Source organism: Xiphophorus hellerii, chromosome 20 (assembly GCF_003331165.1).
Source record: "Xiphophorus hellerii strain 12219 chromosome 20, Xiphophorus_hellerii-4.1, whole genome shotgun sequence".
Taxonomy (NCBI): Eukaryota; Metazoa; Chordata; class Actinopteri; order Cyprinodontiformes; family Poeciliidae; genus Xiphophorus; species Xiphophorus hellerii.
The window spans coordinates 23,210,239-23,498,596 of NC_045691.1; the positions used below are offsets into that span (position 1 = coordinate 23,210,239).

Sequence of the window (288,358 nt, forward strand, 5' to 3'; positions counted from 1 at the left end):
GAAATAATATATTAATGTGAAATGCAAGCCTGGACTGTTTAGAATTTGTCTTTTTGATCAAGAAATTTACAAGATAAAACCTGTCTTGAATCAAAGTGAAAATAAATTTCAACAAAATACAATTAAATAAAAATATGTAATATAAGGATGAATGCACAAATATTCTGTCCCTTGTAAGGGACTGGCCTAATTCATCAGAGGTCTACTGAATGGGTGATTGTACTGTCATTTCCAAACTGTAAGCCTCTACTTCTTTTTTTACATGCTTTGAGCTGTTGCTTTAACAATGGGTTTCGAAAGGCTGGGATGCTGCGTGATGAGGAGGACAGCACAGGCTAAAGGGCAAATTTGCCTGAAGACAAATGTGACATTGACAGCAACAATGAAGGGAAGACTGAGTGTGTGTGAGGCTGTTCAATTTGAATACTGAAGAAGACGACTTTAGTGGCTTTAGTGTGCAGGAGGAAGACGAAGATAGCAATTAATGACTTTTCCCAGTAGGCTACTTCATTTTTTGTCAGCAGCCATGTTAGAGACACTGTTAGGAAAAATGACTTTACTGTACGTTTTTATGTGTGTCACCAGTACATATTTTATTAAAAGTTAAAAAAAATTCTGAGTAAATGGCCCAGTGTTACAATTTGGATACTTATGGCTTATAGACAACTGTGGCCAATATAGTACTTTTAATCTTGTTAAGGTTGGTAGGTGTTACTTATATTTGGGTATTTTCAATAGATTGGGAATTACGGTTGTTTCACATTGAGGTGAATGGAGATCACCTAAGTGTACTGGGTATGGCTGAACTGACTGTAGTATACTATGGTATACCTGAAAACAGACTACTACTGAATAGTAGCCAGTTTTACTTTTAATCAGTAAAACTGGCTACTATTACAGCATGAAGACAAAATAAGGCTCCAAGCAAATCAGAGAAAATGTTATTGAAAAGTAGAAGTCAGGGGACGGATCTAACATCTCATGGGATTCAGTTAAATCCATCATCAAGAAATAGAACATGGCAAATGTGTAAATCTGCTTAAATCGGGCTGACCTGTGCGATAAGAAGGAAACTAGTGAGAAAGGTCACTAGTTTCCCATGAGTACATTAAATGAGTCACAAGCATCAGATGCTGAGATGGGAAAGACTCTGTGTGCAATTGTTGCCTGCTTCTTCACCAGTCATTGGAAAACCATAAGTATTTTTCCTTCACTGCACCATTGTTCTGCTCTGACTTTATCTCACACATTAACCTCCAGTGAAATACATTGACATTTAGTGGGTGCAATGTGAAATAATGAGCTAAAAGTCCAAGTGGTGTGGATACTTTTGCACTGTGTTCATACGTACTAATGCTGCAGCAGGGCTATTTAAACCCAAGCAGAGACTCTTACTGGCTTAAATGGATAATATTTCTGTGTGATCATATCGCAAGATTACACAGATTAATGCAGGAGTGTGTAATTTCTTTTTCATCTGGTTCTAATCACCATGTGTCAGCTTAAAATAAAGCACCGAGGATATCCTAATGAGAAGAAAATACAGATAGAGTGTCATGAATAATGGAACCGCTGGGCAGCAGGGGGCTAAATACAGACACAGAGCCATCAATATTTGGCCTCCTTAATTAGACAAAACTAGGCATGATCAAAAGCTAATTCTCCACAAGGATTTTCAAATAGTAACACAAAGCTAATTGAGGGGAGAAGTACCACTCTTCCTGTTATGTACTGAAGGCAACATAAAAGCATTTTATCTCAGGTATAATATGAATCTCTGTTCTTTGCTCAATTCTTGTTGATGGGACAAAATCTTGATAAGGAGGGTCATCACCCTGCTTATAAAATTTACAAAAGAGTAATTTAGTGTTTATCAGTCACTGTATGTGGGCCCCAAATATAACACATGTAAATGTTGCTATTCGAAGCTTTCAGTGCTCTGAACAAGACGCTGTTTGATAGTAATACATCAGCCATGAGCTTGATTAAAGTTCACAACTGAAAACAAATATTTACTCTGTGTGAATCTAAAATAACACAGCAGCAGTGTAGGTGAAAAATAGAAAATAAACTACTTGTTTTTTACGTTTCTTTCCACTTGGTGCCTAAACAGGAAAACTATGGGACAAAGAAATACGTTCTCTCTTAAGGTACAAATATTGTTATTTATATGTTGCTTTTTTGCAGCAATTGTATTTTATAACATTTCTTAGAGAACTGAAATTATTTTTGTATTGTTAATTCTGCTAAAAACTGTTATTTCTCAATATTTCTTTAAGCTTTAAATAATAAATTGGATGTTCAACATTTATCAGCATAAAGTGATGGTAGATTCACTACAATATTTTCAAGGGATGCTCTGTTTGTGTCATGTCGGACTTTGAATTTAGTTTGATTATTTCGGTCATACTGTTCCATCTAAAGTTTCATTTTCTTTGTGTTCTTCATCACTAGTGTTAATTTTGCCAGAGTACCTCAGTTTTCTACTCTTTTATACTCGTTTCCCATCTGCTCGTTTACTCACCTGTGTTGCATTCAGAAATCCATCCTCCTGTTCTTCAGTTTGGTCACTTGGAGGTTCTCCCTTTTCGCCATCTTCCCAGTTTCCTTGTCTCTGCAGTTCGGTCCTCAACAGCATCCCAACATGACAATTTATCCAAACACCAAGGGATTGCAGAGTATCTTCCAAAGTTTTAATTTCGACTGTGCTTTCTCTTTAAGTGGATACGGCTCAGCTGTGCGAGAAGCACAGTAGGGAAGCCCTTGGGGAGACAGCAGTTTTCAACACTCGTTAAAAACATGGCTAAAGAACTCTGAAGAAAAATGACAAGACAAAGCCGGAGGGTGCTGCACTAGCCTACTGTAAGTATATTCACATAACATCATTATAATGAGTTCAGATTTATGAAAGGACACAACACTGACACAAATATGGCCATCACAAACCTCTGACAGACACATGGCATGTCAGCATGTGGAGCTGAGGGCATGGTGGCTGAACCCTGAAGTTATAACCTGCAGCTTTAACTGAGTAGGTCAGTCTAATGTCCTTGGAAGGAAATCAGTGTAAAACTCTGTGTGTGTGACTGAGCACTATAGTAAGGACTTGTGAACATTATATATGTCTGAAATACTAGGTCATATAAGATGTTACCGCCATGGCAGCAAGCATCCACCCTCTCACTCTGCACTTTACTGTTGTGTTGCCGTGTAGATTTAAAACGCTTAATACAATGTTTTAAAATATTTCATAAATTTAAACTCTATAAATAGCAACTCAACGTTGCATTAGCAAATAACTGACATTAAACCTCAGTTTGATGCATAATTGTGAAAGGCAGCAGAGAATTGGATAATTAATTCATATCATCCTCACCTCCAACTTTTCTCTACATTTAACAATCACCGGTGCTTAATGAGGCATTCCAAAGCGACAAAAAGAAACCTTACGCTTGAATACACCCAGTGTTTTTGGAGGCTTTCAGGCTTAAATAATCAACTAATGCTCTGGTACATAACAGATAGATGCTCACCTATGGATTTGTAAGAAGCTGAGGTCGGACTGAGTTTTACACTGGCAGCAGATTTCTGACATATTTCTCTTGCTTCATGACTGACAAATTTCAGAACTTTTTACCCAAAGATATAGTTCCAAAGTTATGTCGTAATCTGCAAAGGCTAACCTGAAATGCATTTTCTAAGATTTAATGGGATTTCACACATTGTTGGTTAGAGATCATGAAAGACATGCCTCTTATTGATTTAGAAATTATCTGAAATTAGTGTAAGAAAAACCTTTTTAAAGAACGCTTGATTTTCAGTCAGCTCCTATCAAAACAGATAAGCTAGATGGTGTGGTGCATCTAGATATTTGTTTTCCTCTCTAATGGCTACTTTGCATATAATTGTTACAAAAGATCTTCCTGTATTTAATAGTTGTCATAATTTAAGCAAATATGTGTCAAGGTTCTTGGTTTATTCTTGTGTTCTGCTACATGTTGCTATATTTTTCTTAGACACACATGAACTACAGACCCACAGGAAAAGACTTGACAATAATCTAGTGCAAGGGTCTTTGAGTTCTGTCCTCGAGGGCTGGTGTCCTGCAACCTTTACATGTGTCCCTGGTTCAATACACCTCAATCAAATGATTGAATTACCTTCTCAGTATGCAGACAAGTTCTCCAGGATCCTGCTGATGACCTGATTATTTGACTCAGGTGTGTTGAAGCAGAGATGCATCTAAACCCTGCAGGACACCGAGCTTGGAGGACTGAAATTGAGAATTGCTGATCTAGTGTGTAAAGTGTTTCCTATTAGTCGGCCTGCTTGTTCCCAATCCTCTGATTATTACACCTGCTTTCAGTGTGATTCTCCATTCTTAATGTATTTTTGTTTAATTGTCCAAAGTTCATGTTATGGAGGAGATTTTGGGGTCCTGGACTTTGTTTTTGTAAGTTGGACTTTATTTTTAAACATTATTTTTGCAAATGAATAAATAAATAAATAGTTTAAAAATTGAAATCTACATTTTGCTAGTTATGGCAGACAATTACAGTCACTGGGGAGAAAAAAAGAAGAATTCTGATTTTAATTCAAGTCAAATCTAATTTGTTGTATTTTTTTAGTGATCCTAATAATTTTCTGCATGAAGCAGGAAAAACATCAGGAGCTATTCAAAGAACATCGTTGCATAAAACCCACTGAGCTTTGTTACTTTAGGGTTTTGCTAAAGTTTGTGAGTCATTTTGTGTATGATTTTGTTCTTTGAATCCTTATTTTTATCTTCTGTTCAGTTTTTACGTCCATTGCCTTACCTTCATGCCTTAGTCCCACACTCATGCTTTAGCACTGAATCCAGGTTGCATACTATTCCACTAAAAAATGGATGAGAAAAGCTGATTTCCTGGACATGTGACTCAGTATGTCTGAATGTAGTGTGTAAGCAATCCAACAGATGTCTTAATAAGATTCCCTATTTTTGTTAAGAAAAACTGAAATAATGTGTCCTGTAGAGAAATATATCTATCATAATCTTTATAAAATGCCTGTTGGGTTTTCAGTACTGTGTTTGCAAGATACAAATAAAGATTGCACTCTGCGGTATGTTCACTTGTGAAAAAAATATTATGTCACCATGCAAAACTTTGTTTTTACAAATTTGCATCAATAAAAATACTAAGGAAAGTAAAGTAAAATAAAGAATTAAAGTTGAATACAATGTATTTTATTAAAAGATAATAAAACTCAACAAAATTCCAGTGACCTGAAATCTCAAATGGTGAACAATAAAATCTAAACTAATACAAATAAAAATGTGACAGTACTCATTACTAATGGAAATAGAACTAACATAATAAAACACAGATAACATAATACTTGCTAAATAAAAAAAAACATCAGTTGAGTTGACCTGGAGCTGATTTGGATGGCTCCAGGCCTGCCAGACTTATCCCATTGGGGGGAAACCTTGAGGCAGACCCACACCTCTGTGGAGAGCCTTTAAATCCCCTGTGATCTCAAAACGCCTTTGGATCAGAATGAGCTGAAGTATTAATACAAAGAAGGATGGATCCTCGGTGTTGGGATGACAGGTCAATCTATTTTAATTAGATTTTGTCTTACTAGTTTTATTTTGTGACTGATGTTGTATTGCACAGCTCTTTGTGCATTTTGTACATTGAAAGGTGCTATACAAACACACCTTTGCTTATTATTTATAGTCTATGAAAAAAGTGTAGGAAGGAGTGCCAGAGAGAGAGATAGAGAGAGATAGACAGATGGGACACCTTGACTTGTGGACAGATGAGCAAAAAACACAAAACAGGAACTGTTACAATTTTCATTTGACTATCAAGAAGTAATTTGTTCCTCTTGACTAGAAAAGAAATCTGCCTCAATCTTTTTCTGTAAAAAGCCAGTTTTTGCAGACGATTAAAGGTGTAGATTTCTTTCATGTTGACTAAACGCAAAGACATCTGGGCTCAGCTAAGGCTTCAACAGGAATAGATCAATGCTGGACCAATGCTCAATTAAAATTACTGCCTTAATTAGTAAATAGCCACTGCAGCCTAAATCTTTATGTAATCTGTCCTACCAAAGCTAATCGCACAAAGGACAGGACAGTGATTAAAAGGATCTTGGAAAAAATATCCAACCATGTTAACTTAGGATGTAATCCTTCAGTCTCTACCTTTAGTGGAAAGCTGCTTCTGCTCCCATTTGGCTGATTTCATTCTTTTCCATCTATCTCTAAATGTCCATGTTAGCATTAAGGAGCCATCTGTGGTTGTGTTTCATTGGCCACTGGCTTAAGGCTTTGGTTTTTAAATAGAAGCAGTAGAAGAATCGGTCCCTAATGGAGCATGACCCTGCTTTGGAAATGGATGTGCACATGTAAGTTATATGTTTTTATAAATTAAACTTGTTTTTACATGAATTTTAAAACAGTAAAGACTATAGAGGGTGACACAAATTTGATCCGCTAGTGTAGAGGCAGAGGTCATGAATATTACTTTTACTGCAATAAGCGTCCCATTAATTCATTAACACCCTTTAGACAGCGCAGGTATGAACCATTTTGTGGTTTTTCACAATGATTTTATTGTCTTTATTGTTGATTGACATTGGAACATTTTAAGGAACAAATTCAAATATTTGTGAGAAAAACATTGTGAAGCACACCACAATCCTGGATCATTCCCAATAACTTGATGTTGTGTTTTGTACATTAGAGGATTTTAGGACAATAAGGCAGTGGAGGCACTCACTGATGCTTAAAAGAGCAAATGTAAAAGCTTAGGTTATAAAACAAATGATGACATCTGTGTGTGGATTATCTGCAGGAGCAACAAGTCTCAAAAAGGTGGAAAAAACAAGGCTGTTCCTCATATTATTTCATTATAATCATAATCATTATCATCTAAAACTTATGTCAAGAATCACTTGAGGAAAGTACAATCTTACCCATGACGATTAATCTCCTATTGGCTCTTTATGTTTCACAAATGCATGGTAAATTGCAAAATGTGTACACACTCCTGATCAAATTTCAGGTTTGTGTGATACAAAAATTAGAAATTATTTTTTTACTTTTTCTATTTATGTGGCAAAAATCTCATTTGGAGATGGGAGCTTTAAACAAGGCATTGAGATCTCACTAAAATCTCCCCAAAATCTGTGGGAGATTGTGCGATGGCCAAATGTGGACTTTTAGATTCAGATCGATTCCAAACAGTATGTTGGGTCCAACAACACCATGAATGCCATCATTCTTTATTAATCCCATAGGATTAGTAAAGTGTATTCAGTCATTCATTCATACTTCACAGTATGGGCTTAAAACCAAATATCAGTGTATCCAATATCAGAAAGGCTGTTGGGCTTTATTTTGTGTAGTTATTCCTTGATAAACTTGCAATTATGTGAATTTGAATGGGATGAGGACCTCATGATAGCACAGTTGTTAACGTTGTTGCTTGATGGTCCAAGATTTATGTCTTGAAAATGAGCCTTTTTGGCAGGGAGCTTACATATGCATATCTTTATACTAGATAGAAGTATAATTAATAATAATAATAAAACATCTATTTCATTGGCCTCTCTTAATTTCTTATTCCTCAGAGTATCTAACTGATGGACTGGCAACATGTACCCTGCCACTTCCTCCATGACGTGAGTGAATAGATTCTGGTTACAAATATTGAAACATTTCCAAGGAGTCCTGCGTTTATGGGCGAATGGCTTTTGTGATGTGGTTTACGGGAAAATGAGTGTTCAAATTGTGGCTGATCAGAGAACACGCATGCCGAATCCTATGAATGTCAATGTCTGCATCTCCTTGAGTCACACGTCATGTGACTCAACAGATGCTCACGTCGCTGGTGTGCTGAACAGAACAGAGAGGAAGACGCAAGCTGGAAGTGAAGATGTGTAAAAGGAAATAAACCAGTCGGGTTTGATGAGTGAGAGGCAGCAGCACATTTCTGTGACACGTCTTCCTGTGACATTTTCAGGCTGACAAAGAATACAGAGGGGGGGAAATGGAGGGAAGGAAGAAAAAAAACAATGGAGTAATTTGGCCTCACATCTCATGATGGACTTCAGTAACTGGTCTTTTTTTGGTTTGGAGGTAATTGGTGTGACCTCTGGAAGCCGAACACAGATCAATTGTGTGTGTTTTTCTGTCAGAGTCGTCTTGTTACGGTTTGACAGAAGAAAAGGTCAGGAAGGCAGGTGATTGTGCAGGTGGAACATTCAGTGAAACGTGTTGTATGCAAATTAATGCATCCAAGCAGTGGATTAAATTAAGCAGAATTTATACAAACCCAAAATTAGTTACCTTTTAAACCTATTCACACCTTTAACCTTTCTACAATTTCTTACTTTACAACTATAGACATCAATATATTTTGTTTTCATGTAGTTTACTTGAGACCAACAAAAAGTAATGAATGACTGTGTACACAAATAAATAAAATCAAATAAATGAAAAGCGTGGCATTTAATTGTAAATGTATTTGAAGGCGTGAGCTGTTTGTTAAACGTTAGTGATCAAACTGCATAGTGGAGGAACAAAGGAGACATTTCAAGGAAAGTTTTATGGAGAGATTTATAGTAGGATTTGGGATATTGATGCAATGTCACAAAATATTATGCATTTTTGTGCAATTGTAGAGGTCCCAAGACAAGGCTTTCCTGCTGAACTACAATGCTTAACAAAGAGAGCATTAATCAGAGAAACAAATATCTAGTGGTAATTCTGGAGGAGCTGCAGTTAGCCAAAGCTCAGGTGGGACAATCAGATAACCTGACAACTATTGGTTGTCTATTCAATGGGGTTTTCGAGAAGAACTGGCAAAAAGAAATTACTGTTGGGGGGGGTAGGAAAGAATGAAAATAGAAAGGTCCCATATGCAACGGTTTAGCCATCCTAGTTTAATGAATAAAGTTCTACGAATCAGAGAAATCCTACAAAGAACTTAAACCTTAATAAAACCCATCACCACAAAGTTTTGTTATCCAAGATGTCAAATGCATCGTTAAATCTTATTTAGCCAAGATTCAAGTCCTTTAGCAGTGTGAACACCAAATGCTTTTAACTTATCATTGTTTTCATGAGTCCTACAAAAAACAGCCTAGAATCAGATAAATAGTACAATTAAATTTTTACTCGTTTTAAAAACACGTAAAAATCAAACTCGATTCTTTACAGTCGGCAATCAGATGCTTGCAGAGGGAAAGGTTTTAAGACGATTTCTGTACGACCTTCACCTGATTGCAGATAAAAGTTCCCCTTTCTTTGTCATAAAAAGAAATCCCTCACTACAATGCTGTTTTGATTGCTAAAAGCCGGGGCCCTGCTTTTTCTGAGGGAGCCTGTTCTGCTGGTCAAAAATCAATCGTCAGTTTCTCACTTGAGCCCATAAACTCCTCTGTGTCTCTTCGGCGAGCTTTAAATCACAATTTATAACCTTCACTCTGTAGACCAGGGAGGTGGCAGGAAACCTGGCAATAACCTGAGCCATTCGCCGTCCCGCTTTGCGCAGCAGTCATATTCTGAGCTCTGAAAGGCTTAACCATTGTTTCAACCTGGAGCTCAGAAAAACACTGAAGCTGGAATTAAATAATTAGGCTAATGCACAGATTATTACGGATTTTGTCTGTTTGCTGTTCAAATAATTCTTCCTGTGAGTGTCTGTGTTTGGACTGCACAGTTTGAGCAAATCATTTAATTGGGACAGAATGTCCAACAACAGTGGCATAGCTACAAAGGGACACGCTCTCCATGTGAAACCCAGGGACATTTCAGATGTGTCGAAAACAGATGTTGTGTTGTGAAGGACGTACACTTCTTTGTCATTAGTGAGTCCTGTCTGGTGATTGGTCTATTAGTGGATCAGTCAAGCCACAGCTGTTGTCCACGCTAAAATATTGCCATGGCTGTTAAATAGATTACCTTGATATTTGGTGTTGAAAATCATAACCCCAACAGATTATAGTGCTTTTTAAAAGTATTCTTTCCATTTCGCCATCCTGTAACTTGTACAGGTGCGTTGATCTGAATGCAGACACTGTAGTTCTGGTTGTGTGTTTAGGATCACTGTCCTGTTGAAAGGTGAATCTTTATCCTGGTGCGAAGTCTTTTGCAGCCCCTGGTTACCCTCTTTCAGGGGTGGAGTTAGACTAAAAACCGGTGCTGAACTTTCTCCCAAACAGGCTCACTACCCAGAAGTGTACAAAGAGTTGCCAGCAGAATTGTTTATAGTATACACTTATATAATTATGCATAAAAGGCTTCATCACACAACCTCTGCATGTTGCCTCCTTTATGAACCTGCATCTGTTTACTTCCATCCGTTTAGCCCTTCATCCTACTTATGAAGAAACTTGTTTAAATTGACATGCCAAACAAATTGAACATAGTTATTTAATGACTATGTGAGCCATCAGTACAGTTTCTACCATTTAAGCCTTTTCTGACACTTCCTTGAACTCTCTCTGTTATCCTTTCCTTGGCTTCCTTTTTAAAAACTGTCATTGATATGGTTTTCATGGGCTACACTGGGGAAAAAACATCTGTTAGTTTTGTATCTTCGGCATTGTGGTATTTGGATAAAAGATAGCTAATTAATGGCACAGTTATCCTGTGATTATTTCTTATCTTCTTTGTTTTATTATAAGTTCCACTATAATCCATCACAGAAATACAAAAGAAAACGTAAAAGTTATTTATCACTGAAAGAACTCTCAGTTTTTAATTGGTTCAGCTCAGTAAGTTGTTGAGAGCTGATTCACATTTCCACCAGCTTAGGGGAACCAGGTATGTCATCACCAGTGGTTGTATACAACCCAGTAGGAGAGTGTAGTAGCAAGATGGAGGAGCCAGTTGAGCTTTATGAGTTACTACTTTGTTTACACATCTTCTTTTCAGTTAATGATCCAGACTTTTTAGCTAATTGTATATAGCATTAATTCTTGCTGCACATAACAGAGACTAATGTCGTAAAACAGAGATGTTGATAACTTCCTACTGTGACATCTTTACCACGCAATAATGGAGATGGCATGTCTCTGCTTTCCAGTGCTCCAGTCAGCCCAAAATAAAATCAGCTGCTGGGTTTCCTCGAGACTACTACACATTCTTTTCTGCCAAGCTTGTCTGTTTCAAATAACCAGTCTTTTTATCCAGCTGTTGACCAGCTAAAGGCTGATGTCACAGTTCTCATAGAAAAAGCAGCTACTGTGGTGCCCAAGTTGAACCACAATTTGGGTTTTGGAACCTGACTATTTCTGTGGGAACACAGAAAACCAGTTTGAAAACACGTTCAGGAACTGGAACAGGATCTAAACCACACTGGTGGAAAAGACCTAAGTGAGAAAAACCAATAGCTGTAAGATGTGAAAGTTATAAAAAGATTTTTTTTCCCCCCCAAAGTTTAAGACAAACTAGCTACATTTGGCCTCCTTTTGCCCTCAATACCATGACAGAAGATAGGTGACTCAGCAAAGGCAGATATCTGAAAAGACCAAATTCTGAGGTGAGCAAAAAACATTCCTAAGGTCTCATTTTCCTATTTATTTTTAATGCATTATTTGAAGGGCTATAGCTCCTCTCTTATAAAAAGTATTTCTCTTTTAAGTCCTTGAAATCCCAAATGTTAAAAACCTTTGAGACCTTATTATGTTCATACTTGTATATATTCATATCCACAAACATGTTGCAGAATAAGGGCTCCAAACCCACAATGTGCAACTGTAGCAATCCTTTCAAAAACACCACATCTGAGATAATTAATCAAACAAGCAAGGCTTTGTATCACATTTTAAGGGTGTTGACATGCTGATAAATATAGCACTTCCATCCCAGTTGGTTGAAATCACAAACAGTACAGTGTTAGTTGGACTTTACACTTGCTCTAATATTGAGCAACACACTCATTATCGACTGTGATTACTTGTTTTATGCCCAGCGAGATTCTCCAGTGAGTTCTTCCTTTCTATTTTTTTTTCGAAGTTAATTTTCCTGCTTGTACGCAGAGGGCCCTCTGAATGTGTTTTTATCTGTTTCCCCTTGTAGTCAGAATCCCAGGAGGAGTCGGATAAAAAGGAGATTTCTGTCTTGCGCTGGTTCAACAAACCGCACAGGGGAACAGGGCAAGATGTTGATTTGAGAGAAAACTATGCTGTGTTATGAGATTCACATTTGCCACTGCTGCATGAGTAAATACCGTTCCATTGTGCTGCTTTCACAGAATTAACGCTCCCATAATCCATGCTGACAAAAACAAATCAAATGTTGTTGCACTCCCTCCGACTCAGCCGGTCTGAACGTGCGTTGATTAACTTGGCTGCGTCCCCTCCACTAAATTTGAAATCCAATTACCCGCAGAGCAAAACGCTGCAGAACTGACACCAGCTGTCTATTCAGATGGAAACATTTAGCAGGGGTGGACAGGTGCATCAGCAAGCGCTGGAGTAAGTGTCAACGGTGCAAACTGGATTTTTAAGTTGCCATGATTCTCTAAAAATATAGATCTGAGCAGGGTGATTCATAAAAAGAGAGATTACAGTGGGAAACAGGTGATCAATTTAGAAAAAATACTCAAAACTAGTTGGTCATGATGCGAGTGTAAGGCTCTCTATTGAATTAAATGCATTTATTAGAAAGAGCAACTGCAGTTCTCTAGGCATGTCAATAAAACAAGATATGATTGTTCAAAACTTAATTTTTCTTTGGATAAGAATCAGTGCCATTTATCTGGCTTGTTTTTGGGTGCATGTTTGTGAAAGAGTGAAATTGAGAGAGGAAGGAAGGGAAGCCATCTGTTTATCAACTGGTCCGTCATGTGACCCTGCCACCTTAATTCTGAGTTCCTCATTTCCATGCATTAATGAAATGCGCACTAAATTTAGAAACATTTGGGTTGAATTAGCTCAAATGAAAGTTTGTATATCATTTTATTATGAATAAATTGGATTCAACACAGTCAAAAACACTTAATGCTTATTTTATTTTAAAGAAACTCTAGTGAGCAAACTCAAATAGGTACCTGTAGATATTTGATGGTAGTGCATTTTATTTTTACTAACAGATGGACATTTTTATGGAATATAAACGCATTTGGCTTGTAGACATGGAATGTCTGCGATGTATTTATACTGCTGGATTTCACAAAATACAAAGTTTGTAGAAGGCTCACTGGGGAAAAAGACTTCTAATTGTGTTAGTGTGTATGGGTGGGTTATATCACAAAAGGCACAAGAATCAAGCCAATCAGCTGATCATAGATTTTGACACATTCTGAAACATTTCAGCTACATTTAAACCCTCCTGTTTTGTTCGTTTCTAGGGTACAGCAATAATGTTCGTGGGTCCATTTGACCCGGGGAGTGTTTAATCATGCAATACTGTCAGAAATCGAAAAATTCCTCCAAAATATTTTTGTATCTGATTATTAACTCCTATACTAACCATTTCAATCAATATTTGTGCAATGATGTTTTTTAATTTCTCAGAAATGAAGGATCAACGACAATAACCTACTCATTTACTCATTTGGACATAAAAAATGGAATTTAGATTTTTCATGTCCACTGGAAGAAACCTAGACACAAAAAAAACTATAATTTCCTTGAAATTGATCTTTGGTAAAAGTTTTTTATATTACACTTCTTTTTTTTTCAATGGGTGATCTTTATAATTTAACTTGAGACACACAAAAGTCAAATTGACCCGCTGATTAAAATCGAGATAAATGAGTCATGCAGAGAGTATTTATGTTTCCCTCCACTTCTTTTGAGTGTCCACTCAGTGTGGGTGGAGTTTGCCCACGAGAACAGTAAAGGTTCCTGTCAACACCTGCTTTCTCGCAGTTTCCCAGTGAAGTAAAGAGAGTAGTGAGGGGGTGGGCTTGCATGTGTCTGTGTGTGCATGTATGGGGTGTGGTGGGGTGTGTTTGTGTGTGTGTGGTGAAATATGGTTCACAGCTGCAAGGAAACATATAGAAATGGAAATTTTTTTAATAACTGAGGTGGAGTGGCGGCAGGCAACAAGGCTTATTCATGATTCATCAATATGTATCAGACATGGTTTAATACAATTTAAGGTGGTTCATAGACTTCATTTGTCAAATAGTAAACTCGCAAAGTTGTTTCCAGGATTGAATGAAGCGTGCCCAAGATGTAAAAGCGAGAAAGGCACTCTTGGTCATATGTTTTGGGAATGCCAAAAACTGCAGACCTTCTGGAGAACTATCTTTAAGACCCTGTCGAAATCTTGGAATATTAATATTCCGCCGAATCCTCTTTCTGCAATATTTGGGGTTGTTCCTCGGACATGTTGTGTGTCCACCCGACAAGCTTCAGCTGTAGCCTTTTCCACATTGGTTGCTCGTCGACTCATACTTCTATCATGGAAAAAAGAGGCACCCCCCTCCTATAAACAATGGATTAAGGACTTGCTTTCAAATCTCAAAGTTGAACAGCAGAGATATGCTGGGCAGGGCTCTGTGGACAAATTTTACAAAGTATGGCGACCATTCTTGTGTCACATTGAGGGACGTCCAGCCAATCAGTCAACCCAGCATGAAACTAACTAAGTCAACCTTCCCTTTTTTTTTTTTTTTTTTTTAACGGATGTGTGGATGTGAATGTTTGGGTTGTTAATCTACTTTGTTGAAAACCAATAAAAAATATTCAATTAGAAATGGAAATTTTTTTATCTTTTTTTTTGCACTTTAACTTGACTGCGGGGTCAAATTGACCCGAACAGTATCTATGTAAAAAGTAGATGCAGGGGGGGCTGCAAATGTGTAAAATGAATAAATTTTCAATTTATATGTAGAGTGCACCTACTACAACAAATAGAAAAAGTTTCATAAAAAAAAAATTCTTCCAAGTACTTTTTAAAAAAAATGTAAACTTTAAAACGGGTCAATTTGACCTGGAACATAACAGGAGGGTTAAGTTTCAAGTGATTCAAAAGTTAAAGTTTGAGTCAAAGTTTAACTCCAATGATCTCCAGGCTGTTGTGGATTGAGAAACTACAGCAAATGAAGACAGTACAACTAAATGCCTTTGAGGAGAATTTTGAATAAAAATAGGGAAAAACATTAAAAATACTAATCAACATAATCAAAAGTAATCTTGATTATGACCCACATAATCTTGATTATGTACGTTTTTCAGAGAGAATACTGGATCATTGATGAGACACAGATTTAGCATTTAACATTATTGTTGACAGGAATATTGATATTTATGGAACATAAATATCAATTTATATTTTTTGAAATATAAATATCAACTGCAATGCAGTTTTTCCCCTTCCACCCCCCAAAATAGGAAGAAATCAATTTATATGCAGCTCTACTCATGGTGGTTAGGAATAAAATTCAGTCAGAAAAAATCTGTAATACTATAAAATTTGAAAGTATTAGCTGAAGTGAAAGTTATGTATTAATTTGTACCAAGGGCGTAGGTTTGGTCTACATTTTGGTGGGACCTTACAACTTACTAAACTAATTAATGTAGATTTTCGTTTATTTATTTTGTTTTTGTTAAAGAATACATGTTTGTTTTTTTTTAATTAATATGGCAAAAATTGGTCGGGACTATTTTATATCCCTTGAATATTGGTCGTGACATGTCACGACCGTCCATACCCAAACCTACGCCCATGATTTGTACACTTCATAGAACTGTAACAACACAAAACATCCATGAACAATAAAAAGCAAATGTGACTAGTGGTAGTTTTGAGTTGATTTGCAACATTATTGCTAATTAATGGTTGTAATTAATTCAAACTCATTTGAAGGTTAAGGCATTCATCATCAACACAGAGGTTTTACATTTTAATATCTTTAGTATATTGTTTATGGAAGTTGAGTGTTCTTTGAATCCCCCTGCTGGCAAGAAATACTAAACAGCAGCTTAGTTTTTATGTACTTTTGGCCAGCTCTCATCATGGTCTTTTCACCCACAGGGGATAAAAGTATTTAAATGTGGCAGGCAGAGGGCGGCCATAAGCAACAACCTTATAGTCCTGGTCTCACATTAGTTCAACTGTTGTCTTTTCACTCTACATTTACCTTCTTGTTGATATCTACCAGACATTGTATGTCATGTACAGTCTCAGTACGTCTTCAGAGCTTTTTCAACTGGATTTACTGAGTGAAAAAAAAAACAGACAGGCAGAATGAGAACAAGTGTTTGGCCTAGTTATGGACGCACTGAGAGCTGTCTCTGGTCCTGAATGAATTTCATGTTTGTAAGTCCCATTTCATTTCAGAAATGGCACTGAATCTTCACCTTGCACTAAATTAATTTTGTTCCCTGAACAGGAAAAAGAACAACAACAACAAAAAAAAACCACAAAAAGGTCCATTCTGACTATTCAGTTTGGTTTCCCATAGTCCCCGGTACGTTTTTTGGGAAGACTTCTTTTTTAAATTCCATAGCGTTTTATGTTATGGGAGATGGCGATGTTGAACATCGCCTGAACAGAATCACAGGTTGTCACTGATGTCTTAAACAGGATGTTATTGTTTAAAATAAGAACCTGTATGTGTGTACGTACGTGTAGATGACATGGAACAGCGGAGTCTGATTAATAAATGTGAAAATAGCTGTGCATGTTCCTTGTCCAGGTATTCCCAGGCCCTATGTCTAAGTACTGATGTGACATTTTTCTGTAGGTTAGGGAACTATTATCAATAATAGTTTAACAAAACCATACTTAAATAAAATAAATAATTTAACCATGAATGGGACCCCCAAATATAAATTCCACTTGGGGCCCTATTTAATTTTGGTCCGGCTCTGAACACTCGTATTAAAGCACAATAACTGACTCTAAATGGGTGACTTGTCGCCTAAACACAGTAAAGCGATTCATCCCAAACCCCCCACCGCTCGTCCTCTCTCCTGAGTTGGTGTGTTGGTTGGTTGCAGCAGAGCCTCAGTCTGTATCCCGGCTCGCCTGACAGACACAGCCAGTCCTCGTCTCCCTTTGCTCACCCATCAATCTGTCTCTCCGGTTCTCAATTTGACGTATTTGAACGAAAAAAATAAAAATAAAAAAAGGCGATATGTAGAGCCCGAACATGGAGACCGCAGCGGAGCAATTCTGGCTTTTTGCTTCTACCCTCGGAGGAGACCCCACAAACTCAGCGGAGAAAAAAGGCGTCAGAGGGGCAAACGGCGGTTCTCAGCTGCTTGGTCGTCGAGGTGACGCTCTTCTTTCCTCTGCATGAACACATCAGCCAACACGAATGTCCGACCTGAGAAGTTACAGAGAAACCGCGGATAAATCCTCCAAGTCGTCCTCATCCTCTCCAGTTTTCAACAAGCGCTCTCGTCGGCTGCAGGTAAAAAACGAAAACCAAAACTGTTGAATTATCTGCTGCTTGATGTCTGTGTGTCTGTGCCTGCAAATCTCAGTTTGAGTATACTCGTGTATATTATGTATGTATGTATATATATATATATATATATATATACATACATACATATATAAGAAGTAATTTCTATTAGACAGGAGTGAGCGCTTTGACCAAAGTGGGTGGGAAGGTGACTCATGCTGCTTCAAACGGTGTTTTGGAGCCAGCATCACTGCGCCTTTTTATGGCTTTAAAGAAGAGACACACAGGCTTTAGAGGCTGTTAGATGAAAAAATTAGACCACTTCACTTCAGAGATGGTTTCTGAGTGGATAAGGCAGCAAGGGAAGTGTGTTTATGTTTGTCTGAGCAGTTCAATTCTTTACCAATATTAATAGCCCCTTTCTTGCTTACCCCTCTAATAAATAGGAATATTTAATGGAGGGTAGGACTGATCATTTGTGGCTTATTTGAGGTTAATTCTGATCATAGATTATTTGTCCACTCTTGCAAGACTCGTGCTGCTGTAAATAGGCTCCATGCAGATGATTAGCTCTTGTTTTACAAAATATTTTTGAGTTTATATACTCCCCTGTATGCTGGCTGATACAGGTTCTATTGAAAACAAGGCCTTCTGTTTCAATGGGATTCACTTGTATCACAAAAGGGTTATGAATGAAAACACCTATTGAACGCTTCTTATTTTTGTTTCATAGTGCAGCCTCGAACTTTGTGCTTATTGAGAATCAACGAAAAATATCAGTACTTCTTGGTCCCAATTTAAGCTGCAGCTAAAGTAACAAGCCTTTTGTGTTCTCCTTTTGCACATAAAACGATGGAAATATTTGCACATTATTTTTGACAATAGACCAAATTTAATCAAATTATGAATATATTAATATGGTTTGATGTAAATCATTCTATTGCTGCTCTGATATTTTTATTTTTATTATCCTTTTCCTTCTGGCAGATGAACGTCTGCCTCAGTCTCAGGTGTATGGTAGCCTCTAGTAGGTTGTATTGTAACAATCTCTTATTTTTAGCTCCAACCATCTTTCTATTGACTTTGACAAGCTTCTCTGCTCCTGCTGAAATAATGGATCCCACAGCATTATGACACCACCAACAAAAATATTTACTGTTGGAGTTATAAGTATGTTTGGTGATATTTTTTTTTCTCCAGACACAAAGTTTTCTACTTGTACTTCAAAAAGCTTGTTTGCTGTGTAAAAAAAGTAATTTCCTATGGCTTCTAGTGGCTTTAATTTAACAAAAGCTTTGTATGGGCCTCTTTTCCATAAAGGCTAGTGTTTTGCATGACTGATTGTTGTCTTGTCAACTGATTTTGAGCGGCGTATTTCCTGCTGTACATTCAGACCATGAGTCTTTTGGCTCTCTGGTGTATTGGTGTGTTAAATTCTCAGAAATTACAACTTTCCAGTCAATAAAATAAACTGGAATACCCCCCAAATCCCAAAGTCAACTTCCCACTCAGAAAGTGGGAGAAACTCTCAAGTTAGGATTTTCAAGGCCAACTTCACGTTTCAATATGGCCGCTCCTCGCATCAACAGTAGTAAGCTGTGGTGGAAACACGTTTTTTTTTGTTTTTTTTACAAGACTCACTTGTAAACATGCGACTAAGATCAATGTTATATGTAGAACCTAAAATGTATAAATTAAAAGTGGTGTTTGTTTACAGTAAAATTTAAAACAATGTTCGTAAGAGGAATGGAGAACAATGGTTTCTTGGGCATCACCATGTTTAAATCCGGACTTCTTTGACTATGTTATCTGAAATCCTGTTACCCCTGGTGTGACCTGAAACACCAGTTTAGAGTTTTGACTTCTGAGATAAATGGATCCCAGCATGGTTATTGTTGTCCTGGCCTGTAAGTTCAGGTGTCTTGTTAGGTTTGCAGAGAGTCCATGCTCTTACAATTTTCAGGATTATGAATTTAAGAGCGCTCTGTGATATGTCCATAGGTTTGGATATTGTTTAACAACATATATCTTCTATAAAGTCCTTATCCCTGAGCTGCCTGCTCTTCACTGAATTTTGTTCACAAGAAATGGGGGCTTCATACTAATGTATCCCACAGTTTTCAGATTTTTATTTGAAAAGAAATGGAAAAGTACACATTGATATCATTCCATATAACCTTTATGCTCTATTTTGTGTTGGTCAATCATATAAGATCCCACCTAAATAATACAGAAATGTGGTCATAATGTGGCAGGTGTGAAAAACTTCATCGGAGATGAAAACGATGCACATTTTTTCAACCACAGTGTCAAATAATCTGTGATCATTTATGAAAAGAAAAACTTGGCATTCCGTAGTGCTGAACTAGAGTCTTTACTCCAAACTTGCTCATTTCTAGGGTTGAAAGTAACGTGTTCATTTCCATCGCGTTTAGAGGTGTATTTTGCACAGGAGGTGAGAATACCAATTAGTCATATTTAATGTCATTCTAAGTAGAGCAAAGTGCAATATCATTTTTGTCAGTCAGTAACTTTATCTGCAAAGTTAGACAAAAGAAAACAACACAATTTTAGCCCAGGCTCTGTCCTCTGCACTGTTTTTATGAAGTTAGTTAATCCTCAGACTGAAATAAATCAGTAATGTGGTGCCATCCACTGAACTGCTGTTTTCTCAAAGTAGGACTGCGATGGGGACAGCTAAGAGTACAGAGAATAGAAAGGATGCTTACTAAAACATGAAGAACATTCACCCAGTACTGTGGCATGAAAATAAAATTTTATTTAATTTTTTTACATTGTAAAGAACAGATGTAGTTCTTTACTCATTTTTAATGTTATGTGGAGCTCATGCAGCATTGGTAATCATGAAAATTAATCCCATATTTCCTTTCAGCTTTCTCAAATTAACCTCACTGCGGCCTGAACCGGTAACATGAGACAACATCCGATATGCTTTAGCAGGCTCTGTTCTTTTAGTAGGTTACAGTGCCTCTAATTCTGGCAAATCAACAATGGATTTAGGTCCATCTACTATTTTGGCACAGCTTTTTGGAGTGACCTGAAAAGCAGTCTAACTGCTGCATTAGTGGCCTCAATTTGTTTTAACCGGAAGAAAAAAAAAAATTGTAGGCCATGCTAACTCATAGCCATTTATGTCCATCTTGCCTCTCTGGTTCTCTCGCTCTTTTTCATCCACTTTCACACACTCCACCCCTCTCTCCCCCTCTGCTAGTATGCACTCACTCAAACTGTGTCTCATCGCATTTCATCACTCTCAGGCGCACTCTGCCCCCTCTGCTCATCTCCATCTCACGCGCACACGCAGAAAAAGAGGCGCACCAGCCCACAGCAACGTGTGATGTTATTTGACTGATTCTGTCGTCTTTGCTCTCACTGTACATCTTGTGCCGCAGTTTGATAGTTTGTGTTTATTTTTCCGAGTTCATTTGTTGATACCCATTTCTTCCTTTGAAGCCTGCTCCACTGTGACAGCTCCTCTGACCTCAGAACCGGGTTATGTTTTAGGTTGGAAGAGCAATCAGAAAGCTCCGAGCCCCAGCGGTATTTCAAGGACAGGTCATCTCTATTTTCTCCACTAATGCATAAAGATAGTACAGAATTGAACTATATGTTATAAATGTCTCTCTGCGTTGTATTAAATATCTGCTCAGTCAGGGGCCGTTCGATCATACCATATTCCATCAAGGACGGGATACAGGCATTATTGGGAAACGCAGGGAAAATTCCCTCATGAATTTCAGAAGATCAGTTAAACAGATGACTGACTTTTTGGAACGTGTGATTTCACTCATAACTAAAGTGCACTGAAAAGACCAAAACAAAGAAGATCCTCAAGACGTTTTGCAAGCAAAACATAGGAAATGTGTAACATATGTTTGAATTTTACCCCCCTGCATGCAGGTTAATCACAGAATAAGTATAGTTGTTCTGCAGAGGGCTCTGAGGTTTGTTAAATAACACTAGTAAACAGCATCAGAAAGACAAAGGAACAAAGCAGACATTTAAGTTATTAAAAGATGTCCCTCAATCCATCATCTAAAAGTGGATAGAGTATGGTACAAACTCAGATCTATAAAGACCTGGCCATCCACAAAAAGGTAGGAGAATCTGTTGAAAGGATAGCTACTAGTCATGTACTTCACAAATGTTGTGTTTATGGAAGAGAGGCAAGAAAAAAAATGAAAGAAAGCCACTGGAAGTTAAACTTGGTGCTTGCCTCAAGTCATGTGTGCAAGAAGGTGCTCTGGTCAGAGGAGACTAGATTGAACGTTTTGCCTTCATGCAGACTGCACAGACAAACCTGTGCTGAAACTCATTCTAAACTCATTGTTTTCACAGAGATCCATGGTATTATGCTTTGGGAATGCTTTATTCAGAGCAGACAGGGAAGTTGGTCAGAGTTGATGGGAAGGTAGACGGAGCTAAATGAAGAGCAAACACGAAGGAATAACTGTTAAAGGCTGCAAAAGTGTTGAGATTCTGGTGGAGGTTCTCCTATTGAAAACACCACAACTACAGTTGAATGGTTCGGTTGAAAGTATATCTTAGAATGGCCCAGTCAAAGTCTAGAGTCAGGGAATTGTGATGAGGCTTAAAAAGAGATGTTCACAGGTACTTTCAAACCACTCAGACAATTCTGTGCAAAGATGAAATGGCAGAAATTTGAGTCTGTTGGTACAGACATGCATTTTTCACTTCACCGTCCTGTGTCCCTGTGTGCTCGTCTTAATACACAAATCCCAGCACAATACATTGAAGTTTGTGGTGCTAATGTGACAAAATGTGAAAAGGTTCAAGGGGTTTGCATATTTTGCAAGTCTCTGTAAGTCAACACTTTAATGCTGCTGCAGTTGATGTAAGTTTATGTAATGATGTCCTGTATAGGATTTTGTAACCTTTTGTACCCTTTGTAACATTTTTGTAAACAGATAAAGGCCAAATGTCAAGAATCCCTTTAGCTAAGAAAGCAGATAAAGTTGCAAAAAGTCTATTCTTTAAAAGTTGTTTCTCCACAGAAATGTCGTCATCAGCCCAGCTGAAAAACGAGACCACATCTTTCATGTTTCCGTGTTTTCTCTACTTGTTTTTGATAAAGCCTTTTAGACGTGCACACATACAATAGGCTTATTGTTTCAGGCAGGTGTGGATGAAGACTGTGCACCTGTGTTAGTGCTTGAAAGAGGAAACAACTAGCCTGCTTGTTTACCATCTCAAGCAGGCTAGTTTGTTGGAGTAAGGATCAATGTCAAAACTGAATAAATTACACAGTGAAAATTTTAAACATTTGCCTTTTTTGGCTTTGTGTTTGTCAGGGTAATTGTCAGCTACAAAGGAATCCCTCTGTGACATTGAACATCAAACAGACTGCCTTATTTTAATCTGCTTGAGGAAGAATGCTGTCAGGGAACTGGATATGTCGAAGCAAAAGCTCAAAAAAAAAAAAGTTTTTTTTTTTTACTAATGAAATTATGTCACGGCAATCATGACATAATTTCATGATTGCAATTTTCAGTGAAAATTTTGTTTTCACTGAACAAAATTTTCAGCTATTAAAACAAGGACAGGGAATAATTTGACAATATAATGTTCCCTTTTTTGAAAGTGGAGCTCCGTATTTTGCCAATAATTGTCTCTTGTGTGTCAGATTCTCAGATTTTAGGTGTGAGACCAAGACGGTCTTAAAACAAAGCTGTGCAGCCATCCTGCTGAAGAAACGTCTTTTGCTGTTTAAAGTGCGGCAGTGCACTCCGGGTAAATCTGACATGATGCAGGGGACTTTTGACGTCAATTTTAGGCTCCACTACATGTCCGAAATACCACGCTATCCAGTCTAATTACCCCTTACATCTCACTTCCCCTGAGGCGACAGGGCAAGGGGACGATGCCAAACCCTTTTTTCACCTGCCCTGCAGCTACAGAAATGTGTTGCTCAACCTGCACCGTGCTGGGATAGTCGGGTCTGGCACCGACTCAGGCTAGCCGGTGGGGGGGCCTCACCACCCAGGCTGTTGTAATTCCGCACACAACATGACTTGCTACTATCGCTGGTGTGAAGCCAGGAGACAATCACTACTTTTAAAAATAGAAGCCGCTGTGCTGTCTGTTTGAGCACGAAGAAAGAACCCACTAAAACTGTGGATCATCTGTGCTTTTCTTTGACTTATCGACGTTTTTGAGAGATTACAGACAATGTTTTGTCATTTATGAAGAAATATGGCAAATATTATGTTCAGTTTACTTTTGTAGGGTCTGTTAACAACAGAGGTTCCCTTGATGCACTTTACAAGGCAAACTGGTCTAATTCATATCCAGATTTATATCGATCTGTTTTCATTTTTTGTCATCCTTCAGTGGCTCTCATAAGCCTCAACACCCTGTTAAAATTCCAGGATTTTGTGGAGTAAAACCAAAGACCACAATGAACACTTTCTTAATCATTTTCATCATTCCTCTTTCTTGAGTTCACACCCACCATCGACTATGACGAACCTCATTAACCTGAAATATAGTCCAGCTGTCATACTTTGATTTTCCCGACTTGCTTCCACAGAAGGAGATGGGAAATTATAGAGCTGATAGAAACTGGGCAGGGTAGCTGCCAGGAGCCTGTCAGCCACACTGAAGGAGCCTGCTTATGTATTGGATGTTGGTTATGTTCTACACGTGACAAGAATCTCTTGTAATCTTCATTTGCTATGACTTAGAAGTAAGTTTGAGGACTAAATCCTTTTCTTCCAAAAAAAACCCCCCAAAAAACATTCAGGCCTGACAGAATACCCTGGTGGTGGGCATAGTTTATTACTTTTCTTCACATATAGCTGGAACAGTTCGAAATGCTATTTAGTTTTTGACCCAAAACCTAGAGGTGCCAGACAAAAAGGATTTTATTGCTCAGCGTCACAGTGAGTCCACATAGGAATCAGAGAGGTAGATTTATGTTTTTGAATGGCCTTGCCAGAGTCCAAGAGAGGAAATATAGTTCATCACCTAAAGAAAGCAGTGGACACATGATGTCCTCACAGTCAGCCTCATAGAGTTGGAGGAAAATGCGGGAAATGTTGCCATGACAAGATATGGGATGCTGATAGGCTCCTAGTGAAGAATGATGTTTGCTGAAATGGAATCAAAATCTGATTCAGTAAATAATTATTTTAGCGCTGTGCACTTTTTTTCTATTCAGCATTTTTCCTTCTAACAGATGTGTCTATTAGTAAGGTGGATTATTAAGGATAAATGTCACATTTTAAATGGGCAAAATTTTAAACTGATATATTATGATCTAATTTTTCTAGATCTCAAAATGCAGGCTATGCCGACAGGGGTGTCTTTGATTTTGATAGTCACTATAACTCATTCCAAAATCCAATTATACGGTCACCTTCAGATCTAATTACATCCAGTGTAGTTTGGTCCAATTATGATACAACGCAGCAACATTCAGCTAATCATGTAATGCTAATTGGTCAAATGTTGTAGCCAGGAAGCCAAGCTTATTGCACTGAGAAGAGGTTCAGGGTTCGGGGGTGCCTTCTATTAAAAGGAGCAAACAGCAGCAGTAGTTCAGTCAGTCTTGTTCAGGAAAGAAGTTCAGCTAAACAGAGAAACCCTGTAGCTATTTTCTTTGAAAAAGAAAACAAGTAGAATCTACAAAACTAATGTAGTTAATGAGCAAATACTCATTAGCGTCATCCAAGAAAAGAGACAGATAGACTGAGCAGGACAGTTTCCTATGGAAAGGGGGAAAAAAACCAGAAAACCTGTTTAACACATCAATGTTGGCCTGTGATTCTGTACAATAATGCAACCTTACATTACAAAACTATGACTACACTCTATAATGGCAATTAACACATCAACAATCATAGATAATTGTATGTTACTGTTAACTCAAGTACAATGTAGAAATGTATAACATTTAAATTGGAAATGTCAATCAGTGCAGTGCTATATGATTACAACAGGCACCACAATAAAGCTGGCAGACAAATGAATATTGAATGTTTTCTTAGAAGGCAGTGATTTTCTGTTTCCGCCGTGTATTCAGACACACAGTTTACATGCCATGTATTTGCCTAACATGTATTCATACACAGTAGTGTCATTAGCTGACGACAAACAACTCTAGGGACTGTCTTTGTTTTAGAATCAAGAATAATCCTGGATTTTTAAAACTGCGGTACTTCTTGCTATTGGAATCTGCCTGGTGTCTATTTTTGGCAGAGTTTAGCTTTATTATGAGGAAACTGGTGGGAGAAAAATACATTCCTTTTTCAAATTATTGTAAAGCATCAGATTTTTTTTTCTTAAGCTTTTATGTTACATTCTGTCTCTGTGAATTGTGGTTAAAATCCTGTTTGTGCCTGCTGCGTCTTGGGAAACATAATAAGCAATGACCTCATCTCAGAAGAAAAAGATTTGCCTCTCAACAATACTACACAGAATCACATTTCTTTAGAGTAGAACTATGAGGAGTAGGAAATGACTTCTGATGAAATCTTCTCCAAAGCACCCAAACTGAAGTGTCTTACACAGTCCTGACCTCAACCCAATAGAACAGCTTTGGTGATCATTTAGAGAGGAGACGGTGAGTTAGGCCTTCTCTTCCAACATCAGTGTTTGACCTCATAAATGTGCTTTTGTAAGTATGAGTTAGGGTTAGAAGTTTCCATAAACATCCTCCTAAACCTTGTGGAAAGCCTTCATAGAAAAGTTGAAGCTGGACCTACTATCTATACTGTCCAGGCATTGGCATCCAATCTATGGGTTAGTTAATTTAAAAGTTTAAATCTATCCCCGCTTTAATGCAATTTTCATTTTGTCATTGCTGGGGAATTTGTTGGAATAACTGCAATAAAGGAGTCTCTAGCCAGTGTAAGTAACTTTGCTGCAGTGCTGGTGTATTGACTCAATTTCTTCTTCCACTGCTGAACTGAGATAACTGCAAGTGCCTGAAGCCTTTGTTGGGCACACTTGAGTTAGTTAGAGCAGGCAGAGAGGCTAGAAAAGAACAAACTGGCCAAATGTGGGGGGGGAGGAAAGCAAACAATCTGTAACAAGCAATGTTCACTTGCCGTGTCCGACTGCAGCTATGTCCTGTCTTTTCGCTGTGGTGATCATGAAGACAGCTTTTATTTTCCAGCTGCTTACACACTGAGAGCATATCTGTGTCCTTAGAGGTAATTATGAGATTTTTAACCACACCAGTTTCAGAACACATCAAACACCAGTGGGGTGTGAAATGCGGTTTCCCTAAATCTGTTTCTGAGTGTACTGTAAAATATGTATGCTTGCGTATGAGGCCAGAAGTCATCCAGTGTGTGTGTGGGCGTGTGTGTGTATGAGATGGTGATTGTGTCTGATTGAAATAAATGAAAAAGTCCTTTTGAAGTGTTTTTCTCTGTCTGGGCAAACTGATTTCTCACCAAAAATAATGAGAGGTGAAAAAGGAACCAGAAAGGAGGGTGGCATGAAATACAAACAGCAATTGTATTACTTCCTGTTACAAATAGCACAGTGGTGATAGGATGACAGGAACATACAGCACTTGAACTAATAAGGTGACTTTCATTTTCTCTTTAATCCTTTTTTGCATTAGTTTCTTTCTCCTTCTGCCCTCCCACCCAGCACCTTTTCTCCCCTTCCCCTAACAACAAGGCTGTTCCATAGTGAGCCCGACATTAAGATGCAGACCCCTACTTTCCTCCGCTCTTTTTCATTGGCTTTAATCCCTTCCTCCTTCCCCGCTATGAATGATGGCCTGAGCCTGAGTAGTCTCCTGTGTCCCAGCAGTCGCAGGCCGGCTACTAAACATAACGATGAGAAAATAGTTGCAGTCAAAAAGTTGGCGCCTTGGTGAGAAGAGGTCAAGCTGTCGGATGCTCAGGAGCAGCCTGGGAAGCTGGCAGTGAGAAAAGGTCCCTGTCAACTGCAGAGAAACTGGAAGGTCAGTGCAACCCTGCATGTCCAGATCTGGGAGGCAGATCGACACTCCAAGCCTCTTAAAGGCTATTTCTGTGGTTTATTTTTAATAGTCCAGCTCTGAATGTTAGACAGGTTTAGAACGCATGGCCCCAGTTTCACACTTGTAATCATCTAAAAAAATAAACACAGACAGTGTTTGGTCAACCAACTCTTAAGTGCAATTTAACTTGGAATGTCATTTTAATCCCGGTATGTGAAAACAGAAAATATTAGCAGTTTAACCAGCATACCAGCTTATCACTGAAACCAGTATATCAGTACACCCTCATTTCCATCGCAGCTTTTTAGGGAGGAACAACGCTCCTTTTTACTTCATTACTGAATGCCATTAAGTCTGCCCCTGCTGCCCATCTCCTGCTTCCTAATAACACCAGGGAATTGTTCTTCATTAGAAGTGAGAGCATTTTCTATCAGAGTAGTTTTCACTATCAGTTTTCACTGAGGTTCATGATCTCTGCTGGAGAAATGAGTGGAAAAATGAAATCAGAGAACCAAATAACAAGCAGAGGGGAGGCTCACACTTATGTTTAATTTACTTAAACCCGCAATGCTTTAATAATCAACTCCCCCATCTCCTGTGCTCCCGCCCGTCTCTCACTCACATAAACACACACTAATATTGTTCTGAATACATAATTTGTTTTGCTTTTATAAACAAGGGCTTGTTTGATTGTTTTCTGTGTGATGTATTGCATATTGGCAGCTCAGGGGATTTGACTTAACTTTTTTACAGATTATTAGTTGGGAACAATTTAAAGCATGGTTTTAAATATACACAAAAAAACAAAACATCAGAGTCTCAGGAGGATGCAACTGGCCAAATATCTGACTGGCATACAGTTTTACTCATGCAGTAGAAATATAAAACTTTTCAAAATATTCAGTCTTTACAATTGTGGTATTGTCTTCATGGGCGTGACAAAGCAGATAGTTTGTCTCCAGTGCATCATAGTGCATTTTGTTTGACCTCAGAGGTCAGATTCTCCATCTGTCTACTGCTGAAATTCTAACTATTGAAAGTCGCCAAGTCACCTACGTTCAGTATCCAATATGGCTGCCACTATTTATTAGCTCTTCTGAGTACTATGTGATTCACTGACTTAAAGAGATAGAGATATATGTTTGTGGACATGCCTTTTTAGTATTTAAACATATAAAATTGATGAAAATACTTAGTTGATTGGCTTGCACTGCTGGTAGTAGTTAGTGCCACAACAAATATCCAGTTTTACAGGTTTTCTGAAATTTTCTCAACTAAAACACACACAACTCCAATGTGGAGTCATTTCTGGGTTCGAGCTCCAGCTTTCAAGACAAACTAAACAGGTTTATTTTTATTTGCACATATTTGTACATACATAAAACAGTGTAACAAATATTTTTTGTCTATGTTAATATTTATCATAGCATGAGCTCAGACTGATCTGTTTTTTTCTAACTGGCTTACACATTTTCGTATCCATTTTGACTCAGCTTGTACTAAATAGTATACATTTGTCTATCAAAACAACCCAAAGTATTTTTATCATTAGAGAAATATATATTTCACTTGCGCACCATTAAAGTTGACCTGTCTCCCCCTCAGAGTAAAACCAAGCAGGTCTTGGTATCTCTGTGGTGCAGCCAGCAGTGGGTGAGTAACTGCTGCAAATTCTGAGCTGCTGCTGGATCTTATTCCGGCACAGCAGACTGAAAACGAGCAATACATGTAAGAGTATACCGCAGTGGACTCTTACCAGTCTGTTCCTTGCCAAAATCAATTTTTTTTTACATTTTCTACAACAGAACAGTCACATATCTGGTGCAACAAGCTCTGCTTTGGAGCAGTGCTTGAGACTATACTTAATGCACTTTGATGTGGTTGTTAATGCTGTTGCCCTCCAGCAGGAAGGTCTCCTGTATGAATGTCAGCTGTGTTGACCTTTCTGTGTGAAGTTTGCCTTTAATCCAAATGCATACATGGAAGTTAGTCCCATCTACTTCCTCCATAAGCTCCGAAACATTCATTGTTAATTGGTAATGGCGACAATGAGTACAGGGTGGTTCTTATTTCCTGGGATTTTTTTTTTTTTTTGACCAGGGCATAGATCCAGTGTTGACCCGGGTGTAACACATTGCTGGTTCACTGTATGTGTTATGAAATATCCTCAGTATCCTAAATTTAACATGGAGGGTTGCCTAGAAGTAAACAGTTTTATGTTTTAGTAATAATGCGACAGGGAATACTAATGTTTACAGCGTTCTGTTTTTTTAAAATTGAGCCACAGGGTTTTACACCACATGCAGCGCACTGATATGAACGTATGGCAGTTTAAAAGACAAGAAATGGCTTAAGGTACTGAAACTGCAGAAATTCAAGCTAAAGAAAAGAAGAAAATAAAAAAGAAATATATGTTCTCTTTGTTATTAAATAAAATCAGGTTATTTTTAATAACATGGCTTCTTATTGAAAAGGTATTATTCTAAAAATATATCTTAACAAATTAAAACATGAGCAAACCAGAGATTGGATCCGGAACATATTTTGACTCAGGTTTTACTTATCCAACGTTCCTGTTAAAGATTTGGTTTACTGTGAGAGAACATAAAAAGTTTCTATTACTTGAAGTATTATTTTGCAGGAGTAAAATCCAATATTAGAGGGTTTTTTTGTTGTTTTTTTACTGAGCTGGAGAACATTTCCAACTATCCCAAAAAGCTATGTAAGACATGCAGCTTAGAAACTTCAGAATGTCTTACCACAAGTTAAAAAATTTGCCGAAGACGAAACATGTCCCAAAACAAGAGCTTGAGGTGTTAATTATGACTTATGTAACTCTCTTTGATTTTTGCTACATTGTATATATTTCTTAGCATTTCAATCTCTTTGATTTGGTTTTAATATCTGGTTGCCAGATTTAACCATAAAGCACGATCCTGAATCTCAGTCATTTTAAATATGTTGTATAAATAAAATTGGCGTTGGCTCCACATGTATTCAAGTCATAAATAGGTTCTGATTAGATTGTGAGGCACTTAAGAGGGATTGCTTGGCTCATTTCTGATTCAAGCCAAAGTGCTTGTCTCCTCATTCTCTACAGGCGAGCACAGAAAGAAATGTGTGCAGTTTCCAGCATGTATGTAATCCTCTGTTAACAATTAAAGCATTTTTACTTTAATTCAGCATTAAAGTAAAAATGCTCACTGCCTTATAATTATTTTTTTTTTTTTGGAATTTCTGTCTTTTGCTTTTATTCAGTCATTTATTCATATGGTTTTCAAGCTTTTTAATAAGGTTTTCATCTGAAGTTTTAAGCCGCTTTTCCATTATTAAGTCTCATTCTAGCTGTCTGGTTCTACCACAGTTTGGAGCATCTTCATTATGATCTGCTCCCCACTATTGTGGGCGAGAATATGGGCCGTGAGTGTGCAGGTGCAGAGGTTGTATCACCGATGTTTGCAGCGACACTTGGCAATTTCAAAACCTCAAGGTTTGAAATTTGGGTTTATTTGAGTTTTGATGGACTGAAATAAACCCAGACATTTCCCTTGTCTAATAGAAATTAATTCCCAACCCACACATAATGAAAACAATTCAGATCAGCTGATTATTTAGCCATACATATCAATACATGTATATTGTGGCATTTTTTCCCCCCGTTTTTTTTAAAAACATGCAACTTTTGGATTTAGGTGAAGCACTCAAAAGATGTACATTTGTTAGGAAAATTGTATTAGTAATTATCAAATATTTGTTGTAGCATGTAGCTTTGTAGTTACATTTTAGATAATGTTTCTGTGTGTTAAATAACTTTGATTCTATCCTGAGACTTCCCTGGGAAATAGAGGTGACAGCTACTCTTAGCAGCTGTTGCCTTGCAGGACTTCCTACAAGACAGAGGTGTTAATTGCTCCCAGCAGAGTTTTACATGCCTGACAATAAACTCTGCTCTGTGCTTCTTTGTGATACAAAGCCGTTGCTTTGAAGCTATGCAACGTGTCACCGTGCCTGGAGAAAGAAAGATTTAGAGTATAGATAACATGTGTCTAGAAGTGAATGTTATTTAGCGCTGCAACCATGTGATGAATGCTTTGACTCCACCCTTTTAGAGTTGCAGCGCCCCTTGTGGCAGGGTTCCTAAAGATCAATAAAAGAGAGGAACAGACAGATGTGTGGCAGAGTGGTTGGAGATTTGTGATTAAAAGCACATCTCTGTCTGCTCTCCTCGCGAGTATAACAGAATCTAACTCTCTTGTCTTTCCTGTATTTGTTTAAATTGTCTCTAATAGGTATTTAGACCTGACAACATTTAATAACTGCACATGGACTATATATACTGTATAAAAAAATTCCAAACAAAGGATAAAATTCACATGACGCCAAACACCAGCTGGCGTAAACCTAAAGCTGTGACAGAACGTTGACCAGAGCTGCTTCTCACTTTGTCACTGAGTGCCTGTTCTTTCTGAGAGACGTGCAATTTGCAGGGCAGCTAAATCATGGTCGTTCTGGTCCAAAAGTTGAAGCGTGTGCTCCTGGCGCTGCTCAAGATCAAACTCATAATTATGCTCCTCCACACTGAGCAGCTCTCTGAAAGCAGACAGCATGTCCGCCGGTCCACTGCTACACTGAATGAGAAATGTTTGGAGTCTGCAGTGACGTAAATCGCGGGCTAGTCAACGAAGGAAGTCTGCTGCCAATCAAATCGCTTCCACACAAAACACGTCTTGGCCCGTGTAGTTTGTGCTACCTCTGAAGTGAATATGAAAACAGGGAACAGAGTGCAGAGCCTTGCAGGACCTGCTAACAGAGACGAATCTGATTGAGTTGGACCGGGGCAGAACCGGTTAAAGCCGATCTAGTGAAGAAGCGGCTATAGAGAGCTGTGATGTGATCCACATTTGAAGTATTAATAAATCTGCTATATCTTTTAACGTGAGCTACTTAAACTCAATGCTACAGTCCTTTACCATGGTGCCCATCAGCTGACTCAAAAGGCTAATGCTGTTAATTTATATAGGAAAGGAGGGGAGTAAAGGATTATGGGAACTTATAATTAGACAAGATTGTGAGACCCTGAAAGAGAGATTAAAAAAAGGAGCACTGTTGTTTAGAAGTCACAAGTGGTTGTATGCTTGTCATTTCCTCCCCCAAAAGTTTGTATTTCTGCAGTTGCTATGTGTATGCTCAGTTGGAGGAATTGCTTCAAAGTCAACAACTCTGTACAATTGGCTGTGTGTTAGAAAGAAGAGTGCTTCACCAATTTGAATAATGAACAGGACAGCATTGCTTCATACATAGAATCATATTATGACTTTTGTAAATTAATGGAATAAATCATTTTTTGTCAAAAGTGATTTTGACTAAATAAATCGCCACCTCTTTCTTTCCAAAAAATGTTTTAGGAAAAAAATAGCACTTTTTGTTAAAAATGACATAAGACTGTGATGATTTAGGAATGTATATAGATGATTGAATCTGTCTGTGTGGTTGGATTCGATGTACTATTTTTGCAAAGAACCTTGAGATAATATTTATGAATTGGTGCTTTGCAAATGAACTGAATTGAATTATGTTTTTTTGTATATAAGAATGCATGTAATTATCAATCAGTTTCTTAATGTGAGCTCTAGTGGGAGATGGTCAGTAAGTCATATGTTGTGTCATATCGTGTATCTAGCAGCTTAGAAAAATAACTTCCTTCCCTTTTATAACAAAGAGCAATAAGTGAGGATTTAGACCTCCACAATAACCCCAACAACAATCAGTCTTCCATTACAGGATCACCTCGCCGTAACCTTAGCCATGCATCGAAGAGTGCTTATCCAATCATAGCAGATTAATGAGGTTGGCTAAGCCTATCAAACCATGAGTGCTTTTGATTGAATGACCTGCTGAAACCTTTAGTTTATCTGAGGAGAGTGAAGCCAATTATATTATTGTTTTTTTTGTTCACTGTAGCTAAACATTGTAAGTGAATACACAGTAAATCTTTACCTTACACTTATAAGGTTGTGTCAGTCCTCAATGAATTTGTGAGACTGTTACTCTCAAATGCCACCAGGCCCCTAATCAAATTACAACTCGGTTATTACTCAAATGGCAGGAAGGAATTAAAGTGTCAGTATCCTGCTTTTCTTTATCGTATTGCAGTACAGTATAACTTCTGCATTTGGTGTTTTCATGTGTAACTTTATTTAAAAATGTTAAACAAAAATGCGTTGCAGACCACCAAGGCAGATAATAACTATAAAATAGCATTTTTTTCACACCAGTGAAAACATTTCACCACTGGGGATATCATACAAAATTTCAAGTGCTGCTTCGTCCACATGCTTCATGTCTTCTATTGATGATAAAAATGTGGACTGGTTGTCAGAGTCATTTAATAAACTGGCTCCATTGATCTAAAATGGAGGCCCATTAATGGATCCCTCTGATTAAAAAAAGGCATTTATTCTCTCTCCATGTAACTGGAAGACATTCTAGTAATACGACACGTGTGTGTGTGTGTGTGTATGCTTTTACATGAATGTTGCAATCTCCCCATTCAAGACCTGCGCTCTTTAGTGCTTTTTTTGTGTCTGTTTACTTTTCAGATATACTTTGCATAGAGCCAGGAAGAATTTGGTCCAGATACAGTGCTGACCAAATCAAAATGAAATATTATTTAAACACAACATCTTTGTTATGAAAAAGAATAAGAAAAAGACTAATGGATTTCACGGCATATTTCAGGGTTATTGTGACTAATGTTGCATTTCATTGGTTATTAGCGCCTTTCTGACTAAAAAACAGTATTAAATTACAGGACAATGTGCAGCACCTGTGATCTTATTGCTGCCTGAGTGCCTACATTTGTTCAAACTCATGTGATGTGAATATGTTTGTCATGAGCTACTGTGTGTTTTATTTTATTTTGTATGTTTTTCATTTTTGACTTAAGCTTTTCTTCTAATTTATTGTGGTCAGTGAATCAAACAAGATTATCATGTCTTGAACTAGGTCTGACATTTATAAAGTCTTGTAGTCCATAAATATAGACATCTAATAATAGCTTAATTAGATTCATTAATGTTTTGCCATAGGCTTTAAAATGTATTCACTGGGATCTAAACATGTTTTCATCAGATTTTATTATAGTCCATTTGATAGTCTCTGGAGGATTTAAAAATTGCCCAACAATTGGGCTATTTTTAAAGACTACAGACTTACCAATATACCCAAGAGACAAAAGTGAGTTTTAGTTTATCACACCAGATAGTCAACAAACACAGTGCTGATCAGGTCTTAGTGTGTGTGTCACCCAGTAAAGCTTTGGGGCCTGTGTGATTTGCTGTCAGCGGGACCCTGGGAGAACTACACAGATAGACGAAGGCTGCCTATGGTGCTTTTGTGATTATTAACAAGCTCTCCTGTGAGTAGTTACTGTGAAAAACAGCATGAGTGAATGGAATAGTTGAAACTTTTAACAGTATGTTGTGAGAAAAACTAGAAAAGTAAAATATTCTCCATATTAAATGGCTCTAGATAACTAAACCCTTCTTTGCGCTGTCATTGAGTAGCAATGTACAAGACGTACTGTGTGTGACTGAAACAATATGGAGAGTGCTGTTGTAAAGCGATATAATCCGAGCGGATATGTTCTCCATCTTCCTGTGGGAACAAATGTATACCCATTAACTTCCCTGAAATTATTTCTCTGTATTATTGATCTATACTTTTACATTCAGTTGCCATACTGTAAATTAAACATCAGCTTATCAGCTGAAATACAATTGACAGTTATCATCAGCAATGATCAGTGATTCTATATTATTGATCTAAACAGTGTTGAAATCCAGACAACGGGCTAAACTTCAGCATGGACTTTTGATTGGAAGTCATTCAGCTGCTATCTCTGCATATTTAATTGTGGAACTCTCTCACTGTGAACTGGATGGACTTTCTTTAAAAAAAAGACATCCTGTGGATGGCAGTTTATGTTGCTCCAAAGGGTACATATTGTTCAGCATTGATGGTGGCTTCACACATGCACGTATTACCCATGCAATGTGAACTAATGCACTGCCACTCCGTGACAGATGCTTGCTTTTGAGCTCTGTGCTGATAACCAGCTGGATAGTCCCAGCTTGCTTTAGTCCAGAGGACACTGTTCAGGATTTCTAAAAGGAATTTTAACTTTAGCTTTGCCAGACAACAGGACTTCTTCCAACTTTTTGTCTAACATAAACTTAAGTTGTGTGAGAGGGATGTGCAGGGGGTGAGGGGGTGGGGGGGGAGGCTGTTTTTGTCTGTCATTATTTTGCCAGAAACTCACATTTCTCCCCACAGTCCAAGAACATACATTTCAAGCTAGTTGGTGTATTTAAATTACTCTTATGAATTAGTGTTTGTGCATGTTTGTTCTTGTTGTCCCTTCATAGGAGAGCTGATTGGCAAACTCTTCTTGGTGTCCTTAGAGATGCACTAACATTAGCTGAAGACTGAACTCTGCTGACTTTACTTTCAACTTTCCTGGCTGGTAACGGATCAGTGGGAAATTAAAAATCCAGCCTTTTTCTTATGAGAGAAGATGCATATGTGCTACCAGGTTACTCAAACAACATGATCGTGCTTCAACTTTGGACCTGTGTGGATTGGTGTCACCCCAAGTCCTAGTACAAGTAATTATTAATAAATAATTACTAAAAGACTCTTATGTAGTCATAATTGAATGGATTAACAATCTAAAATAGCAGTAAATTTGAGCATTTTCCTTTTAGATAATGTTTAATATCTTGTGATGAAGTCAGTTTACATTTTCAGGCTTGTAAAAAAAGACATAATGGGCTATAAATGGAGGAAAGCTGCAACTCTGCTTTTAATAAGTACATCTGTCCTTTAGGTTGAAGGATTTACTATATTTGCTTATTTCTCATTTTACATTGACAGATATCCACTTTTTTTATTTTGTGGGTTTTTAACCACTTTGCGGTTAAGTCAGTTGAATATTCTTTGGGGGAGTTAAAGATAAATATTTTGCTATAGTATTGAAGATAAATTAGAATGTGATAAAAACAAAAATTGGTTTTGGCATGTCCGACCAAAATTGGCAGTAAAATCTCTGATCCTTGCATCTCTTCTAGAAACATGACTAGAACAGAAAATGGATGGAGAGAAAAACTGTTGATGTAGAGACAAGGTTTGTTTACTGACAATATGTCTTTGAAGTGTTTCTGTTTATGCAATGATGTCCAGGTCAAAATCAGACGCTAATATTCTACTAATTTACAACCAATTGTCTGGGTTACATGGCATACTGGAAGCCATTTCAGTTAGTGTCTCATCAGTGAATCTTGTTTGGACGTTTAGGAATCTAAATAAATTATAAATCAAATCTCTCTCCAGCAGTAAGTACTTGTTTATAGGAAGATTAGCAAACTGCGGCTATTTGAGGCTGGACACATTTTGCAAAGCCTTAAGAGTTTAAGTTAAAAATGGTTTAAAAAGGACATTAGGTCATCCTTATCTAACACTGGTGACCCCTGCCATCCCACCCGCCGTAATGATCAACTGTTCTCCAATGCACCACTGATTGCTTCAGACTCATTTAACATCATTAAGGTCACGTTATGTGACTATAAGGTCAGTGTTATAATTCAGCCTGTGTGTCACTGCAAGACGGTACGTGCGGTTTTGTGAGTTCAGCCATCTGGACGTCTGCTGTGGGTGTCCAAGATGTTGTAAGAAGAGGCTGACCTTCACAAATGTACACTTGGTGCTTGTGCAGCATTGTTAGCTGGCCACGTGAGCTCAGGCATATTTTGAAAGAAAACCTCACATGACCTCGAAAGAAGTGCATTAAAGCGCATGACTTAAAAATGATTTTTTTTTGGTCATGTATGAATTCCTATGTTTTCCACACATGGTGCATTTAAGTACCTTCCTGACCATACCTATTGGAAACTGTGCCTGGCTCTTTAAATAGACAAGGTGCTGACCTGATTGTCAGTTGGTAGAAATGGGACACTTGATTCACTTCGAAGACAAGAGAACGTGTTTGAAATACAAATGCAAGCAAAACATAAGAACAATTAACATTTAAGTTGCACATCTGTGCGGTTAGAGTGTAAAGATGGATGCTTTACTGTTGTAAACTCACAGTGGTTTGCAAATATTTAAACACCATTAACAGACTTTCTCACATGATGATCACAAACCCTGATGTATTTTATTGGGAAGGGAGGAAAATTATACATGTGTTTGTAAATCTTGGATGAATAAAAATCTGAAAAGTATGATGGGCATTTTTTTCCAGTCCCATTTACTCTTGAGACATGTAAATTAAACCCAGCAGCACATCACATTGTCTCCAGAAGTCATCTACTTATTAAATAGTCCATCTGAGTGCACACTTAATCTCAGTCAATGTAGCAGTTTTCTGAAAGCCTCTGAGGTTGACTAGAGAACATTAGGAGACAATCAGCATCATAAAAATCAAAGGATCACAAGACAAGGCAGGGGTAAAGTTTTGAAGAAATTTAGAGCAGCATGAGTTTATAAAGGAATATCCCAAGCATCACAGTTTAATCCATTATCCAAAAATGAAAAGAGTGATTTAATTGCAAACCGTCCAATATGTTGCCATAAATGAAAAATTCGCACTCCAGAAATCTGGCTTTTATTAGCGAATGGCAATAGGCCTTTGTTGAAGCAGTCTCGTTTGCAGCAGATAGGGGATATAGCAGACATGTAGAATAAAGTAGTTTTTGTTTCCCTTGGCATTCATTTTGCATGCAAGTAGAAATGCCTAACAATACACTACACCCTAAAAACACAATCCCTTTGGTGAAAGAAAGTGATTGTAGCATCATTCTGTATGATTTTCCTCAGCATGGACAAAGATGATGGTCAGAGCTGCTTGGAAGATGAGCTAAATAGATATTCAGAATGGCACAGTAAAAGTCCAGGCCTAAAGTCAACTGGGAATTTGTAAATTTATGTCCAGAGATGCCCCCCATCCAATGTGACTGAATTTCTGTTGTTTTTTTTTTTGGGGGGGGGTGGGGGGGGGGGTTACAATTAGGGGAAAAAATGACAAACAGATCTTGTAAAAACCCCAAGATACATGCAGCTGTGGTTGCAGCAGATTTAACATGACACTATGTGAAAAGGTTCAATAGGTATGGATACATTTTCAAATCCCTTTGTGCTTGTTGAGTTCTCCTGTCAGCTCAACAAAAGGTAGCAATGGTTGATTATTTTGGCTCATACTATGTTCAGAGAAAACTTTATTTTCTTTGCAGTCTTAATGGTTCACAATTTTTCTCATTTTCTTCCTTCTCATTCCTCTTCCTCCCCTGCCCTCCTAAATATGTCCTTGTTTTTGCCCTATATAAAAAACTGGACCACGCACTGAAAACAAACTCCTACATTGTGTCAAAGTCCTCTCAGTCAATGGAAAAAAGCATAAAAATAAAGTTTTTGACTTCTTCAAAGCTGCTCATTCCCATAGAGTTAGTTTTTTTGTTAATGTTTCATGATTCATTTGAAAATGCTGCCAGAAATATTAGTCTGAAAGTGAGACTTTCTCTGTTAACCTTCTGCGCTAACGTTTTTCTATTTTGCATTATCTTCTGAACTAGCTTGCTTTCTGGCACACAAGTCCCTTGCATAGCAGCATGTTTCAATAATGTATGGAAAGAGAAACACTGTGAGAATCCTGACTTGAGCTTGCTTACTTTTTACTTCCTTTCTTGCTTCTTTTAGTTGATCTAGTGCAGTAGCTTCATTTGGTCTAGTATAAAACTGAGTGAAGATATAATTATCTCTTGAGGAGAAAAGTACCACACTGAAGGCAAACTCCCGATAACAACAGAAGCTCTCGCCGCCACGGCGAGAGTAAATCGCTGTGACAGTCTGACATTTGAACCCTGGGGTAGAGCTCGCTGGGGAAGTTAGGCTGCTGATGCTTGATAATGATTGGGCTCTGACAGTGCCTGTTTGTATTACTGTGAATGCTGGTAGTGCAGCAGCAGTGTCCCTGCAAGAGCTTGTGTCATGGTTTTTTTATGATGAGCGTAGATTTAAGGATTGCTGGTTTATCCTTCAGGGGTCCTCGGTGCTGGGAGGTAATAGCTCACTTGGCTGCAGAGTGTTGTCGGTCTCTGTCCAGTGGTGTGTGTGTTCAGACAATGATGTTCTATATGAGCAACTTTCATGTAGTCTTTTTGTGGTAATGTCTAAAAAAAAAAAGTCAGGCTATTTCAATCAGAATAAGACCAGCTTCTATTAACCCATTGCGCTTTTCTACATTGATGCTAGAAGGTGGGGATGTCGCAATGTTTTTTATGGAGGACGATATCAAATCTGTAGCTGAAGACTCTCACCACCACTCTAAAACCTACACTCTGAAATCCATCATAGTTTATGTAAAACATGCCTTCTGAACTAAAATCCAAGTTGTCTTTTAGTTCAAGACGGTACATAAGATAATAAAGAACATATAATTTGCTGACTTATAAATGCAGTGTTAGGATTAGAAGAAGGGTTCAGGCATTGGCATGGATTTTTTCTGCTTCCACTGAGTTTGGAAGGGAGGTCTGAGGTTTACACACTCAACTCAAGGTCAGGTCGAATCTTAAGCAACAAGTTGACAATTCAAGCAGAGTTCTGGGCAAGTGGATGCTACATGAGACCATTTGAGCCATCTTTCTTTTATTTTTAGATGTGCTGATTATGCTGCTCAGAATACTACAGAGCGTTTCGGTACATTTGTTTTAGGGCGTTATATCTATACCCGTACACCCCTTTATTTTGTTGAGTAGCTACTGTAAAACATATTGTCAAATGGGGTCTTTCATCTGTCACTCAAGCATTATGTCTGTTTTGATTCATTTCAATATGTTGCAAATTGTTATTTTTAAGGTGCACCACAGTCCTATAAAGATACGGTTTCAAATGTTCAAAATTTTTCATCATACCACTCTTGCAGCTTACATATGTTTTTGTTGAGATACCAGAGAAAGTACTTGGTTGAGGTAGACCTGGAGACGATAGTAGCTGTTTTTAATTTCCTCCACTTGGAGACTGTTTCACATGCAGTGGAATAACCTCGTAAAATCTCTAACCACTTACGAACGTCCACAATTTTCTTTCTGACGGCTTCAGACAGCTCCTTTGATTTTACCTTGCTTACCCATTTTCCCCTTACTTCATATTTGACGTTTAAACGAGGCAAAACTTCTTCAAAATGTTGAGTAGCAATCTTTTAGACTTGAACACCTGGTGTGATATGGTTGTGCGTAATTTTTCACATTACTAATGACATTTTATTAAATATAGTGGGTGTCCTAGATTTTCTGTTTATTACGTTGCACAAAAAAATGTAATTGACATAAACCAGCATGTTGGAAAGAAACAGGTTGTAGTAGGGGACCTATTTTTATTTGCAAGGCTTTTTGTGCTATTTAAATGTTATCTAGCTGACAATAATTTGAAATGCCACATTTATTATTATTAAGCATGAGTAAAAGTAATGCCAAACATGAAATGAAGACCTTAGCGCTCGCAGCACGTCTTCCAGGAAACAGTAGGTGAAGCAAGTAATTAAAAAAATACCAACATAAAACTTTAAAATATAAAACTGATCAACTTTTTTGGATAAAAATAAAAAAGCTGGAATCTGATTTGTGTGCTTCTGTTGTCACTAAATAAAACACAGAATTTATAAGCAAAGCACTATACTGGTGCCATAATATACAAATATTTGAGAAAATACTTACTGGAGGTATTTGCTGGCGTAACTCACACCTCTTTGTTTTAAATGTGACTCTGAAAAGTACACTGCTCTTAGTGAAACACCCTTTACCTTTTCTAAACGTAGAGGCTGCAAAGATATAATATATGATTTAGGCAGAACTTATCTCCTTTATTAAAATGTATCAAAGGCAAAGGGTAGGTTTTTGAAAAACACCATAATATTCAAACTAATTATTAAATGCTATATCAGTAAATCTAGCTGTGTTTTTAATAACACCTGAGTTTTGCAGCGAGAGGGTTTTTGTTCAGAAAAAACAGAAATGTCTTTTGATTTGTCAGTTTAGCAGATTAAAATGATGTTGCTGTATTTTGTGGGCCTTTTAGTGGATTTATTATGCAAGAGAGCTGAAATTTGATTTGTTTGAAATGCCAACCAAATAAAAATAATGAAATCACCAAAAAGGTAACAGCAGTTTTAGTCGGATGCTTTTAGTGAGCTCTACAAATTAAAAAAATAAAAATAAAAAATCCCAGTGCTTGAGCATGACCTCATTTTGGCCCTTCTGTCTACTCATAAATGTTGCATTGTAGTGTCCTCACTGTAGCCATTTGCTGGGCAAAAAGGTGTTTCATCTGATGAAAACCTCATTCAAGCTCCAGAGTCCAAGCTCCTGTTCTCACAGGTCACACTCATTCAGCTCATTAAATTTCAGTGCGGCTCCTGCGATGCGGCTGTGCTGGAGGGTTGTGAATCACCTCGTCAGGCACTGACCTCACTTGAAGATTTGGGATGTTTATTTTTGCAAATATTTTAACATTTAAATGCGGATTAGAAATTTCCCAAAATGGGTGTAGTTTAAAAGGGTGTGATGTGTTTAACAATATAAGAAATCCGTGTTGAGAGGCTTTTGCCAAAAACAAACGTCCATGCGTTTTATCGAGGTCCTGTGCGATGAACCAACACAAAGCGGTTCATTATTGTGAAGTGAAGGGCTGTACATGGTTTTTAAAACAGCTACATCTCATGGCAACTACAGTTGCAAGTTTCCAGAAGTACTGTATATGTCAACCACATTTCCACAGTTACAGTCTCTTAATTTCTGCCCATCCGTCTTTGCAGAACAGTTCAAGATCAGTCATATTTAATAAAGAGCGACTGTCAATTTTCAAGTTTTGCTTCAGACTCCAAATTAGATTTTGGTCTAAGCCATTTTAGCATATGATATTATCAAAACCATTCAACCGCTGTTATTGTCGTGCTGGAAGGTGTATCTGAATTTGCCTGCCGTGTTCCTCTGTGTTCTTAATGTTATTTGTTTGCTAACGTTGTAAAACAAACCTCCAAACATCTGTATTTTTTCTGAGGTTAAATCACACATAGGTGGACTATTTGTTAAGCTGATTGGTTGTGAGGAGATTTATTTAGATCCATCAAAGTACATGGGGCTGGATAGAAATTCATACTATATTTGTTTTTTGTTTAAAATATCATAAATTCCCTTATGATTGTACACTACTTCGTGCTGACCTGTTACAAAATAAGGTATACCAATAACATATGTTGATAACTGTGGCTGTTATGTGACAGAATGTGGAAAATAAGGTGCATGAATACTTCTGCAAGGCCCTGTGTATTTACAGCCCTTAACTAAACATGACGATAACTTTATAGCACAATGGAGCACTAGTTTGTGTTGATGAAGCCTGACAGTGTTATAACAAATCTAAAGAGGCATGAAATGAGCTGGGTTTCTGACATGAGACCAATTCACTGTCCCTAAAATAGGCTTCCTAATAAATCATTTACAGATGCATTTATTCAAGTATGTCATAAGTGTTCTGACCCGCGAGGGTTAATATCCTCCTTTCAAACAAGAACCATCCGCCGAGCATATTCCATGAAATTATTATTCGGTCTTCCTCGGGCCCAGATTTGTTCTTTTCATGCTAATTTGTTTTGCTCTGTGTTGACATTGTTTGCACCTCCTCTACAAACCTGACAAAAAATATTCATCCGCTTTGAGTCAAAACAGTAATAAAGTAAGGAGGCCACTGGCAAAATTTTGCATGCCTGAATTTGGGGTTACGGTGGCAGTTTAGTGGATGTCCTTTATTAGCTTTGCTTTTACACGTTTTCATCTGAAGGGTTCATATGTTATGTATAATCAAAGACAATATTATAACCAGAGAAAGCATACGTTAAGTCTCTTGCTTAGTGGAACAATAGCATGCTTTAACATCATTTCCCAAGTGTCCCACTTTGCGTGATAAAGTGTCCAATGACAACATTAACGACCGATGATGTGCGCATCAGTTGCAAGGAATCTGCAAAATACATCAGCCTCCACATCAGTTTGCAGCTCTGGTGAAGATGTGTGGAAAGCACCAAAAGTTTTAGCATAATCTCTGAATTAGCAAAACCACCACTGCTATTATCTAGCAGTGAACTTTGGATTTTTTTGGTCATCTCCCAATTTCTCAACTATAATTGTAGTGTTTTGCCATTGTATGTTTCTCCCTTGTTATTAGTCATGCTGTGTACATATATTGTTTAATAAATCTGTTTTCTGGCTTAAACAAAATCAGTGTCCTGGATTCATGTGCCATCCCTGCTGTCATGCATCACTGTAACCACTCAACTGTTTCCTTTTACAAGTCAGTCACCCTCCTCAGTAAATAAACTTGATAGCCGATTCATTAAATTCAGGATTTCTTCTGTCTTGCTGGTTGTCCTTTGGCCTTCAGTTTTTTAAGGCTTTGGATTTTTCACAAAACCATGATCGCAACCTAAACAAGCTATGACACTTGGGTCGCAGTTGAGCCGCATTTTCAATTGTTTTAAACTTATTAATCATTGGTTTGGCAGTAGATATGAGCAAGTTTTGAGTGAGTAACTATTTTCTTTTGTTATTCATTTTAATAGGTTTTTACACATAATATAAACAATAAGTATTGAGTAAATATGATCTCTATTCATGTCAAAGAGGGTATTTTTTTAAAAACACATTTCGGGCCACTCTGACCTCCTTCCTACTGGGCACAAACATCTGCAGCCAACACTGTGATTATGAGTCAGAACAATGTAATTAAATGCACATCTGAGGTTTAAATTTTCAAGAATTCCTCACAAAACTTTAATATTATAAGCTTCAGTCTTAGACAGTAGATTATTTGTTGGCATACAAACAATACTTGTTTTCCAAGCATCTTTTGGCAGTATTTATTTGGCCTCTATCATACTTTTATTAACAAGTATCCCACTAATGAGTCTATTTTCTATTACACAGTTTAGAATTGAATGCCATTCAACATTTTCAACAACATTTCTCCTGATATTTGCACAGTTTTATTTTCATATTTTGTAAATATTCACTTTATCGGCGTACGCTATCTGTGATAACTGCACAGTGTTTTATTTTTTAATTTTGCCCTTACTGTACAGTGTATTATTCTTAATTGTGTTTCTATATATTTTTTGTTTTTGTTTTGAGGTAATACACCTCTATTGCCTGTTTCTTTGCTGTTGTTACACCTGGATTTTCCCCCTGTTGGACAATAAAGGACATTTCTATTCATTTGACAAAAACATTGTAATATTCTGATCGGATTCAAAGCCGTTTAAGTGCTTTCTAAATATTTTCAAGTTCAAAAAAGATTCTGTAAACTGGTATTGTATCACGATTTTATACAGTACAAAGAGCAACACCAGTGACGAATTGTGTAAGTGCATATTTTAGTTATATAAACATTAAACATTCGACTAAATTAGACTAAATCAGCTTAGTGATTCAGCAACACACAAAGCACTCCTTCTTTGTTATTGTGATTTAGATAGAAATGTTTATAAATGATAATTTATGTATCTATGCTGAAAAGTTTCATATCTGCATTTGCATTTGGAATTGATGCTTAGAGAAAGTAGGTTAGCCTAAATGTTGACAGGCAGCTGGGAATGTCGGCTTTGTGATGGATGCAATGCTGGGAAGCTCAGACAGACATCTTTTCTTGTCTTTTCTTTTGTTCTTTATTGTGTCAAAAGCCTTTTTGCTGCTCTATACCTCTGTCTCCAAATCTGTTCGTGTACATTAATCACAAGACGCTGTCATCTGTCAGCTCTTTTTTTCTTTTGCCTTATGAAAAGTCAAATTACTAAATTATGATACGAGTCTGTGACTCACATTCACAATGTCCTCTTAATACGTACTTGTGAACATTATAGTTTACATGCAGTGCTAACATGACGGGAAGGACGTCTCTGTAACTTTAAGCAGGGACTTTCAGCTGAGCTATCTTTACAAAAAACAAACAAAACCACAGGAATCATAACATCTGAACTGTAGCTGCATTTGCACTTTTAGTTTCCCTCACTTCATCAATTTTTCATCAAGTCTGCAAATCTTCTCCATATCCCTAAAAAGGCCAAAATCTCCATTCTGAACATGAAGCAAAGACTTAAAGGGCCTAAAATAAGTGCATATATCCAAAGCAAACACATTAACTCATTGCTATGGCCATAAAGTTTGGTAAAACCTTTCGTTAGTGTGACATACTTTTCTACAGATTTTGTTTTAATTCAAGTTTTTGATGCATCATCTTTGAATGTTTACTATATTGTCCCTAAAGATTGAACTATGAATGAAATTCTCTCCTTTTCCTACTGCTGCTAAAATAACGTGCTATTATTATTACATGTACAACGTCGTCAACAGCATTTGTCGCTAATTTGATTTTGATTTAGAAAAACAGCTGTAGTTTTAAAGAAGGAAGCAGTATTCTAAAATACATCCACATGTGTTCCTCCAATTAAATCAGATTTAGTGAGTTAATCTGTCAAAAGTTTACAAAACCATGACATCATTATCTGGGCTTTCTCAAAATGTTTTAAGGTCATTTGATCCTTTTTAATGTTAAAAATCTTTAAAATGTTAATTATTTTGACATTTAGCAAATTGAAATCATTTTGGTAATCCTAACTGACCTAAACAGGAAAAAGTTTCCCTGATCTAATTTCAAACTGTGAGGGCAAAAAAGGGTTATGCATCTTTCCAGTCAGAGTAAATACATATATAAGTTCAGTGCATTTTCACTGAGGACTAACATCTCTATTACTGATGTTGATTTCAGATCAGACTGCCATATGGGTGCTTTCTTAGATACTGTTCCAGAAACCTGAAAGCAAACCTCCAGATGCTGATGAGGAAGCCAGCTGGCAGTCTGGATCTCACGGGCTTATTTAAAAACTTAACACAGCCTTAAATTTACTGTCTTATTTCTCCCTAATTGCTTCAGTCTGAATACCTACTTGTAATGCTATTCCTTTTGCTAAAGTTCAACCTGCACTGCACGAGCCCACCCCAACACGGCCCCCGCCTGTATTTCCCCCTGCTGAGTGTGCTGGAGGTGGCCTTCACCTGGGGACATCAATATTTCAGGCTTTCTCGGCACAGGCACTCACAGGGCCCGCTGATCATTCAGAGTCCCTGGAGATGCTGATGTGGAGACAGATAAGCAGAAAGAGTGGACAGTAAATTACAGAGCCAGCATGAGAAGGTCGAGACATTAAGGAGGAGGAAAGGGTGGGATGTGAAAGTGGTAGTGGGTATTTTAAACAAATGGAAAAGGATGTGAAAGGAACTGAAAACCGGTAATAATTAGACGCGTGTGTTTATTTGGCTGTTGTGTTTCTCAGGAGCGTAAATGTGAAGAAATCCCTCGGCTTGAGCGAAATAATTATGATTGGTGATGTATATTTATGATTACAAAAGAATCCATCTGATTAAGGAGAACATTAGGAAGCTAATCATCTATTGGAAACAAAGCAATAACATACGGGACGGATGAGGAAAACGTGTGCAGGAGACAGAAGAACTAACAAATGGGTGAAATAATGGGATGGATGGGTGAATTTAGTGGAGCTTCAGCAGACGCTGATGAATGCCCCATCTGACTGCTGATGACAGTACGTCTCCTGCCCTCTCTTCCTCCTCATGCTATCCTCCTTTTGTCTCTGAATGAAAGAGCCCAACTTACCAACTGTTGCTGCGATTACAGCTGCTGCCACAATGGTGGTCATTAGGGGTTGTTACCATAGCAAGAAAGGTCTAGGGGGCAATCAGGGAAGAGCCTTCATTCACAGTGATCACTGACATAAACTCCAGTTGTTTGCTTCACATTCACACAGTGAAATGTGCACATTGATTGAAAATTAATCTGGATCTCTTGTTGACCCGTGTGTAGATGTAGAATTCATAAATGTGCATTAAAGTATTTTCTGTTGTTTTCAGCAGACCATTACTGAAACTCAAGTATTGCGAGACAGCAGCTTTTGGCAGCAGCTTTGCACATCCGATCATCATTTATTTCTGCATGGGATCCACAACGCAAATTGCACTAAATACATGGATTCCCAACAGGACCATAAATTCACACCGTTTTGGGATCAGCAGACAGTCGAACTGCTGTTTCCCCTTCTAGTCACATCTTTAGCGCTCTTGTCGGGAGTAGGTCGAGACACTGAAGTGTCAAGTGTCAATGCTGGAGGTCAGATGGTGACTCATACGTCTGGGTGAAAATATCAAAATAAAAGCACTTCCTGTTCTGTTAGTGCAAAATTTAAAAAAGTTTTAATTGAAATTAAAATTCTCCAATTTAGGAAGGGGAGAAAAGCCTAAAAACAATATATAGTGGAATAAAAACTCATTGGCAAATTGAACACAGAGATAACAAGTGTTAGCTGAGTCACTGAAAAGACTTAATAAAAACAATGTCAATTGATTAGAAAGTCAAAATTGTACATTTTTATTACTATTCTTTAAGCATAAATGGCTATTTATTTCTAATGTAATAAATGTAACTTTTTAATAATATTCCAAGCAATATAAAGTGCCTCTAGCATGTTTTTTTGTTTGTTAGTTTGTTTTCTTAATTATGCATAGACCTCCTTGTAGTACACAGTGGTTGGTGCACTTTTGCAGTCCAGAGCTATTCGGACCGAGAAGCGAAACTCTACTCATCATGAGCCACAAAGAAAGATTTTTTTTGCCCTTTTTGTATAATAAAAACTAAGGTGGGTTTATTTTGTACAAAATGGCAATTTCACATCTGCCTCATTTTGACTGGGTGGTACAGCATGAGTTGGTGTGGTTCTGTACACAATATAGTCAGTTTCTATTGTAGAAGCAGCCTATACAAACAACCCATAATGCATCATTCCTCTATCCCCTTCTGTTGTAGGACTACAGGAGTACGGTTAGGATGGAGCTGCTGCCGTCAGCCTGGACAGCTCATTTATTAGAGGACAGAAAATTTCTGCTTGCTATAAACTCAAGAAATGCTAGTAATACTAGTGCCTTTGAATCTTTTTCATGCTGGGATTTTTACAGGACAAACAAACCTAAATTATTTTTAAAAACCATAATTGAGATGAAAAGTGTTAATTTAATGCAGATATTTCTCTAGTCAGCACAGGCTCAAAATTGTAGATTCAGGCTCAATAGACCTTCTCTAATATTTGGTTAAAATTCTCTTGCCACACAAAACGCTTGCAGTCACCAATCAGCTCTCGGCCATAATTCTGTCTGGATATTTCAACACTCTTCTTAGCATTTGGTGAAGTTGGCATGGAAGCAACTTTTAAGTATAGTCCACAAATTTAAAACAGGATCAGACTCAGGGATTTGGGAAGGCCATTCAGAAAGCTTAACGTAAGCCCTTTTTTATCCATTTTAAAACTACTTTTGATTTGAATTTGAGATGATTTTCCTGCTGGATCACTCTAGATGTTTGCCTATAAACCATGTAATCCAAATCACCATTCTCAGAAGAAAGTGAACTAGTTAGGATGTTAGGCAGCAACACAAACATTACCAAGACTCAAGTGTGCTATGAAAACCGTCGTCACTGCCCATAGAGAAGCCAGTGTTTCATCAAAATTGAGCCAAAATTAATTTCTACCTCAGCGGAAATTTCCTGATTCATGGACAAACCAAAGACCTTTTGCAAAAAGGATAGTTTGACACCCAAATAAAGACTGAGCATTTGGTTACAGTGACAAGATTTGTGCTTGGCAGAGTCGAGGTAAAATAAAAGTGTCACAACTGGTCGGCATGCTGGTGCCAAAATCATACAGCGGAGCTGTTTTACTGTCTGTGGTGGGAAAACTGGGGGACGATCTTCTGATTGTTCAGTTTCCCTTCGAAAAAACTGGCTGTTTCAACACAACAGTGATCTGAACACACAAATGAAATGGATAAATCAATGCTTAAAGGCTAACACTTTGCTAGGAAGCCAAACATGAACAGTGGTCAAATGTTTAATCATAATTAGAAGCTTGTAAGTGGCAAAAAAAAAGTGTTGCTTAGGTACACATACAAACATTAATGTATACATCTGTCATTCAACGACATAATTAATGGCATTCATGTCCATGACTGGATAGGTTTATGTAAACCTATGACACTGCTCTTCTGCTCTTCCAATCATAAAATACTCACTATAAATTAACAAGCTTCTGCTGATGGTCTGTTTATAGTGATACTACCGACAGTCACAGTTGTTCATAGTAACAGGAATTTCAAATTAGAAATGAATCATGTTTGTGGTTGCATTTAAAAGCATTATATATTTTTTTTAATCAAAGCACATTAATGATTCAAAATAGTCGACTCGGTGTACAGATAACTTGATTGCACTGAGGTTTTGCCATCTCCTGAGATTAAATCAAAAGTTTTTTCTGTCAGAGACGGGGGCAAGACAGAACGAAAATGCGGTCGATTCGCAGACAAAAGGCAAGACCTTCAGAAAATTGCCTTGACACCCATCACAAGTACCATGGGAACCATCAATGTCTGCTCCGAATTTCACAGCAATCCACAAAGGACTTGAGTTGCTTTAGCGAATATAAAAGCTCTGTCTGACTGCTGTTGTACTTGCCATCTGTATTAATCAGAAATCCCATTATTGACTGTTTTATATGGTTTCACAAAAAAAAATTTTTTCACAGCAAGCACATCTGTCAGCTGTGATGGACTATTTAAAGAAGCAAAGTATGCCAGAGCAAAGCTTCACTTATAGGGGACAAGAAGTAGAGCAGGAAGTAGAGCAAGAAAGTAGCACTTGCAGGGCAAAGCTAAACAAAATGAAGCCTCTCGCTGCTGCAAGCTTCAGTTTTTCAGCAGCAATGACTGATCGGATACAGAGCTTTGCAGAAGTATTCATCCCCCTTGAACCTTTTCACACAAAACAGTCTTTAATGGTGGAGTGTAAAAAAAGATAAACGTTCTGACAAACTGGTTCATTTAGTTTCACCAACTTTACTCTGATGCCCATAAAACAATTGAGTCAAGATAACTGCCTATAGAAATCTAGTAAGTATACAAACTCCAGGCATGTGAGGACAGCATGCATAACAATATGTGTGGTGGGAAGTAATCTGTAAACTGTGGAGCATGGCTGTCCATGGTTGATTTTTGTCAGCAGGGTCAAGAAAATTAATCAGTTTATGAAAACACCACTGGAGCTAATATAACAGGGAAATTTTGGAAGAAAACCTCCAGAAAACTGAAAAGGAGCATCACCTTCTAACAGGACAATGAGCAAAGTGAATGCAAATCGTTTGGACCGTGGTTTATGTGATCTACTTATGATCTACTTATCTCTTCGTGATCATATAACCATCTATGATCCAAAATATGTTCCATACTGATCTCACCAATAAGTCTTTGTGTGTGTTTGATTTCGTGGGCTCGTGTAACGTGAGAAGCTTCTAAAATATGCACCTTTTAAGGACATTGTACTTGTCATCGATGCAAGGGTTTTATCAAAGGCCTTACCAGACAGAGCTCTGACTGATTGACTTGGAGGCCTCTTGCTAAGAGTATTCTTCTGTTTCTGATTGTGAGGACAAAGGTGGAGTAGAAAGACTCCACTCCTCTGTCATTGACTGCGCAGTGAGAATTCGACTTGGTCAAAAGAGGCACCTGCTGTGATACTGAAAGGGTGAAAGGGTCGGCCTTCACGCTGTATTGATCTCGCTTTGGGATAGTCTGAGTAGACTATTCTTTTTGTAAAAGTTAGAAACGAGACGGAAAAAGCTATGCACACGGGGCTTAGGGTCTGAGAGTGTAGTTAGACATTATGACAAAACAAAACAGCAGCACATTAACAGAAAGAGTCAGGTGACAGTGATTGGGATGAGCAGCGGGGAGCCCGTGCGGCTCAGAGCGAAGCTCTCAGATCTGGCTCACGCTGGCTGCCTCAGCTGAAAGTGTGTCATAAGAAAGCTAGGCTAATGCACCATGTTAATGTTGCTTCAGTGCGCTGCTGCAGCATTCAGCACTTACTGTTACTGTCAGCACAAGTCATGCCCTGAAAACCAAAGTTATGCGTGTAACAATGAAGAGCTCAGCTTATATAGATGAGCAAACAAGGGTTGCTGGAAAATCAGAACTGCCTTCGCCTATAATCACTGACACTATAGAAATAGTTTTTTTTTTCCTGTGCAGATAAATTCCTGAGGTCAGCAAAAGAAAAGCTCTGGGCAGACTGACAATAATAGCACCAGTATCACTCTGATGAAAGGAACTGATTACAATAAATCTTGTTATGAGCAACGCTACTAACGGGGACGTATTATGCAAAATTGACTATTTCCTCGTTTCTGTACTTCCATTTGGATCTCACTGTTTCTAGAAACAGTCCAAGCACTTTAAAAGAACAACCATCCATTTTCTGGCACTAAGTTAATTTTGTTTGTGGCTGGAAAATGAGCCATTTCAAAAATCTCAGTCACAGTCGGCGGCACCTCCCCATTAGGGACTTCAAGCCCAAGAACACTGTACCAGTTGTCAACCATGAAGATACTTGCACCACGATAACGCTCTGTTGCAAAAGGACAATCACAAAAATCAAACTGGTTTTATGCTATGCAAAGATGAATATTAAGTTGTATGAATTTTCTTCCCAAATCCCCAACTTCAACATCATTAAAAATATTTAAACTTCCCCTCTGCAAAGAAACCAAACAAGTGAAATGAGCTCAAGTTTCTTAAAGATCCAACCAGAATTATGCTAGAAGGTTGCTAAATATGCTGTTTAAATTAAAAGATCTAAATGAGATTTACACAAATGACGAGTCAGAACTATAGTTTCTCCTTCATTTTTTATCACATATTTGGTTTACAGTCTTTTTAATTGTTGCCGCAGGTATGTCAAAAGTTGCTATAATGCTTTTCAATGGCTTGTTCAGAAATCCTATTAGATCGTAGAAGTTGTCTTTTCAACAGCATCACAACCTTCCTCAGCAGGGAATCTGTTTGAAATGTACAGACATTTGCCACAGAACATTTATTTTGTTTCCCACCACACCAGTCTGCAATATTAATGGGACAACAGGAAACAACTATTAGGTGTTTTCCCCCTAGGCATTTAAAAAAAAGCAGATATGAAACCACCCCTGAAAAAGAACGATCTGGACAAGTCACTACTGCAGAATTACAGACCAATCTCCAACCTTCAACTCATCAGCAAGGTTATTGGAGAAAGCTGTTTCAAATACATTTTTACCATTCAAGAACTGCTTTGATATCTAAGTGTTTTCACTGCATGGGTAATAAACAAATGAATAAAATACAAAGAGAAAGATCTTAAAAACATTTTTATTAAATCATAAAAATACTACTGTATTAAGTCAAACTATGCCTCTGTTATGTGATAATGACATGTAAAAGTCACATTATGTAACAGGAAAAAAAGGCTTCTGCTTGACTGCTGTATAAAGTTGTTGTCTGGAGAGTTACTGCCTCTGGAAGCATTTTTCTAATCTCATCTCTGGTTTTTAATTAGAATTCTTTATCTATAAAGATATGACAATTTGTTGTCTCCGAAATTTAATTGATGTTGCAAACAAAGAAAGCTCTCGTCGAGACAATAGGGAGCAATGAAGACGGCGAGACATATCTCCAAACAACTATCTTGTTGACCATCTTTTGGAAGTCAAATAACTTCGCTTGTCTGTACAATCAGATGAAACAACTTTCTATTTTCAAACACAAATTACCTCAGTCTATGCTTTCACTTTGGCAGTGAAAGCAATTAGTTCTTCCATTTTGCTCACTTTGAAACACATTGCCTTTCAAACGTAGTCCTCACCCTTGAACTTTTTTACATTTTGTTACAAACACAAGCTTTGTCGACAGATTCTCCGACCTGAGCTTTGGATCTCAGCAACTCCTCCAGGGTTACCATGGCTCTCTTTGGTGCTTATGTGATTAAAGCTCGCCTTATCCTTGACTTTCCATTCTATGCATGGACACGCCTTGGCTGGTTTAAAGCAACGCCATAGTATGTTCATTTTCGGATGATAGATTAAAGAGTGCTTCACAAGATGTTCAAAGTTATTGTTTTGTAACCTAAACCCACTTTATACATCTCCACAACTTTTTCCCTGATCTTTCTACTTTGTTTCTTGACTTAATGAGGCTTTTTGTTCACTAATTTCCTCTAGCAAACCTCAAAGGCCTTCATGGAACAGCTGGATTTATACTGAGAATAAATTATATTATATTTGGAATATAATACTGGAACTATATTTATAGTTGTGGTTGTATAGTATATTTATAGTTGTGGTTGTTTGTGTTAAAGCAGAAGGAAAACACTTTCATAATGTTTGGAGCTGAAAAGATCTCTTTCTTTTGCAGAACTTCCCACCGGTAAACCTGCTACTCCGTCACCTCAGTAAGAAACTCCTGGTCTGCTCTAAGAAGGTACGTTTGTCTTTCTTCCACCATTAGGAGACTGATGACCTGTGTACATTTGGCACTGTGTTTAGCTGTACCAGATATAGTGCTTCATTTTGTTGTTAAATGCATGGAAGCGTCCGAGCTACCAAAAGGGTCGGTTCACAAGCCACAGAAGCTAACTCCTTGCCTTGACCTTGTCTACTCTGAACAGCGATAAATCCTGAAGGCAAATGGGTTGAATGCGGCTGTCAAACAAAAAGACAAAAGCTGTGGGAGGCACAGCTATCTGTCCTTTGTACAGGCTATGAGATCCCAGGGGGCTTGTGTTTTCTAAGGCCAAAAACTGACCAGAATAGAAATGTCAGCCTATCTTCAAGACGAACACTAAGTGTGAGATGAGCGTAGTAGGTTTATTAGCGTTGTGTTGTCGCGGCATGGATGAAGGAGCATGTTTTGTCATGCAGATGCATGCACAACGTTGGCCGCAGGCAGAGAGAGATGATGGAACATGGTCGCAGCGCTCCGAGGGGGCTTCCCTGAGGTGTGACACGCAGCTCGTGATTTTCACACTGGATTAGTTTCATAATAAGCACAAATCTCAGCTGAGATGCTATCTATAGGGACAGGCTGTCACTCACGATGTAGAGAAAATACTTCATATGCAGCACGCCCACAGAAGATGTAGAGATGTGGGGGAAAAAATCCAAGAGATGGAAAAGATTGTGACGACTGAAAATAAAGTAAGAGTCAAATAGGTAAAGTTGCTTCTTTTGTTCTTTGAAAGTGAAGACAGAAAACGAGATGTGCAACTACATATATATATAGATATAAATATATCTATATATATATAACACCCCAATGATGAAGGAAAACTTTGGACTTGGTGTTCCCTCGCCCGGACGCGGGTCACCGGGGCCCCACTCTGGAGCCAGGCCTGGAGGGGGGGCACGATGGCGAGCGTCTGGTGGCCGGGCTTTTACCCATGGAGCCCGGCCGGGCTCAGCCCGAAGAGGAAACATGGGCCCCCCCTCCCATGGGCCCACCACCCGTGGGAGGGGCCAAAGGGGTCGGGTGCAGTGTGGGATGGGTGGCAGCAGAGGGAGGGGACCCTGGCGGTCCGATCCTCGGTTGCAGAAACTGGCTCTTGGGACGTGGAATGTCACCTCTCTGGTGGGGAAGGAGCCGGAGCTAGTGCGTGAGGTCGAGAGGTTCCGGCTAGAAATAGTCGGTCTCACCTCGACGCACGGCTCTGGTTCTGGAACCAGTCTCCTTGAGAGGGGCTGGACATACTTCCACTCTGGAGTTGCCCAAGGTGAGAGGCGTCGGGCAGGAGTGGGCATACTTGTTGCTCCCCATCTCGGCGCCTGTACGTTGGGGTTTACCCCGGTGAACGAGAGGGTAGCATCCCTCCGCCTACGGGTGGGGGGACGGGTTCTGACTGTCGTTTGTGCTTACGGGCCGAACGACAGTTCAGATTACCCACCCTTTTTGGAGTCCTTAGAGGGGGTACTGGAGAGTGCTCCTCCTGGGGACTCCCTTGTTCTGCTGGGGGACTTCAACGCTCACGTGGGCAATGACAGTGAGACCTGGAGGGGCGTGGTTGGGAGGAACGGCCCGCCCGACCTGAACTCGAGCGGTGTTCTGTTGCTGGACTTCTGTGCTCGCCATGGATTGTCCATAACGAACACCATGTTCAAGCATAAGGGTGTCCATATGTGCACTTGGCACCAGGACACCCTAGGCCGCAGTTCGATGATCGACTTTGTCATCGTTTCATCGGATCTGCGGCCGTATGTCTTGGACACTCGGGTGAAGAGAGGTGCGGAGCTGTCCACTGACCACTACCTGGTGGTGAGTTGGCTCCGGTGGTGGGGGCGAAAGCCGGTCAGACCTGGCAGGCCCAAACGTGTTGTGAGGGTCTGCTGGGAACGTCTGGCGGAATCCCCTGTGAGACGGAGCTTTAACTCCCATCTCCGGCAAAACTTCGAACACGTCCCGGGGGAGGTGGGGGACATGGAGTCTGAGTGGACCGTGTTCCGTGCCTCCATTGTCGAGGCGGCCGATCGGAGCTGTGGCCGCAAGGTTGTCGGTGCCTGTCGCGGCGGCAACCCTCGAACCCGCTGGTGGACACCTTCGGTGAGGGATGCCGTCAGGCTGAAGAAGGAGTCCTATCGGGCCTTTTTGGCCTGTGGGACTCCGGAAGCAGCTGATGGGTACCGGCGGGCGAAGCGGCATGCGGCTCGGGCGGTTGCTGAGGCAAAAACCCGGGCGTGGGAGGAGTTTGGAGAGGCCATGGAGAAAGACTTCCGTACGGCTTCGAGGCGATTCTGGTCCGCCATCCGGCATCTCAGGGGGGGGAAGCGGTGCAGCACCAACACTGTTTATAGTGGGGATGGTGTGCTGCTGACCTCTACTCGGGACGTTGTGGGCCGGTGGGCAGAGTACTTCGAAGACCTCCTCAATCCCACCAACATGCCTTCCACTGAGGAAGCGGAGCCTGGGGACTCTGGGTTGGGCTCTCCAATCTCTGGGGACGAGGTCGCCGAGGTGGTTAAAAAGCTCCTCGGTGGCAGGGCCCCGGGGGTGGATGAGATCCGCCCGGAGTTTCTTAAGGCTCTGGATGTTGTAGGGTTGTGTTGGTTGACGCGACTCTGCAATGTCGCATGGACATCGGGGGCAGTTCCCCTGGATTGGCAGACTGGGGTGGTGGTCCCCCTGTTCAAAAAGGGGGACCGGAGGGTGTGCTCCAATTATAGAGGGGTCACACTCTTAAGCCTCCCTGGCAAGGTCTATTCAGGGGTCCTGGAGAGGAGGGTCCGTCGGATAGTCGAACCTCGGATTCAGGAAGAGCAGTGTGGTTTTCGTCCTGGTCGTGGAACGCTGGACCAGCTCTACACCCTCGACAGGGTCCTGGAGGGTGCATGGGAGTTCGCCCAACCAGTCTACATGTGTTTTGTGGACCTGGAGAAGGCGTTCGACCGTGTCCCTCGGGGAGCCCTGTGGGGGGTTCTCCGGGAGTATGGGGTACCGGGCCCTTTGATACGGGCTGTCAGGTCCCTGTATGACCGGTGTCAGAGTCTGGTCCGCATTGCCGGCAGTAAGTCGGGCTCGTTTCCGGTGAGAGTTGGACTCCGCCAGGGCTGCCCTTTGTCACCGATTCTGTTCATCACTTTCATGGACAGAATTTCTAGGCGCAGCCAAGGTGTTGAGGGGATCCGATTTGGTGGCCTTAGGATCTCATCTCTGCTTTTTGCAGACGATGTGGTCCTTTTGGCTTCATCAGATCGTGATCTGCAGCTCTCGCTGGAGCGGTTCGCAGCCGAGTGTGACGCGGCCGGGATGAGGATCAGTGCCTCCAAATCCGAGGCCATGGTCTTGAGCCGGAAAAGGGTAGAGTGCCTTCTCCGGGTCAGGGGGGGTGTCCTGCCCCAAGTGGAGGAGTTTAAGTATCTCGGGATCTTGTTCACGAATGGGGGAAGAAGGGAGCGGGAGATCGACAGGCGGATTGGCGCAGCGTCTGCTGTCAAGCGGGCGCTGTACCGGTCCGTCGTGGTGAAGAGAGAGCTGAGCCAAAAAGCGAAGCTCTCGATTTACCGGTCGATCTACGTTCCCACCCTCATCTATGGTCATGAGCTTTGGGTCATGACCGAAAGAACGAGATCGCGGATACAAGCGGCCGAAATGGGTTTTCTCCGTAGGGTGGCTGGGCTCTCCCTTAGAGATAGGGTGAGAAGCTCAGTCATCCGGGAGGGACTCAGAGTAGAGCCGCTGCTCCTTCACATCGAGAGGAGCCAGTTGAGGTGGCTCGGGCATCTGGTCAGGATGCCTCCTAGACGCCTCCCTGGTGAGGTGTTCCGGGCACGTCCCACCGGGAGGAGGCCCCGGGGAAGACCCAGGACACGCTGGAGGGACTATGTCTCTCGGCTGGCCTGGGAACGCCTCGGGATTCCCCCGGAAGAGCTAGAAGAAGTGGCTGGGGAGAGGGAAGTCTGGGCCTCCCTTCTGAAGCTGCTACCCCCGCGACCCGACCTCGGATAAGCGGAAGAAGATGGATGGATGGATGGATGGATATATAACACATTTAAATTTGCAGTGACAGTGATGAATCCTGCTTGGATTTTCTTTTCAAAGAAACAATTTGATATTCTTTTCACAGTGGTTGCATTAATGATTTTTTTTTTTCTTCCTCTTTTTGCTTTTTTGAGATGCTTCTTGCACACAGAAAACAGCGATTCATTCGTAAAGCAAGACTGAAAGCAAAGGTGAAATGTTGAAACACTACTGTCTGTTATAACCTGGGTATATTTAAAAGTAACATTTAGAAATACAGCTTCGCTAAACAGCTGAGCACATGCTGTCGATCATCTAAGCCAGGGGTGGGCACTCCTGGTCCTCGAGGGCCGGTGTCCTGCAACTTTTAGATGCATCTCTACTTCAACACACCTGAGTCAAATAATGAGGTCATTAGCAGGACTCTGGAGAACTTGACTGTTCTTAGGAGGTGATTCAGCTGTTGGATTCAGGTGTGTTGGACCAGGGAGACATCTAAGAGTTGCAGGACACCGGCCCTCGAGGACCAGGATTGCCCACCCCTGATCTAAGCTAACAATATCATGTACAGTGCATCTGAAAAGTATTCACAGCGCTTCACTTAATGAAATTAATATATTTCCTTAAAATTATACAGACATAGACTTATTTCGGTATGCAAATTTCACGAATGTTTAGCAGCCTCCTCAAATGTAATTTTTCACCTCTTGTCAATAAAACCGGAGAGGACTTGTTGTGACAGCAGGTCTTACATGCTGTAACTCTCTTGCAGGCTGGATCAGCACCATTAAAATGGTTATTTTACCAAACTTTCTACACCTTTTTCAAATAATATCAGTTTTTATCCATAAATAATTTTTTTAACAGCTATAAGTAATGGACATCATGGTCAAACAACTCTATTAGTTTCATCAGAATACAGGAAATGTGTCCAAAGTGAGGGCCTTTTTTTCCTGTGAGTTTAAAAACTGCATCTGGCTTTCTGTTGCTTTCCTATGTTTCATTAGCAGTAGACTTAATCATGCACTCTAATATTAATCAGTAGTTATGCATAATCTGTGTACAGGCCTGTAGTTTTGCACAAAAACTGTGTTTATATGTGTGTGGAAAAAAAAGTCAAATGACTGAGGTATTATTCAGCAAAGGTGAGGCATGACTTTTATTTGCACTGTTAAACTCAGACTGGTTTACTGTGAACACATACTTTAAAGTCTTCAGCTTTCTTCCTTAGAGAAATACCTCTCCACTGTTATGGCCACTGGGAGTTTCCATATTGGTGCTGTTTATTAGATTTTAGTCTGTGTTTTTTCCACAGCTTGAAAGTTATTCAATACTTAATGTCAGGCAGACGTGATGTGCCGGTAGCTATGATCTAATCGACTTTGTTCAACCCAAAATCTCTTTTCTTAGTGAGAGTCATGGCTAGAAAGACTACTTTGAACTAACTGTGTGGTCATTTCTTTTCTCTTTTTTTAAATGCAGAGGACATTGCATTTTGGGGATATTTGTGCCTTGCGGCCTAAAGAAGTTTCTAGAAGCATGGATTTAAATGGGCTTGAAACCAAATCTTTATAAAAAGAAATATAGTCTGGTTAGAGTTGTTGCTATCAAGTCAATCAATCAATCAAATTGTATTTGTATAGCACATTTCAGCAGCAAGGCATTTCAAAGTGCTTTCCTGCCACGAAAAGTTAAAAGATTTAAATAGCATTCATGCATTATTTTATTTATGGATTTTTGTTTTTTCCATTTATAAAAAGAAGAGCAATTTCTCATTTATACATAAACAAATTTGTTACAAACAAGTGGCTAAAACCCATCTCTGCAAGATACCTCAGAACCACAGGATTTTGTTGACGTATCATTGCACTGTCATTCTGTATACGAGCTTACTGCTGTCATTTGGAGCACATGCCGCCATCTGTGTGTTCTCTGTGTGTTGGTATGTGCACTCTTTCTGCTGCATGTAGGCATTGCACTAACATGGTTTAATCCTATGTGGGGCTTACTGGATACAAATCCCTTCTAAAGCTTTTAAAGCTTCTGCCTTTTCATTTGCCACTCTTTCTCGGTGACTCTCATCTGTCCATCAGGCAGCTAAGGTGACTGCAGCATTTCTCTCCATTTCACCCACTTATGTGACACACAGTATTTTTTTCTACCACATGTCAAGAAAAGAGTTTGTTGCTTTAACAACAAAGACCTATTTGTCTGTGTTGGGGATGCAGATGCTATGTATTCCTTTTATATATGCCTTGTGTTGTGATACCTGATCCTGTCATGGCCTTTGTTGTGCCATGTGTAACAATTCAACATCTTGACTGTCCTCTACTAAGGACAGCACAACATTTTCTCATTTTTCTTTGGTATTGGACTCGCTAGTAAAGTATCTGATAAATACGAATGATTAATTTTGTAAGATAAACAATATTTTCCTTTCATAACTACCAACATACTGGCTCATTTGATTAATTCAAACTAGATAATAAAAACGTATCAATTTGCTGCTATGTAAACCAATTAGCAGCAGCAAAACCAAGCAGTTCACTAAAACAGATAAAACTCAAATTAATAACAACACAACACAAAAAAAGAAAGACATAAACATAGTGGAGTAATATAAAATACCAAAACTTAAATTCTCAGCAACTAACTATCTAAAAAGCTTCAGACAGGAAGCCGTGCAGCAGCCTGGTGGTTCTGGTTTTGTTGTTGCACCGCTATTTACCCAATGGAAGCAAATCGCAATCGTTATCAAGAGGGTGTGAGGAGTCTCTGATGATTTCCAGCTTTGAAATGGATCCTGATGGTCGGGGCATGCCAACGACACTTACGGCTTCCTCTCATTATCCTCTGCGGGGTCCTGTTTGTTGTTTTCCCTCCGGTCTGCAGAGTTTTGTGAAGAGGCGGGTAGGGAATGATGCTTGTGTCGGTTCGCTCAGAAAGTGTAGTCTCTGCTGAGTCAAGTGCTGCACTTTGACCAGCTGAGATCTTCACAGTATTAAGTGTCGCCCACTGTCTTTACTACAAGATCAGTGATGCCGGGAGTTTATATTTTTATGTCATGAACTTAAGAGGTCACTGACCAGCTCCTTTCTTTTTCCTCCACACTAAACAACGTGACGTTGTTTCTGCAGCAGGTATCTACTTTCCTCCATGTACAGTGATTCATCATTTCCAGGGTCGTAGCCCCACTCCTGTGGATTCATCTGCAAACTTAATAATCCGGTCTCTTCTCATGTGTGTGGATGCACAGTTGAGCATTTTTGATTTATTGCAAGTGGTTTCATTGTCAAAATAGATAACATTGCATGCCCATTACTGGTGCAAGAAAAATAACTACTTTAACAGGATTATTGTCGTCCAGAAAAACATGCTGGGCATATTCAAGTAAAAGAAGTCGCAAAGAAGTACAGCTGTATTAGCTTCTTGAATGGGAGGAGTTATCCAAACAATCCCCTACAATATTAATATTAGGGAATTAGGAAAATGAATTGTTATTGAATGTTGTGACAACAATCTTTAATTTGATAAACCCAAACTTGCCTAGATACAAATTTTTTCCAAGAATAGAATATTTCTTCTTGTCTTTCTTAGCTCAGTAAGTGAGATCTACATGACGTGAGGACAATGAAAGTCAATCCTAGTGGACAAATATTTTATTGGCAAGCAGAATTAAAATGCTTGACACGTGAAACATAATAGCCTACTAGATATTCCATCCAAGCAGACCTTTACAACATTGCACCCATGAATATTATGAGGATGAATGCTATTTAATTTATTGTAGCCCTCTAATTTATAAATGTCTTGACTGATTCTCCAAAGCGTCCCTGAAAAAGGACAAAAAAATAAATAAAAATAGGTTTTAAATATTGCAAAATATTACTAAAAGCAAGGCTGGATTACACTGTCCAATAATGATACTTAAAAATCATTATTATAAATCATTATTATCGTAGATTGATGGTTTCAATCTACGATGACAGCAGAAAAAGAAAACATTCAGCAGTTCAGATATGCCCTTTTCGTTTCATCTACTCAACATGACTTAGGTTAAGAGAAGATATTTAAATTATTTTATGTTCTCTTTTTCATTATTAAAATGTCTCAGAAGGTGAAGTCAGTGTTTCACTGACGCTCTTTGATGTGGATGTTACTGAAGGAAGAGAAATCAGGCTTTGCTATTTTCAGCATCACTGAGATGTGAGAAGCAACTATTAAAAGAAACTATTTTCTACCACGTGTCGAGACAACTGGGTCTATATTGTCAAGGAAGTACGCAATTAGATTGATAATTACAATTAGTTGTGAAAACCAAGGTAATTAGTTGTGCTAATTACGGTGTGTTTTTTTTGTTATTTTGAAACAAAATGTAGACAAATTCCTGATACAATCATAATGAAACATCTACAGGTGATATATGTAATCAATCGCTGCATCCAGGGTCCTAATCTGCAGATCCTTTTGTCCTGACTGATGTTCAAATCAAAACAGAAAGCTAAAACACCGAGGAACGAAGTAAATACTAACATGTCCACACAACAAAGTAAGAATACACCGAGAACAAAATACCACAAACTGGGGCTAAAAGAAAAAAAAACTCAAATTCTAACAGACTTTGAAAATTCAGAAATTTAATATTTTCTAGATTTCAACTCCAAAGCCAAAACAGACTACACTTCCATTAGAAGTTTGCTTCTCTCACTAATTTAAATAATCAAAATGACTAAAAAAAAAGCACATGTAAGGCTTTTGTTGCCCAGAACACAAAGTTCTGATTTTAACCTGAACTTTGCGGCCTGGATTTGGATGAGGCTCTTTGGTATTTTTTGTAAACATGTTTTCCTGAGCTGTTTTTCCATCATAATCAAGTATTTGTGAAAGACATAGATGGAGTGTCATATTCCATAGACCACTTCCCTTCCCGCTGATACACATTTGCTTACGTCATCTTCCAGGAAACTGCTGCATTCTGCTCTCTTTGTAATAGATACACCTGTTCTGTTCCTCTAATTTTCTCAATGTCTCTTATTTTTTTCCCCCCCTTCAACTCAACAGCTCCCTCCTCCCGCACTAGTATGCATAATTCAACAGGGAGCAGAGCTTTTGCTGCATGTAATGGCAGGAAGCTGAGCTGTATAGGGGAACTCTACAACATAACATCTAAGAGCTGATGCTCAGCAGAAGACACGATCTGTCATTTTACTCCTTCCCTTTGAGTATCTCTTGCCGACATCTCACTTTTGCAAGCACCTCTTTGTTTCTATGCTGAACTTTTCCTTTATCGTTCTTACGTCCTCCTCTCCAATGTGACGAATGCCCTTCTTTCTCCCCTCTTTATATCGGGTGACTGCTCTCTGTTTCCCTGTCCAGTCTGTTTGGCCATCTGGTCTTCTGTCCTGAGCCTCGTGTCGATCTGCAGTATCTGTGCTTTCTGAATCCATTTGACAAGATTAATACAGTAGACCTCAAACCGATATAAGCTGCTCACTCCGATATTCCCTGCTCACAGGGAGGAGCATAGTTTAGTTTTGGCCTTGAGCTGAGAAGTTTGCTCAGATTTTCTTTAACTTTTATATTTCAAATGAGTCGGAACAATGATACATTTTTAAAAAGAAACTTTCTAACGTAAAAGACAGTGACATCCCAAGACATACATGTTGAATCACTCAAATGTAATGGTCCTTAAAAACAGAACCATTTTATTTTGAGTCAGATACAGAACAAGCCCCTGGGGGAGTTTCCCATGGGTTGCATCATATCCTTTTAATTTGTTGCTGTTGTCTTGAAAGCAAAAGTTTCCCATCTTGCCTCTCAAACTAGGGAGCTGTTGGATGGTTTAACAACTCCCAGTTTTGAGAGCTGTAAAACCAGTTGGTGAAATGACATAGTTTTAATCTTTGAGTATAGTATTTAAGTATAAAAATTTTCATCCCCAAAGAGGTTCAGTTTTCCTGCCACTATAACTGGCTGAATTTAATTTTTTAGTCTCAATGAACCATTACTTAAACCAAAATGCAGTATTTTTCTAACCAAAACTTACACTAGTTTCTCAAAATGGTGTTTTTGTGATGTTCAAAATTGTTGTAGCCCCTCTTACTAAGTCTTCTCAGAGGCTTAATAAGAAAAGTCTAAGACTTCCCTTATTTGAAGTCTTTAATAAGAGATAAATTACAACTCTGTACAAGTTAATCCATTTTCTTCTTTTATCTTGAATCATATAATTCTTCATAATAAGGTCAAAAGGTCAAACTGAGTATGCAATTGATGTTATATTTTAAATAACTACATGTGTGAAAATATCTACATTGTGCAAAGCATATCATAGCACACTGTGTTGATGTCATGACCTGATATTAACCAAAAATCTGCTGTCGATTGGCTGATCAACTCTTGATGAGTTGGCGCGGGCGGAGGAGCAGCACCGCTGCAAGATCTGTCTTTATGACCAGATTTAGAAAGGAATAAAACGTTTGTCGAACCATAGAGCTGCACCAGATGAACTCAATCAGGGCTCTTCTCACTCATAAATAATCAAGTTAGAGATATGAAGCTACTGGCCTTCTAGGCTCTAGCTGGCCAGCTCAAAAGAGCTGCCCTTTGTCCAGATATGTCTCAGACCAAAACAGATTATCCAAAACATATCCATGGGCTGAGCATCCGATGCTACAGCCCGGGTCAAACCTAACTAGAACTTTCCTAAACTGTTCTAAGGTGATGATTAAATAAATACATCCAAAGTCTGAGTGAACCATTTACACACCTCTTGCCCCGTCTTGAGATTCAAAAAGATATGTCAAAATTATTGTGAGGTCTTGCAACTTTTAGTTAAGCCCTTCAAAATAACCTTCTTGTAGCACCAAAGAATTAGGTATTTCATTACTTTTAGAGTTTCCAGTTTAATTCTTGTAGCGCAAGTCCTGTTTTCATTCTAACTCTCAGACATTTAGTCTATGTTATTTACAGTTGACCTCAAAATCACTCACTGCCCTTGCAGGAGTAAAAGTCATTTTTCAAAGTCCCCAACATGCTTCTTCCAACTATAATTACCAATGAAATTGTTGAGTGGTTCGATCACAGCCCTCTAATGATTGCAGTACTGGCAAGGAGCGCTTTCAACCTCAAAGATTTTGGAGCCCATCATCAAAGGTAAATGATGAAAAATACAAGTGGAAGCATGAAAAGCTCATCAGCAATAATTTTCACTATGTCATTTTCGTCCACATATAATTAAACCAGGTCATTTTTGTTTCTTCTAAAAGGTACTTAGGTTGTTTTATGTTTTGAGAGATGCTTATCTCATTTTCTATTAAAACAAATGTATTGGTTGAATAAAAATTTGTAAATCTAATAGCTGAAGTTTCATAAATAATTTGGGTTTTCACTATATTGACTGTTGTTATGTATTTCGGCCTGATTTTTTTTTCTTTTTCTTTAGCAACAGGTAAGCAACTCTAATTATTAGTCATGGCATTTTGCCCTCTACATTGTTTAATAATACATTAAACAGGAAGTATTTCTGTTAAGTGTGATTAAAAAAAATTTTGACCACGATTTAGATAAAACTGATCTTAAAGAGGAAGCCATTAGATTCTGAAAAGTGCAACAAGTTGAAATGTTGACATTAAAAGTTCTTTAAAAAACAAAAAGCAGAATACCACTAAGTGTGTTTGAATAATTTAATAATGATGCACCTCTGGCAGCATTCTGTAAACCTTTCTATTCAGTATGGACAGTGTAATAAACCCACTTTTAACTCAGCCTGCCACATGGACTACCATCAAGGAAATGTTGTGTTCATAAAGCCAATTATATTTCTTTCACATAACCAAAAACATCAAATTGTATTTGCCTCCTATGGTTGTTTACAATTTTACAGATGTCCAGTGTTTGTGCTGGCTAATTAAACAGCTTTCTTAATAATAATAATTTAAATAAGAATATACAAAAACTGCGGATGCATAAATTAATTTGTTTCTCACCCACTACAGCCCTTGTTCTGACAAGAGCTAATTGCAGCTTGAGTCTGAGCAGAATTTATTTTATGATTTATTTGGTGTCCTTGCTGAGGCAGAGATGATCTGTTTCCTGTGAGTGAAAGAGTTCACATCAAGTTAACGGCAGTCATCCAGTGATTATGTAATTATCAGGCAGGAGCTTGCTTGAGCTATGAAAAATAGTCCAATTTCCCTCTTCTAAAGCACCTAATAAGGAAGACAAAGGATTTGGGGTTATTAAAGGAGCAGCATTATGTATTTTCGAGGCACATAGAGCCAATTTATAGCACAGTCAAGTAACTGTTACCGTCCACCAATGTTATTTGTGTCAAAAATACAAGAAATATGACTTCCATTTGAGGCCTTGAAATTGGCCTCTTTCTCTTTAAGAAATTCATACTTCCTGCATCATCACTACAACACTTCTACTACTGTGGACTTGATAAAGTGCTATTCAAGTACAGACCATTTACTACATGTGAGATGGTATCAAGGTAACTCAGAAAACCAGAGCTGAATTCCTGTGTTCATCCTGAGTTTGGTTAGTGATCTATTTCCTGGGATGTCCCCAGCATTGATAAAGTCAATGGTTCTTATTGGACAGAGAAGTTACTTTCCTTCTATATCTAATATTACCTTCCAAGAAAATAATCTCTACATTTTTTGTTAGTAGTTAGCAACACTTTTTGCCTTGTTGACCCATTCATGTTTAAATTAACTCCACTGCCACATTATATTAGGCTAGACATGGCTTTATAGTTTTTGTCAGAACACAGTTGTCTCCCTGGTGTCAGTTTTTAGAAAGCTTTTAAAAATACCACTTGTCCCTCAAATAAAGTAGGACATGAAAAGTGACCCAGTAATGTCACTATGCAGTCCTGATTTCCAACAGAGCAACATTTCATTATCCTCATGGTGCCTCATGTGTTCGCTCTTGTCTCAAAACTGTGTGTCAAGCAGTTTTTGTCTTTTTTTTTTATGGTTCTTCCTAGAAGAGAATAATAATAATAAACATTTGGAAGACGTCATGCACTGGTAATCCTTCAGAACGAATAATGGGTTCAGATTAAGCCCCCGCAGCTGCCATGCAAGGCTAACTTTAGCTTTATCAGCATGTCACTTCTGAAGAGCTTTTTAAATAAAGAAGCTTATCAAAAAGTGCATAGCTAATACATTTCATCACTTTGCATCAGATTGCTTTGCATTAACGCTGGATATGAAGAAGCTCTTCCACAACTGTAATCAACAAGCACATTTGCTAAGAGTCTTGCATATATCAGTCTTCTTTCTGAGGCTGTTTTTATTGCAATAAGGCTAATGGACTAAAATGGTAAATAGATCCTGGAAGGGCTGGGAGGAGATGGGATTAAGGCCGCATCAACTGGGGGCAGTTAAAGCTTTTGCATCATCAACACGTCACTTGAGGATGTCGGCATGTCAAGCAATGTGAAAAGCTTTTGAAAAACGCTCCTGACCACGCTATCCTGCTTAGAGTTTCTCTGTTTCTCCTCATGTCAAAATCACATGCTCATCAAGAAAATGATGCTGACCGATTTATCAAACTAAAAGCGACGCATCACAGTCCTCTGTCTTCCCTTTTTACACTTTCCAAAATCATCTAAATTTCCATCCCTGTGGGACTTCATCATGTTTTCTCCCTCTCGGCCTCCAAACTGAACCCGTCGCATCCCTCCCAGTAACACACAGCACTCGCTGTGGGCCCATCAGAATGGCAAGTTTGAGCTTTTCCGGAACTGCAACACGTGACTGCGTCTGGTTTAGGGGTTTAAAACCACATGCTGTCTGCTCCAAATCTGGCTTTAGATAGTTGGACGGATGGAAAGTTTAATACGATGGAAGGATGATGCATGTAAAAAAAAAAAAGGGAGCTAAAGTGAATGAGTATGGCAAATTTTTGTTTGTTTTCTTTGTATCTTTCTAAGCCACAGTTGACCATGACCTTCTGTGGTCTGTTGCATGGGACTAAAGAAGCACATCTGGTATTTTTATGTGTGTGTGTTTTTTTGTTTTGTGTCTTTTTTTAATTTTTGGGTTTGTGTGTGAGTTAAGCATCCCATCTGGCCAAACACACACAAAAAAAGGCTGAGGCCTAAAGCAGACTGCGAGAAGATGGTGTTGCTCATGTTTTTGAAGATGCTCACATCTGTTTAAGACCAAAGAAAATAAACAACAGCCCAAATGCAAATACGTCACATTTGATGAGTCCAGCTTGTCTTAAAGGGACTCGTCTGCATTTTGGCTTTGCATGTCCTCGTGTATCAGTTCTAAAATGTTACATCTTACACAGCTGGATGCATCACTTTGGCCTGAAGCAGGCGGCCTACCCTGAGGAAAAGAACAGCAAAAAATAGCATTCAAACAAAAACACAGACATGTGTGCTCTGTTTGTGCTATAGGCTGGAAAACTCAGCTCCTGATTAATAAATGCATCCTCTCCTTTCCCCTGTGTATCTTCCTCATATTAAATGTTAGAATGTTAAACATTTCATTTCTTGTCAAAGTCAAAGTTTACTTATATAGCACATTTACAACAGCCTCAGCTGATGGTTGTGTGTTGTCTTGTAAAGCCGATGTCTAGTTGTTGCCATAAGCGTTAAGTACCTTTAGCCCATGTTAATGAACATCCGTCTCTGTCACAGAAGCAGGAAAAAGTCGGTGCACAGTCATTCGTCTTCCTGGTGAATGACGTCATTGAGAAGGTTTAAAGTAATCGAGGGGATAAAGAGGGGCGGTTTAGATGCTTTTAAATGTTACGACTGTTTTATTTAATTAATCTGATTATGTGTGATTAAGAGCATACATGATTTTTGTCTCTATATGTACACTCGTTTTCTTGGTATGGCTTTGTGTTTGCTAATAGACATGGCATTAAACATCTTCATAAATATTTCAATTGCCTAAAGCTATGGAGAAAATCCATACACACAGAGATTTTACTCTCAAGTTCCATCAGTTTTACTACACATTAGAGCACGCCTACACTGTACACGATACACACGTACTATACATGTCGTGATGCTCTGCATTATGAATTCATTTTCTTCTCATTTTGAAGGAAAGTTTTACATTTTATAAATCAGCTAATGTTGGTTTGTTTTGATTTGCTTCTGAAACATGACAATTCTGGATTTGTCTGCAGACTGACTTGGTTTATTGTTAGAAGAGTAAATGTGTCATGGTGAGATGTCTTTGAACCTCACCATGAGGTGAGGGGCCTCATGCTGAGGGGCTGAGAAGTTGATGGTAGATTTATCTATAGATTTTTTTTTAACAGGTTGCCTACTCCATTTTCTCCATTTTCTACTCTATATTGGACTAAAAAAAGGATGTTAAGTGTTTCCATATTTGAGACTTAAAGAGTGACCATGTCAGTTTGCAAGGAGCTCTCCTTCTTTGCTCCATATCAGCCTATGTGCAGTTTATTTATCCTTGTAATGCTTAAGGATTGTATGAGCTACTTGTTCCCTTCTCCCGATTGTCACAACCTTCTCAAAAAAAGGAGGCATGCCATTTTTTTTTATGCCAGCTCAGAGGAATCGGGCTAAGTGCTCACACCAAGAAGGAGAGTGTGGTTCTTTTGCAACAGTCGTACTCTGTCTGATCTCTTTGCTTACAGTTTTTCCTTTTTCGCTGCTATTTCACTGAATGACCGCCATCAGTGCTGACTTTGGACCTTCCCAGTAGGTGCCAAGACAAGACAGTTCCCCTCATCTCCAGTCTCCCTGCCCCCAGCAGAGGCACACTGTGTACTTGGCACAGGAAGCGGTGCTATCACATTTTGTGTCACAGCCGCACAGTTATATTAAATGTGCGACGAGACCGAGCAGTCTGGGAAATATGAGTCAGGCTTTGGTTTTGAAAACTCTGCAAAAAAAAAAAAAAATCATCTCATCCTTGTTGAGCAGGAGCTTCAGAGAATATTTCTCTCATTTTATCTGCTGCGGTAAAAATAGAAAGGAAGAATAAGATGTCAAAATATGCTGCTGAGCTTACCTACGCCTCCTTGTTGGTTAAGTCTTGCCCTCAGCTGAGGCAGAAAGACGTCCCAGCCATACAAAATGTGTTTCTTGATGTTTCATTAAGGGTTTATTTTTATCCTCCTCCGTTTCTTCTCTTTTTCCTTCCATGCTAATCCATTATTCTTCACATCCTCAGAGCAGTTTATCTGAGGGCACATAGTTGCTGCAGAAATAGCAAAAATATTTCTGCAAAACAAATAAGTGAAAAGGGAAAATAAGTGGCAAAAAGTTGTTCTATTTAAGCGATGACTGACTTAAATCTATTAATAAAAAAATAAATTATTAAAAGTGGTCTACAATAGCAGTCTATGCTTGACTTTTGTACACTAGTTCTGAATTTCTTCTAAGTGTTAGAGACAATAAGATCCACTCTTCTTGTCAGTAGTGTGCAGAAAGTTTGTACATTTGTTATGTAGAAGTTGTTAGAATAAAGTCGGTAGATCAAGTTGTCAAATGAATATATTATACGCCTGTCACTCCACTGCACATCTCCCATGTGTTTCTATCATGCAAAACTAAGTTAATTAGTCAAGCATCACATGTATTACTCAAGTGTAATTTGATCCCCACCAAAGTCAGGCTGCCAGATTTCTTCTTCTTTTTTTTTTCTTTTACTTGGATACGCAGAACACTACTTGGCTAATAAGCATCACTTTTCTGTAAGCTGATCTGAGTTCTCATTAAATCAACCAAAACACAGAGCTCAAATAGAATGTTCAACTCTCGGTTTATATAAGAATCCCCTAAAGTCATTTCTGCTTTATAGAATAAACTCAGACTCGTACTGTGAGGTACATTTCCATTTAAGAAATACAGCAGAAGCAAATCAGGTTTGCTTAATCCAAAGTCAGTCAGCACGGTGGACTGGGAGCTTTCCCTCTTCCTCTGAAAGCAGCTGTGGTAAAGACGTAAGCTTCTCAATTAGCTTGAGATTGGTTTGAGTGAGTCAGGCTCATGTAATAATGTCAAAGTGGTTAAGCCCCCGGGCATCTTTAAAGAGCTTTCAGCTGCCACACAGCGAAGAGGGAGGAGGGGGAGGAGGAGGAGGAGCAGGAGAGGATTGAAGGAAGCAGAGAGTGACACAGATCTTTTTTCGGAACAACTAGTAGATGCAGAGGGCGGGGGGAAGCTATCTTATTAGGTTAAAGTGACACACAGTGGCAATTAAGTATGTGCAAATAGTGAGGACAGGAAAAAAAAGGAGGAAGTGAGTGATCTCACACCAGCAAACGCACAGCTCAGAGTCAGAGATGAGTAAGCTTTATTTTCATGGATTTACCGATGCCTGAATGCCTCTGAAGCCCTCGGTGAAAATACGGTGATATTTCCAGCTCTTCAAAGGAATTTCCCTTCTGCTTCTGGGTTACATTAGAGAGAGTTGGGTTGTTATGGGCGACGTATTGAACTCTGCTTTGGCATTTTTAATGTGTTGAATGAAAAGTGTGGGGACAGTAAGAAAGGAAGCTGACATGTTCAGCGGAGAGGTTTACTTCTAAAGCTTCCGGTGCATTTTGGTGAGATAAAGAAGATAAAGATTATGTATCTAGCTTCAAATCTATACAACATGCATTACGCTTTTGTTCTGTCTGTGTTGTTGTGGTAATTTTCATGTGAAATTAATACATTTTGCCCCTGCAACTTCAGATAATTATTGCGATACGATGCCTTTGGCTGCACAGATTTGTTTTTGTCAAGGCTAAAAGTGAAACTGTTCTAAAATGGAGACTTTTTGCCCTGCAGATTTGGTGTGCATTATGTAAATTAGTGCTCATAGTGTTTAGTCTTATCATGCTGATTGCTTTTTTTCAGCCAGGGTAATTGCACATCTCTCACCTGTGAATTCTCAGGATTAGCCAGACTCACATGAGATGTGCACAGCTGTGTAATAATCAGCCATCAAGGTCAGAGAGCACGAGGGAGAAAGACAGCACCCTATCCTCATCTTGTTTTCTCCTTGAATCAGTTAAATCATCCCTCACCTCAGCTGCAGAACGCTTCTTCTGACAAATTTGATAATCAGTGAATCTCTTACTGTCGTCCCACGGCTGATTTACGGACTCTGAAATTGGCTTCTGGAAGGCGGGGGTTGAGGCCGGCTCCCGCCTCAGTGAGGTTACACACTTGAGGACGACTGCGTTCAGATTGATCTCTGTCCTCTCCACTGGGTACTCTGCTATTAATCAATAGCGTAGCTTTCTTCGTCATGGCTGGACAATTAAGACCACAGGATCTGCATCCAGAATCTTGTGATGAGCAGCAAGATTCTTTAACGATTTTTCCGAGTTAAAGCTTTAAAATCCTACATCTACTTAGACCAAAAATCATTAATATATTTCATGACTGTTTACCTCTGTTGTCAAGCATCAACCACAGCATTTTAAGTAGTTTTGTGGGAAAAGCATTACAAAAACATGAAGGGCAGGAACTATGATACGTCTGACACAAAGCCAAAGTGTGCATTAGCCAACGGAAATATCTGTTTTGTATTTAAAGTGACAAGAGGCTGTAAAACAGCTCATTCTGACAGGAGCTCAAAATAGGCAGAACTGGCCCACTTGAAATCTTATCTGAGAATGAGTTTGTGCAAAAAATCTAATGAACGTTCTTTATGGCCCAAAGATCTTTCCTAACCTGTTCAAGAAAGCATAACAGGTCAGCTTTAGGCAATGATAAGGAACACAAACAATTTGTTCATTTGTGATTAAAGCACAAAAACAAATAAAACCCAAAACTCAAACACCCCTGGATCACGACAGTTTGACTTCTGTAATTCACAAAGATAAAATTTGTTGTATAATGAATGTTTATCAATAAATTCCATGTAAATTTAATCAAATATGATTAACATAGGCTTCACTTTGGATTTGTTGTAGCTGTTTTTAGATCAGAACTGAAGAGGCCTTTTGGATGAGAGACTGAATATCTTTAAACAAAAGAAGAAGTCCAGTTACTTTCAGCTTAGGACACATGATTGTCATATCCTGGATGAAAAAATTGTAATCAGCCTGTGTCCTTGAATTGGTGTAAAAAAATATTTCTGGTGTGATTACATTTTATCATTTTAGCTCATTATCTTATGAATTGCATTGTGATTTTCGCTGCAATTGAAAATAGCATATTCTTCCCTCTTATTTTTGAGTAGGTAACAACAGGAATCTCTGTCGAGATCAGCCTTCTTTGATTTCAAATGATAGTTAATCATATAACTTGTGATTAAAGGCATGCCGAATGCACTTTGTTCACTTACATTAAAAACCGTCACTTCGTTATAAATCACTTCTGAACCTGTTTTCGGCCTCAAAAAGGTTATTTTTATTCAAACTGGTTGGTTTTGATTAGCCGGTGCATTTAGTTTGTTGATGGAGTCAAACTAGCCATTAGGCATGCTTCATGCAAATGTCCTGGCTGGTGATGTTGACAAGGGTGAGAAGAAACTGCCAGCAAGGACATTTGAAGCAGCTTTTGTGTGTTACTTTGTACCCACTTTAATAACACAAAAGCTGCAGGAGTGAAATGTAAAAACCCCGAGCATTGTTAGGTTTATCAAACGATCAGTTTTTGTTGTTGTTGTTGAGATACGCCATGACATGAAATCGACCTGGAGAAAATTAGATGCTCATGGCAAGACAACAGTTGTGCATCATTGATGAAGATCGGAGACACTTTTTGATTCAGCTAAGAGTCTGAAGACAGAGGAATGATAATTTCTAGAGGCCAAGTTATGGCTTGTCTTTTCTGTCACCTCAACTTTTTGCTACCTGATTTTTGGTGTTATGTGTTTTAAAGTGAGCTTCTAAATTTTTATGATCGTTTTTAGTTCCTACAAAGAGTTACCGGGTCTTAAATTTCTTATATCAACAGAGAATGGTGGGTACATTACCTGGGCAAAAGTCTTCACACCTGTAAAAAATTTTCACAGCAGCAGGAGTGCTGGGTGGCTAATTTGGTAGGGTGCAAATCAAGCTTTGATTGTAAGATTTGACCCTTTAATATTCTGATTTTGAGAAATGAAGGTACATTCAAAAATCATTAAAGGGCCTATTGAGTCTTTAGGCAGCTGTAAATAAGGCTAATCTGTACCTGTGGTTCTTAAACTGTGTCAAAAATGAAAAAGAGAGGACTAAAGCTATTGCTTTTAAGTTTTTGATGAATAGGAAATATATAAATAAATTGAATTTAACAAAAGTCTTACAGACAAAATTAATGAACGCTCCATATTTTATAGTTTTGGAATGAAGATGATCCAAGTAAGTTTGCATTCTACAAAAGGAGTGAAATGGCGCTACGACAGCATCAAAAACCAGAAGGCAGTTTTAGCCTCATTTTGTTTCACTCTTGTGGGACCAACAGAAAACAAGACTCTGCTGTTTAAGCAGGTTCAGTGTTAAGATTTTGTACTTAAATAACCAGAGTGTGACAAAAATAGAAGAAAACAGCTTTTCTTCCAACAAGGTTGTTTCCTAACCCTATAAAATGGAATAAAATATAGATAACACAATAAATATAAATTTTGTCCAGGGGCATGAATACTTTTTAAGGCAGTGAAGAGTTTCAGAAATAAAATCCATTGTTTGACCTCTAAATTTTGACAACTTAAACTTTAAAATGAAAGTTTTGTGATCATTTAAAACCCTTTCATTGTTTGTCTTGAACAAAGACCAAAACTCGAACAGCACTGAAGTAGAAATCTCCAGCTGACGTTTGACGACTTGTAGAAAGTATTACAGCTAATGTAGTTAACCTCAGCAGACTCATTTTGTATAAAACTACTGAGTCCCATTTTAATGACAGTAAACCCTAAAATACAATATCTGCTCAAATAATTGCATTTCTCATATTCCTACAAATTTAGACTGCCACCCAGCCAAGTGTTAATTGTCCGCTTTACTGGCTCTTCAATTAGTCTACTCGTGAGCCCAAATCGGCAGCATGGCATCAAAGTCACTCACTGCATTGCTCACTGCAGAATTGTAGATCAAAGTCTTGTTGAGCTTCACAAGCTGCCTCAGCTTCAAATGAAATCTCAGGTATTGCAAGCACAACTGACACAAGCAAGCTGTGCATCATGGGAAGGCAGCAAATTTTAACCCATCAACCCATAAAACATATCTTTTTGTGGTTGTATTTATCATCAAATTGCATGTTACACAAACTGTTGGTTCCAACAACACCAGGGAGAGCCTGCACAGCCAGGTGTGATATGACATGCCAGCCATGTCACAGGCACAGTGAATCGATTGAAAGGAAATTTAAAGGTTACATCAGAGCGCCACAGAGATTTCTGCACATTTGTATGCAGCCTGAGTTATTTTTGCTTTTCATCCGGGACGGAGGCTCTTGCACTGATCACTAATCAGTGCTGCAGCACTGCACAGTTACTGAAGTAAGAAAATCAACAGACAACACCAAATGCACTGACTTTGCACTGATCATTGTCCAGAAATGTTGGGATTCAAAACATATATTCAGTGCCTTGCATAATATTCATGCCACTTATTTATTTTATTTTATTTTTACATTTTGTCAAAGTTATCAACTTTAATGTATCTTATTTACGGTATATTAAATGTGACCAACTAACACAATACATAGTTGTGGATTGAAAAACAAACATAACTGATCTTTTATATTTTTAAAACTTAAAATGAGAAAATCTGGTATGCATTCTTACTTCAATGCTGGCCACTACTTTGACTGGGCCTTTCTAACATCAATTTGCTTTAAATTAAACTACTGCATTACAGTTTAGATGAGTTCTGTTTTTTCAGATTAAATTAGACACAGGTGGACTTTATTTAGTGGCATCAGAGTCAAAAAGGCTTAGTACAAACTTTTATGATTAGAGATGCACCGATCAGATATTAATATCAGTATTGGTCCTGACATTGTAAAAAATTCTAGATCGGGTATCCTGACACTGCATCTTATCCATCAGATCTATTCAGTGTAATTCTATGCTTTGTGTAATGAGGGACTTCATGCTTTATTGTTTATTTTACGTTATATTTAAAATTTCTAGTTGCACTCTCTGAACCATTTGAAAGGAGGTTCTTTGCAGTTTATCTTTACGTCTGACCAACATAGTCAAACTGAACATTTTCACATTAGCTATTATATTACTAGTTGCATTGACTTAACAAATTAAAGTTGGGTTGTTTTTACATGTTTGACCATCTTTGTAAAGCAATAGTGTATTGACGTGTGCTGTACTGGTGCAAAGTTATCACAGAAATGTGTAATTCAATACATTTATGTCTATGTTTAAAAAAGAAATGTTTTAAGTAAAATCAACAAATTTTTTCTGTATCGGATTGGTATTGAGCGATATCTGTATCAGAAGTGAAAAACGTGGATCTGTCTGTCCCTAAATAAGAATTTTTTTTATTTCTATTTGTATTGCATTCATATCTTTGTTAGCATTCAGTTTTATTAAGCAGTTTGGTCTGCTAACAAAATGGTCTTCTGTTCTGACATAAATAAAGTGGTGATGGGGTTTTTTTTTCCAGTATGAGCAAATCAAATATTCTTGAAGGAACTGCTGCACAGTGGTATGCAGAAAATCAGATTACTGCTGATCCACAGCAGGAACTTTCGCCATGGCTCAGAGATTGTCCAGATTTGTCAAAAGAAAAAACAAAACAGCGGAATTCACATCTTATGAAAATAGTCTTTGGCTGTACAGTATAAGCTTGCATGGCCAATTTTCCCTCTTTCTTCACCTCTAGAAGTGTGCAGAAGCTGCTTATGTTTTGGCACTCTCAGAAAATAGCGTGATAAATATAACGGGATTGTTTTTTTTTTATTTCTTAGATTGTGGATTGCAAAGAAGAGGGAACTTCCAAAAGAATAAAAAAAAGTTTATTACAGTTATTTGCTTTCATTTCCAGGTCAAACTAGGATATAATTAGGACTCTGATACATCCTGTCTTTGGGGATTTCAAGCTCACAGAAGCTTAAATTAACTGCATGTCAGTGAGTCACCCATCATGCTTCCAGTATGTCATGAAGATGTCTGGCATTTGATCATCTCTATTGCCTCAGCATCCTTTAAAATGTTTTATATTCAAGGCTTCTTGTGGGGGACAGAAAGATGAAAATAGTTTTCATACAGCAGGTGAATTAATTGCCGCTATCCAGCATAAAATTGTGTGAGACTTAAATGCAAGCATATAAACATGCACTCTGACCTTTCGCTGTCACGCTGGTTTAACAGGCTATTGTTCCAGCTCAGTAAACGCGGCACTCTGCCCTCATTCTGAGTGGTCGTTCTTTATCCTTGAATATCCCATGGGTTTTTACAGTAGCCCACTCTGTTCTCGTCCTACTTTCCAAAGTGCCACTCCTCCCTCCTTGTTTGTCTGTTAAACGTGACGTGCTCGCTGCCCTTTCACCGACCTCTCTGAGGTATCAGACGGCAGAGGAAGCAGAGTACCTCGGTCTGTATGCATCTGTCTTCTTTGGCTCTGGGAAATTCAATTCGCTCCTCTCGCACAAAGACTCCTGACTGACACCGACGCACCTTTCGTTTCCCATAAATCTGAGCTGTCTGGTCAGGTGCTTCAAGCATGTCATTTGTTTCACTTAGGGTGCTGTCGCCTAGCCCTCTCTCCCGTCTCTCTCCCCCATTCTCTGCTCTTAACCAGCTTGTAACTCATAAAGGAGCCCATGACGCAATGTCCAAGTCTAACAATACAGCAGGGGGCAGGGAGGGAAAGAGGTTCGACCTTTTTCCTCCGGCAGGCCTTCAAAACTGATAAACGAGGTGTTGAATTACATATCGTTGCCACAGGATGCCAGGATGTTGGTGTTATCTTCAGCCATATTTCAGGCAACATTATTGCTAATTCAATTTATCAAATCATTGGTGATGCTATGGGCATTCAATGGGTCATAATTGAATGCACCCGATTCGGTTACACATGTGAATCTATGTCTCCCAGTGGGGCTTTAAAATTGTCTACTGAGCTTCACCCTGCAATAAAGTCAGCGAAGAGAGCTTAATAAAAGTAATTGCAGTTTAATGGATGCTACCTGCCAGATTAAGAGGAAACCGGGGTTTCATATTGCGTCGTTATTTTCCCTGAGACCTCTCCCCACTCTCTCTGGCTATATTTATTTAGTGAGGCCCCATCCAGACATGGGAAATAATCTTGTTACCAGCAAGAACACACTTTCACACGCAGTGGTCGGCCTTACGTGATCACTTGTAAACCTGTGGCTTATTGCTTTTATCCATGAGAATACCGAGCAGGCTTGCTGAGCAAGAGAATGCTTTGGTGTTCCTGTAACGGCTTTGCTGATGAATTTGTCTTGCTTTTTTTACACGGCTTGGCTGGAGGTCTAACCAGCAACTGCACTGCTGAAGGCACTGAGAAAAGCTGAGATTGCTAGACTGCGCCTAACTCTTTCACAAGCCTATTTTTCTGCTTGTTGAGGTTTAAACTGAGGAGACGGGGTTAACGGCCAGTCTTACCTCGGACACAAATAGAGAGCTTTTAAAAATAATGCTGTACATTTAAATAGTTGTTCTAAGTTAGCTAACTTACAGTACCTTGCAAATGTAATCATACTCCTTTAACATTTTCACAAGTAATTGTGAATTGAAAAGGAAAAAGAATGACTTGTTTAAATGTCGTTTTTTTTTTACAAATAAAAATCTGACAAGTGTGGAGTGTGTTTATATTCAGCCTCTTTTAGCCCAATATCTCAGAAAGAACACCAATACTAAACCCAACACTGCACACATCACTTTACCATTCCACTTTACCAATCTTACAGTAAAACATGGTGCTGGCAGCAGCATCCTGTTGGAATGCTTTACTTCAGCAAGAACAGGGAAGCCTTTCCCACTTGATGGGATGATGGATGGAGCTAAATGCAGGGCAATACTGCAGACGACTTGAGGCTGGAGCAAAGACTCACATTTCAGCATTTCAGATAACACACTTGAACATGGAGCAAACATGCATTAAAAAGTATCTCTGCCAAGACGAGACCAAACTTAAATGTGTCTGCTTAACCTTAAATACTGCAGAACCATAAATGACAATCATAGATCTGATAAGACAATCCTGGGGCGGCAATGTCTTATTTACGTGTGAGGATGATCCAGTCAAAGTCCAAATGTAATTTCAACTGTGAATCTGTGGCAATACACAAAAAGTGATGTTCACAGATGCTATCTGACTTATCTATCTGAGTTATTATGCAAAGGATGAGCAGAAATTTCTGTTTTGATATGAGCAAAGCTGAGACAGACATACCAAAAGGACTCTACATATCTGCAGCAACATGCAAAATATTGACACCGGGGGAGATGGTTGAATACCGAATACATTCCACAATTTTCACATTTTTATCTGAAGAAAAATGTTCTAAGCCTTTTTCTTGCTCGTCTACTCACATAAAATTATAGCAAAATACCATGTTCTGATTATGCCTGTAACATTTTGTAACGGAACAAAATGTGTAAAGGTTTAGGCAACGTGAATGTTTTTGTAAGTGAACTTTCTGCCTGCTTCCTGACATTGGATTGTATGTATTAAGATCTCTATCAGATTTGTGATGATAAAATCATGCACCTGCTCTAGATTTTTGGCATGCCTGCCCTGCAGAGGAGTTCTGCTTGATGACATTCATTCCCTTCATATGTGAAAAACAGCCAGCTGTCTGATGTGCCAGAAGAGTCAGCCAGTTTGGGGGAGGGGGAGTAGGCTGTTTGTAGGCAAGTGTGAACCAGTAATAGAGCAGAGGATATCCTTATTAAATACTGGCTGCAGCTCAGACTAATCCCTCATTAAGCATTTCTAAAAAGAAAAAAAACAAGGAATGTATAACTAGATGCAAACACATCCATTCACCAAATATGTACAAGTCTTAGAACCTAAGCTGACAATAAACTCTGTATTACAAACTGTAGTTTCATTGCTTAGCAATAAATTTACTTTTAGGATTGACTTCATGACACATTCAGTCAGTTAATTAAGCAGATATCAAATAACTCACTTTTGCACTGAGGCAATTAGAAGACAGCCATGCAAGATTATATTTCCAGTTCCTCACCCCCGCTCTTTCTATGCTGTGTTCACCCATCTGTCAATGAAGCCCAAGATGGTGATCATTTTTATGTTGCTAAGCATGTATATGTGTGTTGCACAAAAAAAGAGATAAGCTTCAGCTTCCCTCTTTTCCACTTTTCTCCCCTGTGCAGTGGCAGAAGGATAACCAGACAGAGCGACAGGTGTTGTCTGCCTTAACTTCCTGGTCTTCTTTAGTGCTGTGTGTATGTGCAGGTCTATGCAGGTGAATCTCTTAGGGTCCATGTTGTTGTGCATTTATCTGATGGGGTGTGTGTGGGTGTGTGTGTCTGTGTGTGTTTATCAGTTTAAAGGCAGAGTATTTCCCTTTTGAGCCAGATCCTGCAGAGCTGGCATGTTGCTTTCACAGTCAGTCTGCATTCAGACCAGCAGTCTCCTTTTATACCGTCTGTCACTTAAAGCTGAAACACATGCAGAATCCCTAACTAAGACACAACTATTACAAGATCTACATTTGGTTTGGCCAAAGTCTCATGCTGGTTTTGAGCGGGTATTAATGAAAACACATAGATGGGATAAAGTTAATATTCACAAGATTTTCCATCCATCCATCCATTTTCTGTTCACCCTTGTCCCTAATGGGGTCGGGAGAGGTGCTGGTTCCTATCTCCAGCTACGTTCCGGGCAAGAGGCGGGGTACACCCTGGACAGGTCGCCAGTCTGTCGCAGGGCAACACAAAGACATACAGGACAAACAACCATGCACACACACACTCACACCAAGGGAGAATTTAGAGAGACCAATTAACCTAACAGTTAACTGGACTGTGGGAGGAAGCCGGAGCCGGAGTACCCAGAGAGAACCCACGCATGCACAGGGAGAACATGCAAGCTCCATGCAGAAAGACCCCGGGCCGGGAATCGAACCCAGGACCTTCTTGCTGCAAGGCAACAGTGCTACCAACTGCGCCACTGTGCAGCCCATTCACAAGATTTTCTGGAATCTTATTTTTTATGGTCTAATAAGACTATAACTGGAGCATTGCAATGTTATTGGGATATTCCAGATACGTGGATATATCACATCCTTTGGTTTAATTAATTCAGCAGCCCACTTTTAGATTTCTAATCTTCTAAGAGATTCAAGTGGATATTGCTGCTGTGCAATAATTGACATTGTATGCACAAATTCAGTGCATTATAAAAAGAGAAATTAATATTTTCCTTGCTCTGACAGTCCACTCCCAAAGGATCAAATGTTTGGTTTGGAGTTTCTGGAGCCAAACTTATTAACATTCAAGAAAAGAAACCTGCACTCCCCTGAGGGAGTTTTATGATCAACTTAATTTTGCTGTCTGACTTTTCATGCAAAAAGTACAGCCTGAGTCAGCAGTTTATATGTTATTAACCCGCCTCAACCTGCTTCCCTTACTCACTTATTGGTTAAATTCACATCTCCATTCACTATGTCTTAAGATATGCTTTACTGGTTGTAGATAGTACAACTCAAATGTGATAGAGGTATGAAGATACTGCATCACTCAGAAGTGTTATATAAACATGGATAGTTAGTGAGAAGAAAATGTCTGATTAACAGTTTGTTTTTGTAATTGCTTGCAAAACAGCAACAACAAACACACTGGAGTGGGGTTTTTCAGGATCAGAACGTGGGTTTTCTCTGGGTGGGTTAGTGAGCTGTTCAAATGGAGCTGGGTGGATTTCTTGACGGCACTTGGTGCGAGCAAGAGTTTAGGCACCCCAAATGGCTTCCAGGGGATATTCAAGGATTCATCAAACATGCATGAAAGAATCAAAGCAATCATTCAAGTATTCTTCGACAAGTTTTATAACATGATGTAAGGCTAAAAAAAATTTACTTTACATAATACCCAACGTTTAACTACAAATGACGTCTGCTGTCACCTCTGCAGATGTTTTCTGTCCAGTTGGCTTTCTGAACCACACATAATTCAATAAGGTCTGCTGTGAAACAAGAGCAAAATTTAATTTTTCCCACTTTGGTAGAGTACGTCTGCCACCAACACTGCAAGCCAGCTCAGCCCACCACACTGTTTGTCTAACTCTGCCAGGACACGACACACAAAGAGGAAAATACCATTTAATTCATTGCTAACAAAGTGGGATCTCATTCAAAGACACCAAATACTGGTGTTACAATGCAATGAGCTTATGAAATGATTGATTGATTTGGTGCATCAGAATGAGACAAAATTATGTTTTATAATTTTTTCAAGAAAACTAACAATCTCAATGGTTTTGTTTCCCTAAACAAAGGTTTCATTAATCACAAGCTACATTTTAAAGAATTTGTAATAATTTAGTGTAGGTGCGACTTCTCCTCTTAATACTGACTTTTAGAACATAACCCCATCCAAGGAGGTCCTAATGCCGGAAATATAATTTTTTTGTTTTTATGTATAGCAGAGTTGGAGGCTGTAAATACCACTCAGACTTTAGTGTTTTCTGATATAACTTTTCTAATGTTTGATGAAAATTTTAACAAATCATAAATTGTGTTTAAACAAAATTTAAATGGTGTAAAACAAAAACATTACAGTGTAGGTTTGGACAGTAAATTTAGAAATTGACACAGGGCTTCACAAATGAGTTGCCACCAGAAACTGTAAAGTGTGTTGCTGATCAGCTAAATTTGTCTTTTGAATGTTGTCCTCAAAATTATGGAGCCTTTTTTTAATATTAATTCATCCAAACACACATGGCTGTAACTGGGTACTTGCAAAAGTCTGTAATACCCCCACAACTGACTGATCCATGATGATGGGAAGGATAATGTTCTTGGCAAAGCTAGTTAATAAATATTCAAGAAAGTCTGAATATACACTTTGTTCATCAGACATAAATTAACTGTTTTCTGTAACAAATAGATTTACAATTGGAAGCCATGTTCTTTGCTTTTACTCACTCTAAGATAAACTGTCACTCAACTTTGTTTATACAGAGGTCAGTGTGATTCAAAGGGGTCATTTTCAAATGAAAACTAATAAATGAAGGTAACATAACCACATGTTTTGATGTCACGCACACCCAGGCTAGGTTGTTAAAGTGCCCCCATGGGAACCAGTTTCTGGGTCTGTTGCCTGCTCCTAAGTGATTAACATAATTACAGCAGTCAGGGATTCGGGGGAAATGAGTGTGTGGCTTTTTCCGAAGGAGCTGCCTCACTTCACTTCATCTTCAGTCACACTTATAAAGCCTCCCATCTGTTTCCTCAACACTACAACTTGCATAAGCAGGAGAAGTTCTTGTGCTCGTCTTCATGAAATGGCCCAACAGATTTCTGAAGGGCTCCCACGTCTGCTGGCCTTTTTACCAGCCTGTTCCCCATCAGCCTGGTACAGTTTCTACAACCCGTTGGACCATTTACATGCTGAGCTATTTAATAATCATTACATGCTTGATGATTCCTCATATTATTGGATTTCAAAACCTCATTCAGTCTTAATTTTCTCAAAATCAGTCTGAAAGATGTAACCTTGGACCTTTCCATTGTCAGAGATGAAAGGAACATCACACTGTATTGTATCGTTGCAGGGTCCAGATGTGCTTAAGCTTTACTCTTTTACAGATGTAAAATAGTAAAGACTAGATAGTCACAATTTAAAACTTGTTAGGCTAAGTTACTTAAGGTGTTTTCATTGATCATGCTTTAAACTATTCATAAAATAGGTGTCAGCAGTGAATGTCCAAGGAAATTTTTACCTGAGCCCAGTGAACAATAGCTCAGTACAGCTTTTTTTTTTAAATGTCAAAAAAGATCTTGGACTTTGAAGAAAAATCTATAGGAATAAAAAGTGGCCCAAAAGCCAACCACAGTGTGGGTCAACATCTGGCAACAAGAATACTTTCATTTCTCAGCAGAACTTGCAGTGCATGGGTGAATGCTGTCCACAGCATTCTAACACAGAGAGATATTTCCTCTAGGCTCTGAGCAGACATCTATAATGCATTCCCTACATAAAGAGCCCAATCAGCAGATCCCCAGCCTGATACCTCAATCAGTTTCCCAATCTCATTTCTAATTTATTTTTACTTTACCCCAACAAACCCAGCACCGTGAAGTGCAGTTCGACATTAATCTCTCAAATCTGCAGTAGGCACTGAAGCCATTCAGGAGTAGTTTGGCATGAATCCCATTCACAATTCATTCCCTAAAAACTCCTTGAAGTGCCTTTCATTTGTCTTTTATTCAGGTTCACCTAAGCTTTATGAAGGAGCTTAAAATGGTGAATCTGTTCTGTGAGTAGGTGATGGGAATCTTAATGCCTCCCTGCTGCTGAAGCTGTACATAGAAAAGAGAATGATGGATTAGCTTTATCCCTAAAGGTTTATTGTATTTGTCAGTGGCTGTCCTGCTTTCTTTACAACTACTTTTACCATGTCAAATAAATTCATTCTTTATTGATATGTCTACGCTGGGTTATTTTTTTGTTCTTGTTATTCAGACCCTTTTGAGCAACACTTTGACGCCAATAGCAGACAGCATTTCACACTGTTGGGGCGTGCGTGTATGTGTGGCAGCTTGTTTTTGCAATTTTCTTGACATTTTATTGTAAAAGGTCACAGCGCTTTTGAGTTTTGCATTTGTTGATTCTGTCCCCACCCCAAAAAAAAATCAAAGGTAACAACCATTGTGCAACTATTTTCAACTGTTTCACAGATGTGGTGTACGATCAGGGCAGACACATCGTCTCTTGACTTCTCAGAATCATGTAACTGAGAAACTTGACATTTTGTAGTTCTCTTCTATATGTGACTTTACTGAGGGCTACAGCATTATATTGTTAAAAGGCTGGAAATAAAGAATTTTGAATAGTCAAACTTTTTCTATAGTCATGGCATGAGTGTCAGAAATTAGAACCACCCTATGTTCCACAATTAAGCAGCAATATGATGAATTTGGTACTCAAATGTTGCAGCAATAATGGTGAAAACATTCTTTAGTCTTTTGTGATCTCTCCTGTATAAATACACCGGCAGCAACCTTCCCACCGTTCACCATGAAACGGTAACCGCACAGTTCCGGGAGGAGTAAAGCTGTCGTACTCCAACCAATGTGTCCATCATTTTCAAAATGCTTATTGGTCCCACAAAAAACTGACAGGAACTCGGAGACTTTGCAGTTATGCTGTTAGCACATAGCAACAAGTCATAGGTGGAAGAGAGCGCACTGTCCAACACAAATAATGATCCGGCCGGAACACGGTGCGCTAAATAATAAAACATAATTCTACGATGCTTCGAGGCAGGTACATTTTCCTTGAGGAATTTTAATAATCAAGGTACTCAAATCATTCAAGGACTCGTTACACCCCTAGTGTGCAGTCCTAGTGGGGTCACACTGATCCCACATGCATTTTTACAAGATTTATTATTTTTGGTAGTTTCGGGGACTGACAGACTGACAAAACACCCTGACCTCTTTCTTGTTGTCTGACCATGACATCTGCTGCACTCTTCCTGAGCGTGGTGCTAAGACTGCTGGAGGATTAAGTTGCCATTACCAAATGATTGGTAGATCATTAAATATGGGAAAAATACATTAATACTGGCTATTCATGAATACAGCCATGTAGCTAATTCAGTCTCCTTAAATAGGTGTTCTTTTAGACACTTAAATCTGTAACAGCTTGGTTTTATAACATAGAGAAGATGTTAAGGCTCTAAATATGATAGACAGCTGAGTTTCTCACAGAGTCTATGACCTTGATCTATTTTCTAACAGATGGGAATTATTTGGCGTTAGTGATTTTTCCTTTTACTGCACTCAATTTGTCTGTTTTGGTTGCACACGGATCTTGGAAACCTTCAGCTGTGGCATTATTTCAAATACTTTTCAGATTATGGATGAGTTTTAAATATCATATGACTACAGTTTGAATAAAGGAAGGAAATGATGAATTTTAGCATCAAGTTTGTGCCCCTCAACATGCTGAATATATTAATACTTGTGAGGCTGTGAGAACAAAGGGCTTTTACTGAATCATGAGGAAATGATGAATCCATAATACAAAAGAAGAGTTCTTGGATGCACTTTGATGCATGACTCCAGAGATTTGTTCCCTTGCAGACTTTATATGGCACTTGTCAAAGTGGTGCCAAGAAGCTCAGACTCTATCTCCCCTCCATTTGACATCAGCAGCAGGAGATAAAGAGAAGCTGTCGAAAGGCACTTTGGTGCACACTCTCAATCTTGTGTCCAAGTATTGTTCCATCCAACGTGTGCAACTTTATCACTCAGCTTGGTGAGTGAACACCTGCTTGCAGAGATGAAAGGCACCCCTAGTTGAAAGTTGTCTTAGCTTCCCTAACACCGCAGACATTTTCTATCCAACCACGTTGCAGATGAGTGGGAGACTGCAGTGACTGAAACTTGTTAAAGCGTGCTAATGCTTTTGTTTTTCCCTCTGAGGTGCATCAGGAGGCAGGAACCGGAGAGGAAGTAGGGCACAGTAAAGTAGACATCAAGGTGGAGCTGCTTGCTCCTTTGCGGGCCAGTGCTTGCGTACGAGTAGCCCTCGGGCAGTTTTTCAGGATCTGATTATTGTAAACGGATTTTCAACACTGCATGACACAGATTCATCGTCAGCTCTCTCTGAGTCTGCAAATTTACATGGGTATACGTGTGGGTGTTTGTGTGCATCTTAAAACAGCCTAGGTTGTCCTTAATTTAACAAATAAAGCATGACATGTCTGACACAGTTTTCCTTGCATTTCTTCCAGGAATCGTCTTCTTCTGAGGTCGAGACTTCTGAGAAATGAGCTGCCAATGTAAGTCCCTTGGCTGACCTCAGGACTTAGCTGGTAATGTTGCTTTTAATTTAATTAAACTGACTAAGAGGTATAATTGAGTACACAAATGCGTACGTGTGCAGTAGAGATGCAATTCTGAACCTCTAACCTTTATTTTACTTCACTTCACCACCCACCAGAGACAGCACTCATCTCCAACACAATTCATCAGAAGCTAATTTTTATTCTCAGCAAACGCCAATGCTCTGTCAAAGCAGGACTCAATCATGAAGACGTATAATTCATATTTCAAACACAAGTCTTCCACTCTATGTTATTCTATGGACGTCTTGCGACTGCTGGTTTAGGTTTGTCATTCCGAGTGCAACCAAGGCTTAGGGTGTTATCAATAATGAATGAGGATGTGGAAGTTTTCACTGGATTTTTCCAAACTCTGATATGCTTCCATTAAAAGCTTGGGTAGAGCGGTTCCCTGAATGCCTGGAAAGTGGTGCAGTCCTGCTCATTGTAATGATAAGATGATGCAATCCTCAGAGATAACCATACGGCTAGAAAGTTTTATGAGAATTTAGTTTTCCCTTCATACGTTTTCAACTGAGGTTTCTGTAGTAGAAACTCCAGTTTTGATAGTGCATAGGTAGTGTACTCAAATCCCCTTCAGCTGGGACTACTGGGCTGCACTCTAAACATTGCTGAACTAAAAAAAAAAAAAGCAACATCCTATTTTGAGATCTTTTGGTAACCCAGTCCTGAGTCATACACCCGCATAGTCAATCAATCAATCAATCAATCGTGTTTGATTATGGGTTTGACCTAGCATCCTGAGTAAGTCTGCAACCCAAAAGGTGGTTTTAAGTGTCTAATATCTAAAATGTATAGGATTTATAATTTGGATTTTATGAATTGAGGTTGTAGTAATGTTATTGCCAGTAATAGTTCTTGTTCCTTTAAATAAATACAGTTTTGTATGAATAATTCTTACTCATAATTTAAAATTATTTTTATTTACACAAGAAGTTTGTGTGTATTTATTGCACTTTTAAAATTATTGCCTGTCAGTACTGACTTTATGTTCAGTTCTTTGATCAAAGTGTGAATGTTGGCTATAGCTAGCATTAGTTCATGCTAACTATTTAGCAAATATGAGGACTTTCTGTTGTCATCCTCAAAGTAGGGATATGTGCTCCTTGGCTCATAGGTGTCCATTATGGTCAGATCCTGCTTTTCTGTTTCTGATGCTAAAGAATCATATATTGTGCTCTACAGACAGTTTGCAGCTTTGCAACAGTTTGGAGACGTGGACATCTCCAAACTCTTTGATGCTTGTATTTCCCCAGACAGCAAAAATTATCTGGGCCAAACATCGGTGAGCATTTGGCTCAGATCCATCAGCAGTCCTGGGCCTGAGTCTTTTTTCTTCCGATTCCCCAGATACCAGTGTGGGTTAGGTTGATGTGGTGGAGATAAATAGCAATATGTTTCTTTCAAACTTTCATCTTATTAGCTGAAATCAATAAGAAACGTGTGTTAATGCCCAGTGAAGCCTGGCATGTTAATTAGCTGTGAGTTTACTTCATCCCTTGAAACATCTCAGATTTTCTCTGTAAATAAGCTGAATTTAAACGCAAAGTTTGCCTTTTTAAAACCTTGGAAACTATTGAAAGCATGTGCTGATTTATTTATGATTTCTTATATATTTTGAAAAAAAAAATCTGTATTTTCTCAGCAACTTATGTGGTTTTTTAATCTTTTTTCTCCATTTTTGCTTTTGTGACTTGTTCGTAATCCTCTCGTGGCGCTTTGCTCTGGTTTGTTCTAACTTTTCAACTTCTTTTTGCATAAAAAACATTCATTTTTATTGGGTTGTGTACACTTCTTCTACTTACTGTGCACTTACTCCTCCTTTATCACATATACAAATGGAGGCATTAGTATATAAATGAAGCTGACATTTGTACACTCTTCGGTTTGAACAGAAACTACTGCCCTCTCATGTGTGCTCATGTTCCCTGTTTTTCTCGACAATCATGGGCACTACCAGCTGTGATGCTGCAGTTTGGAGATAACAGGAAGCTCCAGTAACTGGTCTCCAGTTCTTTCCCCCGGGTGGAAGATGAGAGCAGCCGTCACGCTCACAATAGGACATGCTAGAGGTGTTAGAATTGGATCTGGGGGTTTCATTTGATGCTTGTTTTTGTACAGTGGCTCTGCACAAAGGGAGCTTGATAACGCATTAATCATACAATATCCTGTGCTGCAGGTTAATTTCATACTTTACTTTTCAGGTCAAAGTGAGACAAGTAGCATTTGCCCAGGGTTGATCGGATCAATGAAAGCACAGGCGGAAAGGAAGCGCCCTCAATAATGATGCAACATTACAATCAAAGCTGAGGTCTTTCTGAATCAGAGTGCTGAAAAGAAAGTTGGGCAAAGCCAGATGGCTGTGAGTGATTATTCTTTTCTTGGTTTCTTCACACTAAGAATGAGACCTGGGCAATTCCCCTGAATCACAGTGGACAGCATCTTCTGTTTCCTCCTGTTTTGTCTGTTGCGGTATAAAGTGTTTTTCCTGTTACGTTACAAAAGCTGTCAAGAGTGAAGCGGTAAAAAGTAAAACTGGAAACATGCTTTGTGTTAGAGTGCACTCATAATCCAAACAATTACTCATGGTGAACATGGTGGTTTATCATTGTATTCTCTGTATTAAAATTAAAATGGAAGCTCCATTTTACTTTCTATTGTTTGATGTTTCATGATCCTAAACCATCACTAAGCTGCATAAATCATTTAAGGGGCACTACCAGATTTAATCATTCACACCAGCTCTTTTTACTTGACTTTAATTGAATTCTGACTTGTTTGCCTATAAATTTTGGTTTGTTTGCAGAGGGGTTAATGTGCAAGCAAACTGTTATGCAGAACTCTGGCTCAACTATGAAACTAGGTCTCAGTTTGGTTGAAGTGAACTCTAGCACAGTTTGAATGCATATGCGAATGCCAAGTGGACCGGAGGCCACTCCAAAAGCAGGAAGTGAACAATAGCGCAGGGCATTCTGGATAAATACAACCTAAACAAAGGCGTGAGTCTAACGCTAGAAGACTTGCTTGTGTGTTTTTTTTTTTTTGCCAAAGACAAAAGAGAAAACCTAGAACCTCTAATATCTGACGCCATTCCTTCTTTAGTTTGGATTTTGCGAAGAACCTCTTCAGAAGTTTTTGTGTCATTTCCTTTAGAGATTCTTGGTGCAGCATCACAACAGGCGACAGGGTGGACAAGTTTTTCAATTAGTGTGGATTGTTTGACAGTGCAGTGTGAAAGCGAACCACACCGGCTGAAAATAACAGTTGTTGAAATTTTGACCCCCACCGAGTCTAATGAACTGTCAGTGGGTTTCTGCTTCTCCTCCAGAATTACTTTGGGTCTATTGGCTGTGTTTGTCAAAATTTCTATCTTTGTCCAGATTATCAGTGGTTGGAGTCTTTGCATTTTTAGTGCATAGTGCTGATGTTTGGCCCTTTAGACATGGTTTTCATAACATAACCCTACTTTAAACCTCTCCACAGCTTTACTCCTGAGCTGCTTGCTGTGTTAGTGATGCTGTTAGATCTTCTGTTGCCTTCACATGGGTACATAGATTCTATTTACTACTCAGCTCTTTGCACAAAGTTATAAATTACTGTGCAGGAGATATTGATCACAACAGATAAAGTGCATCAAAACATGCACATAATAGCTAAATAGATATAAAAGGTTAAATAAGGACAACTACAAGACAACAGATATAGGTAAGTACTGATGCCACAATAAAAAAAAAAGTGAAACACCAGACCAAATACATAGGTTAGTCATCTTAATATATTAAATAGATTTAACTGTTTTAAAAAGTCCAACAAGTCAAACACGAGTGAAGACAAAGATCCCCAGGCTATAGCCTGAAAGGTTTGATCTGCTTTAAATATGAGTGTTTTATTCCCCTGCACAGGAACATAGAGCACTTTTCATGCAGCAGCCTTGGTGATATTAAATTAAAATCTCTGAGAAAGTTCATCAGCACTGAGTTAGAATCTCTGTAACGCTAGCTTTCCAGAATGTCACTGCTTTTTTTTTTCTGATTTTGCCAATCTAAATAAGCCAGGTCTGCGCTCCTGTTACAGAATCTATCTCCTCTGTGCCCTTTGCACGTTTGACAGTCAATGAAACAAGTTGCAGTGGCAAAACTTGCACAATTTCCTCAACTATTTTGCTTGCAAGGCAAAGGATTATGTGTCTGAAAAGCAGATAAAACACTGCAAAATGTACATTGAGTGATGCTGTCTTTAAACTGAACATGACTGTTGCTTTACTCAGATTAAAGACAGCAAGTTAGATATAGAATAATTGGCCTATTTTTGTGTTTTTATTCTGTATATTGAGTCAGTAACATTCAAGTCCTGGGGGAGTGAGTCAAATCCACAATTCCACAGGTACTGACACATAAATAGAACCTCTTCACCTACCCAGAAGGAAGTAGCAGCTATTATGATGCTCTACTTTCAGACTGTTTACTTCATCATGAAGAAGGATCAATGTATGCATTTTAAAGAATGAGAAAACAGATGGTTCGGAAAGCAAGTTAGAATTTAACCAAAGTATCACTTTGTGATGATGTCAGATCTAATGGCATTTTCAACATATTGACCGAGGCACACAATTCCAAAGTTGCGCTGTGATATCTGAACCTTATGACAATTTGATAACTGACTGAAAGACGTGGATGACAGACTTTTGTCCCCTCTGGTTAAACTGCAATTGTTGTGGTAACTCATTTCAGTTTCTATCTAAAGACAATATTGTCTAAAAATGTCACTAGGTTACTTTGGGTCATTATAAAATATCTGCAAAACAACAGCTTCCCTTTCAGTGTGGCTCTCATTAGCCTACATATATTCTAAAACTGCAAACATTGACATTTTTACTCTGAGGAAATTGGCATTTTGAAGTTCACCTCCACATCAGCAGCATCTCTCCTTTTTGGCATTACTTTCCAATTGTTATTGTTTTGTCGCTTGCAAGCAGACTAGATTAGGATCTTCAAAATAAATCACTGTTTATGCCCTAAAAGTTTGATCATATCTTTTCAGATCCAGGATTTTGACATGCATGCTTTAAAGCTTGACTGATATACTTTAATTCTTTATAATATGTTCTGTTATTTGTATAGTTAGATCTAAACAAGTCTGTAAAAACTCAAGATTTAATAGTGCCGGCATTTTATATGTGCTTTAACTCTAATTAAGTTAAGTTAACCGCTGGCATTTTTGGCGGTTACAGTTCTTCATGATAAAACTTTTTCAAATTAATGTCCTCCTATCAGTGGATTTTTTTTTTCCGACTCGAGTAAAATCATACGAGCTACCTTGTGACAAAACTTTTAAACTTAAGAACTTTATTACAATCTTTAATAAATGGAAAACTGAATTATGTTGAACATAACATTTCTTGTTCAACTTTCACATTTATAAAATGTGCCAACGTACACTTCAGTGTAGGCATTTACAGAGGAATGTGATCTGTGGTGTAAAGTTGTCTTTGTACATGTTACTCATAGTGAGTCACAATGCCCATTGATTAGTGACTGATGATTGATTTTGGACATAATTTATGGAGAAAAAATGTCTTCTGTTTTATATTCTCGGGTGTTTGCCTTTACAAAGAACCGTCTTCAAAAAAACTCATTATAGACAATCAGAATAGATTTTGGGGGAAGGAATATAATCCAGGTACGTTAATAGGTACTGAGTTCCAGCCTGAAGATACATGAAAATACAAGTTACTCTTCACATTAAAAATGTGAATGTGAAAACATCTTCAGGTGTCTTGTACCTGAAGATGTTCTCATATTGAGTTGTTTACTGCTAGGCTAAGCTAACACTCACATGTACTCTCTATCTTGACATTGTGACATATTTCAATGTGATTAGAGAAAATTATGTTCTCTTGCTTTATTAACTTAGTTCTTTGCCTCGACCAATGTTAAATATAAAGGCTGGTGGTAAAGATATCCCTGAGCCCATCATGCAGCTACATACATACACGATACATATCTCTTTGCTACATGTATGTTAAGTTAACAGATAGGCATCAGGGTATTACTGTGATGTCCCTGTTAGGATTTTGACACATGAATGCATCTCTGACCTACATGGCATCAACTGAGAACCCTTTTCCATATGCCTCACCCTCTAGTGACCCTTCCCATTCAAACAGGAAGGAAGTGACTTGTCTTAGACCGAGGGCTAGTGGCCGATTTGTGTGTCAAGCCAAGGACGTTTTTGAGTTGGAAGGGTTTAAAGCTTATCCTGGTGGGATTTATGTCTGTGCAGCGGTTGATCATAAAAGACCGCAGCTCTATGCTGACACATGTGCTGTGCAGCAGCTGTCAGGCAGAACAGACTTCCACAAAGATAATTAAATAATTTTGTCAAGGTTTTATTTTTATTGAATAAAAATGCGTCCAAAACATTACATTTCCATGCAGATTTGTTTTGCCGTTTTCTTTTACCTTGTATTAGCAGCATTTTCTAAATAAACTTTCAGCTCTGCTTAGATGTGGTGAACTGAAATCAAAGAGATGTTTCAAGTGAAGGCTGCAGTATAATGCTTGGATTGTTTGGTTTCTGAAATAGATCCTTGATTTGTGTGAAGGAGAGGTATCTCTGTGAGAACAATGTTCATATGCTGTCTTTGTGCTGGAAAAATAATCTTAACATACATGCATTAACATAAAGCAGGCTTTTGCCTGAGTGTGGGCATGTACGTCTCTCTGTCTGCTTGCATTAGTCATTTCGATTTGCCCGGAAACTACAGACAGTGGCCACAGCTGTAGCACACAACCCTCCCTGCCCCTCACTGTGCACAGCAGTCAGTGAGAGACACCCTTTTTCTTATCCCCACATGTGAAATCTTCATAAAATATCACGGATATATTACTGGGAATAAAGCTACCGTTCAGTCCATGTGGCATCAAGTTATCATTAATCTTTGGTATTTTAGTACAAAATGTCTTACCAGGAGGTAATTTTTCGATACTTTGCATAGGCCTGCATATGGAAGTGAACAAATGGATCAGTCAAACTGAGGGGATCCCCCTATAAAAATGAACACATTGTAAATCTACATCCTTTTTTTTTTTCTATCATGTCCCTTTCCAGCTATCTATAGTGTTAGCAGGATTGCTTAGAGCCTACACTTTTTGTCGTATAACCTGCATTAAATTGATCTGCATGTGTGAAAAATTTTACTTGGGACAATTGAATTAGATTAAAGCTGAATTTAGTCCACAAACTATTGCAATGTCAATGTCAAAGTCCAGATCGCAACCTATAATTGGACCATTTTTGTGGAATCTTTTCAGAAACAAATGTCTCTAATCCTCATGTAATTAAACCAACATTAAAAAATGTTGTACTTAGTTTTTGATGGTCTGTCTTTTCACTTTGACTTCATGTTTGTTCAGTAAATAGTGACAATGCCAGACCAGTTGTGCTCTTGTGCATAAGTAAACTGGATGGATTTTTTTAACTTCCCCCCATGAAAAGCTAGAATGAAAGTCTATTATTACTATTGTTGACAGTTGTACTAAATTAAAGTAGCAGGCCATTGACATTGCATCAACATACTTTGTTCTTCCCCCCTTTACTAATCCATGTATAAGAAACAGTTAAAAAGGCACAATTATCTACTGTTAATCCATGTGTAGCTCAAAAACAGTTTATTATTTTATCCACAGCTTTAATATCTCAGGCTACATCTATTTTATCAGTTTTTTCAAGTTAACCAATGTAAGGACTGCAGCTGGAAAACAATTACTTTATTGCCTGTAAAATGCCTGCATTGTTTAATTAATAACCAGCTGATACATTCATCTACAAAACAAAAGGTAATTTGTTTTATTTTTCACACAAGTCAGAATTTGCTCATCAAACGGAGCACAAAAATAGTCACGAATGTGCACCACGTTTCTTTAATGTGCACATTTGAAATCCAGGAATAGTTTGGAGGACATGGAAAGTTCCATCATCTCCTTTGTGAGCAGTGAAGTGGTGCCACTGTCTTCCACTGACTTCCTATCTGGCTCACAGTCTTCAGAGATGGGCTAAAATGAGTGGGTCATCTATCACAACAGAGGGGAGAGTGATAAATTTATAGCTGTGAAAATAGGCCAGAGCACGGCACTGATGGAATAGATAGTGTAATTAGGACAAGGTTAGGCTTCGTTACACACACACACACACGCACACCCACACACATGCAGTTCCGTATGGTGATGTGGCGCACATGCATTTAGGTTTCCACTTATATGCCACTGTCACCTGAAGACACTCTGCTCTTAGTGCCATTCAGTGGGTGGTTTTATTTCACCCAAACCTACTCAGGATGCCTAACTCCCTTCATTTAGACACTCAAACTACTTCTGGGTTGAAAATATAGGATCAAACTGAATAAAAGCTTAATTTAACCCACCCTTGTTAATAAAAATATGCAAAAAATATAAAAAATTCCACTCATCGCCGTTTAACTCTTCCCTGTGTTCCTCTTTTTCTCTTCTTTCTGTCTTTGCTCTCCATTAGGCTTCTCCAGCTTCACCTCGGTGCACAGTTTACAACACATTTACTCATTTTCACACCTCTTCTTTCCTCTCAGATTCGTTTCATTTCCTCTGCTGTCAAACACCACACCTTACAAGCTCCTCCCCTGACTCTTCCTTCCCTATCCGCCTTTCCCATAGTGTGCAAGCATTCATCTGCCATGCATCACACACGGCCTTTCAACACAGCACACAGGCGGAGCCACCCCCTGTCTTCTAGGGCAGAGCTGTAAGCCTATGCACCAGATGGACTCAGGACTGGCTGAGCCTTGCTGCCTCTCTCCGACAAATTGCCTGAATGTATACCGTTGCTCAGATGAGAGGACGATGTCCTTTGCACAGTCTCTTATCTAATTCTGGCCACCCACTGGCGCGCCAATATAGAAGCTGGCAGCTGGCTTGAAAATCTGTACGCTTAAATAGTGGCAACATGAAGCGTCTGGTACAAAATCTAAGAATGGGTTGTAATATACCCGGGATGGATCCGTTTGGAAATAATGACTCTCATTTTGTCTTGGAACAGAAAATCAAGTTGAATTCCAATTTAAGCTGTGCTTTGAAAAATGTAACATGACAAAATATCTTATATCATATCTGATTGGAAGTTTTTAAATAACTGCAAGGAAGACCCCCTGTAATGATGAAGAGTTAATAAATGTGAGATGCCAACATTATTATTGAGGATTTTGAACATTTAACTACACAATTGAATTGTGTGCTAATGTTTAACGTTGTTGTAGCTTTGCAGTTATCCGAATAAGTTAGCGCTTGAATTTGCTGATAAATTTAGATTTCTGATGTAGCATCATAAAAACTTTCTATCTTTACATCAGGTTTTGCGTTTGCTTTCCGTGACGACAGCTTCTGATTTTTTTTATAGTTAACCCCCCACCTAACCTTCCCACTCCCTTTTTCCCTTGGTAATTAATTTACTTACTGGCTGGCATATTTCATTAAAGGATGGGACATGATATGGCATCAATTGTAACAGTAGTTTTGAAATTAAACATATATTTTTCAGTATCTCTTTGAAAGATACGCCCTTCAAAATACACCTTTTTACATCTAAACAAATTACTGACCCAAAACAATATACTCTGTGCTATCTCGCTGTTCCAAAACAGCAGACTGTGAAAAGTGCACATACCACTGATCATTTAAAAACCTTTTCCACATACTATACCACATTGAGCTGAAAAATAAACATATTAAAGAGAAAAATATTTATTCATAAAAAGCTTTGCTACCATTATTGGATAAATGTGCACATCCTTAAAAATTCAGTCTTCTTGAGTTCACACCTGCCAGCAATTATTGTTACTTAAGTTTTTATTAAATTAAAATAAAGTGTATATACACGTTTGGGTGATTTTCCTTTTAGCTCAAGTTATAGACTGCAGAGAGGTTACTGTTCAATAATCTGTCTTTGGGCAAAAACAATGCAGCACATCAACAAAATAACATAACACCCACAGTGGACAGGTGTAATTGGGATTTGAACCTGATGTTTTAATATGCCTGTACTTAAGGTGTGCAGATGCTTGCCTGACTGTAAGTATACATAAGTAGATCAAAGTTTTGTTTTACATTGTAATTCTTCTTTACTCTACGCTGGTTCATGATGCAATATATCTTCATTTAATTAAATTTTTTTTTGCTCCCTATGATATTTAAATATATTATTCTAAAACAGAATTCATGCCTTCAATTGACTTTAATAGTGATACTAAAAATTAACAACTGTAATTGTGCTTTAAATTATCAGCTGTCCTACTAATCTTTTTTTTTTTATATGCCTTTTCTTAGGCTTTATTTTGGTTAATGTACTTCTCATTACGTATTTGAAACTTTGCACCTTTGCATGTCATTAATCACGTTAATGTCCCGGTGATTTCTATTTTCTGAATAAAGGATGAGAAGAGAAATTCATCGACACTCCAATTTGAAAATAAAACATAGCAGTGTTCTGATATAAACCCATATAATGGCCAGGGAATATTTGCCTTTAATTATCAGCAAAAACATTTCTGGCATCCCTACAGAACATTTCATTATCTGCATTGCTCTCACTTTGTCATAGATGTTTTGTGGAACTTGTACTTTGACAAGTTAATTGCCAGAAATAAATAAAAAAAATTTTGAGTAAAAGGACAGTTTAGCTTGTCTAGAGTGTGTCGCCCTCTTCTGGTTACTTGTGAGAACTTCTTGCATCTCTGACAGAGATTGAGGTACTGTAAGGGCATGAATCTGACTTCATGCCAAAATCTCCTTTTCTCACTGAGGAGCAGGTGGCTGCTCCTCAGTGCACAAGATAAGGAGATATAATCACCAAATGCTTCACAAAGTGTGATATAACAAACTCAAAGAGATTTATTTCAAAGTTTTGACATTGTTTTATTTGTGAAATATTGTATGGGCGATGTGTGCATACAGTTTAATATATCCTGGAAATAGGAAATAGTTCTATTTCCTGGCATTTTGAATTTCCCTGGTTTGAGTGAAGGAACCTTCCTCCCTTATTTTTATTGAAAGGCTGTAAAACATAAGAAAACATGACAAACTGATTAGCTGTCTTTTCCTGTGCTTTTGTTTGTTTGTTTTTTGCACTAACTAGGTCCAGTCTGATTAGACAGGGAGTTTCTGTGAACAGCTACTGCCTCCATCATGTTTTATAATAGGGGTTGTATGTTCAGGGTTAGTTATGTTACGTTTCCTTTTACATCAGATGTTTTCTAGTCCGGTCCTCGAGGACCAGTGTCTGCCACTTTAGGTGGACAGCTGGAGCTTGGTAAGTTTTTATTATTTTTATTGTGCCCTATTCTTTCTGTTTTTGCATGATGGATTGCACTGGATTTATCTTTGACGTATCAGTAGAGGGGGCTGAATGTAAAAGCAAGTTAGACATTGTGAAGACAAATGAAACTAATTTATCATTTCACTTCCACCCTACAAGTCTAAGCTGCTTCGTGTTGCTCTTATCAGTTACAGTAAAATACAAAGACGTTTGTGGTTGTGATGTGATATTGAATATTTTTGTAAGGCACTGTATAAGCTTGACACTATATGAGCTGCCCTGATTAAGATGTTATCAGAATGCATAGCGGAGATAAATCACAAACTGTATTAAAGACTGCAGGTTAAGTGTGTGTTTTGTTTTTTTCTTGTTTTTGCTTAATTGCTTTGGTTAATCTCTCAGTATCTTCTACTGGTCCTTTCAGAAAACACTAGCATTATCGCTCTTACTTAATTGAAGATATACTCCCAGTTTTTTTCCCCCTGGTTGTGTTTGATATAGAAAAGTGAGTGGATTTAGGACCACGGTCTGGTGCTTGAGAAAATCCAATTAATGTAACTCTAAGAACCTTTAAATTGGCACTCCCACCTAATTGGCTCTAAAATTTCCTTCCTACAATGCTGGTGTTTGAGTTAACACATAGAGGATATTTAGGAAATGTACAATAACTTGTATTTTATATTGAATGCTGTTAAAATTATCTTTCAGTACCTTTACACAACTATCTCACCCTGTTCTCTCTATTTTCGAATGTAATCTACCGCTAACAAGAAAAGATAGAAAGATAAAAACATCTTCTAAGTGGCAGTCAGCTCCTCTAGTTTGACGAGCCTCCCCTCACCAAAGCTATCACTGTCATTTAAAGTCGGGGTTGTTGACACATTGAGGAGGCCATGCCAAGCTTAGCATGTCATGATGGGATGTGAGGCAGTTAGTTAATGTTGTGTAAAAGGATTTAGAGGATTTGACCCTATCAGCAGAGAGGGCATTCAGAAAGGCTGCGTTAATGACGCTAAATGAGTCTGTGCCTGAGGCATGCTAATAATGGAGACATGAAAGACTGAATTTCATGAGGAGATTTTATTCCTCCAAACACACTACTTACACTTGGAAGAAGGGTGTAAAAGATGGCTGAGTGTACTTTTTTTGAAATGCCTGACGATTCACAAAATGTTTTATTAGTTTCTCTGAACAATAGGCACCTAAAATGTAAGTGTAATTTTAAATGTCCTGTATTTGTTTTTGTTTCGCTCCTTCTGCTTCCCTCCAACCAATCAAAATACTGAAAATAATCTGAGAATCTGGGTTGGGATAAGGTGCTGTGCAGTCACCAACAAAGTATGTATTCCATGTCTCCCTATTTTCAGCAACAAACTCGATACATAGAGGTACAACTCTCCACTGACTGCACATGCAATACAAAACCTAAGTAGTGCATCAGTCTCACAATGCTTTAAAAGTAATTTCAATTAAGAACATAATAACAGCTCAAATTCCAGTTTGAATTACAGACCATTTGCTTTCAGAAAACATTTATAGAAAATTCAGTCACACTAAGATATAGTTTGTATTGACTAAAACAAGATTGAAATCAATAGATTTAAATAAGTTTGCTACACAAGTGATAAAGAAGATAAATGAGAATTTATGCTGTCTATTAACTATTAACTTTCAGCATTTCTTTAAAATGTAAAGGATTTTCTAAAAAGAAAAAAAAAGAATTTTAAATAGTGGTGAGTTTAAGCTGTGAGTTTGTAGTAAAAGTCTCCTAGTCACAACATACAGCTAAATGCTTTGCAGTGATGGTTTTTGGCTCACACTTCCCTGATGAAGACCATTCTCCCAAAAACAGTAACTTTTTCTTTTGTAGTTTATCAGAATCTCTCATAAATAAAACATGTTGGCCTGGATAACATTAGGTATTTTCAACATAAATAAGACTGAATGAGACTGTGTACAGTATAATCAGATCTACATATGACTGTACATTTGTATTATACTGGGAAACAAACTGGACCGATTTGGATTTACACTGAATTTGTTTGTCTTACAAAGTACAATAATTTATTTGCATATATACTTATGGATACATGGATTAATAATTTCAGTGTCAAAGTTGCATTGAAAATGGTCTGTCTTGTGTATTTTCACAAATACACAAGACACAAGAATATACATGTATATACTGTATATACATATATATTCAAAACCCAGATTGTTGATTTTAAAATATCAGTTTTACTAGACACTATTGAAAAGTGATTACATTTCTCACTATTCATTGCATATTGTTAATTGCTTATAGAGTTGATCAAATACCCTCTGCTTTAAAATGATAACCTTTGACCACCATGTGTCATGGTGCATGATAGGAAGTCCTGTCCTTGCTGCCACACCAGGCAGGACTCTGGCACAGCTTGACCAGGAAGTATGGGAGATTTACCTGCCAATGCCTGCTATCTGCCACCCACTGGTCAAATCCTCTTTGCTGGTTTCACCATTCGGTCTGCTCATCATCCTTGGCTCACTATGCAAAGATATGACAGGAGATTGGTCACTATGCCAGGGATGCCTAGATATGTAGAGAAAACGAAATAACAGGGAAAACATACGCCACACAAACTGAGTAGGAATAATTTTAAGTTATCAAATAATTTAATATCTGCTTTTATGTTTGTGTGATATTTGAGCCCACATAGCTGCACTGTTGTCATATAACATGTTTGAAGGAATGGAAGTATTGTGAAACAATAAGCGTTCCACTCATATTTCTTGTATTTCTGAATGTGATTAGCTTGAGAAAAGAAGGCATTTGTTCTCTGGCTGCTGCTACGGTCTGCATAAATACGGAGGAGTGTCTGTCAGCAATTGTTCTCTTAGCAGTAATATATTCAGTGACCCATTGGTTACAGCCTGTCCTTGTTCCACATGTTTTTTTCACATATTTACAGCATATTAGTGCAAGGGCTTGCTGTGGGAGGATGTAAAAACTTGTTCATTTGCCTGTGTTTGTGTTGCATAGTCTGGTTTAGGTGGTAAGTAGACAAGGTTGTGTGTGTGTGTGATCTTACGTGCATGTATGGTGATGTTTTTGTGCATGTGTAACCGACTCTTCTTCCTTGTTTGTCTGTTGCAGGAATCACCTTGAACAAACCTTCTCCTCACTTGGCTTGGAGGTCTTCTAGAGGGTCGGAGCCTCCTTGCCATCATGAAAGGGTTGGGGACCAACCGTAACAGACATCTGTCTGATTCTTGTGATCCCTCTCTTAATCATCCAGAGGCACTCTACCATCAGAAAACCAGCACATTGCCACGCAGCCCTTATCTGCTCAGCCCCACAATGGACCACTATGGCACCATGGATCCCCACCTTTATCCTTCCGCCAATCCAGGCTCCCTTCCAGCAGACTGCATGCTGCCCCTCAACAATCAGCTTTCCAATAGCAGCACTTTTCCCAGTATTCACTACAACTCCTATGACCAGTCCGATTTTTCTCCTCCTGGGGACAGTATTGGAGGGATAGGCACGGGCACCATGGGGACATCTCTGTCGATGGGCATGGCATCAGGTATGGCCATGTCAGGGTTGAGTGGAAGAACACCTATGATTACAAGTGGCTCTGCAACAATATCACACCATATGACTAAGAATCAAACTCCGCCTAGTCTGTTGGATTTTGAGAAGCAGCTACCAGGAGGTCGTGACGGATTCAGCACTTTGCAGTTTCATCGAACATCCGCTGCTGTTGCTGCCAAGCAGCGAACAGACAGTCCTGGCCGCATTCGTTACATGCTACACTCGGTGCAGAAACTGTTTGCAAAGTCCCAGTCACTGGAGAGCCACAACATGAAGGGAAATGTGAACGGAAGATCTACTGGCAGTGGTGGAGGCACTTCTTCTGGCACCGAGGACGGAGGGAAGCATACTCGCAGATCCAAAAGTAAGGATCGTATTACAAAGTCCGAGGCAACTGCTAAGAGACGGCCAAGATCCAACATGTCAGGTTACTGGAGCTCAGATGATTTGGACAGTAGTGATTTGAGCAGCTACCATAATACTATGACCATGATGACCCTGGGGCGTCCGAGTGGCCATGAAAGCCATAGTGGTCAGAGTAAATACATTCACAGTGGCTACAACACAATCAGCTCCTCTAAAAGCAGCAATGACATGAAGTATCCAGCACTTCCTGGTCCAGGGGATATAGGAGGTGGTGGAATAAGTGGACCAGTAGGCATGCTGATGAATGATACCGAGTATGTGAAAGGAGGGTCTTGGTCCACATTGACTATGGGCCAACCAAGACAGGTACTCCAGAAGGGCTCTACTACTCTGGACAGGTCAATGCTCAAGTCCAAGTCCTGCCAACAGGAGTTAACTTGTAACTATCTGCAGGTTGGACGCAGGGTGAGTATGCAATTTCACATAAAGATATTTAAACTCTTGACTTTTTTCACATTTTGTGGCATTTAAACCACAAATTTTTATGTGTTTTATTGGGATTTTATGTGATAGACTAATGATCACTGATCCGCAGCCAAAGAGGTTTACAGTAAGTTGGTAGAAACTGCAGAGATCCACAATCCAACTCAAAGTATTTGTCAACAGAAAAACTAAGGCAGAAGTTCACTTTTCAACAGAACGTCTTTAAACATACGGCCTCAGACTAAGGGATACTGAATGGTCCATACCTCTCATACATTTCTCCTTGATTTTTTTAAGGAATTACTCTGTATTTCTTCCATATCCCTGCACAATTATGCATTACCTAACGTTGTTCTATGACAAAAAAATCCCATAAAAATACACCACGATTGTTGTAAAAAGAATTGTGAAAAGGTTGGATGGGTGTAAATACTTATGCACATTATGCTAATATTTATCACCTTTTTAAGGCTTTACTATTTACATGTTATGTCTCAAAAAATGAGACATAACATGTAAATTTTCTACCATCAGAAGACCAGAAGAATAACATTACTATGTTATCTAAAAGCTAACTCGGGACTTGTTTTATCCCCTTTAATGATCCCTGTAGGGGGATTGGAGCAGCTCATTAGGTCGCAGTCCAGGTTTCAATGAGATTCCATGTCGACGGATGCGCAGCGGTAGCTATGTAAAGGCTATGGGAGACATGGAAGACAGTGACGACTCCGAGGGAAGCCCTAAACCCTCGCCCAAAAGTGCTGCTCGCCGTCAGAGCTACCTCAGGGCCACCCAGCAGTCGCTAAGTGACCAGCTACCCCCACGCAAGTAAGAAAACAAACACATTGTCAATTATCAGATAGCATGAAACAAGCAAATCATTTTGTTTATTCTGGCCTAGGTTGTATCTTTTATTTAGAGTTTCTGAAATTAAAATTTTATGATTGACTGTTTAGACCCGACAGCACAGGGAAAGTATTTTCTCTCTCTCAACAAAAAAGCACACAGAGGGAGTCCTTAAAGTGCACTGCTTTAAAAATTGAGTGGCAAGCCTCTCAGGAATCAAAAGTTAAATAAATATTCCAGCCAGTTTTCACTTACACAGAAAGAAAATCTTTATGTCCTACCTGGTCTTGGATACGTGCACACAAAGTCCAAAAAGAGATTACTTGCACATGAAATGCTTAGTTAGCCTCCTGTTCACATGCTAGTTAGTACCACAACTCTGCTTCTTCATAAACTACACAAACCACCAGCCTTACAATTATCATCTAGTAGTCAATCAGCCACATCAATCTCTTTGACTTGGAGTTCACCTTATTTGTTCTCAGCTTGGACAAATATGGGAAATTTATGGAAGGTTGAGTTCTACTTTATGATTTTCTCATTTACAATAATTGGCTTTTAAAATTCTGCAGAAATAATGGAAATATGTGTTGTTATTTATTCAAAAGTAACCATGCAAGATAATATAACAGTAATTGTAATACATGTATATACTGTATATATCAGTTTTATTTTGATTAAGAACAAAAGTAGTGTTCTTTACTTAATGTACTTTTAGAACATCAATTAGGCTGAAGATCCATAAAACATGAACTAATAGTTTTGATTTTGATGCTAAGATACATGCCACAACAATGAGAAACTACAAGTGTATTAGCACTTTAAATTTTGAAACTGGTATTTCTTCTTTTAAAGTCTTGTTGAAAAATTCTTTTCAGCTTGGTTATCTTTGTTGACTGCTAACCTGTGGTGGGCTGATTGTCTTATTGACAGACATACACACACGACTGTGACTTGTTACAGATGTTTGTTTCTGAACAGTGCCTTGCTGAAAAGAGGGCCTGGAGCTGCTTCTGTCATATGCAAGAGAAACATTGAGCATTTTTCTCCCCCACTCTTTTGACAATCATACACCTTTTACTGAAAACATATAGTAAAGTGTGGGGGAGAGGGGTGCTACTATACTATAAAACTGGAAACTGGTTAAATTAAAACCAATATGGATATACAGTCATTGTACTGTGGGGGATTAACGTACATAATTAAAGGTTGATTTTTTTTTTTGTGGTAATTTGTTTTTTACAAACCTTTTCAATTTGACTCCAGCTATGATTCATATTGACATGGAATCTGCTCTCTGGGGTTTTGAACACTTCAGGAGAGGATTGTACCACTGTTGTACCATGATTGGATGTCACTGTAAAATTTTATTCAAAGTATAACAGTGTGGGCTGGCATATTTTGATGTCATCCATTGATGTTGGCCTTCTTGTCCAGCATCAATGTCTGACCTCCCCAGTACACTTTTGGAGGATTTGTATTCCTATTGTATTAATATTAACACAGATGGAAATCCTTCCCAGACATTAAGCTGTTAAAGATTAAACCTTGTGATTTAAGAATGTGATGTCACACAAGCCATATGAGCAAATACTTGTGGCAATACAGTGAATTTTGAAAATTGGTAAGCATTTTTTCAGTGTTCCATTATTTTATTAATAAGCAGTTAATATATGGCACTCTCTTAACATCCTAAGGTAACTTGTTTTTAAGATTTACTGCCATAAAAGTGTAAAAATGCATAAATATTACATAACATACAACCTAAGCTGCAATACTTGAAGAAACTAAGGAGTTGGCTCTTCAAAAGCAACAAAGACAACACTCTCTATCACAAACTTATAAAATACATCCCTTGAATGACTGATCCTGATGCAACAATCCATTTCTGATCATCCAATCCTGCTCTCTTTCGTTCTGCACCTACCTGATTGGTGCTAGCAGCAGAACCTTGGATTTCACATTGTTGCAGGGGGAGCTGGATGCCCTGTGGTCTCCACTCCACAGTGTGTCCTCTCTGCACCAGCTGGGCAGGTCAATGAGCAGGTCAGTGGGAGGCCTGTAAATTTTTCCTCAGGGTTGCAGTACAAAACACTTGCGATTGATTATTTGTGATCAGTGACTTTGCGCTGCCCCCCTCAGGAAAGCTTGTAGAGTTAAAACTCCAAATGCAAAAGTCATCTCCTGCATCAAACAACTGCTAGCTTATTGTTAGCTTGTAGCTACCATCTGCTTTTGGATTAAAAGTAGCATCATTTGTGTTTTAAAATAAAGCAGTAAGCATCGTTTGTCTTCTTGCGTCGTACCATGAAGCTTCACAGCTATTCCATTATCACAATTTAGACAAAAATAAGTCTAGAGACGTTATTGAACATTTTTGATTCCTTTCATCTTGCTGCATTGTGTGCATTCTTTCTCTGACTGCACTGCATGCTCAAATTCTGTACTGGGTGACTCAAGACAATTGAAATTGGAATAGAGACTATTTTAAGATTTGTGAGAACACATACATCAAGGAGGAAATGAAGGAAGTGCCTTCAGTAAAATATATCTCCACTTTTTATCTCTTTTTCAATTCCTGGTTTGGTGATCAATCATTTAGTTAATATTTCCCTGCTGCCTTTCAGGTCATGATATGAAAACATCAGCTTTTTGTCCACGTCTCTTTTACGTCCTCTTATTCAGATTCATAACACTTCATGTTTTTTTTTTATATGATTTCACTCTTCTTTTTCCAGCTGTCTTCCATCTCTCAGAGAACTCTCAAATAATCGCAGCCTGGATAATCTGGACTGTATTGGAGGACCAGGAGCTTTGGCACCGTGGGACGAAGACAGCTTCAGCCAGGCCTGCAGCACCTTGGGCAGACGTAGTGGCATAGAACAGGTTAGGATTGCTTATTTTATTATTTACAAAAACCATGAAAAAAAAAAAAGAAAGAAATTGCTTGGGGCTACAAAAATAACTTCTTTTTTTTTTTTACTTCATTATGTCATGTCTCTTATACACAGTGTCACTCTGGCAAAATAACTCATAGTTATTTAACATTTTCACATTTTGATACTAGACAACCACAAACCTCAAAGTGTTTTTTGAAATGTTTGGGTCCAGCTCCATTACCATCGTCTTCATGCTCTCCATGAGAGGCTTGTAATAAATAAATTATATCAGGTTTTCTGTAAATTGTCAGCCACCACCTGCTATGTATTTTCACAAAAACAAGAATACTAATAGTGCAATTTTATTGTAAAAAAAAAAGATAAACATTTTTGTCTGTTTAATGGGGCATTAAGAGTAGAGCTGTGTGTACTCTAAAATTAAATAACACACGGGTGAATACGGTTTACTAATTATTTACCTGATTTTATGTAGGGGTGTCACAATAAAAGGGGTTGATACAATTGCATACTACTCTTTTAAAAAATTTGAAAACATCAGTGTGCTTTGTCTTTACTCTTCATAATCATGCAGTTGTTTGTGTTTATCTATCGCACAAAACCCCACTCCGTGTTTGAATGACTAGTCATTCTTAAACCATGCTGTTTCTACTTTGATCTGCACTCTCATTTCCATTTTCACTATTTCCATTATAATGACTGATATAATGAGATTCCAGAGAACATTTCCAGCTGTCTTGTATTAATGTTATTACCCCAAAAGACAAATGAGGTGACGGCGATAGTTAGAGGTCTAATTTGTCCACTAACAGAGGGGGCATTAGCTTGCCGATGAGAAGGTCACTGAGATGAAGTTCAGCCGTGGAGTCTTTTTCTAATGACCGAATCTTTGCCTCCAAATTCTTACAAGACGCGTGTATTAGAGCAGTTTTCTGTGAAGAGATGTATCGTATTTAGAGAGCGTATTTAGTAAGCAGCAGCAGGCCAAACGCAAGCTCTTCCTATCAGGTTGTCTAACATTCACTCTTTTTAAACAAGGATTACATAACAATAATAAAAGAAATGACTGCTGAAAACCTTTTTTCTGGTTTACATTGATAGAGCTGGGCATAACCGCTACATTTTCAGCTTCGTTTTCATCTCTCTAGTGCTGACTCCCTCGTATTTACTCCACATATTCTTCCGTTTACAGTCAGTGAGTCATTAAAATGCCCATTACTTTGTCTCATTTATGTCAGTGAAGAGACGTCTGCAAAGCTGGCTTGCTGAAATTTCAAACCATATCTGTCAAATACTGACTAGTCCACAGTTGTTGCACATTGCAGACTAAAAGTAGGCAGCCATTTCTTTTACTTTAAAATGTTCTTTTTTTTTAAAAATCACATCTACAGTTTCTTGATGGGAAACAAAATCAGAAAAAAACATATTTGTGGAGTTAAATAGTCCCATGCCTTTGTAATGTCTTTGTCCAGCTGCGAGACCTGGAAAAAAGTCATCATTACGAAGACAGAAGCTCAGTGTCCGCCTTCAGAGATATCCATTCTCAGGACATCTCGGAGCCTCCGGACATGCCCATGCCGACATGCTTCCGATCCCGCAGCCACAGCTACCTGAGAGCTATCCAGGCTGGCTGTTCCCAAGACGACGACACCGCTTCCATAGACTCAGGCTGCTCTCCACCTCCAACTGACTCATCTGTTCGCACATACAGCACCAGCACTGGTAAGTCCTTTTGTAAAAAAAACAACTACAAAACAATGAAAAACAAGGTTTTGATCTCATCAAATCTTCTAAAATACCAGCTTTTTTTCTTGCATTGTTTTTTGTCACCCCTTTTCTGTGATAAACAATCACTTGGTCCAAGTTCCTGCTGTCCTTTGTATTTCACTTTGCATCCTTTTAATTCTTGGTCCTTAGCAAGATTTTGATCATCCAGCTTTTCCCAAAGTAGCATATTTAGCTTAAATGCAGCCTCTTTTGCCCACACTAGACGACCTTTCTACACAATGGAAGACATGGAAAGAACAGTTTGCCTCTTACCTGATAGCCACTGGCTTGGACAAAGCCCCAAAGGAGAAACAACTTGCAATTTTTCTTCAGCGTTTCGGGACAGACAGACCACGCATCCTACCCACACACACAGGTAACAACTCAAAATCTCTTCCCCTGAAAAGATCCAATCAGTTTAACTCTCATGAATTTTTATATTATAAAAAAAAGAAATAAAATTCAATTGAACGTTTTTTCAAAGTGTTTGTTCATCTCAGTGAATACATAAATACATGTTGTACTGTCAAACATTTTAAAACAGGACCTTTTGTAGTTTGTTGAAGGATGTTTGGTGATTCTGCCTTTGATTTCCTTCAGAAATCAAAAAATCATGCTAATAGGTTTTGTCTGTAGAAATGTCTAGTTGTACAAACAGGCAGAAAATCTCCTGAAATTGAAATTCCAAGCAGGGAAGTCGCAGGTTTCTCAGAAACCATGACATCAAAACCCATTATGGCTGCGGAGTGTTTTATAAGGTAACGATGGCTATAGTAATAAAGAGTTTATTTCAATTTCTAATGGTTTCTGTATTATTTCACCTTCCACATATACAGAACATGTTAGTAAAGATGCTCTTTTAGTGTTTGAAAAGCTAAGACACTCCCTGCTTGATAACTTGTCATCATTCTCAGATTCATGTTCTGAATTTAAAGATAAATGAAATGTCACCAGCACCTGCTTCACTTTATAGTGACAACTCTTGAAACAACTTAACTTCACCTGATTGACACGAGATTGATGAGCTTGAACAATTCAACTTTTTGCTTGTTGGTAAGCTTATTTACCTTTTTGATGGCTGACACAAAGAGTGCAATTAAAGGCAACCCACGTAACACCAGTGATACATGTAGCCTACCACAGTTTGAGAAGCCTTGGCTTAAAAGATTGTTTGGGAAGTGATACCCAACTGTTGGACAGCAGTGTAAAACATCAAATCTAATTTCTAGTTGTCTGTGACTTTAGTTCACTGAGTTAAGGACAACGCCAAAAACAAACAAAAAAACATACGTTTTCACTTTAATGTTAAAATCACAGTGGCGGAATAATAACGAATGAGACATGACATATTATTGAAAGCGGCTTTTCCTGTCTCTAGACTGTTGCCTGCATACATAATGGACCTTACCACAGGGGCCGCTTTTCATTGGGTGATGCCCATTCTACGTGGTCACGTGCGTGGCCGTCTCACAAACAGACGCTTCCCGTTAGCTAAGTACAGCATAATGGCAGAACTGATACAACTTCTACACCTTGAAGCCTGTCTGCTACACAGTCTTACGTTAGCTAAACAGATCAATATGCAATGTGTGCTGTATCTGACATACACTAAAGATTTTATTTTAACAGAAAAGGCTTTGGACTAAACTGTTACTCGTGTTAGCCACGCTAGCACCAAGTACAGCTAGTCAATCAACCATCGCTGTGTTCAGGGAAGCTCTGATTAATGATCGAGAAATAAATATCAAGCCTGGAAACTTGATATCGTAACGGACTGAATGTTATGTTTTTAACGTAATCTTTGCTCGTCTCGCGGGGCGTAGGCGGTTGCCACGGTAACAGGTGTGCTTAAACTACAGAGAGAGAGAGAGTAAAAAGGTACAAGTGGTTTTGAGTTGATCACCTGTTCGGGTTATTTTACCTTTGTTTACCTTTGCTGTGGCTCATTACAGCCGCTGTAGTTTCTAAACGTTGGACTAATTACCTCGTTCGTTTGTGAGTTTACGTCATTCACAACAAACATCAAATAGAACAAATATATTTCATAAAATTTTAACAAACAAATGGCTTCTACCGCGATAATTATGTGAAATTAAATTAATTATATCCCAACTTCAGAAGATTTGCCTTTACCTTTGCAGAGCTCTTTGGTTCCTGCTATCAGTCTGTAGCTTCTCATATTGACGTCATCAAACCAAATGTCAGATCTAACATAACTGACTGACACCTGCTGGCCTCTGGTTTGCAACCAGCTTGTGACTGAGAAACCATTAACCTCCTCCAGATGATGACCTGAACTTGTTAGTTCCTCTGTCCATTGTAGTAGCTGATATATTGTGAAAATCCGGTAGAAATTATGCACTAATCGAGTCATGTTTACATAGAAACAACTCCCCGCGAGGCTTTGTTTGTGAGATTTGCGGTCACGTGGGTCGGTTGTGGGCGGAGCTTGGTAAGGTCCATTCAGTGATTCTTGAGAAGTGAGACAAAATGGGTTTAAATCCAGCCCCCCACCCCCCCAAAAAAAAAAATTTTATTCCTCAAGCTTATATATTCAAATATGACAAATAATGTTTTGGAAATGTAAAGATGCCAAGGTGTGGGCTCGCCGTTGCAACTTTTTTTGAAAATTACATTTTTAATTAACCTAACCCAGAACTTTGTCAACACCATCTGACAAAAATAAATATTAAATTATTTTTTAATAACCCTATTAGTGATATTTTTACTCAGTTTTACAGACAAATGCTTATCAAGAAACAAAAGAAATATTATTTAAAACAAAAAGCAACATAGAGTCCATCTGACAGAGTTGACAGTGCATGACGGAACTGACACAGAACTTAAGGTGGTGACAAACTAGTGAGTAGAAAGAAATACTTGATACATGTGAAGTAAAGCCATTTATGTAAAATACATTAAAATGAATTAACTGCACATTTAAGTTAGATTTGTCAACACTATCCCTGAAAGTCACACAGTCAGTTAAAAACTCTGACGGAGTTGACGAAATGCCAAACTACCTCAATTTATATGGTGTTATTCTGAAGGAGGCCATATTGTAGCTCATCAGGTCCATGCAATCATTACAGTATACTAAAATTAAGCATTTATTTCACAAAATTTTATCAAAATTTTTTAAATTGTTAGTTATGGTGTTGACACATCATGGTTGTGACGAAGAACTTAGGAATAAAACAGAAGAAAAAACTAAAGAATAACATATGCTAACTAGAGCTGCTTAGGCCTCTTAGCAAAGGAGGAGAAAGGTAGAGGTCATGGGGTCCTCAGAAGTTCTGATGCCCCGCAATAATGCCTGATATTTTTTTACATTCTTTTTATATCTGACGGTGTTGACAAAAATTTGGGACAAATTTCAATTGAGTTGGAAAATATATAAAAATGATTTTTAATTACATTTATTGATACTTTTATAATTATTTACTTGAATACTTATACTTAATTGTCATAATATATTATCTTAGTACTCCTTTATTTGTTTTAAACCATTGTGATGTATTGAGTTCTACTCCAGGACATTTTAAAGGGATTTTAAAGACACCATCCACCTACTACAATGTTTAAAATAAAAAAATATTCAGCAAACACCCGGAAAACATACATTGTTGTGCTCACATGGCCCAGGTTAGTTTAGTCAGATATTTTTTTAAAAATTATATTTTGTGTATATTTTATTCAAATTTTGTGCTTTATCCATAGGAATGTTTTGTCCCTCTTCTCAAGAATCACTGAATGACAATGTCAGTAGTTTGGTATTGATTTAAGTTTTCATACCACCAGTCATCCACCATGTGGCGCTCTTTACTGTTATTTTCTAGGGAAGCCATATGCTGCCTTCATGGGAATTTTTCGTGTGGAAATGTTCAGTTTTGATGTGGCATAGCTTACGACATCCTAGTCAAGAGTTTTTGGTTTATTTATTTATTTTTGTTGTTTTGTTATTTTTGTTGTTGCTGTAATTAGACCACACTCCAGTTATTTCTAGGATTATTGTAGCTGTTCTTTTAACATATTTTGAGTTGCATCTTTATTGAGTAATCTTTAGCAAATGGTTTAGAGTAGTATTAGAAGAAATTAGCAACAAACGTATACACAACATGGTTGTGTTTTCATGTTGGTATTGTTATTGGAAATGATGTCCTTACACAATAAGTAGCTAAAGTTATTTCATAAATTTAAACTAAATACATTCAAATCAGTTCAAGAATACTGTATCGACTTACAACAATTTAGATCTAAAGGCATTTACATACAGGTCTCATTCATATGCAGTATAATAATCCAATTCTGTTAAAAATGAATTTGTTTCAATACAGCTGGACTTTATTCTCATATTCAAGTGGAGTTACAAATGGTGCAGTTAGAGTCTCGAATGAGTTGTTCACAAAATATTATTCAGAATTATGACTCGGAAAGGAAAATCAGAAACTAACTTCACATAAGTGCTTGGTTGGGTAAATTATAAATAGAAAGTTTTACGGTGTGGCAAATTCTCAGAATCCGCCGAGGTGAAGTTCTAATGTCAGAGGCGTCCCTGAAAGCACCGCACAAAGTCTCCTCCCGTGGAGCTGGGAGAAACTCCTCAAACAAGAGCAAATATCTGTCCTTGCGGCTGTTTAGCTGGAGTGACAAGCTAAATGAATGACTGAGCTGCAAACAGCTACTTTTTAGTGTTTTTCTGTTTTAATAATTACACACGACGTTTATCTCCATCATAGGGGAGGGTAAGTAGCTCATTTAGTCCTACGTTTTTAGCGCTTTCTACTAATTTCATTCGTTGCCAGTTGCCACTAACTTTAATGTCACAGATTATTTTTCTGATTTAGACCCGAGTAACCATTCGGCAATGAAACTTGAATGTTGGATTTTATTATAAAAAATATTTAGGGCTGCTTGCAGCAACCCGACACGCAGCAAGGTAGGGTTGCTGCATATTTTAAGTCATCCCATCACTGTCTGGCTGAGCTACTTAAGTGACATTATGAATCTAATGTCAACATCAAAGTTGATTTATTTTAAAAAAAATATTTTTTAGGTTGGAAAATTTCCAAAGACATTATTTCAAGCCTGTCGTACTTTTGACCCGCATTGTGGTTTGTGTGTTGCATCACTAATAGAAATGATTTTTCAGGTGAGACAGTTTATCAGTTTGTTGATAAACTGTCTAAATAGGTAATTTAGGCTTCTATGTTTATGGGGCAGTACAGAATTGACCAATTGACCTAACAGTCATGTTTTTTAGACTGCAGGAGGAAGCCGGAGTACCTGGAGTGATCCCAGGCATTCACAGAGATAACATGCAAACTCCATGCAGAAAGACATCTGGCTGGGATTCAAACCCCTGCTGCAAGGCAACAGTGCCAGCACCTCCATGCAGTCATATTTAGCATCATTACATTTAGCAGTAATACCATAGTTTCCATGGTTAATAGCAGTCTTTGTTTGCACGCCCTTTAGAACAAGACCCCTTTATCCGTGCTGAGATTTATAAAAACCTACCAGCATTTGAAAATTAAGGTTGAAAGCTCATAAAAATCAGAAAAGAGCACCTATCTGCCTACTTAGCTTAGGACACAGGCTGGATTAGAAGACCTTTGTTAACAATACAACTGCCTATCTAGAAGCTTCTTCTGATTGAAAATACCTAGCTTTTTTCTCTCTGTGCCAACTTCAACACTGAAGATTGTTATTTCAACCTGTTAGAGCTCAAGTATGGTGCATTCACTGATTGGATAGAAGTTCCAAGTTTTTAGTTTTAAATCGGCTGGTCATTGTCAAGCACAAAATTGTAGCTAGACTCTTCTCTACATCCCAGAAATATGGAGAAAGGTTTTCAGGAATGTGTTGGTATATGTAAAGTTGTAATTGTTTTGTCACGTCAACTAGTATTATTGACGACGCTGGTTACATAGCAGCAGTATAACATAGTAGCATGTAGGCTGTAACACTCCAACAAAGCTATGGAACAGCATTAGAAGGTGTTTTTCATGGTTCACAGAGTGGAGTTGTTTTAAATCATTTTCACCTTCTGGAACATCTTGAAGCAAATTGTTTTCCTGGCTGGAAAAAAAATGTTTGTGATCCAGCAATCACAGTGGACAACAGAACGTGTATTCTAATGACACTAAAGCAGCAGTTCTCAGTGCCCACTCTAGATCCCACACTGACAATTTTGGCACATAAGCAAGTGGCTATTTTTCTTGTTAAAATGCACCTCTAATGAGAAACCATAGTTATTTTTTGTTGAGCTTCTGTATTGATATGTCCAATTAAAGCTCCATAGCACTGGGCTTAATGTCCAATTTTATAGTTCTTCATCTCAGTGAAAGTCAATCTTTAGAAACACTGGGTCTGGCATGAGCACTATTGCTTGTAGTTGATGCTCATGCAGAGATGAGCTTTATGCTTATACAGCTGTGCTAGAGAGGCCGGGATCTGTAATCTAAGCAAATATATCACAGGAAACTGGCTGATGAAAAAACATGCCACTTACACTGTTTGTCTGAGGAGTGATTCTGCTGTGGTTGCATTTTTTTTTTTTTTGAGTGGGTTTAGCAGAAAATTATCATGAATCAGGTGTATTTAGGTTGCTTCCTCTGCAACCTAAATACACTCTTGACACTTTCATGTAGTTACTCTGCGTGAACAATGGTTGGTTAAACTAGAACCGTCTGTATAACCGGTCTGATCTCTAATGTGGTCGATCTTGTTAGTCTCTGGTTAGACGGATTGCCAGACTATCAAGCTCACAAGAGCAATGCACCAAACAACTGCAAAGAGCATTTCTTAACAAACTAAGGTCAATATTAGTTGTGGTCATCATTAAAATGCTGACATTTTTATGTTAACCTCCATTTGCATCATCTTTGATATTGAGCACTTAATATGGTTTTAGTACATCTATAAATTAGCATTTTATTTAGCTATACATAAAAGTTTTTTTTTTATCTAATTAAGTGCTTGGATAATCAAATGTCTTACAGGAATACTGTAAAAATCGGAACTCATAGATTGCCCTGTTAATTATAATATGTTTCCCATAATGCACCTTAGACACAAGACTTTTGTGTTACTTGTTCTAGCCTTTTGATATTTAATGACCATTATTGTTGTAAGTGAATATTGTTTTGATTGTTTTGAATATTCTATTTATTTAGATAAGGCTTTGCTTCTCCATTTAATATTTAATCTCATGGGCTTATGTCAGGGGTTATTCAGGACTTATTTCTGTGGATAAAGGAGGAACTGGTTGCAAAGGCAGACTGAGATATTATATTATAGTCAGTCAGAGAATCTCCTTTGCACAACAGGTGAGCACCAAGCCTCTGCCACTAATTTGCCTCCTGTAGACTGTTGATAAAGGAGGACATCATTGAAATGTTATTTCATGGTGGCTTTAATCCATTTGTGGTGTGCACATACCTGCTGGAAGTTGTCACTCTACAAAATGTCTTGCTAAATGAAATGACTGTATGCCTTTTTCTCACAGAGACAAAACAAATAAAAAAAGGACAGTGCCTTGGCACAGACTTTGTGCTAGTTACAATAAAATCTCCAATGTCAGTAAGTTGCAAGGTTTGCCATATTGTTCACATATGATGGGCAGGTGTCCTACAACAAACATGGATAGTCATGGCATGGAAACCAGTCTGTAGGCTTGCTTTTTTTTTTGCTATGGTAGAAATACAGTAGTTATCAGTTTTTAAAGAAGAAACAATTAGCTTTTATCTTTAATTAATGTGCTAAATGTAATTGGATCCAAAGTTTAATATCAGGTTTTACCACACCGGATGGTAACAACTGCGATTAATATTTGCAAGAACTGTTGTGAAGGCCCATTCTTGTTGGCAGAATTGTTTTTACTTCAGTGACATAAGAGGGTTTTGTCGTCTAAGACCATGGCATTGTGGGTATTTAAAAAAGAGGAATTTGCTGGACAGAATTTATTTGTGGCTAAGGGTGCACACCTTTTTTTCTTAAATTACTGCTATAAAAAAAATCTGTGAACATTTCAGAGAATAAAATTGGAACTGCATCCTAGACATATAAAAAAGAAAACCAGACATTCTCCAGAATTTTATTTGGAAAGTCAGTTGCAAGGTGCTGCATGTTCATAAAGCCCTGTTTGTCCTGTCAGCTCAGCGTCTTCTCTTCAATTCGTTTGGGTTTTGGAATGAAGACAGTCCTGCAGTCTGGAGATGGGCCAACTCGGGTGTGGTTTGGGTGTCGTCTTGGGTGTCGAGGAATGATGTCAATGGTTTTGCTTTGCTGGAATGTGACGTAGAGTATGCTGGAAACTGCCTAGTGTTTGCACTTGCAAATCATGCAGCGCTCTGACATGTGTTTCACAAATGCTGCAGTGGTGTGTCAGTGGGAAATGTTTTGTTTTGGATTCCCGGACCTTTTTTTCCGTTTTTGTTGCCTCCAACCACATGCAAGCTAAATCAGGATCATTTGCTGGAGAAGAAGTAATTTTGTCAGAGAAATAAATCTCAGTGAGGAAGGGTGACGATGAAACGCAACACAGCACGAGTGAGAAATCTCGCAACACAAAGAAGCATTTCATTTTAATATATTATTATGAACTTTTGCCTGTCAGTGCCTGTTATGCTGAGAGGGAAGAAAGAAACCTTTCCAAAATATTATTTCACGGTTACTGAAAACTTTCAGACATGCTTGAGGTCATATGAGTACAGTTGCATACTGAGCAAAGAATTATGTTGAACAGCCACCCTCTTGTCATAGTGCTTTCAGTGGAGCTCACATGTTCACTTCAAGGCTTTTTTATAATCTTTGACATGTTGAGATTTTTTATCGCAGCATTTATTACAGCATGTTAGAAGCAATCAGTGCTTTAGAGAAAGAAAATAACGAAGATTATGTTATTTTAATATTCTTTTATATACTTTAATGTATAACTACACGATTGTGTGACTAAAAATAACAATAACTTCTGTTAAAAGTAACATTGAATACCATATTACTTATACCATAAGACTTATGGAAATAATCATAGAATAAGCACCCGCTAAATTTAGCTATAGTTTTTAAAGGTTTGTTGCACAGAATAGAATAGAATAGAATAGAATAGAATAGAATAGAATAGTATAGAATAGAAGTACTTTATTCATCCCAGCAGGGAAATTACTTCGCAGTTACAGCATAGAGACAAGACACAATAACAACTACCATTGAGTAGTAGTTGTAGATAAAATAAAAATAAAATATAAAATGCTATAAATTGTAAAAATATGAAATGCTGTTAATATAAAAAGCAACTTAAGAGCAGTCCTTGCAAAGATTCAAAAAATGCAGATATGTATATGTAAATATATGTACAGCAAGTGTGCCACAGTGCAGTTGTGCAAAATCGGACTGATTAGTGCAGAACAATGATTTAGCTTTTATTGTACAGTGAGATGGCATGTGGCAGGAAGGATTTCCTGTATCTGTCCCTACGACAGCGGAGCTGGAGCAGTCTATGTGAGAAGGTGCTCCGCTGTCTGTCCACTATGTGGTGGAGAGGGTGCTATTTATTGTCCATAATAGACAGAACCTTCTTCAGTGTCCTCCTCTCCACCACAGTTTCCAGGGACTCCAGCCTTAGTCCCAGTACAGAGCCAGCTTTCCTGATGATTTTGTCCAGTCTATTAGAGTCGCTGGCTCTGATGCTGCTTCCCCAACACACAGCAGCAAAGAAGATGGCACCGGCAACAACACTGTGATAAAAGGTCTCCAACATCTTGCTGCACACTTTGAAGGATCTCAGCTTCCTTAAAAAATAGTCTGCTCATCCCCTTCCTGCACACAGCGTCAGTGTTAGATGCCCAGTCCAGTCTGTTGCCGATTACAACTCCCAGGTATTTGTAATCCTCCACCTCCTCCACCACTTCCCCTTTGATCTTCAGTGGCCGTGAAGATGTCTTCTTCCTTCTGAAGTCAATCACCATCTCTCTGGTCTTACTAATGTTGAGCCTCAGGTGATTCTGCTCAGACCACTCCACAAAGCTGTCCACCAGTGTCCTGTACTCCCCCTCCCCTCCATCCCCTATACACCCGACAACCGCTGAGTCATCAGAAAACTTCTGTAGGTGACATGACTCAGAGTTGTACTTGAAATCAGTGGTGTACAAGGTGAAGAGAAAGGGAGAAAGCACAGTTCCCTGTGGAGCTCCTACGTCACTGACCACCACACCAGACAGGACACTGCCCAGCCGGACAAACTGTGGCCTGCCTGTCAAGTAGTCAGTGAGTCGTTGACACCCATCCTCCGCAGCTTCTCACCCAGTAGCAGAGGCTGGATGGTGTTGAAGGCACTGGAGAAATCAAAGAATGTGATTCTCACAGTGTCTCCTCCACCATCCAGGTGCGAAAGTGCTCGTTGCAGCAGGAAGATGACGGCATCGTCCACTCCTAAGTGGGGCTGGTAGGCAAATTGCAGGGGGTCTAGAAACGTCCTATATAAATATTAGACCTTTATGCCCTTTCTCCTCTTAAACAAACATAAAAGCTAAAATTAGAAGCTTAATACATTTTGTAGTTATCTGCTTAGCAGACAAGCCACAATCACACACTATTGCACACACAGAAAGTGTGTGATTGAAAGTACTTCCAATCAACCCTTTTTTTAAAAACATGGTTAAGATATAGTAACCTTCTTTCAGCCAGCTGAGTGTCAATACATAGCTTCATATGACAAAGGACCATGATTTTTCTTCTGTGTGCTCAATACAGTCAGAACTTTCTCTAACATCTCATCACAACCTGGACTCCAGTAACTGGCTCATACGTAGTTAACAGGTTTGGGTTTACAATGTTCCTCTAAAAGGTTGAAGCACCAGTGACATCTCTCATAATTCCCAGTGTAATCTGTGCTCCATGGCTCAGATGAATTATAACTAATATGTTCAGGCACACAGATATTTCCACCAATGTATTTTTAAAAAAAATTTCATTATCAACTACTTATTTTTTGTTGATGGGTAAGGTACGATAATGAGTGGTACTGGTGGATGTGGTTGGTGTCCATTAGCAGTTTGACTGTGAACAGAGGCAGCATTGTAACAGCTGATAACAGTTCATGGCAGACCTGCACTCTGGTTACTGGGCATTTTTACCTGTTAATTTGAAAAAGTGGCTCTTATATTGATACTGCAGACTAACATTAAGCTTCTGGAATGTCCCCTCTGATGTTCAAAGTTTCATAAAATAAACAATGGACTTTGTTATGACCTTAATTAAAAGAGTGGGTCAAGCTCTTTATGCACAAACTACTTATTTGTAGTTCTGTGTCTACTCTTGTTTTGGGACCAAAAGCCCTAGATGTAGCTACTTCACAACTTTACCCTTGCTAATCTTTTTATCCTGATCCCGCTGTTTTTGTTTGCAGTCTCCACATGCATAACAAGCTGTAAGAAGTCCGCTCCTCCACCGGTGCCTCCACGCACAACCTCAAAGCCCTACATATCGGTGACAGTACAGAGCAGCACTGAGTCAGCGCAGGACAACTACCTGGACCAACAGGACAGGAGGTCAGAGGTCAACAGCCAGTCGAGCCACGCTCACAGCAACTCCTCTGACAGCCTTGACAGCACCCATGCCAACAGCCTGGCCCGTGGTATTCCTCGTCCTCCGCACATCATCCCTATTCCCATTGCTACGCCGAGGGAGCCAATCATCCCTAGCACCGCCAATGCTTCCACAGAGACTAGTGACTCGGCAGTCCACAGTGAATCCCTGAAATCAGGATCTAGTAAAGCGAATTTAGCAGCAGAGGAGCCATTTGTAGCCCCACTACCAAGGCGTAAATTGTCTTCTATTGGGATACAGGTAGGCAATCACAGTTTGTTTATATAAGTGAGCAACAATTGCGAACGTACATAAAGGATGCTAGTGTATCGAATATAGTGTGGAACTATGGCCTAAAGGGCATTAATGCATTCAGTTTCGGGGCTCCAAGCTAAAGGTTCTTTCCTGTAGTTGTAGTTTTGCCAGACGAGATACCAAGTCCCAACGAGATACCATGTTAAAGCTTATACAATTAGTGCTTTGTATGTGTTTACATTTTGTCCCAACCAGATCTTCTGCAGGACAGCCTTCACATGCTGCTCCAGAATGTAGTTAATTTCCTTAAGAAATTTGGGGGAGCGCTATATGCATCCTGGACAGGTCACCAGTCAATCACCAGGGCAACACAGAGAGATGCAAGGCAAACAACCATACATGCACACTCTTAGGCAGTTTAAAGACGTCCATAACCCAAACGGCCATGTTCTTGGGATGTGGGAGTTCCCCCAAGAGAATCCTTGTGTGTTTATGGGGAGCAAATGCAAACTGACTGAAGTTGCATTTGCTCCAAGTTGGTGTTTTCTCACTATAGTTGATATGATAATTACAAGGCAACCGTCATTCCAACTCCTCACCATGTGGCACTTCTTTTAAATATGACCTGAAGAGAAATGTAAATTATGGACCAGTACCTGGCAAATGTTGTATTAGTAAATAAAGTATTTAGTCTGTGTGGCGCTTACAAACTGAGCCAGCCTGTGCAAGACCTGGCTTAAATCTGGTGCAGTATCCAAAATTAAGTGTAGAAAGAAGGCCCAGATAAGGTAACATATTTACTACTTGAAGCTAATAACCCGGCTAAGTTGCTTCAGTAAACCGGATACTGCCAGTATTGACCCAATGTAGGTCAGACCCTGCATTGGGTCGATACATGCATGACCATGCATGATCACCTGGCAGCCATTGAAATGGATCCAGCTACATTTAGTCATCTGGTTTGTTAATAATTTATCTCGTTAGAAATTCAAGATGTTCCAGTTAGTAGCGTGCAAACAAAACTTGCCTGAATGTTTGTCTCTTGCTTCATAAATGTAATGCTTTGCTTTTCACATAATGAAATTTAATAACTAGTGTTCCAGCTGCTCTCTATTTAGCTATTCTTAATACAAACAATTGTGCATATACATTGCACACAGCAGGTTACTTGGCAGAGACAGGGCACTCCAGCAGCCACTGCAGTCTTTCAAAGTAAGCATCATTGGATGACAACACACCTCTTGCTTATTTGGAGAAACCCAGATTAGTTATATCAATAAAAGAACCGTCTATGATACCGTTTTGCAGAGTGACTAATGTTGCGGCTCACATTGCAGACATTAAAGCAACAACAGGTATCATGGGTTTGACTTTAGTCAGACACTTCAATACCAATCAATTAAAAACAACTAGATTTGAAGCCCAATTCAATACCTGGGCTCCCTACTGTCTGTGTATCTTCTGAGATGTTTTTTCTGTTTTGTTTTTTTTTTGTGTGTGTTTTTTTTTATTAACTCGAAATTTAAAGACTTCACAGGTCCAGTGATATAAAATATGCATGACCATAGTTCTAAGCCAGCATTGTTTCCCTCTTGGTTTGGGTTTCTGCTTTTTCCTTTTTAGGTTGACTGCATTCAGGAAGTTCCAAGAGAGGAGACCCCACCCCTGGCCAGATTTCAGTCAATAGGAGTACAGGTGGAGGACGGGTGGCAGTAAGTCCTCTTCCTGTCCTTTTAACAACGTGAGGAATTTATATTATAGCCACACGCACATTCTTCTGACTGTTCTGCTCCCTCCAATACGGGCCCTTTGTACATGTGAAATCATCCTGGGTGTTTTTGTACTTGTGGTGTTTGTGATGTTGAAGCATATTCCTCATATGAGCGTTTACTATTTAAAGATCTCCTCCAAGCCTTTTTTTTTTATGCAGTATTTAAATTTAATACATTTATTCACTTCATCAATTCTTTCTTTGAAATCTAGTCTTTGAAAACTCCTAAATGTATATATTTAGAAACAATTCTTTTGGATGCAGTCTGTCTTCTTACTTCTTTTTCTATTCAGTGTCATGTTAGAAATTGCTTCTAACACTTAGATAAATCAGAATGGCTTTCAAAATAAATGCCATGATTTTTGTTTTATCTGTGCGCAAAGCCTCAATATGCAGAAGCTACTTTTCAAATGAGTCTTGCTGTGCCCAGCTCTGTGCCTGAATTAAAAAGAACTGCACTGACCAAATTTACCAAGGAGGGAGGCTTTAAATACGTCTCTGCTTGATGTTGAGACCCATGTCCTGTTTGCTATTCTTTTATTCTTATGTGCTTTCGGCATATTGTCTGAACTGCATCTGATACATGCTTCCTGAATGGTAACAGGAAATGGAGACAATTAGATAGAATTCACACGAAGTCCATTTATTCATTTACTCGGTTTAGACGAGAAGCTCTTGCTCTCATGTTTCTTGTATCTGCATTGACCAAGAGAGCTGACTCTGCTTTTAAACTCAGCGGGTCCTATTTGTTCCGGAAAGGGAAATAATTGAATGAGTTGTTTCTTTGTCCATGTTTTCTATGAAAGATAAGGTGCTCCTCAAAAGTAATTTCCACATTTAGTCATGTTAAAAAAGTTCAATGTATTTTATTAACGTTTCATGTGAGTGTTGTGTATTCGCAAAGTGGCAGGAAAATGAAAAACATTTACAAATAGAAATATGAAAAGTATTTTGTGCATTTGTACTCAATCTTCCTGAGTCAAAACTTTGCAGAACCAAAAATTGTTTCAATGGAGTTCTTTTGGGATATGAATCTCTACCAACTGTGCATTTTTAGAGACCATTTCTGACCATTCCTTTTCTCAAAGTAACCTAAGCTCAATTAAATGTAGAGATTTTTTATGGCAGTATTTCCCAACCCAACAACCCTGGTTGTTGGGAAACAACCTTACCTTGGTTGTTTCCCAACCAAGGTAAGGTTGTTCCTTACCTTGCTTCAGGTAAGGAAATACCTTACCTGAAGCAAGGTATTTCCTTGCTTCAGTCCAGCTGATTTCAATTGATGACTGATTAACAGGCGTTTGTTGAACTGCAATCAGTTGAATCAGGATCATTATGTTGAATATGGCAAACCTCTAAAAACATGTAGGACAGTGTGCCTTGAGGACCAGGGTTGGGAAACACTGTTTTATGGATATCCATTTTTTGTCGGAGGATTCTGCCAGAGATTTCCTAATTGACTCAGTCAAAGTCCAAACTTTAATTTGGACTTTAATTTGGAATCAATCCATTGTAGTTAATTTTAAGTTCAGGATTATTGTTCAACTGCAGTGTAATACTTGACCAGTTTTTCCCACAGCATGATACAGCCATGCTATGTGTCAGAGTGAAGGAGGCTTTGTACATGTGCATGCTACCCTTTTCAGATTTTTATATTTAAAAAATACGTATTGATTTTCTTCTTCTTGACAGTTATGGACCTCTTTGTGTTGGCCTATCTTATGAACTCCTAATCACACACAGTGAAGTTTTTGGTGGTAATCTGACGAGTTTTGAAGCAGATTGTTTGGCGAGAAACAGTAAAATATATTTTGCTCTCTGTTCTGTTGGAAAGGAAAATTTCTGTACTGAATTGAATTGTAACATTGCCTCTTTGCTTTATTCCAGACTCAGTCACTCCAGCAGTATGGCCTCAAAACAAGAAACAGACTCAGACACACAGGACATCTCTGCCATTTCCCATATCAGCATTGCCAAAACCTTTGAGAAGAAAGTCATGGTCAACAGTGCCAGTCAGTCAATGAGCTCCCTCCCTGGGCAAGACTCTTTAGACAACGGAGACCAGACTGGCAATACCTCCTCCCCACCGCCACCCAGGCAGATCCTCAACCGCTCCACCACGCGGAGCAGTTCCTCATCTTTCTCCGAAAGCCTGGATCCAGCGCTGGATCCCTCGTCTCTGCCGCCCCCGGATCCCTGGCTGGACAGCGGAAACGGTAGCAGCGGCGGCGTCTCCCAGAGTGGAGGAGGCGGAACGCTGTGCAGAAGAGACGGCCATTGGTTCCTGAAGTTGCTGCAGGCTGAAACGGCACGCATGGAAGGCTGGTGCCAACAGATGGAGCAGGAAACCAAAGACAACCAACTCTCAGAGGAGGGTAAGGTCCGCACGGTACTCACTGGGCTGTATGTAGCCGTGAGGAAAAAGCCGCTGGAAGCATATTTTATCCTGTCCAGAGCTACAGTGTCAAAAGCTATCGCTCACCTGCTGTCATATACACATGCACATGTATGAGGTTGTTTTACATCCCATTCCTTATCTAAAGTGTTTAATATGATGTCAACCCACACTTTGCATCAATAAGAGCTTAAGTTCACTCCACAGACCTCTCTGCAAACCGTTCTTGAGCTAATTTGAAGGCCACGTGAATCGTTGAGGTGTGTAGCTATTGGTTCTTCAGAGAGTCTGTGAACTATTTGACTCAGCATCGAGTTACCCGCTCTGGGATTTTTTTAAGAGGCCTACCTCTGATTTGCTATTGTTTTCCATATAGAAGGTAGCTGGATGACTTCAAGAAGACCTTTCACTCTCTCATTTAAAAAGGCTGTTCCAGGTCTTTTGGATGAGACACACTGACCTTAGATTTTTGTGCATAACTCATTTCTCACTCCCTCTAATCAATTTGTTGCACAAACACAGCATGGAAGGGATGATGCTGTAATACCTGGGGTTAACGCACACAAGCAGGCCTGTAATCTCCAGAATTACACAAATCTAGTCTGGAACTGATTAAACCCTCAGATTAGATTAGTGCCTTAGCATCGGCCTGGGACACACAGCAGCAGTGGGCAGACGTGCAAAGCACACCATAAATGCAAACCATGCAAGGCAGTTATCATGAAGAGCTTGTTCAGATAAGTGCCTGCAAGGGAGTTTGCATTTTCAAAACTCAGTGTTTTGAATGGGTGTGCATGTGGCCTGACTTGATTAAGTAGTTTGCATCAAATCTGATGTAGATCTGCAGTGCAGAAGTGGGATCTCGCCCGCCACACAGCAGTCCCATGCCTACATCTTCAAAATCCACCAATCAGGGAGGATTCTGAGTTTTGTCTGAGCAGATGTTTGTCCTAATTTGACTCTGCAAACAGACTAATGTTGTAACAAGTCACAAGTTGCATCCAAGTCAACGAGAAAGATGTAGTGTCCAAAAAGAGGATTTCCACTGTTATCACGTTCATGCCATCCAGCTGGTGACCCATTTTCCAGGTGGGGGTGTTACAAAAAGTAACATAATTCCTAATTATGCATTCGAAAAAGCTTTAAATCCATGTTGTGTTTAGTTCTGCTTTCTTCTCACTATAGTGCTTGGGAAAGTCCGCAGTGCGGTGGGAAGTGCTCAGCTCCTAATGTCTCAGAAGTTCCAGCAGTTCCGGGGACTGTGTGAACAAAACCTGGTGTGTATATTGTCACACTTTGCTCACAAACTTAAACTCAAAATGCACAGTTGGTGTCACTTTGTCAGAGCTGCTTACCCTGCAATGCATAAAAAGCTTTCATCTACTTGAAACCTGACTAATATGAAAGCAGCCATGATACGCAGCACATTAAGCATGCACAGACTCCATCATGAGGACCCTGCAGCACAAAACACAAGGAGCTTATATTAAACCAATAAGCCCTTCCACCCAGATGACGTCTTTTTGTGAAAATGCCATTATACAAATTGTACCCAACAACCAGCACATGATATGTACCATAGTGAGTGATAAGCGGCACTCTAATGTGATTTGCCCTGAGATGAGAGCAGGAAAGGCAGAAGCATTAGAATGGTGAACAATGTGGAGCCAACAGAGACAGAGGTCAGTGTGTTTAAAGCACTGCAGACTTGGAAGGGGAGCATGCAGGATTTGAGCTTTGGACTTCGAGTGCCTTAAAAATTGATTCATACCGCCTGAATATTTAGATATTGTGCCATATGTGCATTTTTATGTAAAAGATCAATAGGATAATTCTAAGGAGGAAGTTTTTCTTTTTTGTGTGTGTGTGTGTGAGTATTTGAAAAGTTGCAGTACACATCTGTATGTCTCTACAAGTTAGTTCATCACATACAATAAAAGATACAATATTGCTTGTGGTTGAACTGTTACAAGTGGTACTTAGCAAGGCACTGTACCTTTCCTCACATTTCTTCATTTCTGGAAGCTTTTCAGAAATATGATTATTTCAGCTAAATCATTTTGCACAGAAGGTATGGGTGCTTTATAATTTGTAATTTGATAGTAAATCACTTGGCTCTCAATGTAATTGTTTAGTAATTCCATAAAACTAAAGTAGCAGCATAAGTGTTTCACACAAACGTCCAGCTAAATGAGATTGTTGCACTCCACCATCTAGTGGTGAACATAAAAACTGCATCAATATCACATTGTTCCAGCTTGAAAAGTGTCTTGTTCATTACAAAAAGTATCTAGGAGACAAGCAAGATACCATACATGGTTGTGAAATTTATAAGAGGACACAACTTTTAACTCACTGCTGCGTCCACTTCAGAGATTTTAACAATTTGTTTGTGCCGTAGATGCAGTTCTATTGCAGGCCTTGTATCTATTCCTATTTTTAAAAAAAATATTTCTATCGGTCATTCTTAATTTATAAGGCACTTTTAATTCACAGAGAAGTCAACATAAAGTGATTTACATTAGATTAAAACATGAGGAAATAAAAAGCAAAGAATAAAATAAATTAAGAGTGTAATAGGTCTAGCAAAAGTACACAAATGTTTACTGTTCATTCCATTTCACCATGTTTATTTTTCTCTGGTCAGAATGTGACTGCCAACCCACGGCCAACAGCCCAGGACCTGGCTGGCTTCTGGGACCTGCTGCAGCTATCTATCGAGGACATTAGCCTCAAGTTTGATGAGCTCTACCATCTCAAGTCCAATGACTGGCAGCCCGTGCCGTCTGGGGCCGCCCAGTCGTCCCCTGAGCGGAAGGTACTTCCCACCCATGCTGCCCAGTGCCCTGGCTGGGGTAGGAAAGCCGCCGAAACCGGCCTCTCTCCTCCCACCACCACCACCATTTCTCTCCCACTCTTTTTAAACCCTGTCCCTGCGTGGGATGAACTCTTAACAAGGCCTCCCTGTCCAACGCAGAGGGGCCCGAGAGATCCCTCTAGGCATGCATGGGAAAAGAGCCATCTCAAAGAGGGCTGGGGCTGCTGTGTTTTTAAAGTGTAAAGCCCTGCTTTGAGCATGCATGCATCATTTATCTATGTGTGTGTCCATGTGTTAGTGTCTGTGTTGCAGTGGAGCATGGCTAAGAAGCGCTGGTTAATGTGACAGAATGCTTTTGCTTTTGCTCATTAACCTGGCTACATTTGTCTCTGTGTAAAGCCTTTTCTTTTTGTCTTGACGTCCGACATCTGTGACGTCCGAGTCTTCAAGATTATGAATGTAACTGTATGTGAAGTTCTTTTTGTGGCTCCAGGTTAATTTGCCCCTTCTATAATTAGTTCCTCATTTTTATGCCCACACATTAACATTTTGTCCCAATCCATTTCGCACCTGTCAACAAATCATTTCCGACCTACGTTCTTAACCAATGTAAATCAGTTTTTCTCTTTGAGATGAAAAGTTTTGGATTAATTGAAGGAAATAAATAGTTTCATATGACAAATCTTATGTATAGTTTTAATTTAATAGTACAGTAATTTAATTTAATAGTAATCTTTGTTTCCCAAAGATTTTACACTACACCCCTTCCAGTGTTCATTATTACAATTTCTATTTGAATGAGTATGGAGTAAGAAATTCTGACCCTGATTAAACAAAAATCAACATCCTGCTTGTTGAATCTGTTGTTCTGTAGTAACATCGCCACAATAACTTTAAGTAGATGTGGAGATAATAGAAAACTAGGATGGTGCTTGCCACGTCACTCATCCCCATTGATACCATAATAAGTATTTTCAGCTGGTTTAGGCCCAACATACATTAGGTTTGATGCATAAAGCTGATGTGAAATTGATTACTTACCTCTTTAGTTAATAAACATAAACAGTAGACTTAATCTTTCAAAATAATAGTGCAAGCTTTACAAAGTATAATAGCGCAACCGTTTTTGAAAGGTTGAAATTTGTGGCTGTCAGGGTAAGTTAAATATTGTTTAAACTGAAATTTCAGAGCAACTTTTACTCATGGCTACTTACTTGACAGCGATGATTCCTCTAAGAGGGTTTCTGTTTCACAAGGCAAACAGTAAGTCTGAAAAAGCATAAAATTATTATAAAACCCTTCTTCTACTTTTAAAAACCCATCAGATTTTCCTACAATAAGTAACCTCAAATTTACAGGAGTTTTGATTTCTTGTTAACTCACTAATCTCTCAATATTAAATCCTGTTAGATTTTTTGGTGCATTTCTGGATAATCAGTTCACCGTAGTAACTCCAAATACTCAGTGGTAAAAGCAGTAGAACTTCACCTACCGTCAATTTGCAATTGTCATTCTAGTCAAAAAGGTCTCCATTCAGTAGCATATCAAGCCAGTTCAACAGACTGTCACTGCCTCTAGATTTTTGTGGTTAAAATGCTGAAATGAGAAATCTACAAAAAGCTCTAAAACGTTTGGGTTTTGTTAAAAAAAATTGTTCTGTAGCACAAAGTTCTTTTTTTGCAATCAAAAAGGTACTTTATGAAAAGACCAAACATCCCAAAGTACAAACGGTGGAGGGGCAAAGTGACGAGATCCGCTTTTTGTTGCATATCAGTGTAAATGTCTTGGCTGTCCTGTCATCCTTTTATGATTTCAGATAAACCCAGTACACATCCATTCATGTTGCCATTTTAAGTGGTTGAAAATTTGTCTTTCTCAATGTTGACCTTCTGTAACCAGCTGGCTCTACTGTCCTCGTTTTGTGTTTGATCGTCTAGTCCGCTACATGTTGTCTCGAGCAGTACAAGGGAACGACAGAACAGCTTTGGCAAATGATCTCTATGAATCATGTCTGCCAAATCTGTCTGAACAAAAACAGAAAACAGACTACTATTATATGTCGTTGTTTTAACACTTTTTTCCTTCTGTCATGTTATCTCCACCCTCAATCTTGCAGAACGAGGACAAGGAGGCCCTTCCGGCATCAAAGAAGCCTAGCAAGACGCGACCGACGCTTGCCCGCGAGAAGAGTGCTGACTCTTCTTCAACCTCTTCATCAGCCTCAGCAGAAAAACAGAGACAAGAGGCTCGCAAGCGCCTGCTAGCTGCCAAGAAGGCTGCCTCGTTTCGCCAGAACTCTGCCACGGAGAGCGCAGACAGCATTGAAATTTACGTCCCCGAGGCCCAAACTCGCCTCTGAGAGAAAAGGACTAGCAAGGACTAGTTCGTAGATCCGAGGACAGATAAGTTTGTTGGAGGGGAAGAAAAATGAAGAAAAAAAAATCAGGGAGGATTTTGTCTGAGTGCAGAGGAGTTATGGTGAGTAAGGAAGGGCGTGTAGAGGAGCAATGCCAATGAATGGGTGTTTTGATATTTTTAACGTAATCATAGGCTGGTCCTGCTTGAAACTGATAATGAAACATTTGTGGACCCAACAGACTACAGACTTATGAAGCAGAAGATTCCTCTTCTGAGGCTGCCAGGGAAGACCTCAGCTGATGAACTTTATCATTTCTTCTTACTTTTTATTGATATCATAAAAATGTTAATGAAGGTATTATTATAACAGTTATAGGTTAAAAACTCTCCATGAAGACTGTTTTAAAAGTTCCTATATCTTGGCTATAAGATTTATAAAGCAGACAGAACATAAGCATCAATGCTTCTGTCTCCCACTCTCTTGCTCTCTTCCCAGATCACTGGCCATCTTGTAGCTTTGCACAGCACCTCCTTGTGGCCATCATGCAAGTTGCACACAAATCCACCTATATATGTCTTCCTTGTATTTATTTTTTCTTTAATTATTGATTTGGGCTGGGCAAGAATCGATTTAGATCAAGCTTTTCTGACTATTATTGGTATGATGAAACAAAGTCCGATGTGAAAGATTATTTATGTAGTTCCTATAAACAAACAAAATCTTGTTTGAGTTTTTTTGTGTTAAAGACTTTTGCGTTTAGTCTCTTAATGGGTTTTTTTTTTTTTTTTTATGAAAGCACATATTAAACAAAGCCAGGCTGGAGGTTCCGTCACAATGGCTGTCCATAATGTGTGTTTTTTTTATTTGTAGATGAAAAAACCTAATATACTTTTAGTTATTTTGTATTTTCCTTTCCTCTATTTCTTTTTTCCATTTCTGAGCTACGACTCCAGAAATATATAGGATATTTTCTGAACCATACATACATTTAAGTGCTTTAAGGAAAATAATTGTGCATCAAAGTCATACATTTCAAAATAATCTAGGGCTCTGAAGTTGTGCAGCTGGGTAAGCATGCTGGTTAACAGCAGGCGTTTCTTTTCCACTTCCCATCTACTAATCAACCCAACTTCACTTTATCCAGCTTTTTTCCACTCTACACAAAGATTACATTTTTTCTGAACTTTCCTAGTTAAATCATTACATGTATAAGTGATCGTCCTTTTAATCATATCCTTTTTAATCATTAGTGTTTGCTGTTTTTGTCTTTGAGGAATACAAAAGCCAAAGATAAGTACACTGTTTGAAATTCAGCTCATGTAATAAAATGTGAGTAGCAGGGAAACTCGATGGTTGACTGTGAAAACAGATGGGAGTGGATTTTACCCACAGCAACACATGTACTGCAGATTTAACATTTGGATATCCACAAGGCAGGAAGCTTGAACAGAACCGCCCAACAATGAGAACCACAACACAACACTACCCTATCTGACACAGAGTTAATTTCATGGAAAAGGATTGTTTCCAACCTCAGGAGGGCAACAGTGCTTGCATGTCAAACCAGTAGTCAGTTATCACATTCAATGAAAGAACAAAGAATCCTAATCCCTTTCTTGTTTTGCATTAAGGGACACACTGTGCTTTGCAGAAGTATTCATTCTGTTGGAGACTTTTTACATTTTGTCATGTTATAACCACAAACCTATCGGAATTGTACGTGGTTCGACACAAAATGGAGCAGAACTGTAAAGTGGAAGAAAAATGATACACAGTGTTTAAAAAAGTAGAAATCTTGAAAAACTATGGGGTGCATTTTTGTTCGTAGTATTTCTATTCAATTTTCTGTAAAATCACCATTCTTGCTTATGTCCTTGCCAACTTTAAATGTGTAGATATCAAACTTGTGCCCATTCGTCTATGCATTTAGTTTCAGCCATGCTACCATTAACACAAACCAGCATCCCCACAACATAATGGTACCACCACCATGCTTCACAGTGGGGGTTGTATTAATTGTCTGCCACACCTATAATGCAGGGCAAAAGTTCAGTTTTAGTCTCTTTCACCAAAAAACATTCCTCCACATGTTTGTTGTGTCCCCTTCTTTCGGCAAACTTTAGGGACTTCTCATGGTTTTCCAACATCAATGGCTTTCCACTCCCCACTCCTCCATAAAAGCCAGATTTGTGGAATGCACGACTAATTTCTGTCCTGTCTACAGATGCTTTCTGAGCTATAGGTCTCTGATCTTCTCCAGATTTACCATAAATGTGTTTGGCTGCTTCTGCTTAATGTTCTCCTTATCTAACCAGTCATCTTTTGGAAGGTTCGTAGTTTAGCCGTACTCGTTCACTTTTAAAGAAAGAGTTAAAACAGTGGTTCACTAATTGTTTTATAGCCTAAGTCTGCTTTCAGCATCCAGACAGATATCTCTCAAACTTGGATTATTTACTAATTGCATAGCCACCTCAGTTTGTATATAACTTGACAAAACGGGAAAAAAAGTCACTGGTATGTGAATATTTTTGTGAAGCACTACATCTAAAAACACTCACATTTTGTCTAAATTCACTTTGTAGCTTGAAGATATTTGAAACAAAACGTCTCCATTTGTCAGTGTAACTCCCTAGTGGGCACTTTGAGATTTTTACACCCTATCCCATCCATACAGTCACTAATGATGCACTTTCGATCTGCCACTGCTAAATGCTCTTTTATTCATGTGTCTGTTGTCAAGGCCTCTCTGCCATCAGCTATAACCCAAAGTTAAGCGTCTAGCTTTGAATTAGAAAAGCCCAACAATCTCCATTCTTCTCATGTTGTTGGTAAGAGCTTTCACTTGATGGCCGGCTATTATTTGCCTGTTGTGTTTGCTTGCTGTGGGTGACTCTCAGCAAGGAATATGGCTCAGAGGTGTCAATAGCCAGTCCCATGATTGGTATCAGTCTACCCCCCGTCCATTTGATTGGATGAGAGTAGACTGATAGACTGATGGAAAGCTTTCAGGTGCTTTTGTTAGCACCTGAAAGCCTTTTGTGTGACTCAAATGTTGCCATTAGCATGATTTGATTTTGGACTGGTTTCTAAATGGTAGAAGTTGATGCTTTCTACCATTCATTTCTTTTTGTCAAAGCAAGCTTATCTAGCTGCGTTTTATCTGCGGAACCAAGCTATTTATATTCAAGAGATCTTATGCAGTCACTGCCATCTATCTATCAATCAATCAATCAATCAAATTTTATTTGTATAGCACATTTCAGCAGCAAGGCATTTCAAAGTGCTTTAATCATATCAAACACAGAAACACAATGCAACATAGAATCAACAATCAAAACACAACATTAAGTAAAGTTCCATCAATAAAGTCATAATTGATTACGTTTCAAATACAATCCTAAACATCTAAGCATATTCTGTTTTTATTCTGTTTTATAATTCTCACATATCCTTTTCTGTTTTTGCGCATCATATTTTACCACCATATCTTTTTGTTGCACCAACTTTATACGAAACTCTCTGCCTTGAATGCTGGTAAAAAAAACTCTGGCATTTTAAATACACCCAGCGACAGACTGCAGGCAGAGCAAGCCAACATGTCTGTTTTTTTTGTCATTTGGATACATGTGAAATGCCACGAGACATACTTGCAGAAACAAAGCAGAACCTTATCTCGAGCACATAAACAATGTTTTTCTCCAATAAACATAAACCTAGTACAGACAGACAGAGCTAGGCCTATTTCCTGGGTAGAGTATCCATTGACCGCATAGTTTCACTGTGCGGGGGCTGGGATGTTGCTGTAAAGAAAGTGATTTGGGGGTGATACTGATCCTCATGCATATGAGATTGATGCTTTCTACCATTCATTTATTTTCCCTCTTTTTTCTTCTCCTTTCTGACTCTCATAGTTGTTCCCTCACACCAAGTTTACACACTGGTTAGTTGTCCTATGATTTTTGGGTGGAGGAGGAAATGGATTTCACGCAAGAGTTTGGAGTAAAAGTTTTAAAAATATTATTCCTAGTTTATACTGAGTTTCTCACCTAAAATTTCTTGACCGCATATTTTATTTCACAGACTTTTTTTCCTGTTTCTTTTTTCTTTATTACATATGGATAAGCCAAGAGTAATCTCCTTGTTTCAAATTAATATCAATCATTTCTCTTTCTCTCTTCCCATCCAAACTTCTTCTGTTTTGCCTTGGTTTGAATTGTCTCCAGAAGCTTCTTCATAAACTGAAATTGTTGTTGCTCTAAATGATTAAGCTCTTTATTTACATTTTTTTTAATAATGGTGAGATCTGCAATCGTTAACCTAAAGTTGTTCGTGAACAATTGTCATTGACAATTATAAATATTTGCCTATATGCATAAGAAGCAGCCTGTTGGTGTTTACTTTTTTTTTCACAAATTTTTACATTCTTAATTCCATTCTTTAAAAGTGTTTGTAATAACAGGAAAATGGATTCACATTTATTGCATATTGATTAAGACCACTTTTTTTTGGTTGTCTTTAAAAGTTCTGGCAAACAAGAGGCAAAATGCATCAAACCCTAGAAAATGATTTGAAGTCTCTGAACGTCTGTAGGCCAAAAACACGACTGAAACCAAACAAGCTCTTTTTCCGTCTTTGCTTGGTTCGACTTGGCCATGAAATACGGGAGAGGGACGGAGGCCATGCTCATTCCAGCAGAGATATGATGTAGCAAAACGTGTCGACAAATAAATATTTTAATGAAGTAAGCACATATTTTAATGACTAGAATCTGTTTAGAGTACTATATAAGATGTGTGTAATCCAGCGGAGCTGAATGAAAAGGGTTGTGCTGCGAGTGAGTATGTGGGCCTATTGTTTGGAGAGTATTACCTTTATTACTGTTCAACATACTCTGGTTACAAGAAAGTGTGCAATACAGAGTAAAGGGGTTCTTTGCTATTAAAAGGACACTGTCTTGCATCTCTCCCCTTGTGCTTCTTACAGTTATTGTCTGTACATAAGAATTAAACCAGATTAAATATTTCATCTTTTACAATATTGTAAACCTGTTTATACAGTTTCAAGGTTGTCGACATGTAAACTGCAGATGCGCAATGTTCAATAAAGTGCACAAAATACTTTCTCAAGCACTTCATCATGACTTTGTTTTGTTTTCTGCTTCCAAGGCCGTGCGCAAGTAGTCAGATTTTCCCCTAATTCAAAATGTGTTTTTTTTTTTTGTGTGTACACACCAGTATTTGCCTACTGGGATGTCTTTACGTCATAATCATACTCTGCTTTCTCTGATATGCACCAGTTTCTTAAATTTGTGTGAAGATATGCATAAATATTGGAGCATTACTGAATGAATGTTACAAAATGCACAAAAAAAAAAAGTTTTGGGGTTTAGAATGGGTTTTAGAGCCACAGCTCCAGATCTAAGGTTTAAATGTCTAAGCAAGAAAAAAATTAATGATGGGAGAGGACAATAAACATGTAATTATGTAATAATCATGTTTATTTAGTTACAAAGTATACAAATGATACACTTACATCTTACTTCCAAGCTGGTAGACTAGTCAGATGATATCAAAATTTAACTTTGCAGATACTTTTCTGCAGTATGGATGGGGAAGCTGGAAAGATGCATTGGGCTAAATGCACCAGGTAATCCTGGAAGAAAAGCAGAGGTTCAAAATTGAGAAGCCATAGCCAGACTTGAAAATGTACAAATGCTCTCAATCCCATCTGACTGATCTTGAGCCATTTTTGTAAAGAATAGCCAAAAAAATGATTTGTTTATAGATGGTAAAGTGATACCCTAAAAGGATTTGCAGCTTAATACATATACACCCCACACGTTTCAGATATCCATTCTTTTTTCACTCTACAATCTCTGTGTGGAAAGGTTTAAGAGATATAAGTACCTATGAAATGGTAGAGTAGGGCAGTTATTCACAAGGCATTTAATATTTTACTCATTGCATATTTGGTTAATTTGAGCTCTTGGTCTAGGGCCATATTGTAACAGACCTATAACAGTTGAACCAGTAATCGATTGAAAGGAACTATTCCGAAGAGTTCAAATAATTATTTTTCATTTTGCTGCTACTTTTCTAACATCTGTTCTTATTGACATCACCTTATTCTAGAAACGACAGTTTATTCCACACATTTTTATGATTTGTGTAACGTGAGCATACACATTGTTACGTAAAATAACAGGAACCGTTTTCGACAAGCAGGGATAATTAGCAATCTGTTTCTAGATTTAAAAAAAAAAAAAAAAAAAACTTACAGCGTATAAGAACTGTAAACATCCGGGGGAAAAAAACCGTACCATTCTTTCTTTGACCCACAAACGTTATATTTTGAATGAAAAGGTTCTCCCGTCCATCACAACAACACGAAACCAAGACCTCTGTCCGAAGAAGAACTGCGATTGGCTGACCATTCTACAGGAGCAGTAATCCGGGAAAACGATTGGCTGACAGCCGTCAGGGGAGGCGGGCCCACTTCAGCTGCGACTGTCAAGATTGGCAAAGCGGTGGCTGCTGCTGCTGTATGCAGGTAAAAGGAGCAAGCGACAAGAGGAAAAACAAGACCTGGAAAACATTCATCCTGGCAGAAAGCGAGGGGTGCAATGGAAACGTGGGAGCCCTTTTGTGCGAAATAGTGTGAGGAGAAGAGGTTTTAAATTCGCGTATGAAACTGCAACACCTCTTGGTAGCCTTAGCGGAAAGTGTCGCTTTGTGAGTGGGAGCAACTTGGACAGCTGCGTGTTTTCAAGAGGAGCCATCAACAAAGAATGAAAGCGTTGAAACGAGGTGAGCGCCAACCTGACCGTGTTTTCTAATATATCCCATTGACTTCAACAAATAATAATAATCATTCCCAGAATTGTGCGTCTGCTGGTTCTGTCTGGCTTTTGCCGTGGACTCTTGCCTGGTATGCAGAGGGTTTTTTTTTTTTTTTGTTGCGAGCAAATGCAGCGTGTGTTTGTGTTTGAATTTGGAGGGACAGCTAGCCAGCTAGTTGTGTGTCTGTCTGTCGCTCTCTCTCTCTCCCTCTCTCTCCTGAGGCAGGCGTGCTGTCCATCTGGCGGAGCGGCATGCGGGAGGCTGTGCGTTTCTCCCTGCCTCCTTTGTGCGCTCCAGATGGCTCGGTTACCATTTTTTTTTTTTTTTTTTTTATCACAGCAGTTTCAGACATGTGTATATATTTCTCAAACTAATTTGTTGCATATTGATTCATTAACAGAAAAGTTTAAATGACTTTTTTATCTTAAACTTTATTTTTGTACGATTTTCCTGCTACCTGTGTGTGTGTGTGTGTGTGTGTGCGCGCGTGTGTGTATTTGTAAAAACAAGAAGTTGGTTTGTTTGCAGCAGCAGTGATTTACCACACAGCTGCTGCTGCTGCTGCTGTGACCTTTTCTTTTATCTTTGATGTATTTTCTTAGCTGATTAAATCCCATTCATCTGCTGCTTCAGTTTTTAAGATAAAGCCCTACTGTCAGTATAGGCCAGCAGTAGAGTTGTAGGATCACGTACAGCACGTTTCTTCAGGGGACTGTCCTGACCACATGAAAAGAGCTCTGTGGTCTGCGATTATATCCGTGATACAAAAGTAGCATTTTTCAGCATATATATATATATATATCTACTTCTTCTAACACCTGTGCTGTTTTCCTCTGTGGAGTCCAAGATGAACATTTTGCACATGTGTGCGGAGCAAAACGGCACTTCCGTCTTTGCATGGTCAATAGGTTCCTGGGCCCACTTGGCTGCTGTGATGTTGATATGCACACAATCTCCTTTGTGAGGACAGGCGCTGCCCCCGGGGGTCAGGTTTCAACCCAGCTCCCAGAGAAAGACATTTACTGCATTCTGTGGCCCACCCCTTTGGGATCGGGCATGCTCCATTTTGTGGGGAGTTTTCCTCCTCTGACCCACTGTGGATTAGAAGGAGAGGTGGGTTCAGTCTAAAATAAATTGTAGGGAAAAAAAAAAGCAGTTGGTCAAAATGGTTTTCAATGCAAACATCACTTTGTGATAACTTGCATGTAAAGTAGTAACCAATTAGGTTTAAATACTTTTTCTGTTCCTTTCATTTTTCCTCTCGTGACTAGAGTTTAGGTTGTGTGTGAGGTAATGTTTTGCTAATTGATCCAAATCATAACTAGAGGTGCACTGAGAAGTGTGCTGATGACTGGTCTGTTTTTCAGCCTGATTTTTGTTGGGTGGGGGTGGGAGGAGAGAGTTTCTCTGAACAGTGGGTGCTACCGGATCACCCTTTCAACTCCTGTTTTTGGGTGGAAGAAGAAACTCGAAGTTGACTGTTGGGTGTTTTTTTGTTTTTTTTTTAATAAAATAAATGAAACTAGGGACATATTTCATTAGGACTGCAAGTTATGCGAGAGTAAGACTTTAAGAAGACAACAGGAAGGCTGGAAAGTGTTGCACCAAATGCTAAATTTTTAAAAAAATATATTTTGTCTTGGAACATGTTGGATTTCTAATAAACCTCACAGTTAAGGTCTTTTTTTTGAGAGAGAGAGAGAATGTAGGTGAATGTAGTGTTTAGCAAGGCTAGCCACACTAATCCCAAATGTAAAACTCTTAAAGTGTTTTAAAAAGTCAATGTATAAATTTTTGTCTTTGCTTAAAGACAGTAAAGATCCATGGAGAATTGTTAACAGCAGGAAAGGTTGGGGGAAAGCAGAACTATCTCTTTTAAATTACAGTTCAAATCAGAAACAAATTATGTCTGAAAAAAAGAAACCATACAGGTCTAGTTTATATCAGTGTACCTTTAATCATGGCTACTTTTGTTCCCACCAAGTTCTTGTTGAAAGATTCGTGTTAAAAACAACTTGTCTTCTCCCCAGCTCTGCAGGATAACCACCATCCCGAGCAGGAGCACTCTTCGGCCGTGTCGGACAGCGATGACGGCTCCCCGCTCGACCTGTCAGGGAGAGGGGTCCTCGGGAAGCGCCGTCGCCGCGGCAACCTGCCCAAGGAGTCGGTTCAGATCCTCCGCAGCTGGCTGTACGAGCACCGCTTCAATGCATACCCATCGGAGCAGGAGAAGCTCAGTCTTTCGAACCAGACTAAACTGTCTGTGCTGCAGGTGAGATGATTTATTTATTCTCTAAATTTTTTGTATACATGTGACGTTTTCAGAACCTGCCAGAGGATTGCGATTTTTCTTGTTTCTACTATTTGTTGAGTTATGTCATCTAACGCTGGGGGGGGGAAAAAATAGCATTTCTTGATGACACTCATCTGAAACTTACTACTTGTGTAATTTCAGGACAATATCTTATGTAATTGAAATGCGTGAAGACAGACTGAGGGCACGGTGACTGATGGTGCTGCAGTCACTACTAGCATTCTCCCACCCTTCTTTTTCTCACTTTGTTGCATCAGTAGTAGACATTTCCTCTTTCCTTCTCAACACACAGGCAGATTACAGAGTAGCAGGAGGCGGCAGCAGTTCCTTGTTATGTAGTCAGTTCACTGGAATGCGTTTGGCTGCCTTCTCTGTGGCTCAGCATATTTCAACTCAGACCTTCATTATTGCCAGCTGTCTGAGCACTCTCAGCTCTCTTTTTTTTTTTCCTCCCGTACCAGTAGAGGGAGTATTTAAGACTTCAGCAACAGACTTGGATGGAAAAGGAGTGATTGCATAGATTTTAGATCTTGTGGAATAATTTATTTATTTATTTTTTTTAGGTCTTTTTAGCTTTTGACAGTGCTTTGCAAATGTATTGATCCACTTTTTTCACATTACAACCGGAAACTTGAATGCATTCTGTTGGGAGTTTTCAACATCTACAATTAAAGTTTGGGTTAAAATTGTGGAGAAATTACAAATTGGGTTAAATCATAAAATCCTATTTGAACATCTGACTGTGTGTCACAGCAAGTAAACCCTCACAAACACAAACACTGCTCTTGGAATACAACATTAACATTTATAAAATGCTTCTAATTTAGTAACGGCAACCTAAGATGGGCACCACTTGTTAATTGCAAACCTTAGGCACAGTTGTCGATGAAATAGTTTACATATATCATCTTATTCAAATAGCTTTCGAAAGTTTGTTTCAAAAAGAAAGTGTTGTTTCCTTTTTTGTGAGTAATTTTTGTCTGTTTTCTCAGATCTGCAACTGGTTCATCAATGCCCGCCGCCGCCTTCTGCCTGATCTGCTTCGCAAGGATGGCAAAGATCCCAGCAAGTTCACCATCTCCCGTAAGATCGTCGGTAAAACCGAGGCCCATCAGTCAAACGGAGGCGAAGCCGGCTCTCCCGAAATCGGCGCCTCCGCTCGCTGCCCTCAGCCGCGTCCATCGGTAATCCGCTCCACGCCCGCTTTGGACCTTAGCCTACTGGGGAACACGGCGACGGCCATCCTCACCGGAGCGGGCTATCCTGGAAAGGAAGGTTGTGTGCAGGCACTCATGAAGCTGGACACGCAAAGCCTGTTGAGGGAAGCAGATGAAAGAGGCGCCCACTCAGCGGGCCCAACAACCGGCATCACTGTAGCTGCGAGCCACTCCAGCGGCCTTCTCAACACGCCTCCCCCGACTCCACCCGAGCTCTACCCGGGTCACGACTTCAGTGACCTGAGGCTGCTGGTTGATGCCGCTCTACAGAGAGCTGCAGAGCAGGACCTGCTCAAGGAGAGCCAAAGCAAACCAGCAGAGCCTTTAAATGCCATACCGGTGGGTGCAAACGAAAAGGGCCCAACCCCGCCTCCAGAGGAACAGGTCATGCATCCTTCCAGAGTGCAGAGTCTGATGGAGAAGGCCATGTCTGTTCCAGAGCCGGTCAAATCTCCAACAGTTGCTGCTCCACTTTTGCTCCCAGCCTCCAGGTTATCCCCTCTACCAGTAAACAAAGTGATGTGGAGCCCCTTAGGTAAAGACACTGTCAGAGCATCCAGCCCAAACCAACCTCATCTCATCCCAGCACACCTACCAGCTGTAGTGCCAGTATCTGCCATCATCCTGGGGCAACCAGAGCTACAGAAACCTGCTGCCTTCCTAGCCGTTAACCCAAAGTCACCTCCAGCCTCATGTCCTATGAGTTCGTCTAATCCAGCAGTGAGACCTGTCTCCATACAAACCCCTTCAGCCCAGTCAGCCACCTCAGATTCCCCCCCAGCAGCAGCTGTTGCATCTCCATTGACGTCTAGAGGAGACCTGCCCCACCTCCCGTTCCACAAGCCCCCCTCGATCCCTGTGACTCCCCCCACCGTCCTGCCCACTTCACCCTCGGTCTCATCCGCATCTTCACCACCAGCGGTCCCGCCTCTCCTGAGCCTCGCCTCCCACCTCGCTCCTCATACCTCAGGGAGCAGCGGCTCAGCCATGGTGCCGAAGGTTTGGAGCATGGTTCACGCCAACGCCAGGCAGGCCAGTTCACTCCAAGTGGTACAGACCCCCATCAGCACGGTGTGGGGGCCGCAGCACAGCCTGCACACGCTGAGTGAAGCTGTCAACTAGAAGCTGTTGCTGGTTTTTTTTTCTTCTTCTTTTTTATGTAAAAATCTGAGGAAAAAAGCAAGGACAGGTGTGTTTTATACGGCTGGACTTTAACGTTTATAGGAGAATGTATCTTGGTCGGCCCCTTGACGTGAAGCCTGAGCTTGGCATGAGTTGGAACTTTTATCGTTTACCACAGAGAGGAAGGTAGAGACCGTATCATTCCTACACTCTTGATGCCATTCTGCAACGGATTTTGATGTCATCCTGGGATTTTGGGGTGTCACAAGAATGATCAAATAGGAAAGAATTCCTGAATTGTACAAACATTTACCAGCCTTTCCAGTAGCAGCGCTGGACTTTAGTGAATGTAAAAAAACAAAACAAAACAAAAAAAGTGACCTCCCTGGATATAAACTCTGCTGCCCTTTATTCAATCTTCTGGATAAAAAGCACAACATTTTCTTAGAACTCTTTTAGTAATGTGCATTTAAAATGTTGAAGTTGTTTTTCTTTTCTTATTTTTTTCTTTTTTATAAAATGAGCCTGTAATTTTTTTTCTGACATGGTTCTCTGCTTTTTTTCTCCCCCTGCATTTGGAAACCTGAGCCAAAGAAAAATCGTTTCTTTTTCTTTCCTGACTTTTTCTAAGTCAGTGACTCCCCTGATCCTCCTTATGGCCAAGCGGTTTCATGAATCGTCATCTCAGCTGCTCTGTGCATACTTTCTAGCACAAATGCATCATTAACTCTTTACCGTTGGGAAGTTTCTAGTATTTTCAGTTTCCATTTAAAGCAGGTGTGTAGGTTGCTTTCTGTTGGAATCCCTCTCGATCTTCATTTGGAGACCCGATGCGTCGCCCAGAGTTCCCTGACGTTTGTGAGGCCTTAAGAGTTTCTGTTTCTCTGATCCGAATGTCGTAACGGAAATCGATATTTCATACAGGTTCTCGACAGAGCAGATGTAGCACATCTTTTTTTTTTTTTTTTTGTACGTCTAAAACAAGAAGTTTTTCCACATCTGATAGTTTAAAAGTGGCTTCTACAGAGTTTCTGCTAATCCATGAAGATGTAGTTTCTGTGAAACTGTCTCTCACCCCCCCCCCACCCCCCGAACATTTTATATTGGTAGCTGTGAGTGTCTGTGTGGGAGTTTGGCAGAAGGCTGGACTCCTTTCTGGTCAATACTGTAGCACAATTATTGATTGTTTACCAGGTCACAAAGCTGTGTTTAGTTCAGTTCTGTTGTATTAGTGTGAGTGGTTGTGGACAGAAGAACATATGTTTGGGACTTACTTTTACTTTTGCCGAGCAATGAACACTGCCACCATTCCAAAAAAAAAAAAAACGCTCCAAACATTTTCTCCCATATTTTCTTCACCGTGTTCCACTCTGTGCCACAAAGTTAAGGTTAATGTTTGCTTTTGTTGCAGAAGCAGAGTAGACCGGTGTTCATTTTATACCTCAGTTGTACACAACCGATGTCGGGCATAAGTTATAGTTACATTTTTCAAACTGCATAAATACACTGTGATGATGCCTTCGAGGTCATAATACTGGGAAAGGCTGGCTAAGATTTTAAGTAGCGAGGTTTTAGATGTAAGCTGACACTTCTGAGAAAAAAAACAATGTGCTAATGTAAATATGTGGAAGGTTTTACTTTTTTTTTATTTTTTTTGTTCTTATTTACTAGCATGAGATTAATTCTCAAAATGTAGTTCCTGTCCAACCAAATGCATTTTGAACATTTTCTTTTTCAAGTTCATGTTACAAATTATGACTCCAGGCAGTGTGACTGGCTGCTGTGCCTTAAGCCTTTGAATGAGGGAGAAAGTCCCGGTTTTCTTTTTTTTTTCTTCCTTTTTTTTTTTTTAAATATGTATTAAAAACTCAATAGTCTGTGCAATATACGCCTTAAACTTTAAATGTCTGTTTTTTTGTATGAACATTTCAAAGAAATAAAGGTTCAGTTTTTTTCATATATACATTTCAGTTTTTTTTATTTTTTTTATTCTTACTGAAAAAATGTGCTTTATTCAGCTCACTGGCTTTATGGTAACAATTGTTAATTAATGATCAAATCTGGTAATATAAATGGATCTGGTTTACCTTTCATGACACAAACTGATTTTTTTATACCCTCAAGTTGCTGGTGATTAAGACATTTAAAAATGATGCAATCTCACCCTTTAAGTGCAACACCGCACCATTATTCTGAGGCCTTCAACTCTTAAAGCTTGTGAGTTCTTCTAAAATGTGCTGTATCTAATTCTGTACCCATTCTATTTGTTCTTTGGTAGTACAGCTATATGGACATCCAAGACCTTGATTGCACTTTGCTAGAAGTTTGAGTCTGAATTAAATCATCTTTTAAATGGCAGAATATCAGTTAAGATACTGAAAAGCATTTTTCAATTTAAATTGTCAATATTGAACTTGGTTAAAAAAAAAAAAATTAGATATTGTGGCGGAGAATCCAATAAACACTTTCATTTTTAAATTCTAGAAAGGATTCAACATTTCACAAGAGTTTAAAAAAGCTAGTTTTAAATGAGTAACATTTTTCATTTGCCACAGACATGGTCCATTTATTTATAGCAAACATACCTGATCCTTCAAACAATACAACCAGCTGATGGAGCAAAGCATCAGTCTCAACGCTTCAACCATCCGCTTTGCCAGGAGGCGATTCTCACTGCTTGACTGTCAAAATCAAATAAACAGTTTTTGCAACCCTACAAGAATACAAAGACAACAGAGAAAGGAGCCACGTGGCAGTGCTGAAGCATCTGTGGTAGTTATAAGGCAGGCAGGAAGGGGTCATCATTGCTGTGTAACACTAAAGCTGAAAGTCCATACAGTCCCCGCACATATAAACAAACAGCGGAGTGCAATGCATCACAAAAATCTTACTAAGTTGCCTATAAATACCAGTCAAAGTGCAGTTAATGTACACTGCTCAAAAAAATAAAGGGAACACTTAAACAGGTGTTTAACACTTAAAGTGTTCCCTTTATTTTTTTGAGCAGTATAGTTTGAGCTGCAGGATGTGTATTGTAGAATACACTAAGGATCGTATGTGGATCCTTAGATTAAATCCTCGATCAACATGTTTACCATAAAATGTACAATACAATTTAAGGACGTTTATATAGTGATTCTTATTTTATTTACTTCTAATATACACTGTAAGGGGAGGGATTGGTGAGTATCTGTAGTGCAGCATGTGAGCAGGAGCCAGAAGCAGCCGTTTTCCCCTCTATTCATCGTCCTTGTCCTTTGCGCCGTGTTTGAGGATGCGAGTGAACTCCGCGTAGTTGAAGTTGCCCTTCTTGTCGATTGGCGCCTCACGGAACAGCTCGTCCACCTCTTCATCTGTGAAGCGATCGCCCATGGTGGTCAGCAGCTCTCTCAAGTGGTCCTCGTGGATGAACCCTAATTGAGCGGATGGCATCCACTGAGTAATAAAATACTACGCTGCACACTGAAAATGGCATCTACGACTCTTCCGTACACGACGTGGATCTTTGTCTACATGCGGACTCACCAGATCCCTCCTCATCAAAGCAGGCGAAGGCGTTGCGAATGACATCCTCGGGGTCCGTCCCGTTCAGCCGCTCTCCAAACATTGTGAGGAACATGGTGAAGTTAATGGGCCCCGGAGCCTCGTTCATCATTCCCTCAAGGTATTCATCCGAAGGGTTCTTACCTGTGAAGCAGTGACGCGGTTAGATTACATTCAATGCTTCTTTAAGCTATTCACACCCCTTTTTTACTTCGTATCGCTACGACCTTAAATTCGTATGTGTATTGGGATTTCATGTGAAATACCAATGCAAAATTGTAAAGTAGAAATCTGCGGCTGCTTTTGTATTTGCAATGACAACTGAAAGTCTTTTAATGTATGTCACTTTCAGTTCTGGAGACTGAAATCTTTGCCCATTCCGCTTTGCAAAATTGCTCAGATTGAGTCAGACTCGATGATGAAGTGTTTTGGAGCCTGTATTCAGGAAAGCATGATGCTGCCCCCACCGTGTTTCACCCTGATAATGTTGAGTTCAGGGGGGCTGACCTGGCCCATCTGCTGTGCTCCTTATTTTATCATTTATAAAGAATTTTAAAAACCATGCCTATGCTTCAACATAATTATGCAGCACTTTTTGTAGGTTGAATTCACAAAATCCAAGTAATACACTCGAGTTCTTGGTTGTATTGTTAATAAAGAGCTATTAATATTAATACTTTTGCAAAGCGTTGTACAAACGCTTACATTTGCCTGATATGCAGCGATATTTGAGGGGTGAGAAATATTGAGAATAAGGATTCCGACTTAAGTTGGACCCCATAAATGCACCACATCTGTGAAACTATTTTTTTCACTTTATGTTTTTCTCCCATTTTGTTTTAGCTGCCAAATAGTGACAAGAAAAAAAACCTGAAGTTTTTTTTTCTTTTTTTTACCCAAAGAGGCCAGCATGTCATGCAGATCCTCCTTGTCGATGAAACCATCCCTGTTCTGGTCAATCATGTTGAATGCCTCTTTGAACTCCTGGATCTGGGACTGGTCAAACATGGCAAAGACATTGGAGGTGGCCCTCTGTGGCCGCTTCTTGGTGGTCTTTCCCTTGGCACGTTTGCTAGACATGGTGACGGCTCGATCTGGACCTGTGCAGAGATATTCATCACGTCAGACAAAGGTAGGTTAGACAAAGCTTCGCTAACAAACACAGCGTCATGTGAATGCACAAATTAAGCTGGTTTATAGTGTGCATTTAGCACCAAGAAAGAACCAGGCCTTCCATAGATCTTGTTTGCACTTGCAGGCAAATCTTTTCCAGCTCACTTCCTCTAGAGAGAGAATCACATTCTCGGTGAAATGGCAGACACTTGGATGGGTGTGAAAATGACATGTCACTGCAGCACACACCTCACCTAACCGCAGATAGTTCCAGAATTAGACCCGTCACTCATGTTCAGGTCTACAAGGATTTATAATTCGTTTGTGTGTGCACATGTGTGACCCACGGGGTAAATGGCTGTTAGAGGACACAGGTGTAGGCTGGTTCGTGCAGGAAGGTACCTGAGGCTAATTATTCACACAGAAGAATGACATCATGTCTAGATAAGCACAGAAATGATGTAATGCAAGTGTCTTTATTGTAACAAAAAGATTTTTAAAAAATCTTAACCTTAAGATGAACACGTTATCTCAAACTCTAAGTAGTTTTTATATTTACTTTATGTAGAATAAACAGAAACCTGCGAGATTTTTCAGTCTTATTAAAAATATATTATCCCTAGAGCTAAATCTGTGGTTTGCAGCATGTCTCTGAGGCCTGATGTCACTCTTCAGCCACTCTACACTCTTCGACAATTATCAAGATATGCATTTAGTGCTGATTAGAAAAGGATTTCACAAGCTTACTGTTTGACTATTATGCAAATATCTACATCCATTATTTTACACAAATGAAATGATGCTCAACTTAGTCTATCCCAAAGTGGATACTTATACTTTTAGTTTTTGTCTTATGCTCATTGTGTTGTTTCAATCTCTAATTAACATCAGGCAGAGGGATTACTAATGCATGCTACCAATAATAAATCTAACTCTGGCACATTTAAGTTGTTTTTTTGTTTATCAAAGTCATTGCCCCCTTTTTAAATTGAAAATCTGAAGTAAGTTTTCTCCTTCGTGTCTATTCCTTCTCTTTATTTAGGCATATGAAATGAGTCGACCCATTTAGTTCTGTCCAATGAAACAATCTAAGATGAATTTTAAAGTGGGTTACTGCTGCATGTCTACTTAATGTTTCTATTAAAGGTTGTGCCTGATTGAAGTGTATGGACACATTATGATGACTACCATATAAAGTGAATAATGCTGGTCCTTTTTATTTAAAACCATTACACCAGTTATTTGGAGGCATACATTAGACAACAAGTGAACATTGTCTCCTCAATTTTGACGTGGTAGAAGTAGAGAAAATGGGCAATACTAGCGGTTTCAGTGAGTATGAAAAGAGACAAATCGTGATGTCTAGACGTCTACGTCTGAACATCTCAAACCCTGCAGCTCTTTGGGGCTTTCAGGTCTACAGTAGTCAAAATTGTCCAAAAGCAAGGAAGGGTGGAGATGAATGCTCTCAAAAAGCCATTTCTAACCCTTTGATGGTTTAATACATTTGTGCTCCCACAGTTTTGTTAACCCATTTTCACCACATCTTTCATCTCCCTGGTCCCCATCTGTGACAGTGTCTTTGTATTTAATAGAGCAGAGCAAAGCTGAATTACTGTGCAGGTTAGCCAAGACAACAAAAAAAAGAGCAGCAGGTAAAATTGGTTTGCTCTGCCTCTTATCATTCTGGGCTGCAGATACATGTCCTGCCGTCATTTTTATTTATACAAATTAATGCAACTGTACCTCGTTCATACTTTTATAGCCAATGCAAATGTGGCGTGTCAGCTCAGTTTATGATCTTAATAGACAACTCAGTTGTGATCTGAAGTTTACATGAAGACATTATGGATCTCCATGTTTGCATTTCCTCTATAGAGATTAAAAACAAAGTGAGGAGCCTTTACTGTAGGACAGTTCACAAACACATGCACTATAGAAAACTGTTTCATAGTATTGATCTATTATAGTACTAACAATTTTTTTTGTTTCACACTTATTTGAAGATGCAATGCTCAATTAGAGGTAAATTCAAGCAACAATAGTCAATTTTTTTGGTAACAAACCCAATCTAAAAATTTTGATAAGAATATAACAAAACAATTGGTTCAGCTGACTGGTATCATTATACATGGCATGTTGTGTGCAGCAGAGAGTGACAGAGATGATATGTATTATAAATGTAGATGTCAACTTAATAAAAAGTCAAGCATTGCCATAAGACTTACGGATGAGAAGATGTTTATATCCAGGTTAAGTTAATTTAGCAACAGCAGTCTGAGGTAGTTATCATTTGTAAATTGCACACCTTCAACATGGTTATCAAGGAAAGGGCTTATAAACCACCTTATTAGCATATGTTTCAAAGGTTTGTTACAATTTTACAAATGTTTTGTGCTTTAATAAGAAATTGTTAATTTCACTTTCACATAATTTCACAAACCAGATGACTTAATGAAAGAAACAGTGAATGTACTTGTTAGTTGTGATTGAACCACTAAGAGTCTAGCACAGGTATAAACTGCATTCTAGACTGGGAATTTTTGGAATTGGATTAACTATTTAATATCATACTTTGGTTAATGAATTACAAATATCACCTCTGGTTGTCTTGTCTGTTTTAATAAGTCAACTTGAGTAAAATAATAATAATAATATGTTGGATTAAAAATTCTCCTAAAACTTAGAAGAATTAGGCAATTTGTCAAGTACATTTTTCAAATGTGTTGAATCATAACTAGTTCAAGTCTACTCATGTTGATTAAAGTTCACCAAAATAAAACATGAGCAGATTTCTTCATCAGTTTTACAGGTTAAATTCTAACAGTTTATTCTACACTGATTTTACCTACCATATGGCTGCACTACTCCCTGTGTGTCCCAGCTAATTAAAACAAACACCAAAGGTGTGCACTTTTGGCCGCTGGCCCTTCCATTCCTCACAGGAAGCTGGAAACAAAACTACCATGAAGAGGCAATACCACATTTCAGGAAGCAAGGAGTTCCTCTGTTCATTTAACGCTTTTCCCTTCATTCTTTTTGGAAGACGCACAACACCCAGTTTTTATCTGGTGCAAATACAAGTACATCAGACATTAGAACCTTTATTTCGAGGTCCTAGCCTCTACCCTTCCTTTCGGTGATGTTGCCTCACTACATTCAGGCCTGACATTTAAAACACTTGGGGGTCTTTTCTTTAGAAAGCACATATACAAAAATGGCTTCTTAAATACTTGGCCTACAAATAATGTTGATGTGTTCCTTTTAAGCTATTGCAATGCGTGGTTAAAAAAAAAAAAAAACTCAAGTAAAGCACCAAAACCGACTTTAGTTCAGGAGCCCAAATCCTCCTAAATCCAACTTTGCCTGAAAAGCTGGTAGCAATTTAATTAAGGTCCTTTATAATTCCCCATAGGATGCTTTAAATTTATTTTAAGAGATACATGAAACACAAAAAAAATTAATGACATTAACTTATAACTGATTTTGTAGATGTTTTTTTTTTCCAACTTTGGAATGCAGTGTTCATAAGATTAACTTAATGAAATCTTGCTTTGAAGACATATAAGATAAGATAAGATCATTTTTATTAGTCTCCCATAGGAGAAATTTCTCTTGGAAGCAGGGGCAAAAACTGCAATACAACAATTAAATAAATAAATACATAAAAACAAAAATACATAAAAGCACAAATATCAGATCAGCAGTACCATTTCCACTCACATACAATACATCCTCTGCATGCAACTGTTGATCATCGTCTGGACCTCCTGTTACTCTGTCCAGGCCCCGCTAGTCTGCCATTTATCAGGTCAATGGAGAGTGGTAACAAGATACAAGTGTATCTTGTTAGAGATACACTTATTAAAGACTAGAAGTACATGATGTAGAAAGATACCTTTATTTTAATTGCATAAAAATACAGCAAACCTATTTTGGAAGGAGTCAATTAATAAACATAATATGTATGTTTGGGTTCAAGACTTTAAGGCCTGTAGCTGACATCATAAATTTTAGACCTTTTAAGTCTGATACACAATAGAAATGGTCAAGTTTTCAGTGCACGCACTTTACTTTCAAAGGGTCAACATGAATAAGAATTAATATTAAAATCAGCAATGAATTGTGGCAAGAACAACAAAAATAACCACGGCTTGATTTGTACTGACAGAAATGTTTGTTCTCTGTCCATCACCGATTTCTTTCATCCTTTTATTCGGAGGTGGGCCAAGACAAAGCTCCCCTGTCCTTAGAACCAATAGGAACAATCGCTGTCTCACTCCATCTCACCAACTTTGAGACACGAAGGTCAGCCGGTGCTTAAGTGTGAAAACTCAAAGACCAGCGGTCACACATACCAAGAACAAACAGAGTAGAGCCCAACAAGAGACGGCATCTCAGGTGAATGTAAGAAATTGGTCAGATGCATTTATAAGTTCCTTTGTGGTGGAAATGCATATAACCATACAAGCTCATAGTTCAACTGACACATGATGAACACCCTATTGGTCTCCTTTCACTGAAGGAAATCTCCACAAATATTCACTTCGGAAGATCAGTGTAACTATTCTCTCCTCAGCTCCGACTCCTGAGATCTCACCTCACCAAACCACCTAAAATAAAGCAAAGAGATCCTTGACGCTCTTAAAGAGTTGCATCCAGCTTTCATTCTCACCTTGGCTTCAGGCTGAAAATGAAGAGAGTCTTTCCAACTCCTTTTGTCCGGATCCGTCACCGCAGAGGGAAAGGAGGCAAGCGGTCCTGCTGAAAAGTTTGCTCAAACAATCAAACTCCGCTGGTTAGGCCCCGCCTCCTTTTCCTGCTCAGACCAATGGAAATAGCAGCGTGTCCCTTAGGGAGACGTCCAAGGCCCAGACCATTTGTCCATACAAGGCAAAGGAATGCAAAAGCTACAGCCTCGCCGCTGCCGCGGTCGCTCTTCGGGATGTTTGGCGAAAAGGCAAAGATGAAATGACAGGAACTACGATAAGGCTGCCTTATTTAGAGAAAGGAGTCTAAACATTTGGAGGCAGGGGATGGTGGAAACATATTAAGGGAGAGAGGGAGCAGTGAGGAAATGCCGACTGAGTTTCTGTTGGAACAATAGTGCCCTTAAATAGGCAGTGAGGCTGCGCAACTCAGGGGCCAGAATTTAATATGAACACCTGAAATGATGCCATCAAGGACAATTTCTGTTTTCCCTTCCAGGAATTCTCTCCTAATAAAACTATGATAATTTCCTTCACAAGATTAATAAAGTATCTGATTTATTCTTATCTAATACATGTCACTCTGATTCTTTTCAGCTCTTTGCAAAATCTAAAATCTTCCCCTCATTGTTTGGGCAGAATAATTTAAGACTTTAACGCAACTTTCTTTCACAGGTCTTTAACACATTTTGCACGGTTTTTTTGTTTTTCTTTTAGAAAAATAAAATACAGTTGTCTAAAACATGAACATTTACTTGTATATGGCAATGTGTCTTAAGTGTATAACTAATAATAAATCGTTGTTACCTTTCCTTTTTAGATCTGTTGTTAACTCAGCAATAATAATCGGTTTTATATTTTAATAGAGCATCATCTAAATCACAATATTTGTATTTAGAAATACAGAATTAGACTGCAGCACAATAGACAAAAGGGAAATACGTTCAAGGTCCACCCGCGTGCTAAAATTATGTTCACCTGTGGTGCAGTGTCGCCATCTACTGGGCAACATTAGTCTTCAAATTAAAATTCATTAAACCATGGTATGGCGATCGTATTACACTGAAAGAAAAATTAAATAAAAGATAACGTAAAGATTTGACTCTTTTTAGGTGTATTGACCTTTTGATTCCCCCCGTACTTCAATGTTCCAGACGGTCAAACAGATTAATATTAAATTAAAATGACAAGAGGTAATAATTTCACAGCCTGGTCCTATTTTAAGTAATCGCCCCCATAGAACTAATAACTGGTTGGTGAGAACAATTGCAACAATGGGAATGATCACAATGTTTAAGTTTTCTGTATTTGTTGATTATGACTTTCATTTGGTTCACTGCACACCAAAGCCTTATAAATGGGTTAGTAATCCTTTCTAGGGTGATAGAAACAATTACTTTCTTACTCGTCTGTTATTGAACATCCTCAGATTAGGTGTGGTGTTTAGACTTCTCAGATCTTTTAACCCTCCTATTGTTTGTTAGACAGGTTTTGTTATATTTAGTGATATGAAACAAAAGAAAAATGTGCTTAATCACAGCTAATTCATGATTACGAAAGGTGGCAATTCTATTTTCACATCACCTACCTACCTAATTAAAGAGGGTAGGTTGTGATATTGGAATTTGTCTGTTGATCTTAGACATTGACTAACAGGCAAAGGCAGATGGAATATTTGGAAAGATTAAGAAAATGCAACAAATTAAGATTATTTGTATTATTTGTCTCTTGAAATAGCTGAAGAGGTTTCTTGATGTGTGTTAGACCTTGTTTCATGTATTGTTTACTATTTACATTTAAAGCCGGAACAGTTTTAACACTCGAGTTTCTGATTGGCTTACTGATGGGGTTGACTTGAGAACGCGCATGCGCTGTACAGTTGGAAGATGGTCGTTTTGTCAGAGTGAGGAGAAGCCCGAAAGGTGAGTTGTCTTTTCTCTCGTCTTTTAACGCCGATAAAATAAAATAAAAAGTGTTGTTTGAAAAGTGTGGCAGATGTAAAACACGTGGAGTGCTACAGTCGAGTGAACTGTAAGAGTTTTGTCGGTTTGTAAAGTTTCGCTGTTGTCCTGTCTACCGCGCTCTCCCAAGTTTTTCATAAAAGCAGTAAATGGAGGTGATTCATCTCTTTCGGAATTCTGTTTTTATCGAAGTGAACTGAAGGAAGTTCAGGGAGAAAGCGGAGCGCTTCCTTGAAGGGAACGTATTGTTTTTATTCTTCTGTAGGTTTTGAGTAAAGTGGAGTGCAGTAGTTAAGTTACTCAGTGCCTGAGTGAGACATGTAACATTCAGGGAAGCTAAGTTTTCTGTTGCATCCTTATCTTAAGGCTCCCATGAACTTCATCCAAAGTCCCTTTCGTTAGACGTTCGGCTTCAGATTAAGTATGTTGTGACCTTTAAAGTGACCCATTTTGTCGTCTAATGGGAAAGCGTCTCTGTTTTATTTTATTATTTTTATTAATTTTTTTTAGCTACGTTATATTTTTTGAAAATTATATTTGTTATTAATTGAAATAGTAGTAGTCTCTAAATTAAATTATTGATTAAATTATTTACAATTTGAGCGGATTCACTAAAGTATTTTTGAATTCGAAATGAATTGTATAAGATTGAGTCATTGATTTAATAGATAATAGTTTCTCCGGGGAGGGAGCAGACAAAAAGGAAGTCAGATAATCCAATCAGTGGGAAACTCGAGTTTTTAACTTCAGGTTGTGTGAGGATAGTAAATCTTATCTTAAAACATTAGGCTATTGTGGATATTAGATATTCATGGAGTATTAAGAAAAGAAACATATTTTTTGTTGTATTACTACCTCTAACATGGCACCCACAATCCTTAAGTCTAAAGTAATAACTGGATTGTAAAGCATCTGACCTTAAGTGCACTAGTTCACAGTTCAATAATCAATGAAAGGAAATGTTCATTGTGTCTTTTTAGGTGATCGAGTATTACAGTTTAATATGGGAATAAAAGTTTTTGTACATGTTTTTCCAACATTTAGAAATCTTCCCTGATATTTGTTGTTTGCTGTTGGAACCATGGGCATTTTTTCCAACCTCGCTACTATTAGGCAAAAAATGTAGCAGTAGTAGCTGTGGTAATTGATATTTTCACTACAGAAGTTTTGTATGTCATTAAAACGTTCACACACTCACAGTACCGTCCAACCAGGAATTGGACAGTAAATGTAAATAGGAAAATTGTCGGTGGTAGTGAGTGGTTAGCTTGTCTCTGAGGACAGCAATTTATATATCCCGGTGGTTTTCTAACATCCACAGATTTGAGGATATTTCCAGGTCTGCGCTCTAATTTCAGAAGTAAGTACAGTGAGTAGCCACCAGTGCTTGTCCTTAGTTCACAACTGTCTGTTTAGTTTGTTTTGGGAGTTCTCAAAATATTCACCAATTTGTATTTGTCTGGAGAATTTTGTGTTTAAACTAGAGAGATTAATGCTTTAGAAGGGCTCGTATTTTAACTGTTTATTGTTATAATTGTTTCTTGGGGATTGCAAAAGGCACCCCAAGCAACATCTGTGTTGCTTTTGCCACGCTTTAGGGAGAACTTTTTTTTTTCAGAAAATTGTCACAAAATCTGTGTTGTTTTAATGCTCTATAATGTATTGCATCATACAATAATCCCCAAAAATATTTATACTTTATGTTGAAACAATGACTGTCTTATTCTAATCGACAGCGATTATGTTTTTGTTTTTGTTTTTAAAACTAAACCAAGTAGTTCATTTGTAAAAACACAAGACAATGTTGAGACTCTGTTCCTAAAGTGAACATGTATGAACAATAAATGACTCGTACCCTAGAAACATTTCAACAATGTTTCAACCAAGGCGCTCCTTGGTCATGATGCCGTTTGTTCAAAAACAAACATCTGAGGTCTTCACTGACAAGCTGTATTTATATTGAGATTAAATTACGCATTCAATTTCTTTACTTATTAAGTGACTTTTGAAAGCAATCGGTTGCATTGAACTTTTGTGACTTTTTAGAGTTGTTTCGATTGGACAAACCTTTGAAAACCATGCATCATTCTCCTTTCAGTTTATTGTTATGCTGTACTTTATGTTGGTTTGTTACACAAAATCCCAGTAAAATAGAATGAAGATTTTGGTTGTAATTTGACTAAATGCTAAAAAAAAGAAAGAAAAAAAAGGAAAATGTTTGCAAGGCTCTGTAAATCAGAAAAAAAGAAGTGTAAAACAGTGATTGATAGCTGCAGCTTTACAATACAGTATCCATCTAATTTCCTCTGAGAAGTGAATAAAAAGCTCAAGTGAACGAGCCTTCTGGAAAATTCCCGACAGAATCATACGAAAGCAATATTGGATTCATAACTGTGACTGTTGTTCACGCTGCAGGGGGGTTTCTTTTATTGTTTTCACAGTACACCACAGCCGACCTAGTTATAACAATCAGCTATCACTTTAAGTTATTTATGATGAATGAGGTGGTGAGCCAAACATGTAGTTGTGTTTCTATTGCACAGCCACGTGATCGGCCAGAGTTGCGGTTGTGTGTTACAGCCTCATCTCCTCATCTGCTGTTGTTTTCCTCAGAGGCCTACCTTTCTGTCGACGTCTCTAGGCAGCTTGGGCAGAGATATCCATCCTAATGTGAAGCCCTTTCTGTGAGACAGCAGATCTGCTGGAGAGTCCCCCTGGCCTTTGACGGCCCAGAGAGCTGTGGCTGCGACCAGAATGTGTGTGGTCTACGTGTGAGCGTGTTTGAAAAGCTCATCAGAGGCTTTCAGAAACTGCTGGTCTAGCTGTCATGTGAGGCGACTGTGTGTGTGTGCGTGCGTGTGTATGGGCGTGGGGGTGTGCGTGTGTGTGTGTGTGCTATGTGAGATAGAGGAAGCATCAGAGTGTGTGTATAAATATACTAGGACTCTCTCATAGATCACTGTATATGTGTATGTTTACCACAGAACAGAGAAGCGTAGAGCATTGTCATCTCTTATGATCCGGTGTAGCTCAGCTCTGCGGACTTTTAGAACTTCGTCTTTAAGTTGTCCGACCTACCAATATGTAGGCCGACATTCACAGAGACACGCTCATCAGCTTTGCGAGGCAGTGGAGCAGAATGAGAAAAAACGTTCTGAGGATCCTCAGATGAACATGGTGGCAAAATTTCCTGAGACAGTTTGTGAGTTCATAAAGTGGGGGAAAAGCTGATGGCGGAGAGGCGGTCAGGGCAACCTGGCTGGATTGAGAGGGAACATTTGCATCCTTCTCTCTGGGTAAGATTTAGACTCAGGATCTGCTCCACATCAGTGGAAATAATCTCTGATCTCATGTTTTTGTAAGTACTGTTTCAGTTATTACAGATTTCTCTTTAAAGCCTACAAGAAGTAAAAACAGTGACTTTAAGACAAGGTTGCTTTATTTAAAAAACCATAGGAAATTATTATGATGATTAGTATTTTGTATTAGCTATTAGCTTGTCAAGAATTACTCAATCAATAATCTTCATGTGTAGATCCTTATTTTAACTGTGTGATTTCCAAAACCAACTTTGCTCCACTCAGGGATTACTTTTCATGATCAAGAGTTTAGACACCCCCCTGAAATTATTGCATCTAGGAAGCCTAACTTCATGCTTGGCTTTAAATAGCTTGAAAGCTAAATTGACAGTCTAGCAATGGACTGTCACTTGAAAGTGGACTGTCCACCTTCAAGGTGAGCTTGAAAGCGGTCAAAAGTCAAGTTCTGCTTTGTCTTTTTGAAGCTGGTAACAGTTGGATTCGTTTGCCGTGTTTGGTGAGAAAAGCCAATGTAATGACAATTATTTTTGAATTTCACCAACATGTTGTTTTCACATCTTTAAAACTGACCCATGTGTTTGTGTACACTAGAACCCCGCCTAGTGAGCCCTTTTACATAATCAAGTTGATGGACCAAGAAAATTACGTCAGCAGATTCTATTGTCTTGCAAAGACAAACAATTGCATCTTTTCACAGGATCGCATCTTAACACGTGTTAAGATCCGATCTTAACACGCGTTTGCTGACCTTCAGCCCATTAATCATAGTCAAAGACCTGATGCAAAGGTCAATAAGGCTTACACAAAACAATAGAAAAACCAGCTTGCAGGACATTGTGCTGTTTTGAATGAACTCTGCAGGTTGGAACTTTCTTGCTGGTATTTTTTTTTTCTACTTGTGTGATTAAGCAAACAGAAACACAGCTAACCAGGTACAGACTGCAATATTTACCAAAGAGTAGAGCAAAAACAGTTTCTTGCTTTGTCATTGCACTCTGCTCTGCCTAAAAGCTCCCGCTTCTTGTTTTTTTTCTATCTTTTTTTTGTGTGTAGTCACAAACCATGAACATTGTGGGCCAGCTAGCAGAGACCGTGTTTGTCACAGTGAAGGAGCTGTACCGCGGCCTGAACCCGGCCACCCTGACCGGAGGGATCGATGTCATCGTGGTGCGGCAGCCTGATGGGTCTTACCAATGCTCGCCGTTTCACATCCGGTTCGGGAAGCTCGGCGTGTTGCGCTCCAAAGAGAAAATTGTGAGTAAATTTTTTTATGCCTTATTCTCTGCCTAAATACTCTGTCATCTCCCGTTGAACCGTATGTTGTCATTTTTAGGTCGACATCGAGATAAATGGAGAATCGGTCGACCTGCATATGAAGCTTGGAGATAATGGCGAGGCTTTCTTTGTGGAGGAAGAAGAAAACATGGACGTAAGCTGAACGACGTCAGAGACTGCTTTAGCTAAATCACACTTTCATGATGTCAAATAAAGATGTTTTTTTTTTTTCTACTTCTCTTCTTGTTAGGTCCCAGCCTTTCTGTGCACCTCCCCAATTCCTCTTGAGGTCCCTGAGGAGACGGATGTGATCGCCGAGGGGTCCGGAGCCCGCAAGAAGAAGCGGTGGCGGAAGCACGTGCGTTATGATAATCAGCAGAGGGACGAAGCCAACTCCTCGTCAGAAGAAAGAGACAAAGAGGAGGAGAGCATGAGAGACTCTGACGCTGCTCAGTGGGAGAGTCTTTCATCTCAACCACTGCTGACCAGGTCAGACAGTGAAACGTACAGATGTTGTTGAATTGGACTGAGTGAAACTCTTCACAGTGCTGCTCAAATTAAAACTACGTTATTTTAAATAAACAAAGTAATCGAATTTAAGTTGGAAAAAATGTAATTTATTGTAGAGACAAAACTTAAGAAGGGGCTTGCATGTTTGCCTTAAAGACAAGAAGCTTTCTTTGGACAACCCTGCTCAAACAGCTCATTATGAAGTTTTGAATAATTCTTTATTTATTGGTGGAAAGTTGTGGCCATGAGTTTTAACCCGATTGTAGCTATGCTGTTTCAGTTAAAGAAAATTGGAGTTCAGTGTATGGGAACCAGGGTTTAACATTGACTTTAATCCCAGATTGAGGTGAACAAAGTTGTTAAATCTTTAATGTTTTCCATTTTACTTGTTAGTAAATCAGTGTACTACTCACTGTCTGAGGAGCCAAACGAGGAACTGGGGGAAACACAGAACAGAGACACTCATCCACGTTCAGACGAAGAGCTCTCAGAGAGGTGAGAAAAGCTTCTTGCGTTCTGTTAAACAAACATTCTTGTTCGTTCTTTAGTTTTGAGAATCTCCTGTGTGTTTGCCAGTGTTTTCTTGAGTCGGCCGGATTCTCCTAAAATCGACTCTGAGGTTCTGGATGAAGCCCAGGATTTGTCTGAGCCCCAAATGCAGTGGAACTGGGGAGGATTTCCCACGGTGAAACACACCAACACAGACAGAGCTGCACATTTACGCCAGACCTGTGCTGCGGTTGGAGTTCAACCTGCTGACATGCGGTTGTCCTGTTTTTCGCAGCCCTGTGACCCAGAGAATACACCAGGAGAGCTGAAGGCCTCAACTCACTTCTTCCCCATTGAGAGACAGGATTCCTTTGACCTTGACTACGAGGTCACACCTTCCGTGATCAGCTGCGTGAAGCCACAGCCGATGGCGGGCTCATTTTGTTTAGACAGCAGCTCTCAGCAAGCCAGCTCTTTATCTACGAAGAACAACGTTCACGATGCACTTTCCTACCACAGCGACCATTTCATGTCATGTGTTTCTTCCGTTGACGTAGATTCTGAATGTACGGTGGAAGAGAAGGAGGAAAAAGACTCTTCTTCTGAGAGTATTGGCATTTGTGTCGACAAAAGCCAAGAAAGTGCTGAAAAAGTTAGTTCTGTAGCTGAAAGAGTTTCTGAAAATGGAACTTTGAGCAAAACAGAAGAGCTGACAAAAAAGATGGCAGAATGCACACTCCAAGAATCAAGCCAGGATAGTCGAGGACAAGAGAGTGTCTCATCTGAGCAGAGAGAATCAGATTCTACATATTCTGCTCCTGACAGAGGATTAGTGCCCAGCGCTGGTGGAGAAGATGATAATACCACACTCAGAGCAACTGATGAATCACCTGAAAGCTCAGCTACTGCATCACAAGCTGCCGACACGGACACTGGGAATGACGTGGCGAAATCCTCCGAAGCATCCTCCAAGCTGGAACAACAGGACGAGAAAAAAAGTGAAGCATTTGAGCGATTAAGTTAATTCTTTAGGTTAAAGTCACAAGCCTGTTTATGCATGAGGTGGATTTGTTCCTCACGGTGCTGTGTGACTGTGTCGTAGGTAAACAGAATCATCATGGAGGCTCGTCGGATATTTACCTGGATGACCTGACCACTCTGGACCCAGAGGTGGCGGAGCTTTATTTCCCCAAAGCGTAAGATGTTTTCTGACACACTAGACATATTTTGTCACATTCCAACCTTGAATTGCTACATATTTTCTGTACAGAAAAATGATATTTTGCCACCTTCCTAAAATAATGGCCTAAGTCATTTTTACCTAAAGTGATTTTGCCAAAAAAATAAATAAATTACTACCGTACCTCTTTCTGAGGATAATTTTGTTAAAAAAATCACTTTTGGCAAAAACTTATTTCAGACCTTTTTTGCAAATTTGTATGCAATAAAGACAATAAAGCTATGAGAAGATATATTTATAATTTGCCATTAACTGTATGGGTGACACAGCAAAGATATGGAGTACTGTATCTTAAAGCTTATTTTAACTCATCAGTGTTAGAACTATGTAACAAGCTAGTAATTCTGATACAGTAACTTGCATTAATAGCAAACGCTGAACCTAAATTACTCACTGTTGCCTGACCACAGGGAGGCAGAGGGAGCGTTAACTCAGTATGCTGAACAGGGCTCAGGTAGCCAGTCGCCTCAGTCTGTGGACATTGGAGCAGTGGACAGTGGAACAGAGTATCTGTCTGATTCTACATCGTACGTCATGGACGTCAGTATGTCCCTTTGTGGGAAAGTAGGAGACACCAGCCAGATTACCAAAGGTAGGAGTGACTGATCCAGTGTCGGGTTGTTAGCTCTGCTCACACAGTGGAGAATGACTCCATTTTATTTTTTTTGTATGTTTGTTTTTCATTTTGCTTCAGAAAAGTTCACAGAGCACCTTGTGACATATCAGGATTTTATCAACAATCCAGGAATCATTGAGGATCCAAGTCTAGTCATCTGCATAAATTCTAAGTGAGTGAAATAAATAATTACACAGTTTTTAAAAGTGTATCAGTTTCCAGACTAAAGTCCTTTTTTCGGTTGTTGCTTATCAGCTCTTTTACACTTTTTGCAGCTATTACAATTGGGGAGTGGCTGCTCCAATGATCCTGTCCATGACAGCATTCCAAAAACACCTACCAATGGTATTTTATTTTTTGAAACCTGACCACTAAAGTCTTAAAAATGTATTATAAATTCAAACATTAAATACACCTTTGTTGTGCTTTTTAATTTTAAGCAAAGTTATAGAATATCTTAAAATTTTATAAAAACCTGCGCAATAAAAATGGTGGCAGAAAGAAGGAATAATTTTCTTTCTATGTCTCATACATAAGAGTACAGTAGAGCAGCTGGTGAAGGACAAGATGTCCAAAAAGCCTGGTCGCTGGTGGTTCTCATGGAGACGCAGAGAAATGGACAACAACAAGGTAGTTGCTCAGGTCTTCATGTATATATATATATATGCTTGTGTGATGGATAATGGGAAGAAATGTTATATATTAGCCTGCACTGACTACACAGTTAATCATGAAAAGGTGTGTCTTTTCTAGTTGGAGTATATTTTTCATATCAGACATAATGGTGATGAATGCTGACTGCTCTTTTCTCTTCAGCAAAAACAATTAAAGGAGGAGCAACTGGCAAGTGTTTCCTCCTCAGCCCAGTAAGTCACCTCATTACCAAGTGATTAAATAATCCTTCTCCAGGAAGCCTTGCGTCCCGTGTTCCAGCTGGTGCTGTTCTAGATAGTCCTGCTGTTGCACATCTGTTTCACTACCGCATGACGTTGGTAGCGGTGGGAAACCCTAACGAGGATTCCTTGCATGTTTATGTTAATCTTTACTGGCTACTTTAGTTGTTCACACACCCAAAAATCTTCAGTGTTGTGGGGGCGTCGTCTAATTTCATCCATATCTCTTTAACTTTTTCACTTTTTCACATTACTATGTATTTTATTTGGATTTTATCTGAAAAGGAAAATGTAATAGTGGGATATTTTTGCAACGAAATTACATACATAATGACAAATACATGAAAATTGTGTTTGAATAAAATGGTGGAAATGTTAAATGTGTTTGAATGCCAAGGCACTGTACAGTTGCAAATGTTAACTTATTTGCAAGGTACACACTGTAAGTTGCTGCTGTGAAAAAGACGTTTTCATCTCTGTATGTTTTTAGGGGCGGATGAACACAAACTGTGACTTTCCTTTGTTGTTTTCTCAGAGCCACACAAAAAGCTGACAATGCTTCCAGTCTTTTTTCAGAAGCCATGTCCATGACTCAGTCCTTCAGCCACATGTACCGCAAATCACTACGTCTCACTTCCAAGGAGATAGTAGGACAACCCTGACTCTTTGCCTGAAAACATCAAACATATTTAAATAAGGTCTTTTTGTGCTATGATGTGTTTCTGTCTGCTCTTCTCTGCCAGGAGAGTCTAAATCTGCGTGATGGAGCCAATAAAGTGGTATTCAGTGTTACCACACAATATCAGGGCACCTGTCGCTGTGAAGCTGCTATCTACCTGTGGAACTGGAACGATCGGGTCATCATATCAGACATTGATGGAACAATCACCAAGTAGGCCAAGTTAAACACGGTTTCTTGCTATAAACCTCATCAATATTGCTTTGTGTTTTTATTCTGTAGAAAGATAAGTTTCCATAGGTAAGCATCACCTTCCTAGATCTCTGATTCTGTAACAAATGAAATGTGACCTCTAGACAAGCCAGGCTACCAAAGATTTATTTGAACATATTGTAAAAATTCTACAGCATCAATGTATCTGAGATGCCTTATATTCTGCAGAAATGCTGTATAGTAATATCACTACTAAATCTTACGTGACACTGTGCAGACGCTCTGTCTACATTATTAAAGGATCTCATACCATACTTAGTGAATGCTTGAAGTGGCTCCGGCTGCTGGCAACCTCTCTACTTTTTTGTTATTTTAGTTAATAAATATTTGTCCACTGGTGTGGAATTTTCATCTCCAGTCCGTTGATCCTTAAATATGGAAACAAAATGAAATAAGATGGTAACATCATGACCAAAGTAACAATAACAACCCATCTTCACTCAAAAGAACACAGAATCCCACATCCTTAATCCCATTAAACAAACACTATAACTTTTGTGTCATTCTCATCACATTTTTGAACATGCATCATGCCTTTCTACGGCTATTGACATAAGTGTTGAAATTAACCTCAAATATGAATGAAAATGTCCTTTAGAATTTGCGACCTTATCGTAATCCTTGTCTATTTTGTTCTTTTTTTTTTATGACAAAATGTTTTTCTCTTCTGTTATAAGCTCCACTCTGTCTCTTCTAGGTCTGATGCGCTTGGTCATATCCTACCTCAGTTTGGAAAAGATTGGACACACAAGGGAATTGCCAAACTTTATCACAAAATACACAAGTATGTGAAATGCTGTTCCTTTGTAGATGACACATGAGCGCATCAATGGAACTCAACCTGTTGGATTATCTTGACTTTTTGTTGTGCGTCCTGCTATTTGAACAATTGAAAATACATGATACATTGTGTATTTTTGATCAAATGTAATAATTAATTTTGTGAATCGCAGTTTTGGTTGCTCATTTCTTTGCAGAAATGGATACAAGTTCCTGTACTGCTCAGCGAGGGCTATCGGCATGGCTGGTATTACCAAAGACTACTTGCAGTGGGTCAACGAGCAAGGCACTGTTCTTCCTAAAGGCCCTGTACTGCTGGCTCCCAGCAGCCTCTTTTCAGCACTACACAGGTAACAGTAGCTCAAATCCTGGCAGGATGGTCTGTATTCCTATTCGAGACCAAATTTATAACAGTATATCGACACCCTCTTAAAATAATAGCCAAAGTCATTATTTTCATGTTTTTCAAAAAACTTCACCAAATATTGCATATATATTATCTACTTAACTCAAGAAAGTCTTTACGATGGATGACTGTTGACATCAACTCTTGCAGGGAGGTGATTGAGAAGAAGCCAGAGGTTTTTAAGGTCGCCTGTCTTAGTGACATCAGGGACTTGTTCGGATCACACAAACAACCTTTCTACGCGGCTTTTGGCAACAGGACGAATGTAAGCAATACTGAAGACCGACTCCAAATCTTGCATAATATCCATACCTCTTAGGACAAGAGGAACTGTGGTTGAGTGGTTTACATTTAATCACGTTGTTGAACACAATCTTGCATATTTTGAAAAATGGTAGCTAAAATTAGGTTTACTTGTTAAAACTTTTTTCTGGTAAAGAAATAAGATTAAAGTTATGTTAACTTCTGCAATAAAGCTTATCTCTAATGCTTTTTGCAGGATGTTTTTGCCTATAAGCAGGTGGGAGTGACTGAGAGTAAAATATTTACAGTCAACCCAAAAGGAGAGCTTATCCAAGAACTATCTAAAGGCAGCAAGTCTTCGTAAGTAAAAACTAAGCAATTAAATGGAAATAATAATTTTTTGTAACTTGCCGTCATACGTTCATGCAGATTAGTCAGATTTCTAACCTCCTGATTGTATTTTTTCTGCAGGTATAACCACCTGAGTGGACTGGTTGAGCATTTCTTCCCCATGGCCGCTGCTGAGACCAATAACGCTGCAATTTTAGTCTGTCCTGAATATAGTAGCTTCTCTTACTGGAAGGAGCCTCTGCCCGAAGTGGACATTAGCATACTGACATAGACCAACTTCCAATGTGTGTCTAAGCCCAACATGCACGCAAAATAGACATAAATTCTCTGATTTTCTCAGGACAACCACCTTTGATAAGAACATAAAGAAGTAGTTGTTGATTTTTAATACTACACTCAGATAGATCCCAATTAAACTATTCGAGTCGAAGCGACTGAATAATTAGTATCTTAAGCATTTTTAGTTTTTCAAGGTTTGTTTCCTGTTACTACATGTTTTCATAAGTATAAATCTTATTTAACCTATTACCTGATGAATCGTATTAAAACTGACAGAGAAGAACTCGTCTTTAGGCATTACTTGGTGTGTTTTTTAAATTGTAAGAATGACTCAAAGATAATTTGCCTTACTTGAACCTAGAGAAGGTGTGATCACATTAACCTTGACATGCACACCCCATCTGTGTGTGTGTGTGTGAATTCATTGGACTCTATAGCATATGGAGTTTTATATCTCATTCTACCAAGAAACCAAAAACTGCTTAAATATGCATATCAAATTAATCTTAATTATAAGATCTGTTTGATCTCATTGAGTTTATGAGTCAGTTTGTGATTATCGGTTACAGCTTTGAATTTGCACTTTACTGGAGAGAACAAAATCCTTTGGACGAAAAGCTATATTTTAAACTCGTCCAAGACTAAAGGTCACGCACCATTAGAATTTTATGTCATGCAGAAGGACCATTTAATCTGATTATCGTGAAGCTATGCTGGTCACAATTTTTTCATTGTCTCATACCAAGTTTGTAATGGCATAAAATGTACACTACACAAACGAGCATCAGATTTAAGACCAACATTGAGTTCCACTGCAGATGTGAGTTTTGGCTGTGAACTCTTAACGGTAATGTCATGCATATTTATTATTTTGCATATTTTCTTGTCCAGCTGATCTGAAATTGAGTAGTTTTTCTGTAAATCAAATGTACAAAAATGTGAAAGAATTTTAAACAATCTATGTTGTGCACATTGTAGTTGTGTACTTGTGTTTTTAGAGTAAATACATTTTATTTGCAATAAAACCTCTTATAAACATGTTTTTTTGTTGCTGATCATAATATGCAAATGTTTTCAATCAAGACTTTGTTTTATTGAAGTGGAGATGGTATTCTTGCTGTATTTGGGGGAGCCTGTTACTGAGTGTCCTTGTGTTTTTTAATGCATTTATTGCAAATACCATAGTGGTCAAAGGTTTTAAGATGAACAGATGTATTTTGTTTCAGAAATGTTTCATCTTTACTGGTGTTAGATCTTTGTATCAGCTGTTTCTATGGGACATAAAAGTTAAAAACGAACCACTTTAAGTAGTTTGAATGACTTGTTGGCAAACACATCTGAATATATGTGAAGGGTAAATAGGAATAGGATCTGGGTCTTTTTTTTAATGAACCTAAATATTTAAAGTTTTGATCCAAAAATAAACCACTTTCATTAGTTTCAATATCTTGTTGAGAAACATCTAAATGTATGCAAATGGTCAATATGAATAAGATCTGGGTAATTTTAGATATTTGATATTTAAAGTTCTCATCCATGAGCTCCTTGATTTTTATTTTTGAATTGTGACACATTGCTATGTCTAAGGATTAAGCTCTGCACTGGTGGTAAACTGATATGTTAGTTGAACGCTCTTTAGAAGATTTCTCGGGCACGTGTTTCTTTTTTTCGGGTTCCCTGAAGCTTTCTTCCAGAAGTTTCTGATGAGTTCAGAATTGGTTGATTTCAATACAATCTTACAAGCAGCAGTATCCTTGCCCGGAAAGGTCTGTTTATGCAAATTGAATTCAAATCTGCTTATTTAGACAGCGCCAATTCACCACACATGCTGTTTCACGGCACTTTATACTCAAAAACGTTTTTTATGTAATAAAACATTGACAGCAACAGTGTCTTTCTTGTGGGTAACCACACTTGACAAAAGATTTATTTTAATATTTCCTACTTCCTTTTGTTAATTTTGCAATTCACATTTTGTCTGATCACACTTCATAGCAACAAAGATCCAAAACCACCATGATGGTACGATTTGTGAAAAGCAAGTTTATGGCAATTTTTAAAGTGAAGACACAGCTCTTCACAGTGAAAAACAGTTTTTGGGTGCATTGTTTTGAGTTGTCTAGTCAAACAAAGGAAACAGAGGTCCCAGGTAGCCATCTTTCTAAGATGTATATGTAAATAACTAAATTAAAAGAAAAATTAAAGCAGAAATTTAAATTGAGTATCGCCCCAGTTGTAGCTAATAAATGATACATCTGTTACACTGTCTCAGATTTAGTTTATTTCAGATGTTCGTGTATTTCTGTATCAGATATAAACATCACTAAGATACAAATGAAGGACATCTTTTGTGCAACTTGTACAAACAATTTAAAAATGACCCAAAATGAAGGGCGAAAATAGCCCTTCATTTTGAGTTTGGGCAAACAGTGATGCAGTTCTTCACTCTGTTTGCACTTCAATGCATTCTTGAAAAATACAAGTGTAGTACAAGTAGTTGACAATAGCATACACGGAAGGGGGAAAAAAAGGTAAGCCAAATAAATAAGATTGCGCTAATATAAAATGAAGTCATTTTAGCCGCATGTCGTGCTGCAACATGCTGCACCTGACGGATCCGGAGACGATGAAGGTGTTTATGACTGGCGCAGTCATAAACGCGTCAGTGGGTCTCGCTTGTTTTTAACTTGATGAGGAAGACGCGGGATCAAAGACAAAAGTGCCAGCAGGTACGTTTAAACCCCTGTTTTGTATAATTATTTCTCTTCAAGATTATATCTAGCTGTTGATTCAGCGCCGATAGCCATAATACCGCTACTTGCTAAAGCTGAACAGTTCTTTGCAGCAGGACTGGTTCAACGCGTCGAAGAAACTTGTGTCGTTTGGGTTATTCCTGTTCCCCGGAAATCGAAACTTAAGCGAAACCCGCCCTGTAAAATAAACAACGTGTCAATTTGAAATATGTAAAGACACATTTGGTTACTGCTGCAATTTCCCTCCATAGTAAGTCACATTTAATACAGCCTACACACACTGTCCTTTTAATTCGAGCAACTTTACTGGGGCTATTGCTTTTGTGCTTAGTCATGTTTTATCAGTCACCATGACTTGTGTGCACGACGGTGTTTACTTTAGAAAACATAAAATTCTCATCTTTAAATTTGAGTTAATTTGGCAATAGACGCACTTAAAAAAAACATCCAGGAGACAGTTTCCCATTTTTAAAAGAAGTTATATAAAGTTTGCCTATAAATAAATAAATACAGAAGACTTAGCTAGAGAGTGTAAAACAGCTCTAAAGAGCTGACGCATCTAGAATAGCACTAGAGAGCATAAGCAACATCGAGTCGAGCAATATTTCACAATTAATCGAGTTAGTCAGAGGGAGTAAAGGTCACCAGACACAAAGTAAATAAACTGTGTTGATAGGATGCCTTTTAACATAAACATGATCATGTGTCCAAAATACAGAAATAGCATTGAAGGTAAAAAGCTAAATTTGTCAACTAAAAGTAGTAAAATGTAATCTACAATCATGTAAAATCAATTAAGATGTAATGCCTTCTCATAATGTTAGTCTAAATGGTTGCTTCTTGAACAAATCCAAGAGACTATAAAATGTAAATGAAAGGCCTAAGTGTAGAGACGACAGCTGCAAAGGGTCTGTTTTGTATTGATTTAGGGGATAACAAGCCCTGATCAGACAGGACTTATCTTTCCCAGAATTCTAGTGGATTCTGGCTGAAGAAGGGCAGAAACATAGTCGTGTGTCATCAGTCCAGAACTTTGAACTGTTTTCTGTCTGGAACAAGCTGCCAGAGAGAGCCGTAAAGGAATGGCATGTAAAATATAGTCAAAAACTTCACATTTTCAATAAGCTCCAAAATGCTAATCACCAGAGGAATACATAACATAAGTCGTTATGTATGCCGAAAGACGTAAGATTTTTTGAACTTGGGAAACCAACTCATTCAGAACATAATAAAAATGTCAAGGTTTTCTCCTTGTTCAGCTGGAAGAAATTATACAACACCTGTGATTTTGGACATCTCAACAGTTTTTTGGGACTGAAACTTTGGAGATACATTTGTTTAGAAGACGTATCACTCTTTACAATATGTAGTGAAATTACCTCATGTGTCCTCAAGTACAGCTTGGTTCCGACGTCCAGCTTGTGTGACATCTGTATCCCCCTCACGCATATGTCCATTTAGATCAAAAGGAGTTGTGCATAACCATTGAGTGAATTCCATCAAACTAAATCTAGTGCTGTTAATGTTGTCTTTTGAATCTGTAGGGCGTCTGCCATGTCGGGTGACCTTTAATTAAACTTTGACTGACTGTTGGGTAAATGCCTATAATACAAAACTGAACTTGTCATACCTTCTCTGTTCTAGATGTGCCAGCTCCTTGCAGACCAAATCAATCACTTGTACATCTTTGGTCGTGAGTAGCAGATTTCACCCATATCACAATATTCCTTCTGCTTCCTTATATAGGTAATTATCTTTTTTGTCAGTGAATGTGTAAATACTTTTTTTTTATCTTCTGTCATGAAATTTAGATTTCCATTTACATATAGGCATGTGTTTGATTTAAACTTTGTATTTCTCTGAAGGTTTCCTGTCCCCACCATCATGTCTGTGTCTGATGGAGCAAGCTTTTCTGCAGATAAGCTCACATGTCCCATATGCCTGCAGCTGTTCTCTGAGCCCATTTCCCTTCCCTGTGGTCACACCTATTGCTTTCTCTGCCTTAAGAACATGGAAGAAGGCCTTGACCAACACAGGTGCCCAGAGTGTCAGGCTGAGTACCAGGGAACCACTGCTCTTATGAAAAACGTAAAAATTTCCAAATTCATAGAGACCTACAAAGACACTGCTGAGAAAGGTTTTGCCCCTGCAGATCTTCCTGCTGTCATCCATGTAACATCCAAGAGTATGTGTAATTCTGCTTTGGATCAGTCAGATGGACAAAGTCAATTCTATGGAGAAGAAAACGAGACAAACAGAGGTTGTGAGACTGGCTCTGGATTCAGAGGCACTCTCTGTAATCCGATGCAAGCAAAAATCAGCAGCAAAGGCAAAATGGAAATGGATGAGCCCAAGTTTAAACTGGCATCTCAAGTCACAGAGTTACACATCAGACTAGAGATTGCAGAAGGTGTTCTGATGAAAGAGAAGGAATGGGAGCTTCAGGTGACAACTTCTAATTCTCAGTTGAGAGAGAAAATATCGAAGCTGCTGGGGCAGATGAAGGACTCCCTGCAGAGCTATAGTGACCAGGTGATGCAGATGGTCGAGAAGGAGTTAGGCCCAGGTGAAGAAAGCATCCGCGCTCGAGTCGGTCAAGCGTCTGAGCTGGCGAAACAGCTGAGGCACACTGTGCTTACAGCTGAATCCCTACTGACTGAAGAGGATGAAAAAGCATTTAGTGATGAGCTTCAAAGTCTAAATGCAAACATTGTAGAGGTGCTAGAAAAACCACTGAGAGAGGACGAAGACTTTGTTGAAACAAAGGTCAACTTTGCATATGCCTGTCCCAGACTGGAAAACATGAACACTGTCCTGAAGGAACAACTTGGAGAGACTCAGCGCTCCCTTCGAAACACCTTCAACCCTTCAGAGCTGACCTTTGACCCAGAAACAGTTCACCCTAATCTCATTCTGTCAGAGGATCTGAAAACGGTAACATTCAGCACCGTGAAGCGGTCCTACACGTCCTCACCGCAGAGGTTCACCAGCTTTTACCAGGTACTCAGTGCACAAAGCTTCTCAGAAGGCGAACACTGCTGGGAGGTGGAGCTCGAAGGTTCTCCATGGATCATCGGCATGTGCTACAGTGGGAAGCTGCCACGCAGTGGGCTGCCATCCGCCCTGGAAAGCAGCCAGAGCTCCTGGTGTCTGATGTGGTTTGATAACTTGCTAACCGCTTTTGAGCAAGGTCACAGCGTGCCACTAAAGAAAACCACAGTGTCACGCAGGCTTGAGGTCAAGCTGAGCTTCAAGACACACAGGTTGAGCTTCTACAACATCAGCCCCACCAGTGGGAAGACACATATCTACACCTTTAAGGCCAATCTGAGTGAAGCCGTGCACTTCGCCTATAGGATGATGTCAGGACACCCCAAAGGCAGAGTCACAATTTGCTCATAAATAGAAGTTTTCAAAATCAGCACACAGGAGCTAGGTAAATTTATCCACAAAACAAAGCTTTTTTTTTAGTAGCTTTTCTAAGACTGATAGAAAAGTCTTAGGGCTGCTTTCACAACTGATCTTTCATCAATTTCAACAACCTGTTTATATGCACATGGTGTTTACACCTTTTTTTATCTTATTGGAAACAATTTTTCAGCAAATTGGTGATAATGTTTTTTGTCAGATGAAGGTGAAATGGCACCATATGTACATAGCATAAATATGGTACCAAAACATTTTGTGTAAATTAACTGGAGCTCTGACTGCTCAGTCTTACCCAAAGTTGCAGCTTTGACTTGTGGCCAAAGATGACCAGGCCACTCTGGTACACTTGGGCCACATATCATAGCTAAGCTACCTCTGTTATTATCAGATTCTTTTGTGCCACATTCTCAGGGCCCAGATATACTGCCACCACAGTGATGAAGAATCATATTGTCATCTGTAAAAAGAAATCAGTAAGAAAAAGAAACGGATAAAGCAAAATCATCTGGAATATAAATATGTGGGATTGAGATTATGATTCTTGTGCAAGATTGTAAGATCTCTGCAGTTTACATAAATAATTGAGGAGTTTGTTTTTTGTTGTTTTGGCTTATGTGCAGTGTTTTTAATGTATTTTAGCAATAAATAAATCAAAATTGGCTTTAGTGTTATTCATTCAATTTCTTTTCTAATGGAATTAGCATTGTGTAAAGGTTTTTTTAAGTACTATACCCTAGGAAATTTTATTTTCCTTTGATATCAATAAAGTATTTTTGTTTTTGAATTTAAACCGAGAGGTAGGCTTCTAAAGTATCTTTTCTGTGAATTGTAAGTAACACTAGGTATTCAAAGTATATCTTGTCTATATGATGTGTTTCACTTGGTGAATGTAGTTAATTTATTTAATTTAGTTAGTTAATTAATTAACTTTTCAGTAATATTGCAATTTACTGAATTTAGCTGTAAATAGTTCAATATTTCAATATCTCGCGAGACTACCTATAGAAATGTACATAAATTGGGTCTACTTCATTTTCTGTAACTAGCGCACGAGTCTGAAAAAAAAATATGCAGCGCTCCTTTAATATGGTATTTATGAAACTTTGATATGTTAGTTTGTATTGATTGATGTATATTTTCCTTAAAGATAAAAAAAAAAATCCATAGAGCCGTGCATGTTTGTGAGCTGACATTTTGAAATAGAGTGCAGACCCCTCCCGCACAACTCACAGGCGACTGCGCTGACGCTAAAATGATGCCGAGCTACCGTCAACTTGTCAGGTGACCGAACGGGAAATTTGCTCAAGGAAAGTGCTCAGGAGACGCAGCTATGTCTCGGATAAATGATCGATGTCTTGAATGTTTACAGCGGATGCAACATTGGATCTAGCTTATGTTTGAATCAAGATTTCTGACTGCGACATTTTGGAGAGATTACGTGCTTTAGACCGAGTCTTCTGACGGGGTAAGCTGTGACTGTTTACAATTTGGAGCGCTCGTTATGTGTCAGCGTATGAAAACACTGGCTGTAGTTTCACACTTGTTTTCATCCCTACGTTGAGCTGTCGGCTTTTGAGCAGTGTTGGCAAATGTTGAGTAAAAGACGAAAGCACAATTCTCATCTTCGACGTGTTTATCTCAAACCAGGAAAATCATTTATTTCTCCAACAGCGTCTTCCGAAAGCTAGCAGCAAGCTACATGTAGCAGCTGTAGCTGACGCCTGAAATTCCCCTTTAACAGAAACCGCCTTGATAGTCCACATACAGCACTCTGACGCAGGACTGTATGATAATTAGAAGCTCAATTACAACTTAAGTTTATTTGTGTAGCACATTTAAGCAACAAGGTAAAGTGCCACCAACTTAAGACAACTCCAGCCGTGATTGTCTTCCTTTCCAGTCCGACCTCTTTCCTTTAGTATTGTTTTATTATCAGGATATGTGGACTATTGTAACCTGAGTCACTCCCAACTGTCGAGTGGGTGTTAAAGGGATTACTGTAGTATTACTGTAGTTGCTGCTTCAAAATGAACACTGCTCGTGGACGGTGTAAAGACCTGTTACATAATCACCTTTTACTGCAGTTCAGCATAATTCTACAGTAAAAATTGTAGGGAAAAAAAAATCTCTTTGATTTCAGTATATATTCACTGTAGAAAAAAGATCCATGTTAAGGAAATAATTGGAACCCCTAAAAGTTTCATCAAACCAATGCAACAGAACTAATCTGAGTTTCTAGGAATTAGTTATTAGTCCACGACTTGTGTTTTCCTGGGTATAAATGTGAGGTGACACAGGGGTGGTTTCTTAGAAATAGGCTGAAGGAGAACTAATTTCTCCATTATGTGTAACTTAGTTTATGTGTTTAGGCCGGATGGTTGGGAAGGGTAACAAATGGTACTTTTACTGTAACCGTTTGCTTTGAAGAAATTAAGATTGAGTTTATTATTGAAATGATGGTGGTGGGCCACCGTGAATGATGTGAGAGACCACTAATGTATGTGTGAACATTAGAAACATGTCATTGATCAGGAGCTTCGCATCACAGAAGAAGCAAGATGAGAGATCAGACTTTTTTCCAGCAGAAACAATTCATACTGTAGACTGTAAGGCTAACCTTGTCTTTACAAATTTGTAGTAAAGACAAGGCAGAAATCTTGGTTGCTACTCTGAAAACAGTAATGTGTGACACCACAGATATGTGCAAAATAAAGGACTAATCTGTGGTAAAGGACATCATGTCTACGGTTTAATATGGTGGGTGAACTGTGCTGGTTTCTCCTTCACAGCACTTGGGAACCTTATTGGACTGCATGGCATCATAAACCTTTTAAAATACCAGGAAATCTGAGATTGAGATAAATAAATACACACACATTTAAAAGTTGGATTTTTAAAAAACATTTTCTGTGTAAAATTATGCTACTGCAATAAAAATCTTAATTTATGTCAAGGTTTTTTCCACATATTTACTAGGGATACTTAATCTGTTTGCAAGGATTGGTGCTTGTATAGTATATTGACAGTACCTATAGGAATTTGAGATCTTTGGAAAAGTCCTTGTTGACATGAGAGTTTGATCTGAGTGACATTCCCACGTTTAGAAAACAAAAGATTAAAACCATCCTTTTACAAAATCCATGTCTCATTGAGGTACCAGTCGGGAGATCACCGAACTGAGTCACATGTTATGTTCTTTTCTTTTTTTCCTCTTTTAGGAGCTGACAACATGCTAGCCACGGTGACTGCTGTGGTTACATTGGCTCAGTACAATGACACAGTGTCACCTACACCTCTGGAGAACACATCTGTATTCCCAACTGAAGGTCAAGCCAACATCACCAAGCCTCACAAATGTCTACAAGTCCTATATGAAGATATAGGAGACTCCAGGTACCGTATAGGACGGCCGATTAAAAACTCTCGATTGTGTAAGATAGCATCTTACTTTCACATTTCTGCCTTAGGGTGCGCTTCTGGGACATCCTGCTGCTGGTGCCAAATGTGGCCTTTTTCATATTCTTGATGTGGAAGCTTCCTTCGGCGAGGGCAAAAATTCGACTCACTTCCAGCCCTATTTTTGTCACCTTCTACTTGCTGGTAGGTGAACAACATTTCGACTGCGGTATGGTTCATGAAATTTCTGTGACCTTAATGTGATGTCTGTCCTTGTTGTTGGAGATGCATTGATCAAGCTTTACTTTTAATCTCAGTTCCCGGTTTGCATTGAAGTCTGACCTGTTGATTCTAATTTTGACAAGTTCTAGGCTATAACATACAAAAGAGAAAAAAGACATTCTGCAGATGTTTTTATTATTATTATTATTTTTTTTAAATCAAGCAATAAAATTGCTAATTAATCCCTATTTATGTATCCAAACACATGGCTAATATGATTTTGATTAAACTCAGATAATAGTGGAAGAAAATATATGATGCAATTATAGACATCAGATTATAGGCTTTCATATCATTTTTTAGAATTTGACCACTTGGGGAAAATTAGCTGATTTCCATCTCTGGCTGAGTGATTGCTACATTTCTAATTGTTGTCTGATGGCTGTGGTGTGCAGTTTATGACTAAAGTTTAATCTGGTTTTTGTTTGATTTAATCTTTGAATTGGTATTTAGCCTCTTAAGACTATTACAACAATTACAATTCCAGACATTAGTAGCTGTAGAGTCGCTGGTTGATTCTTCTGGTGTCTCCTTTGTCAGCCCTAACCCATAAAAAGTGCCTCTTTCAGCCAAAGTAAGGTTCAAACATATATCTACTGTTATACTATGTTCTTCCTTTGACTGTATTTGTTCTTGATTTGCCTGTCCTTTAACAACCAGTGCCACACTAAGCAGAATATTCCAGCTATGGCAGAAACAATAATAGAAGCACAGACAGCTATGTGTTATCAGCTAAACTTTGGTCTATGTGTGCTCCCGGAAATGGGCTGTGTGTGTGTGTTGTATAATATCGTGTGTACTGTGTTTCTTAGGTCTTTGTTGTCGCAGCAGTTGGAATCACTCGCGCTATTGTTTCCATGACTGTCAGCGCATCCAGTGCAGCCACCATTGTGGACAAAGTAAGAAAAAAAAAAAAAAAAAGCACGAATAGAACTGTATTTTTGAGGGGAAGGGAGTTCGGGGGATTGTGAGCACCACTAAGAATCCCGACCAGCTTTCTTGTTTAAGAAAAACAGAAACCTGTTCATAAAAATTTACTTACTCATAGGTGTAAGTTTATTTCTCTTGCTAGTTATGTATTGTTGGATTCTGGTAGGAATTTAATTTAAATGTACGTTCATTTCATTTTTCAGCTTATTTCCATTGATTCTGATCTAGTTAAGTCTTTTTAAGTATGAGACATCATGACTCCTGATTACACTAAAGCAAATCTAAGTGATCCCTGGTTCATGGATATGATTTATTGGAGTCATGTAATCCAAATTTATTACAATAAATTGTGAATGCATTATCCAAAATTGCTCCATATTGTCAACTAACAGAGTGGGTTCAAAAGTTCTCCAATGCGGGTATGAATTGATGCATGGTCATTGTGAAACTTTGGCAACTGGCTCCAACTCTAATTTCCTTATCCATAGACCTTACATGTTTGGTTTAAGGGTGGAGTTTGTTTGTTACTTTCATAATCAGAAGTTGAAATTTCCAAGGTCCCCCTGGAAAAATAAGTAAATTTTGAATAGCATTTGACACAAACAATGTGCAACATAGTACAGAGTTCTATTTTCAAATGAAATTGTAATCATACACTTGCCCTTAGCTGTGTTTGAAACATTTGGAGATCTTTTTGCTCAAAATTTTGTTTTGGATGTTGTTTTATTTTTGTAAAACCTAACTATTAACCCAATTTAAGCCCTGGAAAAATATTAGTATAATTCCTATTTGTTTTTAAAGATAAACATAACCTTCAGTTTTTGCCGTTTTTGAAACCTATTCAGAGCTGTCTTTGTCATAACAGACTTGTGCTTACCCTAAACAAGTGTGAAAAATGCCCTTTCTGTTTACATTTAGACTTCTAATTTGTTTGAAAGAAGTGAGGAATTTACTAATAAAAAGACTAATAAAAGATTTTATATATATATATATATATAACTGAGATATCCTAAATTAATAACTCAGAGGAGATGGTTTGTGCAGCTGCTTGTATCCGGGCCTTCATGTATGAACGGAAATGCTGGGCTTGCATTCCATACATGCCAGAGAGATTCCTACTGATTTACAGTGCTGGATTGGCTGTTCTCATAACACACTGTCATGGCTGCCACGATTGGGGCCTTTATGACTCCATAGACCCGTGAGGGCACGCCTGTGTTGTGGGTAAAGGAAAACATGTTGGAGGATTTCAGATCTGCTTTTCTGCCGTGGTATCTGACGATGTCTGTTGCTTCTTTAGGTGCTGTGGGAAATCACCCGCTTCTTCCTGCTTGCTATTGAGCTCAGCGTCGTCATCCTGGGACTCGCTTTTGGTCAGTTTGCTCCGTTTGTTTCAGTTCACTTTTTCTGCATTCTCGATACAGTGTTACCTCCTGTTCACTGGAGTGACTGTTATCTCTTATTGTAGTTGTGAGTATAGCTAATGTGTTTTTGTTCTCAGGTCACTTAGAGAGCAAGTCTAGTATAAAGCGTGTGTTGGCCATTACTGCAGTGTTGGCATTGGCGTACTCTATTACACAGGTAATTACAAGTAACAGGCTATCAAATGTTATTGGTAAAAGTCAAGAAAGTAGAAATTAAAATGAGTTAACTAATGTATTATTGTAGGGAACATTAGAGATACTGTATCCAGACAGTCATCTGTCCGCCGAGGACTTTAACATCTACGGTCATGGAGGACGGCACTTCTGGTTAGCCAGTTCCTGTTTCTTCTTCTTGGTGAGTAAATTTTTCTCTTGCATCAACGGCATACCATGAAACATACCAAAGGTTTATGCATAAGCAGACTCATTTTTGACTGGTGATTCTGTCTTTTTTTTTTTTTTTTTAGGTTTACTCTCTGATTGTTGTCCTTCCTAAAACCCCAGTGAGAGAAAGGATATCACTGCCATGTAAGTCTTGGATTTAAACATTTGAAAGGCAAAAAAATTTAAATGCTAATTAAACTATGTCAATTGTTACTGTCAGGGCTGCTTTTTGTAATGTGGAAAAACATAGAAGTTGACAAATCTTTCAGATCTGGAGAAATATGAAAAGACAAAATAGAGTATGAAAAAATATTTATGTTTCTAGACTTTATTCCCTGTCCCACTGCCTGTATGTTTTATCAATATGTCTATTTGTAGTATGTTCCTAAATTGTATTTAGTCTTAAATTAGTGATTTTCTTCACTTATCCTGATCCATTAATATTTAAAAAAAAAAAAATTAATACAAAAACATTGTATTTGTTCTGGGATTTATTTATAATATAAGAAAACTACAAACACCAACATGCATGAAAGCAATCAGCTCTGTCGAAATGAATTAATCCCCAGTCATTTAGCTTTCCCTGCAAACCTACAAAATATCACTGCTGAATCTGGCTTATTCCAGGCTCAGGTAATTAGAAAGAAAATCCTCCTTGTTAGGTTTAAACATCCAGCTTCTTTGTCATGGGTAAGTGAATATTTGCTAAAGCTTGGCTTGAAAACGGGGATTTCACATGTTGGCTAGAACCTGTAATCACAAATTGCTATGAGGTTTACCAAATACTGTAGGCGCTGAAGTTAGCTAACACGGGTGTAAAAACACAAATTTTGACTTGGTTCCAACTAAAACTCAGTTGAAGTTATTGCATAAGAAACTAAACTGATTTAACTTTCAGAATTTATGTAGGTCTTGAATTGAAATCATAAGTGTATTAAAAAGTTATTCAAAAGCTTTAAGTTAAACTTATTGACAGTTGGACACACACTGTATTTAATATCTAACTGAAGTTGAAATGTCTTCCTCAAATGTATGACACAATGGTGTTTTTTTTCCCTTTTCAAAATTTATGTAAAAAAAATCTTAGAAGCCCTGTTTTTAAAAAAAAAAAACGTATGGCATTTTGACAAAACAATCTGAACTGTGAAGTAATTGACCAACTTCTGGGTCTTCTTTCATTAAGGCTAAACTTACAGACTATATCAGCAGCATCTAACTGTCATGAAAAGACAATGTAATTAATGACGGAGGTCTCCTTGAAAGAAGATGAGTTGTATCTTCTAATATTGATTTTAAACAAAAAGTAAAAGCAACAGCTGTCAGTTTAAAGAAACACGTGTGCAAAAGAGGTTGTGTTCGTTTTAGTTTCACTTCATTAAACAAAAAAAGAAAGAAAAAGATCAATTCAACAAATGCCTCTCTAAAAGACCTGGAAAAATGTAATTTTCTTGGGGAAAAAAAAAAGTGAAACAACGCAACTCCACAGACAGATTATTGCTGGATGTACCCCCATTCAAATGACTGTTTTGTTTTTTATGGTCATTTGTTTTCCTTCCTTTGTCCAGCCAAAAGGAGTTTCTACGTGTACGCAGCTATCCTGTCTTTGCTGAACTTTGTTCAGGGTTTGGGCAGCGCTCTGCTGTGTGCTGGGATTATAGAAGGACTTTGGTTAGTATTTTCTCCTTTGCTGCATGTGAATATATCGTCACTGTTCTTGTGATGTGAAACATTATTTAAGTTGCATTTGTCTTGTATTTTGTTTGAACTTGCTCATAAATGACTTTAATTGACTGGATTGATACTATTTGTGTCGCCAGTAAGAGCAAAATGTTGGTTTTGCTTTAGATTGTAATCTCATTATTCTGTGTAGCTTTTACTAAAACTGCTCACTGTTTGTCTTTTTTGAACCAGCTGCGTGGATGTCACCACCTTCCTGTATTTTTCTGCCTTTGCTCCGCTCATTTATATCACATTCCTCAAAGGATTCTTTGGGTATGTAATTATATGCAAATTACGTGGAACCATGTACAATTTCACAACTTGATTCTCAAAACAAAAGACTGTAAAATGTACTTAAATCTTATGGCTTAGGAGGTTGTCAGCTAAAGTCACATATATTAGAGATAAATTGAGAAAGTGGCTGTAATTGGAGAAATTTCACTGTGATCTGAACGTTGTTTTCGAGCTGAAAACAATGTTGTTGTGATATCTTCTTAAATCCTAAGGACATACAATAGTTGACTAAAATCGAAATCAGCTGGTTAAAGCTTCACAAGAAATATCGGAGAAAATTCTGATGGGTTCAGCTAACTATCATTGTGTTGACTTTTTAAAAAAATGTGATTTTAAAACACTCATTCTCTTTCTATGTGACAAAGCTTTTTTTTTTTTTGCCACTGTTTTCGCAGCTCGGAGCCAAAGATCCTGTTCTCCTACAAATCACAGGTGGATGAACCGGATGAAAGCGACGTCCACCTTCCTCCAACCATCGCCGCGACCCTCGGCCGCAAGGACTTCACCGACCAGGGCCTCTACTACTCTTCCACCCAGATCGATGGGGCCGGCCCCGGCAGCTCTCGTGTGGTCGGAGCGTACCTGGATGACGTCGCGTCGGGACCCTATGGGTCAAACAGCATCAACAGCATCGAAGCCGACCGTTGGAGACCTGTCAATGTGTGAAAGGATTCATGGCCACACAGCTGAAGTATGGTGTGGATGAAAAGAGTTTGGCAGGACGGAGATCAGAGAAGTGTTGCTGAGCCAGTTGCCTGGACAACAAGAAACTATGCTCTTGGCCTTTCTTTGATGCCAGAATAGTTGAAACAAATGGACACTTAAACAGAGACTGTTGCTCCACGCCGAGGTTGCCCTCTCTATTGATTCTGCTCCACGGGCCCTTCGATGTTAGTGCTTATCAACTTGTCTCAGCACATTTATTCTAACTCCAGCACTAAATATCAACTCTTCTGTTCTTATTTATGCAGTTTGAAGCCAGTTTTAGATGCCTGATTTTGCTAAATCTAACGTGTGATTTAGTAATGCGACACTTGTACGTTCTTGCCGAAAGGTTTGAGACCCAGCATATGAAGGAGTTAATGTGCTGTTTTATACTGTTAAGAGTTGTAGCTGAGATAGTCAGTCGTTGTGTTTTTCAGCACAAGCATTTAGTTGTGGGTTGGTCATCCAATATATTTGCTTTCTTAAGTAAAAAAAAAAACAATAAACCACACAGCGAACTCCTAAACACAAGCGTTAAAAGCGTCTGCGACACAGTAACAGTCCTGAAAAGAAATTGTATTTCCCTGAGAATCTTTGTATACTTTGATTGTGTTCATACTTTATAATTTCTGCCTTTGCTTTATATTTTTTATACAAGGAAAAAAAACCATTCCTGCCTCTTCATAGACACCTGTGGGCTTTGTAGATGCCGTAAGAAAATCATTATGTGTGACCTAAATAGCAAGCCTGCTTCTGCTCGTTCACAAACCTTCTTATGTGTTCTTCCTTTCTTTTTCTTTGCAGAACTTGTAGTATTGTGTCTTTGAACAAGAGGCTGCTGGTGCAGTTTATTTGGTGTGTTAATTCAGGACCAGCTGTTGTGAGACCAGAAACAATATTGCTCATTCTTAATGTATTTAAGATGGTGTTAAAAAAGTCTTGTGATATAATTAGAGCTTTTGATTTCCAGTGAGCAAAGAGAAATCATAATGCAGGGAATCTGAGGAACTTTCCTCTTTTCCTTTTTAAGGAAAAAAAAGTAGTTCAGTTCCTTGCCCATTTATTTAAAAGAAAGTCTTATACCTTTTTGTATGTATTCAAATTGCATTATATACATACCAGCTGTGGAATATAATTGAAAATTTCCCCCAAAAGTGCAGTGTTTCCTATGGATGACTTGCATATTTAACTTTTTAGTTTCATTTGGTTGTGATTTGTATCCAGAAAGTATTAGGTTATTTAAAAAAAAAAAAAGAAAAACTACATAAAGTAACAACACAGTACAGAAAGTATGTTTTCGAAAGTATTTGTATTTGAAATACATGATGTGCAACTACAATTGCTGCTGAATGACGTTGACAAGCTTGGGAGAAAAGTAATTTTTTTCTTTCTTGACTTTAAACGGTGCATTATCAAGAAACAATATTCTTTTTAGACACCAAATCGTTCATAGTGAAGTTTTGCAGGTGGTGCTTTAATTACAGTGTGTTGGCCATTCCATGTGCTGCAAAATAAACTCTGGACTTTTTCTTCTATTGTGTTCATTTTTGCATTCAAGTCTTCTAAAGAATGAAAATCTGTGAAAAAGTGTTTTCTCCATTCTGGTAACTGAACCTCTATACACACATGCTTAAAAAACTACCCAGTGGTGTATTTTTTGTTTGTTTGTTACACAAACACTGTTTGTACACTGATAGTGAAAACCAGAGAAATTAAGTATAGATATCCTCTGCTGCATTTAACAAAATTATTTGAGTAAGTATACTGAAGGGGAAATAAATTCTGCTTTATATACATCTTTGGACTTATGACATAATCTGCCTGCAATTTGAGCTGATCAGGACTTTGGTCAACATGGTGACTGAGTGAATTTTGACAGATTCCAGCATTTTTTTTTATTTTTATTTTTTAGATCTACTTGTCTAAGCCAAAAATTGACTCTGAAAACTCCAATCTATGTGGGATATTTCCATAGATGGCAAAGCTGAAGCAAATGATTGGGAGGGCAGTGATCATTGTCAGAACTTCATATGTTATTAATCTATTTACATTCATTAAGGTTGTCCATGCTTCTGACTGATTTTCATTCATATTTGCCACTGCATAAATGAGCAAATGCAATTCTCTACTTGTGATTTTAAATAGTTAGATGATTTATCTGTACACTCGCACTACTTTAGCTTATCTAAAATACTTTTCTCTTTCTGATAACTGGAACAACACTGCAGGGTCAGACATGTAAAGTTGATGGTACTGCAGGTACAAGCATCATGGTCTGGACTGTAGAAGTTTTTAATTTAAAATTTTTTTTTGGCAGAAGTAGCGGGTGTTGCAGTAGTTCTGTACAAGGAGAAAAATGTTTGGACTTGAAAATTGTTTTAATAGAATACTTAGATCACACAATATGGATTCTATGTTGACTTGAAATCTCAAAGATCATTCAGTCTGTCATTGCCTTCTTCTATTGAGGGCTTAAAGTTTCACTATAAATAATTGGTAAATATTGGTATGTGTAGCAATTTAAATGACAATCAGAAAATAATATAGTTGTAATATATCAGTAAAATTTAAAACAGCTAAATGTTTCAATAGGTAGTTAAATATTTGAATGTTATAATCAAGAATAAAGCTTCAGTTCTTATGCGTTAATGTCACAGTTATTTCAGTATTTATTTATTTCTACTACAGTTCATCATGAAATATTTTAAAGTCACTATGCGTCAAACAAACTTCATTGTCTGATTGCTTAAATTGTGTAGCTGCTCGAATGCAGACCTGTCAGCTACCAGAGTTATCCTTGCACTATGACTTTGACAAGCTGGGTTAGACAAATAAAGAAAATACCAAAAAAAAAAATCACCATGGTGTTTTATTTTATAAAACCAAACGTTATCTTAAGTATGTCTGACTAGCTTTAAATAATGTAAGCTTTAAAAGTCGTCAACCTACAACTCCCATTATGCTTTGCAGCACTTCTTAAGCTACTCCCACTCCATTGGATGCGAATTATTTCCTGTAACCAATGAGCTTTGAGGATACTGGAACGCCCGAAATGACCTTTATTAGAGTATTTTGACAAGTAGTTGCTGTGGCGCCGACTCCGACTATCGTGTCATTAATGTCTACCTGCTGTTACAACTGTTGATAAGCGAGGGTGTAATATTTAATTTTATCCCGTGAAGACGGACAGCTGTCCACTCAGGATGGGAGGAAATGGGAGCAAAGCGAGGAATGTATCTTTCAGGCTGGACGAACACGAGAAGGTCACAGTAGTTGAAGGAGTGAAGGTATTTAATTAGCTGGTTTTATAGCCAGTCGACTTTAAGTAATTAGACATGCCAATGGATGCTAATATTATTGTGGAGGTATTGAGGCTGAGGTTGGTCCTTGCTATGAAAGTCATGACGTTTCCTAAATGAACTAGGGTTATACTATCTTTTCGTGTATATAACGCACGTTTAACTTTTATACTGAATTAAAATCAGATATGTCCGTAGCTAGTAACATGAACGTTTATAGCCGGTGTTAAGTGTTAGCCTGTATGCTATATCAGCTAAGTTAACTGTTAGGGGGCGAAATAACTCTGCCATGACTGCCAATAAACACAGGGGGGAAACTAACCGCAATCTTGCTTCTTTTATGAGGGAAGGTAGCAACCAGGTGTCGCTATTTAAATGTACTTGATTATTTAGCACAACACTAAGGCAGAATGATATTAGCAATGTCTCTAGCGAAGCATTTGCAACCCATAATTCTGTAAAGTGTTTACTATCAGAAAGTGTGACCCTCCCCCCTGTGTATAGGCAGAAGTATTGACATTCAATTATCTGGAGAATACAAGTGGTTTTCAACACAATACAATGGTGAAAACACATCAGCTCATTATGGAGACAATTTCTCCTGCCCAGCAGTTTTGATCAGCAAATGGGACAACCTTTTTAAAAGCAGGAGACTTGCACTGTAGTGAACGGTATCATGCAGATGTGTGTAAAGCGACAAACAGTAATTTTGTGTTTACGATTGTAAAATTAAAAATAAAATGGGATTTAAAAAAAAAAAAGAAGAGTAAATTTCACTGCCGTTCCCAGGTCCCCAAAAGAAAAAGATAACATATTTTGTCTACATAAATGACTAGTGGGATAATTGTCAAGGAGCAAGATTATTAACTGGTCTACTGTTTGTCTTGACGAGACAATAATAACATTTGTCATAACGAAGTTCATGTTCTTATATTATCTCTCTGGTCCAGCTTTCTGAGAATGTCCTTCGGCGGATGAGGGAATCTCCTGGTTCGGAAAGAGCTTGGTCTTTGCCACCTGCTCCAGACATGCAAAGGACATCACCAAGTATGTCCTAACTGTGACATTTCTTGTATCACACATTTTTTATGCAGTCGTTATTCAGAAGATTACCTGGGAAAGGGAAAATAATGTGTGATTGTTTGTCGTATTTAGATTGTGTTGAAAAATGTACAACACACCAAAGGCAAAGATTCCATAGACTTGACTCCGTACATTTATGAGAACATGTTATTGAAATATAAAGAAAATATTAATATGTTTATGTTTGTTTAAAGTGTTGTATAGAATATATACTCAACAAAAATATAAACGCAACACTTGTGTTTTTGCTCCCATTTTTCATGAGATGGACTCAAAGATCTAAAATTCATTCCAGATAAACAATATTACCATTTCTTTCAAATGTTGTCCACAAATCTGTCTAAATGTTTGATAGTGAGCACTTCTGCTTTTCTGAGATAATCCATCCCACCTCACAGGTGTGCCACATCAAGATGCTGATCTGACATCATGATTAGTGCACAGGTGTACCTTATACTGCCCATTATCTCAGCAAAGTAGGAGTGCTCACTATCAAACATTTAGATTTGTGGACAACATTTGAAAGAAATGGTAATATTGTTTATCTGGAATGAATTTTAGATCTTTGAGTCCATCTCATGAAAAAGGGGAGCAAAAACAAAAGTGTTGCGTTTATATTTTTGTTGAGTGTACAAACTGGTTCAGGTTTAAACTGAGTGTTTTATTCTGTTCTGTAAACTGTTGATACCCATCTATAATATCATTGTTAATGTTGATATTTACTTTTTGATGTTTAGGTTCAAAATCGACAGAAACATCATCTTCACAGACACAGGAAGAGATGCTTAAGAAGTAGGTGTTAGTTTTGTTTCTTTTAAAATGTCGACGTCACTACATTGGTTTGTTTATTGTGGTTTACAGTGTAATATTCATTTTTGCACCTTGATTTGACATTTACTATGTCATGTAAAATACCCATGATCTTAGTTTCTGTGATGCTTAAGATGTTAAAACAAAAGAAGTATAATCAAAAAGTAGTTTACGCCTAATCCTCTTCCGTAGTAGTTGCCCCTTCCAATGGATTTATTTTTTTTTCTTTATCAAATAAATTTCAACATTAGAAAAAGGTAATTCAAAAGGCTGGTTTCAAATGATGAACATAAATGACATCCAGTGACTTGCAAGGCTTAAACCACAGACAGTTTAGCACACAGTACAATCTGAAGTTTACAAAAAACTAAACATCTTTATAATCCCCAATACTTAGGGGAAAATATTCTGTGGACTGATGAGATAAAAGTGGGACTTTATGGAAAGTTTGGTGCATCATGTTTCTTCTTATATAAAGGTATTGCAGTAAAGGATCAGCTATCAACAGTAGGGATAGAGCTGCTGCTACTATACTAGGGACAATCTCAGGGGGCTATATTTGGACATCAGATTGAGGTTGAGCATAAGTGCAAGCGCACTTGAGTTATGCTGCAGGAAATTATATAAAGCACACGAACCAATAGGTTCTCAAGTATCAGAGAAACTAAGATAATGGGTATTTTACATGACCTATTTACACTATGCTATGCTATCCTATTGTTTGAGCTATAAGTGCCAAAAGCCTGTAAGTGAGGGGTCAGTTGTGAGGTCAAGTTTTCCAGTCAGACCAGTCAGAACTTACTTTGACAATTTTATTTAATTTGAAGAAAATTAAGTCTAGGATTGCCTACTTTTTTAGGATGTGAAAGTAAGCTGTTGGTCTAGATAAAAAGATGTTGCTTAAAATGTTTTAAATAAATAGGTAAAATATCAATTTAAACTACTTTCTAATTCCCTTTATTTAACATTAGATGTTTCCAAATAATTTTATCAATGTTATTGGGGCCATTGTGGAGACCCTGAAGAACTACTCCTGGCTTTGGAGCTGCTGGTTGCAGACTTTAACCTCTGGCATGTCTCTAGTTGAAGATACTGCCCCCCTATGGCTGCTACAGAAACAGCAGTGGCTGTAGGGTGATGTGATGAAGGCAGCTGTTGCACAAATATCATCTCTCTCTGATTTCTCTTTCTGATCTTAGTGAAAATTTCCATTTGGTTAAAGTGATGCAAAACAAACCGTAAACCATTTAAGCTACAAAGTGAAACAAAAAAAAAACTTACATGGATTTCTTGCTTGTCATTTGACAGAAAATTGTTTTTGCCACCCCATTGCCATCATTGTGAAGAAGTTAAATATGTATATGAGAATTTTAGCTTGTTTTCTGAGTGGCCTCTCCATGAATTGTCAAAGGTTAACATCTCATATCTTTCCTGACGTTAGCTATGAGCGTCAACAGGCTCTGGTGCAGGAGCAGCTGGCCAAGCTCAACCTGAGGGAGAGAGAGACTGTCTACGTAGAAAAATGGAGAACACAAGAAGATAATGAAAAGAGCAAGGTACTGGTGAGTACGCTGTCTGGTTCTTTGGATCTCCATTGTACGTTAATTTCAAATTCCGTTTTAATCCAAATAAAACATAACTCGCTGAACAGTCTCAACAAATAAATCTTTCTATTCTCGTTTTGATGAAATTGAATATTATGAACTTTATGTCATGCTGCCAATGCTTCCAGCTCTAATAGAAACCACATAAATCTGTTCACAATTCTCAATGATGTAATAGAATTAGAAATTCAGCACTCCTAAAAGATATATTTGCACTATTTCTGTCAGGACCACCGAGTCCACCTGCATGCATTACATTTATTTACTTGAGCATAAGTTGAGAGTAATTGACAAGGTCTCGGGTTGCAGAGAACAATAATGTTTAGTTGCCTCAGTTGTTGATGATGCTTGTATTTGACAGGTTAGAGCAGCAGCAGCAGTCTGATTGTGTGTATTTGTGCAAGCTTTACTGTGTTAAGGTGTGAAGCAGAATTGTGTCTGAGCATCAAAGTGAAAGGAAGTGGGAGCTCTTTTGCTTTAAGGTGATAATGGGTATGAAGCAGATGCCTATAAAGTGTGTGAAAGGTCTAGAGAGCATGAGGTGTGGAGTGTTTATGTGACCCCACTCCACTTTTTTATTTGCACCTTTTTCTTTTGTCTAACCGGTGCTTTTTGCTCGCTCTCACCTTTAAAGCCTGTTTCCGTCCAAACAGATTCATTCTGGCCACCTTGATTTGTCCCTTTTGCTTAAAATGAAGCTTCAGTTCATCCATCCAAACAACGAAGTCAAACCAGGCAGAAGCCACTCCTTAGTTTATAAATGAAAATCTTATTTTTTTTATTTTATCTTGCAATGGTTTTTCAGGAAATTGTTAGAAGTCTGATTTATAAGCTTCCACAACTTCAAATTTCACTGCTCAGCAGGTGAGCGTCCCTGTCGTTTTCAGCACTTCCTAGCAGCATCGACACAGCTGGAAGCTTAAAAACACGCTTCGCTTTTTCTATTCTTATACATCTTAAAACAAATCTTTTAAGTTGGTTGGAAGTGCTTTATTAATGTGAGTGGAAGCCAGATGAGCACCTGAAATCATACGTTCGCTCACAGACTCTAATGTGGCACCATCACAATTATACACACGAGCGCATATAGAGCAACCCCCTCACCCTTGTGTGTGTGTTTCACATCCACTCTGGGCTTCCCAGCATGCAGGCTGCGTGTCACTGTTGGGGTGATGAGGAGGTTAGGGAAGTGTGAAGGCTATACCTGTCGAAGAGATGAGCGGCTGGCCGCCATGCCTCGGGCTGCCTGTCACAAATGCTCAAATTAGCCATTTACCTCTGACTTAGCTACGACTTTCACTGCTGAGATACATCGTGTGTGTGCGTTTGTGTCGGTAGCTGTCATTGCATGTGCATTGGATGGGTGTGTGTGTGTGTGTCTTGTTGCAAAGAGTTCATAGATGGGTCAGTCATAGCCTTTTCTGTGACGTCATGTACTTTTTTGGTGAAAAATTCAGCAGACTTTAGTTGTACATGTTTTTTTTCCACTCGTTTCTTTGATGTTTTAATATGCAAGCAGCTGTCTGTAATTTGCTTGTGTTTTTCTGATCGCTAACATGGAGATAAACATCTCTAACAGCAGTAAGCTAGGAAGCTTTTCTTTCTCTTGCTCCACTTACTGACTAAAATCACTGTTAGTGTGGAGAAATCGGTTAGTCTGAAATGCCACTAGTTGTTTTCTTATTAATGTGCAGGAAGGCTCCTCATGTTTACACAGGCTTGCATGGCTGCTCATTGCACTTGATATTTATCACATTTCAGGACATTACAACCACAAACATGAGTGTAATTTTTGGGATGTTTGTTTAAGCATCTCAAATTAGCAAATAATCATAAAATAGAGGAAAAACTATACACAGTTTTATTTATTTATTTTCTGAATCAGTCCTCAGTAGACCCACATTTTTCTGCAATTACAGCTGCAAGTCTTGTGGGGTATGTCTCTGCCCGCTTTGTGCATCTAAAGACTGAATTTTCTACTTGCATCTATTGATATTTATATATGCTTTCATGGAACCACGTGTAACAAATTATTCAAACATTTTCATACATTATCATGATAATGATAAATAACACAATTATTTCTCATACTTATTTATCAACATCCTCGTCTCTGCTGAAGTAAAGCACCCCCACAGCAAGATGCTGCCGAGTGACTGAGGGTCATTGCGCGTGACAGAAACCTTGTAAATTCTAGACACTAACAGGTACCATAGAATTGCACAAAAATCCGTGAGGGATGACGGAGTCCCTGCTCGAAATTCCGTGAAAGAGGTGTTACGAGCTTCGTGCCGGAAGCCCGTTGAAAGGCTGTTTACATCGTTTTAAACTGCGTGATTGTGAGCGTGAATGGGAATAAAAATACCAATAAGTATTTTGTTCCATATAACACAGTAGGAGTGTAATCGGTAAACCTTTTATGGATGCAAAAGCAATGACCCCCCACTTGATGACTTTGTGTTTCTGTGTTTGATATGATGTAAAGCACTTTGAAATGCCTTGCTGCTGAAATGTGCTATACAAATAAAATTTTATTTGATTTTGATTTGCCACCATCTTGCTGTGGTAGCAGCAAGATGGTGGCCTCATCTGACCAGAGCACATTCTTTTTCATATGTTCGCTATGTTACTGACATGGATTGTTGCAAACAGGGCTTCTAATGGCGTTCTTACAACAATGACTTTCTTAATATGCAATCAATTGTCTGTATAGCTGCCTGTCAAGTAGGCCAGTTAACAAGTTCATAGATATTATTTTAAATTCTATGAGTTTGATAGATAAGTTCATATCGATCATAGAGATAATTTCTTCAAATAAATATATATGAAAGATGATGAATAGTTTCTGTTTGATAAGTTTTCTTTCCAACTTAATGCTTTATTAACCAAGGAACTATTATGGTTTATTATTTGACTTCTGAATCTTTGTTCCTGCATTTATGTTAGCTGACATGCATCTCATTAGCTGACTTCCAAAGTATAGAACTTGAGTTTTTCACAATGCCATTCTGTCTTGTTTAGGTCTATATTTAACTGTTAAACCTTGAGTGAAGATGTGGGGGAAAATAGAAAGTTCCATTAACACCTCCTGCTCTCTCCTTTGTTGTTGCTCCTGTGTTTCTTTCTCTCCTCCCTGTCTGTTCTCTTCACCTCGGGGGGGGGTGTCATTCCTGCCGCAGGCAAAATGTAATTAGCATGCCCAGGTATTCAGTGCTAAACATCTCATACACACACACACACGCGTTGAATTTAGGCTGTTGCGTTTGAGAAGTCTGTTATCCGGCTGAGAAGAACAGAATTTCCCACTTGTCTGTTGGCTGAGTCTGAAGGTTTGTGCTGTAATATCAAAGCAGTCTTTTATCCCCAGTGAAAACACAACAGCAACATTACTTGCTGCAAATTGAATTAAGACCCAATTTTAAAAGATAATTGCAGGAGAATATTTTCTGGAGAAAACCAGAAATATTACAAAACACAGACAAATATGAATTTATCGGGAATTTGTAACCCTGGACAAATTAAGATAGTAGTTGTTTTAGTATTCGTACGGGGTTAATTGTACATTAATATTGCTTTCGCTGTTTTTGTGTGTCTATGCTGACATTTCTTTTAGAAAACTTGCACGGCAATATCCAAACTATTTTATTTGCAGTACTGCATGGATTTTGAATAATCTGAATTCATGAGTCATTAATAACCCGGGAGACTTTTGTTTTTTACAGTGCCTCCCCTTTGGCATTTCTCTACAATTTATGACTTTACAACTTTACCGAGATTCCTTGATGTTAGGTCTCACTATGCATTTCCAGTTGGATTTAATTGAATTTGTTTTGACTAGGCCATTAATTCACACAATTGGCTGTTCCATCGTTCCTCTTGCTGTATGTTTAGGGCTGCTGGGTTGCCAGAAAGTAAATCTGTGACACATTCTCAAGTATTTTGTATTTTCTTATGGATTCTGGACAGCTTCCTTGTCTCTGCTAAAGAAAAGCAACCCCACAGGATGATTCTACCACCACTGTGACACTGTGTGATATGAAGTTCTAGATATCCTTCACATATAAACTTTTGCATTTAGGCCAAAAAGTTCAATTCTTATCTGAGCAGAACGCCTGCATTTGTTTTTCAAGTCTCCTTGTGGCTTTCTGCTGGTCGCTTGTCCCCAAAAGCTAGATTTGTTTTCATGTAGACCAATTATCCCACCATAGCTGTGGATTTGCTTTATCCTCTCTTTTGAAAATCTTATGAAAAACTTCTTGGCACCTTGGTACCTTTCCACTAAGAACTTTGTGGATTTAATGTCACAAAATGTGACAGTTCAAAGGGGTCTGAATACTTTCATCCTATCAGTTGAGTCTGAAGAAAAGCTGTGTATCAAGAGCAGCTGGTAACACCTACAGCCGACTAAATCTGACAGGTCTTATTCATCCCCAAAGAATGACACCGTCTGTAGGAGGATCTTTTTGGTTTTGTGGTTGAATCACAACGTGTAATAAAAGATTTAGCACCCTTTTGTTCACTTCTTATGTCCCTCTTGTGAGATTCTTTGGTCTGTGTGTTTAAAGCACACTTCATGCTCTCTAATGTCTTTTGTTATTTATTGCTACATGACATTTTCAGTAGTTGCGGTACCGTTTTGTTGAGGCTTGATACGCCCATTAATATTTTTCCAAGGTGTGTTGGTTCCAGTGTGGCAAAAAAATTAGTTTTGTGAATAGGCACTAGATGGCATTGTTGGAACATTTTCATTCCTGGTAGGGGATTAAAATTAGGATGGAACCCGGCCCTGCTCTGCAAAATGGGCTGCTGGGCAACATGTTCTCCTAGATTCCTTTCTCTCTTCTTCCTCCTGTGTGTGTGTGTGTGTGTGTGTTAGTGATGACACATGGAAATGCCTCTGATACTGTCCAAGAGAAATTATTTTAAAAAGCAAGCTGAAAAGCTTGGCATTCGTTAAAGTCAGACCTGAGATTACAAGCCTTCAGACCACAGGCACTGGTGCCATACATGTTAACAATGTGCTGCCCTGCTGCTGTGTACAAACCACCAGGAAGTGACACTTCACTAGAGTGTAAATGTTGTGTTTTGCACTGAATATGCAGCTTTCAGCTACAAGATGTTCCTGCTAACCAGCCAGCTCCCCTGCTCTCTCACTTTAAAAGACATTTGTCAGTTTCCCCCCCTCCCCCATTTTTAATCTAACTTAAAATTTCTTTACTTGCATTGATTTTTTTTAATCCATTACGTTTTAATTGAATTTTCTTTATCTCCACAATTACAAACAGGCCTGACACATCTCTACTGTTATTAATTAGCACAGTTATTTATTTACTGACTCATCCCTTCCTGATAACCAGCCTAAAGCAACATTATTTTCTCAACTATTATCCTTTCAGCAGATTTGAAGATTTATTGTTTTTATGTTTTAGCAGAATAAATGGAAATGTTAACTGTATTGTTGCTCTGAAAGAGGAAGATTGTCCTTCTATAAGACGTCAGTCTTCGATAGAAAACACAGCATTCGAGGCAGGTATTTTTCCTTGAAACTACTCATGTTTAAAATCAGGCAACTTTGTGGACAGAAACAGCCTTGAGACTCCGGCTAGAGATTAGCCAGAGAAAAAAAACAGATAGTTTAATAAGTAATCTTGTAGCTAATAAGCAAGAAAAAGCCTTGAAGTTTATTGCAAGGCTTAGAAATAAATTGCGATGCTTCATCCTTGCTGCTGGTTGACTAGTTCACCTCCTTATTAGCCAAAATCTGAAATAGAAGAAAAATTGAAGATAACTGGTCTAAGAGGAATAAAATGGAATAAGGAAATAGCTTGATCTCAATTAGACTGGGTGGAAAACATCTGTGAACATCCATTATAAAAATATGTGATACATTTTCTTTAGACTAGATCATTCTAACTATGAATATGGTTTAATCTAATCCATTGTATTGTGGATTTGGCCATGTTTAGGGTTGTTGCCCTGCTGAAATATTAATCTCCATCTTTGCATGTTTTCTTCCAGAATTTTGCTGTATTTAGCTTAATCTATGTTCTAATAAACTCTAATTAGCAACCCTGTTGCTCCAAAGAATTATCACCGCAACATTGTGTTACCACCAGGGGTGGAAATTTGCACCTGCCACTGGCCAAATATGGGTAAAAGTATGAAGTGGCGTGTAAATTGGAGCAACGCACCCGCCACTGTGGCGGGTTGACAATTTGAATAGAAAAAAAAGCTGCATTCAGTTTGAACTTCTGTCCAGGGTAGGAGTGGCTCACTGGACTACAGACTGATGCACATACTGTATATGGGACGGACCTAGGCTGTCCTATCTATATATATATATATATAGCCATTCAGAAAAATGTGTCAAACTAACTGATATGTTAATTACGACACAGTAACGTCACAGAGAGTATTACTACAGTAAAGGCGGGGAGGGAGAGAAGCTAACATGAGAGGGAAATAAAATGCAGTAGGTAAAATACAGTAGTTTCCCAGACAAAACGGGAGACTTGACAGGTATGGGGATAATACAGGAATGATGACGGCCCGTGGAATTAATGATGAACACGTTATTAATTGTTCTTATTAGAATAATAATAATAATTATTCTTATTGGTAGTAAGAATAATTGTGAACTTCAATAGAAAACGTAATAAGTAAGGAACAACAAATAGGACAGTTAGAAAACAGCTATTGATACCATTTAATTATTTTTTTTAAATGACTGGACACATCTTCAGTAAATACTATCTGGGGGAGTTGTAGTCAAACTGTGGAAATGTTCAACATAGGAAATGATTGCAAGAATGTTTTGGTTGTGTAGTTAAATTTGCTGTTAGTAATTACTTCAAGTGAACTTATTGCTCTACACCTCTGTTAAGGTATCCATGCTTTGTTATGTTAAATTAGTTTGAATACGTACATATGTACGGTAAACTTACTGTCAGTAAATTGGTTTTCATAGAGTTAAGAATAAATTCTGTATTTTATGTTATTTTCTTGTACTGGTGGGGTTTGTAATTGAAAGAAAAAAACAGTGGCTGGTGAAATGTCTGAGTGGCCATTAAAAACTTTTCTCCATCAGCCACTGTGGCTGGTAGAGAAAAGTTTTAATTTCCACCCCTGGCTACCACTACTATTTTTCAAAGGGGTAATGAAATTGTTTAGGAAGATTAGCAGTGCTGGTATTCAGCCACACATGGCACAATGCATACTGACAATAAAGCTCAGCTTTGATCCATCTTCTATGTTTATAACTCAACACTGCTTTAGGCAGTATAGTGTGAAATTGTTATTGTATATATCGAAGTAGGTGGTTGTTGCATCATGAAACGTCAAAGGGTGTTTGAATACTTTTATAACCCTTTGAACATGCACACACAGCTACACTTCAATTTACCTCACATAGAAACACTAAAAACATAACATTAAGACTAAGTCTAAACTGCCTCACCAGAGACTTGACATCTTTTCTTCATGTTAAATCACATAAGCCCTTTGTGTGTGCTTGCTCATTCATAGATGCAAAAGCTTGCCCCCTTCATTTTGAGCAGCTGTAGCTGCTGTCGAGCAGATAACGCCTCAGGTTGAGGAGATTTTGATCTGTCGAGCACAAACTCTGTCGGCTGAAAGGTTCGATGTGCTGGAGCACAGCACGCATCCCATCAGAGAGCTACTGGGATGTAATGAGTCAACTGGACAAGACTTATGATAAAAATAAATTCCATCATGCTTGTTTTTAGGGAAGAGAACAACCCGTTCACTCAGTTTAGTTGTAGACCAGTTCATATAGGATGAATAAACCTTTTTTTTCTTTACATATGATTACATTTATTTGTGGTAGCAAAGATATACACATTTTACAGAAAGGCTTTTTTTAAAAAATACTAACAAATGTACCTGATATAATCTATAAAAATTATAACTATGTTTAGTCTGATTTTTGTGCACATTTGTTGAACAGATAACTGTACAACTCTTCTGTTTCCTCTCTAACAAAACCTATTTTTTATTTTTTCAGCATCCGTCTTTTATTCAGCATTCTCTTTCTCACTATATCCTTGGCAGTGTCTCCCCCCCCCCTCTCTCTGTCTCTGTCTCTGTGACAGTCTGTGTGCCAAAGAAGGCTGATGATGAAGTGTTAATTCATCTAACCTCCCACGGTTATGTGAAGAAACCTCACATTTAATGAGCAAACAGCTAGACTAACCAATTCATGCCTCTGGTATTTCTGCTACACCTCGTGTGCATGATCATGTAAGAGTTCATGTCTGCATGTATTTTTTTAATTTACAGGTGCAGGAAGATATACATATCACCCACAGGTGTTGGTGTGGTGATAAATTTATAAATGCAGTGCATAAACACTTGAGCAGTTGTCAAGAGGTTCTGCACTTATTGTTGTCGTATTATCCCAATGTAAAAGTGTGAGGCGACCATACTTGATATGGAGTTATCCTTTCTATCAAACTAAAATGACTGCAAATAATCCATGAAGACAATGGAAATGAAATGCACAATTGTAATGCATAAACAACTGAACAAGTTTTAGGGAGGCTTGCATTTATTCTTGGACAATTCCATTCATGTGAAAAGGTGAAAGTGTCCTTGATAGTAATTTTCATTTTATGGAAGATTTTGTGGGGCTAGTGGCCTTTGTTCTAAGTATTGTTATTTTAGAGGAAAGGGGTTAAGAGAAGCTGGGGAAAGACACGCTACAAAGATCCTGAGGTTGAGAGTTGAACCACGGATGGCTGCTTCCAGGGCTAATAGCCGCCGTCTATCGGGTTCCCGCTCTACTGCTACACTATGAGGTGCCTAGAGAGTTTTCCCTTTGGCCAAACTAAAACGACTGCAGAAACATGGCAAAATGCATGTTATTTTATTTAATAAAATAAAATATTTATACCCAGTGCAGCCAAAGTTAATGATTTAACTGCCCATAAAAGTCAAATAATATGCATTAATACAATGTAATCAAAAGGTTGAAATGTTTACTTACTGCATGATAAACCCAAACATTCACAGCTGCCATGATGAAGAGATGATCTGTGGTACTCACTTCCCTTGTTAGCAGTCATAATGTTATCCCTGATCACTGAAATATAGTTGTACCTCAAAAATACTTCTTTTTTTGTAGCAGTAATAATAGAATAAAAACAGACTATTTAAAAAAAAATAAAACTAGTAAATACTGAACAAGTTCACATTGAAGCTTAACTATGGGTATATGTGCCTTTCAATGCAAAGGTTTTGAAAAATGCGGCTTTTTAGCTAATTTAGCAGCACCGATAAATCTTAAGTTTATATTCAGGGGCTCAGCATTACCACAGATATGTATTATTACTGGCACATGTGTTGGATAACATGCTTACTTCCATTATTATACGACGGGGAGAGGGATGTCAGTGAATTAGCCACAATTTTCAGGTATTTCCTCTTCTCTGTTTGTATTTGCATCTGTCTCTGTCTTTCTTCCTGATTAAAAAGCCAAATCAAGAGTTAAATTGTGCACAGAATGTCTCCCTGTGACATTCTCCACACTAATCCTACTTTTATTCCTCTTCCCTCATTTCGCTCTCTCTCTCTACTCTCCTGACTTTCAGGCTGAAACCAAACCAAAACCTTTTCTCCCCAAACACATAGATTCATTCACACGCACCATTTGCATAATTTAGCATTTGCATAATTGATTTCCAAGGAAGCGTTTCACACTTTGTGAGGTGGTGTTGGAGACCAAAAGGTCTGATATTGCCATGCATGCACATACACACACACTCATGCACCCCCGCACGCATGCACTCACGCATACACATTTACATTGCCATGCTCACATGGTTTTGTTGTGTCACAGTCTCTACCTCAGTTTTTTCTGTTTTCCTCTCCCACAGAGAAATAGACAGAAACACACTATGTTACTGGATGGTTAAGATTCCAAGTCTAAATGAAGCATGAAGCGTTGCCAAGCTGGTGCATCTGGTGACCTGCTCGGTACACGCAGCAAACATAATCAACTAAGCATACATGATCAAATGTATCAGGATCCATGAAATTGGTGTGGTTATATTGAAGGAGCATCTTTGATTTTTCTGAGCTGGTAAAATGTGCCCCCCTTTTCACCTATACAGATATTTTGCACTTTTAGATCATTCTTATCTAATAAAATGCATGAATTATTCTCAGGCAGACGCAAGGACCCATCAAGTCTCGTAAGAAAACAAAATTTATTGAAAGGTTATTTGTCCTCTTTTTTTCTCCTCTAAACATTACTCACTGATATTGAAACGGTTTGGAGAGATATGTCATTATTTGTATACTGTGCCCATTCCAGACACTTGGGTAGAAAAGGACATAACTATTAGGATCATAACTGTAAACATGATGTGGTGCATAGATGAAACTGTTTCTGATTAAAAATGGATGGCTTTTGCATGTTTTTTCCAGGTAAAATAAGGTGTTTATTTCATTGTTTTTTTGCAGTTTCCTCACATTGTTTAAAATATTACACTAAGCTAAACTATTGTTTCAGCTATTGTGCATTTATCCCATGTTTCATACTTAATTAGTTCAGTGGGTTGAACAATTTGTAAATTAATAATGTAATGTAACATTGTTTTAATTTTGAATACAAAATTAATATTGTATTCAATATTGTATTGTATTCAATACAGGTAATACAATGCTCTATCTGCATTGTATTAATTTTGAATCAATTAATACAATACTATACACACTGTCTTTTTACCAAGAAGCCAGATAGATAGATAGATAGATAGATAGAAACAAACATGGAGGTCCACTTTGCTGATTTTCATTTTGGAAATTGTGTAAAAGCTTTTTCAAAATGTTTTTCTACATGTGTCAAATTTAACCAATGTCTTTCTTCTGAAATGTATCATTGGGCAAAAGGCAGGTCACACCCTGGACCGGTCACCAATCCATTGCAGGGCGGAATAAGTGACATGACAGCATTCATTTCCTCTAATCATATAAATTCACCCCATTTTGGACAAAGTTGCTGGCATGTCCTCCAACCAAACATAACATACATGGCCTGACCCATGACAAGAGAACCAAATAAATTTTTAATTGTTCTGAAGTTGATGTTATATACAGAGGTGGATGGTTTACAGCCACCACCATAACGGTTCCAAAAGTTAGTCTATAAGTTTTTACATTCACGTTGACGTTTGATCATCAGGGAGATCTGAGTCACATAAATATAATGTAGATGTACCTGCAGTCACACTGTTTGCTATTGGCCTGCAGACTCCATCAAACTGCTTGGGCGTGTGTGTGTGTGGTGGGGGGGGGGTGTACGTGTGTGTGTTTATCTGTCTCTGCATCTCTACAAGCCCCTTCACCTCTCCTCTAAAATCTTTCATCTATGGAAATGGGACCGCCTCGCTCCTGTGAGCAATCCATGGGGATCCGGCTATTCACACATACATGGACACTCTTAGACACACATTCAGATTTGGTCCAGCGACCGAAGAGCGGGAAGGTTTAACAGATGGTGTCGGCTGTATCCGTTACAAAGATTACCCAAAACCACACAAACGCATTTTGCAGCCACTGGCTTTGTGAGTTCACCTCATTTAACTCAATGGTGTTTTTATGAGGCATGGCAACATTAGAGCCACCTACCGCTTTAATCTGTCCCCTCTGTGTTCTGTATCCAACGCCAGACTGGGAGAGCTTGGTAGGAACAGAAAAACAGAATATGGCATTGTACGCCTGTCTGAGCTTTGCTTGATTTGGGGATAGCCTACCATACAGGTCATATAATACTTTGTGGCTGCATTTGACACAAAGTTGTAAAGGTCTATAATATATTATGAGTAGAATAAAAATGCATAGGCTATATTAGGAGTGTCAGATAACTTCATGTTCATTTATTTTTCCTAAGGTTTAGGAGTTAGGGTGTCGCAGAAACATCATTTGAACAGAATAATGCACAGGAGCTCAACTGCTTTAATCTCATAAACCTCAACAGTTTTTACTCCAAATCACAGTATAGCTTTGCTTGCAACTTTTGACTTGATTGATTTTTAACTAAGAAAAGCATACTGTGAATAAGCAATTTAGCTTAAGAAACTGCAAAGCATATATTAACTTTTTAGTGTTTTTAGAAAATCATGTTGATCTCAGTACTCTGACATAGCATCTTGTCTGTCACTCTGTCAACATTTTTGTTTTCTACAAAGCACCCAAAAATGCTGCCGCTGAAATGATTTAGAAGGTGTTGATCCTTATTTAAGGCTGTTGTAGCTCAGTGTTGTCAGCCATCTTGACAACATTGATTAGTCGATTCTGTCAACACAACATGGCAACTCGGATCATAGCACCATAACAGAAGCTATACTGGAACCAAGTTACAACATGTAGTCCTTGGACAGTTTTAGATGGATATAAGTCTGTGTATCATTATAAGCATGAGTATTTTTCTTTAACAATACATCTAGTTAAATGAAAGGATATATTTTCCTGTAATTGTAATGTAATATAAACTCTAAAAGTAAACCGTTGTGCAAACAACAGCAACAACAGCACCCATACTGTTTTTCTAAGGGATTTTAGAAGTACCAAGTTTCTTTCTTCTGAAAGTTTCTGGATTCTACTTTCTGAAATGTGTCTTTATCTCACCTCCTTTTTCACCTAAACTCTGTATCATTCCTCCTTCTATTGTCTCTCTAACTCCAGTTCCCTCTCTTTTTCCTAGCTAGCAGATTTGGATGCGTGGGTAAGCAACAACACTATTACCGTCTTAGTTCGGCTCTTCCTTTCTCTCTTTTTCTGTCTCTTTTCTCTATTTAGATGTCATGTTTTCATTGTGCTTTAAAGCAAGGCTGCAAGTGTGCTGCCGCCATCATTTTGCACAACAAATCTTTGGGAGGTATTCAGCTAGAAAATTACACATCATCTGTGCTGCTGGCAGAGGAGATTTTACATGCAAACGCACATATACACACATTCTCCAAGCATCAAACGGCTACCGTTGAAAGAGAGAGCGTAGAGTAGGGATTTGCACATGTGCTCTTCGAAGATGTGTGTGTCTGTTAAGTTAGCATGACATTACACTGAATTAGAATAAATGTTATGTCAGTCAGTGTAACTGTGCTTGTGTGCATACCGATTTATTTAAATGGTACAGAAGAAGAGTTGATCAGTTAATATTTCATCTGCTCATACTCTTACTAATTCACCTGTTAAGTAGAGGAAGTAGTCATCATTTCAACATGATATAGTATCTATGTGGTATAGCACCACTTTCCCTTTCCATTCTATATAAATTAATGGGCAGTTGCTGTTCTTAGGATCTTAGACTAGTTTTTTTGGGTTCAACTAGCATATCATGTTCACACTAATTATGATGCATTCAAGAGTTTTTTTCATGAGTTTGTTTTAAAATACGGCTGCATAATGAATCAGCTTAAAGCGATATATTTGTTTTCTGGAAAAAATTGAGTGGCTCTGTGTGCATATGTTTATGTAAAGAAATTAATTTGAAAAACCAAAATACTGTTTTATGAATTAGCAATATTTGGCAGTGAACATATTTCTCAGCGTTGTGAAAAATAGAATATTTACAATCTGCTGGCTTGACAGAACTCCCTAACTTTTGTTCATTCGAAACTCATTCACTTTTATTTTGTATTGATTTCTGTTCTTTTTTTTCCATTCATTAGCTCTTTTGCTGGTTTTCACTATATGTTATTTAAATTCATATTCTTCATGGAGTTCTTTTTAATTATGTCGTTAATCTTTTGGAAATGATAAAATTGTATGCCCCTATGCTCTTGAAACAGGTTTCTTTTTTATCACCAATGCATACATGTATCTCTCTTCCAGCTAAAATGCCAACAAATTTTCAAAGTGTGTCTCTCTCTCCCTGTTTCTCTCTCTCTCTTTTTTTTTTTTTTTTACATCTGTCTTTTGTCTTCTTCTGCTTGCATGCTGCTTTGCCATGGCCCAAACTGTGGGTCTTCCTTCAGCCAGTCCACCATCTTGCTGCCTGTCACAGCTTGGCTCAGTGAGCTTATAAAAGGCTTTCACCTCCTGCTAATGTCAACACCACCACTTCACCTCCAGCCACAGTTGTGCCAATCTTATGCCACCTAACTAGTTTTGTAAGTGTCATTGCATGGTGTTGGTTTACAACGAAATCGACATTCTTTGTGCTGCTTTGTAATCTAGATTTTATGAGTTCTAATTAAATGTACATTTCCTCATTACTGATGTTATTTTGACCTAAAATGAATTAGCAGGACTTGTGAAAAGAAATGTTAACTACCCAGAAATACATAACCAGTTGTTTTCTAACTGAATACTTGGGAAAGATGAAATCAAACTTTTTTGTGTTTGAATTCTTTTGAAATCTCAATATGCAAATAATTTGTTAATTCACAGTGGAAGAAAGTATTGAATCTTTTGCATCTTGCAGCTGTACTACTAAGCCCAGTTGTGTGTTTACTGCTGAGGGGAACACAGTAGTAATATGAGCAAACACCTTCAAGTACTGTTCTCCTGCATACAATTGTATCAAGTGGCCATGTGTATGTCATCAGGTTTATAAGCTCTATATGGTGATTTTTATACTTTGTGATTCAAAAACATTTGTACAGTGGTTAGTGTTCTGCTTGGAGGTAAAGTACAAATGATTGATACATGTTCAGTGTCTTCGGTCATGTTCAGCAGTATTTTCAGTGATTTCAGCCAATCATTTCCACACCACCTAGAGCTACTATTGTTGCCTCCTGCCTTTTGTATAGATGCTTTGAAAATAGATAAAAATGTATTTTATAGTGCCTTCAAAAGGCATTCTTACCACCTTAACCTTTCCACAGTCATGTTACAGTTACAAGCTTCATAGGGATTTGGTGAATTTTCCAGACAAATATTGGAAACATGTGAAATATATTTAGTTTAAGCACAATTTATTATGATAAGTAAAGTCCCTTGCCAACCAATTGTCTGCAGTACTCTCTTAGCTCTCTGCAAGCTAATCTTAGTATAAATCAATGTAGTACAGGTGTTTTGATTTATTTATTTTTTTGTCATGTTTTTCTAAAAATATATATCTTTGCTGTCATTCATACGTAATCTCTGTCTCTTTCTTGTTTTCTTTCCCAGGGTAGACTGCTGGAGCGGAAAGAACAGGAGCTGGCCACAATCCAGAGTTTCTACAAAGAGCAATTAGAAATAATGGAGAGAAAAGTAAGGATGCTTTTGCCATTTCTGCTGATTGTTTGTCGAAGTATTTGAAAATCACAAAAACTATATTTTGTAAAAGCGTTTTCGTCCAAAAAAGTGGTTTGGTTTGTTGCGTTGCACAGCTTTCTCAAAAGTGTTTTCTTTTTTTTTTACTCTCTCAAAAAAAACATGGCATAATTAAGGAGGTAGCTTGATCTTACATAAGGTAGTAATGTAAGTTATATTACTATATGTTGTCAAGGAAGTATTGAAATACAAATTACATTGAGTCAGCAGCCAGATGGGAATTCAGATGTGATGGAGCAGAGGAATCTCAGATGGATTTATTTGCTTAATTACATATGGCAAGGCAAGTTTGTTTGTACAGCACCAGTCATGTACATGGCAACTCAAAATGCTTTACAGAAAAACAAACAAAAATAAGAAAACCTTCTTTCTACCATTTTATGGCTTTTCAAGTGAAAAAAGATAAATGCAGGTTGTTGGGCTTTTTTTTTTTTTTTTTTAAGAAATATTGTCTTTGGTTTCTTGAATCTAATGTCATACAAGAAGAAAGTTTGTGGTGTAAAGTATCAGGACCTATTGAAAAATGTGTGATCCATACCAGATTTTAACGCAAAAAACACGTTGTTTGGAAAATAGTATGAAGCCGAAATGGGGAGGAACTTGCTTAAAAATATAAGTAAACCCATAACTCAATGTACATAACTTTAGACATTTGACATGGCAGCTGCACAGTGAATAGGACCTGTGGCTGCAGAACAACATCACATCACCACCTCTTTATTCACATACTAAAGATCTAGTGTTAGAGTTTTGTGCTGATATGAGTTTAATTTCTGATAAACATTGTGCGTGCTGTGTATTGTAGCCAAGCATCTCTGTCTTGGTCTTCATTTGCTATTTCTCTGCTCATTGCAGTTACCATGTAAAAGTAAAGTAAAATGTAGAGAAAGATATTATGTTATGAAACTTTAAGTGGCAACCTAATATGAAATAACGCTATGAAATTATCGAAGAAAAACAAACTCCTGTATGCTATTGCCCTTTTCTCCTTCCCCATCCTCTGGGTGTTACTGTGTGTATTCACAGCTTTTCCCTCAAGTATTAGTTGGAGACTCTTTGGCTCTTCCACTCTAACCCTCCCTCCCTGCGGCAGGGCCCATCAGGTATACAGGAAGGGACCTTATCTAGTCCCTGGCACTCACCTCCTTTAGGCCTTTGAGAAAACCTTTTACATAGCCAAGTTAAATGGTGGGGTCTCTGCATGACTCATAGCAAGCGGCACGCGCTGCAATGCTTGACAGAGAAGACTGATTGGCAGGAGAGTGCAGGATGCTCTATCTTTCTTCGCTTGCCGCCACAGTCCCTTTTTCTCTCCTATCTTTTTCTCCCCCCATCATTTTCTCGCAGCTGACCTGCATGTGGATGAGGTAGTGAGAAAGAAAGGGACTGAGTGGGAGGAGATTAAAAAAAAGGCTATACGGACTGTGCATTAAACAGACTGTCTGTCCTCAGTCGGCGACCATCTTCCACCTTATTTTCCTTCATTTTGCAGTCCAACACTTTATTCATCTGGCTCTCCATTCATGGCATTGCTCCTATTTTGCTGTCTATCCTTCCCCTTTTTATTCTCCTATAACTGTCGCTCAATTTAGTTTGTTGAAAATAAATGGTCTCTTAAAACCTGAATAGTGACTGACAGAGGTCATATACATAAAATTAAAAAGACTGAAAGAGTTCATGATTCAGTCATATACTTAAGAAAGCTTTTCAGAATGTATTGTCAGGAATAAATAAAAGAAAAGGCATTTATAATGGAGTCAATTCAGTTGTTTCATCAGTACTTTCTATTCTGTTGCTGCTGATAGTCCTAGATAGTTTTACTCTGACACAGTCTAGATATTGGCCATGTATCTCCTGAATAAAACACAATATACATTTTAACATGTGACATACAGTACATACAACTAAAAATCCCAGCATTTTTATTTTGTCATATTGGCAACTATTTCTAATGTTAATAGTAAACAATGGTTAAACAAAACATATAACAAATTCAATCACCAATCAGCTAATCAAAAAACAATCTTTATTATTATTATTTTTATTTTTTAAATAAATCAAATCCTGCTTCAATAGGAGTTGCGAAAATTTTCAGGATCTACCTAAATTCTAATCCTTTATAATTAAATATCGTCATATTGACCACACATAGGCTTTAGGCATCTTCGTACTAATAAATGTTTAAAACAAAGATAAAAACAAATTAATTGGAGAATTCAGAGACAATTACTGTTTTATCTTTCCTTTAACTTAAATGAAGTCCTTGAAGTTGTCTGGAAGAATATGTCAGTGTGCACGTGTGTTGCCTGTGTGAAAAGACATAATCAAACATACTTCGGTTTCCTGTTTGTCTTATGAATTAAAGAAGATAACAAAGCATTCTTTTTGTCTAAAGGCTGTAGATGCCCTTTGATTGCACTACTAACACAAATGTGCAAACAGCCTGTGTGCGGGGGTGTATGTGTAAACGTGTGAATATTGTCTTTTTATTGACAGGTTCACGTGCAAGCTGTCATCTTTGAAGTATTTATTATACAGTAACCGATTGACTACATGCATCCTAAGGATATTAACAAGTTGTGTACTTTTTTAATTTACAAATATATACCGACAATAAAAACATAGCTGCCCAATGGAGTTTGGATTTCCACTGCAAAACAAAATTTCTTTTTAACCGATTTGATATGGATTTCATTCGCTAAGTTTTCATGTATTTTTTTCCATCTAGTGTGAACTGGATTGATGTTGTTGGTACAGACTGTACTGCTGTTGCAGGGATGGTGGAGGCTTACTACTATATGCTCAAAGAGATTTCCAGTTATCCAGGATATGACAATTCTAAGTGCTTAAGTAGAAGGCAACTGGACTTCTTGTTAGACCAGCGCTTCTCAATTCCAGTCCTCAGGCCCCCATGCTCTGCACTTCTATTCCAGAACAGCTGATTCAAATGATTGCATGACCATCAAGTGCTGCAGAACTTCAATTCAATCCAGGTGTGTGGCAGAAGGGAAACACCTAAAATATGTAGGGCAGGGGGGCGTGTGGACCAGAATTGAGAAACACTGTGTTAGACTAAGCTGAAGAACATTTTCATTCCATATATTACTGGAGTTGTCTAAGATTCAAAGAAGGATGTTTTCCTGGCATGATATTCTTGTGTGTATTAAACCCAACAAAACTATCAAACAAAGATTGGTTCATCCCGAGGACAAAACACCCAAACACAACCTTAGTGGTGAACCAGCAACCTGCTAATTTTGTGTCTTTGCCACCGAGAAGAGCAAACTCACAGGGTTTAGAATCCACAATTCATTTACATCTCAAGGACAAGGAATACTTGTATCAAGACAGAAATGTGTAACTTTTGGCAGGGCAGAAAAGTGGTTTAAGAGAGCAGGGGAAAAGTCCGTAAATATTAAATATGAACACTAAACAGAGGAGATGGCTTCAGATTTCATCTTTCAAACACCAACTCTGCAGCCCTGACTCATCTCCGTAGGAAGTTTTTCAGTAAATTACACCTTAGAAGATGTGATTGAAAACACTCAAATGGCATTGTTGGGGACATGTTTGCATTGTTGAGTAACAATCCAAAAATTGGGTAGGACCTGTGATTGCCCCATTAGTGACTTCAATTGGCTTACTGGTATGATTGTTATTACTGCAACTTATAAGCATGTTTCTTTCCACCATGTTCAGAACTGAAGAGGCATTTTGGATGAGAGGCAAATGTCTTTAAGAATAAAGAGAAGTAGCTCAGTGGCCTACCACTTAAGTGCTTAGCTAGTATGATAAGGCTCATTATAAATCTGTCTGCCTGACCATCATTTTCTGAATCTGACAGGTTTTTTTTGTTTTTGTTTTTTTTTTTGCAAATGAGCAACTCCACACCTGCCAATGTTGGTCAAATCTCTGATGGCTCTCCAGAAGGTTGCATTTAGCACAGACCATAAGTATTATTCTTCTGTACCAGATTTTCGTTTGTCCCAAGGCTCCTTACTTTGGAGTCTGAACCAGATGACCGACTTTAAAGAATTATCCAAAGGTCTAAGCACATCTCATACAAAAATACGTAAACGGAGTTTTGCAGATTTTCACTCAAAAAATTAAACAATACAAAACAAACAAACAAAAAAACATGAAAGGAAATGCAGTCCATTGTATTATCAGTGCTGGTTTTGACTCACTTGAGCCTGGATTCCTTGATGGACAAATGTTTTTGCTCTACCTGGGTCCCTTTGAACCCACCATAGCTCTGGCAGCATCTGAGAGAGACATGGTCACAAGAAGACTTTGATGAACCAAAATGACTGGGTAAAAGATTATATTTTATCAAATATGAACTTCCTTATGGCATAAGAGACAGAACTTGTGCAGATGGATTGAATTAATAGTGAGCTTAGTCACAAGAATGGTGGGTTTTTTTTGTTTTTTTTACGTAAAACTAGACAGCAACGGATTTATTTTTTGTATAAACACTTTCCAAGGAGAAATTTTAACCATTAAAAACATTAATAAAGAATAAAATTTGTATAAATTGTAGACGAATGTACTCAAAAGAAGTGTGTTCAGCTGCCTTATCAGTAGATGCATGAGCATATGTAAGCTTATTTTGAAGAGTAGAGAATGGTCTACAAAAAATAGCAAAAGAAACATAAAAACTGACATCACATTTAGTTTGCCATATGTGGCAAACTATATCTAACAGGAACGTTGGTCAGTAACTTTTAATGTCTTCTCTTTCATGATGCCAAACACACAGAATCAAAACCCAGAATCATCAATATTCTACTTACTGCACATGCAGGAACATCCTTCAAATCTCCTCCCTCCCAGTCCCCACTCTCCACCGTCTCGCTTGCTCTCATTAATTTTTGGAAGCTCTCCTAATCTCTATGCAGTGTACAGGTAGAGTATATCCTACTTCCTGTGGCAACATACCCGGTGACTCTGTAAACAAGTCTTAGTTTAAAATTCACCTCGTTTAATCCCCTCTTCTCCCCCTTCTTTGCCGACTTGTCCCTCAGAAAGAAAAATTAATCCGCCTTCGTCCATGCGTGGAGCGTGAAAGAACCCCTCCCTTCAAAAACCCTGACATCAGCCCATCTCAGTCAACAGCTCCTAGAGGGTGTTCAGACAAGTGTGCATGCAAGGATCATCTGAACACAGAGATTCGGGAGCAAATACAGATTTAGTCACACACCTGCATGTATGCAAGATTATACACAAACACAGCACACATGCATTCACACTAATCCCCTCCATGAGCCTTTCCAACAACCTCAAAAACCCAGCTCTCCCCCTTGGAGGGTTATCATCTCCCCCTTTTCAGTCTCTCCACATTGGGCTTTTGTCCCCATGGGTGGAAACAACTGGGAAGAGCTCAGAGCATGTGTGCCAGTGATAGGTGCTTCTCTTCTCTGGTGTCAGGAGAGCTGATCTGGGACTGCTGCTTGAAGTCTGCTCTGGTGAAAAGACACAAAATTTTATGTTAATAAACTGAAACACAAAACAGTCTCACTGTCCCAGAACAACTCAGAAGCTCAAGCTGCTAATCCGGATACTCCAGTAATGACTCTATTTTCTTTTTCTTCTGTGCTGCCCTTCTTTTCTTGCATGACCAGAGGACATAGTCAAGTATAATTTAGTCAGTAGAGTATTTTGTGGTTCAGTATTTCTTTAATCACAAATAAATATTTCTAAATATGCTCAAGTTGTGTTTGATGGGAAATGCGCCTGTCACATCACTGTGCTACTCTGCATTTTCTGTTGCATAAGATGAACGATCGAATTAGGTTGAACAGATTTTTTTCTGTTTTTTTGTCACACATTTTTCAAATTGTCATTTTAATTTCAGTTAAAGATGATGCGAGTAAGAAATAAAAGAAGCTGTCAAATTATGATTTCCTTTTTTTGACGGCAAAAACGATCCAAACTCGCTATGTGAAAAAACTTTGAAACTACCGATTGTCAAATTCATTGAGGTCACAAGCAGAACCACAACTGCATTCAAAGCACTGCATGCCTCATTGGCCTGTTAATTAATTTCTTATTCATCCTGTTGACACTTGCCCAAGAAAAAAAAAAATCTAAATTCAACTATGGACGTAACTCTGTTTAATTGGAATCCGAATTTTAAAAGCTGTTGAATTTATAACTTAAAGACACAAAAATTATACATAATTCTAAATTATGTACAATAGAAACACCTGCTCATTTCTTTGTTGCCCTGTTCTCTGTCTTGTGTAATCAGAGATTTTCACATATTTGAGTTTTTGGGGATTCTTTTTTTTTTCTTCTTTTTTTTTCCATTTTGCAAATCTTGGCTCCAACACTAGACATCCCACTGGTTCATTTGGCTAATTTAAATTCACATATTCACTAAAAACCTGTCAAAGTTACATCTTACTTCCCTCCAACAGAAATTGCTTAGGGCTTCTTCAGTCCCAAACAGTTTCATTAAGGCATTTGTTGGAAATAACTTAGGTACAGTAGATCATCGAAACACTTAAGTGCATAACATGAAAGCACAGCTGTGTATGAAATGACAGTTTTTCTAAAAAGTGAGAAACCTCAAAATCCCTACCTTCTATTTTCAGTCATATAAATGTATTACGAACACTTCACATTCTATTTAAAAGCAAACCATGTAAATGTAACAAATTGATGAGTCTACATAAATTCAGAGATAAAAATGAATATCGGATGTTTAAAAACATAGCAGTGGGGGCATTTTTTCCAAACTTAATAGTTGTTGAAGCAACAAATGCCTACTTTTAATACAGATATTTACATAGCCATGGTGTCTGATAACCACTTCAAATCTCCGTATTAAATTCAGTGGGAGTCACCTGACAAACTGCATGTGGCACCTAGACCAGAAAACGACAAGTTTGCATTCACCTGTCCACCAAAATCTTTCTGTTTAAGTCAGTCATTGTATTTGTTTGGCAAACTCTGGTCTTATCACACCATGTCATGTTTTCACAACAATGGTGCATTGTGGGACCAATAGTTTGCTAGGAGCAAAGTTGTGGAGACCACAGTAGTGGTTCTCCTATGCTATTTTGGCTTATTTTCCATTTATAAGGAAATGTTTTATTTTCCTCCTTATCTTTTTGGTTTTGATCAAATTCCGTTGATTGAACTTGATGCTATTTGAAGTTAATATTTTGAACCCCTTTTCAATCAATGATTGAATTACTTTGAAATAACAGCATGCATATCCTGACAGTTGGGTCTTTCTGTTTTATGTTATTCTACTACATCTACTAGCATATTACAAGCCAAGGACATTTTTCCCAAATACATCGACTAATCTGGTCTTTGATGTGTCGCTATTACACAGCTATATATGATGCCAGAGTGAATCACACCAGATGTCTCATTTCTTATTCCATGGTGTTTTGACCTATGGAACTTGATTAGTTTATTATAGTTGTACTCGGGATACATTTTCAATGATTATGTTTTCAGTACCAAATCTGAGTAATTATTAGAACTTTTAATTTCAGAAAATAGATGTTCATTTTATTAAAGAATTTTAGCTATAGTCATACAGAATTGTAGTTTAAACATATTCATTCACGTTCATTTGTACCTTTATTAACCGAAGTCAGTTGTAAAAAGTCAGTAGAGTATCACAGTCTGGAGAAACAGTTGTTGATCTAAAATGTGCTCCATTTTAGAGGGATAACTTCTGTCATAAAGCCTTAATGAGTAAGAAAGGAAATCATATAGGGGCAGATTACTCATCACAAAGAATAGAAGTTGAACAGATTAGGTAAAAAATGCCTGTGAGAATATGTTGAGTCTTTTCCAACATCAGGCATTCAAACCGGGGCAAGCCTGTCTGTAGATGAGCCTAAAATAATGAGATATGAAAATGACTTGCGGGCACTGAAGGAGTAGAGGGCTAGGGATTGTGGGGGAGGTTTGTGTTTGATCCCATCTCTTCCCTGCACAGTCACTTCAATTATCTTCCTCTCCTATCACCTCATCTATTGGGAATATAAGGAGTTATTAAGTAAAAGCTCGAGAGCTGCGGTTATTGGTTTAAAATCGTGATTACTGCAGTGAATGTGTATGAGAGGGTGGCAAAAAGGAGATTAAGTTCATGTTTGGATTTTTTTAGACAAACCTTTTCACATATTTTGACACTAAGCCTTTGAGGTGATCCTCACGAGCAACTAACATAGAATTTATTTTTAGATATCAAATCGTACGCCTTTTTTTAAATGCTATCTGCTTTATTCTCCACAATGCAGTGTGCTTAACACTGCGACCACTTGACTATTCAGGTAAACGTCTGCTGTATGTGACTTTGCCCAGCAGGTAAAAGCTGCATCTGAGTTCTAATTGCTATTTAAATGCCAGAGTTTCTTGCATGAAATCAAACATTATGGAGTACCACCAGAGCGTCAATATTCAGATTTGTAAGCAGGCTGTAAAATCCAAAGGTCACTAATTTATGGAATGTGACATTTCCGTGGTGCTTTCTGCATTTTGCTCATCACTTCTGGCCTATTAATGCATAAATTAAAGCAGAAAAAAATTGTTGCAGCTGTAGTAATACTGTGTAAATATTCACGTTGTGAAGCTTTGATTAATTAAACTTGAATTGAAAATTTTGACAGTCATGTTTTTGTGCTTAATAATGATGCAACTTCAAATCAGAATTATGTTAAACCCCAGAAACAGTTTCTTGAATTAAAAGAAGCCTGAATGAGCAGCCTGCTTTATACTCTGAATATACTATATATTTTGAGCTCTTAGACATTATAAAAATAATTTCTCAGATTTTAATCTTTGTGGTTTTCCTCGCAGAATTTTCAGAACTACAAGCAGACAGCTGAAGAGTACTTTGAGGCTGCAGCTAAAACTGGAGAGCGGATACGGTAAATACTAAATATTTGAACTGTTCCATTTGCAATTATGTTTCATCCTCACTGCCTCATTACATTTTCAGTCTGTAGTACTAAATCAGTTTACGCAGTGTACTTTGAAGTGTACTTTATTTGTGATTTAATTTTGTTTCTATTTGTTTGCAAATCCAACGGATAAAAATTTTATTGTGTTGCAGTGGAACGAAAACCATCAATGAGAAAACAACAATTTAACAAGTGTCAGACAACAGTGTGTGGAGACTATTTGCAATATTATAGGTCTGTTAATGTGGACACTTCAGCCTCAAGCTGCCTGTTAAACAGTTTTACTCACAGTTGTGAGACTGGGTGATAATTTACTATTATCACCCCTCATTTATTCTATTATTATATTGTGACTGAGATGTCATATTAACATGGACAATTACTTTTTTCCATGCTTGAATATGTAGTAAAATCTTAGTGAAGTGTCAAAACAGCAGATTTAGGCTTAAATAAATATTACACATGAAATTGGTCTTTAAAACTGTGACATCTATTTTGATGTTGGCAAAAATTTATTTAAAAAATCTAATTTCTTAGATGTGAAACATAATATGACATAATACTTGAATTCATCCAAAAGAAGGCATGCTTCAGTGTACGGATGAGAAAGGATATCCTGGCATAAGATCTCACAAAAGAAATTAAGTTGCTATCAGAATGTGACTTTGTTTGAGCTTTTGTTATAGACCCTTGGAATGAATTATTTAAGCTTGTCTCCCAATTGTATCTTTCTATAATACTTTATTTTGATTGAACCAATGCTTTAGTAAATTCATTTCCCTGATCTATTGACAAAGCATGCCTAAAACTGCTATTTAGGCCCCGTTACAAAAGCGCAAAGTACTATAAACATATTCTGATTTTGCATAAAGGACATGATGCTCCTGTGAGAAAAACCTTACCTGTTATCAGAAAGTATACCAGTTTTATTCAACACGTACCTACTGTCATGCTGACGCTGTCAGAGTATGTGGGACTTGCTAATTAATTCTGCTTCATAACACCAATTCTCATTGCTTTCTATCATTTAGTTAGAATGTGTTCAGTTTTCTTATGGGCATTCATTAGCACATGTCTACACGTTTTATTTGAATTTTCCAAATTTCATGAGACTTGCCAAAAAGCCTGGATCTGAAGACCCCTGATCAGAACCACTCCATCATAAATCAGTCTGCCGCAGACTGAAGTCGTTTGCAGACTCTAACAGGTTTTCTTCTAGAATTTCCCTGCATTTAGCTCCATTCACCTTCCCATGAGCTGTGGCCTTTTCCTCCGGCTTTGCTGAACATAAACATCCCCACAGAATTATGCTGCCACCACTAGAAGCAGTATAATGCTTCTTTTAAATTGTGTTTTTCCAATGAAAACGTAATCACAAATCCTGCGTTATGGATGACTTTGTGTTTTCAACTCCTACAAGCTTAATTACAAGGTGTTGCAAACCATTCTTATCATATCAGCTGCATCAGGTTGTGCTGCCCTATATATTTCTCTGATCAAATGGCACTGGAGGATCAGCTGGTGCTGTGATCATCTGCTCTCTGCACACTCGCAACTTTGTGCCACTGCTGGTGCTTTGTTTTTTTGCTTTGCATCCTTTCATTAAGTCACTGCCATTCTACAACCCCAAACCCAGGTAGATCAGGAATGTAATATTGGTTGGTTGACTTCAACCCTTCATTACATGTCAGGACCTCTCATTTGATCGTGAGGGAGAAAGTATATAGCTAGATCATGGAATCAAAGTAGGCTTCTAAAAGGTTACTGGTGGGGATGATGTACACTGTTTATTTTCTGACACAAATAGCTTTTTTTTTTTTTGCATGTGAGCTGAAATATTTAATTGTGGTGTTTTGTCACCAAAGCAGCAAATGTTTGCTGTATTCCATACTTTGCAAACTTTGCATGCCTTTCCATCAATGAAGGCCAGATTTGTGCACTTCACTATCACATACACTACTGTATTGGTTTAAAATGCATTATGCTTTTATACAATCAGATTTATTGTTGTAATTATAAAAATATGAAGTTCAAGGAGTATAAATACTTATGCAAGACACTGTGGGTTACAGTGAAAATCTTTAAAAAGTTTACCATAAGTGTTGTCTGATGGACAATGACCTCATCCGCCACAGTGACATCTTGCAGTAAAAGACACATTCAATTCAGCTCCACACAATGCAATCCTCAAATTTTGTCCAAATGATTTCATTTGTAAAGATTTACTATTTTCTATACTTGCATGAGCGAGGTTAAAAGATCACTGCAGCACAAGTTTGCTGAAGGAAAGCGTTTAGTTTGGCCACGGTGTGCTGCTATTATTTTTATACTGTGCACACAAAAAATTCACTCCAATTTCCCTTTTCCATCTCTGCCACACACTGAGGGACATTTTGTATTCAGACAGTCATGTGCTCATCATGTTCTGTCAGCATTAGGGCAGTGTTTCATTGTGGAATGGTCATGCTGTCATTTCACACTACACTGACCAGCCAGTAATTATTCTATTTACCAACTGTTCAGGGGAGGATTGGAGTAGTACACATTATGCTATTTAGCTAAAATGGCACAAAAAAAGAAAATAATTATAATTCTTCACTCTTTCTTGGCAACTAGACCTCTACATGTCCATCTTCTGTCTTTTTTTAATATGTTTTTGTACTCACTTTATTATTTGTATTCTTTTGTTATAACTTAAATATTTAACACTGACAATAATCATAGTAGAATGTAAAATTTGTTCTTTTTTTATTGTAGCTATCTCTATATGTACACATCAGTTAGATCTTTATGAATGCTCTTAATTAAAAAAAAACAAAAAACAAAAGCATCATTTGTGCCAATCCCTACTGGGCATGCATATTTGTTCTGCCTCCAGTCTTCGTACTTCATAAATGAAACTTCTTAGCATTGTTTATAAGCGTGTTGGTTTCATCTTATTCTGTGTGATAAAAATAATTTGGGCTGGTCCAGGTGAATCTTTTTAAATGATTTCTGATAACTTGTATAAACCACAAGCCTTGAACATGTGGCTCATTCATTGACCAGTAAGAGTCTTCTATGGCATGACAACCTTAAGTAAATTTAGCAAGTAAATTGGAGTACATGACCCAACTGCTTTCACTTAAAGCAGAAAAGTATTTCTTTATAAATACAATGACAGTAATGTCATCCATAACACATATTTGTTGTTATTTTGACTTTGATACATAGACTTAAAATACAGAATAAATATAGTTAGCCTCCTGAATATAGTTGGTTTGCTGGTTTGCTTTATTGAGTAACACTGGGAGTTTATCAATAAGATATGAGCTACTTAATTAGTTGGGCTAGCTGGGCTGATACAGTACATTGTGTGTCTTCTTCTTCTCAGTAGCGCACATCAGAATAAGATTTTTGATATTCCAACCAGTCTATCTTTGGTAAGGCCCAGTAAAGGTAAAAAACTGTCTGTTTTTAAACAGGCAATTTCTGGATGCATCTCTGAATTCAAAATTGGAAGAAAATGAAATGTATAGCTGAACGCTTTGTGTGGGGGGGGATCTAGTCTGTTTATATTTTGTTCTTCTTTCTCATCCTTTGTGCAATTGTGGTTGTATGGATCAGCAACTTACCAAGACACCTGTTAACAATTCCCTTTATACAAACTAATACATTGAAAAAAGCCACATATTTGGCCAAAATGTTTGGCAAGCTTTAGTGAAGATGAGTCTGACCTCAGGTGCTTCAAGAACTCAGAATACATATATTGGAGCCCACAGGTTACTTCCTCTCCTTGCCTGCAGTTCATGTGATTCCCTATCAAAATATTGCCTTCATATGGAGACATGTTGCATGGTTGTCTTGCTATAAGGAGTTTAGAAGAGTTCATCCGTTAGTTTTGCCTTGGGGTGTCCATGCAACCCATATTCCCCAAATAGCACCTGACTGCAAAGAAAGCACAACATTTTGGCAGGGCTTACCTTAAGATCTTGAAATCTATTAATCCTCTTAAAGAACCTTGTTACTCTAGGGCAGAATCTTAGTAAACCTCAGGTGTCTGTGTGCGGATTCGTCCCAAATGTGACTGCAGCCTGGTAGTTTAAAGCCCACTGTCTCATCTGAATATCTGCACCTCTACTATTGTAGAGGTGAATACTTGAATAAGAGGTACAGGTTATTACCTGCTATGCATCTAGCTGCTTTTAGTTTTTATTTTCTGTCTTTCTGTCCTTCTGAGTTTTGATTGAATTTTTAGGTCTTTGCTATTAAACATGCAAGCAGCCCAGGCAGTTCAGAGTCCAGTCAAAACCTGACAAATATATTACTAACCTGGAAAAATTCAGAACATTGTATTTGACTATTGCTATTTGAAAGTACAGCAGTTGGTATCTGGTTGATTAATTTAAGATTTATTTTTGAGCTGCAATTTTACGCAAAGTTGTAAGTTGCAGTATAACATAAAGATATACAAAAAATGTTAACGATAGCTGAAACTAGTGAGCAAAATGGGGGGAAAAATATTACGTTACACCATCAATGTAGAAAATACATTAGAGTTGTGAGTAATACAAGACATCTTTAAAGAGACAATGTCTAAGGTTACTGCATTTTGTATTTTATTTTCTCTCAGTATTGTTTTGTAATTTTCAAGTAAACATATTTTGAGCCATAAGTTTGAAATGCTAACCTTTTTTTTTTTAAGTAAAACTGTTTAAATAAAAAGCTAAATGGAGAAACCAAAAAACTGTCTGAAATCGCAAAGCTAAAGATGAACACTGATAGAAGGTCCTTATCCTTCCCAACTTGAGTGAGTCGTTCAACCACAAGTTTTCGTGATTGAGCAGTTATCAGCGATGAGGCGTCACACACAATCCCATGAACACACGGGCCCCTTATCTTGTTCTTGCTTGTCACCTGTTTTAATGAAACACTGCCTTTATCCTATAAAATCTTCCTTTTCCTCTGTCCCCACAAAGCGAGACTGGTAGGGATCAATCAGTCTGGCTAACTGAGAGCAAACTTTTATCAATCAATTCCATCTCTTTTTAGCATTTCATGTGTCAGCGTAGAAAGATAGAAGCACAGGTCTGTCTATCTGCAGCACATGACTTCTACTGCTCCTGGATGTTATTCCCATTCGAGATAGAACTGTGTTTCTGCAGAGCTGAGATAAAATTTAGGGATGTAATATTGCAGTATATGAACTTAGGATTTAAGTTTGTGTCATAACTTAGCAAAGGTTGGATAAATCTTTCCCATGACTGCCAAATTATACTTTGTAGAAATATTCTGTGTTTCTGATATTGCGTGATTGGTAAGTAAGATTAGTGTGAGCTGAACTATGTTATGCTCATAGCATTTTCATAAAAGCTTCACAAAGCCTCTTACAATAGAAGATGCCTGCTCTGTCGTTTCTTTTGATCTCACCCCAACCATGACATCTTTGATCCTCTCTTCGCTTCCTTTTCATTCAGTGTATTATTAAAAAATAAAGTAGAATGCCACAGCTGCTAGTTTAAGGCAACCAACATCCTCGTCATTAATAAGCATCCCCCGGTACACACACAAACACAAACAATGCCTCCTCAGACACGGAGAATAATAAAATGCTACGCCCATTCGATCTTTTCTTTTTCTTATTATTTCTTAATTCCCTCATGTCATGCCCTGCAAAAACCAGGAGCTTGAGCTCTCTTCATAAAAAGCCACACACCACCAAGGTGAGACAAAAAAATAATGAGAAACTTACGATTCCATCCTAATCTTTTCCCCTCAACTCTTCACGCATCTTTGGCGACCGTCACTTTTCAGAAAGCAATTTGGATGTTGTTTTGCTTCTTTTCACTGCAAAAGTTAGCAATCAAACTAGCTGGGTCGACTAATGTTTTTGTAATAAGAGCTCACCTTTTATTTCAGTCAAACGAGGCAGTTGGTGCAGATTAGCAGAGGCAATTTTCTGCTTCAGATTCCATTATTAAAACACTCCTGCTATCAGAAAGTTTCTTGTGTTAAATAGAAAAAAGAATTATTTTTATTCCTCCTGAGTTTGGATTAATACCTTGAGGCTATTGTTGCTGTTATCGTGAGTTCTTAGGGAGTAATTCAGAACACAGACATATTGTCAAGTTGCAAAGGCAAACATCAAGTAATTCAAAAGAATCTAAACGTTAAATTTGGACACAAATAATTGATTTCAACACAATGCAATCAATATATAAGGCTGCACAGTGGCACAGTTGGTAGCACTGTTGCCTTGCAGCAAGAAGGTCCTGGGTTCGATTCCCGGCTGGGGTCTTTCTGCATGGAGTTTGCATGTTCTCCCTGTGCATGCGTGGGTTCTCTCCGGGTACTCCGGCTTCCTCCCACAGTCCAAAAAACATGACTGTCAGGTTAATTGGTCTCTTTAAATTCTCCCTAGGTGTGAGTGTGCGTGTGCATGGTTGTTTGTCCTGTATGTCTCTGTGTTGCCCTGTGACAGACTGGCGACCTGTCCAGGGTGTACCCCGCCTCTCGCCTGGAACGTAGCTGGAGATGGGCACCAGCAACCCTCCCGACCCCATTAGGGACAAAGGGTGAACAGAAAATGGATGGATGGATGGATGGATGGACAATGCAATCTCTATATCTAGCAGAACACTGCTAATCCCTCATCTATGTGTCAGAGATTATGTCCCCTTTTTATCCAGAATGAATGCATTTCATTAGCAGGCTTGAGATTCAATTAGAAGAAGTTCCATAAGCCACAAAGTATCACAATCTATCAAAACCAACTAGCCTGACAGTCTTTGACAAATCAGTCTGAAGGGCAAAATTCTTGACTTTCCCATTTGAACCATACTTGTTTTAAGTAAAAATTTTCAGTGGATTTGTATATGAGTTTTTGAATCAGTTCAAAGGTAATCAGCCTCTCAATTAAAATAGAAGACCCTTATTAACTCTAAATAAATTACACACAAATTAAGAAAATAAATGGAGAATTTATACTAAGAAATTAGCTTTCAAAATATTAGTATCAAGTTGATACTAGTAAAATCTGAGAATTGTTAGGAACTTATGGATTCTCAAAAGCCTGGAGAAACAGTTTTTGGTCCTAATTCTAGTTTTTATGAGGGGATAAAGGATTTTCTGTCTTCAGAAGAAACTTTTTTTTGGAGCACCAGACTTTGCTGATGGTCAACACCCAGGGGTGCGAATCAACCTCTAGCAACAAGCACCTTCAATCCTCCACAAAAAAAGATGCCGTCTCTGTGGCATGCTGTTTTAACATAAAATTAGTTTCACCAAATTTACATTTATTTGGTTTAGGACCAGACATATTAGTAAATTAAGATATCTCTTATTATATTTTGACTAGACAAATTATCTGTTTGAGAAATCTCTAACTACGTTATGACTAATATAAATGATGTCATATTTACCATTAATTAGTTTGAAAGCTTAGATATATGCATTTAATTGCAAGCTATCTGAAACTTATAATTCAGATATCAACAATTAAATTATGACTAGTCTTTTTTGGTCTGCATCAGAATTTGATCATGCCTTCACACATCACCAAATGAACCAGACTTTCTAGACAACTGAACTAGAGTTTGATATAAGCAAATTAAACAGGGAAAGCGTGAATGCAACCTTTATGTCATACATTTGTGTTTTATTTTTTACCTAACCATGCTGCATCTTTGGCCAGGAAATAGATATGACTAGTTTATGGATGATATGAAGAAATGACTAGTATGACTAGTTCACATCCAAGGACGGTTGGCTCTTACAGTACTATTAAGAATGCTATTACTACATATTTGTGTCCAGCATATTAGAAATGTTGGAAACTATCATCAATTATCAATGTGCAGGACAGATCCTGAAGGCATCAGTCAGTAACCTGACGACCTGTCTTGATAGGTTAACGTGGAGAAATGTTTGACTGCCTCCAGCACACCTAGTGGCGTTGCACCTTGTAATGAGGAAAAGGTAAATCATAGACTGATGGTTGCCATGGACTACTGTTTGTCCATGCAAACTGGAAGGGTTATTCATCATTTAATTCATCACTGTCACATTCGGTTTGTTTCTCTCTCATAGGTTGCATTCACTTCCCTCTTCATGAATATTCCCTCTACCTCTGATTTGTTTAATCCTGTCGCTTTACCCTCCACTGCACACGCTAGCACACCAACCCACACATACTAAGACTGCACAATAGACACACCAGTGCAGAGAAATTTCTCTCACAGTCTTATTTGCATGCAGTTTCTCACATGCGAGCACACACACACACACACACCCCATGGATTTGTTAAGCACAGATAACACCGACGTGCACACTGGGTGTGCATATTTGTTGTGTATTTGTAAGTAAAGGAAGGAACCTCTGAGCTCATTCATATGTGAAGGAGGCATGAATCCGTAATTGCTTTCTGGCATGGTACGAGGACAGCTCTGAGAGTTGACTGGGTGTTGGTGTGCGTGCAAGCATAGAAACTTGTGCAGGGGTGTGTGTGTGAATGTCAAGTGGTCATCTTCAGTTCTTCATTTGACATGATGAAACATGTGCCTCCTTATCGAATTAAACTCTAATTCATTCCCTCTACAATTCTTGCTCTGAAAAATCCTGTGGTGAAACATTTAAGTTCACCATTGCTTTATACAACACTGTGACAACAGGTTAAGCATCGGCCATGCTTTCATCTAGACTTTATCTTGAATTTAGATGTTGCTACAAAAATAAAATAGTTTATTATATATATTTCTCAATAAAATTTACCCCAGAAAGGTGTTGCTTTAGGTGTAGTTTATGTTTTGTTTGATCTGTGTGTGTTATGAAATTCCTATACCAGAAATGTCAGAGGAGTTTGTATTGTAAACATAATATAATGTCACCTTCCTAAAATAATGGCCAAAGTAATTTCCTGCCAAAAGTGATATTTTTGCCTAAAACATATTTCTGAAAGAAAGAGGTAGTGATTTAGGCCATTACTTTAGGAAGCTGTCGATATATAATCTACACTTGTGTAACTAACCCCCAGTCAACTTTTTTTTATACTGATAAAGTCTCTAATAGCTTATTTAGGATTTTGTCTTGATGTTTCTGTTGGAATTTTGACATTTGACATGAAATTAGTTTAGTCCTGCAATATTTGATCTCAGTCCTGGCCTCCTTTGGTCAAACAATACCTAAGTAGTTGAATTTTCTTGTTGGTTGCAGTGGTACAGTTTGGTACAGCTTCGTCACATCTCCATGTTCGGGTATCAAATGATCTCACTCAGACACACAACCCGTCCCAGTGGTGCATCAATAGTTAGAATAGCTAGCATGACCAGCAAGCATTGATCAATATCATGACTCAGCTGTGCAAAGGTGTGATTTATTTGCAATATGGGCACGGAGTGGAATAGGTGTCCTACTGGCGATTGGTGGTGGGAGAGACTTGCAGCATCACTTGCTAAGGACAGCATTTACAGCATTTCTTTATTATAAGATGGTGTCAAACTACAGACAACAAAGCAAAAGCACTTGGGGCCTTTCACCAAGATCCTTCATGGCAGTTTGCAGTGTTTACAGTTAATGGCTTTAATGATGCGACTAAGGTAAAACGTAGAGATAAGAGTATCAACTGATTTTGTTTAGTGCAATCGTCTGCTCTGATGCCAGCCATTTAAAAATGCAAGGATTGGGATTCTGAGCCAAATACTTGAGTCAGATCTGAAGATGCGTACTTTGGAATATTCCAACATGTTTTATTTTACTGATACCAACAATTACTGACTTTTCTACCTCCAGAAGAACCATGTGTACATGTAAGCATCACAGATCTTTTTTTTGAAAGAAAAAAAGTCATGTGTGTTTAAACTAAAAAAATCCATTCAGGAGGACCATTCAGATTGTCATCAATAAATATAGCAGCCGAGGTCTGTACGGGTTAATATGTAGATGCACTTTGAAAAAGTGATTCATACTTGTGTAGCACAAGTAATGCAGTAAAGCAAATCTAGATTTTAGAGAAAGATATTTTTTCTTTATGCAGAACTTCTCTGCAGAGGTCCTCGGATTTTTAAAGGGAGAGCAAAACTGCATTCTTTATACACTACAAGCCATGGTTCCTTCTGAAAAGGATGTCTCTATACTTGACAACCTGTCCCCTATAGAAGGTGTGCAGAGAAATTTGAAAGGGAAAAAAGTCAACACTGCCAACACCATTTTATTTCACAATTGCTCATATATTTTCAAGAGAAGCATGGCTTACGTGCTGTTTATAAAAACAGCAATAAATAAAAGTCAGTAAACGTAAGAAATATTGTATTTTTAAAATATACCTCACATACCTTACATTTTTTTCCTTTCTTAGGGTTTGTATAACATGGCATTCCATTCTCTGAAAACCTACTTGAAAAACAGATAAAATGGGAAAGAAGTTATCAATATCAGGGACAAGAACTGCATGATGTTATGTTGCTGAATATTGCAATGACTGTGTGTATTTACCCACATGGGTCTGTCTAGTCTCTGTCAGAAATGTGCATGAATCAGAGGGAGATATGTTGAAATAGACTAATCAACATTTTATTTAAAGCAGAGTTTCAATGCACTTGAAATAGTTTAATCTACCAGACATTGCATTCAAATGCACACATTTACTTTATGATTGTAACTTAGTATAATGTGCAACTCTATCAGGAATGGAAGTATGAATGAATGTGTTAGAGATTATATTATATTGTATTATATTATATTATTACTTATATTATTAGTAAATATCCACCTTAAACTTCATTTAAGGTGGATATTTACTGTCAGTGAACTTGCAGTTTGGTTCGGTAAGATTCAGAATATGTTTATTTATTTATATTTTAGAAATTTCCATGTTGAAAAGGATTGTTAGTTATACATAAAAATGTGTTGGACAGAATTTCATATGTCTTCACAAATACTGATAGCAGTTTCTTGATGAGAATTTAAGCATGCTGTGTCAGGTCTGATGTCCATCTTCACCTGTCTCTCAATGGCAGTAAGGAGTTACTACTTTTTAATTAGAAGAAAGTTTGATAAAACAGAGCAAGCTTCAGAGTGAGTTTCTGTAATTGCTATATTATACATTTTATTTATGTTTATAAGTAGTGTCTTACCCCAATATATTCAGCAACGTACTGAAAAGCTGGATTTTTTTTTTATATCTAATTTTTTTTTTAACCAAATGTCAATAGCTTTTGCCACAGTTCGGTGCAGATGTTTAAGATATTTCTAAATTAAATTACTTTAATGTTTATTAAATTAAAGTGCATAACAAGTGAATTTAGTTGAGTCAAATATTCATGCAATGTAATTTTTTTTTGTGGCATTAGAAAAAAGCAATGATTTGTTTAGCTGAAGTGAGTTATTGTAGAAGCATACCAATTCAAAGGGTTGCTATCTGCTTTGTGTTTTTGTGCATTGGATACATATGTGTGAATGTATTTATCCATATCCTTCCATTTGCAAATTCTGTCACAACAGCAGGTAAATTACCACAAGCAACAGAGCAATCAAGGATTACACTCTTGTAGGATTAGCATTCAGTATCCGTGTGAAGGTCTGAGCCAGAGTGGATGTGCCTGAATGTGTTTGTAGGTGTGGTTTGAATTGTGTGCTTTTGTTGCTGTACACAAACTCAATGTGCAAGTCAGATAACCAAAAAAAGAAAGTTTGACATTGACTACTAAGCTCTTTGCTTGATGCATAATTCATCTGTCTCTACAGACTGAGCCTGCTTTTGAAGCTATCTTAGCTTGTTCAACTTTTAACTAAAACAAACTACAGACGGTCTCATTTTGGAGCAATTTTTTTTTTCATTTTCTTTTGCTACTAATTAATATTCATTGATATGAGCCAGACGTTGCTGGTGCTACTGTCACTCCCATCTCTAACAAGCTCAACACACACAGTTGCATTTTTTTCCCTCACTGAATGAAAAGTTTAATTTTTCCAAAATTTTCAGTGTGAGATAACACTACTTTATTAAGGATATTATTAAACCTGCACAGCGAAACACTGCAAAGACCTATTGCATCTGTACTGTTTTTTTCTTTTTCTGTCAAATGTATTGACTTTTTGGAGCTCTAAGCATATACGAAAACTCACCAAACTTGGTGGATGCATCAGACCTGCATGAAAATTACATATTTAAAGGGTTTCGAAAAGTCGGTACAGAAATGGTGCAACAGCGCTCCCTTACAACTTTCAAAACATCTTCTGCAATAAACTTACTTTATCATACAGCAATAAAATTGGTTTCTTGAAGTTTTGTTATTCAAATAATGGCTCTTTCGAAGGTGTAAATGGTAGATTTCTGCACCTGAATAGAAGAGAAGCAACATGTAATGTCCAAGATTTCACCAGGGCATGTGAGAAACAAAGTTATGGTTTCAAAATGTCCCAGTTTTTCGAGATAGGATGTAAAAAATGCCTCTGAATTGAACCACAATGATTAATACATGTCAGTAAATTACTAGCATGAAGTACTGATCAGCAATTATTTGCTATGTTAGTACTGCAGTGGGACTTCTAAGTTTATCAGTGTAAAAAGGAAAGTCTGAATTAGACTTCTTTGCATTATTACAGACATCCAAGTTTTTATTTTATGGAGTTAAAGGACTTTAATGACCCTTCTTTTTTGCTCCTCTTCTAGGCCCCGGTACATTTCACCCATGTGCACTGACCTGCAGACCAAAGTGCTTCAATGCTATAAAGAAAACCCAAAGCAGACACTGCACTGCTCCAGACTGGCTAAGCAGTACATGAACTGTGTTCAGCAAGGGAAGAAGGTAAGTCATGGCTGCAATCTGCATGTAGATGTAAGAACAATTACAGAGAAATGTGCAGTTTTCTTTTGAGGACACCATATTTATTTTCAGCTTAGCTGCAAGCTAATGAGATTTTGAAGTAACCTGCTTTTATTGCTGACAGTAGAAGATGACAGCAAAAAGACAAAGAACCTCAAAGTCTTAATTTAAAGTACTTAATTTCAAAGTATTTGCATCTTTCCTGTTAAATATTTTGACACCTCAAATTGGAGAATACAGAAATGACATATGCTGTCTATTTGGGGGCTTACATCATTACCAGTGTTCAAAAATGGGTTTTGCATTCACTTTGTAAAGCGTTTTGCTTTGCTGTTGCTTTTTCAAAGAGTGTTTAAACCCAAGGCTTATCTACAAAGTGTTTTATTTACTCAATTTATCAATCAAAAAGCAATTCTGAATGGAGTAATTTGCACATTATTACCATGGCAGAATGTCTTTCTGCGGCTTCAAAGTTATAAAAGGCTCAGAGCAACAATTGATGAATTTGGCTGTACCAACAGCCGATAAAAGCAAAGGCTCAGAATAAAAGCAATCAGTGGTTTTATATTGTTTCAAAAGCGTAATTACCAGTAGAATGCTGCTCTGTGGGGAAGAAACATTTTATATTCTTGCACCAGACTTTTTTTTTTAATTATGTGAAATATAAATTGAGTGGAAGCTGTTTTTTTTTTTTCAAGCACATATTTAATTCAGAGTCAAATACTTAGAAAAATTTGGTGAAAATGAGAATAACTGGCTAAATGAAATATCTACAGAAAAAAATAAAAGTATGACAGTGAAAGTAAAGAGTAAAATTATGAAAACCAAAAATTAAGACTTGGAAAAAAAAACCCCAACAGTTTTACTCCTAGTGAGATTTCTCCGTATAATATTTTATCCAAAGTGTTATTATATGCCATTGCCAAGTAACAAAACAGTATATATTTCTTAAGTACATGTTCCTTATCTTTGTTATGGTGCAGAATAAAAGTTTGTTTAACTTTTATTGTTAAAAGTTAAACATTTGTGTGTCCATCTCCCTAAAATTCACAGAATACCAAGCTGGTGCCTTTTTAAAGTTCACATTGTGGCTTTTTCTTTGTAGAAAACAATCTTGACCCTGACATTTTATCGCTGACATCTTCTCTGTCTACCCTTTCTTTATAGGGATAATCTGACAGAGATTAAATCTTTCATTTTAAAGACTGGCTTGCACCACTATTTCGAAGATAGTGGCTTTTCAGGTTGACCTTTGAGACTTTTGAAGTTTTTTTTTCATCCCTGTCTCAGACTTTGAACAACTCATAAATGTTTCTAGGAATAAGATTTAAACCTGCAAGTCTGAAAGATTTCACATTAAAACTGTTACTATCTCCATCCAGTCTATTATCAGATATCATCATCCCAACTGTTGCCTGACAGAGCCTTAGTGATTTTTTTTATAGCAGAAGGGAACTTTTTAAAAAAAAGAAAAAGAAAATACAATTCTTTGCATTTTCCTTTTTGTATGAGCAGGGTATTTTTAATCACAGGTTTGTTACTTATGTCAAAGTATGCCAAGCTTCTCCAAAGTTTTGAAGTAGCATTGACCAATCGCTTCCATGCCACGCCGCATTGATGCAGATATTCACATAAAGGATGAATGACCAAGTGTTGAGTCCTTACACTCTTCAGCATACCGACAGTCTTCATTAGGAGAAACTGAATTTTGGATTTTTATTAGTTTTAAACCATTATAATCAAAATCTACATAAATAAATGCCTGAATTTTATCACTCATGAATAAAGAGTTTCAATCTGAATTGAATTACACAAGTAAATTGTTTCAGTGATTTTCTAATTTATTTAGCTGTAATAGAGCCAAACAGGTTCAGGTTTCAGAATCCCTGAAATAAACTGCAGGAACAAAGTGATTATGTTTGTCAAGAATTGTGCAGGTGGAGAATTTTGCAGAAAAGTGAAAATGTTTTCTTTGTCAATGGTGGTAAATATATTATAAAACAGACATTCAACACAAAAGTAAAAATCTGATTTTCACTTTGCGGCAGTTCGTTACCAGAAGAAAATGCTCATTTCTTAACACAAATTAATAACAAGTAATATTGCTTATGTTATAATCTCTTTTGAAATTTTGCTTATCTGCTTGGACATAAGAAATTTACAATTGGTAAATTTTGCAAAAGTAAAAATCAGATTTTTACTTCATGTCTCTTGGTTACCAGTAAACACGGTGATCTCTTAGCAACAGATTTTTATTGTTCAAAAAACATAAGATTTCTTCTGCTCTTTCTAAATACCACTTACTACTTAAGAATTGTGCATTTGGTGAATTTTGCAGAATAGTGAAAATGTTTGTCATTCGTTTTAAAAATATTATAAAACAGACATTCAACACAAATGTAAAAATCTGATTTTCACTTCTTAGCAGTTCGTTGTCAGATAGAAATGCTCATCTATTAACACAAATTAAAAACAAGTAATATTGCTTATGTTACATGAGCACAAACTTTGAAACAGTGGGCCCTGGTGCGCTGACTTTAATCTAGGCTATATAATTCACACAACAGTTTGCAAAGCTACAAACAGAAACAAAAGGACCTTGTGCATGACAACGGCCCAAGCAGAGACCCTAGCAGAAGATGGACAAGGGGACTGATTGATGAGAGGGGGTGAAAGGCCATACCCTGAACTGCCTCAACAGATGGTAAAGGGAAGAGTGTGTAAAAAATGTGTATGCGTGAGCAGGCATGTATTATAAAACATAAAGCAACTTCTGAGTGACATGTAAGGAAAGCTGTGCCACTGCAGATAGTGAAGTGGGGAGACTTCAAAAGGCAGCCAGAAAGAGGAAGATGGATATTCTAGTGATGTCGAGATCAAAACTTTGGAAGGAAAAAAAGAGATAATTTGGCTGCTAGTTTTATTGGCAGAATGATTGACAAACATAGTTTGATGGACACTAAAAGATGTATGGTAGAGTTTATACGTAGCCCTTCTTAGTTGTAAGCACAGAGGAAAAAAACTGAGGCGGATACAATCAGAAAATAGAACCAACCACATATGAAAAAAGGTTCATCATGCCATACTACACGCAAGAGAAAAGAAACTATATTCAAGAAAAGAGTGAGCCGTAATTAATAATTTAACAGAAAAGTTAGAGAGAGCGAGAGAGAGATCTTATGTTTTTTGAACAATAACGATCTGTGTGGCTAAGAGATGAGCGTGTTTTCTGGTAACAAAGTGCCACGAAGTAAACATTTGATTTTTACTTTTGCAAAATTTACCAACTGTAAATTTCCTGTGTTTAAGCAAATAAGCAGTATTTCAAAAGAGCGTATGTAAAATAAGCAATATTACTTTTATTAATTTGTGTTAATAGATGAGCATTTTTTCTGGTAACGAATTGCCACAAAGTAAAAATCTGATTTTTACTTTTGTGTTGAATGTCTGTCTTTATAATACATTTACCACCAATGACAAACATTTTCAATATTCTGCAAAATTAAAAAAATGCACAATCCTTGCTAAATACATAGTGATATTTCGAAAGAGCAGAAAGTTAGCCAAAATACTTGCATCAATAATACAACTCTATGCACACTGCATATATGCATATATATACAGTATATATATATATATATATATATATATACACAGTACAGACCAAAAGTTTGGACACACCTTTCTAATTCAATGGGTTTTCTTTATTTTCATGACTATTTATAAGGCAAGAAATCCCACTTATTAACCTAACAGGGCACACCTATGAAGTGAAAACCATTTCAGGTGACTACCTCTTGAAGCTCATCAAGAAAATGCAGAGTGTGTGCAAAGCAGTAATCACAGCAAAAGGTTGCTACTTTGAAGAAACTAGAATATAAGGGGTATTTTCGGTTCTTTTACACTTTTTTGTTTAGTGCATATTTCCACATGTGTTATTCATAGTTTTGATGCCTTCAGTGTGAATCTACAATGTCAATAGTCATGAAAATAAAGGAAACTCGTTGAATTAAAAGGTGTGTCCAAACTTTTGGTCTGTACTGTATATATATATATATATATATATATATATATATATATATATATATATATATATATATATACAAAGTCATATACTTTATATTGTTGTAGTTCAAATGTTGCACCCCATACATATATACACTCGTGTTTATTACAGGTTTTGCTCAGACCACACACATTTTTATAGGTGTAAGTGCAACTACAAACTCTTTATGTCCCCATTAAAATTTGATTGGGAGTATTTTATGTTGCTATTTGCCTGTGCTTATAGAGGCTTGCAAATGTTCAAATCCTTCACTTTTATGTGAAAAAGTTACTTAATTACTTTTAATTCATACATTATAATATAATACTCAATGTACATGTTGTGTATGTGTCCATGTAAACACTGACTTGAATTATGTGAATTAGGGATGGGTAAGTATTGTTTGTTATTGGAGGTGAGTATCATAATAAATGTTATTTATTGTGATAATTCTAAATTTCAACGTTTGCACACTTCCAAAACTGAGCAATTGTTTAGGATTGCTACCTTAACTAAACAGTTTCAAGTGTTGATGTCATAAATATTGATGTATTTTAAAATGTGGTTGAGTAAGAAATTGTTCATTGTTTAGCAGTTTAGCACCACTTCCTGTAACTTGTCTACTGGAGCAGACTATTTGGTAATGTTCAGGTTTTATTTTTAGAGCACTCACTGTTGATTGTAGGGCTCTTACTGCATGTAGTAGTCGACATTTAGCCAAAAGAGCTGTGATGCATTTTTGAATTTAAGTTTTTGTTCTTTTCATTATCGCAGTAAAATCAAAAAACATAAAATTTTTGGTTCATATAATGTGAAAGTGTGATTTACTACACAACTGTTATCCAAAATAGCCTTTGGCCTCTTGTCCCACTCCACAATGTTTTAAGACTGCTGTGGAGGCCATGTACATTGCTGTCCGACTTCATACCATCAGCAGAGGCTAACAATTGCAAAGAAAAACACTTCTATGGCACCACCCCTCTCACAGTACTTGACCTATCTGAACCTGTGGGACTCCTGCCAGATGTATTTGTTTTTGTGCTTGCCCCTGAGAGATCAAGTGAAGTGCCACTCAGTTTCAGGCTTGATTACAGAGGTTTGCTGAGCATAGTAACAGCATTTGTGGGTGATATACACAAATATGGTGATGTTTTTAGACCTAAATAAAATGTTGTTCCACTTTCCACTTTGGCTTTTAACTGAAGTATCTATTTGAAATCAGCAACAGTCTAAATATTTTTGCTGTCCAGTAAATCACAACTATCTAAAACAGTCCTGTCGAAATCTCTAAAGTCCTTGTTTTTTTTGTGTTTTTTTTAAATCTAATCTGAATGCACAAAATGTTAACTAGTTGCTTCGGTGTAGATGTTGTCACTGAGGTAGGAGAATTCCAAGTTAGCTGCTTTCAGTATCAAAGAGGTGCTTACAAATGAAGTCAGAGGGAGCACAAAAGGTGTAATATGTTAGCTTAAAGGAAGCTACTTTCTGCAAAGGCAAGGTGCCTGTAGTAGTGTCAGGCTGCAAGAGAGATATATTTATACCTTTTTCATAAAGACTTAAGGAAAACGTAGTTGCTGGATTGAGCTATAAAATGTTATGTGCCTGGAAAATACATAATGCTCTCCCTTCCCTCCCATCCTTTAATGACCACTCAAAGCAGGAAGGCAAGAACACATTTTCACAATGCTGCGCTCATCATGGTTCTTGAACCAAAATTGTAACTGAATAACATTGGGAAACCTCAGATCAAAGCAAAACCCCAAAAAATGGAAATCATATGCAAAATACTTATCAATTCATTTCAATTTAAAATTGACCTTTAACCGGAGCCTTCTTTTATAAAAGTGCTGCAGCTTTGAAAGAAAGCAACAATATCAAGCAGGTTTATAGTTCAAGAAAAGCAACTCTATTAAGTTTAGTTATGCCACTATGATCATTAACGTTGCTATTGTGGTCTTCATTCTTAGTGAAGCGTCTTTGATCAAATCTCTTTTTTAGATACTGTCAGAGGTTTTGTTTCTGATAGCAAATAATTTAAAGAAATGCTGCTAGTGTCTGTTCAAGCAGCTAGTGTCTGTGGGCGGTGGGGAAAGGAACACACTGGTTTGGACTGCGTGGGTTTGTGGATAGATCCTGCTGTGTTTGAGCTGCATTTCTCTCTTTTTTTCCTCTTATTCTCACCTCCATTAGTTGTGCCATGTGGTGCGAGTGTTTGTGTGTGTCAGTATATGTGCATCGTGAGTATTTGTGAAGTACCATTCTGCCTACTTTCAAACGTTTCAGTTGACATTTTCTATAGCAGCCACATTTAACTCGAATTAACTTTTTTTTTTTTGTTCAACAACTGTGTTGCTAGTAGCATCTTAAGTAGGTCTCAAGTGACATTGCATCTCTAACTAAAGGTTTAGTCCATTTACTGCCGAAAACCACTTAAGAGTGTAAGTACTTGAAAACATATTTTTCCTCCACAACAAATTACAGCCAAATCTGTTTAAACCTGTTAATGTTTTCTCCAGGTAAAAAAAAACGAGATCACTAATTAGAGATGTAGAAATTATGGCAATTCTTTTGGAAAAGGAAAAAATGAGGAATGAGTCTTTGTAGCTGGGATGAAAGCTGAGGAATGGATGGAGCCTGATGAAAGGAAGGAAAACTAAAGGGAGGGAAGCTCTTGGAAGCTTTTAAATGTGAACATTGATGGAAAACTGTAAGAGGAAAATAGAGAATAGTTGGACGATATGAGGGAATATGCACATGATAAATAGAAAGATATTCTGCTACTGGGAGGAATGGGTTATGGTAGAACGGTTTGTGCTTTATAAATGGATTTCTCCCCAGAAATTACTATTTAAAGAAGCAAAGTAAGTTATATATCTGTTTTAAAATGAGGAATGATGAATTAAATAGTTTTTTTTTAAATGGTGAAACATCAGTTAGCAGAAATTCAAAGTTTATTTAGTTTTCCTGACAATTTTTAATAACAAAAGCTTCTCAAAGAGAAATAAGAAGCTGTCATTTTTGGTGTCTCATACAACTCAGTGGCAGAGCAGGTTCACCATGAGCTGAGGCCTCGGTCCTGTACGCAGCGGTCCTGGGTTTGATTCCCGACCCTGGGCAATTTACTGCATGTCTTCCCATTCTTTCTCTACCCTACTTTCTACTTCAGCTAATGATGAATAAAGGTCACTAATGCCAAAGATCCTTTTAAAAATATATATATATTAATAATAATCATAGTAAAAAAATTGGTAAATTTTTCTGTATTCTGTACCCTTTTGCATGTACTCTACCTAAGTACATGCTTTGCTGCATCACTCATAAATGGTAGGGATGAGTGTTAAACGTCAGGCTCATATGTGATAAAAGATTAGACTTTTTTTTTTAATTATTATTTTTGTCCAAACTAATAAAAATCTATATTTTTGTTGAGGCGTAAATGTGGGACAACAACAAAAAAAGATCTCCTAGCAGTTATACAATTACTATTTAAAAATTTTAAGACACCACAATAAATATTCAGTTCTTTGAAGTAATTTTAAAGGCACAACAAAATATGCATTTTCTAGCTGGAAAGGAAGCCAAGACACCTTATCCCTTAGTAGCAATTGTTTGGCCCTTTGGCTAAAACAGCTTCACTACTCTTCCTATAGCCATCCATCAGCCTCTGACAACGGTCGAAGCAGCCAAACGTTGAAAAGCAACGTTTGGCTGCTTCTCACTTTCAGCTGTTAGATGTTTGATGGGTTTCTTGCATGTACAGTCCACTTTATGTCACCCACAGCATATCAGTGAGATCAAGATCTAGCCTTTAGGGTAAACCTTCTTCAACATCCTGAATAATGACTTTCTAACCATGTCAACCTGATGTGATACAGTTGTGTGTAATCCAAGCCTGCTGGAATAAATATAGTTATGTCCTAAGCTATTCTTTACCAAAAGGAGGTTTTATTTATTTATTTATGTACTTATTTTGTTTAGTAATTTTAAAAGATTTTTTTTTTTAATTTAAGTGAACTTTTCTTATCCATGTGTCCTAATGCGTTAGAAAAACACACAGACTCTCATAGTGTGTCCTAACTTCTTCACATCACAGTAGGTTAATTGACACTCTTGGAATAAAAAGGGAAAAAGGAGCAATTTTCCTTTCTCTTGCCAGTGTTTACTTGTTTTCATTTCTGTCAACATGATAATAAAGTGAAACAAAATAAAAATTTCTACTTATCCATTTTTGGACACCCAAAAAGCATTTCTCATTATTCTTTAATATTTGAAACCACTTGTTTATTTATTTTTCAATACTTGTTTCAGATGAGAACATCCAATTACCAAAACATTCATGGATCTGTCTGATTCACAAATAATTTAGTTTGACACTGTGTGAAGAAAGCAATTTTGTTGATATGTTGTCAATTTCTATTTATTAAAGCACAATTTTTAGGAAAATAAATTATGTGAACATTTTTAATTTCTCTTTGTAATTGATTATCATTTCAATAAATATGAGGAAACAAAGTGTAATTTTGCATTCGTAATTTTTTTTTACCATATAAAAGAAAAACAACTCATATTTCAATTTAATATTTTGTACTTTCAAGTAAAACTTAAGTAAGCAATTGTTTTCCTTTTTTTCTTTTGTAGTTTCTGAAGAGAAAATTCAATCAATGAGGCCTTCTTAGTCCCAGAGCAACTAAAGTGCATATAAAAGGGAAATGATAAAAAAGAAAGTAGTTTTCAGAGCAATAAAGAGTTAAAGGCTGAGAACAAAAATTGTTTATAAGTTGCATAAAAGAAGAAAGGAAATAAAATAAATATGTGGTTGTGTAAAGCTATCAATAGTAGCAGGTGGTGAGCCCCACTGTGAGCTTTGGACTGCCTGCTTTCTCTGATCCGATAAAACAGCCACTCTATTTATTCAGCAGCCTTCTCCTCCACACACAGACTACATTGTGTGGACTATAATATTCCTATTAATATTTTTATAATACTAGCATGCTTCCCTTCACTCATTATGGCTCCCCATTGATTATTACAAAAACATTTTCACACCCCTCTGCGTGTTATTTTAATAAACTTATGCTCATTTGCTCGCTCACACATTTCTGTCTCTTTATGAGTCGCTCTTTACTTCCAACCGTTCCTCCTCTGCTTCATATCCATCATCTCCAAGGCGACCACCGCATGATGGCACAGGCCTCATAAAGATTAGCTGTTCTCTCTCATGTCCCTTCGTTCTGCCTCCCAACAGTCGTTCAGTCCGTTGAATTCTCACACCGCTCCATCAGCATCTAGCCATATACCTGATCCCTTCTGCTCCTGTTTACTGATCGAGATCTCCAACATGTGAGGAATTCCTTCCTGCCAACCTTTGGCTGGTATCTCTTACTTCGTTTGCTTAGGGGGAATGTGTTCAGGTAAACTTGGACAAATGAGAATTGCTGTGTTCTTTTACTCTGCTATTAAAACTGTCATCTCTAGCAGTAACAATAATGGACAACAAAGAAACTTGGATAATTACATGTTCTGCATTAAATTAATGTTCACTTGACTGCTTTTTAATGATGAATTCCAATATTGTGATTATTATTTGCTTTAGATGAAATGAGTGGATTGTACAAAAGCAGAACACTCTGGCTTACACTGTTGAGGGCTTTTTTTGTCCTACCACGTTGACATCAATTGCAAGGCTGTGAAATATTTGAAACATAAAATAAACTGTGGCTCATAGTTGTGCAAATTGGCTGGATTTTGCCCTATGCACACTAACATGCCATTCTCTGAGGAATACCTACAAACTCATTTGTGTAAATGTTGTTTTAATTCGGTAACTAAATCTGACAAAATAAAGAGAAGTATTAATTAAAATAAATACATGTGAGGAAAAAAGGAATTAAATTGAAAGTGATCGGTTTAATGCATCTTAAACTCGATTTTTTTTATTTTATTTTAGATTTTTTAGTATTTACTCCTTCAATCTCTAGTCAGGGTCGATCAGTGGGTTTAGACAATGCCACATTTCATAACTGCTACATTCTCGTACTGCTCTCTCTACTCTTGAATTATTTCCTGTTATTTCAGCTTTTACCTTTACGCTGTCTAAGTTCTTTTCCTCTAGATTGAAACAACAGCTGGACTGATGTTATTTTTAGGTGTTGCACCTTCCTGGAAGTCTGTATCAGCTGAGCTACTGCTGAAAAATGTCTTAATGTTCTTTTTCTAAAGACAATACATTTGGCCCCACCTCTTTAATGTGTCTTTCTCAGTTGCCTGAGCTTCTCCTAGGACTAACTGTATGAGCTTTCATTTATCCTATAGACTTTAAAAGTTGTTCTTCTGCCATTAGTTCTCTGTTTTCTCTTAACATAGAAAAAAACACATCTGTGTTTCTTTTGGATATGTGTATATATATTTTGTCTTCTCAAAGCCCAGTCAGTTGTGGCAGATGACTGCTCACATTGAGCCAGGTTCTGCTGGAGGATTTTTATGTTTTTAGTTAAAGGGGAGTTTTGTTTTACGGTGTCACCACATGGATGCTCAGTGTGCGGGTTTCCTGCCACAATAACAGATCATTGTAATCAACCATCCAGCATGTTCGTCAAGGAGGAGTGAATTCTGCAAGTCAGTGACTCGATGCAGTCAGCTGGACTTCCTTAGATAACCAGCGTTTCAACCAATTTGAACAATAAACTAATCTTAAATTCTGTGATGATGACTAGGATCTGTTTGGAATGTATGTAATTGACTGAATCTGTCTAAACGACTCAATCGAATTTACTTTTTTTGGCTTGATCTTGAGATGATATTTTCTGTGAATTTGCACCAAATGAATACATCTGAACTGACTTGTATAGAGCTAAATTGAATTGAATTGAATTGTTTTTATAAAGCATTTACAACCCTTTCCACTCTTGGTTATGATCAGTCCCAGCACCTGTCTCTGTCCCTCCTGAGAGGAGCTAAGAGCTGAGTGCTGTTAGCACTGAGTAGAGAAGACATTTATTGATTCTTTGCTGGTCTATTATTTCTATTTTTCGCAGGAAAAAAGTGAGTGACACCAGTGTGTTTGTGAAACAGAGCTTCTTTATATTTGCAGCAGATATTTGTGTGTGAATGTCTCTGCCGTGTTTGCAGACCGTTAGCTTATGTCTGTGGAACTGCAAACACTCCCAGCATGTCCATGCTGCAGACTGTGGCTTTCATGCTGCTGACGGTTAGATCTGATCTGCGGCCTACAAACACAACATCTATCTCCAATACCACATCCAGCTACACTTCAAACTGCTTGCTAATTGGATGGAAGCTGTCAGGTTAGAGAAAACACATTTCTCTGTGTTAGTATGCGTTTTTGGACACATTTTTTGGGATATAAATGTATGTTCTTTATAACGTTTTTAGCTTTTTTTAACTCAATGTGATCAAAATATTTTTCACGTCATGTAAATGACTTAATTAAGCAAAATAAATAATCAGCATGGATAGAGATTCTAAAATCTCTATCTATAAAGGCTAATGTTAGCTTTTATGTTAACACCATAAAAGCTAACATTATTCCAAATATTGATCGTATCATTGTAAAACATTGCAAAAAGATTTCTTATATCTGCACCTGTTCACTTATGACTTCCATTCCGGTATCTGCTGAATTCAAACACAAGCTCACACAGTTATCCTAATGATTTAGTGATGAGGAGAACCCTACTGCAATGTGAATGAAAGGTGGAGGGAATGCCATGCAGCATGAAAGTTGTGATTAAAATTCAGGGACTTTATAACAATGATCGTTTTGCAAACTCTTCCCTAGTAAAAACATGTTTTCTTCTCGTTAATTGATATCTGAAAACACCGTTTATTATTACATTTGTTGTTTACATCATTTTTCATTTTCTGAGTGCTATAAATGGAAATATGTTTTAATTTTGGATAATGTTATTTTATAGAACAAAACAAATAAATTCCTTCTACTCAAACACCTACACACTACTTGCTAAATCAGAGAAACTTACATTTAGTTTCAAGAACTACCAACTTCAGCAAAAATAAGACATAAGTACCCGATAAACTTAATAGTTGTTATCAAATGCCTATTGAGCGTTGTGTTATCCGTATTTATTATGTTTGGGAAAAATATGAGTCTAACAAACATCAGTTTCTACTTTTATTTAATGATGTGGGAGAAGGTTCAAGATATTGTTTCTTTTTGCCTTTCATTCTTTCTTGGCTTTATCATTTATGCATTATGGGTTCTGATTTCTTTTCAAAGAAATGTTTTAGTCAGCATAAATGGCTTGAAGAAATTTTCAATAACCCTGCATGTCGTTTCAGCTGCGAATTTTTGAGTGTTGGAGCAGGGATGTCACATATTGATTATTTGACTTGTAACATTTTTTTTTCAAAGACTCCAGTTAATCATGTGCAGAGAAAACTAGTTCCTCTCCTTCATCAACTAAAATGCTTCAATTTTGACACCATCATTCTTATTGATGAGTGTTATAGCAGCGTACATCACAGGCTGTGGTTCTTTCTGTGAGCTTTCTACATACAGCGACATCAGGACAGAAATAACAGTGGCAAATAGTGTCCGACATTCACTGCAAGCATCAGTGTAAAGCATCAAACCTCTTAGGTTATGAGAGAAAACACCGAAGGATTAGACAAGATTCTAAGAGATTTCACTTTATACAGTGGGTTTAAGTTTTTTTAAAGTACTGCGTTTATAAAATACCTATTTGATCATTCAGACTGTCTAATTGTAGCTTGGTGGCATCTAAGAGGTGCCATTTTAGCTTGAAAACTATTTTTAAGTTCATGTTACCTAAATAAGAATGAATGGTGGTGCTCACATCCAATGTTTTTCACGACCCGTAAATGGTTCCAAACAGTTTAATTTGTTTTGATTTTTAGTGATACGTGCCAGCACGTTGTAGTGAGGCAGTGATACATTTCTCTGCTCCATATAGTCACTAAAGCATGTTCTCTGGCCTCTCATTAAAAGCACTCTAAGCTGTACGATTGGTATGACAGAAACTTTCAGCAGTTTTGAAATAGTCACTTTTTAAAACTTTTTGAATGCCTTGATATTTGTAACGAACCCATGCTTAAGGCCTATATATCCTCTGCATTGTCTTCCCTCTGTCAGGACTGCAAGAACAAAGTTTTTTTCTTGCCAGGACATTTCATACCTCATAGGAACTCAAGTGCAGAACTCCTCTGCATATGTCTCTCCCACTGCAGCACATTTACTTTATATTTTCGGGACACAGAACAAGAAAAACGTTCTGCCCAGAATATGCATTAACAATGAGCTGCAAAAACTCCCAAATCAGAGCACCCCTGGGAAAGAGAAGAAAGTTCCCTATTCTTGTCTTGCAGAGCATGTATTGTCACTTAATAAGGACCCAAGAAGTAACATTCTGATTTGGACAACAACGAGATGTGTTCAAGATTTGAATAGTCTAAGATATTCCTGTAGTGCAATTTTATTAAAATGCTAATGCAGTAACTTGGTGTACCTAAGCAGCAGCTGAAATTCAGCTCAGACTTTGAGGTGAAATGTTCGTCTTCCCCCAGCACTTAAGGTGTTGTGCACAAAAAAGCTTCCCCTGTCCATATATTATCCAAGTTTGGATGGCAACAGTCCAAATTTGGACCTGGGGCACCAAATTGAGTTGTCTGCACTGTGGGGGGTGCCAGGGGTCAATTTGAAATTCAGGTGCTACTTCATACACTATGCATTAGGCATAATATGTGAAAGTGCTGCAATATTCACACACCTGCCACAACCCCCCCGCGCACCCAAACACACACAAGAATAAAAAAAACACACTGTGCTTTTTGTGCATAAACTCTTGCACACATTAGCAGCCACCTTCACACAAAGTGTGGATGTTTATGCACACATGCACATTAATGCTGTCCTCCTTTATGTCTCGGGACGTGAGTGGAGCAGTTAAGCTAAAGCTCCTTGTCACATTTGCCACTCATCTCCAATTCAAAGGCACAGCCTGCGATGCCCTCGGATGCACTTGGCAAGTGAACAGCTAACCTACCCGCCAGCGTATCTGCCTGCCTGCCAGCCGGGCTCAGAGGCAGCTAGCATGCCAACTAGCCCACCCAGCAGCCACAAGCTAATGCTTCACTAACCCCGTGTTGCCCTGTGTCTCTTCCTCCGACTGGGTGTTTGTTCATGTATTGACACATGGGGAGTTTAGTTGCACTGTGTTGCATAGTAAAAAGCCAGTCTGTAAGTGTTGCTCTTCATCTACATGCAAACACTTAATATTCCTGTGTCATTTTAAAAAGCTGGTATGTCACAGGGAAGTGGCCACAATTCTGCTTAACTCTCTTCATTTAGTCTGTTCAGAGTTTTGTTCCAAAATTAAAGTCTCAAGTAATTATTAAAGCATGTGAGTCCCTCATATACACTTAATTGGGCAACTGTTAATTACTTTAGCTCTACACCGTCAACATTATTCTGTGTGTCCATGGATTACTTTGTTGGAATGAGCTACACCATCTGGCATTAAAAGTAAGAATCCAATATTAGCACAACCAAGATGTCTTCTAAGCACAGGGAATTATCTTTTACAACAATGGGTTTCTTTAGGCCTTTGCTCTCACTTTTATTTTAATATATCCATTAATAGACTTATTATGGCTTAAGAATTCCCCAATTTTTCTGTTTCTGAACTATCATTGGTTGAAGTATATAAATAATTCCAGTAAGCCAATTAAAAAGGAAATAAACTCAACAACTGGTTTTTAGATATTTTGACTACTTTTTATCCTTGAAATTAATATATCCATTTGTTTTTTATTTATTTATTTTTAAACACAATCTCAGCACACCTCAAATGATGATTCATAACCTCTGTGAGATCCCAGTCGCAACACTGGGAATCAGTTACTGAGGATTCAAGTGTTTTGTGTTTTAATGGTTGTAATTTTAGGGCAAAGCCTCTATAATGTATATCTACTTACAGTGGGAGTGTAATAATACATTCAGCCCATGAGATAAGGAGATCCATGAAATGTTTATGAGACAAAACAGGAAGAGAGAGTTTTGGGAAAACTAAGAATTCTTTTTTGTTTTGTTTTTATTATTAGAACAAAGGATGAAAGGTCTCCAAACTAAACTGTGAAGAAATCTGTAACCAGTGAAGGATAATTCAGTCCAACTTGGACTCGTCAATATCACTTTTTATGTTTTTTCTAATTCTAAGGTCTTTCCAAAACCAAAAAAAAAAAGAATTTTAAGAAAAGCTCAAACACAGACACAACAGCATGTAAAGCTAATAGCATTCACTCTTATATTCAGGCTTGATAGTAAAGCTAACACTAGAGTTAAACAGCAACCATGGTGCTTTGCGAGAACAAAATGACTGTTTTATAATTTTACTAACTTGCAGTAGTAATATCAGTTTGTTGCCTACAGTGGACCTAGTGCAGATCCTATACCAACAAATTATTAATTGCAAATATTGATATTGACTTAGAAGTCTATAGCCTACATAGAAAGTAAATGAAGATCTGCCTATTAGAGAAATTTGACAGAAAAAGTCATAACAATGAAGATAATATTGAATTAGCCTGATTGTTATTAACCCAGAAAGTCATAGTCTTTGTAATCATTTAGGTTGGACAGGTAATAAAGAATTTGGCATTTTGATCAGTGTTAGGAAAGCACTTAGATTAAGTTGATAAAATCAAGTTATTGGACAAAACAAAGGTCAGTGGATCCATATGTCTAGTTTAAGGTGCCCAACAGGTTTTAAAATCTCTATTAGAATAGATAATTAGTGTAAACGGTGTATTGGAGCAGCCCATTTGAGAATTGTTTGAGTTTCAGAGAAATGTTTGTCTTTTGAGGCACTAATCTTTATGTTGCTATAAATTTGTATCTTAACAGTTCATGTTCACTTTTAGAAAGGTAGTTTTTATCCCCTTTATTATAATCTCAATAAACAACAATCAAAGATTTTGATGAAATCTTTTGTCTGTTTTCCATCTCTGTTAGTGAGACAATGAAGAGTCACTGTTATGAAAGTGAACTTTCTCCAAAGGCTACATTTGCTTCCTTCGATTGTGTTAATGCTGTTGGAGCTGTGCAGCTGTTCACCCCAGAAATAACAGGTCAGGCCAAAATTTATGAAGTGGAAAGCTTTTGTACCAATAAACCACTACAGACATACCCTGCAGCTTGTGAATCACTGAATTAGAACTTAAGTATGTTTTTCCATATCTTCTTAAAGCTGTCTGTTTTTCTAAATGTTGTTTAAAACCAGTTGCTTTAGCTGCAGGCCAGAGACACAAAAGGACACACCTCACAGACTCAATATCATCTGTTCACAAGATTACATACAGTCTGCGAGACGTAACTTTCCATCTTTCTTTCTGTTTAGTTTAATGAAAGCCTCAATAGCCTGATGTTTTAACCTAAACCTATTTTTAAATTGATCACTAAAACCGTTTTTAAAATCTGACATATTTTGTTACTTACCCAAAGTGCAACTCATACTCATTTTATTGTTTTTTATTTTGCCCTCTTTTGTTCATCAAAAATGTATTAAGCTAAATACATCCTTAATTTGAGTTACTAAATACTAAAGCTATGAAATGAAAAGGTTGTGTTAAAGGTTGTAAAAAATTATTATTTTTTTTTAATCCCCTTTACTTACTGTTGGTTTCTTACTCTTTAAAGAAGCTCCTGTCTATTGATCCATGTCTCCAGGGTGGAAAGGATAACCTCCTGCTGTGAAAGAAAGTTCTAACAGTTAGAAATTTAATACAGCGCTTTCTTTTTTCTTTTTTGGCACTGTGCCGTGTGGAGCCTGAGCTTCTGTGTTTATGTGTGAGAGACTGGATTTTTCCTGGTGCATCCTGGTTCCTGTTAGTTTCCCCTTTGCTTCCAGTAATGCAAATTCATACTTTGACAGTTTCTCCTCTTGTTCACCCTCCCCCTTCCTCTTCCCTCTCCTCCTGTTTTTTTTTTGTTTTTTTTCAGAGCTGTGTGACAAATCATGGCTGAGAAATGCAAGAATAGCCGGAACAAGGGGTGCAGTGAAGCAACGAAGAAACAAAAATCATATCAAATCCATACATTTTTTTCTTGTTCAAAATCAACTTTACTTATCTGTTCACACATCTGTTTGGCCACCAATATGTATTAACCACCATTTCTCACATTCCCTTGTTGTTGTTTTTTTCTTTGTTTGTTTTCTTTCTCTGAATCGAATATGTGTTGATTTAATGCCAAGTTGTGCCAGAGCTCGTTCTAAAATAAATTCTCATAATCCGGTGGTGATGAGTTGTGTTTCTTTGTGTCTGCTGTTTGTGTGTGCCCGTGAGCGAGACGTGAGGTGGCGGATGACTGTTTCCTGCCACAGCAGACTAATAATTCTTCCACAAGTGAAAATGGGGTCATGTGTACCCCACTGACAGCTGTAGGGGCCTAGAGGCCTGATTTTGTGCCGTACTTGTGGTTTCATTAAGTGAGAAGAACGGAGAGAAGAGTGAAGGAAATGAGGGATTAATGAAGTGGGGGGCAGGTGAAGAGTGAATTAATGTGTTTGTGTGCCAGTGTGAGACTTCACCTTTCTCTTTAACTGCAATATATTCTCTGCTGCTGTTTTTTACAAATGGAAAATTCATGAAAAACAGCTGCCACACCTGGACCCATCCATCGGACCACCGGACCAAGAGTGACGATTTATCACTCTGGAGAACATGTCGACGCTGCTCTAGAGTCCAGTAGTGGCATGCTTTCTTTCACTCCAGCACTTTGTAATACTCTTGGTGATTTAGGGTTTGGATGCAGCTGATTGGTGATGGAGATACATGCACTTTGAATGAACTGTTCCTGAGCTAATCTGAAGAAAAAAATGTTTTCATCTCACTTCTAGTCTAATAGGACATTAGCATCAGATGTCGGTAACAACCCAAGATACCCATACACACAAGGAAATGACAGCAAATTTTCCCATAAGTTAAATAATTACTACAAACCTGGACTGGCAAAGGGAATAAGTATTGAACGTGCTTACAGACATGTGTTGAATGCTTTGTACAAGTGTGTTTTAGTAACAACATTTTCTCTGATTCCTTTTAATGCACATTGATTTTCAGTTCTCTCCCATCATTTTCAAGGTCAGGTTACTGACCGAGCCTTTCTAGCAGTTTTACTTTTATTCTCCAAAACCAATTAAGAGTTTCCTCATCTGTGTGTTTGGGACATTTATCTTGCTTTTAAATTCACACTAGTTTCTCCTTAAGATCCATTTAAATTAAGTCTTCATTCATCCTTCTTTCAATTCTGATGATCCTACCTGCAAATTTCACTTTTCACATGGGGTTGGGACCAATTCGTCCTCCAAACACGGTATGTTGGTGTTTAAGTTTACAGAGCTGCAATTTGTTAGCCAGGCTTAAAATGTAACACCAAAACTCCCAGCTATCATTAAAGTCCGCTATTTAAGGAAAGCTAAGGCGTCTTATTTAAAAATCTACAGTGACGATTGGAGGAAGAAAGAAGAATCAGACTAAAGATTAGTCAGCATTTACAACACTTGGCTTAATTACTAACAAGAAACCAGTTCACTGGTACCGAAGAAAAATTAGCTAAGGTCCTAGATACTGCGCAGCAGCAGACATGCTGGCAGGATTCCCGCTGAGGAGAGGGGATATCCCAACAGCTGGACTTTTAGGGTCCAGTCAGGGACAAGTTGTACTACACCGGATTGTCTGTGTGTCAAAACATCTCAAATTAGATGTAAATATATGTTATTCTCATGGATATTCTGTCCTTTTCAAACACTCCTAAATGTCAACTTTGACTATTTCATGGTGGCTTTGTTGAATAGATTATGAAGACATTGGCTATACCTGATTATCTTTAATGAATTGAAAATAATCAATTATTTCTACAGAATTGATTATACTGGAGTACAATCTCCGGTCAGACCTCCACTAGTCACTCTTTAAAATAATGAAACTTAATAAAATGTAGCAATTTCTCCTCAAATTTGGGGGGAAAAAAAATCTGTTTACTTCTGCATTAAGCGAAAAAATAGTTTGTTTCTCTGAAAGATACCAAACTGTGATTTTATTAACTATGTAGAAAATACATGAGCATGAATATTTGTAGATGGGCAATGCACTGGACGCAGCACAGATTGTCCCTGCTAGCTGTGTTTCCATGGTGACAGCAGGGGTTGTGCCAGCAGTAAGGTGCGGAGGAATCTTCCAGATAACCCTAAAGGTCAGCAAACGGAGCTACAACCTGCAGCAGTGGTCTGTACTTACACACTTAACTCCTCCCTACTTCGGAGTGTGTGTGTGTGTGTGTGGGTGGGGGGGCGTGGGTGTGCGTGAGGAACAACACAACTCGAGTCGAGATGCATTTCCACTTCTATATGGACATGGTTGGGCACCCTTAGAATGATGGAGGCTTGTTATCATCCACTTACACACAGAATATCGACGGGCTTGTAACACACCAACATGCTTGTTCCCTGATATGAACGCACGTTCACACAAGTGGCTGTCGATGACAATTTACTGAGGTGTGTTTGTTAATGATAGCTGTGACGAGTGCTCTATTGATTGCAGTTTGACTCCCACTTGCCACCGCTGCATCGATCATGACATCCACATTGCCTTGGCGTGATCCATAAACGCTCGATTATAGAAATGGAGTCAAATGAAAGATGTAACGGATAATTCGTACTGGGATTCCTTCCCTCTGAATCTGGAGCGGTGTGAAATCGTCACTGTCAGATAACATTAAGTACCGTGGTTTCATTGTGTTTTGCATAACAAGTTCAAAACAAAAATGTATGACATGTCATCTCAATATGAAAGACCGAAGGAAGAATTCTTTCTAAACCTGCGGAAATATTCTAACAAAATACTGCACTCATGTCGAATTTGAACTTATACTGGTTCCTTAAATCTTGTGTATTTTGAGTTGCTATGGAAGCAAAATTAGATTGAATTCACACCTGTAACTACCGTAGGAATGAATAGAGAGATATCAAGAAATATTATCAAGCCTCACCAAATAGAGGTGCCAACCCTACAGATCAACCTTCAATGTGTAAACAAATAGGCTCTTTATTTTGTGTTGTATAAAGATTGAAGACAATGTGATTTCACAAAAAAAAATTAACTATGCCACCACAAATGTCAACCTAAACAAATCTTCTTGTTTTTGTACTCTACAGAATTTTCCTGATAGATGGAAATATTGTATCAAATTATTACTATTAAAACTGCGGGTTTTAAATTCATATTTTTATTGACCTGTGGTCATTGGGGTTAATATTTTAGATTTTCTAAATAATTTAAACACTTTAGAGATATGCTTCAAAATAAATGTCTCAATAATTTTGGTTTATTTTTAAATTTTTAGTTATTGTCAGTTCACTGTATATGGCATCTCAAAGAGCTTTACAAGACCCAGGCCCAGTTGATATCCAGGAAAAATAGGATCAAATTGATTTAAACTGAGTTAAATAAATTTCATGTTGCTCATTATAATAAAACAGCTCAGTCAAATTCAGTTTTTAATGCTAACTAGATAAAGTTCTCTATCTAAGCAAGCCAGCTAACTGCACCAGCTCATTGGTTTTGCATTAATACCTCCTGAGCAAGCATGTGGTGACATTGCACTTTGCATCAGGCCGTTAAGGTTCTGCTAGATGTTAAAAAAATATATAAACATCTAGCAGAACCCGACTCAGAAAGATTTTCTCTCTCTTCTTTTGTAAGAAAGGAGAAAGTGTAGTGTGGGTGGTAGCGCTGAATTACTCTGCCAGAAAAAAACATGCAACTTTTCAAAACTTCGGTGTACTTTGATGCCCATGCCGACATCCAAATGTAGTCTTCCCTCCCGGGCTGCTCAAACTCTTTTAATGCACACGCACACACATTTTACGTACGTATATTAAAGCGAGCGTCATATTAAAGGTTTCAGCCACTGACTCTGATAGCCTTCCTCTCTCCCTGACATTTCTTTACAAATACCAGCTTCTATTCATTCTGTTATTGCCTTTTCTCCCATTCAGCAATTCTCTGATTAAACAAGCCCCTGAAAAGCTCAAGCACTGCTATCTGCCATTTGGCTTTTATTAGAAACCCATCCCCTTTAATTAAATACCTTGAATTACAGAAGTATCAGGGATATTTTGCAAATATATTGAATAAGAGAGCACAATAGATGAAAAAAAGTGGAAGAATAGGCTTTATGAGATGCTATGAATGGGGTTTGTCGCTGAAATGAAATAAACGCTATCTCAGTTGGGGAGGGGGTTGTTTTCTTTTTAAGAAAGCTGAGTTTGTTAAATCTGATCGAGCCTCATCGCTGAACACGAGGCACAGCTGAAGCTCACTCCCCCCCCCCCCTTCTCTGCTAGTTCCATTTCAGCCCCACACTTCCAAGTGCCATGGCTTTTCTTTTTCCCTTTTTATTAATGTGGGAGATGTGGGATTGAGGTTGCTGTGGAAACCGGGCCGGCTTTGATTGGGGGAGACAGCTGCATGGTGCAAGGTTAGACGATGGCCGCTCACGACTCACAATGCGCCACTATTGATTTCCAGACAATTACTGGGTCCGGTTCAGTACGACGAGATGCTACACCGAGGGTTTTGTGTTGCTTGTTGTTTCAGCAAACATGCAGGCTTTTTCTTGCTTTCATTTTTTCTTTTTTTGAAGGACGTTTATTTGAGCCTATAACTTAAGCTGCAGACAAGTTTGACAGTCAGCTACAAAGTCTGCTTGCTGCTTTGGCTGCTCTGCACCGTCTCCCTTCAGTCATTCTGGATGTGTTGTTTGTCAGCTGTTGTTTGTCATCCAGCTGAGGTAGTATGAGATTCTGACAAACTATTGCCACAATGGTGGTGCATTTAAGTTAAGCTGCACACTTTGAATCTACAAGCAAGACAGTCACATATACTTACTGTAGTCATTATTTGCCCCAGACTGTTGTCATCTCTTCAATGCTTCCCTCTCTTTTCCCTCAGCCAACTTGGCATTGTTTATGTGAGAAGTTGACAGTGAGCCTAATTGGAGTTTGTGGCTCCATCGAAGACAATCGTCACTCTTTTCTTTTTTTTCCTGCACAGCACATAGAGCTCTTTAGCTAATTGAATAGTCTTTTATTAAGCTGCATTAATGTGAGCCTGAACTGGTTGCTAGCGAATTAAATTAGACCCCCCCCACCCCCCCATCGCCACCACTACCAACGCTAATAACTACAATACGTACAAACACGTTCGGCTCAGTGAGGTGGTGTAATGAAAGGAACATGTAAAAGGAAGGAAGACAAGAAAGGAAAGCACTAATAAAGAGGCTGAGAGGTATGCTTGTACGGTGGTGTTTATTTCATTTACAGTGCTAGTCTGAAGCCTTTGTGCAGTACAGAATAGAATAAAAAAAAATTTGATTTGAAATTGCTTTTGTTCAATAAAGAAATTTGTTTCCGATAATGGAAAAGCCATCTTTTAAAACATTATAAATCAATGCAAAAAGAAAACAGAGAGCTTATTGGAAAAACTAAATGTAGAAAATTATTTATACCAGTCCCAACAGTAAATGGAAACATTTTATTGGCATTGCAGCAGTCTAACAGTTCTTATGACTGATCAGATTTTTGTATAAACATTTTTTAATATAGGCCAAGCACAGAATAAAAATGAGGTATCATAATTTATGTCAAATGCAGCCTAAACAATGCTCTTTTTTTTTTTTTGCTGTACATTTTCGCTGTCATTGTTAAGTTTATTGTGCAGAGGTGGATCACCATGAGCTGCAAGTCTTCCAGGTTGGAAGTCTTCCATGCCATCACCCTAATCTTTGGCTCCCTCCACAGATTCTCTATCAGACTCCAGTCAGGGCTTTGGTAGTTGGGCTACTTCAAAACATTAGGAATACTTACAGTTACAACAAACATGTTTGTAAAATTATATTGTTCCATGACAATGACAGACCCTAAAAACTACTTAAAGCCCAGAAAGGTGATATGGAACTAATGAGCAGAAGCTGCCAAAAAGAGCAGTGCAAGTACACTGGTCTTTGCTTCAGATAGAAACCACTGGAAAGACAAGTGCACTTCAAAAATATTTTGAGGAGCCCAAGTGTAAATTAAGGAGGATAAAAGTGAACTGGAAGTAAGTGCTGGTGGTGGCTATGTAAACCAACAAATAAATGGAGAAGTACCTCACTGTGATGGTACTTAAGGAGAAAATTCTGAAACTTGGGTAATTTTGAGAGACTTTACATTAGAGGACTAATATTTAGACATAACACCACAGACTGACTCTGTTGCAACTTTTTTGTTTTTTGTCAAAATGCAAAGGTGCGAGAGATGAGAGCATATCTATGATGAACTCCAAAGTTTAATTCTGACTTTTTTAAAAAATTAACTTTCTGAAATAAAAAAAAAATCCCGCTTAAATTTTTTCTAACAGTTTTACTCTTCTCAATATAAATCTCCTCCTCCCCCTTCATCCTTACAACTTTTCATCTTCAGAGGCTTTTAATTAAGATCCTTTTCGGATAATTATAATCTTTACTGTTTCCTTTTATTGCATGCTGTAAATAGGTCCAATCAGTTACTCCTTACAATGGTTATTATCTGCACTGAGTATAACCATATTCTTTCTCACACTGTCCCCAAGGAAGAGCTGCTTTGTTAAATCTAGCCTTCAAAGTAAGAAAACAAAGAATGGATGAGCTATGCAGAACACAAAGATAACCAGAGAGAGGAAGCGGCAGAGGACCTGGAGTTACACAACCTGGGACGGACAGTGGAGTGGTTCAGATGGCTCCTTCCTGCCATACATTGCGGAGGAATAAAGATTATAAAAGTGGAAAAGCATGAAGCTGTAAGTATCCACAATGTAAAGACAAAGAGTAAACAAAGGCAACAAAGTAAATCAGTCAAGGTTAAGAGGGACCAAGCAGAGATTCTGAGTGATGAGAATGGCAGAAGTTAAAAAGGTGGGAAAAAAGAGCTGAGAGTCAGTAAGATGGTCTACTGAGGCTGGTAGAGGCGGTCAGGAGAAGATGGCTCCCTTCTCTCTGCTTTATTATATTACACTGGTGGATAAAAAGAATTCAGCATCCACTAAAGTCATTACAGCCTAGTAAGACCAGCTCAGAGGGCAACGTAGCTCCTTAACCCCTTTCAGCACATGAGTTGGTGTGTGGGTGTGTTCGCACGCAGGCGTGCGTGTGTGCATGTGTTTGTGTGCGCAGACCCAAAAGACAGATCATTCTTGTGAGCATGTGTGTTTCACCAAAACAGTGGCAAATTGCTTAATCCTTTCCGAGTAACTAGGATAAGCCACTAGCCTTATCTGTCTTTCCCCCATTGCTTCGTCTCTCACTTTCTTTCCTCTGGTAACTATTGTTCCTTTTCCCATCACACCGCCTACTCAGTCACTCCCTGTTTCAGTCTTCGTATTACGACCAGCCTCAGTCCCTGCGTTTTAATTCCTCATTCTTAAGTGTTTAGGGCCTGGAAAGTTATTTTGTACCAACAGTCGGGGCTAACTTCAATTCTTTATTTTTATGCTTTGCACGATTTGAGGGGAGAAAGTATGTTGTAACTTCGATTATCGTGCTGCTTGTTAGGTAAGCTGTAATATAGGGTCATTATGCAAAAGTAGTGTCACCACAACTACAGTAATCGTAAAGGAGACCATTTATGGAGGTGATCTTGGCACAAAAGGTAAGGAAGAATGTGCTTGGCCAACCATTTCTCCTTGGCAGTAAGTCTTACACCTTTCCAAAGCCTGCGTATTATCTCATCAAATGTGTCACATTTGTAAGGAAAAGGGATTTGTGGGTTAAGCATGTGGGAAAATCTTGCCAAGTCCTCTTCTGTGAACGTATGGGGCACCAATGGATGCTTTTCAGAGCTATCTTTTTTTCTGCAACCAAAGCAAGAGCTATGTCTTGATTCTCGGCACAGAGTCGATCTCATGCTAGTTGGATTCCACTTGGGCTTATGTCCTGTCACCTATAATGTTTGTAGTTTTCATAGGATCTTCATAAATACTGAAGCAGTGGTTGGATTGGGAGCCTTGCCATCTCATCTGTTGCCATCTTCAGGTCATGGTCTTCATCATAAACTGAAATGGTTCTAACCCAAATGTAAAGCGTGTGGATGCTCCAGATTGAGCAGGAGAGTCTTGGGGGGGGGGGGGGGGGGTTACTTGCCCCTACTGCCCCTTTTACCCCAGTAACCCTGTCTTGCAAGTCAATAGTTAGATGGACTGTAATCCAGAAAGCACTACTTTTGCAATCATCTTCTTCCAAATGTTTATTTTGTCAACTATGTAAAGTTAATAATCATACTCTTGACAGATTCTAAGCTGTGGCTCTCTCAAGCTTCTCCAGAATTACCATGGACATTTTGTCTTCCTCTATGATTAGTGTTCTCATATTCTGACCTGTTTTGGTGGATAGTCAATGTTTTGGTAGGTTAACAGTTGTGCTGGATTCTTTCCATGGAGATATGGGGAGTGGATATTTCTTTCCAAGGAACCTCAATTAACTGTACTCATAGAACTATGATGGTTTCTAAAATAGTTCCTACCAAGACTCTATTTGTGTGGACATTCAACATGGGTGTCTGGTGTTCAAGCTTAACCTTTGCCAAATGGGATTTTTTAAAATTCCAAGTTAATTGACAATATTATACTCCATAGATTGAATAGAGATATATTTTTAACAGAGATGTGTTTGTCTTTCTTCAAATTTCCTCCCATTTCTGACAATATTTATTAAGGAACTGAAGATTCATTTGGTGGACCATTGCGTAAGAGTTAACTCTTTATGTAAAACTTATTTTTGTTGTGAAGATTAAGATGAGGTTGACAGTAGTTAACTTCATCATAGAGGAAGCAAAATGTGTGTTTGGTAAATATTTCAAAGACTCATCTTTCTTTGTCATCCTGTGACGAAGAAAAGAAATCTTGAATTGCACAACTGCTCTTAAAAGTATAAACTGTCATTTAATAACTTTTAGTACAAACACAATGAATGGCAATCAGAGCAGAAAATGCACTTCTCCTGAAGCACCCTGTGGCATTAGGAGATGCCTGACAGTAACACTTTCTGCACTGTTTAACAGGCTTCCAATACACTCACTCTTCTTTCTTGATGCCCTCGCCATGTGCCATCCATGCACTCACACAGACGCAGTGTCAATAATGGCTGGCTGCTGTTTGTACAGCGATCCTATCTTCCCAGATAGACGGAGAGCTATCTGCTTTGTCTGTCACACAAAGAGGAAATGCGGTGCGAGTGCAAGTGGATCACCCCTCAACACAAACTCGGAAACACACCAACGCCTCTATCGTGATGTTCTCCAATAGACTTCCTGTGTCAACACAAGCTTTGATTAACTGGGGGACAGACACAAGCCAGAGTATCACTTGGACAAAAACAGTCGTGCTGAAAACCTGCCCTGCTACATATGCCGAAGGAGGAGAATTATGTCTTAGTCTGGAAATATATGAAAATTCTACAAATAATATTGAATTTTAATTCAATCTGTTTTATCTGTTTTCATTTTTACATGAATTCTGAAAGTAAAAGCCTAAACATGCAAAGGTGTTCGTATCCCTTCTTCACATGTTTTTCAAAATCTGAAAACTATGGCATTTGCTTTGATATTCAACTCTTTATCTTGAATCACTACTTGTGTCTTCATCAGATTTGTACATATTTTTGTCTATCCCTCTATGAAAGTAGCTTGATCTCAGTCAGATTGGATAGAGCTATGATCTTCAATTTGCGGTTCTTGCCACTGATTCTACGTTGGTTTGAGTTGTTTTTCTGCCACTGAAGGAGATTTGTAAAAACCATGTCTCATAGTAACCTTTTACTATCTCAGATTTTTCTCTCTGAGATTTCTGATCTGTGCAGCTCCTCTATAGTTAACTATGAGCTTTTGACTGCTTTTTCACTTAATTGCCAACTAATTGTAGGTTTTTGCTTGTCACATTCCTTGGACTTTTCAACGCTTTTTTCCTGTAAATAATGTTGGAAACAGTGTAAACATTTCCAGCCACTTTATCTGGGAATGTTCAGTTTCCTTTTTCATTGATAGCACGATCCTAGAATAGCTAATCCAATTAGCTATTCTTAGTTTGCCTATCAGCAACCAGCACAATGTTCATCAGTGACACTGTAATCAATTGGGCCTCACTGATAGGCATGCATCTATAAAATCTGCCTACCTGTGGCAGGAATAGAAAATTCAAAATACCTGCTTGCTTGCACAGAGCCTGATGAAACCGGATATCTTTGAGTCCGCAAGGGTTTTGGGAATGTTGTGCGAGGGTTCCCACCCTGAAGCCAGGAGGTGTTTGTTCGTATGGCAGCAAGTATTAAGTGACAGGGTGGGGAACCTCTCAATGAAACCTTCTGCTTCTTTGCCAGCTGGCTGTGAGTGCGCCAGGTGAGAAGCTGACCAGAAATCAAACTGGGCACCCAGGTGCCAATCAGACACCGTCTTTAAGGTCATGTTTGGACAACGTCTGTTTAAGCAGAGGGTGGTAATAACCTTTAGAAACAACTTTAATAATGACTTAAGAACTGACTGTTTAACTGCCCGTTCGGCTCACAGGAGGTATTAATTGATTTTGTGATTGACCATAAAATTATGATGATGTATGAACCCGTTTTCCACCGCCTTTCAAAAATGAATCACATCCCTTGAAGTGTTCTACATTTTTTTCACGTTACTACTTTGTGAAACAATTATGAAAAGAGAGGAAAATGATTGTTTTAAAATTACTTTTATACGAACAAAATCCTAAAAAGTGTGGTGAGCATACATATTCAGCCCACTTTACACTTAAAGGAAATGTGGTGTCACCAGCGATCCCCAGGCTTATTTAATTGGTGAACTCTCTGTGTCTAACTCAACATATAACTGGAATGCAGTGTGGAGTATAGTTTAAATTAGGTTTAGGTCAAAGAAAAATAAAAGAACATGACAAGCTTTGAATGTCTCACAGACCACAGTTCAATTTGTCGTCTGAAAATTAAAGGAATATGGCGTTACTAGTAGGTTGTTGTGTAGATGACATGGAGCTGATCATAGGGTAGAAAACCTGTTACAGTCTCTAAAAGACTGAAGAGTGGGGCAAAGCTGACAGAGACATGCCCCAAGAAACATACAGCTGTAAATGTAGTGAAGATATCTCAGTAAGATTTTGACTCAGGGGGGGCTGAATATAAAGGCATAAATACCATAATTATACTAAAATGATTAAACATTATATTTATCAAAATATGTTCACAGATAGGAGGATTCGGAGTACACGTACAATAAAAATCTGAAAACACTTGAAGATTTTTATTTTGCAAAAAATGTGAAAACTATTGTTTTCCTTCCTAAAGATAATTATCCCACAGCAAAGGCAGAATTTATATTTTTGTGACTTTTTAAGAAACAGGGACACAAATGAAAAATGTTGGAAAGGAAACAGGAGAATGACGCACCAACCAAATGCAGGAACTTGCTTGTTTTAGATCCAGCTCAACCTCCTGCTTTTGTGTCAGCCGCCGTTTTTATATTTCTTTCAGGGTTTTTGCTTCTCTTTCAATTAGTTTTTTTGCCTCACTGTGGTGGTGTTAGGTGCAAGACATGACTCGTGCAGTCAGTCAGAGGCTCTAATGTGACTGATCTTACACCAGAAAAGTGTGGACTGGAAAGGCGTTGTTGGCATCTGGAATGAAGTGCTAACCTATAGATGGCAGCATTACACTCCAGTGAGTGAGTCACACCCGTTTTCTTGCAGCACAGCACTGACTTCACTCCCAATTCAGAGATGATTACAGGGAGATTCTCCTGTCACTTCCTTTGAGGATACAAACATGTTGCACATTGTAGAGCTGCTGGGGTGTCTTTGTCAGAAACATTCATTAAATCCATATTAACTTTATCCTAGAACTGCTTATGGATTTAGAAAATACCCACCACATAAAATGTGTCTTTATAAAGTATTCAGCCTCTTGGATGCTTCATCCTTTTAATTGTTTTTTTACAAATCAATCACGAGCAACAAAATTGAGGGTTGTTTTTTTTTTTTTTGAAAAAACGAAATTACAAAAAAAGTCAAAAGTGATTTCTAAAAAAATAATAACAAAAAATAATAAGCATATAACATAAAAATATGCGACTGCATAATATTTATCCCATTCAAGTTAATTTTTAGTAGATGCACGTCTGGGCCCCATCTTAACCAGACACTGTAAATTTCCTCCATTGTTCCTTGCAGAATTGTTCCAGCTCTATCAGGTTCCATGGAGATTGGAAGTAAACAAGTCCGTCCACAAATTCTCTGTCAGATTGAGGTCCGGGCTTTGACTGTGCCACTCCAGAACATCCACCTTGTTGTTTTCAACCCATTTCTGTGGAGCTTTATGTCTCTTTTCTGTCTGTAGAAAGCTGCAGAGCAGCTGTGGCTACAATGTAGCTTACCACCACCAGCGCATGAATGGTGAATGTGTGCTTTAATAGGTGAATAACTGAATGTAAAGTGCTTTGGGGTCTTCTGGTCTAAATAAGGCACTATGCAAGTACAGGCCATTTACCATTCATCATTACCATTCTTTTGTCCTCAAGCTGTAATAGTAGCTAGGAATACTGATTAACCAGTAAATGGACCTTCCAGACACAGGTGTCTTTATGTAACAATCACCAGAGATACAGTCACTCTTCTCCATTCCACTCATTGTGAGACTGCTGGCACTGACTGGCCTGTGTTGATAGGTCTGTCGCTTTAAAGGGGGTGAATATTTGTGCAGTCGCTTATTTTATGTTGAATAATTCCATTTAATTGTCGTTATTTTGTAGAAATCTGTTTTCATGTTGACATTTTAACGGATTCTTTGTAAGTCTTTTGCTCAAAAGTCAAATTTTGTTGCTCATGACTGATTCGTAAAAGTAATAGAAAGGCGAATACTGTTTACTGGCACTGTGAAGCCGAAAAAGGATTTCAACAGAACCCCCATCCAACTCTCTGCAGCTCCTAAATTGTTTTGCCTCTATGTTTTCATGCAAACTTATTTTTCTGCTCAGGGCAGTGTCTGCAAGTGGGCCATGAAGATGTCACCTGACAGGAAGCGATCATCCGCCCACCACCTTCCTGCCAGCCGAGGAGATGACAGGGCTCCGAGACGTGCTTTCAGTTCAGTATATTCATATAATGTTTGCTGTGCATCAAGCTTAAGTCACAATCTTCTGTCTGTCAGCAGCACTGACATGCTGACAGAGTGTTTACCATCCACCCTAACAACACCCAAAGTATGTGTCTCTCTACAGGCTTTCACAATGGAAAGTGGTTGGTATATGGAATATATTATGGGGATAAATCCTTTACTTTTACTTCACCAGCTATACGTTCATGTTCAGTTTATGCAGGGAACGAACTGGATTGAATATACATAATTTTCAAAAGTTTTTACAAATACAAATTGGACAGTTTGCCGTATATTTTTATTGAGCCCTCCCTGTCAATTACTTTGCTGTAATTCCAGCTGCAGGTCTTATTGGGGTTTGTCTTCCTGCTTTATATTCTCTGAAAATTACCTTAAGCCCAGATTGGATGGAGAATGTCTATAAACATTTTTTTTGTTTGTTTTTAAGTCTGACAGCAAATTCTCATTTTGATTTACACCTGGATTTGATTGGACCACTCCGAGTCATCGTTGTGCTTTAATCTTAACCTAATCTTAAAAAATGTCCAGCCAAATTTTGCAGCCAATTATTTCTTTGTGGTTGCAGTATTGCACACATTTTCATATTTGCATTGCAATAAGAAGGGGGATTTAATATGGTGTGTTGCTCTGCTTGCAACAAGAGCTTTCCTGTGGCACCACTTAATAATTGTCTTGTCATTAGCCTCTCCCAACTGTGCTGTGGATCTCTGCAGCTCCTGAAAATTTACCACTGATCACTTGGCAGTTCCTCTGATTAAAGCCTTCCCTGCCTAACTTACTAGTTGACAGTCAGGCTTTACAGGCTCATACTCTGCTTGGGATATTACTCCATAACTTAACCCTAAAACCACCAACGGCCTACTGGCTGGAACCCGCACCAGCTCAGGGTCCAAATGAAACAGACGCCTCCACATTCCGTTTACCATCGCAGCCCATGAAATTGATTCTTTTTATCTGTATGTTTATGAGCATTTTCGCAGTATGACACAGGTCGCTCCTCCACTTTTTTTCCTCTGAGCTCTCGCCATACACTACCTGGCATGTCTGCGTTGTGTGCGAGATCCTCATTTCATGCTTCATTTGTCATCTCACAAGGTACTTTAATAAACAAGACCCTTTGTTGCTGCTGCCACCTTGACACCTCATTGTCTGCGTGTGTGTGTGTGTGTGTCTGTGTGTGTGTGTGAGGACTTGTCATCTTCTGTAGGAATTGGATGAGGAGTCGTTCCCGTCAGCGTCGAGCATTTGTGTCCTCTGCAGAAAAAATAAGAATTATATCACACTCATTACCAACTTCAGCATCGCTCCTTTGGGGATTGTAACTCCTTCCATCAATAAACCGGTGATTTCGATTGTTCTCGGATCACTCCAGAATGGAGTTGGAACCAGTGTGGTTTTTATATGAATGTAATTACGGGAGGCAGCTGGAGCTCTATATTTTTTTTCCTCCTTGTTATCCTGCTGTCCACGTGTCCGTCTACCTGCCGGCCTATCTCTGAAGGGAAAAAAAAAATTGAAATTGCTCCAGGGCAGAGTTCATCTCCTGCCTGCCCATAATGCACCTGTTAAGGGAGAGAGCAAACACCTGAGGCTCTAACAAGGCAAAGTCCATCTTTACCATTCAGCCTTTCCTCTAGAAGCGTTTCTGCCGCTGCACTCTTTTTCTTGGCATATTTCGAGAAATATTTCTCGCAAAACACATTCCATGGGGTTGTTGAAGAAAGATGAACAAAAGAGAAGCTGACATAAATGTGGCCATAATTACAGCCTTTATGGTTTTCACAGGGGTGTAGCTGTTTTTAAAAAAATGAAACTTGTTTTCTTTAATAAGCAGAAGCAAAAAAGAGAAGGACATCACAGCGGTTAGGGTTATTTTCTTTTTGTGCTCCCACTCTCTATTAAAAAGCACTTCCCTCAGAGCCTAACATTAAATTTGGACTTTATTTCCCCCACTCAGACAGCATGAAGGAGTATTATATGTTGTGTTATTAAAAGGGAGGGAGCTCAGACAGTGACTAATCTATTTCCTTTCACACGCTGCAGCCAGTAATCACTGTTCTATGGAGCGGCTCACTCATCCATTCATAATGTTATCAAGGCACATTATCTGTGCATTTGTGTCGGCACGCGCTAGTGTGTCAGTCGGAGGGTGTGATTTTTAGGAGCTTTGAAAGCAGGTGTTGAAATTGTTTTTTCTGCGTTTTGTCTCTAGTGGACATGAGCCACTATGAGCCTTTGTTTCAGAGACTCTTCCACAGTAGCTGGCCATTCATATGCAAGTTATATATATATTTATATATATGTATATATATATATATATATATTTATTTTTTTTCTGTGCCTGGGACTTGCTCTCATATTGTCAGCCAGAGGTTAAGCATTAATGTGTGAACTTGGATCCTGCTGGCCAGCCCTAGAAGGCAGATGCAGCTTTCTGGGGAGACAAAGCCAAAACAACGGAACAGTGTCGTTTTTTTAAAATTATTATTATTATTTACCTAATTTGGTTGGATGCACTTCTGTGCTTTTATAGGTATAGACTATATGCATAGTGTCATCCAAAAGGATTCATATCAACCAAGACATTCTTTAGTTTCACCATTTTTTCAACTGTAATGGCAATATTTTCAGAATCATATACTATAACTTTTATAGCCACTACAGTGCATCACATCTCTAATGGAAATACTCTAATTTTTGTGCTACCAGTATAAAACAACTTGGCAAATAAATCAAATAAAATCTGGAATAAAACAGTGTTTCCTACCAGTAAGGAAGAATATACATACAGTGCTGTGAAAAGTAATTGGCTCTTTCTACAGATTCCTACCCATTTTTTCCTGTTTTTTTGTCACACTATCGATTCAGAATTGCAGAATAAGAGAAGTAACAAGAGAGAGACTGGGGGAAAATGGTATCCACGGGAGAGTTCGCAGGTGAAAACCGCTGCTCACTAAATGCCTAAAGATCCCTATTCTTTTGGGAATGCATTCTGTAGACTGCTGAGGCAAAGTAATGCATTTAGGATGATTTACATCTGGTATGAAATATGCAGCATTAAAAAAAAAACGTAATGGTCAAAATTGGTTCTATTCTCTTCCAAAAAAATTCTGAAGTGGAATCTCGGACCATGAGGTCATGAGCGTCAGCTCAAGTGCACTTGGGTTTTTACAGCAGGATGAGGATCAGAAGCAAGCAACAGGTTCACCACTGGACAGCCTGAAGGAAAAAAGAAAACATTTTGAAGTGGCCTAATCAACGTTAGACATAAAGATTTAAACCCAGGTAAGATATAGTGAATCATCATCACCTATTATAAGAGTTTTTGCCAAGGTTGGGACAAATGTTTTTTCCACATAGGACAAGTGAAGTAATTATATGTCACATAAGGCCAGGTTGGGTTAGATAACTATTTTTGCTTAATAAATGAAATTATCATGAGAAAAGTGCATATTGTATTGACTCAGGTTGTCTTTTTATGACATAAAAAGTTGTTTGATATCCTGAAACATTTATATGTGACATAAAGCACAAACAGAAGAAATCAGTAAGGACGCAAATACCCTTTCATCCCTGTATTACATGCATGTTAATGATAGCAATAATACATTAAGCAAAGCATGCGGCCTTTCAACAAACACTGTGCTATTTGCCATCAAGGTCAGGCTGCAATCCCTGTGGGAGTGTTAGGACCCCGGCCCCTACCTTCAGGTTGAACCCAACCCTGTTTTTTGCTGACCTCGTTCTGCGTCCAGCCACACCTGTCATCACTCATCAGGTGGCTTGGCACACAGCCCCACAGGACAGGCTTTGACCTTTCTCTCACCAAATTATAGACATGATGTAGAGCGGTCAGGAAACCTCTCCATTTGAATTTCCCCTGATTTTGTAACGCGGCTACATCTAGTATGCAGGAGCCGCTCTTGGACAAACGTGCTGGAAGTTGCTGAGCAACTCTATGAGATGCATATAAAAGAACAATCTGCTGTCATCCAAAGAAAACTAACACAAAAGCACTGAGGTTATTGTGTAGCAATAGTTTTGCCACAACTCGCAATTCCTAAAATTATTTCAATTCTCTTAAATTTTGGGGAGCAGAAGCCATATTTGGAACAGAAGGGTCAAGGCAGCAGATAAAGTGAGGAAATATTTTTATGGCTGGTGAGTCATGGGGTGCTATTTCTTCCGCAGCACCTCCCTATGTTCTCCAGAAAAGCAGCCAGAGCGCCTTGCCTCATTCCCTTCTCCCTGGGGAGTCCTCTCTGTCTGACTGCAGGGGAAATTGACCTGTGAGTAAAGTGAGCTTTTTTTTTTTTTGAATGGTTATTTATTGAACTGGTGGAGGGGAGACTTGATGATCGCTGACAGTTTCACACACACAGACACACCCCTACGCATGCACACCCCCACAAACAAGTCTAAACATTTTTCTCGCACTCTGAGGAAACTTTAGGGGAAAGTTCGGAGGTAACTTTTAAGCAAACAAATCAAACAGGGATTTTTGTCCTTTCGCCCTGCAGTCAAGAGGGGTTTTCTTTCTCTGCATCCCTGCCTTTTTTCCCCTCTAACCTCACTTTCATCTTTTAGAGCTCTCTGCAGGTAAAATATGATTCTGTGTTTCCTCTACAGTTTTTCAGTCGGCAGAGTTCACTAAATTGAATTTTTCAGCAGAAAGGAATGTGAAACATCTAAGAAAACTATACAAGCCCCAGATATATCCTGCATATAAAGTTAATCATTTTTATGATTCTCTCCAAAAGCAGCTCCACCCATAGGTGGCAAGAGAGATTGCCTGTCTTTGAATCAGGCAAAATGTGTTCCTCCCTCACATTCTCAAGTGAGACCTGCAGAATCCAGAACTTTCTTTAACAGAACTGGTCCAACAACATGAAGTAGGATGTAAGATCTGTAATAGCGAAACAAGACATGCCGTATCTAAAGAAATTTAACAGAACAACAAACGCACTGTGGGATCAGTGTTTATGATTCAACAATCCTTTCAGATTGATAGTACACACTGTACCAACATTAACTACATGAATGAAGGTCATTGTGACCTCATGTTTACAGTATTTCTCTGCATGTGAAGGGCCCTTGGAGGAGATGATGAGAGATGGCAACAAACACAACTTTATGAGACTGTCTCACCAACATTTAGCATCACTTTACCAGCAACTTTCTTTTGACCTTATGTCCATCTAGAAATTGATCGCTACTCTTTGCTAAGTTTTGTGCTAAGTTTTGTGTTTCCTGCTTAGAGATGTCTGTCTTCTTAGCTGCTAAAAGATCAGGGATGTACATCTGCTGCAGTTCCTGTCTGAGGCGTGTTTTTCCTTCCACCCACCAGACATCTTCAGACTGTCTAAGTCATCTGACTCATACACCCACCTCACCTTTATCCGGTTCCACTAATCCCTGCTGCATGTATACCTGCCATCTTGCCCCTGTTCTTTCCTTGACTGTCACACACACTTTTTTTTCTCTCTCTGCTGATGGTAAATTTTTGTTTTTCCAGTTCCTGCTTTACTGGCAGCTCAAAATAATTTAAATACACCATATAAACAACTACTGTCTGCCTGGACATGCCTGTCTGCCCTGGCCGTCCTTCTTGGTCTCATCGTGAAGATTTTTGGTAGTCAGACTTGACAAAGCCTTTGTGCTCTTTTTGACTACAAGCAGCTGGGTGTCTAGGTTTTAATAAACATTAAAAACACTTACCTTTCAACCACAACCAAAAGCAATGTATTGCAATGGAAATCTATGTAATAAACCAACACAAAATCATAAGTGTGAGGTGAAAAGAGAAGGATGTGAGACTTATTACAATTAAATACCTAAAACCTTTGGCTATATAGTCACACTCCTTTATTCTGGTACTTGTAAATAAAAGCCAGTGCTATTAAATGAGTAAAAATGTGATCTTTGTATAAATACAGTTGTTGTCAGAGGTGTTGGGAAACATAAGAGAAAAAAACAGCTTCATGATGTCCAAGAAGCACATCATAGCAGTCAGAGAAGTTACACAAGGTTCGGTTATAAAACAAGACTACAGTACAAGTGAAAACCTACTAACACATTGTAGTCCTTCTAAACAGGCAGAAAAGGAGAGCAATAATCAGAGAAGCATACATGGTGACTCTGGAGGAGCAGCAGAGATCCACAGCTCAGGTGTAACAATCTGTAAACAGGGCAATTATTAGTCAAAGTTTATTTACAGTATATAGCATATTTACAACGTCCTCAGCTGACCAAACCACAACATCACAGGTAGATAAATGATAAAGTAGAAATAAAATTAAGCTTAGTAAAAATAATAAGACAAATATAAAATTGGCAGAGATACCAAAAGCTAATAGTATGAATAAAAACCAAACAATATTGAGCTTTAGCTGCAGCAATTTTCTTTCATCCTTTACCTTTACTCTTTAACTGGTGTTGAAGGCCAGATTTGGATGTAGTCATCCAAATCTTTCCTTTATGGAAGACTGGCAAGACGAAGAAAGCTATTATTAAAAAAACTCGCAGTTTGTCAGAAGCAATGTCGGATGTACATCCTCGGAGTGTCAAACTCATTTTCGTTTTGGGCCAAATCAGAATCGTGAATGCTCTTACCTAATATTATTGAACAAGTGGGCCGGTTGTGCTAGAATGTATTGCTAAAACCTGTTCACAAACTTAAAATATCAATAAGTTCTTTACATAATATTATTGAACATCTTTTCCGTCCCTTCAGGATTTTGTGACACTTTTTGTGATTTTTTTTGGTATTAAAAATCTAAGTGTTTGTGGTACTAATTTGGAAATATTTGTGATATTTCCGCTTATTTATGATGGTAAATGCACATTTTTATTATTGGCCGTATAGATCATGGACTATAATCTGACATTAGTTAAGGCTGAGGCAGCTGTTTAGTTCAAGTTTTTGACAATTTTTGAGAAAAATCTGCAATGAACTTCCAGTTATGTATTAGCGCAAAAAAGTGTGGAGATTTGTTGATTTTGTGTTAATTTCCACTATAATTATCAAGGTACTTGAGGGACTGATTGATTTAATTTGGCAGTAAACAGATAATTGATTTGATTGATAACATAATATTTAAGCACACTTTGTGTTTAATCTAGAATCTAGAGGGCCACATAAAAAGTTATGGCGGGCTGAATTTGGCCCACGGGCCTCAAGTTTGACACATGTGTCCTACATCTTACATTGAAAAACCAGTGTGTGGGAAAATGGTGGTGGCAGCATCGTGCTGTGGGAACACCCTTCTTTATGAGGGAAAAGATTTGGTCACAGTTGATGAGAAAATGGAAGAAGTTCAATACAAGGCACAAAAAAAGAAGAAGAAAAAGATATTTTGTCAAGAGGAAAGGCCAAAAATCAGAAGGATTCCCCATAGACATCCGGATGTGATGGCAATACTAGGTGGCTCTACAAAGGACTTATATTGGGGCTGAAAACAATTCAGAAATTTTATACATAAAAGTACCTAAAAAAAAAAACTTTTATCATTTCACTTTGACTTCAAAGTTCTTTGCTCTCCTGTGTTGCTCTGTTGCAGATGTTCCTTGTGGATGTTTGGAGTTAAAACAGGGCAAATTATAAAAACGTCCAAGCAAAGGCAGCGTAAACTCTAATATCACTAATCATCACATTTCAACTGGAGGCTTCAGCCTGCCTGAGTTCAAATAACAAAGGAAGACTGAGATCCCTGAAGAGCACATAATGATACCATTCTCTGAGAAACCCAGAAAAGCGCCCCGCCCAGGCCAACAGCCCAGCTGATTTGATGCTTAGCGACATGACCTTCACGTCCTGCCCAGCGCCACAGAAAGGCCCTCGGGTCTTCTCTCTCTGTCTTGCACCCTCGCCTCCCCCCTCCACCATCCTGCCTGTTTTGGGGTGTGGGTGTGGAGGGGGCTCCTTGCTCTGGTCTGGTACCTACTGTCACTTGCTATTCACCGACAGCGTATAGTCACAGCAGCCCACACACAGGCGCAGCCAAGCGTGATTAAGACGCCAACAAAGTCATATCTGCACACACGAGCATGCACACAGGTTCAGAGAGAATATCTAAGGCAGAGGGGCTCGAAGGGGGCTAGAGAGGAATGTGTGGCGTGTGTTTGCACTGTAATGCAGCGTGTGGTTCAAAGACTTTTGCTGTTAGCACATGATGTGTTGTGATTTTTGTTGTTGTTGTGATTTATACATTTAATCTAAATGGGGGGCTTATGCAAATAAAAAAAGCAAAACATGCAGGATAGTCACGCCATGATTCCAAGAAGGGTGTTGCGTTTTCTGTGTCCCTGTGTGTGTCCTCTAATAGGCGGAGTTGTAATTAAGCCCCGGGCTGTCCTGTCCTGACATGAACTGGACGCTTACCATCCCAGAGACACGCTCACTCTGACAGCTTACATTATAATTCATGAGGCGAATGCAGCCCTCCAGATTTTCACTGCCTTCATCTCCCAGTCGCAGCTACAAAGACAACCTTCAAGCCTTCCTGTTTCGCTGCTGCAGATTGTTTTTCTCTGCAAGCAGGAAGCCTAATCAGCTGATGAGCTTCGGTGGTTATTTGAGAAGTTCCAGCTGGATTTTCAGAGGGGTGTGAAACTTTTCGATCAAGTAAATTGGGAGCCATTTTATGCAGCGTTTCTCCTCTTCATGAAACAATAAAGCTCTTTTTTACTCAAACGCTTGCGAAGCTTGTCTGTAGGAATAGCAAAACGTCTCAGCTAGAACTGTTAGTTTGCAGAACGGACAAATTGCTTTATCATAGTAAGAGGTTAATCCATAGTACTGAGTATTTAGAGGTTTTCACAAATCATGGAACACAAAATGTGAAAAAAAATTTTATTGTTCACACTGCTGAAAATAAGCTGAAAGTTAGTTTGATTTTATATACATCTGGGTTTGCACAGGAACCAGGAATCAGACATTTTCCAGCTTTTGTGGCATGCCTGATCTATTCATGACAACAAGGAGTGTGTATTGACACTGCAGTCATGAGAACACTGGAGTTCGCCAAATGGGTATAAAAATAATCAGAAATTCTGTCAGTATGAATGGAGTGTCTGAAGCTGAATCCAGCACTGACATGTGAGGTTTCAGCAATACTGGAACACAAACATTATGCCACAAGTGACATGAAAAACCAACAGCAAAAAGCAGCCTTACAACTTTTTAGTTTTAGTCCTCTGCTTCTGTTTTCCCCCTGAGTTTTCTTTACTGTGACTCTGAGAAAAACTGAAAATATTTATTTCACAGAGACGTATCTGAGGGTGTTGGGCCCTCAGAGAGTGTATGTTTTGTTCTGGAGGTGATGCATATGTTTGTTTTGAAAGAACAGATCCATGAAATAATTGTTAAATCTACACTGTTAAAACAAACTAGTGAAAATTAAAACAAATACGTACATTTTATGAGTTGATCAGTATTCCAGAACAGAATGCAGGTCTAAGTTAAACGACAGATAGTTGATACAATTCAACCACTTTTTAACATATGCTAACATAGTTAACTGCTAACAAAAATAGTTATTAAAGATATTTCACATGACACTGTTAGCTTAAAAATTGCAGCAGAGATGTGCTATTCGTTAGCATCAACAGTTGAGAAGCACAGCCTGCTAGCATGCTGAGCTTTAGCATTACTACTGTTGCTAAACTAGTAAACTAAAAAATATTAATTGAAAATAATAAATCTTAAATCTCTTTTAACAGGATGGCATTTAAACCTTTTCCCTGTCAGCCTTCAGTAAGATGTGCCATTTATACGCAAGATCTAACAAAAGGGTTGAGAAATTCAGCTTGCTAGCAAGTTTGAGCTTAACTGTCACTAAATAAGCTAAAGTCAGATGAAAACTGCAAACTTTACACAATAAATAGTCAGAATAATGGACAGAATAATCAGTTACTAAAATAATTATCAGCTGCAATCCTAATATATTTATATCAATGGGTCTTTTGTTTTGTAATTGATGATCCAACTGCAGCATTCAACTCAGAGCATTTCAGTTCACATAGCTGGACTGGACGTCCATTTGCACCTGATATTAACAAGTACTCACGTGTTTGGATGTGTCACCTGTGTAATGATAACACCAGGCTGTACTCATTTGCATTTAAAGATCTGTCCACTGTATAAACCGTCTTCATTCCTTCTGAATTATGATGAAGATCTTACTATGCAAATGACAAAAACAGACATGAGAGCCTTTTTAACAAGCACTTCATGTACCAGATCAGGGGATGTAATGCTGCCACACAAGAAATGCCAGCACAGAAACAGTCAGGGGCACCCTTATCCATCCCTCCTTGAACACTAACAATATTGCCTTTACGGCTACAGTTGTTTTTGGTTGAGCTTTTTTTTTTTTTTAATCCAGAAACTGTGCCATGTGTTATCAAAAATTATTCTAAGCTACACACTTTATTTAAATTACTTTTATAGTCAAGTTAGTGAACCAAATCAGGTGTGTTTAGTTTAGTTAAAACCACGTAACAGTTTTTCCTTCAAATCCCTGCCATCTCTTTAGCGCCCCAATTCTGGGTCATGGAGTGAGGGGGAAATAGAAAAGTCTGTATGTTTTATCCCTCTAATGATGTCTACAGCTTGTCGTCAAGAGTGAGATAACAGTTTGGATGATTTCATTCAATTTTATTTTGCTTTCAATAGCACAAGATGATAAATTAATTACACATAATGCTTGGCAGCCTAGCCATGCAGGTAAACATATGTGCGGTAATTCTTTGATGCAAGTTGCACAGGCCCTACAGAAACTCACTCCTAAAGTTATGTGTTTAATTTATCATCTGTGTACAGTATTGTTTTATTAATGTTAGGTATTGGTTTTGGTGTGTTTTATTGCACTGACTATGATTAGTAGTTTTCAGTACTGGTGATGCTTGGATGTTGGGGGATTAAATTACACCAACGTTTCTCCAACAGTGTCTCACCTACTGCTAGTGTTTTTAAGATGGATGACCACGAAAAGCTACTGCAGAGTAACTCTGCTAAAAATACCAACTCAGATTGTGATTTATGTAAGTGTACATTATTTAGACCACACATTTTCCCCTATAGTTAATTATTTATCAGTAAATATAATCCCTACTTCTGTTACATAACTTGAACAGTACAAGGTGCAGTGCAGTGCAATATAGTATCAAGCGTGTGAGTGCTTTATTTGTACCCTAAGAAAAGAGGTAAAGATAAAACAGCTTGTGCTTAGGGACAGGTGCACTCAGCTAGAAGGCTCCCCTCTCCTCTCCCCTCCTTCTTCATATCTACGTCTGCATCTCTCGTCCCCTGCCATTTCTCCTTTCCCCTCTCTCACTCTGCAATGTTCAGGTAGGATGTTGATGCATCAGCTCAGGCGGGCATCTTATTAGCTGAGTGCTAACAGGCAGTCTGTGCCCCTGAGAGACCGAAGGCTGCTGAGTCATCCTGTACCTGCTGAACAGTACGAGCATTCAGCCCCTTTTCCTTTACCATTATTAAAAATAGATCTTCCCTTTGTATATAACTGTTTTGGTGTTATTTAGCTTTACGCATATTTTCTAAACCTGCGTCTGTCCACAGCAATTGAAGTAGCAACAGGGGGAATTCACTCTTTAAGAAATTTGAAAGGCTTTGGAAAGCCGTCCGTGTCTGTCTTCTCAGAGCTGATAACGCCACTACGTGTCTGTATTGCATTGTCTCGTTCAATCAGCTGCTTACCAGAAAAGAGCAGTGGATGAAATTGCTTGTTTTCTATCATTCATCTAACCAATCACAGTAGACAGGTCTTTGTTGGCGGAGTCATGGAGACAGTTGCTGATAGGGGAGGACTACCAACTACGCATTCACAAGAAATACATCAGCAATGTGAACTATAAGCATTAAAACCTGTCTATGTAGACCTGGACATAAAATACTTTTAGATACTACATTTAAAGGGACATGGCACTTTAATCAACATGAGCACTTCAGTCCATCATCTAATGGGACCATCCAGCCAAGCAGTAACAAATTCAACCAGACTTCCATTTGCAGTTCTTAGCAAGTGGAACGAGATTAAAACATTAAATCACAGGATTTCTAAAAATACAAGATGATGAATAAAATATTTACACATGAGAAAATTATAACAGTTATACACTAATGAAATGGATTCTTTAATACTGTTTTTGCAAGGTAAAAAATCATGGTTGCTTAGAACTCTGCAGAGATGGGATTTCATTTTATAAATTTTAATGCTTGCTTATATTGTCATAAACTCATTGATTGGAGTTCAGTCATCCTTCTTTGATATTCTATGTAATTATGGAAGATTTATGACATTCATGCACATCTAGGAAGCCTCAGTACTTATATTGTTCCTTATGTATCAATTGTTTTTTCACAATTTGAATTTTGTTTCAATAGTAGATTGTTTATCCACTTACCATATAATTCTGTGTTGCATTCTTTTCTCATTATCTTACATCTGTCACTACATCTTGATCTGTATATCCCATTGACGTTGAAATAAGGATATTTTATCAACATTGGAGTCCAAGAGTGAGTTACGTAAGTGTGTTCTGACAAATGTAGTCAACGGTTTTCGGGCTGAATAGTAATTTTTATTTCCATGTAATTGTGCAATAAAGAATGAATCTGATATGTTACTTGAGGTGGACAAATTTCAAGAAAATCATTCTCGAGAAAACTAAAAAGAAGAGGACCGAACATAGCACCTGGAGGTTACACCTACATTTTTGTCATCCTTTTTAGAAAATGCGTCAACTGGGCAAACGCAATAAGGTTTATTTTTCAGATATGATCCTGGGTATTTCATTACGTCAGCACAGAAAAACAAATTCTGATAACTTGACAATGAGGACATCACAGACTACGGTATCAAAGACCAACTTCAAGTTAAGAAAAGGTTGTCCTACTACCGCATATCAAATTTTGCCTTGACATTTTTTGAGGAAAAGATTATCTTCCTTCCTTGAGAGATATTTCCTAATTCATTGGTTTGTCCAAACATTTTGACAATAGTAAAAGAATATAGGGAATAACTAGCTTATTATATTATGTGATAAATAGACATACTTTCATTTCAAAATTGTATGTACCAACAAATAATTAAATTTAATGTATTAAAGTACTATTTATTGTGTTTTGTTGATGTGCTGCATCCTCATGTGCTTATGTTAAGAATGGTTATGGGAACATGAAGTATATTTTGGTGATATTTTATGGGCAAATTTTGCATGTTTTTGTCTCTTTCTCTGTTTTCCTTTCCTTCCACATTTTAAGGAACTCTGGCAGCTGGCTGACATATTGAGACACCTGCACATAGCCAACACAAAATTTACTGGTTTGCTGGATTCCTTTGGGAGTGTTGTAGAGTAGGCGTGTGGGATTTATTGTGTGTCTGAGTGAGGGAGAGTGGGAGAGCCAGAGACAGGAAAGTTTTTTTTTTTCCTCATTAGTTGTGCAGATTGTTGGAGCAGTAGAATGAGACCAGAACTGTTGACAATTTCTGTCTTCCCATAATCAGGTCTCTTCTTTTGTCTTGTATTAACCAATTACAATGATAATACATTTCAAACATCCCATAAAGTAGTAATCATCTGAAAGCTTTTTTTTAGACATTTTGCCCAACTTTCCTGCACTAGTAGAAATTTTTAGAACAATGTTGGCATCAATTTTTAAAGCTGACATGGCGCTAGTTTTCATTAGTCTGGTGTATCTGCATCTTTAGAGGCTTTTATGTGGATCACAGCAAGAAGAAAACAAAACCATTTTGTCATGTAAATAAAGTATTTGTACTGTTTATAATATGCTCACTTAATACATACCGTGCGTTAGGATTAAGTTGTGTAAAATCTACATTTTACTTTCAGATAAAATAATATTTAAGGGTTCACTTCTCGATTTTTCACACAGACAGCATTAAATGTAATACAAATTTTTTGATTGTGTTAGACTCATGTCAATGTCATTCAACCAATGACTTTTGTGAGCTTTGCATGAGACGTTTTTGACTTTCACTCCATAACACTTCATCAAATGGTTCCTGGTGAATGAAAATGTACTTCTTACCTACCAGAGCCTTTTTCTAGAGTAAATCTCTCTTTTGGAGGATCTAATTTTATCCTGATAAAGGAGGAGGAAATACAACGAGATAATAAAGGCCACAGAAAACCATCTTGGTTCTTGAAAAAGGTTCCTGTGGTGGGAATGTTAAATTGCATTCTATTTTATTTTATTTAAATATATATTTATTATTCACCAGCATGTGTATACAATAGACATTATAAAGTGACAAAACGCAAAAAAGTGTATTGATCTCCAAAATAATTAAGTAGATTATAGACCAAATAGGGGATTATACATTAAAAAGGATACATTCAAAAGAAAAACGCAGAACATAGTCAACTGGTGTCACAACAAAAATGAAATTGATTAACAAGTGAATTAGGATATGCTCAATTCCTCTAATCTTAGCAGTTATTTTCTAATTTGAATAATTTTTCAGTTTTCTAATTAATTAGTCTTGCGTCACAGATGTTTTGGGGAAAAGTGGAATGTGGTGGAAATGTAGAGGAGTAAAAACAAGTTTTTATAAGTAAATGAAAACACCAAGTATAAAATTAGGCACCCCAAAGTTATTTTCCTCTGTCCTTAATTTATCATTGCAGTAAGTGTTTTGGCGTTATTTCAGTTATTTAGTGCGATTCCACATACAGTCGCTAGGTGGCGTCTGTCGCATTGGTGGCATGGAGAAGGTTGAACACAGAAGAAGCATAAACCTTCCTGTTAAAGGCTAATGGAAGCTTAACGTGTGTGTCTCATCTTTTCTGTATCACAGGACAGTAAAAATGTATTTTGATGCATATATATTGTTTAGCTTTATGAGTTGAGGATCTTGCTGAATTGCGAGTCAACTAGTGAGTCACGTTATGCGGTTTCTGAAAACGGGCTATATTTCAGGATACTAGCTAATGCTAATGCTAGCGGACTTTGTGCATGTGTGTTGAGCTAGCTGAGAAACAACTGAAGGACTGCTGAATTCACTTCGAAATGATTATATTTAGTATTTTTCCGAAACAGTTCTCCAACAAAGGACATTGTTTTGTATTTCAAAATAGATTTTTTTTAAGGACTACTGTAAAAAAAACAACAGAAACTATGTAATGACATTCCATGAGAAAGTAATGACTGCCAATGTGTGAAGCTTAATACAGGAGCATTATACTTTTTTAATTTTGTAGTTAAAGAGTTAAGTTTTTTGTGTTGCGATAAGATATTGTTATTCTGTTAAAAATATTTTTGTTATATACTGAATCTAAGGACTATTGCAGTTACTCAGTGATACCTGAAGTATTTGACAATTATTTGAAATGAAGTATTCAGTATAAAGTATCTTATATGGAGTATGTTCACTATACAGAAGAAGAATAAACCTTCCTGTTAAATGCTAATGGAAGCTGTGCGTCTCATCTTTTCTGTGTCACAGCGTCATACGTTGAGAGGACAATCACATTATCCTCAGCCCATCCAAGGTTGCCGGGTAATAGAAACATACCTGTATTGGTGGAAACTAGATGAAAGAGACCCGTCCATCTGAAGGTAAAACTGCTTTAAAACAGTCAGGCAGTAAGCAGCATTTTTGTTAAACAGATATCTGTGTGCTCTATTTGAGCAGATTACCTAATTAATTGACCAAAGTCAGCTTGTAGCACTTATGTTAATGTATAAAGAGCACCGCAAAAAGGTCTAATATTCAAATTATTTCTCAACTATATTTTCTTTTAGTTCTTGTTCTATATTTTCAAGTCTATTTATCCATCTACCTTGTCCATACACGTATAATTAGCTTCTTCACAGTGACTGTTCACAATATTAATGTCAGGAATTAAAGGTGAGAGAGAAGTACATTTCTTTGTGTGAAACATGGTGATAAAGCAAAGAATAACTGCACTGAGAGAAAGAAATGATGAATTGAAAGCAACAGTAAACAACGGAGTGATCGATGATGGACTGACATGACTCGGCTCTCCAGTGCCGGCCACCACTTCCATGACTGCAGAGCATGACGAAGACAAACGACTCAGCAATGAAGGAAAATGAGGATTTTATCACCCATTTCCCTTTCACACTATTGCTGGCCCGCACTGCCCAGATTGTGTCGGCGTGTGTGTGTGTGTCTAGACTGGGAAGTTAACCAAATGTGAGCTTTCCTGACAGGCTGGCTTATGCTCATGCGTTGACCCAAGGGTGCAGTTTAGAGAAATCACTCACACAGTTAGAGATTTGTGGAGAAATGCCCAAGGTCTTGAAGATCTATACATTACCTGGAATACGTATGTGTGCGCATTTTTCTCTGCGTGTGCGTGTGTGCAATAGAGTGCTTTTACAAGGACATTTATCTCATCCTCAGATATAATTACACTGCCTCAGGAAGAGGGGACATATCCACCTCTCCCTCCTTCTAAATCCCTCTCCTCTACTAACCTTCTTTCTCCATTACCTGTGCTTTCTTATCCAAGCTAAGGAAGCCAATCAAAGTCTTCTATGGTTGGAAGTCATCATGGGATTAATTTATTCCCTCAGTCCCGTGGTTAGGACTCCTGTTCACCTTATGAGAAATCATTATTTTTGCTTCTTCTCATATCTTCCAAAAATATTCATTTAGAATAGTTCTATTATTCTTATTTCTTATCTTCAAAGTGTAAACTTATAGGTATAGGCTCTACAGAGGGGTTTTGTAATGACAATAAAGTTGTTCCCACATACCTGACAGGAAACCACAGCCTACAGGGAATATGTGTAATACCATAACTTCCTGTTTGTCAATCCCTCTGCCCCTGTGGGTCAGCAGTAATGACACCTGCCAACATGCCAGCAACTCTCCCTTACTCTCAGGGCAAGATTAGCAGCTGAAAGTAAAACATTTGGTTCTGGAGGGGGAAAAAAACAGATTAAACAGACCTTTGGAGGGTTTGTAACACTTTCCACCTCAATTTAATTCTGGTTCATAAGCTAACAAATATTCCTTTGAACTGTTTCACATTTTGTGATTTCCTATCCCAAACGTCAATGTATTTTTATTGGAAGCTTAGGTAATAGAGCAACAAAAAACACTCAAATATTTCCCACACAAAGAGCAGAACATTCAGTCTGTTGCAGTAGTATGGTTTTAGGCTTAATGTTTATTTTGCGATTATTAATAAATGATTGCTGTGGTAAAAGGAGAAAACTATAAATATATCGCTGCACTTTACTGTATGGCTAGCTCGCTATTACTGTCTCTTACTCTGCAGTTGTGGAGCCACAATGTCTGGGATCATGAGCGCCCCTTGCCATGAGGCAAGAGAACTGCCTGCCTCAACTCGAATCTGTTCTCTGCGGTTTCTGATCGCTCCTCAGCACACGAAACACGTTACACACACAGTTGGTGACAAAAAACACTGTACATTATATTATATAAGCTAAATTATGAAAAATCAGTTCATACATTAAATGTTTTTTAGCCATTTTATTGGCTACAGACAGGAGGAACATGCTCCCATTGAATGGCAGCCAGTGCAGTTAGTGAGAGGTTGCGCAATCGAAGGTGAGGCTCTTTTTTTTTAAAGGTTTTGTTGGCTCCAGTGGCCTTTACTTGAAAGTAGTTCAACAGGAAACGGGGTAATGAGAGAGGGCATGCGGCAAATGTTGCCAGGCCGGGAATCAAACATGCGACCACCGCCACGAGGACTAAGGCCTCAATATGTGGTCATGCTTTGCCAATGCACCACCACATCACCCACAGAAGGTGAGGCTCTGCCTCACCTGCCTCCCCTGACCACATGTCAATGCCACAAACCAAGTAGGGCACAGCAAACATGTGGAAGAAGTTGCTATGCTAGTAAGACCAAAATCTTGCTTTCTATACTCTAGACTCCATGACTCCAACTAACACTGCACATCACCCTGAACACATCATTCCCACTATTAAACATGGTGGTGGCTGCACAATGCTTTGGGGAATTTGTTCTTCAACAGAGACAGGGAGCCTGGTCAGATTTTATAGAGAGATTGAAAAAGCTTATACAGGGCAAATCTAGAGGAAAACATTCAAGTGGGAAACGAGCAAGAAAACAGAACAACAACCCTTAACAATAGAGCGACAGCTGCAATGGAATGGTTTAGATCACAAGTGTCTAACTCCAGTCCTCAAGGGCCGGTGTCCTGCAACTTTTAGATGTGCCTCTGCTGCACCACACCTGAATAAAATAATTAGGTCATTAGCAAGGCTCTGGAGAACTGATCTACCCAAGAAGGAGGTAATTAAGCCATTTCATTCGTATGTTTTGTATCTGTGGCACATCTAAAAACTGCAGGACAGTGGCCCTTGAGGACTGGAGTTTGACACCCTTGGTTTAAATCAATACATTTTAATGTGTCATTTAAAGTAAAGCCAATTGAGATTCTGTAGAAACACTTGAAAATTGTTGTCCACAGCTGCCGTCCATTCACTCCGACTGAGCTTGAGCTATTTTTAAAAGTAAAAGGTTCAAAAACGTATTTGCCTGCATGTACAAAGGAAGAGATAGAAGCCAAAATAGGCTTCTATCTCTTCCTTCTACAAAGTATTTACTCAAGGGAAGGTCAGTAGAAAATATGTTATTTTCCAGCTGCTTTCCAATATCTAATGTTGTTCTGTCACATAAAATCCTAATAAAATACCTTCAGATTTGTAATCGTAATATGACAAAATGTGAGAAAAAAAGAGTACTTGCTACACACGGTAGAGTAGTTTCACCTGACTAAAAGAGAGAGAAAAGACAGCAAGTGGTTAATTTGTTGTGCTGCATAATGTCCCTCTTGATGAAAATAGATGTCTGATTTTTCAGGCCACAAGGCAACATTTTATGAGCATGTGATGTGCAGTGGCCTACAGTAAAGCTTTCTCTGTTCTCTACTGTCTTCACAACTGTGCAGCTGTCTTTAGCCTTGCTCGAGGGCATAATAACCCTTGAGTGGATGGCACACACTTATATGCATTCACGCAAGCACACAGTGCGTTATCTTCATCCTGACACGTTTTTATTTTTTCTAAAGTGGGCCATGTGGCAGCCTTTTGCTATAAAGAAGCTACACATGTTTGGGTGAAGGCCACATATTTATCTAGGGAAATGTGATCTCCGTGATGTGCCCTTGTGCTCTGTGATGACCACATGGTCTCAGGTCGGCCACTCCCCTGGGCCTGGTTTTTACTCACATCAGTGCTGATTTTTGTCCCTGTGTCATCTATCAGAGGAAACAAGCTGATCGGAAGTGACAGCTCGCTATTTAAAAGCTATTAATCTTTCTTTTGTTGTTTAACGGGTCCTTGTGTCTTTATGTTGCTGCCTGCTACATGTCAGATTTATAGCAAAATAACTGAAATGATGGTGACAAGCAGTTGAAGTCACCAAATGCTAATTGTCTGAAATAAATATACACACACACACATACATATATAAACCCACAGGTTGTTATATATATAAACCCACAGTTAAACCTTAGCAATTGAATTTTATAAAAAATTTATTTATCCAAATATCTTGCCTGTGACCCAGAATCTAAAACCTGATGCTGTGCTGGAAAAACTGAGCTGCAAGAGCTGAGGTTACTGTAGCACTCCCGAGTGAAACTGATTACATCAGCTTTAATTAGCACAATTAGCATTTTAAAGATCTGATGAGATTAAAAATGTGTTCCAACTCAGTAGGAATAAACAAAAAAAACGACTTTCATCTGCACAGTACACCTCCTGACACTAAATACTGACAGCTTGCAGCACAAAGCTTCCTCTGGGCCGTATGAAGCTTGTTTATCATAATCTATTATTAACTTTCTCTCTGTCTGTTTTAGTTTTTCCCTGCTTCAGTTTACACTTAACAATTGGAGATCTCACTTTGCATTTTCTTATCATTCTGTCCGCCAACCGATGCATGACACGTTATGAGATTTTCATTTAAGAGAAATCAGAGTAAAAGAGTTTGCCATTCTGTTGCTCTCAGCTGAACATGTGAAAATAATTCTTAAAGACACTCAACAGGGAGGATGTATGTCTACTTTCACTAAAATCAAGAAGATTCATTCATAAGATATCAGAAGACATGTAATATCAATGCAGCACTTATGTAATAGTGTAGAAACAAGGACCCAGTATCTATTCCACCTTCCTTGTCTTTGGAAGATTGTTGTCACCTTTTCTAGCTTGCTGACCGGCAGTGTGTAGCATGGCAATACGTTTCATGGATCTCGTTAAGAAAATATTGAATCATAAGAAAGATGTGAGGGAAAAATGACCAATTTTGAAACCATGATTTTTGGTTTGCATTACACCTTGCTTTACCGAGTCTTTCTCATCCCTCCCTTCATTTTCTTTCTGTCCTCCAAAGTGACTAATTCTAAATAAGTATTATTACTCTTCCCACCTCAAATATCTCTAAAGTGAGTGAAAGAGGAGAGAACCCCAGTCAGATCGGCCACGAGGGGGTAGAACGATTGCCAATCTGCGCCGGCTGTGAGTTTAAATATTCTGCTTTGGTTTAGCCTCAGTGACAGCACTGTGAGGCAAGAGGTTGCCCACCACTTCAAAGACAATTTCCACTGGCTTTGAACGAGAGAATAGGAAGGTTGTCAGCTCAACTCCCTGTGGGAAAAGAGAGTATGGAGTGCACTCTCTCCTAACAGAGATATATGAGGTTTGTTCCATTTCTCCACTCTGGCGTAATGTCAGCTGTTTATCCACAGAGAGCCACCAGATACCACATCTCTCTATCTTTCGATGTCGTCCCTTTTTCCTTCTCGTTTCTTCTTCCTACCCCATTCTCCTTCTCGGATGCTCTCTGCTGTCCTCTGCCCACCATTGTGGTGGGTTCAGTTCCTGACAAGGCCCTACATCCAGCTAGATGCTAAATGAATAATACATGCATGTTCTAGTTCTAGCAAGACAGAGGCAGAGAGAGAAGAGACCAGGAGGGAGAGACAAAGGACACGCACAGAGGATGTTTGTTTTTGTGTGTGCCAGGGACAGCTTGGCGTTGAAGTCCCAGCATGGAAAGGCCAACGCTGTCAGAGAACTTTAGAGCCAGTCTATACACAGCCTGCACATGAGTAGACATCTGCAGCGGACACTCAAATGCATTCTTTCTTTTAGTCCTTCTGCAGAATTAGGAGGTTGTCAGTGAGATTCCCACTTGAGTGAAATACGGGCTTTGAGGCCTGAAGCAGAACGATAGAAGACATTGTTTCAGTCAGATCTAGAGAGCTTTGATTTCCAAGACTCTCTTTGTGTGAATGTGTAAGCATGTGTAGGTGTGGCCTTGTATTTGATAAATTGTAAGGACCATTTTCCTAACACACTACATTGTGGGGACCGACAGATCCTTATGTGGCCCAGAGCCTGGGCCCCAGAAGAGGTTCTGTTTTTGGGTTACGGGTTGGGTTTATAACCAAGGTTAGGGTGTGAGTTACATTTTAGATAGGGTTAGGCTTATGAATAGACTAGTAATGGTTAAGGTAAAGGAAATTGTCTGAATTAGGCATAAATGTAGTTACTAAAATGAATGGAAGTCAACACAAAGTCCTAATACTAACTTGCGTCTGTGTGTGTAAGTTGCAACTGTGAGGTCCCACAATTTGTTTCAAGGATCACAAGTCTCCCTTTAACCCAGCAGAATGAGGGCTGGCCTACATTTTATCAACTGCTTTAATTCAGTTTTGATGGGGATCAAAGCAGCAGCACCACAGCAGCCAGCAGAGAATGCATGCATTATCAATCATGTCTGTGGCTTTTTGTTGTACAGGAAAATATATTGCAGAGATCAAAAGGAGAGGGTCATCAAAGGCGAAATCATCACAGACCCATGGCGCTTATTCATACGTAAGCCGGAAAACAAATAAATCCAAAAGCTGTGTTAATTGTATGCAAATGCTTCCAAGCATGTATGTTTGTAACAAAAAAAAAATTCTGCAATCTATCCTCCGGCTTCAGAATTAGGCATACATGTGCAGCTGTATGCTGTGCACTTCTGAGAGCGTTTTTGTTCGTCTACGCTTGCTCTTCCTTTCGGTTTCTTCCCTTCTAAAGACAAGAAATTCCTGGTATGAACATGGCGCCTTATCTCAAAGGACACATGCAGAGTGAAATGATTTGCCTCTGCCTCTGAACTGGCTTCACTTTTATTAGGAAAAAAAGAAACAAATGAATAGGAGCAGCAGGGGTCTAAGTTTGTAGAAATAAGTGAGTCAGCCTGGTTTTTAGAACATCTGTAGGGTTTTATAGTGGAACAAGTGGGGTCTTGGTTGTTGCTAATGATAGTTCAAAAACAGTTTACTCTGACAGAAGGTAAGGTTTTGCTCCCAGATTCTTTTACTATACTTTAGGCAGGTCAACATTTCCTTAGCCACTGTTTAACCTTGATACACACTAGAGCTGAGGCAGTGTGTCATTGCATTTTTCTCTCAACCATCACCAAAGCAACACAGCATACTTTATCACCTCATGGTGCCACTTTTTACATCCATTTAAATTTAAATGTTGTTTAGTGTAGTCACGCCAAAAAGAAAGCAAAGATACTCATCCCTAATTGTATGGCTCCTATATATTGCATCACATCTGTAAACCCTCTGCGGTATCAACAATTTAAACTGCAGTTGTTGTCTTATTGCTGGGTTTCCCACCATAACTACTGGAATCAATACCTGTGAGCAATAGTTGGAAATGTAACACAGAGACTGCTTATAGCCTTCATTTATCTGGCCTTGTCCACTTGTTCACTTTTTGTAATGTCATAACTACAACTTCATTGTATTTAAGGAGGTTTTATCTGGTTAAGCAACACAAAGTAACACGTGTGGGAGGAAAAGGATTGTGGCTTTCAGCTTTTTCTAAGTAAAAATCTGAAATGTAGTTTTATTTGATGCTCTTGATTCAATACTGTCTACGACTATGAATAGATGTTTTTAAAGTCTTGCCACAAGTTTTCAATTATCTAAATCCTGCATTTAGCGCCACCTCTCTTCACATACTCTGACCAGCTTCATCTGGCTCAGGGCTTATCACCTGAGATTCTCTCCAAGCTGAAGCAACTAAAGGAGCTATTTCTGCCATTAACTTTTTCTTTTCTTCAACAAAGAAAGCATCAGCATCAGTGTACGTATTTTCTTAGAGTATGTATATTTTGTTTTCTCAACCCCGGGATGGAATCAGTTTCTGCAGGAGGTTTCCTCCAGTTAAAGACAAGTTTTCCTTTTCACTGTCACCACATGCATGCTCAACATGAGTTAACAATCAGCGGAGTTAACTATCTGGATTCTGTACTTCTGAATGTAAATTGGATCTGGTTGATTTGTGAAGTGCCTTTAGACACTTCACATTTACATTTGCCGTGTAATACAACTTGTGGGATTGTGTGTTCAGGGTGATTCTCCATGTTTTTGCAAGTAGGTCAAGAAGTTGAATCTTTCCTTTGGTGTAGAGCATTTCTTGCCTCTCTCTGTGTATAGGTTGGGCTCTGCTTAACACAGTTTCAAAACACATCATTATAAAAGTGCCAGGATTTTTTTTTTTTTTCAGCAATCCATGAAATCTAACATTTTTAACAAGTTGTGAAGAACATGATGCAGGAGTCAAGTGTATCCTAGCTAAAAAGAAAAAAAAAAACTGCTGCTGCGCCTTTAGCCTGTTGGAGCTCTTACACACAGCATGGTGAGCAGAGGAAGACACAGCAGCGATGATATGCTGCTGGGCACTTGAAAGCAGCAGCATTCCTGCATATCGAACCCTGCTTAGTGAGAGCTGTGCTCCCAAGCAGTGAGCTGGTGTGAGGAGATGCTGAAATTCTGCACCAGCAGGTATCTGGGTAAGTTCAGTCGGATCAGCCTGAAGGTAAACAATGAGCCAGACTGTGATTAGCAGAGGAATCAGCACTCTGAGGGAGTTATAGCGTAGAAGTTCAATGCAGATATGAATTGTCTGACAGGCTAAAGTGTGGCGACAAAGGTTGGTAGACGCTTCACCCAAAGTAATTCAACTTACAAGGGACACAAAGAAGCCCAGTCCAAATTCTGTGAAGTGCAATCCACTTTTTTGTTTATCTGAAAAACCAAAGAGCTGTACAGGAATTGATCTCATCCATCCATGAAATCTAACATTTTTAACAAGTTGTGAAGAACATGATGCAGGAGTCAAGTGTATCCTAGCTAAAAAGTTTTAAAGATTTCTGTTGGTAAAATTTTCCTTCAGCACAGTTTTACAATTGGATGTTTTCAGTATCAATGTAACAGTGTTGTAACAGTGGCAATGCGTTTTCCTTTCTAGATTATGGGAGATGGAACTATTCGCAGAGACATACCTTCTATCTTATCTTGCTCATTTTTAAACCGTGAACAACACCCGTTGGACCCAGGCAAGGTAACTTACTATTTTATTCTGTATATATCTCTTAATTATGCTTCAGTATTACTATTAGAGCGCACTGCGACAGACTGGCGACCTGTCCAGGGTGTAACCCGCCTCTCGCCCGAAACGTTAGCTGGAGATAGGCACCAGCGCCTCTCCCGACCCCACTAGGGACAAGGGTGTTAGAAAATGAAAGGACGGACGGACGGACGGACGGACATTACTATCAGAGCATGTATCTATAGCAGAGGATTTCTCAGAGTACTACCTTTCATTGGAGCCCTCACTGATGACTGTATGTTGTAGCATAGAGGAGTTACATTTCAGATGTATAAACTGTGATCCATTTGGATAATGTCTGAACATCAACACAAAAAAAAACGTCCAGTAATGTCATTTTTGAGCAAATTTGAAATGCAGGTAGACGAGGTTTCATTCTGCAGTTTTATTCTGTTTTCCAGTCCATACCTTTTATGTAACTACATTAAACAAACAAGGTAATCCAAGTAATGCAAGATTTTTGAAATTAGTTTGTGTCATGGACTTAATAACTACATACTCATTACAGGTACAATATATTTGACTGCACATATGAAATAATTAGATTATTTTCATAAAGAAATCATTTTGAATGTGCTCTGGAGGGGTTCAAGAACAACAGCTGACTTAATTTTGGTTGGCTTTTTCAGAGGTTTTTGGTAATTTTGCTGCCCCCATTTGTTTAAAGAGCCATAATAAATTTCAAAGAATTACATGTTATACTGTTTTGCTGAGAAGTTACTTTTAAGCTAACCCTTTTCCCATTCTGCTGCATTACAGCCAGAAAAATGAATGTGCTTTTTTGTGGTATTTTATCTGAGAGAGCAACACAGAGCAGTGGATGATTGTGAAGTAGGATAAATATTTAATGGGATTTTTATTGTTTTAAAAATTTAATTCCGAAAAGGGTACGATTTTATTTAGTTCCTTTTAATCTGATACTTCAAAATAGAATAAATTAACAAATTAAGTCACACACAGGTGAACTTTAACTCATTATCCTTGCTTTTCCGTGACAATGCCAGTAGTATATTGGAGAATATTAATTAGTTCTTTAGTTGAAAGAAAGCTATAAATATTAGATACACAGTTTTTGCTGTTTTATCACATAGGAGAAGAAGCAAACATGTGTCTCTTACACATGTAGGAGACACATCTATTCTTCTGTTGGTCTAACAAACTAAATAACAGTACAATTTGTGGCTAATAATTGTCAGCATTTAAAAATATTAAAACTTCTGAAGGGCATTATACTGTACCTACCTTTATCCTTCAATTCTCTTAAAAGACGGCGCATTTGGATTTTACTTTTTTAAATTTTGTGTTTGAGCTGTTAGATTCTGTGACTTCTGATCTTTTTAGTTTGAGTTAAAATGAGTTGACTTTATGCCTGTGATTTGGTTAAGCTTTGGTGAAAACTAGTTTCTTCACTGTGGAAGAGATCAGAACCCTTTTCTTGCATGCTGAATTTATTTTCCAACTTACTGCTGTTTCCTTCAGGGATTCTTCCTATTTTGATGAAACGAAGAAAGCGCTTTAATCTTAAGATGAAAGTCCTGTCATGTAAAACCAGACTCCGTACTCTGAAAGTAGCAGTGACACGGCTTTAGGCGCAATTTTCTCTGGTAGTTGTTGTGCCGGAGGTCTTTAAATTTGTGTTGTTTTATTAAAAAGATGTATCCAATAAGTCACACCTCAATGAACTGATGCAACTCCATCATTTTGAAGCGAACCGAGAGCTGGAAGACTGACAAATTCAGCAAGTCTGCCAAGGTTACAAAAGATATGTATGGCTGTATTTGTATAGCTGGACAAACATTGTTTCCATAACAACGTCACTTGCAGATCAAAAAGATTGTACCCGTCTACTGGTTTTGAAACCGTACAAAAATAAAAGTGTACGGAGTCACCATAAAAGGTGAGTACATGCTATTTTCCAGAGAAACTAATGGCCCGTGTCTTTATTTGTCGTGTGCATGCGCCTCCACGCAGCATTTCAACATTTAAAGTGGAGAATATTCTCTGATTACAGCCGGAAGGAGTCGAGCTTAAATCTGACAGCAGATGCCACAACACAACCCTTTATGTTGATGCTTCAGCTGGCACAGCAGTTCAGCATCAGCACAACAGGACAACACAGAAATATGCCTTTCTGTCTTTGCACGCGAGGTGTGAAGCGCTGAAACCCTGTATGCACTCTCTCCTGCTTCTAGATCCCTGATTGTATCCACACTCTTGTTTGATTCTTACTCCTTTACACTACCCTTGTAATTTACCTCTTGCCCATCCCAAGTGCATCTTAATCACATCCCTCTTCTCTTTCTCCATCTCGCTGACTTGCTTTGTCTTCCTCTCCTCCTCCTTTCCCCAAAACTCCATTGAGGATTCGCAACAATGGAGTTGTTGACTGGATTAGGCAGTACAATGTCTGATCAAGGCGGCGGACGGGGGAAAATCAATGGACACATGTGATTTACTAAGCTGCTAAATATCCTCTGACATGTCGACCAATTAGCTTTGTAAAGTGGAGATATCTTTACTGCGTTTACAAGGTCATGAGATAAGTGCGTGTGAAGCAGAGGAACTTTCTGTGCTTGTATTTCTCTGCAAAGGCAAGACAAAGGAATTATGAGACATTTAAAAGAAGAGACATATCTTGATTTATTGTCTGCTTTGCCTAAATAGGGTTGCATGGTTTGCAACTTGTGGTAGTCACTCCAGTTGAATTTGTTTTAGTTCAGATTAGTAGATGATGAATAAGAATGTACAAGTTGCCCTTCCAGATCTTTATTGGAATTGCTGAGAAGTGTTTGGTTGTTTCTTTGGTTGTTTGGTGTTTATAGCTCTGGAGAAGGTTTTTGATACTGTGCTTTGAGGTTTTTTGCAGGGAGAGTTGATGTAGTCTGAACTCTGGTATTGTGTGTTGTTTTTTTTTTAATAGATCACAAATATTAACATTAGCTTGTTATTTAGCGTGTTATTTAGAGATTCTGTTGGTATTCAAGCTAGCCAATCAACTATGTTAGAGGAAAACACCAAGTTACTGGTTTTGTGATGGTAAACTAGACACCTTAATACATGCCCTGTGGTCATGACCAAAGTTTTCAGCTATTTGGAAAAGGCTCCATGAAACGAACATCACAAACTGTTACTTTCCTGGATAGAAGCATGTGGGCAAGATTCAAGTTCATGGTTGAGCAGCTGTGAAAAGATGTAGTCTTGGATGATACATCTAGACGTGTTTGTTTCCACATCCTCCCATTGATAGAATTTGATTTATTAATTATAATACCTAAATACTTCCACTTTATCTTGGGGGGTTTTCCCGTTGTGCCTAAAAATGCACATATCAGCTAAATATGAATTAGCCCAATTAATCATATTAAGCACTTAAAACAGCAACACCACTGGCAAAGACATCCAACTTGACAGTGTTACTTTAATGTGGCTTTAAATTAAAAAAAAATTTCACTTCTCCACATCTCAGAGCCTGTGAACAGAACTGTCAGTACAACCTCACTGTTATTACAGTTAACTTTCATAAGTGATACTTGTGCTAGTTTGCTGTACCATTGAATGTTCAGCAAATTATAAAGCAAAAAGTTATAAAAGAAAACTTTCTAAAAGCCAATTTCCGCTTTATTGTTCATGATAAAGAAAATGCACTTTGCTACTTTCTGCTGAATGACTGTTAATCACAGCTTCAGTCTCGTAGGCTTTATGATTTGACACCAAGCCTCAGGACTTTTGTTCATTTCAACTGAAGTTTTATAAAAGTTCACTAAAAAAGGCAAACAAGAATGCTGATTAAAAGTTGCATAATCAGCTGCATAACACCAAGTTATGCAGCTGGTTTCTCTTGTTCCCATGAATCAAACCAAATTGCATCAAATCAGTCAATTCTACTGCATTGAGTTAGTGGTATGAATTCTAATTTGCCTTACTGGTTTTTTCTATTTAAATATCTAATCGATCAAATATTGGCCACTGCGATGCAGATCCCAATTAGACACAAACAATTTGGTCATTTTGGCTTTTTTGATACATGGATAGGCTAGCATCATTTTTAAAGCACCAAAGTGCTTTAAAGTGCAAGTTTATAAAAACACCAATATATGATGGCAAATTTCTAGATGTGATTAATCAATGCTTTTTATTTATGATTAAATGACCCAACCTATTTTATCTAAAGACCAAACTAATTCTCCAAGGTTTGGATACTGAACAGCAAAGTTGCATTTTTAAAAAGTCAAGAGAAAAGCTAATTTCATAGTAGCTGCAACATCTGGAGGCATAAACTCATATTGGATAAATCAGAATATGCACGAGGCTCCTCTGTCACATTACAATGACTTTTTTATGTGCTTTGATCAGGTAGGGCACATAATTTTTGTCAAGTCCACATTTCAGAATTAAAAATGTTTACTTATTGGTCCTGTGTAATATTCTAACATTAAATGTCCCATTTTCTTTTATTAAATATTATTGAAAATGTACTTTTCAATAATATTCTAACTTACTGAATATGACAATATATACAACTGGAATGAGGTTTTTACCATCCGACTCAAAATGTGGTTTAAAGATATGTATTTTTGTCCAACAAATAGTTATCCAAACTTGTGATCATTTAAAAAATATGTTACATTTATTTGTGTTGTGGTGAAATATATATATGAAAGAAAAGCTTTAAAATTCCTCTAGTTATCTTTGATTTGGTTAGATGTTTTATTATGACCTCATTGATTACTGTCTATTTGCTGGGGGAGAAATCTTTCCTTAAATGTATATTTTTTAAATCATTTCAACCTGATACTCAGAAACACTTCTACCTAAGATCTAGTGAGATTTTCATGTAAATTATTCACGTTCCTTAATTTTAGTTGAAGTCCTATTCCTTATGTGAAACTGAAATTCCACCTATGACATATTCAAAATCAAACTCCGGACAAGCCAATGAAGCTATCCCGTGTATTCTGTTTGAAAGCACTGAGGGATTATGGTTTTCAGCTCTCTTGTGTTACTGATCCAGCCAGGTAGTCGCCAGGTTGCTGTGTTGTGTCACAGCAACAGGTCGTGTTGTTTTGCATTTAAATAGCCCCTGTAACTTCTGTCTAGTCCTGGAAGAAAATTACATTGTGGGATGCATCTTAGCATCCTAGCACATTGTGTTGTTTTGCAGAACCAGGGTGTGCTTGGCTGACTGAGTCCAGGACAGCTGTGAGTGAGGACCATTCACTGGTCTGTCGGGGTTGGAGATGGAGGCACTGAACTGAGGCCACCTATCCTGTGTTTCTCCTACATGTCACCTCTTCTCTCTCTAATAATTTCCTGAGTGGAAGACAGCTCGGAGTGAAAAGCAGAGAAGGAAAGATTGTTTGTGTGTGTCCGTGTGTGGTTCTGTGTGTAAAAAAAAAAGAAAAAAAAAAAAGTCTTCTGCTAAACAAAATACACCAAAACCCTTGAGCACCGTCCTTAACAGATTATGTCAGATCATTTGCTAGATTATGTAAGAAGTACTAAAAAATAAAAGCATGATTTAACATAATACGTGGCCTCAAATTTAGCTTTTGGGAATTTTAATTACATTCGTTTACTATACCAGATTTGGTTTGGGTCTCATGAATAATTTGTCCATAAATTTCGTTTCTCGAACTATTCCACCCATGTAAAACATGGAACCACTTGTTAATTCAAGAAAGCAGTCACCTTTCAGCCAACATCTTAAAAGGGAGAGCCTTCACTCTGAACCGGCAGAAATAGAATAATAACTTGCATGCAGAGAATAGGAAGGACGAAGGACAGTGGTGTTTGAATTATAACCCCATGATGCCATGGTAACTAAGCAGTCCAGAGGTTGGCTGGGAACAGGAACAAGGTAAAAGGTTTTTCGCTGCAAACCATGAGTAATGAAATGCCTTTCATGAAGTACATTTAATTATTAAGCAATTTTCTTTGCAGGAGGGTTTTATTCAGCCCAGAATTATTTTGTCTTCATTTTTTCCCACAGGTTTGTCATGCAAGCCTCTGCAGGTTACCAAAAGGACAAATCCACTGCTTTCCAAGAGGCCACATTCTGTAGACTCGTAATGACCTTGTGGTTTTTTAATTTTTTTATGGAGAATTCCAAAGCAAAAAGGCCCTCGTCTTTGCATTAAAGTTCAGAAATTTAGTTCACAAACTGTATCCGTGTAGATTCATTTCACACAGTGACATATATCATCCCTGCCAGGTTGTTATTGCAAATAAGAATTTGTTCTTAGTAACTCACCTAGTTAAATAAAGGTAAATTAAATAAATATCAAGTGTTTAGATGTATTAATTTTAAGTTTTCAAAAAATTAGATAAAAAAAATGACAGTTTTATACATTACAAATACATACAGTCTGGCACCCAGTGAAACTATGACATAATGGGCCCTTTGCACGTCAGCTTCCGTGTTCGGGGAAAAGCGGCTCGGTTGCTTCCGGTCTATTGAAAATGCCATTTTGCACTCGGTGCTTGCAGGACTTGCCCTATGTAACAATTAATGATGTACCTCGATCTGAAGCACCAGCAAGTAAGCTGGAGAAAAGATGTAGGCCTCGTTATACATTCACAGATAATAAGGTGAGTTTTACTTTCTTTAAACTTTGTGGCTAACATTAACTTTACCTTATGCTAGTAGGCAATATTCTCTGATATTTTCATTATAAAAATATGCTATTTAAGTATCTAAACATTTTAATCCATTCTAACGGACAATGTTTTTACCTTATTTTGTACTTATTTTCAAGTATATTATGTGTGTTTATTGTCGTTAGTGTCAAACAGGGGAGATTGCGGTTCGGGCTTTTTACTTCCGAAGCACAACAAGCCCCATAGCTTAAATGTAGGGCAGCACTAGTAACCGTCAGAGTTCTAGTTCAGCTGACTGTTCAGGTTCAAAGTTGTTGAATTTAGAAAAATATGGCCGTGTTTCTTAAGGTCTCCGTGTTATTTAGCTTTATTACTTTTGCATGCTTCTTGTGAAGAGTTCAAATAGGACGGTGTTTACAGCAGTGTGTACAGGCGGTTCAGTCGCTCGGCTGTCTGGCTCTGGCCTGCTCACTCGTTCCTATAATAAGGAACGAGTGAGTGAATACTTCTGTATTCGCTCTTTCAGGCTGAATACAGAAGTGATTCCATGGAAATAACTGGAAATAACACATCGTCTCTCCCCCGGTAATTTTAGGCTGAATAAGCTGATCCGGAGTGAAGTGAAGGCTGCAAACTTTGCTGTTCGGCATTAGCTTTAACCTGTAGCGACGAATATTTACAAGCCACCGTCTTCTTAATTCAGGACCGCTTGGAAATCCATGAAAACTTAAAAGCCCATTATATTTGAAAAACAACAATGTTCATAGTATTGCTTTATTTGCTTCTGAAATAGACTTTGTCTTTTCTAGCTGTCATGGTAACTCAAACTGGAAGCAAGAAAGCCGCATTTCGCTCACGCGGATATGACGTCAGCGCCGTACGTACAAAACGCCCATAAAATGATGGCTTGCAGATTGGAAAGCATCACAGCAGGAACGCCCCAACTCTGAGAAAAGATGAACACAAAAAGTAGGAAAAGGAAGAGAAAAAACTAATGACACACACACAAACACTTCAGGATTTATGTTGGACCAAGGATATTTATTCCTCCCTATCCACTAAAGTTGCGTCATTCTCTTCGAATAATAGTGAGACTGTATTTCATCTTTTCAACTGTTGCCACCACCTTTCTGGGTTGGCAGTGTTGTTCATGATGTTTCTTTAGACAAAATGACGAAACGTGTCATTTTTAAAGATATGATAATAATAGTGTCTGACGAAGTCTCTTTGGACAAGAGTTTTATCTTACAAGATGGTAAAAACGATTCATGACAAATAAACAACTCAGAAATAAATCTGTACGATAATAAAATATTAATTCACAACTCAAGCCTTGTCAGGTCACCAAAACTGCCTGCAAGTCAAAGGTTCAACAGTGTCACGTGCGTGTCGTTTCTTTCTGCACAAAACAGTGTCCATTTTGGATTTTCACCCTAAGGCCACAGAAATGTGTCTCCCTACATAGGATCTTGTGTCCTCTCCACCTTCTCAATAATTCAATGGAAAGAGGAGATGTCAGCTCTGGTATAATTACTGTGTGAGGGTGACAAGCTCCTCTGTCAAGGGCAAGATGGGGAAACAAGCGTTACAGTGCTGAGAAAGCTAAAAGATCGAGCGGTAGTGTGTGTGCAACTGACACTGTTGATGGGAAATGCCTCGACTTCTACAAGGTGATGAAACTGGAAGTAATTTGGATGGGGAGCGGTGAGACAACAAGAGCTATTTAAAAAAAAAAAAGAAACTCAACTTATCTCCAGCTTTATAGAAGTAGCTCTAAAATAGTGACAGTGGTTTTATACTCTGCACAAAAAGAATCATGTCCAGGTGCAACATCTCATTCATGAACTTCAATATTAGTCGTGGGATTCGTGATTGGTTTGCAAGTCTTCAGTGGTTGTGAAGCAATGCAATCCATCAACATTAGGCAGAGAGGTACAGTTCAGTGTGCAAGATCTGATTTCAGCTCTGGGCCCAGCTGAGATGACAGACTGTGTTAATTTAACACCAGGCGAACCCCAAACTTCCTGCTCAGAGAGAGCCTCAGCATGAGCAAAGCTGCCAAGATGTGACTAAAACTGTTAATGTCACAGAGACCTGAAATCCTGGAGCAGGCAAACGGTTTGGCACAAAGCCCCGGGTTTACAATGAGCTATACAGACCAGGTAGTCGTCTTTAGAACTGGACATTTTTGACAGATGGGTACCCAGGAAACCATCCCCACTGAGATGTATCATCTCTGCTAGAGTAGTGATCTGGACTTGCCCCTCGCTGTCATACTCCACCTCATGTAAAAGGCTGATCTGATCTGAGAACAGCACTGTTCTTATTTCTTTGAAACAATACAGAGTGGCATACAAATTCAACTATTTACATGTATTCTGCTATATGTTTTCATATTATTTGAGAGTAATTGAGTCTTATAAAACAAGTCTTCATTGAACTTTCACTGTGGCTCTGTCTATAGGTGTTTCAGCTGCTTTGTGAAGGATTACTTTGGCATCAGATAACAGCATTTTGAATAGCCTGCCATAATGAAGTTTTCAGCATTCTTCATCAAATGCTTTATTCCAACTGAGATATCAAAAAAATATGGCCTTAGGATTGATGGGATTCAGAGTTGCACCTTGCCCTCGACCTTTTCGTAAGGTCATCCAACCTTACGAAAACACAGACCCTAGCTCCCACAGAGTGAACTTTCATAATACGAATTCATATTCACATTACAAGGCAAGACTGATATAAAGCATGACTGACACCGTCTTCACACTCCTCTGGTGTGTTATATTCTATTATGTTGACCCCAACATTAATGTGGGATATAGATAGGGAAGTTTCACACTGTCATGTGGGGAGCTTGGCAAATAACAAATAAGGCATATGACAATTCCCAGAGATTTTAACTTGCTGTAAAGGTATTTTTTTTATTCTTGACAGTTAGATGGAGTCTAGTGTAACCATTGCAGCTAAAGATTGTGTGTTTGAGATTTATAAGACATATCTAAATTAAATCAGCCTATCGCGCTCAGTTAAATTAATGTAAAAATCACTCCTGAAACTCACCCAAAATAACATGTGGATTGTTTTATGAATAAATAATGAATGAAGATATCCTCTACTGACTGGTTTGAAAAAAAAAGTGAAGCTCAATTATGTGGAAGTCTGAAAGACCTGGTAAATAAGTAGAAAGACTAAGAAAAAATTAACTTTTATTGCAGTGGCATGAAATCACACTCACAATGTCAAGGAAATACAACTTATATTTAGTAAGGAAAATAGGAATCATAAATTATTATTATTACAAAGTCATTAGTGCTTTTCTCTGTATATCGGATTCCTGATTCTTCTCTTGCTCTATTCCAGGGGTCTTCAACTCCAGTTCTGCAAATTTTGGATGTGTATTTGCTTCTACACACCTACGTCAAATAATGAGGCAATTAGCAGGACTCTGGAGAACTTGACTGCATACTGAAGATGTAATCCAGCCTTTAGATTTAGGTTTGTTGGACCAGGAACACATCTAAAAGTTGCAGGACACTGGTCGTCGAGGCCTGGATTTGAGAACCCTTGCTCTAGTCTCTTCAGCTCACCCCACAGCTCCTCTGTAGTACTGAGGTCTGAGGATTTTTTAAGGTTGATTTTAGTGTCCAGGGAGTCATTTCTGTGTTGTTTTTGACCATATGTTTTGGTTCATTAACCTGCCAGAATACTTCCTGATGACCCATTTTTTAGTTTTCTGGTACCAAGTTAAAGAATATGTTGAAACTTTGGTATGCAGTTTTTGACTTGCATTTTACATTACCAGATCAATTCAAATGCACAGCATTCACTGTTGTGCTCATTTTTAACAGTAGATGTCCTTGCAAATACAATCTGTCAGTGCTGAAAATTGTGAAAATGTCTAGGAAGAATATACAGGAAGAATATTGTTCATATCTAATTCTAACTATACAGTTCGAAGTGATACATCTAGGCAGTTTTGAGTTAGTCTGTGGTTATAACTAAGCCTGTAAAAAGAAACATGCTTTCAGACTCTTACAATCGTGTCATTGTCAATGTTCTTCTTATTCCTTCTAATGAGCCATCATTTTATCCAGGTGTGTTAAACCAGGAAGAGAACTAAAACATGTAGGATGCCGGCCCTCGAGGACCGATTTTGGACACCACTGTTTTAGGCTAAAGTCAGGTGTTTGCTGTTTAAAAGCTAGATATTAGTGTTGTCTGATCAAAAGAAGTAGGTTTATTAAAAAGGTTATTGTCACTTTTAGTAAACTTAGCATGTTTATTTTTGTGAATTTAGAGCAGGGAAGGCAATTTTTTAACTTTTAGCATGAAAATTTGTCAGTCCTTTAAAGTCTATTTTTTCCCTACAAGGAGTTAGCGACAAGTATGTAGGGCACTGCAGAAGCAGCATGAAATGAA

General features: G+C 38.2%; 7 protein-coding genes and 1 long non-coding RNA gene across 23 annotated transcripts; 6 read left to right on the top strand and 2 right to left on the bottom strand.

The window, feature by feature from the left end:
- The first annotated feature begins 15,710 nt into the window (after positions 1 to 15,710).
- Positions 15,711 to 134,417, top strand: dlgap4b (discs, large (Drosophila) homolog-associated protein 4b). Of its 8 annotated transcripts, none has more exons than XM_032548891.1 (15): positions 15,711 to 17,372; positions 53,787 to 53,852; positions 86,718 to 86,765; positions 101,305 to 102,576; positions 103,208 to 103,422; positions 105,382 to 105,486; positions 106,179 to 106,326; positions 107,810 to 108,059; positions 108,328 to 108,480; positions 119,515 to 119,954; positions 121,572 to 121,660; positions 123,607 to 124,094; positions 125,300 to 125,391; positions 126,762 to 126,969; positions 129,049 to 129,239. In XM_032548891.1, exons 4-15 carry the CDS (start codon positions 101,377 to 101,379, stop codon positions 129,087 to 129,089), a joined length of 3,429 nt encoding a protein of 1,142 aa, XP_032404782.1. In that variant the 5' UTR covers positions 15,711 to 17,372; positions 53,787 to 53,852; positions 86,718 to 86,765; positions 101,305 to 101,376; the 3' UTR covers positions 129,090 to 129,239. The 8 variants fall into 8 exon arrangements, with proteins under 8 accessions (XP_032404782.1, XP_032404783.1, XP_032404778.1 ...); XM_032548887.1 differs by having other exon boundaries at positions 15,713 to 17,372; positions 86,718 to 86,798; positions 126,762 to 126,932; positions 129,049 to 134,417; XM_032548886.1 differs by having other exon boundaries at positions 15,713 to 17,372; positions 126,762 to 126,932; positions 129,049 to 134,417.
- A 109-nt stretch (positions 134,418 to 134,526) lies between these two features.
- On the top strand, positions 134,527 to 140,783 carry tgif2 (TGFB-induced factor homeobox 2). Its single transcript, XM_032549434.1, has 3 exons — positions 134,527 to 136,097; positions 138,161 to 138,402; positions 139,437 to 140,783. Exons 1-3 carry the CDS (start codon positions 136,079 to 136,081, stop codon positions 140,781 to 140,783), a joined length of 1,608 nt encoding a protein of 535 aa, XP_032405325.1. The 5' UTR covers positions 134,527 to 136,078.
- Positions 140,784 to 143,887: 3,104 nt separating this feature from the next.
- Positions 143,888 to 150,269, bottom strand: myl9b (myosin, light chain 9b, regulatory). 2 transcript variants are annotated; one of them, XM_032548895.1, is made up of 4 exons: positions 150,115 to 150,269; positions 145,223 to 145,426; positions 144,309 to 144,470; positions 144,021 to 144,196 (listed from the first exon to the last, which is right to left on the bottom strand). In XM_032548895.1, the coding sequence occupies exons 2-4, from the start codon at positions 145,404 to 145,406 to the stop codon at positions 144,021 to 144,023; spliced, it is 522 nt and encodes a 173-aa protein (XP_032404786.1). In that variant the 5' UTR covers positions 145,407 to 145,426; positions 150,115 to 150,269. The 2 variants fall into 2 exon arrangements, with proteins under 2 accessions (XP_032404787.1, XP_032404786.1); XM_032548896.1 differs by lacking the exon at positions 150,115 to 150,269 and having other exon boundaries at positions 143,888 to 144,196; positions 145,223 to 145,406.
- A 1,715-nt stretch (positions 150,270 to 151,984) lies between these two features.
- Positions 151,985 to 165,350, top strand: LOC116710106 (phosphatidate phosphatase LPIN2). Of its 3 annotated transcripts, none has more exons than XM_032548934.1 (20): positions 151,985 to 152,070; positions 156,483 to 156,683; positions 156,763 to 156,858; positions 156,955 to 157,193; positions 157,608 to 157,709; positions 157,791 to 157,899; positions 157,999 to 158,701; positions 158,806 to 158,899; positions 159,354 to 159,535; positions 159,638 to 159,731; positions 159,835 to 159,904; positions 160,097 to 160,189; positions 160,376 to 160,425; positions 160,988 to 161,099; positions 161,196 to 161,344; positions 162,102 to 162,188; positions 162,382 to 162,534; positions 162,741 to 162,855; positions 163,090 to 163,193; positions 163,305 to 165,350. In XM_032548934.1, exons 2-20 carry the CDS (start codon positions 156,492 to 156,494, stop codon positions 163,453 to 163,455), a joined length of 2,895 nt encoding a protein of 964 aa, XP_032404825.1. In that variant the 5' UTR covers positions 151,985 to 152,070; positions 156,483 to 156,491; the 3' UTR covers positions 163,456 to 165,350. The 3 variants fall into 3 exon arrangements, with proteins under 3 accessions (XP_032404825.1, XP_032404826.1, XP_032404824.1); XM_032548935.1 differs by having other exon boundaries at positions 161,000 to 161,099; XM_032548933.1 differs by having other exon boundaries at positions 157,791 to 158,701.
- Positions 165,351 to 165,804: 454 nt separating this feature from the next.
- Positions 165,805 to 170,305, top strand: trim107 (tripartite motif containing 107). 2 transcript variants are annotated; one of them, XM_032548937.1, is made up of 3 exons: positions 165,805 to 166,192; positions 167,861 to 167,962; positions 168,082 to 170,305. In XM_032548937.1, the coding sequence occupies exon 3, from the start codon at positions 168,101 to 168,103 to the stop codon at positions 169,616 to 169,618; it is 1,518 nt and encodes a 505-aa protein (XP_032404828.1). In that variant the 5' UTR covers positions 165,805 to 166,192; positions 167,861 to 167,962; positions 168,082 to 168,100; the 3' UTR covers positions 169,619 to 170,305. The 2 variants fall into 2 exon arrangements, with proteins under 2 accessions (XP_032404828.1, XP_032404827.1); XM_032548936.1 differs by having other exon boundaries at positions 165,806 to 166,192; positions 167,861 to 167,909.
- A 607-nt stretch (positions 170,306 to 170,912) lies between these two features.
- Positions 170,913 to 180,312, top strand: tpra1 (transmembrane protein, adipocyte asscociated 1). Its single transcript, XM_032548938.1, has 11 exons — positions 170,913 to 171,110; positions 172,864 to 173,038; positions 173,113 to 173,245; positions 174,136 to 174,222; positions 175,554 to 175,626; positions 175,755 to 175,834; positions 175,922 to 176,032; positions 176,145 to 176,205; positions 177,627 to 177,729; positions 177,973 to 178,053; positions 178,470 to 180,312. Exons 2-11 carry the CDS (start codon positions 172,875 to 172,877, stop codon positions 178,738 to 178,740), a joined length of 1,164 nt encoding a protein of 387 aa, XP_032404829.1. The 5' UTR covers positions 170,913 to 171,110; positions 172,864 to 172,874; the 3' UTR covers positions 178,741 to 180,312.
- A 1,504-nt stretch (positions 180,313 to 181,816) lies between these two features.
- On the top strand, positions 181,817 to 239,928 carry chchd6b (coiled-coil-helix-coiled-coil-helix domain containing 6b). Of its 5 annotated transcripts, none has more exons than XM_032550386.1 (9): positions 181,821 to 182,066; positions 183,029 to 183,125; positions 183,899 to 183,953; positions 185,413 to 185,533; positions 198,300 to 198,320; positions 200,711 to 200,794; positions 209,684 to 209,754; positions 222,435 to 222,570; positions 239,631 to 239,928. In XM_032550386.1, the coding sequence occupies exons 1-9, from the start codon at positions 181,983 to 181,985 to the stop codon at positions 239,652 to 239,654; spliced, it is 693 nt and encodes a 230-aa protein (XP_032406277.1). In that variant the 5' UTR covers positions 181,821 to 181,982; the 3' UTR covers positions 239,655 to 239,928. The 5 variants fall into 5 exon arrangements, with proteins under 5 accessions (XP_032406276.1, XP_032406277.1, XP_032406278.1 ...); XM_032550387.1 differs by having other exon boundaries at positions 185,413 to 185,527; XM_032550385.1 differs by lacking the exon at positions 239,631 to 239,928 and having other exon boundaries at positions 181,817 to 182,066; positions 222,435 to 224,649.
- Positions 192,339 to 195,439, bottom strand: LOC116711018 (uncharacterized). The gene is made up of 3 exons (XR_004337151.1): positions 195,430 to 195,439; positions 193,192 to 193,194; positions 192,339 to 192,648 (listed from the first exon to the last, which is right to left on the bottom strand). It is a non-coding gene; the product is annotated as an uncharacterized LOC116711018 (long non-coding RNA).
- Positions 239,929 to 288,358: the final 48,430 nt, after the last annotated feature.

What these genes read in the sequence shown, in the direction of transcription:
- dlgap4b (XM_032548887.1), top strand. Translation starts at nt 101,377, where the DNA reads ATGAAAGGGTTGGGGACCAACCGTAACAGACATCTGTCTGATTCTTGT. An exon ending in CTGGGCAGGTCAATGAGCAG is followed by an intron (nt 105,487 to 106,178) that starts GTCAGTGGGAGG and finishes TTCTTTTTCCAG; the next exon opens with CTGTCTTCCATCTCTCAGAG. An exon ending in TGTCTTCTATTGGGATACAG is followed by an intron (nt 119,955 to 121,571) that starts GTAGGCAATCAC and finishes TTTCCTTTTTAG; the next exon opens with GTTGACTGCATTCAGGAAGT.
- tgif2 (XM_032549434.1), top strand. An exon ending in CTAAACTGTCTGTGCTGCAG is followed by an intron (nt 138,403 to 139,436) that starts GTGAGATGATTT and finishes CTGTTTTCTCAG; the next exon opens with ATCTGCAACTGGTTCATCAA.
- myl9b (XM_032548896.1), bottom strand. Translation starts at nt 145,406, where the DNA reads ATGTCTAGCAAACGTGCCAAGGGAAAGACCACCAAGAAGCGGCCACAG. An exon ending in TGACATGCTGGCCTCTTTGG is followed by an intron (nt 144,471 to 145,222) that starts GTAAAAAAAAGA and finishes ACTGCTTCACAG; the next exon opens with GTAAGAACCCTTCGGATGAA. An exon ending in CTTTGATGAGGAGGGATCTG is followed by an intron (nt 144,197 to 144,308) that starts GTGAGTCCGCAT and finishes CCGCTCAATTAG; the next exon opens with GGTTCATCCACGAGGACCAC.
- LOC116710106 (XM_032548933.1), top strand. Translation starts at nt 156,492, where the DNA reads ATGAACATTGTGGGCCAGCTAGCAGAGACCGTGTTTGTCACAGTGAAG. An exon ending in ATTGATGGAACAATCACCAA is followed by an intron (nt 161,345 to 162,101) that starts GTAGGCCAAGTT and finishes TGTCTCTTCTAG; the next exon opens with GTCTGATGCGCTTGGTCATA. An exon ending in CTTTATCACAAAATACACAA is followed by an intron (nt 162,189 to 162,381) that starts GTATGTGAAATG and finishes ATTTCTTTGCAG; the next exon opens with AAATGGATACAAGTTCCTGT.
- trim107 (XM_032548937.1), top strand. Translation starts at nt 168,101, where the DNA reads ATGTCTGTGTCTGATGGAGCAAGCTTTTCTGCAGATAAGCTCACATGT.
- tpra1 (XM_032548938.1), top strand. Translation starts at nt 172,875, where the DNA reads ATGCTAGCCACGGTGACTGCTGTGGTTACATTGGCTCAGTACAATGAC. An exon ending in GAAGATATAGGAGACTCCAG is followed by an intron (nt 173,039 to 173,112) that starts GTACCGTATAGG and finishes TTTCTGCCTTAG; the next exon opens with GGTGCGCTTCTGGGACATCC. An exon ending in GGGATTATAGAAGGACTTTG is followed by an intron (nt 177,730 to 177,972) that starts GTTAGTATTTTC and finishes TTTTTGAACCAG; the next exon opens with CTGCGTGGATGTCACCACCT.
- chchd6b (XM_032550385.1), top strand. Translation starts at nt 181,983, where the DNA reads ATGGGAGGAAATGGGAGCAAAGCGAGGAATGTATCTTTCAGGCTGGAC. An exon ending in TAGCAGATTTGGATGCGTGG is followed by an intron (nt 198,321 to 200,710) that starts GTAAGCAACAAC and finishes TTTCTTTCCCAG; the next exon opens with GGTAGACTGCTGGAGCGGAA. An exon ending in TAGAAATAATGGAGAGAAAA is followed by an intron (nt 200,795 to 209,683) that starts GTAAGGATGCTT and finishes TTTTCCTCGCAG; the next exon opens with AATTTTCAGAACTACAAGCA.